Source organism: Anthonomus grandis, chromosome 13 (genome assembly GCF_022605725.1).
Source record: "Anthonomus grandis grandis chromosome 13, icAntGran1.3, whole genome shotgun sequence".
Classification (NCBI taxonomy): domain Eukaryota; kingdom Metazoa; phylum Arthropoda; class Insecta; order Coleoptera; family Curculionidae; genus Anthonomus; species Anthonomus grandis.
In genome coordinates, this window is record NC_065558.1 from 18,852,849 (window position 1) to 19,141,206 (window position 288,358).

At 33.3% G+C, this 288,358-nt stretch overlaps 4 protein-coding genes, 1 long non-coding RNA gene and 3 other non-coding genes across 11 annotated transcripts; 3 read left to right on the top strand and 5 right to left on the bottom strand.

Moving 5' to 3' along the window:
* Nucleotides 1-1,592: 1,592 nt before the first annotated feature.
* On the top strand, nucleotides 1,593-145,982 carry LOC126744181 (arf-GAP domain and FG repeat-containing protein 1). Of its 3 annotated transcripts, none has more exons than XM_050451539.1 (9): nucleotides 1,593-1,897; nucleotides 79,849-80,046; nucleotides 101,634-101,891; nucleotides 101,944-102,029; nucleotides 114,845-114,949; nucleotides 123,082-123,302; nucleotides 136,782-136,905; nucleotides 137,204-137,445; nucleotides 144,732-145,982. In XM_050451539.1, exons 1-9 carry the CDS (start codon nucleotides 1,734-1,736, stop codon nucleotides 144,777-144,779), a joined length of 1,446 nt encoding a protein of 481 aa, XP_050307496.1. In that variant the 5' UTR covers nucleotides 1,593-1,733; the 3' UTR covers nucleotides 144,780-145,982. The 3 variants fall into 3 exon arrangements, with proteins under 3 accessions (XP_050307496.1, XP_050307497.1, XP_050307498.1); XM_050451541.1 differs by lacking the exon at nucleotides 1,593-1,897 and adding an exon at nucleotides 15,346-15,494; XM_050451540.1 differs by lacking the exon at nucleotides 114,845-114,949 and having other exon boundaries at nucleotides 1,594-1,897.
* Trnaf-gaa (transfer RNA phenylalanine (anticodon GAA)) lies at nucleotides 91,536-91,608 on the bottom strand. The gene has a single exon. It is a non-coding gene; the product is annotated as a tRNA-Phe (tRNA).
* On the bottom strand, nucleotides 94,243-94,315 carry Trnaf-aaa (transfer RNA phenylalanine (anticodon AAA)). Its single transcript has one exon. It is a non-coding gene; the product is annotated as a tRNA-Phe (tRNA).
* On the bottom strand, nucleotides 101,497-101,569 carry Trnaf-gaa (transfer RNA phenylalanine (anticodon GAA)). The gene has a single exon. It is a non-coding gene; the product is annotated as a tRNA-Phe (tRNA).
* Nucleotides 145,983-157,880: 11,898 nt separating the features above from the next.
* On the bottom strand, nucleotides 157,881-186,726 carry LOC126744265 (zinc finger protein OZF-like). The gene is made up of 12 exons (XM_050451638.1): nucleotides 186,560-186,726; nucleotides 180,941-181,033; nucleotides 180,684-180,891; nucleotides 179,257-179,554; nucleotides 167,397-167,554; nucleotides 167,191-167,342; nucleotides 166,895-167,137; nucleotides 166,713-166,843; nucleotides 166,578-166,659; nucleotides 158,305-158,474; nucleotides 158,167-158,250; nucleotides 157,881-158,110 (listed from the first exon to the last, which is right to left on the bottom strand). The coding sequence occupies exons 3-12, from the start codon at nucleotides 180,852-180,854 to the stop codon at nucleotides 157,977-157,979; spliced, it is 1,623 nt and encodes a 540-aa protein (XP_050307595.1). The 5' UTR covers nucleotides 180,855-180,891; nucleotides 180,941-181,033; nucleotides 186,560-186,726; the 3' UTR covers nucleotides 157,881-157,976.
* LOC126744268 (uncharacterized) lies at nucleotides 176,743-178,761 on the top strand. 2 transcript variants are annotated; one of them, XR_007663094.1, is made up of 3 exons: nucleotides 176,743-177,121; nucleotides 177,176-177,620; nucleotides 177,673-178,761. It is a non-coding gene; the product is annotated as an uncharacterized LOC126744268 (long non-coding RNA). The 2 variants fall into 2 exon arrangements; XR_007663095.1 differs by having other exon boundaries at nucleotides 177,181-177,620.
* Nucleotides 186,727-194,671: 7,945 nt separating the features above from the next.
* Nucleotides 194,672-212,780, top strand: LOC126744266 (protein-S-isoprenylcysteine O-methyltransferase). Its single transcript, XM_050451639.1, has 6 exons — nucleotides 194,672-195,087; nucleotides 195,152-195,413; nucleotides 195,465-195,574; nucleotides 201,794-201,901; nucleotides 201,958-202,165; nucleotides 212,196-212,780. The coding sequence occupies exons 1-5, from the start codon at nucleotides 194,902-194,904 to the stop codon at nucleotides 202,132-202,134; spliced, it is 843 nt and encodes a 280-aa protein (XP_050307596.1). The 5' UTR covers nucleotides 194,672-194,901; the 3' UTR covers nucleotides 202,135-202,165; nucleotides 212,196-212,780.
* An 85-nt stretch (nucleotides 212,781-212,865) lies between these two features.
* On the bottom strand, nucleotides 212,866-258,520 carry LOC126744267 (uncharacterized). Its single transcript, XM_050451640.1, has 4 exons — nucleotides 258,458-258,520; nucleotides 221,214-221,316; nucleotides 213,336-213,736; nucleotides 212,866-213,282 (listed from the first exon to the last, which is right to left on the bottom strand). The coding sequence occupies exons 2-4, from the start codon at nucleotides 221,305-221,307 to the stop codon at nucleotides 213,124-213,126; spliced, it is 654 nt and encodes a 217-aa protein (XP_050307597.1). The 5' UTR covers nucleotides 221,308-221,316; nucleotides 258,458-258,520; the 3' UTR covers nucleotides 212,866-213,123.
* Between the last annotated feature and the right edge of the window lie 29,838 nt (nucleotides 258,521-288,358).

The window sequence follows — 288,358 nt, forward strand, 5'->3', positions numbered from 1 at the left end:
ATTTAATATTTTGTTGGGTATCCTTTATTTTTTATAACTTCACTTAATCGCTTGGGTATTGACTCCACCAATTTTGCACACACGCTTGCCGGAATACTGTTCCAAGCCTCTTGGAAGTTTTGCCATAGTTCATCCAGATTTGAGGGATTTAATACCTTAATTTTGGTTTTAACGTGATCCCACAAATTTTCCAGAGGGTTCAGGTCTGGGCTTTGTGGCGGCCATTCCAAAACATCTACCACATTTTTAGTAAACCATCGTTTTATTGATTTTGCAGAATGTTTTGGATCATTATCGTGCATGAACTTACATGTAATTGGCATAAAATGCTCCATGTATGGTTCAATAACATTCTGCAAAATCTCCCTATACTTGTATTGGTCCATTATTCCCTCTATACGATGAATAGGTCCAACACCATGCCATGACATTGCTCCCCATATCATAATTGATCCTCCTCCATGCTTAACAGTTTTAATTGTGTACCTAGGGTTTAAGGCACGATTGGGAGGACGTCTAACATAGCATTTTCCATCATTTCCAAATTTATTAATCTTGGTTTCATCGCTCCATAATATGGTTTTCCAAAAATTAATGTCCTTATTTATATGTTGTTTAGCAAATGCCAATCTTTTTTTAATATTTCTTTTTGAAACAAGTGGTTTTTTCCTAGCTACACAACCTTTGAGATCTTTTTCACATAATCTTCTTCTTATTGTTCTTGCAGAAATATTGACGCCATATTGGTCTGCTATTTCACGTTTTATTTGGGCGGAACTTAAAAATGGATTACCCTTGCTTATTCTAATAATAATTTTATCCATGTTATACGTGGTTTTTCGAGGCCTTGTTAATCTTTTCTTGTTCATTGTGCTTTGAGTGGTCTCATAGAGAGCCAGAGCATTATAAACCATTTTCCTAGAGCAATTTAAATCTTTTGCTATAGCAGAAATAGAAAAGCCTCGATTTTTCTTTTCTATAATAAGAGCTCTCCTCTCTGGTCCACAATGTTTCTTTCTACCCACTAAAAACAAAACTACTCTTGACAATATTCAAAAATTTAAAAGTTAAAATAATACTTACTAATTAACACTCGATATATTTAATAAGAATGAAAGGTGTGCTATTTATGTGTCCAGCCTTAAAACGTTAATATTGGAATGAAATTCTGTATGTGCATATATTTTTAAAATAAACATAAAGTCTTGCATATTAGGAGGAGATTAACTGCTTAAATATTTTCTTATCAGTCAGGAATTTGTTTTTTGTAAGTAATATATGAAAAGGCTAAGTGTGCTATTTATGTGACCACAACTGTATATGCACTGTTTAGAGTTGTTAAGTTTGTAAAATTGAATTGTAAACTTTATTTTCAGAAATATATGCTTGTTTTCAAAAAAAAATACCTAAAACAGATAGGAGATGTAGATATCACCTCAGCATTTATCAATATTAAATAAATAAATAAACGATTATTTCAATTAAATATTATTTACCTACTACAAGAAAATGTCGAAGACGTGGCAACATCGTACGAACCAGGATCACTTGTCCCCTTCATTCATACGAAAGGTAATCTGACAACTTCGCAGAAGTCAGCTTAGTCAGTGTGCTTTCGGTCGTTCGAGCGTTAATTGTGCGTTCGCTTTGTTCGAAAAGTTTCCTCAATTTTTACGTTACAAACGCAAACAAAAACCGAGACTTTCACATCCTTGAGGGTGTCCGTGTTCGCGATGGCTTCGTCACGGAAAAAACAGGACGAGAGCAACCTGAAAACGCTAAGGGAATTGGCCAGTTTGGCCCAAAATAAATTTTGTTTCGATTGCGGCCAGAGGGGGCCCACGTACGTGAACGTTACCGTAGGGTCGTTTGTCTGCACGAAGTGTTCTGGAATTCTGTAAGTACCGTTTGAAATGAGAGTGGAAAACACCTGCCTACTGCCTTCGGGCATGTTTCAAGTCAGTTTAACCAGGTTTGTTTCTACCTGTAGGTCATTTTTCATTTAAGTATTGGGCTTTTGCCTGGTTGTATTAAATTCTGGGTTTAATTGAATTTGTATGGACTATGGGTTTAAAGTAATTTATGAGCCCTATGGGTCTTTGCTCAAAACAATGCAAGACTTACCGTAACTATGGCAACAAACTTTAGAGCCAATTGAATGTACTCTCCCTATTGTCAAAAATGGATAGTTTTACCAGGGCTAGTCAAAAACATTAAATATTTATATTTGGGTAAACTTAACATTTATATAGGTTCTACTCTTACATATATTTTTTTTTATTCTTCTGACTGAATTTTGGAGGATTTTGGTGTAGTGTATTTATAGTAATATGGGCTTATTGTTTCTTGTTTATTATAAATTTTGCTTGTTCTAAACTATTTTATCAATCATCACACTTACCATCCTCACAAAGAAAAAAAAAGAATCATAATTGAATAGGCCAAAACATTGAAGTTTTTATCTTAAAAACATAAGCTACGTTTACAACGCCTGTGCCAAATATTTAATACTTGGATTAAATGACGTCACAAGGACTATTTTTTTGGTGTAAATACTAAATAGCTACGTTTACAACGCGCGGATCCCTTAGTCCATGTATCAAATGATAGACTATTTTTATTTAGTACAGCCCTGTTTACAAGTGATTAGCTACGTTTACAACGCCTGTACAAAATATTTAATACTTGGACCAAATGACGTCACGAGGACTATTTTTTCGGTGTAAATGGCAGCGCACTAAAATTTGATACCCGAATCAAAGTATATAGACTGTGCCCGAATTTGATGCATCCCAAACAGGGTAGATTATTTTTTTTTTTTTTGGTGTAAACACCTAGGACCTATTTTGAAGCACCAAAATGACAAGTTTGACATTTTATTGGATGTTAGGTTAGGAGGTTTGTTACAGGTTTAATCTCCAACAGATATATTAACTGATTTTTGCCAGGATAAAGTACACTTCAACCATAGTTTCAGTAAATAATTTATTTAAAAATCATATATCAATATATATACTACACAGATATGATACACCGTTAAGATGGTCCCTCCTAACATACCCGATCTGACACGGGAGGAACACCATTATTGGATGAGGAAAGTGAATAATAATATGGGATAGTGTTTCATAGTTTTGTTGCTTGAATAGCATTAAGAACTGCCATTGATTTTACTTTGATTTTACCTTGCAGGTCAATTTGGCCTATTTTAGATTTTAATGAATACTGAGCACATGTTAATTATTTATTTATTTTGTTCAAGTCATAAGGATCAATAGTGATATACAGGGTGTCTCACGACGAATAGACGCGATTGATATCTCGGAAACTAATTTTTCCAAAAATTTTGAAAATTTGGCAACATGGCACAGTCGATGGGGGCTACACAACTAAAATATTTTGACAGTTGTGACATTTCCGGTTATACCGGAAGTAGGTGTCAACTTGGTTATTTTAAATGGAACACCCTGTATATTTTTACATTTTTGGCTTTTACGTGAAATTCTAAGTATATTTTGTGTATAATGTCCTATACCTAAGTGTAACCGTTTTTGACATATTTTTAATTTCATGTGAAAAACTATGTTTATAAGCCCTAACATAATTACTGATTACTCCCTTTTAGTAGCCTTTATTTATTGGTTAGTTTTGGTTTTATTTTAAAGGAAGGACCACTTTAAAAGACTATTTTAATATTTGGCTAAAAAAAAGATACAGGGGGGTCAAAAACTAGCATTAAAAATTAAAATGAAAAAATCATTAAAAGTCAATTTTTTTAAATGGAAACCCCCTATTTTTATAATTTTTTCATAAAGATAATTAAAAATAAGGTTAACTTTGTATAAGGTTATCTAGTCCAAAAATTGATAGTTTCCGAAATATTAGCAGTTTAAATTTGGCCTAATATTAAAAGCCGTATAGTAACACGGCTCAAGGATTGTTGATTAGTTGGGCATGACGGTTGTCATAGTAACCGCTAGAAGCGGCAGTAAGACAATGGATTATAATATGCATTAAATTTATAAGTTACTTGCTATTTAAGTTTTCTTCGTAAAAGTGTAATTTAATTAAAAAGTGTACATTTCTGTTATAAGCCAAATTTTCAAAAATTTTGAAAAATTAGTTTCCGAGATATCGATCGCGTCTATTCGTCGTGAGACACCCTGTATAAGAATATAGATCAATATAAGAATGTTAATGTCAATCTGGTCTGTCAGTTTTTTTTTTGTAAATCATTGTTGCTAAACCATGGCCTCAAGTTATAAGTTGCTCCATCTGCAAATTATTTAACCCAATGTTGGTACCAGATAGTACCCAGTAGTTAAACCCAGCATGTCAACACCTGGGTACTTGACAGATAAGTGCATTCCTTAAAATCTGGGGGAAACTGACAATCCTATTTTTAATAGATGCATTCTTTATCTGGTTCTAGAGTATGACAGATAGTTTCGCTTTATGCAGATGTGAAAAGGTAGACCCTATTTTAGCCTAATTTTTTTTAGTATTTACTAGTATGTGCTAGAATGGCTTAATTGCTGATTTACTAAGTAGGCCTAAGAGTTTATAGGGCTCCTTGTTTTGTGTTAAATAAATCCCAGAAAAGGCCACATTCCATCTTCAGCCTTCCTGTACCTTCTGCTTTTGCTTCACTTTTTATTGTTATTGCTTCCACCCCACTTGCTATTCCATGTGTTACCACATCAAGTTGCTTGGATCATCACCTCTGGAACCTGCATTCCTTCCAATCAGCTACACCTAATACCGATTGCCTTTCACTACCTGCTAGACATTCTGGAGGCCTCCTAACTGGTTGATCTGCTGCTGCCCTTTTGGCCCAAACGTATAGCTGCCAACAACAGAGCCCCATTCAGACCAGGTGGGCCCTGCTGCCAGTCGGAGAGACTCAGAATTTCAGGTACCCTCTTTTTGGCTTCTTCAGGTACTGATTTATCTGCTCGCCGTAATTTATAGATTATTTTTTTTTGGAATTAATATGTAGAAATGGTCACAGATTTTAAATTCAATTTAGCAAAATTGTTTCTATAGTCACCATCATTGATTTGATTTGAAATTGGGAACTGAGTATATATGTATATGCGAGGTATTATCAGATGTACAATTCAATAAGTATTAAGTGCTAAATTTTACTTTATTTTCTTTCATAATCTTAAATTTCATAATTATAAATTAAGTATTAAAGTATTACTGTATTTTTTTAAAATTGAGGTTATAGATTAAATTAGTTGTTAATTATGACATTGATTTATCTGGGGCTACCAATAAAAAGCTGTGTTTTCTTTGCGTGCCCTAATAAAGGCTAATAATAAATAATAATCCTGGAACCCACATTTAGGCATTGTGCGAGAAACAGTGCAATAGGTTTTTATTTTTGTACACAAAAGTAAAGAAGAAGAGGCAGAGAAGGACATGGGGAAGCCTTTAAAAAAATGTAATAGTTTATTTTTATTAGTTTTAAACAACAATAACACTTTCCAAGACTTAGAGGTTATGTCCTATAATTCTTCCTCTAAACTGATAAACTCCCTTCAACTGGCATTTTGATCCTAGAGATAATCCTGCACTAATTTAACCCTCAAAATCAATCCTCGTAAACAGGGCTGTACTAAATAAAAATAGTCTATTATTTGATCCAGGGACCTAATAGATCCGCGCGTTGTAAACGTAGCTAATGACAGTGCAAATTTGATAAGCAAATTTGACGCTTCCCAAACAGGATAGATTAAATTTATTTTTTTTCAGTGTAAACACTAGGACCTATTTTGAAGTACCAAAATGACAAATTTGACATTTGATTGGATGTTAGCTGATGAGATTTTTATTTTTGTACACAAAAATAAAGAAGAAGATAAAGAGGACAAACTTGAGCCTTGAAAAAAAATTATTAGTTTATTTTTATTATTTTTAAACAATAACACTTAAAGATTTAGATGTTATGTCCTATATTTCTTCGTCTAAACTGACATTTTGATCCTAGAGATAATCCTGCACTAATTTAACCCTCAAAATCAATCCTTGGAAACAGGGCTGTACTAAATAAAAGTTGTCTATCATTTGGTCCATGGACCTAATAGATCCGCGCGTTGTAAACATAATATATAGCTACTGTCTAAGAATTAAGGTGTATCATAAGAAGAGGTGCTTGAGCAATTTAAATTGAGACCCAACGATTTTGCAAAAAAATTTTTGCTTAGAAAGGGTACGGCCTATTTAAGAACTATTTAAAATAAAAAAAATTTTGGTTTGGTTTAACAGTTTACAAAGCGGTTTTCTGCTATTTTACTACTATAAGAAAAATTTTCTATATAGACCTTTTCTAGTGTCTTTATAGAACACAAAACTGTGGCTCTGCTTTAAAAAAAGTGTTTTTTTTTTAACCCTAGAAGCTTCCGGGACCCGAGAGTGAATAGGGGTGCTGGTTGGATAAATTAACTATAAAATAGAATGAAACAGCATCTCTACTACATACCTAAATAGTTAAATACAAAAAACTACTACAGGGTGTTTTTGAACCAAATAAAGCTCAAAAAACCAAAAAAAATCTTCTGCAGATTTTCAAAAAATACAATGCAAAAAATTCACAACAAATGAAACTTGTTTTCTGCTTATTCACTGATCTAGGGCGATGTTGCTATATTGACATTCAAATAAGCAAAATAGTAAAAGTTATTTCTATATGGGAAAAAATGTTGAGCGTGTCCAGGTTATATTTGTTTAAATTTTGTAGAGTTATTTTATTGAAATATACAATATAAATCACAACGGAGTTTTGCCACAATCGGATTATTGGACGCATTGAGCAATATCATATAAAATTTTAGAAATTTTCCTCCAATTTATTCCTTTAAAATATGCTAAAATAAGGGTCTAATCTAGACTAATTGATGTTGCCATTGATAATTCCATTGTCCAACTTGGAAGGCTTAAGCCCCCCATTTGCTCGACGTTCCAACCCAACCCAACCCGTTAAGCACATAAGGGGCTTAAGATAGTTTTTTACTATCTTGAGTTTTTTTTTTATTGCCTTTTTTTCTAATGTGATCACAGTCAGCTCCACTCTATATACCCAGAGAAAATATTCTTAAAAGTTCCAAAAGAGACGCGGCAACCCAAGTATTTCGAATCATTTTGCTATGTAATCTAAGACATACGTAATTACACCTTCATAATAAAAAGAAAAGGCATAGATAGAAATTGAACGAACGTCTTACAAAATTTTGCCGATTTTATTGGAACTTTTTGTTTTTCTACATTTTTCTAGAGTATTTGTGAAAGTAGTACCTAACATTTTAGGAAAAGCGGAAAAATATGTCGTCATTTAGTGGATTAGTGCCCAAAAATTTGATTTTAAGCCACCCAACAGTGCCATTTGCTTAAAATGCCGTAAATTTCGGTTGTTTTTTCCATTAAAAAAAAATACAGACTTTCATTTACAAAAAAAGGGCAAATTCGTGTTTCCGCCAGCACATCTATAAATTTTATACTCAACACAAAGTCAAGCAGAAATATCCCGCAAGTAAGCAGAAATATCCCGTTTATTCGTAAAAAAGCTCAAAATCATTTTGTAAATAATTACCAATCAATCAATCACCACATTTACCATCCTCACAATCTATTAGACATTTTATTAGATGTTAGCTTTACACCTAGCACCTAAACCTCTTAACACCTAGAACCTATTTTGAAGTACTTAGTTAATTTTTATTATTTTTAAACAACAATAACACTTAAAGATTTAGAGCTTATGTCCTACATTTCTTCATCTAAACTGACATTTTGATCCTAGAGATAATCCTGCACTAATTTAATCCTCAAAATCAATCCTTGGAAACAGGGCTGTACTAAATAAAATAGTCTTATCATTTGATCCATGGACCTAATAGATCCGCACGTTGTAAATGTAGCTACTATATAAGAATTAAGGTGTAACATAAGAAAAGGTGCTTGAGCAATTTAAGACCCAACGATTTTGCAAAAAAATTTATTTTTGCTTAGTAGAAAGGGTACGGTCTATAGAACATTTTAAAACAAAAAAAATTTTTGGGATGAACCATATTTGGGACCAAAAAAATCAAAAAGACTTCTTACTAAATGACATTATTTTTAAAACATTACTATGTGAAAAGTATCATATAAGAAATAAGCATTTAAAATAAGTAACTCAAAATTCTCTTTTTAAACTGACACTTTTTAAACTGGTTATACCTGGATCAAAGAAGAATACACTTTGGTGATATTCAATTAATCTATAATAATGGTAAACATAATGCGCCTAATAATTGGTAGTTAATAAAACTCATTAATGCCAGAGTCCCTCTGAGATTAAAATTATGGTGTAATTTTTTCATTAACCCTTATAGTTCCTCTCCATGTTATTTTATATTAAAAACATGCAATACTTTAATGGTGTAATTTTATGATCTGACATTGACAACATTAAGTACATGTGGCATATCTCTCTTTTAGTTTTGGTTCTAGGTAGGTTATGTAATTACATTGTGGTGTTTGTAAGATTTATGCATAAATAAATATATAGCCATGAAAAATTTTAGACTGCTTTGTGCAGCCAATGTCTTGTGATGACTGATTTAGTTGAAAACCTTATACATATATACTTAGGTACAAGGAAACAAAATATAACCTGAAATGAATGGCATTAAGAGTGACCTCTTTATCTCTTGGAGATCTCCTATTTTTCACTATCATATGAAAAAAATTTAATTAAAAAGATGGCAATATTATCATTTATTACTATTGCTTTTGCGAATTATTATTCTGTATCAAATATCTGAATAAACAACATTAAGGTATGCATTATTTAAATATATTTCATTATTCTAAAAAGCTAGAGGAAACAGTAAGGACTTCTATTATATTTTATATCAGAGCATATCTCAGCTCTTGTTTGAGCCTATGTGATGTACGGCATGTTTATCTAAAAAGACATAAAGGTAATACTACCAATGATTTTTATGGGTGATCAAAAACCATTGATAAGAGTTACTTGCTTCTTTCAAGACCAATACAGATTTTAAAAAACATATTCTTCTTTTTTTCTTAAGTAATGTTTTTCTTTACACTTTCTGGTTTGATTTATTATAACTGAAAAATATTTTTATTGTAAACTAAGTACCTTTTACTATTAAGTCCTGATTTGACGTTTTAATTAATTGGTCTAAAATAAATTTTTTATTGTATTATATTATTAGGTTTTTTTTTGCATTTAGGGTCTGTAATCAAAATAATTTGTCAAGAGGCCTCATATGTCCAATATGCTAGCCCAACTTTCAAAAATATTTTGTTGTGCTTGCTTACCAGACCTAGACAAAAAGATTATAGATTTGTATGTTAGGGCCAACCTTAGAATGTGTTGTTCTCCCAGGTACCTAAATCTTTATTTTTACAATTTTTGCCTGTCTTTTCTTGGAAGGGCTTTAATATCATGAGTTTAGGGATTTTACCTCCAGTGGTAAAATTTTGTTAAATTGTTGGCTGTTTGCTTTGGAGTCTTTTACATGCCCATGTTTCTCTAGTGACTTGGGTATTTTTTTTTTTTTTTTGAAGAATTTAAAACTTAATTCCTTGTTAAAACATTTCCTATTTAGTATTATTAAGCTGAAAGGCACCAATTTAGCAAACAATATTGTACGCCTTCAATTTCTTGAATTTAGTTTACTTTCTTAGGTGGAAATTTTTTCATAGGTGTTTATGAGCATAACATGAAATTATTAACTTTGGACATTTCAGGATTTTTGAAATATATTTATTTCTATATCAAAATTGTGCCTTGTGAAGTATATACATGATCCTATACCTAGGATAACTGTTTTTGATATATTACAATTTGTATCTCAAAATCTCCCTAAGATCAATTAATATATTTCCAAGATTTTCACAGGTAACCACTATTTTCAGACACAAGACCCTCATATTTATTTATTTATTTATTTTTTTATTTATTAACGGTATCCACCAATTTTACAAAAATAAAATAATACAAAAGATACTAATATTAATACAACTTAAGCTAGAACATACTAATACATAATGAATTTGAGAGAACTCCTAAAACTGTTAAATGAAATGTGCGAGTCAAGACTATACCTCAAAAGAACGTTGCATTATAGTTATAGGATTGTGCTGTTTCTAAGAACTACTTTCTAAAATCATACATAGAAGAGTTTTTTAGGTCTAGTCAATTTTTGCGCCCGAAAATTCAGCCGATTTACCATTATAGATAATCACAATCAGTCATATTAATTTAAAAATAAGTCTTATTACGGCTTAACTCAAGTGGGTCCAAAGAGAGAACTGACATGACTGATTTGTAATCTTAGAACATTGAAAGGCCAGAATTAGCATTGATGTGGAACCACAGATCTGTGCGTTGAACTGAAGCTTATGTAGAAATGGCAAAAAAAAACTTTTTAATATTATAAAAATTCGTCACTTATTTTGACAGGCGCAAAACAATACTATTCCTCTTTAATAAAATATGAAGCAATAAAAAAGCTTCATCCATTTTCTCAAAGAGACCAGGTACAACATAAAAAACACGAAGAAAAACAACCAAGTCACGGTCTCGCAAACATTTATTATCGACCACATATCGATAATACTATCTTGTTTCGCTCTATTAGGTCTAAAACTATACAAAAACATGCCGTAAGCTTAAAGCTTTAAGCATAGATATAAATAGCTCTGCTCGTGCTCGTCGAGCTATTTACATCTGTGCTTTAAGCTTTTTTACCCTTATTTTCATTTTAACGGCATGTTTTTGTATAGTTTTAGACCTGGTGATGGCTCTAATAGAGCGAAACACGTGTCGTCGATAATAAATGTTTGTGAGATCGTGACTTGGTTGTTTTTCCTCGTTTGTTTAAAATATGAATCATTTTAATCTTTTCTTAAAATATGATAAGATATTCTATAAAGAAGTCGACATTCAAAGAAATGAATGTAGATAACGAATATTAGAGAAAAATGCAACAACATCGCAACGCCACTCGATCGCATTGGTGATTCCGCCCACACAAGTAATCTTTACCAGTGACGTCTTCAAAAAATATTTACATGATAAATATTTATTATTAATAGAATAATAGATTATGCTTTAAATTATAAACAATGTTACCGTTTATGAACTCTATGCGTTTTTTAAGGTACTTCATTAGAGTAATGGTACTTATCTAATAAAAATCATTTTTATGGAAATTAAATATTTTATAATTATTATAGATTTCTTAATAAGTTGTTATTATTCTACGTTTATGACGACGGTTGTACCTTGATATGATGTTATGACAATATCGGTATTTACTTCATTGTCATAAAAGATCGGCCTAAATCGCCTTTTTCCCATGGTGCGGCACAAGTGGCACAAGTTTTTACTATCGTAACACTTTACAAAAACATTGAAATTACTCAACATTTTTCCTTTTTCAATCAAATATTGAAGAAAAAACACAGAACTTCACAATAGCCGAATGTAAACACTAAGCCGTTTGTCAAGATGACTTGAGGTTTTCCCTGCGGTATTGCCATTTCAAATTTTTTAGAAGCGGTTTTAGGAATAAGAATGTTAATTTTTTTTTTTTTTTTGATTAGAAGATGGTATTTTTGCTCTTAGAATAACATATATATCTGGGGCTTGGTTCTAAAAGGGCCAAAGTCATAAATCGCAATTTTTGACAAATTGACTTTAAAGGTAATGAGGTCGCATTAGGTTTGGTTTTTACAACATAGATAGGTTTCTATATTTTTCTTAAGCTTGATTTGGGTATAGAGGATATTGGTTTAAAAAAAAATCTTAAAAATGTATAAAATAAATTTATTTTTCAAAAAAAATTGACATTGGCCTCTTTTTAATAAATAATAAATTAAACTAATAACACTTTGGTCCAACTTAAAAAAAATCAAAATGAAACTAAAAACACAAGAAAAAACTTCGTAAAAGTCGTTGCACATACATTTTGATAAAAATATAGGCACCTTAAGCGAATCTTCATCATCTTCACTTTCACCAAGATTATCAATTGCAGTCTCAGAAGAAGTTAGTCCATTAAGAAACTGTAGATAGTATGGCTGACTGTTTTTATCAATAAATGGTAATAAGTCCCGCAAATGTTGTACTTTATTTTTTGGAATGCCTAACGGTTTTTTATTAATAGGAAAAAGTTTTATTGCATTTTCGGAATTACGGGTTGATTTTCTTAATAAATTTAAAGTTTGATATGGCTCGTCTTCAACAAAAGTTGTTTTGTATTTCAGCAGACCAGGATTTTCGGTAGAATAGTGAATGACTCTTATTTTAGCCCAAACAACAGGGTTTCCCAAAGTATTAACTTTTTTGTGCTGAAACTTTCCCGAAAGGAGTGACTTAAAATTCAAGAATTCTTCCTGAGCCATCTCATGCATAAAAATTGGGGGTTTCCTAGGCACTAAACGAATTAAATTAGCCCAGTCTCTAGGAATTTCTATTTTTACTGTGGTATTTTTTCTAGCCTTTTCAATGGCTGCATGAATTTGGTCGGCTTCCATATGAGTATGTCCCGGAATAAGAAATTTGAGATATTTGCTGACATGCCTTCCTTCTCGTTTAAAATATTCTTCAATAACCGTTAGCAGCATAGCAGAAATTAAAATGTTTTTGTTTTGTCCAGGACAACAATCACTGTACATAATTATTTATATCATTATTGGCCTTATAAGAAGTTATAGTATAATATTGGATTCCTGGGGCCTATGTTCACATTGGCCCTTTTATTGAAAAAAAGAGTATAAAATTGAAATTTTGACATTGGCCTTTAGCGGATTTGTAATTTTTTTCCTGTGAAAGATAGACTTTGGTCCTTATTACACATAATAATCTGGTCTGTGCCGATTTGAAAAATGCACTTAAGCCCAAATCTAAAAAAAAATGACTTTGGCCTTTTTAGAACCAAGGCCCAGATATATATTTCTACTTTTTATTTTTTATTTAAAATCTAATCTAAACATCAATAAGTTACATTAACATTGTTATATGTGTTGATATACGGGATGTTTTGGGAGGAAAGGGAAATATTTGGGAACATACTCAGAAGGTCAACATAAGATAAATTAACCCATATGTTTTAATACGATTCTTAACCGTTTCTGAAATAATCGGCTCTAAAGTTTTTTTTGTAAATTTTTGGAATAATTACGTTCTCTGTATTTCTAACTCACGTTGCAGGTATTTCATCATTGTTTGTTAATACCTATTTCTATTGACTGGTAGTTTTGACAAGCATGGTTGTCAGTTTGATTGATTCTGAGCGTTTCAATTTGAAAAGAGCAAAGTTTCCATTACGTAATGCCTCACACATTGACCCATAGGGAGTATGCTGACATGATATTCGTGTATGGTTTCTGTAATGGTAGCGCATTACGTGCTGTTGATGAATACCGACATCGTTTTCCAAATCGAAGAATTCTTAATCGAAGTTTTTCAGGCAGTTTTTGTAAATGCTCAGGAAACAGGAATGTTTCCAAGCGTAGAAATTAATTCTGAACGAGAGGCAGGACTAAATGTGGAAAATAAAGAAAATGTTCTGAATATGGCTGAATGGATCCAACAAAACCGAGGCCTACATATATACATTTTATTTAGCGATGAAGCTCATTTTACCCGCAATGGAATTAATAACCGACACAATGAACATCGGTGGTCAGATGAAAGTCCTGATGCCATGTTGGAACGAAACTTTTAACATCGATTCAGTGTTAACGTGTGGTGTGGAATGCTGAACGACCAGTTATTTGGTCCTTTTGTATTAGATGAGTGTCTTACTGGAGAAGGATATTTACGCTTTTCGGAAGACCATTTAATACACATTGGTTGGATGATGTTCTGCTAATTGTTCGACACCGAATGTATTTTCAACACGATGCAACCCGGCCTCATTTTAGTCGCCGAGTGCGTAATTTCTTAGACAATCGTCTTCCTGATCGTTGGATTGGCATAGGAGGACCTCAAGTTTGGCCACCGAGGTCACCAGACTTAAATCCACTGGATTATTGCCTCTGGGGGTGGATGAAAGCTCTAGTGTACGAAACACTAGTAGAAACCGTAGAAGGACTCCACAATCAAATTTTGAATGCTTCAAATAATATTAAAAATACATATACCTAAGCAATTAAACGGGCAACACGAGCGCTCAACAAACGTGCTGCAGCTTGCCTTGAAGTTGGTGAAGGTATTTTAGAAAACATTTTAAATTAGTGAAATTTTGTTTTTTACTAGTATATTTGTTTGTGTTGCTTTTAAAATAAAATAGTTACAAAAAAACTTCAGAACCGATTATTTCAGAAACGGTTGAGAATCGGATTAAAACATATGGGTTAAATTATTTTATTTTGACCTTCTGAACATGTTCCCAAAATATTTCCCTTTCCTGCCGAAACACCCTGTATAGCTGAAAATTTTCTATTTTGAGAATGCGTGTAAACTTGACAACAGGGAATCGATGAATATGTTTGTAAACAAAACACCCACCTTCCCCCTGTGCACATGTTGAACTCAAACAAAGTGGTTGTTTACTAATTCTATAGCCTTTCAATGTTTTAAGTTCGTAATCAGTGTGACCATTAGCTGTGACCAATGAAACCTTAAGTTGGAAAGAACAATTTCTTAAGAATTTATTTTGGACTTTCTCAATATTTTCAATATGCTATTTATACAGTGGAGACCGTACAAAACTAGCATACTCCAAACTAGAACGGAGTAACGAACAGTAAAGAACCTTATAGACAGAGCATGAGAATCTTAGATTTCTATTTGCTTTCTGAACTAAATTTTCAATATGAGACACAAATGTCAACTTAGAATCAAAAACTACTCAGAGATATAAACTACAATGTAGATCGTAAAGAGTGAAATTAATTTGCCTATAGTTTTTAACATATTTTATTTCCTTTCAAGCTAGCCAAAAGCTTCCACCATGAAGAAGTTATGTTTGGTTAGTAATTTTTCGGCGTTCATTCTGGTGTTCATTGCCAATGTCAGAAAGTCAATACTCGACTTTATTTTGTAAAAAAATCCTTGCTACAGTATTGGTACTGACCATATTCAAACGATTTCAAATCGGGGTCTCGTTTTTCACTTTTAAATCGTTTTATTCGACCATAAACGACTTGAAAGCGACAGTGGGTGCCTAAAACCATCGGCAAAAGTGAAACTATCATTTGCCTTCTTAGATCGTTTGTTGGTCGTGATCCATCGCATATTAACATTGTAAAATTTCTATATACATTAGTTTATTTCGTGAGGCCGAATGATAGGGTTCAAGTTTATTCGAACTAGTTCATACAATATTTCTTGATACTTTTGCAGTGGTGACTAATCTGATAAAACCGTAATTAGCTTGAGTGACTCAACAGTATTTTATTGTTATTCATACCTGATTTACGCAAATTATAACCGTTTTTAAGGAAGTGTTTGAGAGTCTAAATCGGTAAGTATTTCTGTCAAAATTGTGCAATCGCAGTCAAGTAAAAAAAAACGAGGCAAACAATGGGCGTACAACAATAACGTTTTTTTTCTCAAGAATGTTCAATTACAAATTCGTTTGTTTCTCAAGACTAGCCGTCAAAACCGTTCGATATACCGGTGTGCGCTAAAAATGCAACCATAAATATGCAGTCATTGGCATTGTGGTGCAACGTCGTTTGAAGAATGTTACCAACCATTTTCTTCTCGTTCTTGGATTTTTATTGCGGCTCACTTATGAACTTCTATACCCAGCCCAGACGGTGACATTTTATTAAGGTTTCTTATTGTGCTTTGATGCCAGATTTTGTTACCTGCCTATTTTCTTGCGTTAATTTGTGTCTACTAACTGAATAAAATATTCTCTTGTCAAATTTAGCAAAAAAATATTGATCGAGGCTCACGTAAAAAGCATAAATTAAAAGAACTGCGGTAGCTACCTCATGATTTGTAAACCTCAAAACCGTAAGTCTTAGAGTAGAACTTCTTATACAAATATTGTAGAGTGCAAAATTGTCAAAAATAATCTCATTGGGCAATATCCCTATGACCAACAGGCAGAAAATAGAGGTCGTCGAAGGTACCAAAAATTAATTTTTCCTTTTATTATGTCGCAAGTTGTAGAGCATAAAACAACTCCAACTTGATACTAAGCACGAAGTATCAAAGGCGATATTTTCCGAAATTGACCTTTTTTGAGCTACTAAGATAAATATTCGCTCGCGAATCAAAACCGCACATTGGCACCTTGAATGTTTAATTAAAAAAAAATAATAATTTCAATAGCGCTTAGTCATACATTTTCGCTATTATTTTTACATGCTTTTATTTCCAATAAATTATATTTCGTTTGTGCTGAATTATTTTTTTATGACGTCAGTCGAATTATTTTCGTAAACACGGAAATTTGTATATTGAATACGCAATCAGACTTTTACTTGTATGCAATTCAACCCTCGTTAAGGCTCTTACTTAAAGGTTTTTACCCTTAAGTTTAATGAGGGATTGTTCACTTAATAAGACGTTTGGTGTAGACACAATAATAGAATCCGATAAAAAAACATTTGCATAAAATTGGAAAGCAGTACGTTTAACCATATAAAACTCAGTTCGAGAGTAGACGGCTGCAAAATGCGTAATTAGGTAAATTTTTATTCGCTGCCGGTTATTTTTGATCGTTTGTAGGTTGAACTAATTACATACAATTCGTGTGTGTGGAATTTCGATTAGGGTGTCCAAACACCTGCTTAATAGTATTTTAAAAATATACAGCTTGTCTGTTTTTTGAGCTTAATCATCTTGATTTAAATGTCAAATTCATTTAGTCAGGCAAGTTTATTTTGTTGAAATTTGAATACAAAGAAATACCTATCAATGATTTTTTATATAATGATAAAAGGATCTTAAAATTGCATTATTTATAATTTTAATTGCATTGCATTTTTTTTTCACCACCAATAAAGGGGGTAGGTTAAGGTTAATGAGTTTTGGTTTTAATAAGTGGTCAGGTAACAACCAGATGAAAGTTTAGCAGCGAGTCCCAAAACATGGTTGTCAAACATTAAACTCCGATTAATGAAGAGGCCCAGAAATCGACTATGTATAGGGAGGGCTCTGCTTATTAAACAAAAGACCTTCCATATCACACTTAAATTAAGACATTGAAGACAAGATGATTACATATGCACCACTCATTAATTTTGCGAAAGTCCTCTACTATGAGAGATCTAACTACTTTTTGATCCTTGTAATGCCATATAATTGTAGTATCATCGGCAAACTGAACCACTAGTCCATGCAGTGGTTGAAAGCTTAGATTCTTAACGTATAATAGAAATAAAATAGGATCTAATACTGACCCCACTTAAGCTGTGCAATCCCTGAAGAAAATCCAGACCTTCTGGGTGCGACCAGATAGGTATGATTCCAAAGCATTTCACAGCAACCCTCCTTAATCCATAAAAATCAAGCTTTGACCGAAGTCTTCCATGATCCACACAATCGAAAGTTTTGGACAGATCACAGAACACCGCTGCTGCAGCCTTTTAGTAAGGTACACCAAGAATCTGAAAATGGCATCCTGCGTACCCTTAGATGACTGAAATCCATACTGATTAAGATTGAAACTTGCCATCAATGATTGATTGCCCAAACCAAAGCATTCAAAACGCTCGCAGGCAGACATGAAAGCAGACGTGAAGAGATATTATTGGAACCCTTTATTTTATCACGCAATATATAATAAAAGGAAGAAAAGGGTTGTGGAACTGGACAGACGAAAAGGATTATAAACATAAATTAAAACTGTTTCTACTAAGTACTCTCCTAACGTGGCGGTGAGATAGGTTTTTAAAATCACGCGGGAATTGGACATACACACCCTCATGATCCAATATACCCACTGAGTGCCAGTAGCAAGTAGTCTAACTAAGAACTTGTCTTCTAGAAATGATCCTTTGTCTTATCTTCAGAATTTTAACTTTACTACCTTCAGGTAATATTTAAGGTAAAAATGGTAGTATTTAATAAGCTAAAAATACTACCTTTTTTGAAAATAACAGACTTGAAATTAGGGGAGTTATTTTGTACGTAAAGATTATAATACATCCAGTGCGGTAGATGAACATCTCTGCTAAAATGCTTTTACGATTGCTAGATACAGCTTTGGATAGTCTATCAGCTTGTGTCAAACAGTCTTGACTACAAAATATGCCAATACTGATTGACAACAACTACCAAATATGCCTTATTTCCCGCCGGTCTAAAATTTCCCTCGATAGGTCTGTTATTTAAGGGTAAAACTGTATTCTTGTCAACAGGAGGGTTTGGCGTTGAAGGGTACTTACGATGCTATGTACGACTTTTTGGAGAACATTTATTGTAATGTCAACAAAGGCTACATATCCGCAGCGGTTTTCTGTCATTTATCTAAAACTTTTGAGTGTGCGGATCGCGGATTACTGATAAAGCGTGATGTCTTTCGAGGAGTGGCTTATGCCTGGTTTAAGCGGTATCTTAGCACTGGGGGTCAGTCTGTTATGCATTTAAGGAAAAAATCATCTATCTGAAGAATTGCTTGAGTCTAAGAGGGATCGGTTTTGGGCCAATCTTGTTTTTGGTATATACAGGGTGTCCCAAAAGTAGACGTCCAAACGAGAGGAGGTGATAGAGGAGATCATTTGCAATCAAAAAAACCCTATATACTATTATCCGATTGTTGATGGTTTAAAAGTTATTTCCATTTTTCTCATATTTGTAAAACTCGCTTCATGCGTCATGCACAAAATTTATTACAAAAATATCATAATTTATTTACCTAGTATTTAGTGCGAGTGTGACCCTAAGGAGTGCACCCTTTCATAAATATGATTTGGATGCATAATTGTTTCTTTCACTAGTAAGAAAAAAATTATTTCTCAATATATTTAATTTTTATTTAAAAATTATTTGCCTTTTAAGTGAACCTGGCAGAAACAAATTTACTACAAAAAGTTAAAAATTATCAGGAAAAGTTACTTATTTAATGAAGATTCTCATATGGTGAAATACTTTCAGATAAGTGATACGAGTCTTTTTTTATTGACATTTTTATTAAACTAATCGTTTTTGGACAAAAATCAAAATATTGTAATACTAAATAATCTAATTCTAAATAATTAGAAGAAAAAAAAAGAATTTATTGCTATTAAACATCACAATAAATGTTCAAAATGCGAACCACCTGCCCTAATACACATTCGGCAACGGCGGATGAAATTACTTTTTATGCGCCGAAAGGCTCTGTCATTGTTGGTAATAACGTTGGCCGCTTGTCTTATTTTTCTTCGCAGTTCTACTTCAGTCTGGCTTTCATTGATAAAAACAAGTTCTTTGAAATATCCCCATAAAAAAAGTCTAAGGGGTTCAGGTCAGGCGAACGCGGCGGCCATTGGATGGTTCCTCCCCTTCCAATCCATCGATTATTAAAAGTAGTATCAAGATATTGCTTTACAATTCGGGCAGAGTGAGCAGGAGCTCCGTCGTGTTGCAGCCACCATGTCTCGCCGTGTTGCTACAGATACGTCTTCAAGTAAATCGTTCAAGTTATGTTGCAAGAAATGTAAATAATTTTCGCCGTTAAGTCTTCCTGGTAGCTCGAATGGTCCAATTAATTTGCCTTCAATGATCCCTGCCCATAGATTGACTAAAAACTGATGCTGAAAACGATCATTTCTCACTATATTAGGATTAACATAGTCCCAATAATGCAAATTGTGTATATTAAATATCCCTGTTCTTTTAAAACTGCTTTCGTCACTGCACAAAATGTTTAAAAAAAAATTAGAGTCTTCTCTATTACAATGCATTTCCCGACAAAACTGAATCCTTTTTTCATAATCAGTGGGCAGAAGTGCTTGAACACGTTGCACATGATAAAGATATAACAGATTTCTTTGTAAGACTCGATGAACTGTGGATTTGGGAAGTCCCGAACGTCTTGCTATGCAACGAACACTTGTTGTTGGATTCTCTGTTGCAAATTCCACAATATCATCTTCATCGTTATCATTTCTAGGTCTTCCTACTCTCCGTGGCTGACCAGGAATGTTGCCTTCCAAGTAACTCTCATGCACATTTATGAAAACTCTATAGTCAGGATAGCGATTTCGACCGGGAAAGCGTCTTTCATATTCTCGGGCAGCAGCTCGAGCATTTCCATCACAAAACCCATAAACATAGTGCATTTCTGCATATTCGTGGGAACTATAAGCCATTTGTGAAGGTTTACTTGTAATAGTAGCAAAGGAGTTAAAACACGAAAATCTCCGAAAATAGAAACAGCAAACAGTCTAAGTATAAGAAATAAAGCCTAATTTGTGGAAAAACCAGAAAGAAACTAACTACATTCGCGACAGGGAAACGGTATGTTGATCTTAAAAATTATTTGAAAAAGAATGTTTAGTTTTCTTATCATAAATATTTGACCGTAAAGAATCTGCATAAATAAAGCAACTTTTTCTGATAGCTGTTTATTTTTGGTCGAATACGTGCTTTGTAGCAGCATCAATTCAAACGCAAAAATGTGTATGTAAAACTTAAACACTTTGGGAAATTATCATTGTCTAAGTAGTGACAGAAGCAATTGTTTTGCATGCAATTATTACTTATGAAAAAGTACACTATTTAAGGCAACATTCATAACAAATACCACGCAAATACGTGAGGATATTCTTTCTATGAGTTCTTTACAGAATTCATGACACTATTTTTATAAAAAACAGAAAAACGGTAATAACTTTTAAACCATTAACAATCGAATAATAGTATATGGGGGTTTTTTTATTGCTACTGACCTCCTCTATCGCTTCCTTTCGTTTGGACGTCTACTTTTGGGACACCCTGTATAAATGACCTTGTTGTGCTAAATATCTCTGGAAAAATCAACCTGTTTATGGACTATACATCGATATTATTGTGAGATAAGGCGGTGGAGGGGTTGCAGCAAGCCATGGACAACGACATGAACATTTGGGGAATGGCGAATAAATGAATGGTTCGCATCCAATTGTCTTTGTTTACATGAAAGCAAAACACATATTGTTGGATTTGAGTGTGACGTAACAAGTTTGCTCTTAAATGGTAATTCTTTGCAAAAGCTTGAAGTAACTAAATTTCTGGACGTTCTGATTGTTCAAAAATTACACTTTAAAGACATTAGTTTAAAGTGTAATTTTTGTAAAAAAAGCTTATATACTAAGCCTTTGCTATAAGGATGTTAAGGGAGGAATTGGGATATCAGCTGGCATGGACAGTTTATTTCTCATTATTTGAGTCGCACCTCAGCTATGGGATACCATTCTGGTGTATTGCCAATAAGGGATTTTTGTATATGGTTTATTTGATCCAAAAGAATGCTGTTCGTTTTATTACTGGAATAAATCCTTAGAACATTGAAAGGCTAGTGCAAAATTAACAATTTCAAAGCAAAAAAAAATTATTAACATTATTATTCCTAAAACCGCTTCTAAAAAATTTGAAATGGTAACACTGCAGGCAAAAGCTGATGTCCTCTTGCGAAATGTCATATTGACAAACGGCTTTGTGTTTACATTCGGCATTTGCGAAGTTCTGTGTTTTTTCTTTAGTTTTTGGTTAAAAAAGGAAAAAGGTTGGGTCATTTTAGTGTTTTGTGAACTGTTGCGATAGTAAAAACTTGTGCCCTTTGTGCCGCAACAAAAGACAAAGGCGATTTAGGCCGATCTTTTCACCAGTAAATACCGATATTGTCATAACATCATATCAAGGGACAACCGTCGTCATAAACATCGAATAATAAAAACTTATTAAGAAATTTATAATAATATTTAATTTTCATAAAAATGCTTTTTATTAGGTAAGTAACTTTACTCTAATGAAGTACGTTAAAAAAACGCATAGAGTTCATATTACCGTTTATGAACTCTATGCGTTTTTTTATATTGTATATAATTTGAAGCATAACACTGCACAACAAATCGAAGGTTATTTTATGTTGACTGAAATATTTTTATTGTTGTTTACTAATTCGAGGCATCTGATTTCGAATCTGTCGTCAGTTTTACTCTAACAGCTCGAGTTGTTTAGATATAGCTACGTTCTTCTCATTTATCTTTATTTTTGGTTTTTTATCTATTATAGTCGCGTTTTAGATAAATTATTGTAATTTTCATCATGACTTCGCTAAGAAGGGTCTGCATTAACGATCCGAATTGTTTTTGTTATATTTGTGGTGAACATGTTTTTCAAAAATTTCGATTGAATATGTCAGACTTTGTGAAACGAGCGTATTTAGAGTGTTTTGGTTTTCCTTTGGAAACAGATAACAAGTGCTGGGTGCCCAATATTGTGTGCAAAATTTGTGTTGAAGAATTACGTTTATGGGCCACTAAGAAGAGACTCTCTTTTAAATTCCAATCCCCAATGATTTGGCGTGAACCTTTAAATCATCACGATGACTGCTATTTTTGCGTTGTTAATATAAAAGGAATCAACAAGACGAACCGCTCCAAATGGATTTACCCCACATCAACATCAGCTGTGAGGCCTGTAAGGAGCTCAAAAGATACATCTTTACCATTACCATCTACATCTACAGAAAGTTCTGATGAATTGAATGAACTGAGTAGCATGAGCGATGACGAGTTTGTTCCAGAAAATCTCTTTGAACCAAAACCATTCGATCAAAGTGCACTTGATGATTTAATTAGAGACCTTGGACTATCCAAAACTTCGTCTGAATTATTGGCCTCCAGATTAAAAGAGAGAAATCTTTTAACTAAAGAAACTAAAGTTTCTTATTACCGCACTCGAGAAAAAGACTTACTTCCCTTTTTCGCTGAGGAGGATAATTTTGTATTTTGTACTAATATTTCTGGTTTAATGACTGCCATGGGCTTGCAGAAATATGAACCAATCGATTGGCGTTTATTTATTGACTCGTCAAAAAGGAGTTTGAAGTGTGTACTATTGCACAACGGAAATAAACTAGGCTCCATACCAATAGCACATTCAACTAAAGTTAAGGAAGAATACCCCACAACAGCACTGGTCATGAACAAAATCAAATATAACAATCATAAATGGGTGATTTGCGTTGATCTTAAGATGGTGAACTTCCTTTTAGGACAACAAGGAGGCTACACTAAATCCTTGTTTTATGTGTTTATGGGATAGTAGAGCAAAATCAGAACATTGGTCAAAAAAAGAATGGCCCTCTAGGGAAGCACTACTTCCAGGTAGTCTTAATGTTATAAATGAACCTCTAGTGCCACGAGATCGTATCATATTGCCACCCCTGCACATTAAACTAGGTTTAATGAAGCAATATGTTAAGGCATTAAATAAAGATGGTGAATGTTTCAAATATATTTCAAGGAAATTTCCAAGTCTAAGTTCAGAAAAACTCAAGGCAGGTATATTTGATGGTCCACAAATTCGCAAGTTGGTAAACGATCCTAATTTCACCAGCTCAATGTCAGAAATTGAGAAGAATGCATGGGATTCCTTTGTTTGGGTTATCCAAAATTTCTTAGGTAATAGGAAGGGTGATGATTACATTGCGCACGTCGAAGAGATGTTGTCACACTTCCAGCGACTTGGATGTAACATGAGCATCAAAGTGCACTTCCTACACAGGCATTTACACCATTTTCCTGAAAATCTCGGTGACATGAGTGAAGAACAGGGTGAACGATTCCACCAAGATCTTCGAATCATGGAGGAACGATTTCAGGGTCGCTGGGATGCACATATGTTGGCCGATTTTTGCTGGAGTATTCAGAGTAGCAGTTCATTCAAAACTAGTAGAAAATCATATAAAAGAAAATTCCTGAGTGTATAGTTCTTGTAATTAAAAATGTTTGTACGTTGAGTGTATTTTTAATTCCCAAAAAATACTCCCTCCTTTTAACTCAAAAACTAGAGCTGACACATATAAACTGATGACATTATTTAATATCAGCATTAAAAATAAGCCTAGAATCATAAAAATATTCCATGCAACATACATGCTGTTGGGCGGTGTAATCTATTAATAATAAATATTTATCATGTAAATATTTTTTGACGACGTCACTGGTAAAGATTACTTGTGTCGGTGGACTCAGCAATGCGATCGAGTGGCGTTGCGATGCTGTTGCCTTTTTCTCTAATAAAGGGACGTTATCTACATTCATTTAACTTTGAATTTTGACTTCTGTATAGAGTATCTTATCATATTTTATAAGAAAAAAATGCTTCATATTTTATTAAAGAGGAATAGTATTATTTTGCGCCTGTAAAAATAAGTGAAAAATTTTTATGATATTATAAAGTGTGTTTTTTTGCCATTTCTACATAAGCATTTGGCATCATTGCATCAGAGATGTTGTAAGCAAACAAACGGTACATAGTTCCACTGCAATGCTAATTCTAGCCTCTCAATATTCTAAGAGAGTCTTGTAGACCGCGCTTTATTGACCCAAGAATCTTATCTCTTATGGGTCCTATCACTTCTCACAACACACGACAAAATCACTTTCTGCCTCTCGCTTCCAAGATCTGCACTGGTCAAAAAGTCATTTGTATATGAAAGTACTGAATTCCTTAAAGACCTTTCGACACTTTGTTACATGCAGATTTTGCCCTAAGCATGTAACATGGGATTTCATATAAATTCGGGCAAAAGTTTATGGGTTTTGGTATCGGCTTGAAAGGGTTGTGTGATTTACAGTTTTATAAATGGAATTTGAGGTTTGATAGTAATGCAATTTATTTTTTTTTTAAAGCTTTTGGGGTTTGATTATTTTTAGGAATGTATTTACCTACCCTATCCTGTCAGCACACCTCTGTGGAGTTAGTCGTATTATGTTTCCTTAGTCCCTATTCATGTACCTGATGTTGGGAACTTTCTGACCTTTGATTTGTTTGTCAAGAGTTTCTATGAGGCCGGTATATGTCTGGGGTATGGAGGGACTTCTAGGGGGTGCTGTTGTGCCACAGATTGCGCTATGAGTGGAGTAAATAAGACCTTTTAGATGGTGATCCGTTAGTGTAGGAAAACTTACAAATACTTTCTTCTATAGCGGAATCATGTTGGGCAAGGTATCCTAATTGATTTGAAATTGGCCTCCCCAGTTTTGCTTGCTATATTTCCCTTCAATTCTTCAAGTTAAGTTTTAGTAAATAAACGTGCCTTGACATCTGGTTTCTAACCCTACTAGCCGATTGACAGTAATGACTATTGACACACTTGTTGTTGTGGAGGTTTGGCAGCATTGCTGTTTCCCATTAAAGTTTGGTTTCCATTTGGCGGATGACGGAGCGTCATAAATCAGGCAGAGCGACGTAAGAGGAAAATTGGAATTTCGTAGCCCCGTTGGGAAAATTTTGTTAGTTTTCCATGTTTTAGTATCCGAGCAGTATCATTTTGCTGTGGTATTGCGGAATTTCTATTTTGATAGAGTGAGGCTCCGAGTAGTTTGCACCAAGAGGCAGGGTCAGATCGTGTCGAAGAGAGAGAGTGACAAGTTCACTGCCAGTGTCACCTGTCATTGTCTGGTGGGTTGTCAGTTCCTTGTCTAGCCGGTAGCCATCCCGTTATCAGAAAGAACAGTCGACATTTTGTGGTTTTAAGGAAAATTTAAGTTCATCTTGCCGGGAATTCGGTTGAATGGAAAAATATTCCTCCCAAGTTTTGGGGTTTAATTTGATGAACGTCTAGTGGGAAGTTGTAGCCGAGAGGATTTCGGATTGACCTGATATTTTTGGATTTGGTCGGCTGCTCCCACACCATTTATGGGATTTTCAAATTTTCTAACCACAAAACGAAACTCTAGGCCTCGCTCACCACCTTAGGTATGTAGCAACATGTTGTTAATTGCCATAGAATTGATTGTGTGTTTATTTTACTGATTTTTTTTTGTCCTCTATTTTAGAGGCCCCTCTGCTTTTTCTCATTCTCTCCTCTATTCTCTGGTCTCTTCCCATTCTCTGGTTTCTTCTGGTCATCCCAATACTGTTGGAGACCGGCTGAAGTGAGCCTCAACACAGCCTGGACTGAGCATTGTACTGTGGCCCTGCGATTTTGGATTGGAACTTGCCTGAAATCGACTTGCCCATGTGGTCGTTACCCTGGTTGTAGCTGACTGGTTCCAGAGCTGTCGAGTTAAGCTACCTTAGCCAAAATACACAAGAGATTAGAGGACACGCAAGTTTTTGCACATTTTATTTTATTATTCTCTTATTGAACGGTTTGATTTAGGGTTGGGGTTGATTTATTAATTTGAATTTTATGGGTTTATTTTCTTTTATGTAAAACAAGAACGTTAAGAGGTTCTTGCTAAGTCTATTAATATTAACCTGAAGGTTTTCATTTGAGTCGAGCATCGACATAATTGATTTTGATATTGAGCCTGGATTGCCTTGTAAGGGATCGGCTATTTGCTACAAATAACATATTTAGTCATAGTGTTGGTTGTTGGTTAATAGGTTTTATTGCACCAACATACCATGAATAGGCTTTCAAATTCGAACCTTACTATTTAAAAGTTTTATTTAGATTAATGTGACTTGACTAGAGTTTGTAAAAGGTATTTAGGACCAGTGAGGTATTGTGAATTAGGCTCCAAGCATATACTTCTTGTAAACAACACGTGATCACGTTTTGGATTTTCCCCTTGAACAGTAGTTCAGTGCGGATTTGTTTTTTTACTAATTCCTCGCCTTAAGCATACCTCAAGTAACTCTTAATTCTTTTATTAATTTTTTATTTATTTAAAATTACTACAGTATTACATTTTGAATAATTATCTAAATTTAAATATCTCAGTGGAATTAATTTTTTTTATATAAATGGAAGTGACTATGTAAATTCTTGGATGATTATATCAATCTGGTGGACCTATGGATTGTTATTTGAGTTTTTCCCAAATTATTTTCAGCTTTTAGGATCTAGGTACAAGCATAAATATAGGTCATCATTTTCTTGATTAAGGGGGGCTTATATTACCATCATAATATATCAGGGTTTGGTGTAAAATATTTAAATCAAGTGGCGCTCTTATTAAAATTTCTCCCACTACCTTCTCCACTGTCTAAAAGCTGGCGGCCACCAAATCTCTGAATCTTTTAAAGCAAAATTTGCTTGTCTGGACTTAGTAATTTTTTTTGTGGTTGGATAGTAGGTATGACTCACACGGGTTGGAAATAAATTGGTTTGAACTGAGTTACGCGCTACAACTTAAGATTTTACTATTGGGTAGGGCTCTTATTGTGATATTTGTCTGTTAATGTAATGTCAGTTGCAGTTTCTCTTCACTTATATACCAGTCTTGCTTTTTCAGCAAAATTTTACATTTTTGGACTAATAAAGCACTTTTGAATTTGAAAATTATTAACGCTGAACATCAAAAAAGACTTGATGACTTGCTTCGTAGCTTATTGCATTGTCTTTGAGCCAAATGCTTGGTGCCAATAAAGAGAAATTAATTTAGTTAATTAGTAGCAATAATTTTAAAGATTGAAAAAACAAGAAGTATGTTAAAAAAAATTCAAATTAACTGAAAAAAACCTCAACTTTCTGAAAAAAAAAGGCTTTTTAAGTGGCTGCAAATAATTGCAAAACTGGCTTCAAATATCTAGACGAATTAAACCATGACTTTGATGCCCTGTAGGAAATAAAAAAAACCTGAACAGCCTTGGAAAAAAATTCTAGACAACAAGCAGCAACAAAAATACTTATACCCTATATAGGAGGCATTGTTGAGCTTGTTGGACAAAATTTCTTGGTTTATCACAAAAAAGCTTCTCATACTCATCACTAGCGTTGGTTTTTGAAATCATAATAATACTTTCCATTATCTTATTGCTAAACAAATATTACTGATTATCACAATCTTATTTTATAAATCATACGATGTGAATAGTTGATCTAGGAAGGCAGGAAGTGCCGAACTGCGTGTTATCACTTGCAACCCGCTCATCATGAAACAAAAAAACACGGTTTGCATATTAAATAGGGGCATTTTCAGTACGTGTGGCATTACCAACTGTGGTATGTTCATATGATACAGAAATATTATATGTTAACACGTCAAGACATTAATGGCTTTTAAAGCGTTTCCGTACCCACTTATCTCACTTGAAATGACAATCTGAGCCCCGTTCAGATGAGATTTAAAAAATCTTTCCTCGACTGGCTTTGTAAATATATAAATAAAAGGTAATTGGGCTCTTAAATATTTATAAAGATCCATTGAACGGGTTATTTTTAACCGCCTGTTGTTAACAATAGGATATAGGAGCCTTGAGTGAATATTTTGGTGTATACGCGTGGACGAGCCAAGGAAATCTATGTGCATATATAGTTACTGCATATCACTTGTATTTTGGTACGTCTGTAGACTATAAAGCACAAAGAAATATGAAGGAAATAACCAAATATTGATCTATTGATAGGTTTATCACTGTGGAAACAAACTAAAATAACATTTACATGCGATGGCGTCACATTACGATTATATGTATAAAGAAATCTATGTAACTAAATTACAAGCTATTTAATAAGGATTCAATAGGAAACTTCTAATATAATGTGCGAAAACATCTCCTATTTTGCATCATTTCCATCGAGACCTTTTCACGCTTCCTGCGTGGGTGTTATTAATGGAAAAGCTCTCTCGTTACGTCAAATGGCTTGTTTTTAGTCATTTTTCTTCTACAATTCGCTCTCCATAGATAAAAACTTTCTATGTTGAAAATCCGACGGCAATAAATTTTATAAATCTCTTAGGGTAAAATATTGATTAAAAACATTTAAACCCTTGATCTCTTTCGGGAGTGGCTATATTGATCTTTTATTTAATTGAAGGCCAGATTTTATTCGATACGGGATAGAGTTACAAAGTAATCTATCACCTTTCTTTAGAACCCACAGATATGATAACCAAAAAATTATGACTCGTTATTTCTCAGTCGGTAAATACGTAATAATGTCAATAATTTTAAATTTTCAACGAAGGCAATTTCAGCCATTCGGATGTGTCAAGTAAATTCCACGATTACTATGTAAGTAATAGTTTCATCCTAAATGGTGATAAAACAGTATTTATAGTTCTCGCCCTACAACATTAGCGTATAAATTATGACTTTTTAGAAAAACTAGCAGGAAAAAGAGAGAGACCACTCGCGCAGATGGGAGTAAATAGCTGATTGACACATTCAGAGAGAGATATGTTTTGCAATGTAAATAGCAAATATTGGCTTACATATATTTTTGTTTATTTATAACGTTCGCTGTGTAATGTTCTCAAGTCGTTTTCAAAACTGGGAATCGCAATCGTCTACTTTACAACAGTCAACACAAGCTTTTTTCGCAGAAAAAAAGCTCTATTGAAACTAATTTTATTCCCTACCTAGCGAGGATACACACGTGGTTCCGGATATTTAATTAAACAACGAGTCTAGATGTGTAGGAATTTACTACCAAAATGTGTGTGATATGCGATCAAAAGAAACAGAGATTTTTAATTCAAGTTCTCAGTCCAATTATGACATTTTAGCTCTTACGGATACTTGGGTAAATGATACATAGTACACTCAAAGATATACCGTTGACTCCTACTATGATAAATTAATTTGACCATTAAGCCCCATTGTGCAAGTCTCAACGTTTTTAAGAAGTGATAAATCGAATAGGGTCGGTTTGAAAATTATTCTAAATGAAACTTACTAATTAATTAAAGAATAGTATTTTATTAGAAAAGGTTAATAAATACACACATTTATATATTATTATTTTAATAATATTGCTTATTTTCTTCTCCAAGGTAAGGCAAAACTAGTAAAACCAGATAGTTAAATAATATTTACTTTTAAAAGATAAAGGTAAATAAAATTAATAATAAAATAGGAGCATAATATAGAATACAAAATACAATTATTTCTGATAAATTCAAACACTGTTTAAAAACTTATTCTGATACTACCTTAGTTTAAATTTAATTCTGTTTCACTGTCACTATAATTGTCTAAACTTATTAAGGACTGAACATTGGTATTTATAGCGTCAGAATTTTCTACCTTTAAAACCTGGTGTACGGAGTTTTTCCAACTATCGGTTGAAATATTATTTACTATACTTTTTATTAATTCTATTACAGATGCATTTAATTTTGGGGAAGTATTATTTCTTCGAATTAAAAACACAATAATATGGAGGTAGACGCAACACTGTATGCCCATTTTCCATTGCGAGTTTATCACACACAAACTCTGAAAAAAAAATCACTTTTTTTTTTGGAATATTTTTAAGAAGCCGATATTCAAACCAATTTTCAAAAAGTTGTGAGTGAGTCTTGGTGGTAATCCAGGGAAGAATCTGTTATATTTTTATCAGAAAGTAGTAGACAGCTTGGAACAAAGCCACTTTCTGAGCTTGCATGAATAATTGTTATCCTCTTGATTTGAGGGTATATTGGTGTTAAATTTTTTTGAGGAGTCACTCCATCCTTTTCGTGCAGAGTCATGAATGTCGGACCAAGTTTCGTCAAGGTAAATTATTGGTCCATTTTCATCCCTATGTTGTCTTACAGCCGTTAAATATTTATCACGCCATTCCTGTAATCGTTGACACTCCATTATTGTTTGGCGTTTATTAATTGTCTTATATTTAAAACCCATTTTAATCAAAATGTTTCTTAGCTGGATATGCTGCAAGAAATATTTGTTTCGTCTTTAATAAGTATGTTTCTTGGTGGGTTACTACAGTAGGTATTGATTATTCTTTATACATCTGATAAATTTTTCTTCTTAATAGATCCAAATCACTCGACATCGAAAAGGCCTTCGATAGAGTCTGGCATGACGGTTTAATGTTTAATCTATAAATTGCAGAGATTTGGGGTGTCCGCAAGGTTCACTAAATTTATTAAAAATTTCCTGAAAGACAGGGAATTTACTGTTAAAATAAATGGAAGTAGCACCTCCTATATATAACAGGATGAGAGCGGGAGCTCCTCAAGGTTCCCGCTCGCACCAGTTTTATTTAACATATACCATGCGGACATTCCAAACAGCACACACTATTCGCGAGTCGCATTATTCGCGGACGACACTTGTGTCTTTGCGAGCTGTAAAAATTTAGTCCAGATATCAGCGTACATGCAGAGTTATCTAGGTAAAATTATAGAGTGAGCAAACAACTGGAAAATTAAAATAAATAGTAAGAAAACAGAGGCCATTCTAATAACAAAAAAGCAAGACCGCAACATGCCAAATTTGGCAATTTCGGGTACGCTGGTCCCCTGGAAAGATGAGGTAAAGTACCTAGAAGTATATTTCGACAAAAAGAATAACTTTAAAACGCATATCATAAAACAAATTAATTCATACAATGGAACCATTCATGCGTTCTACTCCTTTCTCTGCAGGAGCACTCAAAGAGAACTTTCTTTGCGTAATAAATTAATGGTCTACAAACAGGTTTTACGCCCTAAGCTGCTTTACGCCTCAAACATTTTCTGGAATACCACGAAGACGAACATTAGAAAGCTTCAGGTGTTTTAGAATAAGTGTTTGAGGAGGTTCACTAATGCATCCTTCTTTGTAAGGAATATTGATCTGCACTCTGACTGCAAACTTGATACTAGTTAAGAATACCTATAGTTAGTTATTATTATAGTTAAAAAATATTCGAAATTCAAGGAAAAAGTGAGAAGTGTGGACAACACCCTAATAGGAGAATTTCTCCTGAGACCAATGGAAAACCGGCCATGGAAGTAGTAGCCGACGAATTCAAATATACTCACTAAAACAGTTCTTTTAGTATCTAAGTTGAAACCAAAGGATTGAGATCGCTCAGTCCTCCGCCCGACTCACTCAAGCTTTGTTTTCTCTGCGAGGAGTGGGGCTCGGGCTCTGGCTCCGCCCAAAGATAACTGGCAACCTTTCCCCGAAGCCTAATTACTCTTTTCTATCTTGAAAGAAGAAATCCTTTAATCTTTAATTTGAAGAATAATTTAAAGAAAAGAGGTATAGGAGCCAAAAGTACCATAGCACGCAGTTGCAACTGAGAAGACCGGCAAGAGCAATAACAGCTAGTCCGGAAGAAACTAGTGTAACAAAGGAAAGATCACTCTCATTCACATATTTCAAGGAGCCGGAGTCGCTTCTCTTTCTCCTGGAAATTGCGGATTTCCCTGCTATATATTACCCTCAGACATAAAGGTATAAAGGTATAGGTATAATACTTACAGATGCAAGTAAATATTAAATTTCTAATCCGACTCTGACCCCAAATATGACGATTTTGGGTCTTTTTATGACCCAATAGATAATAAGAATTTTATTGCGGTCAGAAGATCTACGGTATATCTTTGAGCGGACCATACCATCTATGATAATGACTTTGTGGCTAACAAATATATTTTTTACAGCGCTTACAGATATATGCCAAGTGTCTCTAGGGGTTGAGGTTTTTTTGGCTTGGTTAACAAAAACATAAGTTCGCAAAAATATACCATAAACGAAAACCAAATATTTATTTCAGGTCATATTGACAATCTAATTGTCAAAGTATTTTATTGTTTAAAAAATCGGTATATTTTTCGTTATTACTTCTGTGAGTTTGAAGATATAGAGAACATATTTAAGGGGACCTAATATCCCTTTCTATTAACGCTATTTGGAATCTGGCTTCACCGACACCTGCATCAATACTTTCCAATTCCTTTTGGAATCTACAAAATTGACTCAAAATAATCAGGTTAGAAACGAAAATGGTAAGGATTTTGGTTTTGATTTCATTTAATAAATATATCATTTAATAATTGCGACGTTGAGAGGGCTAACGTGCATACGCATGAGGTTCCACATCCTGTCCTTTAATAGAAGAGCAGCCAAGTAAACATCAATACAATAACTCATATAGGACAAGATTAGGAACTCACAAAGTCTTAATTTAATCTGGATGGAAAGTTCTGTGTCTATGGAGTCGTTAATTGACAAAAGCCTTTTTGAATAATCATTAAAACATGTTTTTTAAATCCTAGGTCTCAATATCAAAAATGTATGTGCCATAATTTTACTACTACTAACGTTAAGATTAAGAGAACGTGATAGCTCAGCAGCAATTTTTCAAAAAGTTCGAAGTTGTGTGTTTGTGGGATTTAGTAAGTAGTGGCCTGAGGACATTCTAAATATAATATGAACTTTTCCGCTGAGCGTAAATGAGCGTTCTAATATAAAAAATTGAAATAAAGCTGAAAATCATCTGCATTATCATATAAAATCTGAAAATCAATCATATAATAATAACAGCAGAGGGCCAAGAATGCTTCCCTGAGGAACGCACATCCTTTGGTAGTACTCCATCAAGAATCACTCTCTATTTCCTATTAGAGAGATTGTCGTTGATTTAGCTAAGAGCTATTACCAAAATAATGAAACTTTAATCAAATTCATGATTGACAGTATCAAATGCATTGTAATTAAGAAACAGCAAGCATATCTGGTGACCCTCGTTACTTTAGTCGCTTAAGCTAAAGCGGTTGTAGTGCATAATGATCTAAAGCCAGATTGGCTAATCAGTATTACAGAGTTCTCTATAATATGCGAAATGATTTTCTCAGCCATAATTTTTTCAAAAATTTTCAAAAAAAATTGAAGCAGACTAATAGGCCTCAAATGAAAAGGATCGGTTATTTAAACGATTTTCAAGATATTTGCAAGTTTACACGGTGTTTTGCTAAAAAAGATGGGTTGGTTAAAAATAAAACTTAATTGGAGTAAAATATGAGGAAAAATAAGGTCGATAAACTTTCGGCTAAAACCATCCGTCCCAGCAAAAAAGGGATTTAAGCTTACGATAAATTAATTAATTTTTTCACTAATAACATTGGAGAACGCAAAGGATTAAGGTAAATTATTAGAAGAATTATGTCTGTTCTGTACACATCAGTTAAAGGGTCATTTGGAACACATTGGGTGGAAGGAACACTATTTTTAAAATATTCATTAAAATTATTAGGACTTCCTATGTCACTTAATCACTTACTGGCTTCGAATTAATATTGATTAATGATATTACAGGGTTGTAAGCTTTGTTTGTGAGATGGTTCGACTTTTCGCCGCCTTCAAAAACTTAACTGCAAATTCTTGTCACAGTTTTTGGGGTCAAGGCACGATTACCTACCCTAAAGTAAAGATTTCTCTATATCAAAATTAAATTTGGAAATGGTATTATAATCGTAAATTGCAGTCTAAACTCATTACTTAAGATCCCATATTTACTTGGATATAATAAATTATGGGCGTCTATACAAGAATTAGAGTTATTAATATTAATGAATTATATGAAATACATATTAATTGATATTGTTAATTAAAATTAATATTATCTGACATAGCTTTCCCAATTATACAGAAAAAAACATACTTTTATTACCATTCTTTATGACACCTGCTCATACTGAGGTATAAAAGTACCTTACAACTTTTTTCTGTAATATGACCATTTCATTTTTAAATTACTGTTAGCTATATGAAATATAAATAATTATGTATCCTATACAACTTACTGATATTGTACCACGTTTGTTCCTTTCCCTTCCTCAGGATAGATTTGGACACATATAAATATTAGACACAATAAAATATTATTTTTGAAATATTACTGTTACTATATATTTACATCTTGACACACAACACCCTCGGCCAGTTTTTTGTAGTTTCAGTCATTTCATAAGATTTTGTATTCAATTTACATTGACAGTATGTGGTAATAAGGCATAAAGACATGTCAGCTGGCGGCGTATTTGCCTCATTTCGAACTGTATATCTGGATAGCCTACACACTGTATGTCATATGACAAGTTTTTAAGACACATGCAGACCAGAATATCCCGTCACATCAATAAAGTACGTGTGTCAAAACTACCACACAATTATGTTTTTTTGATTAAACAGATGATGCTACCACTGATATATTTTGGTATTGGTTTACTATAGACTTGTGCAACCCACTCTGCAGTACATCTTTAATCTTCTGGGTTTCAACAATAAAGGAAGCATAATCTAGTTCTTCCCTGCTGCAGATTGACCGTGGGTTATAAACTCACCATCTTGGATTGAAGTGACGGAATTTGATGACTTCAATAAATTTAAAAATGAATTACAAAATTTTTTGACAGAACATGCCTTGTGGATCAGGAATTTTTATATTTATCCTGATATTTTAATTGTGATGTAATTTAATGTTTGCTGTTATACGAAGTCAAACATAATTTATTTTGAACTGTCAAAACTCCGACTTTTTACCTGTCACAACTATGGTGCCCCTTACTATTCACATTGTTAGTCAGGTTCTTTAACAGAGAACCAAAATAAATTATGTGCGACTGCGACTAGATTAGTTATTCTAAGTGTAATGGTTAATACAGTTGCCTCGACCATTATTCTATTTTGCGGTTTATTTGTCAAAGGTGCTGCTGAAAAATAGATAGATATAGGTTCTTAGTAGAGATTCCAAGGATATCCGATTATTTTTATAAATTGTTTTAACTCTGTGGCTGATTTACTATAAATATTTCTAGAAAAGTCGTCAAAGTCATTTCTTATTTTTTCAAAGATGATTTCTTGGGCATGTCCTTACAACTATTATTATAATGGATGGCTGGGTCAAGATTAATTTTCGTTAGGTTTAACGTGAAGGCGTTAAGTGTGCTATAACTATATATTTTCACAGTTCCTTCATTTCAATCCCTAGCGTTGTGTATTCTGTATTTTTTCTTCTTCCTTCTGTCGTATGTTTGTATCTGCCGGTATTGTGATGCCGATGAAATAAGTAGTTCTCGTCTTGTCTAGGGTAAATGTGTGCAGCAGTATGGCGCGCTGTCTGACATTGACAATGGTTTCTGGTAATCTTAATAATTGCAGATTCTTAGTGAAGTTGTTTGACATTATTCTTTTCGCGGAAATCAACAAGGGCTCGATTCGCAATTGTTTCAATTTCCACGTGTTTTTAAAATCATATTCCAGATTCTCGTACTTCTGTATTTTATCTCTCTCGGTCTTGATCATATTATGAGAAAGTGAAACTGCTATATATCGACGATGATACCTAATTTATCTTCTTTATAAGTAGAATATCCAGTCTGTTGTAGTCAAACGTCCTATCCGTAATTATGTGCCTATCCCTATATAATACACCCTCCTCCGACTTCAGTACTTGTTGAGACTCATATTTATAGTATGGTGAAGTGTCCTCTTTCAGCAGACCTTCTTCGTTCTTGATGCCTTGTTGGTGCACTATTTTAGTCAACTAATTATGTCTTCCAGTTATAGTCTCTCCGACGTTGCCACATTTCCGGCATCTATCCGGCACATCTTCGTTTAAACAGTGTCGCTTGTAGTTAATTGCAATTACCCTGTCCTGAATTCCTATCATAAATCCTTATTTTTTTGAGTATAGGTGGCTTTCTTTTAGCCAAATTAATGATTTATCACATCTGTTCCTTCACTGTACAAGTGTCTTCCATATAGAGCCTCTTCTCTCCAATTTCTAATGTTTTCTTCTTTCGCTGATACAAGTCTGAGTGGTGTATAGCTATTGTGTTCCTTAGCAATCTCTCTAATCAATTCATCATGGGATGCCAGATACCAGATCTTCTCTTGACTAAGGCACAGTCTCTTTAGGTTAACAAGTCCCTTTCAACCTTACACCTTCCTTGTGTGAAGCATATGATCTTTTTACTGACGGATTGGGATGCAGCTTCCTAAATTTTGTGAAGATTCTCCGGGTTAGTGTTAGTGAGTGTATAGCTCTTTGAAATCGGTGACAGACTATTTAACATATTCCAAACGAATACATAACTATTGGTACCGCCCATGCATTGACCGGGTCTCTCTCTTTAGCATTGCATGGTCTAGCCGTTGATTTTGTGGCATCCCCAGGCAACGGTAAGTTTCTTCTGGTGGTAATTGGCTAAGATCAAGATGCTCCAAAGGTGACGCCTTTGCAACTCCCTACTTGATAGTTATCCTTGCACGCTTGTAGAATCCGAAGTTCATGACGATGTCTGCAGTCGTTGACGCTGTTAATCGGTTCAAAAAGCTTGTCCTTTGTGTCGCCATACCGTTTAAGGTCATCCATATAAATTAAATGAGACAATCTCTTCTCTCCCTTGGTGTTCAAACTAGCCGGTTGATGAGAATCGACATGGGATTCAAAGCTAGGCAAAACCAAAGCAGCGACAGCGAGTCCCCTTGGAAGATTTCCCTATTTATGTTAATATTTCCGACAGTGTGGCCATCTATCCGCAAACAGGTTTTCATGCTGGCTTTTATGCTTCACCTTGGTTTTTATGAGCCAATTATGAGGCGCTGAATCATAGACTTTCGCATAATCTATGTAGCAAATGTTTAAATTTTGTTTTCTCACTTGGACTTAAGAACCACTGCAACGATGGTAAACTGTTGTTTATAACCAAGAGAACTTCTTTCGCATCCTTCTTTTGTGCTATTTTTCGAAAATGTTCTTGATACAATGGCTGTAGATCTTCTTATTTGTTAGAGCTGTAAACAATTGAAGATCGTCGACAAATAGGTGATAGGCCTATAGTTCTTAAGGTTACCTCTGTAACCGTTCTTGAAAAGCAGGTTTCCTTCGGAGGGATTGTCGTAGGATCTTCTAAACTCCTAGTGAAGGAGTCAGCGAGATATTTGTAGATGGATGGAAACTTTATGCAAAATTATGAATTCCGTCTGCATCTGGCGTCTTCCAATTCTGTGTTTTTTTATACACCTAACTACACCCGTCTAACATTTAATTGCTTCCCCAAAATGGTATCTAACCATGTTGCAGTCTTATTGAATTCTTCTCTTCAGACCAGATTTTTCGAGATTCTTCCAGTATATTCTTCAAAATTGTCACCATCTATAGCAGCAGTCTTTTGCTGTCCGTCTTTTCATTCCAATCTGCGGAAAAACCTCCGCCTGTTGGAGCTGAACTCTCTGTTTTGCTCCTTCCATTTAGTGAGTTCGTTATATCTGCTCAATCTTGGTTTTTAAGCTTTAATTTTTTGTGTGAGTTAATCCTCTTGTAGTTTATCAGGTCTTTAAGCATCAACTCTATTCTAGCCTTCCTTGCTATATGCTTTGTCTTTCTGGAGATTTTCTTTGACGGATTTCCTTTTAGGTATCTTCTAATAATGTCGGCCTTTGCTCTTATTTCGTGTATGTTTTTGATCAGCCGTCGTTTCCACGTCGGTTCCTTATTTTGTTGATGATGGTTATTTTGTCTTGGAAAATAAGGTTTCTGAGAGTAGCACTCTGTTGCAGCACAATATATTGCAAGATGTAGTTTCAACTGAGGTACTAGTCCAGCATATCATCAATGGCAGATATTGCTAATCTCATTTTCTATATCTTATGAAGAATTGGCAGCTTAGATCTCTCTCTTGGAGTAGTGGAGTGGTTTCCTTGTAGCACCTTACTCAAAAGTTGGTCTCTCGTTTACTGTTTGTTAAGTTGTTCTAGTTCTTAATCTGCTCGTTGATTGATATCTTTGTTTTCAACCTTTTTTCTTTGAATTATATTTTCTTGCTGGAAGTTGTTTTGATACTGAATTAGGTTTTCATCAGTTTTTCTTCTTATGTCATCCATTTCTACTTGTGTTCAGTACTTTATTCGTATGATAACATTCTTACGGTTCCCTATATTCTGTTTGCATTTCTGGTTTACTATTATTACTATAATTTTATTTTAATTTGTGCTACACTGTATATTCATTACAAATGCCCTTCAAAAACATCTAAGACTTCTCATTCGATACACGTGTCCATATTACACGTAAAAGAAAAAGGGTAAACCTGCAAGCGGAAAATCCCTGATGATGTATGGGGGCGTTCGTCTGGCTTCAAATCCAATCGGACGCCCTATCACGCGAAGGGTGGCAATTACGTGCATCGCATAGGGCGTAATTTTATAGCGAATTTTAGTGACGCAATTCCGGTCTTTAACCCCGATTAAATATCTTATAGACAGCTGGGCTATTTGTAATTAAACAAAATGTTGTTTTACCATAAATGATGAAATGTTAGTAGTTAAACCAGGTGTGCGTAACAAAGGCTGCGCGGCCAGCCAAACGAAACCCGGTGATAAGAAAATCATATTTAGCAAGGGCAACGAACCAACATGCAATAATAATGTCTACTCTGGTTTTATTTATTGCCCACAATTAAGTTATTCATTGTTTTAGTCAATTTCCTTTTGGGGAAACCTTGTTAGTTTTTTTTAGGAAAATTTTACAAGCTTGTTGATAAATATTTAATGTTCTAGATTCCAGATAAACATGAAAGAGCGATGTGGGTCAGTAGAACGCAGGCTTATTTAGGTTATCTCACTAAGAAATCCTGTGCCTTATGAAGATTGTCATAGGATTTCGGAAATCAGAGATATTTCAGGTTTACTAGAGAGAGAGATGATAACGGATTTATATACGGAAACGGTTTTGTTATTTATGTCTTTGTAAACCGACAATGTGGAATAATGGTACTTAATTGAATAAGAATATGAAATTGATGATGAAACATGATATTGGTTTAAAAGAGTATCATTCTTTCTCTCCATTTCACTTAATTTCAATTGAAATCTTAAAGATGTTTTATTTAAACAACATTTTGAATTTGATCGAAGTCGGCGTGCTTTTTTCGGTCTTGGTGATGCAGAATGCCTCCACTAAGACGATTAAGTATTAGTTTCGACGTCTTAACCCATGTATACCCATGTTTCAACACCTGTTATGACTTCAATAACTCAATTCAATAACTCTTGAGCGATGCTCATGCGACGGTTCTTTTGGTCGAAGTTGAGCAATTTCGGAACAAACTTTGCTGACACAAGTCTCATGCCCAAAACACCTGTTAAAATTGCTTGGCACGAACCAAACGAGATGCCGATATCATCAGCAATTTCTCTAATCTCTCCACGACTCCCCAACACTGGTTTCTTCACTTCTTCAACGTTGTCATCAGTTGTTGACGTGCTGGGGCGTTCAGAGCGAGGTTCGTCATTGGTGTCTTCTCGGCCTTCTTGGAAGAGTTTATACTACTTGTAAACATTTTTTTGGCTTAAAGTAGACTCACCGTCTGCCCCTTTTAACATTGCAAGTGTTTTTGAGCACTTGATTCCATTTTTCACACAAATTTTGATCTCTTTGATCCATGTTTTGTGACTGCAGAAAATCGTGGGGCACGCAGAACACTTCTAACCTTTATGCCTCTTACAAACAAACTAAACATTAGTCCATACGCTAGGTAACATCCTGTATTTTTGAGAGGTCCACGAGATATTATTGTGGCATTATAAAGTCTAATATGTATATATTTAAAAACGATTGGTTACCCGGCCGAAAAATGGCCACTTTACTTTTTATACAGGGTGGTCATGTAATAAAATCACAAATATGGTATTTGAAACTCTTACGTTATAGATGCTAAAATCACTTTTCGGATACCCATCATAACGTCCACCATCAAACAGAATTTGTCTGAATTTGCGAATAAAGTGTATTCTTCGCCATCTAATACTTTGTGTAATGTAACAAAAAAACTAGACTTGTGTGCTTCTTTTTTCAAAACGCCTTCTTCTTCAAAAAGAAAATTTTCTTGGGTCAGTTCAAACCTTAAAAGTGACTTCAAATTATACCCCCGTTCTTTTGTTAACTCGATAATACGCTGAGTTTCTTTATTTTGTTTATGTGTACTTTTTGATTGCTTTTCGGAGCCAGTTTCAGCTACTGTTTTGAACGATGGAAGTTTAATTCGGCTAACGGTGTCAGAAAGAGGTTTCGTCAATTTTTCAAATCTGTCCATTCGAAATTGTTCATAAGCTTTACAGCCAGTCTCAAATATATTTAAAAGAGCTTCAGTTATTCCCGGAGGGGTCTGCTCCTGTGTGACGATGTTGCGTAACGGTTGATTTTCTTTTTCGAACGGATTTACGCGTTGAGAAATATATTCAATCAATTTCTCAAGAACTTATTCCATTCTATCGGTTTTTGCTACTGTATATTCATGGTGAGCTTTGAGTTCACAGTTATCATTTTTAACATATGTTTTTTCCCTGTATAAATTACTAATAGCCAAGATCTCATGATACACAAGTTCCCAAGCAGCAACAAAATCCTTCCTTCGAGTAGAACCAATAATTCCAGCTGTACTTTTCTTTGAACGATTGATGGTCTGTTCTAAAGCTTGATCTGTTCAAACGGATGTATATGCTGATTTACTGTATTTAACAGTAAATTTTCCGTTCATAAATTCGTTATATACATCAGGAGCCGTTTGGCCTAGCATTATCATGTCATGGAGATATACAGAAGACCAGCGGGCATAATTAGTCCGATCCATGACATGAAAAATAGGCTGCAGCTTTTTAAGAATCTCCACGTGAAGTTGCCAATCTCCAGTACGATCGGCTCGTATCATATCCCTTAAAAGATTGATGAGTGCTAATACATTGGTCCAGTATTTAAAAAGGCTAGATTCTTTCCATCTTTTAGAAACGAATTCGTTAAATTGTAATAAAATATCTTGTAAATCAATTTTCATTTTTCCGAACGTAATCTGGCCTTTTATCGAGTTTCCTTCAATAAACAGATTTTGTAAAATTTTAAGTGATGTAAACTCCTGCTCATACTCTGTTAAATTTTGCTCATTGAAAAAAATGCTTGTAACTGTAATCTTTGCATAACTTCTCCAAGCAGAAAAAACCCTCGAACAGATCTTGCATAATTCGTCCCATTAAAGACTTGTTCAGAGGTGCCTACTCCAAAAGCTCCCGTTTCTATTAGTATGGATTCAGCACCACTTCCGCGTAAATATTTTCCAATGCATGCAAGCAACACTTTGATCATATGGAAACTTCCAAGCATTAATGTTTAGTTTAATTTGTAGTTTTAGGACCAGAAATGGATTTTATTCGTTCATAATTGGAAAAAATTGATTTATACCTTATATTTTACTATTATATATACATATATATGACACTAAAAGTGAAGTGGCGATTTAAAAAAAAGTAACCGACCATATCTTGTATCTAAAGCTCTATAATTACCATTTCAAATGAGCAACCTCGTGGACCTAGAAAAAAACACAGAACTATAGCTAGCGTCTGTATTACATGCTATGCAGCTAAAATTTCGGACATGTGCTCGAGACAAGTGAAGAACACAAAGAACAATCTCGAGCACCTTCGCAATAGAATTAAGAATAAAAATTGGTCTATAGTTTACCACCTTTGAACCACCCTTAAAAATAGGAATTATTTTACTTCCAAGGTTGATGTTTTAAGACAAAGATTAAACATAAATGTCAGTGGCTGTGTTACTAGGTCACCACAGCTTTTTAGAATATATCCTGGAACACCATCAAAGCCAATAGCCCCATTTCCCTTTAATTTATTTGTGTGCATCAATCTCCAATATGGGGTCATAAAAAAACATCTAATTTTGTAAAAATTGTTTGATCTTTTAACAGCACAAGCTGAGTCAATAACAATGTCATATTTACTTTGGTTTGCAATTGATCTCCCACTTTTCAACAATCCAACCTTGCAAACAGTGCAAGTCGTCACTAATTTTCATGAAATCGCTTAACTCGTGATTAAAAGTCTATTTTTTTAAATATTTGGTATTCATACAAGATAGTCCAAAAAGGTGGTTGACATTTCGAAATAATTTAAAAGATGGCGAAGAGTTGTAACCAGTGCTCGAGAGAGCACTATGGTTTCAAATATCATATTTTTCAGAGAAAAAGCCCGATTGATGGATCAGCACAACAGTAAGAATTATTACATCAGAAAAATACAAACTATTTCAATTTATACATCTTTTTTTTTGTTCTAGGCTATTAGAGTTTTTTAGTCATTACAGGCAATTTTCTTTAAATTCCTACAAGCAAATGAAGAAAAGTTAAACAAAAACCTTTGCATGTATGAAAATGAATGATAGTTTCACTGAAGGGAGTAGAAAAGACAAATTAGAACCTGTTATTTTTTTGTTATTCCATTTTTTTTTAATTTCTTTCGGGCATCTGTGAATAATTAAAAAATATTGCATTATCGCACTAATTTTTCGTAATTAGTGGAGAATATTTTATCTGATTCGGAAACAGACCTTGTGGCGTTATCTAAAAAGCATGTTTTAAAACATGAATTAAGGCCACTGAATCTGAAAAAGGTAAACCGGTGAAACAAATATTGTTTGTACTTGTTTTTACTCTTATATGGTGGCGTTATCTAACAGTAATACTTTAAAACATGAATTAAGGTATCTGCAGGTGAAAAGGTAGGTAAATCATTCAAAAAATTTAGCGAAACTAAATTACTAGTCGTAGAAAAACGGCTCAGGCAACATACCTGTCTACTCGTGTAAAATATTAAAAATGAAATTATTGTCTTTTTCATATGCTCTCAAAAAATAAATCCAGTCAATTGGTATACCGCGTTGGAGGTTATTTTTCTAGGGAGTGGACATTTTTGTTACTCCAGAAAATATGTAGTTTCTTTTTATTTCTTTCAGTAATAAAGAAGTAGCTTCTATAAATGCTAATTATATAGTCTCTTTAGATTAATTAGTGCTTTCAACTGGAAAAGAAATTTAACATCCTGGCAAGTTAAAGAGGAGAGGACATGGAACGTTTCTTCCTATTGTTATATCTTCCAGGTATGTGGAAGTCTTGTTTCTTATTTTCACCCGAGTGAGTTATTTATATTTGGAAATCATTTTAAATGGCTTCATGGCAGTTGGAGGATAAATAAAGGCATAAGCGCAACTGCCTCTTTGAAAATTCATTATTGTTTTCTCATCTTCTGCCTGGAAAACATACACTGGCCTGTGATAAGGCCTTTTGGGATATTTCTTGATAAATAAAGGCATTAGCGTAACTGCCTCTTTGAAAATTCATTATTGTTTTCTGGTTATCTGCCTGGAAAACATCACTGGCCTGTGATAAGGCCTTTTGGGATATTTCTCGATATATTCGAGACCTGTCAAAATCTGTCTTTTATTCTTTCAGGGTATAGAAAGTATTCTTTGGATATTCCAGAAAATTGAGTTCTTCTAAATTCCTTCCAGTTAGATTTAACCTAAAAAAATGTTTTAAAGTACTTCGGACTACTAAAACAATAAAAAAAAGGTAATTTTTCAAAACTGAAACAAAAACCGAGTTATTTGTAATAAGAGTATGTACATTTAAATTCTGAGAATTGTACTCTGGTCAATGCATGCTCAAATATCACACTTCTCCAAACCCAAGTCAACATCCACGGATCAGCTTTCGTCACTGAAATATTACACCATTAAGATACGGTTACTACTATTTAGACCACCAAAGCAGGTTCCCTATAAAAATTTTAACCTGTAATAACTTTTAACCCTTGTCCTTAATTGTCCATGTCCATTAACCTCTTTCCGATCGACGACTTAACTATTGTTTAATTTTAAGTGGAGTCTTGGGGTCAAGGTTCTTGTTGTTTTGAATCAATTGATCGTTGGTTGACACACACTTTGCGTAACTCATTATCAGGCAGTTTTAATTGATTGGTGCGTGCAAGAGATCGAGTAAGTTGCCAATTTCCGATTATTTATTAAAGCAACTACCTTCTACAGATTTAATACGTTCTTACAGGATAAAAACTTATGTTTGTGTTTATACTAATTTGAAAAATTATTTGCATCTAACTAGGCGGTCGGTTAGAACAGGGAAAGGGGTTGTCTGAAAAGAATGTTATGATGCACACTGGTGAAATGAAATTTTAAATCGGTTACAACATCTCTGGCTAAATTATGGCCATATGTAAGGATTAATTTAAAATCTCACAACCCGTAACTAATTAACGTTTAAAATCATGGTCCGAATTCCCCATTTATATAATGTTCTGTTTATGTAACTTCTAATTAGCAAATAGTTAACTGAATACCGAGACTGATTTTTTTTTGCTGTGCGCAAATTCATGGTCAATGTCAAATAAGGAGGTTTCACCTTATAGAGGGTGATGCAACTAAATTTGTGGTCAGTTTTTGTAAAGAATCCTTGGACGGGGCAATTTTGTTTTTGAGGGATGACACTACGCCTAAAAGCTTATACGTCTAGTTGTTAATTTAATATGTAAAAATGCATTAAAACCAGTTATCTTATCACGAATGATTACAATTCTATTAATTTAAATAATGTAGTTTACTAGTAAATAAATAAAAATGGGCACCATCATGCTATATGCAATAATTAAAATTCACGTTCTGCAAGATGTCGGATTCTCATTTGTAATTCTTTGCTGCAAATCTTTTAATGAGTTTGGTTGAGTATAGCATAAATATTAATTTCTAAATGATAAAAAAATCTAACGGCGATCGTAATGGCCAGTCAATAAAACTTCTTCTTCCAATTCATCGATTTGGAAACATTTCATTCAAATACCCGAATAATGTATAATGCGGTGGGGCACCGACCTATTAAATCTTTCTTCTTCATATCGTCCGTTTGAATTTTCAAGTATTGATGTTTATGCTGGATCAATTAGTTACTTTAATAATTCTAAATACAGTAAGACATAAATTGTCTGCAACCATTTTAATCATATTGAAACAGTAATGTCGTATTATTTTTTGAATATTGTTATTTGTGGTGTAAGATACTAAGATTAGTCAATTTATAAAAATAAAATAATTCAAATATTTGACTGGTAAAATATAGAAACCTATACTGTTTAAGAGATTTTTTAAAACAAAAGAAAACCTAAGTAACTTAAAACTAATACATGTTGTGTATACACTAATACATACTCTTTCTGCTTAGTAACGTTCACACACATTCGTGGCATAGAGTACATTAATTTTTTAATATATGTCATGCCTATATTTTCGCATACATTTTGAAATTCTGAGAAGAATTCGTAGGTTGAAGTAGGTTTTACGCTTCATTTTACGATCAACATAATCCCGGAGGTTCTCGATCGGATTTAAGTCTGACGACTGCGAAGGCCATAGCAAAACATTGATATTATTATCCTTTAACCAGTCAGCGATTAAATTGGATTTATATTTGGGATCGTTATCGTCCTAGAACTATGGGCAGTTTGTTTGCTTGCAACATTTCTGATGCAATGATGCCAAATGCTTATGGAGAAATAAGCATTTAATTTAGCTTAAAATTCGCATCACTGAAATTTGTCAGAGTGACCAACATCGAAAGGACACAATCACGCAAAATGGCGGCCATCTAGTAGTAGTTTTTTTCAATGGATTGGCAGTCCAGGTAAAGTCCAGTGCAACAATATATTAGAATGGTCACCCGTCAAAACACCAGCATTCCACCTGCCAAACAATGTCATCCACCTTCTATTTACATTGTTTGACAAGTAAAATGCTGGTGTTTTGACGGGTGACCATTCTAATACATCGTTGCACTGGACTTTATATTTATTAAGTTCGTGCATAGGAAACACCAAACGCTGGAGATTCAACAAGATAATTATAAGACAGTACAAGCTGGCAACAGCGTTTTCGTAAAAAAAAAACACTTTATAATATCATAAAAATTTGTCACCTATTTTTACAGCAAAATAATACTATTCCTCTGTAATAAAATATGAAGCATTTTTCTCATAAAATATGATAAGATACTCTATAAAGAAGTCAACATTCAAAGTTAAATGAATGTAGATAACGTATATTAGAGAAAAAGGCAACAACATTGCAACATTACTCGATCTCATTGTTGATACCACCGACACAAGTAATTTTCAAAAATTAAGGATCATTTTGACTCACTTATGTCTTATCTCCAGTTAGTGCACACATGAGTGAAGTGCTGACTGACACAAGTGTCTACTCCTGCATCATGATTGGCCTTCATGTAATAATCTATTATTCTTGAAATAGTCTTTTAACTGGTTGGCCACTATAGTTTCTGAAATTTTGGCTACCACTGGTAATAAGTTAACTAGGTGAAGGTCACTGATTAAACTAGGGTTTGAAATTTTTGGCATTGGAACTAGGACGCTACTTTTTAAACTATCTGGAAATTTTCTAGAAATCAATAGGAGGAACTCTATTTCACAAAATCAGCCCTCTGTAAATTTCACAGAGACTCAATTTATTTTTTTTTATTGGTGAAGTAAATGATAAGATAGTCAACATTCAAAGTTAAATGAATGTAGATAACGTATATTAGAGAAAAAGGCAACAACATTGCAACACTGCTCGATCGCATTGTTGATTCCACCGACGCAAGTAATCTTAACCAGTGACGTCGTCAAAAAATATTTACCTGATAAATATTTATTATTAGATTATGCTTTACATTATAAACAATATTTACTCTTACAATTTAAACTCTTTATACGTTTTTTATCGTACTTCATTAGAGTAAACGTATTTATCTAATAAAAAGCATTTTTATGGAAATTAAATATTTTATAATTATTATAGATTCCTTACTAAGTTTTTATTATTTTACGTTTATGACGACGGTTGTCCCTTGATATAATGTTATGACAATATCGGTATTTACTTGTAAAAAGATTAGCTCCACTTCTAGAACAGTTACCCCAACACATTATGCCATATGACAAACATGACTGAACCTAACCATAGTAATAAAGAAATATCAGGCCAATATCGATTTTATTACGTAACTGCCAGATCACATAGGCATAAATTGATAATTTCTTTAAAACTATATCTACATGATAAGACCAACTAAGATGTTCATCGATTAATATTCCTAAGTACTTGACAACCTTATTTTGTTCTATGGTTTTGTTATGCATTTTAACAAGCAAGCTTTTATTCAAATCGGTAAGACTAAAAAATATCATTTCAGTTTTTGACTCATTAAGCACTGGGCTGTTCCTGCTACTGATACTTATCATTCGGTCAACTAGCCCGGTTGAACCTCTAGATAGTTCTTCTAAGTCACCACTCGACGTTGAAATAACAACATCATCTGCAAACGCAGCTATATGGTTGCCAGGAAATTCGTCTAAGATGGTATCAAAAAATATAACAAATAACAGTGGCCCCAAAATGCTAGCCTGTGGGACAACTTTAATATCTTTTATTGATATCTACCGGTCAGGTAGGATTTAATTCATTTATGGGCAAGACCACGCATACCACAGTCATTAAATCTATCCAACATTAGGTTAATATTTATTACATCAAACGCCCTTTTTAAATCAAAAAATAGGCTTACACGTTTATTCTTTAATTCCAAATTAGACAAAACATATGCGTATAGGGACAAAGAGAAATTTAGAGAAACACGTTTCAAAAACGTTCGAAAACACTGATAAGAGTGAAATTCCTCGATAACTGGATATCAAATGCTTATCACCTCTTCTATGAATAGGCACAACAAGAGAGTTCTTTAGAGCCGATGAAATGACCCCTCCTGAAATGACAGATTAACAAGATATGTAATCGGTGTCACCAAAAATTCAAGGACGTGATTAATAAGAGAGCAGGGAATTCCATCATCACCAGCCGAGTGTTTGTTAGTGACAGATAAGATAATTTCACGTATTTCACTTTCATCATACGAACATACAAATAATGAATTTAAAATTATTTTATTATTTAATGTTAAAATGTTGATTTGTTTGTTAAGGCTAAATGCCTATTATTTACAATTTTAAAAAGTTCAGTGGCTTCCATAAGAATAAGAATGTTAATAATTTTTTACATAAGATCAATAAGTTATTACATTATGTTATGTATTAACATATTACATATTGTTTACACGCATTTTCAAAGCAGAAAATTTCCTCTTTTAAAAATACGTGTAAACTCGACAACAGAGAATGGATACAAAACACCTCCCTTGCCCCTGTGCACATGTTGAACTCAAACAAAGTTGTTGTTGCCTAATTCTAGCCTTTCAATTTTCGAAAATTGTGCTAAAAAATATTTCTCAAAAGTCATTCTCAAACCAAATTGTTATTTAACATGTTACGGCAAAAAAATATTGGAAATTTACGAAATATAAGACATTTATTATTGTTATTATACGAGGGTAGTCCCAGAAGTCCCAACCCAAGAAAGAAAACACGAAAATTTTGGTAAAAAATTTATTTATTTTTCAACATAATCTCCTTTCAGCTCTTTAACTTTTCCAGCGATATTTTATAAGTTCGATACCCTTTTTCTAATAAGAACTGTCTTGCGCCTCGAAATAGCCATTAACTGCAGACCTCACTTCTTCATCGTTGGAAAATCTTTGACCACTGAGCCAGTTTTTTAAGTTTGGAAACAGAAAATAATCTGAGGGGGCTAAATCTGGCGAATAGAGTGCATGAGGTAGCAATTCAAACTTTAATTCGTTAATTTTGGCCATTGCAATAACGGATTTGTGAGCTGGTGCATTGTCTTGATGAAACCACATTTCTTCCTAACCAAATGCGGCCGTTTTTGCTTGATTGCTTGCAATAAGTTCGCATAATACTCGCCGTTGATAGTTTTACCTTTTTCAAGACAGTCAATGAAAATTATTCCTTGCGCATCCCAAAAAACCGACGCCATGACCTTGCCTGCAGATGAAACGGTTTTCGCCTTCTTTGGAGCCGGTTCTCCCTTTTGAGTCCATTGTTCTTTTGTCTCAGGTGTGAAGTGATGGACCCATGTTTCATCCATGGTTATGAAACGACGCAAAAATTCTGCTTTGTTGCTATTAAATTTCGCTAAACACTCAATTGAAACATCTTCACGACACTGTTTTTGCTCGAGTGTGAGCAAAGGCGGCACCCATCTTGCACACAGCTTTCTCATGTCAATATTTTCAGTTAATATGCGATGTACCGCACTTTTTGAAATGCCTACTATGTCCGCTAGCTCGCGCACTTTCAGTCGACGATCATCCAGTACCACTTTGTGAATTTTCTTTAAAATTTCCCGAGTCGTCAGCTCATTTGGTCGACCACTGCGATGCTCGTCTTGGCAGCTTGTACGGCCTCGTTTAAACTCTGCTGCCCAATATTTTACTGTTGTTAATGAAGGAGCAGACTCACCCAGAGTAGAATCCAGTTCAGCTTTTATATTGGTTGGGCTGAGGCCTTTCAAATAAAAGTATTGTATCACATAACGATAACCAATTTTCTCCATTTTCACAAATTCACTGAAAACGTTCACTATTGATGGTTGCCAAACAAATACTAAACAACGTGGCGTCTTCAGACTTGAAACGTATGCTTTATAGATTGTATACTTTCTAATACACTGATATTTTTCAAACTACTACCGACATCTCTAGGTCAGGCCGGGTACTTCTGGGACCACCCTCGAATACGGGGAACGTGGAAATGTACATGTTAAAACAAACAAGAAGAATGAATTTTAGCATGTAGAAGTTTAAATACAAACGTTACGGACTGAGAGTTCCTAAGTAGATTTAAAGGAACTTCATTAAATCTGATTCATTAACCACGCTCAGGGTAAACACCTTCCTCCATAAAGATTGAATATTTGAAAAATGTTCTTTGCACAGATTCCATCGACTGCTCGTGGCAATCATATATAAGCGACCGTATCATGGAACCGTAATCCAACTTAGTTCTGACATAAGCATTGTATAACAGCCTGAATGTAGATATCTGCGAAAAATGTTGACAATTTTCTAATATAAAACACAATTATCTAGACGCACTTTCCACCATCTGATCAATATGTGGAACTAATGAGAATTTATCATCAAATAATACCCCCATGTCTTTTACCTCGACAAGCCGATTTAAGGAAGTAACATTGATACAGTAGTTAAAGAGAATTGGGTTTTTTAGCCGATCAAAGAAACAACGTTACACTTTGAAACATTAAGGTCGAGGCCATGTACCATATACCATTGACAAAGTGCATCAACACAATACGCAGAAAACTCTTGATATCATCGGCATAGACCAGCATTTTGCCAATAAAGAAAGAAGATCGTTTTAGGCATTCGTTATTCCTTATTGTTACAAGGATAACCAGGACTGAAAATAATGAAGATCAGAGACTACAACACAGTCCTGCAGGCCTAGGTACAACATATTAGAAGGTCAGGTTGATGTAATATACCTTGATTTCTGCAAAGCTTTTGACCAAATTGACCACTTTGTTGTCTTAATAACAGTTGCTTTAATAAAAATCTTACTTACGAGGTCGTAAACAATTTGTTGAATATGAAGGCTTTAAGTCTCTTATATATATGAAGTGTGCTCGGGAGTTCCGCAAGGATCTAATTTGGGACCGCTTCTCTTTTTATTATTTATAAACGATCTTGCCAAATTACTCTCTTGTCAAGAGTTTACTGTTTGCGGATGATATAAAATTGTTCACAAAAATAGATACTGAAGACGATTGCGAATTCCTTCAGGTAAATCTTATAAAGTAAAGAATTGGTGCAATGTCAACAGACTATATTTAAATGTTAATAAATGCTCTATTCTCTCATTTCCTAGAAAACTGTTGCCAATCAATTTTCACTATAGAGCAAATAATTTTGTGTTAGCCAGAGTGGATGAGGCGATTGATCTGGGAATTACTTATTATGATGCGAAATTAAGTTTCGCCAAGCATGTAGAAAAAATAGTTTCTCACTCTGCCAAATTGTTGGGTTTTATTTATCGAAATCCTGTCGGCATTTTAAAAATATTAATACTTTGAAACTACTTTTCTTCTCTTACATACGCTCAAAAATAGAATACGGATCTCTAATTTGGTACCCAATTTATACCTGATAGATGATATTGAGCGCATTCAGCGCAAGTTTATGAAGTAACTCTGGTTTAGAGAGGAAGGTGTCTTTCCAGCCCAAGGTTTGGATAGTCAATTATACTTAAATAAATTTAATATTATTCCCTTAGCAAAAAGAAAAGAAATTCTTTCCATAAAATTCTTATATAACCTTATTCATAATAAGATTGACTGTCCCACCCTTTTGGCTGTATTAAATTTTCGGGTACCAAGAACAAACTCTAAGCATTTTAGATTATTTTATGTAAATCCCGCTAGGACTAATATTTTGCTTAAATCCCCTATTAGAATAATGTGAATTATATTAATAATAATTTACATGAACGGTTCAATATTTTTGTTGACAGTTTAAGGTCCATTATAGAAAGTATAAAGTAAATAGGTGATGCAGAGTCTTTCTAGTATGTATATAGATAGTCTGTTTAAGTACATAGAATGTTAAGCATTTTGATTTTTCATTTTTATACATATTTTGGTAATTTTTGTTTTTATTCTTTCCTGTAATTGGGTAACAAACCTGTTGGAAATAAATGTCTCTTTTTTTTTAGACACCTCTTTTAGTTACTCTGTCTAAGTATATAAAAGTAGAAGTTACCTAACACTTACAGACAAGGCCTAAAATACAAATAAAGTATTGCTATGTAAATTATAAATTCCGAAATTAAATGTTAACGGGATCAAATAGTATATAAGTAAAGTAACAACTATATAAGTTTTCTGGTAAAATACTGCCGGGGCGAACCCCTATTTTTATAAAATAAAAACAAAATTTGTAAATGCAACTTTGTTACGGACTAACATTATCAATAATAATTTTCCCTTTTAGAAATAAGATCGACCTACCTGCATGTCCTTAGATTTGTTGGGAACTGAAAAAAATATTTCGTATTCGTTGTGCCACCCTATATACCTTTTGATGCTAGCAAAAGGATCACTTTGAGACCTCTAAGCTTTGAATCACTTTAAATAACCGTGACTTAACTTTTAACGACTAACAGCTGTTAAACTACTAGTGGGCGTAATTCGAAGAAACTATTTTACATGTTCTAGGTGAGGTATTTATTTTCCTTTTGTAAAATTCAGTGAGAAAATCTTAATATTTAGTGGAACAAAGATTCTTGCAAAAGACCATGCGATGCGATTTATTGTTATTTATTATTACGTGCATGCAATGCCTTTAATTGTATTCTAAAAACAATGCGGATTGATTCGGTTTTTTACGCTGAAAAGTGCATGTTCTCTTAAGGCTAGATTTACATGATTATGGTAAGTGGCTTTCGGTTGAAGGTGCATTTAGAGAAAGTTACCAGGTCGAACTTTGGTCCGCTGTAGGCTATTAGAGATGGGCAAAGTACAAAATAATATTAAGGTCTTATTATTATCTTAGAATGTCCATTTATGTTCTACAGTAGTTATATGACTTTAAAATTGATTAAACAGTGCGAAAGTTTCGAGTTTCTTATAAAGTACTTTTAAATATTCATGTCGAGCAATTTAACTGTGTATGAGAAATTTAAAGAGATGCTTCCACGGATTATTTCGAAAATTAAGATGCAAATTTTTTCTGAAAATAATTTTGTAAAATCCAAGGATAATTTTACCCGAACGTGACGAAAATTTTAGTTTTTAGTTATATTTTATGATGGTTATAATTTTAAGTTATAAGTTTTTTTTTACATTTTATATCCTATTTAACAAGGTTAGCCTTTAAAGGTACTTTTTTCTACATTTATACTCTAAACTGAACTAAACTACTGCAATACATGGGCAATAATAAATCTCTGATGAAGTTTCGTATTAAGTAAAGGTAATAATGATATTAATAACAGACAATTCTCTTGACAAGACCTGAAATTGACTTGCCAAAGCTGAACCCTCTTACCTCTACCTTTACCTCTTTTAGCATTTACCTTTTATGCTTGGGGATTGTAAGAAGAGTAGTTTTACGCAATTTTTGATTATATAAAGCAGTTCTAAAAACCAATTTGTTATGTAATTATCTACCTCGTCTATTTCTAAGGAGTCTGTCAATAAAGCAACTGAGTGCAAAGTGCGACGGTTGATGAATATACCAAGCAATTTCAGGTAATTTGTGTGAGATTCTTTGCCCACCTCTTTTTCCAAAAATTCACACGAGTTTTGTACTTTTTGAATCCTTTGGTTCTACAAACAAGAAATGGTCCATTGATATCATAACAAAAATTATAATAAGATAAAAAACTCAGGATTCGCAAAGCATAATTTTTGTTTTTTTATTCAAACTGTGTTTAAGTGTGGTTAAAGACTGTTAAGCACCAACTAACTTTTTCATTTGTGACTATTAATATTATCAATAATAAATCTCCTCAATTTTTTTGCCAATGAATGCAATAAACAACAACATTACCATCACGAGTAAAACGTATATCACTATTAATTCTTTACTTTGGTGTTTTCAGAGTCATCAGGTGAAAAGTGAACTGTTTGTCATCAGCACATTGATTTAAGCTACAATATTCCAGCAATTTTGGAATATTTGTTGTAAATATATCAAAAAGTAGGGGACATAGAATACTGCATTCTTGAACATGTGAGGCTAATTTTTAAACTCAGATTTTTGACTTCGATACACAATCTTCTGCGTACGTTTATGCAAAGTACTACGTAACCTTTCTAAGGCAAGATTATTTGGGTAATAATAATTGATTTTGTTTCAAAAATTCATTAATCTAAGCCTCCAATATTTTAGATAGCGTAGGTAGTATCAAAATTGAGCGCAGGTGACCAAAATCAACGACGTTGGCTGACTTCCAATTATTCACAGAATATGATTCAGATGTGAAAGATCCAATAATATATTCTAATAATAATTAGCCATAAACGGTTTCAATGCGCAAAAGTGTGGTTTTTGTTCTTTCTCACGTGGTTGTTCTTTGTCCTCTACTTTAGTTCAAGAACTCTTTCACAAGCCCTTACCTCTAGCTTGTAGTCAGCTGAACTACAAGTTGAAGATCCAGCCCCGAACTAGAAGAACATTTTACTATAGTGGGTGAAAATTAACTAATGGAACATCCCGGTCCAGTAACGAATACCAGAAATAAATGAACAGAAATTGGTTGGAATAGACTTAGTCGCGTAGATCATAACCGTTTTCCTGGGGCATGTACCGTACATGTACATATATTGGGGGCTTCAATAACCCTAAAAGACTAAATAGGTACATATTGTAAAGTAAGACTAAAATAAATGAAATAAAACTAAAGTATAACCCAATCAAACCCAAAAAATCAAATTTCTTTGTATTTGCTAAAGCCGCCAAAATACATACAGTAAACTACCTGATGAAATTGCAATGAAAAAACGCAAAATCATAAATTGGTACGAAGAACGTTATCTTTTGTCTTACTTGTCAATGGTATTCATTCGCTAGAACTTTACGAAGCATGTACACTGCGCTTGCGTTTAAGGATAACGATTTCTACGAAAGCGTTCGGGAGAGACTCGTAGCACCATGATACGATTATTGTGGTGCATTGGCAGTGTGAAGAGGATCACTAGGCTTCGGTATCAACAGATAAAACAATTTTCTCAAATTGTTCAAATCTCAATAATATGTTGATTGTTAAGATTTTCAAACACAATGTTGTCGCACTGTCTGTCGTGTACCTTTGGTCAAACTCCCGACCAAACAACTTGTGAGATTGGCATAACAAAGAGAATCCAAGATTCAAATCACAAAACAGTTGTACCACTAACGGAAAACTTTATTTTATTCGCATCACGTTTGTTTAACAATGAAGGGCGAAGATTAAAAATTGACCATTTATCCCCATAATCAATACAATAGATATTTTTCAATCTTCTTCTTCATAGCCATTAGTTTCAGAATGGAGTGAGAAAAAATGTGGTGGTAAAAACTTGTGAAAAAACACATAAGATTAAAAATGTTGAATTTCCAGGGGAAAATCGTCTTTTAGAGTATTTGTATTGAAAGAGTATTTTAGGGTCATGTAGATATAGCAAATGTCATGTTGCTTAATGCCTATGAACCCAAACACCATGGGTTATCTTTTTTTTGGTTTTAAATTTTTAAAAAGGTTAATAATATTAAGGGTGAATCAAAAAGTTTTCTAATTATCTATAGAACGGTAAGGGATGGTTTGTAATTAGTTATTTTTTCTTGTAACTTTATAACCCGCTGTAAAGATTTATCTACTTTTTCTTGAAAAAAGAATTATGCCCTATTTCTTTTTCCGTAGGAGAAAAGTGCCTCATAATTTATTCAAAAGTACTATAAATATAGCGTGAGTCTTTTTTTCGATGTGGACCATGTCCTGTATCGCTTCAAATACAATGGGATTGTAAAATTCGGCACAATGGTTCATTAATACGAGAGGCCGGTGACCAGTGTCGTTCAGTGAATTTAAGATATTTTGACAAGTTTCCATGATTAATAAGTTAAAATGCTAATCTGCTTAGAACATTGAAAGACTAGAATTAGAAAGCAACAAGTTTGAGTTCAACATGTGCTCACGGCCAAGAGGGATGTGAAAGAAATTCAGGGATTCTCTCTTGTCAAGTGTACACACATTTTCAAAAGAGGAAAGTTCTATATTAATACGGATAATAATGTTAATTTAACTTATTGGTGTTAGATTTTGGATTGAAAATAAAAAGTAGAAATAGATATATCTTATTCTAAGCTCAAAAATAACATCTTCAAAGCAAAAAAAAATTATTAACGTTTTTATTCCTAAAACCGCTTCTAAAAAAATTGGAATGGCAATACCGCAAGCACAAGTTCAGTGATGTGCGAAATGTCATCTTATCAAACGGCTTTCTGTTTGCATTCGGCATTTGTGTAGTTCTGTGTTTTTTCTTTGTTTATATTTAAAGCATAGTCTATTATTAATAATAGATTATGTTAAAATTAAGTTATTTAGTAGTATTAAAGTAAAATGCATAACAAAACCATAGAACAAAATAAAGTTGTCAAGTACTTGGGAATATTAATCGATGAACATTTTAGTTGGTCATCATGTAGATATACATAGTTTTAAAAAAATTATCAGTGTATGCTTATGTGATCTGGCAGTTGCGTAATAAAATCGATATTAGCCTGATACTTCTTTCTTACTATAGTTAGGTCCAGTCATGTTTGTCATATGGCATAATGTATTGGGGTAACTGTTCTAGAAGTGGTGAAGTTCTTACAGCCTAGAAAAAAATAATTTAATCTATTTTATTTAAGCCTTATTGTAAACAACGAGCGAAAAGGCTGAATCATACAAGACACAAGTTTATGCGAACGAGATATATTCAAGACTGTCTATCCGGAATCGTTTTTGGCTAGACCTAAACAGACCGACAAAGAAACTCTTATCACCCCACAAGGCAATAGACCATTGGTAATATTCCCCAGATGGTCGGTGTTTGGAGTTTTTCCGTCGACCGTTCTTCTTGACGTCATTTTCATGGTTAGATTATACATTTTCTTGCATAAATAAAATCACGGTCCAAGATGGTCAATGTGGAGGGTGTCCATTGGTACACTACTTTTTTCTATTCTAGGATTCAAACTTCCGTGTCGTTTTCTAGATGGTATTTTATTATATAGACAGCCAAGTCATGATCTTATATAATTTTTCACGTAGTTTCTCATTTCCGGGAACCAGTATCTCGTACTTATGGCGCCCAACGTTTTGTCAACTGCGAAATGACCTGCTCCATTATGGTAAGTCGTAACAATAGTGCGCCCCATCATTCTTCTTAGAGCCATGGCGTATTCCACATGCTCTGGGAATGTTGTTGAAATTAACAATTTCCACTCGTTCCAGGAACTAGGATACTGTTGTAGTCCATTGTATCAGTTCCTTGCATTCCAGCTAAACTGGATTGCACTTGATAAATCGTAGTTACGTTATCCCAATTATTAAAACTCTTTATATGTTCGATTTTCTCTAATCAAACAGATGCCGAAAGATTCTGATCGTCGGGATCGAGTTCCGGGATACAGTCGCTTCTAACTGCTAAACGCCTTACTTCCGTTTTCGGTCCTTGTCGTTTAAATAATTCGAGCATTCTTTCTAATCGTTCAATACGCTGGTCTACAGCAGTTCCAGCCTGTGAAGAACTAGACTAAGAAGTACTTGTCCCACATTCCATAGCCGGTGTGGGAGGAGTATTGCGGTCAGCAATAGCGCACATATTCATGCTTTCAGCAATTGGTGCCCGATTCTCTTTTTCAGTTGGTTGGTTGGGCTTACTTTTCTTTGACTTGCCCCCGTGAAAAGGCCTAGAGGACCGTTTTTGGCTTTCTCTGAATCTCTCAGGAGAAGAATCAGAATTACTGGAGGACGTGCCACTCGGACTAGAGCTATCACGTTGCTGACGCTTTTTATGATGACCAATTTTGTTAAATTACAATGAATTCTATAATATACTATAATGTACACCTAACAACCAATGTTCACCCCGCACCTGAACTGTAAACAACGAGCGAAAAGGCTGAATCATACAAGACACAAGTTTATGCGAACGAGATATATTCAAGACTGTCTATCCAGAATCGTTTTTGGCTAGACCTAAACAGACCGACAAAGAAACTCTTATCACCCCACAAGGCAATAGACCATTGGTAATATTCCCCAGATGGTCGGTGGTTGGGGTTTTTCCGTCGACCGTTCTTCTTGACGTCATTTTCATGGTTACATTATACATTTTCTTGCATAAAGAAAATCACGAATCGAACATTTTTTCCAGACTTGAAAATTATGCAATTTCCTTGCCTATTTATTTTCAACTCGGTCATGCATAATAAAGCGTAACCTATCTGACTATTCTTTGTCTAGAGGTACCCAGTATGAACTCAGGGTTTAACTTAAATTTGGATTTACCCAAACATGAATAGAGAATGAGGCAAACTAGTTAACAATTGAATTTACCAAAAAAAATTGAGAAGGTTAATAATTTCAAAGCTTCATTGAAAAGGATTTTAATTAAAAATTCTTTTTATACGGAATATTTAATAATAATATAATAATAACAATAATAATATCTTTATAATAATTTTTTATTATTTATTCAACTCAAGAATACATACAAAGTTTCATTTGATATAAAAAATTACACGAGTAAATAAAAAAGCCTGCAGATTCAGATTTCTGCATATTAAGTGTGATAATACTAAAATCTAAATATGCCTATGTAACATTTATTTGTAATCTTTTTTTTATACAAATAAAACACATTTTTAAACTAAAAAGCAAAATCCATGCCGGACACAAGGTACAGAAGGCTATTTACTGACCAGTTCTATGTTTGGGAATTTGAAGCGTTTTTCTTTGAAGATTCAAATGATGAACATCAGTACTAAAAGAAATCCTAACTATCGATATCGATAAAGGTATGATGGGCTACTTTTTTTTTAAAATGTTATAATAAAAACAGAATGAAGGCATCAATCTGCGATTAGACATATTTAGCCACTTTAGTTCACACAACTTATGTGATACATGATTTCGTCTGCAAATATCAAAAATAAGTCGAATACATGAATTTTGTAGCTTTTGTAATCTTCTCCTATTCTCATAGTCCAAGCACCAACCATGATAATTACATTGAGATAAAACTAGCGTGTCACAAAGGAGTTTTTTAATGCTTTTATCTAGATATTGCCTATGCATATAAATAGACTTTAGCGCCATATAAGCCTTTCTAAGGATTCCAGATACATAGTTTTTGAATCGAAAGGTAGAATCTACCATGAATCCCAAACTTTTACATTTATCGCCGATCTGTATTTGGTCATCATTTATTTTAATTTTAATCTGATTCTGAATGTCACTGACAGTCGCTAAGTTGCCAATAAGAAGAATATTAGATTTCAGGGGATTAATCTTGAGCATATGTTTTAATGATATAAGAGACACTGCTTTTAGATCTTAATTAATTTTATTTTTGGAACTTTTAATTCATGGGCTAAAAATGAAAAATAAAGTTGTTTATCATCCGCATATAGATGCTACTTACAATGTCGCAGTACTAAGTAAAATCGGCACGTGTATATTGTAAATAAAAGAGGGCCCAGAATACTGCCTTGTGGAAGGCCGCATGCCACTTCAAGAGCCTCTGACATTTCACCATCAATTTTAACTCTCTGAAATCTGTCAATTAGAAATGATTTTAAAAGGTTCACTGCTACCTTACTGAACCCTACACCTTTACTATAACTTACTTAACCCTTACTATAGTCTATAATTATAGTCTAATATCAAGGCCGTGACTTTACCCTTGTCACGTTCAGCAATATTGTCATCAACTACGTCAGTCATAGCTGAAGCACAACTGTAACCCGCCCTAAAACCAGATTGCTTAGAAGGCAAAATTAAATTGCTCTCTAAAAAGTGACGCTTGATTTGATGTTCCAGAATTCGTTCTAGTACTTTGGAAAGGGTGGGTAAAATACCTATTGAACTAAAGTGGCCGAATTCATAAGGGTTTGAGATTTTAGGTAAAGGCGTAACAAATGCCTCGTTCCAAATTTTAAAGAAGAATTTTTGTGTTATGCACTTATTAACTATATGGGACAACAAAGCTGAATAAGAGAAATATTTAAATTGTCTACTCCAAAGGCCTTAATTGAACTTTTTAGAGACTCTTCGACATTTTCAAAATTAAATATGTTCTCCGTAACACTGTTATTTGTTTAAAATTGTAAAAGTTCATGATAGTTTGCATTTATTGGATTATTACCACCACTAGCAAAATACTGACCAAAGTCATTAACGTTTTTCATATTATCAGGAATTTGTTGATTATTAATAATTGGTTTTAATTTATTTAATTCTTGCCATTTCTCCTTACTACTAAAACCTTGAATTTTTATTTTATTCTATGCTCGCTTTTCAGCTTTTTTTATTTAAATTGCAGCGTCTCGCCTCTACTCCCATAATTTCTATTTGTTTGTTAAAAGCTGTAGTTCTCTTATATTCTTAGTTTTTTTGTTTATTGTAGATTTTTTATTGTTTTTTCTTAAGGCGTTTTAAAAGTTGTATGTTTAGGTCTAGTTTTATTTTTTGACATTATCCGATACTTATTTGTATGAGTGTATGGAAATAAATATTTGAGTATTGACTAAATATGTATCAGGTAAATATTTTTTGACGACGTCACTAGTAAAAATTCCCTGTGTCGAGCGGCGTTGCTGCGTTTTCTCTAATATTAGTTAGCTGTATTCATTTAACTTTGAATATTGACTATTTTAAAGAGTTTTGTCCCTGTCAAAATAAGTGACAAATTTGTATGACATTATAAAGTGTTTTTTTTTGCCATTTCTACATAAGCACCATTGCATCAGCGATGTTACAAGCAAACAAACTGCACATAGTATCACGGCAATGTTAATTCTAGCCTTTCAATGTTTTTAGAGTTAAACATTCAATATGTGATTCTTTGATATAAACTGAACATTCTGGCCCTAATTGCACTGACAAAAATAATCTTCAATACATTATGTTCATTCTACGTAATCATAACAAAGGAAATTTGTGGCAAGAGAACAAAAATACTGCACGCCAACATTTAAGTATAAATTTTACTTTCTAATTATTTTTCCACTGCCACACGCGGGTTTCCCACATATACTTTACATATAAAAAGAATATTTGAATAAACAAACTATCGTTTCTACGCGCTCCTCTCTACATCAACATTGTCCGAAATAATCACGATATTATCATTCATATCATCATCGTTCGGCGCAGCCTGGCACGGCCTTGAACGGATCAAGCATCGGGAAGTGGCGTCGGGTCGATCACTGGGTGTTATCTTCTTCATGGCCATTTCCCTAGTACTTCTTACTGTACTCTTCATTCACCATTTTACCTATCGACCGTAAATCGGCGGTGAGATGTTCGGTTTTGTACATTTCACCGCCGGTTGACGACCTAATAAAGTCATTCGTGACCCTGTGATTAGGCGGTATTAACCGACTTACTGAGTTCGTTATGATAAGTGAATGCTTACATGGACATAAACAAAGAAACCTTATTATCAGTGACTAAAAATTTGATGCTGATAATTCAGTAAATTTGTATTTTATCATTGCCTAGATAGTTGGGAGAGCGTTAGAAGTTCGATCACAGGTTTAATTCAGCAGATATTTTATTTTCATGTAGTGAACTTAGCCTTGATCTTATCTTTTCGGCCTTCTTTTTTTTAGGTGTTTCCAACTTTTAATTTTGACTCTAGTAGTATCACTAAATGAAATAATGCGATTAAGCTTTTGCCAAATCAAAGGTTAAGTTCCTAGTAACAGATAAAACATTCAACTATTTATACGATAATAAACTGATTTTTGTGCATTTTGAACATAAGAATCGAAAGGAAAGCAGTGATTCAAGACAATATTTGTGAAAATATCCGTTACTAAGTGTAAACCTACTAACTGTAGGGGCCGTTGCACTGAAAGTGGCGTCAGACGTTTCGACAGTCTGTTTTGCTTTAAATGTTGTTCCCGATATTGATTTTATGTTAATTGCCATACTTTGACGTGTTTCGTCGTTTTTATTTTAAAAATAAAGTTCAAGTGCAACTGCATCTCTTTATATCGGGAAATATCGAGTTACTCCCTGTTCCTCTTTTTTAAATTTGGGCGTGGCTTATATTTATCTGGTAAAACTGACGGTGGTTAAGGAATATAGGTCACTGCTAAATTCAAAAACGAAAATAGCGGTGCTTTAAAATTTGCCTTATAATAAACTTATATCGTAAGTAAAGGTTATTTTTTCTGATTTTTTTCCACAAATGTTGGTAACTAACTAAAATTCTAATCTATTAATAGATTTTATGTGCAATCTAAAACCGTTGGTATTTTATAGCATGTCAAAAATGCATTAAAAGAAAGTTGCCCAATACACTTGTATTAATATATCTTATAAAGATGGCAACAAAGATAAATACATGACCTTATACATAAAATAACCAAAGGCTTCAATGTGAGGAAATAGAACTACTAGAATATAATTTTTACAGCTTTCGCACGCACAAAAATATAAAGGAAATGGCTGGATGTAACAAGGTCGAGACTACTAGTAATATTATCAGTGATACAAATGGGAATTTAATAACTGAGATTGTGCTGATATTGAGAAATATTATATTCCTTGGAGACCATGAAATCCAGTAAGACCAGGTCAGATACCCATAGAACTTATTACATAATTACATCATCATCAATGATGTAATTGATATTTTTCTGAACATCTTCCACCGTATTTATGATATTTATGATGCAACGTAAGGCTGTAACAGTTCTTGCAGGCCTTGGGTTTAGAGACGAATGTAGCCTATGGGACTCTGGGAATTCTTACTGTATCCTCATTGTATATCCTTGAGAACCTTATGTTTGTTAAGAGGCATGGGGAGCACTAGGAGGTGTCAGACTGGTTCAGGGTATTGAGAAATTAAATTTTACAACAAATTGCCATGTAACATAAAATATCTTCCCACAACTCAATTTAAAAGTTAAGGACATTTCAGTAAGAAATGTATTTTATAGTAGTGAAGAATATCTGAAATCTCAATTTTAATCTGTTTGTTTTTTTTTTTTGAGAAATTTCTAAACAATGGTTATCATCCACTTTTATATTCATATGAAAGAAACCGAATTCATTCTCTTGAATTCGGTTTCTCAGATTACCTAAGATCGGCTCAGATTACCTAACCATCTAACGAAGTTGTTCTTTTAAAGATTATTAAAGTCTGTATCGATATAAACCAAGAGGTGTATGCAGGTTATATCGATTTCGGGAAAGCCTTTGACAAAGTGAAACATGACAAGTTACATCAGCTACTCCTTATCAAAAGTATTAATTTCAACAACGTCAGGATAATTACTAATCTCTATTGGAACCAAAAAGCTAATACAATGGTAGAATAACAACTAATAGAAGAAATGGAGATTCGTCGTAATGTGAAATAAGGTAAGGAAATAAGTATAAATGGAGAAGTAATTAATGTTGTGATGAGCTGATAATAAAGGGTGATTCAAATTGAGCTTCCACATTAAAAATATTAAAAAAAAAAGAAGAAATTAAAAATTATAGAAAAATATTTATTTTCCCCTTGAAGGTAGTTAATTACAATTATGTATGAAAGATGACATCATGTAAATGACCGCCGCGGCTCATGTGGCATGACGTAATCCGTTTGGAGAAATTTTCGACTACTCTGTGGCACAAATCAGGACCTATGTTGGTAATTTCGCGTCTAATCTCTTGTTTCAGCTCCGCAATGGTGTTCGGGTTATTCTTGTAGACTTTGCTCTTAAGATAGCCCCATAGAAAATAATCTAAGGGAGTTAAATCACAGGATCGCGGCGGCCAATTGATATCACCGTTACGTGAAATAACGCGACCTGGAAACTTGCCGCGCAGTACTTGGATCGTTTCTCCTGATGTGTGACAGGTGGCACCGTCCTGTTGAAACCAGAGATCTTCGATGTCCATATCTTCCAACTGTTCCCAGAAAAATTCTGTTATGATGTTCCGATAGCGAACGCCATTAACCGTAACAGCGTTCTCCGCATGATCCTCGAAGAAAAATGGACCAATTACGCCTCCGGACCAAAAGGCACACCAAACAGTCACCTTTTGAGGATGCATTTTCACTTCAACAATCTGTCTTGGATTTTCTAATCCCCAAATACGGCAATTGTGAGTATTTACGAAGCCCCCAAGGTGAAAATGTGCCTCATCGCTAAAGATTATTTTCATTGGAAAATTTGCCCCTTGTTCTCTTATCCATTCGGCAAATACACGGCGCTGTTGATGGTCCCTAGGCTTCAATTCCTGCGTTATTTGGACTCTGTATGGGTGTAACTGCAAATCTTTTGTTAAAATCCGCTGTGTAGTGGAATATGTAAGGTCCAGTTGCTGCGATCGATGACGAATCGATGTTCTTGGATTTTCGTTCACACTTTCGGCAACAATAGCAATATTGTGTTCCGACCGACCTTTACGAGCATGCCTAGGAGTTTTGATGTTAGCGACGGATCCAGTTTGCTCGAATTTTTGTACCAAATTCCAAATTGTCTTCTCACAAGGCCGATTTTGTGCGCCAAAAAATTCACGTAAAGCACGAAATGTATTTTTCCTTGATCGGCCGTTTTCATAATAGGCTTGGATAATTTTAACACGTTGTTCGGTCGTATATTGCTCCATGACTGTTTTGTTTATATTTTGACGTTAGAAATGTCACGTTGCCGTTGACAAATTCAGTAGCGAAGTAGTAACATAATTATGGAGAAACTATAAGCTCTTGAAATATGGTGCTACTGTAGATTATGGCTTATTCCTCGGACCAATAAAATTACTAATTACAAACTCCTGAACCTGATGCACAAGGAGTGCGAAATCATTAACACCATAAAAAAAGAAAGACTTAATAGCTAGGTCATATAATGAGACGACATAAATACACACACTCCCAACTGATGTTCAAGGAAAGATTAGTGGAAAGGGAAGCATTGGCAAACGCCTGGTGTTCTGGCTAAAGAACTTAAGAGAATTGTTTAATTGTAGCGATGTTTAACTATTCAGAACTACAGCCTTAGAACATTGAAAGGCTAAAATTAGCATTACCGTGAAACTATGGGCAGTTTGTTTGCTTGCAACATCTCTGATGCAACGATGCCAAATGTTTATGGAGAAATGGCAAAAAAACACACTTTATAATATCATAGAAATTTTACAGTTATACTTATTTTGACAGCCACAAAACAGTACTATTCCTCTTTAATAAAATATGAAGCATTTTTTTTCATAATATATGATAATATTCTCTATACAGTCAATTTTCAAAGTTAAATGAATGAATAAAGTATATTAGAGAAAAAGGCAACAACTTCGCAACGCCGCTCGATCGCATTGTTGATTCCATCGACACAAGTAATCTTTACCAGTGACGTCGTCAAAAAATATTTATATGATAAATATTTATTATAATAGGTTATGCTTTAAATTATAAACATTATTACCGTTTATGAACTCTATGCGTTTTTTTAACGCATTTCATTAGAGTAAAGGTACTTATCTAATAAAAAGCAAGTTTTTACTATCGTGACAGTTCACAAAAGCACTGAAATGACTCAACCTTTTTCCTTTTTCAACTAAAGAAAAAACACAGAACTGCACAGATGCTGAATGTAAACACAAAGCCGTTTGTCAAGATGACATCAGATGTGTCTGCGGTATTGCCATTTCAAATTTTTTAGAAGCGGTTTTAGAAATAAGAATGTTAATTTTTTTTTTTTTGCTTTGAAGATGTTATTTTTGCGCTAAGAATAACATATATTTATTTTTATTTTTAATCCAAAATCTAACATCAGTAAGTTAAAGGAACATTATTATATACTTGTTGATATATAGCTGAAAATTTCTTCTTTTGAAAATGCGTGTAAACTTGACTACAGAGGATCGATGAATATGTTTGTAAACAAAACACCCTCCTTGCCCCTGTGCACATGTTGATCTCAAACAAAGTTGTTATTTACTAATTCTAGCCTTTTAATGTTCTAAGGCTGCAGTCAATAAGATCGAATTACTGTGATGATAGCAAACTACCTAGAAAATGCGCTACAATAATAAATATATCTTAAACCTATAACCTTGGGTTAAGGGCATTAGAGTTAAATAAAAAAAAAATAAAAAAAAACCTAATTATAAATTATAAAAAGAATGAAACAAGAATTCTAGCGTAATTCGGTCTCTCAGAGGCCAAATATCAGATTTCTCTTAAATATCTAGGATGACATTATTTTGGAATAAATTTCATGAAATTTAGTGTTGTTGAATTGAATATTTTGATAAATGTGAAGGGTTTATCAAAAAACTAATTAAAAAATGGAAATTTTATGCAAAAATTTTATATTTAAGTGAAATTTTAAAGAATTGGTTTTAACATTTTGAAATTTTTTTGTCGCTATAAATTAAAATAGAACAGCAATAAAAATTTGATGAACTTTTTATCAGCAAAAAACGAGTTATGAGATTAATTTTCGCCTTTTAGTACATTTCCTGTAAACGCGGTACACTTTTAGATGTTTTTTCCAAGGAAATAAGAATCAAAATTGTTGAAAGAAAAGTTGAAAAAAAAAGTTGCCTAGCTTTTTCTGCTTTTTTGGTAAATATGTTTTTTGAGCTGCTAATTACTCATTTATGTTGATGCCGAAATCCTGGTAAAGATAACTGTTAATATACACTGTTTTAAGTAAAAACTTGTATACTTCCTTATTTTATTTTATTTTATTTAGGCTTATAGTTTTCTAATAAAAATTACAGCGTCAATTTACAAAGTAGCGGACGCGTGATATCTTTGCAGTGTTTGATGTGCAGTTTTAAAAATTTGAATTATATTGCTGGTCAAAGAGGCATCAAAGCAAAGTTTTCAAATACCGTTTTTTGAGTAACCTAACAACCTAAAACCTTGGATTACGGCCAGTCCCGTTGAGTGCCTGCATATACCATGTATCGCAATCCTTGCACGTTTCAATTATTTTCTAAACTGAATTTACTTAAATTCATTTCGAGCTTTATTTTTTATTCAAAATAGACCTTCACTTGTCACTTACTAATCAATTGAATGTACTATTTGTAAGGATGTTTTTAAATCGATATACATATTAGTATTATTATTTTTTTAAGAAGAAACTGTATCTAAGAAAAACATAACAGTACTGCTATATGACTATTAAAAAATGTAATTAGTAAAAAAAGCGAAATTCCCGAGGAAATTCCAATGATTTACTCCGTTATTCCAATGTAATTAACAAATAAAATAAGTGAAATGAAAAATTTAAATTCAGCGACAATATCTCCGAAACTAAGTTATTGAAATACTAAATACAAAATAACTAATGAGTTATTGAAAAGCTTTTTTTTAGTTAATAAATGCAGGTACACATAAAAAAAGGCAAAAATTTCAAAATATAATGCTTCATTTTAAATAGAAAAGTTGATGCAATTATTTTCTCTCTCTAACTAATTATACACGGTGGACATGATAGACAATTGGCAGATTTCTATGGTTATTCATGTTTGTTTAGTGAAATGACCAATTTTATCAAAAATACAACAATAAATAGAATTCTTTAGCTGTGTGAAAAACAAATTGAATCGGATCCAATTAAAGGTAAATTTTGATAATGGCCATTTTGATACTTTTTATGCCTAGTTGTTCGAATCATGGAGAAAAAATACATCTCTTAGAAAAACTAAAGGCTCGACGTTATGTTAATCCTCTTCTTCGGTGGATATCTGAGTTTGTGAGAGGGAGAACTCAAATGGTCAATCTTGCAGGCTCATTATCCGATGAAATATGTGGACCATCAGGCGTACCACAAGGTTCTCATTGTGGCCCTGTTTTGTTTTGCCTCTTCTTTATTAATTTGGTGAAAAATCTCAAAAATTTCAGTGTTACTTATGTTTACGGATGATGTCAAAATCTTTAGGAGTCCTTGAATGTTGCTGTTCTTCTACAAAAGGATCTTCAATAATTTTTTAATAAACTTCCAATTAGCCCTAAATCAGAAGTTTCTGACTTGACAATCTGGATGGACCCAAAGTTTTATCATTTGAAAATCACATCATTAACAGGGTAAAATGAAGATGCTTGGTTTCATTCAGAGGTCAAGTGAAGTGAAAAAGTCCAAAATAAATATTTGAGAATTACTGCATTTAGAAATGGATACCATAGAGACAAATGCAATTATTAGTGGATAAGGGTTAGTCTAAATTTGCCTACACTAGAATCAAGAAGAATTGCACTAGATCATTGTTCTACACAAAGTAATAAATGTTGCTATAGACTGTCCCGTAAAAGTGACTGGTTGTCACTTTTTAAACTTAAAATTTCTTTTCGAAATAGTAGACAATCTGAAACTTAATCTGAAACATAAATGAACCAACTTCGCAACTAGTTCGCAGTGCTAGTGGTCTACTAGATAAATAAATCTGCTTTTGTGTGATATTTTTTACTTTGGATACAACCTATTATATTTTCATAACTACAATGTAAATGGATTCCATTGATAAATAACTAAAAACGAAAAATAACTACATATAATGTAACATATAACATATATTGTCATCACATTTTAAAGATATCGCCTGACTTATAACATTGACAGTCGTTTCAGACAAAAAGCTTATTTTGGTTACTTTCCACTCAAATTAAAATCAGTCACAACATTAATTGACATTCTCTACTTTCTCTTCTTTAATAATGTCAACGGCTCTCATCATTACAATGCTGTATAACACAAATTCTCATAGGTTTTAATAATAATTTAATTAGCTAAACCTAATTCATTGACTTGAGAATCCGAATAAGCCTTTTATCAAAGAAAACAACGCACTAATAAACCATTTTCTATTATTAAATTTGATGAAGCCTTGAACAAGTAAAATCTAATTATGGCCAGACTTGCTAATTAGTCTTACTTACACTGTCATCGTTTGGTGCGGTTCTGATGAAAAATCGCTCTTTAGAATATTAAAGAAAATTATAGATTCCTTTGTTATTTTATGGAAATTTCAAGGCTCGTCGTGGCATTTATAATCGAGTTATCGTAAAAAAGGTTTATTTGTAGAGAAAATGGAATATTGGAAAATGGAAGTATTGTCTTATTTAGAAGGTCGTAAAAATTAACACTGATCACTTAAGTGAACCTTGAGAATAAGTTGTTAAAAGTGTCATAAAAATTAAAACGATTTAATCAATGACGTCCAGATTTACTGTATTTTATGATTACTTAATTTTACATATAAACATAATTTATTTTGTTCCAAGAAGATTTTATTTTGTTTATAAACAGCGGCTCGAATCGTGGAATTGATTTGCACGAAAATGAAACATCGTTATCATAATATTACCATCAGTGGCCCATATTTCTCATAATTATTTATTTTTTCCAAACGCATTAAAATTAACGGCGAGATAATTAGTTACTCTCAAATTCATTTAGATATGGGATTTCGGAAGGACATCATTATTTTTGTTTATTGTGGGCATTTTTATCTTTCTTTTTTGGGAAATTTTTAATTTGATATAATTCCCGGTAGTGATTAGTTTTGTTGTTATTAAAAACTCGTTGAACATAAAAATATTGTGGTAGGATAATTTTCGGATTACTTCGACCTTATACGTAATATAGATACTGCTGGTTGGCCCGTCAGCTTTAAAAATGTCGACACATAAGAGGATGAAGGATAGCGGAGAATGGCACAATAGCTACGCTTACAACGCGCGGATCTATTAGGTCCATGAATCAAATTATACAGGGTGTCTACTATAGAAACCGCCAAACTTTAAGAGGTGATTATACAAGTCATTTGCAACAAAAAGTTGTTACAAAAGTTGTTAGTTCTTCTGGTATTTACCTAACATTTTTTGATTTTAGCAAATTTCTTTGTTTTTTTCATATAAACAAGAATATCTCCGTTATCCTTACCACCACATAATAGATATACCATCTGAAAGAGAATTAAATTTGCTATAAGATGGGTAGGTATATTTAAGTTTTTGAGTAATTTTTTATACTTGGTGTTATCAGAAATTAAATGTAACATTTGGGAAATGTACAAAATTAGTGGTATCTTCTTCGTTGTAGTTTTTCTAAAATTTGGTAAATAGGGACAGTTTTTTTTCAGCAAAAACTACTGCATTTAATATGCTTTCCAATAATATACTTACTTTTGTGATAGCTATTTGTTTTCACAGCAATATCATGGGCAAAAGAAAGAAAACCACAAATATTGAACATTTTCAAATTTTATATTTCTTGATTGGCCAAAATTAAAAAATCAAAATTTCATTAAACAAACCTAAAACTATAACAATTGTTCAAAATGTCTTCCCTCTTGTTCAATACATTTGATGTATCTTCTTCTGACACTATCAACAATCCGTTCAAGTTCAATGCGTTTTTGTCGCATTTCATTGCAACACACACTAATTCGATTAATTAGTTCGTCTCGAGTATTAATGTTAATACTATAAACATTAGATTTTAATGTGCCCTAATATAAAAATAATAAGAAAAATTTTTGGAGCAACGCTCTAACAAGAAGATCTTAAATATTTGAATTGGGATAACGTGCAAGTTTTTAATAAGAGAGACTTTTTAGACCTATTTGCCGAGCTTCCACTCCTACTACTACTAGCTTCAAAAAACCTTATCTACTTGAAGATTGGCTGGAACAAGTCATAAGTTACTTGTATTTATAACCAAAATTCGTTTTGAAGAAGAAGTCTTACTGCATTTGACGACTGCAACAACATCAGAAATATCTGGGCTCACTCATCAGTTGCTAAACGTTTCAATGAATGCTGAGCGTCCAAAAAGATTTTTAGACAAAAAAACAAAAAAACCTCGTCCTGTTTTCACCGGAAATTTTAAAGAGATGTATCGCCTCGTTTTGTTCAACTGGATTTTTTCAAACCTTGCATGTAAAATCTGCGAGTTTTTTTTACTCAGATACAATTGAAATTATGTTCTTTTTAAAAAGTAGAAAAAATGGATCTAATTTCAAGAGTTCTTCAACCAGCAGAAATACAACCAGAAATAGTAATGTAATCGTACTTGCTGCTAAACCTATTTCACGAGCCTTATTTACTTTAGCTCCGTTGTCAATCACAGAACACAAATACATCGAGAAGTGTGGGTTGCCGTGTTAACGCGAAGAAATTTCGGCCCTCTACTGACGGTGCAGTAATTCGAACTAATTTTGATATTTGTAAGCCATAACCATTGGCAACCTGTTTAACCAATCAGATCAAAGAAATCAGTCAGATCAGATGAAAGAAGGCGTGGTCATGGCACCAAATTTGAATATAGCGCGGGAAATTCTAAGATGGGCTCAACTTAAGAAAACTACTAAATGTCACAACCTGCGGGTACTCCACTCCATTAAAACAGATTGTTACCAGTACCTGTTCTTTCACATTTCCTTTTTATATTTCTTATGTTACAAAAAAATATAAAAAGAATTTGCATAAAAAGAAACAAATTTCCCATATACAAATCTATTTTAGGCAAGAGCAAAACACCAGCTGACTGTATAGTATGAGCTGACGAATATAACTACAAATACAGTAGTTCCAGAAAATTGCCCACCAATACAAACATTTGTTGCTGGAAATTTTAGTAAAACATTTCTCGAAGAATTTTTTAGTAGCAGTTTTTCTCGGCCAGGAAAATTTTGAGCCTTTTCTTAAAAACAAATATATTTTGGGCATTTCTTATATTATGGTGCAAGTGATTATAAATCTTACAACCAATGTATACTCTAAAAATCAACAATAATTAATATAAAAATCCTATAGATAGGCCATATACACCAATTAACAAATTGCTGGTTCAGGTAAAAAAATTGAAGATGTAAAAGCTGGAAAGTTGTACATGAAATAATAAAATACAGAACAGTAAAAGACACTATACAGGGTGACCCAATAAGACTGTTCCTCGGCCATATCTCGGGAACTGTTCGTAAAAAAAATTTTTAAAAAAAAAATTATTAGGTAAATCGGTCATGAAAAATCGTTGGAAAATATTTTCAAGTTCTAAAAATTACCACCAGAGGGCGTAATTGCCATCTTAAATTTTAAAATTGCATTTTTCTTTAAATTTCGCATAACAACCAAATTTTTTTTTTTACATTTTTAAAGAGAACCAGGTTATCTATGATTTTCGTAAAATAAAAAAATCAGCCATTTCAAAAACAAAGATGGTGGAGCGCGTTCAGTTGTTTTTGCAATAACTTGCTTTAACTTCTTAACGGTTTGACCGATTTTAACAAATTTGGTATCGTTGAAAAGAGCATTCCTTGGGCAATAAGAATCAACCAAAATATAGTTGATTTAGTTGAATCCTTTTCCGCCTGGGGCCTAGCTTTGACACCATCACCCAAAATCCTAAAAAAATCAAAAAAATCAAATGGAATGATATGACTTTTTCTTTATGAAAAAGTAGCCAAATAACATCCAAAGAGGCCAGTGAAAACCGTTTGTCAAAATGTCTTTCCTAACCGCAAATATTGGGAAAATAAGGAAAAAAAACGCATCCCGAACGTAATAAGTCACTTTAATATTATAGGTAGGCCTTGGAAAATGAAACAAATGAAACATGATGCATTATAAAATAATAACAGCTGTCATTTGCTGTGTTGTTGTCATTGTTATTGTCATTATTCTGCTGTGTTACATTCAGAAAGTGTAGTTATTTGAATTTTGAATCTTTTCTGCAATGCCGATTTCTAACCAAGAAGCATTTAATATGCTGGCGATATATTTTGAGTGTTTGCAAAATGCGACCATCGCTGCCCGCGCCTTCTATTTGCGCTATCCGAATCGACCACGATACCATCGCCGCGTGTTTGTGCGTTTGGCCCAGCGCCTGTTAACAACAGGTAGCATCCATAGACCTGCCCTGATTAGAAATAGGCAAAATAACGAACAAAATGTAGTTAATGTCCTGGCATCTGTAGAAATCAATCCCCAAATTAGTACTAGAGAGATTTCTCGAGACTTGGGTATTCCTCAAAGTACGGTTCACCGCATTCTTCGAACCCATAGGTATGTAACCTGCTAAATATCATATCTTAGGGTTTTTTTTTACATTTCTTGCTATTTTAGGCTACATCCCTACCATATCAACTTACACCAAGCCCTTTCTCCTCCGGATTTCGACCAAAGGCTAGATTTTTGCCACTGGCTATTAAGCATGATAGCAGAAAGTCCTCAATTTCTTTCAACTGTGTTGTGGACTGACGAAGCCACCTTCAATAGCAATGGGCACTTAAACTTACATAATATGCACTTTTGGGCCCGAAATAATCCGCGCTGGCTTGGACAAGTTCAGCATCAAGGGAGATATAGTGTAAATGTTTGGTGTGGGATAATTGGAGGGCGGGTTGTTGGTCCATATATTTTGGACGGCGCATTAAATGGTCTAACATACCTACATTTCTTAGAAAATGTTCTTCCAATTTTAATGGAAGATATTGCGCTGAACGTCCGCCAAAATATGTTTTTCCAGCATGATGGTTGCCCCGCCCATTATGCTCTTGCTGTTCGCCAGTATTTAGATGCCACCTTCCCTGACCGTTGGATCGGAAGAGGAAGCCTATTCCCTTGGGCGCCAAGGCAAGTATTTAACACAAGAATCTTTAGACGTTGCCTATTTGGAATGATTCTGTTTATAATTGCACACGTATGAAACTTAATGAATATTTCTAGGTCTCCCGATTTAACCTGCCTTGATTTTTATCTCTGGGGAAGGATTAAGGATATAGTCTATGCAACAAGGCCAACTTCCCGCGAGGATATGATTGCAAGAATTAGGAATGCCATCTTAAATATCCTAATAGCTGAAATTCATCAGCGTCTTCAGATGTGCGTCCAAAATGACGGAGGCCATTTTGAACACCTGGGTCGCCATTAGATCACTTTTTTGTTCCTTTCATGTTTCATTTGTTTCATTTTCCAAGGCCTACCTATAATATTAAAGTGACTTATTACGTTCGGGATGCGTTTTTTTTCCTTATTTTCCCAATATTTGCGGTTTTCACTGGCCTCTTTGGATGTTATTTGGCTACTTTTTCATAAAGAAAAAGTCATATCATTCCATTTGATTTTTTTGATTTTTTTAGGATTTTGGGTGATGGTGTCAAAGCTAGCCCCCAGGCGGAAAAGGATTCAACTAAATCAACTATATTTTGGTTGATTCTTATTGCCCAAGGAATGCTCTTTTCAACGATACCAAATTTGTTAAAATCGGTCAAACCGTTAAGAAGTTAAAGCAAGTTATTGCAAAAACAACTGAACGCGCTCCACCATCTTTGTTTTTGAAATGGCTGATTTTTTTATTTTACGAAAATCATAGATAACCTGGTTCTCTTTAAAAATGTAAAAAAAAAAATTTGGTTGTTATGCGAAATTTAAAGAAAAATGCAATTTTAAAATTTAAGATGGCAATTACGCCCTCTGGTGGTAATTTTTAGAACTTTTAGAATATTTTCCAACGATTTTTCATGACCGATTTACCTAATAATTTTTTTTTTTTTAATTTTTTTTACGAGCAGTTCCCGAGATATGGCCGAGGAACAGTCTTATTGGGTCACCCTGTACATATGTAAGTGGAATATGTAAGGTTCAACTAGCTGTTACACACATTATATTTTATAGTAATAAATTACCCATTAACAACAACGTAATATAGAGTTGACTTGTTTTCAGTGTACTCATAGGACACTGGCATTTTAAGTTTTTTAAGACCTTGAATCATGAATACAAAAACATGAAATGTTTGGTTGGAGTTTTTACTCCGAGAACCTAAATCTTTAAACCCTAAAATTCTTTGACTGGATTTTTCATAGCAATTAAAAGCTAATGAACTCTTTAGTTACTTCATTAAGATTTTTATTAAGAGACATTAAAGAAGCAATATACACTCTTTCATTTTTCAGAAGTAACCTGAATTTAGATAACTTGCTCATTGTGGATTTATCGACATTACAGCAATTGCTATCTTTTGAAAGAACAGCATTAGTAAGAATGCCTTTTCTATTCTCTAAGTCCTAACAGAAAAGAATATTTATCAATAAAATTTGTTTAAATATTGAGAAAAGCCTGATAGTATTGATGGTAAAATAAGGAATAATTGATGGTAAATTAATACATTTTGAAAACAAAGACCGGTTAACTTTCATGTTTTTTCCCCATTCCAAATTCTACACCCTGATTCCACAAAAAATATAACTTGAAACTAGTCAAAGTGTGAAACGACAAACAGAGGCATAGGCATATTTATTATTTGTTTTGTGCAACACGTCTTTATGAGACTTTATGAAGTTTAAGTTATTTACATTGTCTGAAAAATAGTACGCCAATGGAGCGGCTATGTTTACCTCCCGTCTCACCTATAATACCCCTAAGCTTCAGATAACTTTGCCGAACTATAGGTGCTTCACTAATATTTGAAGAAATTGCAGTTTTTACTGCATAGTGTACTCGGATTTGAGGCGTGTATTTGACAGCTGGTAACGAGAGGGTGGTTTATATGCGCATCTCATTTTTATAAATACATCTAATCATACTTTGTTGTCATATCTAAGGAGGCTCCCGAAACACAAATAGCCCTTGCAAGTATTCATCAATGTTGTTATTTTCTTGAGAGGACATGTTATCAAAATACGATAAAATTGTACCCTGTGATGCTTTAGAAATATTTAAAAATCAAGAACTAACTGAATAACTGATGAAGGCACAGACCTGACTAGTGAAGCAATTTCTGTAGCTATAATAGGTATAAATATTTAGATATATAAATAGGTAATTAATAAATAGGTAATTAATAATAAATAGGTAAATAAATAAGTATATAATTAGGTAATATTGGTAGTATAAATATATAGGTATTTATAGGTATAAATATTCTCCCTGTCGCTCCTGAGAGGTAGTTTCAGTACCAGTAGTAAAATTATCTTCTAATACCTCGGTTGAACGTGACGTGGTGCTATTGTTACTACTGGAAAAATTTCTCTTTTAAGAATTTATACTACATTTTCAGGTATTTTGACACATCTTAGCAAAAGCTGGATTTGTCTACTATCATTTATTTTAAATGAGGTTTTACAATATGTACAGGTCTTATCATCAAGATCGTAATATCTTGAAACAACGCTCTTCGGCTTATCCATATTATTGGCACTGCAAAATAAACATCATGCATTTCGGAAAGAGGTCAACTTGAAAATATTTAGACTCACCAGTTCAAATATCACGTAACAAGGCAAAACAATTAGTTATTTAATATAAATCGCCCTGAACATTACCTTGGTTATGTTGACTAAACCCAGAAGACTATTTTTTGCGAGGTTATTGAAAGGAAAGGTTGATAGTATTAATTTTGCTTTTTAAATAAAAAAAAGAGTTGATTCAACCAGTCTATTTAAATCAATATATTGTTCTGTAACAGTTTACCCTTGATAATGGTTAAAGATATTTACCAGCCAAAACGTAATGCTTATTTTTTTTTTGAAATGATCGAAAATTTTTAGGTTTAAACAATTCTTAATTACAATCATTTTTGTGGTCTGGTCTACTTCAGAAACTATTTTTATTTAAACAATTGTTTCATTTAATCCACCAAAAGGCTTAAAGCATTTTAATAGAAAACAGGCAGCAATAACTTGACCGCGGTAATACCTATCAGCGCAAGTTAGTCTTAACATATTTATTAGAAATTCCACTTTAAATTTGCATAAAATTTCTGAAAAGTATCTAAATGTTGGTGGAATGAATTTTGAAAATATATTGTAAAAAATGTTTAATATTTTTTACTCGTTTAATTTGTTTCAATTTACTGAATAGTTAATTGTTTGCCGTTTTAAGAAAATTGAAATTTGTTAAAAGAAAATTTAAATAATAAGAACTTGATGCATTGTTACTTTATGTGAATTATTTAAGAAATAATTAAATGTTATGTCTAAAAAATTTAGATCTGATAAATTAAGATGTTTATTTGGTTCTTACTGTTCGAGCTTCATAGAACTAGATACACTCGTTATTTCTTTTATATACCTAGTTTCGACAAAAATATAATTTTTTAATCTGGTTTTCTGGTACATTTAGATATTTTCCAGAATTCTACCCTTCATTCTTAAGATCTGACTTCGAATTCACATACTCAAATGAAAAAGGTTCTACATAATTCTAGATCTGTCCAAAGTTCAGTCAATTTTACTAAGATAATAGTATTTTTTTTCTACTACTCAAGTCCATTACCTCTCTTAAAAAGTCCTCTACAGTTCGCTGTTGTAATGCAATGCAAAATTTAACAATTATTTTTATAACTGTATTTGTCCATTAATATAATTAATATTTAATAAAACAGGAGCTATTGTTTAATTTACTTTTGATTTTTAAAAGCGCTTACTGAAGTATCACAAATAAAAAATACAGAACCTTTAACGTCCTTTTTTAATCTTTGAGTGTCTTAAATAACTGCACTTATTTTTAATAAGGACGTTGATATCGCAGGCCCTTAAATTCTCATTATATTTGATAAAACATCTAATCATATGGAATTTTTTGAAAAATTGATACGTTTTTGGATTCTAATATCAAAATATAAATACAAAGGAAAACATAGATTATAAAAACAAGTTTGTTTATGTAAATATTAAGCTTCACTTATAGCAGTTTAAAACACGCCTACTCTTCCGTTTACGCGATTAAAATGGCGGGTCATTACCTACGTGTTTTTAATATTTAAGAAATTTATTTATATATCGTAAACTATTAAATTTAGATTATTAGTGTTATATATATTTGAAAAGGGAATTTTAAGGGCTACAAGAAAATGCAAAAAAATAAAATGCATTCCATTTAAAAAAAAAAAAAAAAAAAAAAAAAAAAAAATAATAATGAAGCACCCTGTATAAATTTAAATATCATGAGCATGTTAAGCGCTTAAAAGTGCTATAAGAAAGTCTTTACAGAAATCATTTATCTTTAAAAACACAACAGCCATAACCGAAAAACGAAAATGACCAAATTTCAGAAACGCCCTCTAGCGGCCAAACTGTTTGCCATAGCAAAATTTTATTTGCTTCAATAAACTTCTTTTAAAATTTGAGCCCGGAGAATGAAGGTCAAATTTTTTTTATCTCTAACAGGGACATGACTTCCTATAAGAAAACGTCTAAATTGGCCCACCCTGTACATGTTGTGCTGCTATTTTCTTTCTAATTATTTCGGTGTAATGGTATAAATTAATGCTTATTTTGGTATTCTTATGCTGTCGATTTTTTTACAAGGGGTCTAATACACCCTTTATAAGATTGAAAATAAAGTATTACGTTTTTTTTCTCCTCATTTCCACCATCACCAAAAAATTCAGTGTCTTTACAATTGTGGAAACTAGGTATATTTGTTAAAAAAAATGTAATAAAACACGACTATTCCAAGTATCGAATAATCAAAACTTCGTGGCATAGTGGCAGGGAAAAATATTTACATTGGAAGGAAAGTGTCGCAGGTCTAGGAGTTCAAATAAAACATTTTATTTCAGAAGAAATGCCGACGTTTCGCCCTATACTTAGGCCCTTTTCAGGGCTGGAAATGATACATACAGTTTGCAATTAAATAAACAAATAAATGAATAAATAAATTAAGACATTAAATAAAGAACACTATAAAACAGTCTTATTTGTTTATGTTTACATCATATTTTTATAGATTATAATTTACAGACAAAAAACGAGGAGAAAGCATGTATTCCATTCCCGAATATATACAGTTTCTTTTATACAGTGACCGCCTAAAGTAAGTTTCGAATAACACACCTTATCTCAAAACTCAAGTGTTTCCGAAATATTTATATTTAAATAACAAGAAAACAAATAAGTACGTCTATGCACATTACATCTTATGCGGAACTTTAGGCGGTCACTGTATAAAATTTCGAATACATTGAATTGTTTGAAATTGAAAAAAAATATATGACGTTGATGATGGTGTATAAAGAAATGAAACATGCAAAAATGAATTGCATGTTTCGTTAAATGTCATTTTTTTATTACACATTGTCTAACATCATCTATACTACTATGAATAATTATCTCGTTTGAAATATTGTTGGGTTTAGGGATCAATAATATAAAAGTCCAAGCCTATTTAAATTTACCGACGTTTCGCAAAATATATTTGCATCCTCAGGGGGAATTCAATATGTTGGACTTAAGTCAAAAAAAAATTAAAATTAACATATATACAGAAAGTCCAACATATCGAATTCGCCCTATATAAGGATGCAAATACATTTTGCGAATCGTCGGCAAATTTAAATCGGCTTGGACTTTTATTTTATTGATCCCTAAACCCAACAATATTCCAAACGATATAATCTTATTTGTTATTATCATTATTTATTATTATTATGATTATTATCATTAAATTAGAAGAAAATATATCTGATAATTGTTTTTTTTTCTAGACGAGGTATTACGCCACCACACCGAGTAAAATCGATATCGATGGCCACTTTCACACCAGAAGAAATCGATACCATCAAAAATAAAGGAAATGCCTACTGTAAAAAAGTATGGTTGGGACTTTACGAAGGTACACCGCCCACTTCTACAGACGAGCAAAGTGTTAGGGATTTTATGTTGGAAAAATACGAAAAAAAGAGGTAAATTTTCAATAGAACGTCACTTATCATAATGCGCCTACGCACAAATGAACTTCGATTCGAAAAAATGCAGATAAAACCTTCTGTGTATCAAATTTCCTTTCCAAAACAGATAATGAACGAATTGTGACGTAGATATTTGTCTAACAGACTATACAGTTACAGAGTTAATTTTTATAACAATATTAATCTGTCGAAATTCCAGTGAATTATGGTCTGCAAAATATAAATATAAAAGCGTTTCACGCACTAAAAAACCTCCAGTTTACGGTTTTAAGTGAAGAGAGTATAACTGTTAATTTGAAGCTCGGTTCAGTGATTTTTTTTGTTTAATCGCAGGTAGGGTTAGATTTTTTAATACGAAAATTGAAACTAATTTTTTGTGTATACTGTTAATTTTATTATATTATAGGGCATAGATTTTGATGAAGTTAATTTTTTTATTGATTTTGTGTTCTTAAATAGTAAATGTTTTGTAATTCTGTCAGGATATCATAAATCAACATAACTACACAAAATATATTAATAAATTATGACAAATAAATGATATAATATGGTTAAAATGTCAGGATTGGGGATTGGTGTTGATATAACAGTATATACCCGAAAAAAAAAGTATTTGTGAACAACTGAGTGTATATATCTTACCCTTTGAATGTAAATGTACAATGTTTTTGTGAATAATATATACAGGGTTATCCAAATTAAGTGTCTACTATTGGTAACTCTATTATTAGTGAAAATACAAAATTGTTTAAATTAGCAAACTAGAAACATTTTAAAAGCTGATAAAAATGAGTAGAAAAAAAACAATTGAGAATCGTATTTTTGAGTTTCAAAATAACGATAAATATTTTTAATTATTTGCAGTATTAAAATATTAAGACGGTTATAAAAACAAATTGCTAAACTGGACATCCTCGCAACTACTAGTAGAAGGCTTTGGAAAACAATGATAAAATCAATAAATGTTAAACATTAGTGTGTTTGTCAAATACTCGTTTATAAGCTTTATTGTGTCAGTTATTAATTTTAAGAAAAATTAAGTACATAAGAATTAAGAAGAAGTAAGAATTTTATTTAGTGTGCAGAAAATCCTCTTTGAGAGCAAGATAATACTACACTAGGACAACACAAATGCTTTTGCTAAAACAAGGACAAAAAAAGAATTCATAATAAACTACGGAAACCACGGAGGCCACGGAAATTGCAGTTATTGGTTATTTCGAAGCTTATCGTGAGATTTTAAAATCAGATATTCTCAAGGATTTTAAAAAAGTACAAATTTATTCCGTATAAGTACCAAACAGGAGATCCAGATAGAAGACCTGTTTTTTGCCATTGGCATCTTAAGTTCTGTCGCCAAAATGTAAATAACTTTCGTTACATTTTATGGACAGATGAATCAAATTTCTCAAATTATGGAATGTTTAATAGAAAACACTACCATTATTGGTCAAGAAAAAATCTTTTGTTAGTACATCCAAGAGGCCGTTTCAGTTTCAACGTTTGGTACGGTATAATTGGTTCAAAAATTGTTGGCCCGTTCTTTTAAGAGGGCACCCTAACTGGTGAAAGATATGTGGAATTTATAACCGAAATTTTGAAGAATTTCTTAGACGAATTGGATCTTATAAGTAGCCATTTTAGCAAGATGACGTGCATCTGAAGACTTGATCATTTTCTAAGTAATGATCGATGAATAGGAACATATTATGGCCCCATTCAGTGGCCTCCCAGATCGCCAAATCTAACTCTACTTGATTGCTTCTTGTGGGCTTACTTAAATTACCAAATTTACAAGCGAAGGTAGGATAACATCGATGCTTTAAACACTGCAATTAGGGAAAAGATAACCCAAATAAATGATAAAGGTAAAAATAAAAATAGATGAGCAGTTGAAAAACGTGAAAATGTATTGAAAAACAAGGTGGTGTTTTTGAGGTGATTGTTTTTGAGGTGATTGTGGTGATGATTCTAAGTTGATGTTAAAAATAAAGTTTTTAGATACAATTTAATTGTTTGCATTTGGATGTCATAACTTCATTAATTTGTAACTTAGAAGAAAAGTCATCATCAACTTTTTTGTTTAAAATTTGGTGTTTTAACTGAAAAACCTATAATAAACACGGATTTCCATTTAAAAAATGTTATTTTACTGAAAAACTAAAAAATACGATTCTCGATTTTATTCTTTCTTTCTCATTTTTACCAGCGTTAAAAATCCTTCTAGTTTGCTAATTTAAACAATTTTGTATTTTCACTAATTACAAAGTTACCAATGGTGGACACTCAATTTGGATAACTCTGTATTTACATTAAGGCCATTTATCAGAATAATGCAGTATACCTACATCAATGTAAAATAATTAATAACAGGCGGAGCTACCAGTTAGCACTAGTGCAAAATCGCCTATCACACTACAGGGTGTGCCAACAAGGTGTACGTCTAAGATAGCGCCTTAACTATACGAGGTAGAGCAAAAAGTTATACAGCAAAGTTGTAGGGTTGACAAAAACCTACAAACTAAAAATATTTTTATGTATACTGGGTGTGTCACAAAAAAGTTACTATAAAATATGATTTTTTTTTAAATGGTACGCCCTGTATATTATGGTACTAAAATGTGAGGCAAAAAGAGTACTTTACTTTGGTATAACGTTTTTAAATTTCCGTGCGGCGTTATTTGTTGCCTTTTAGAGGGTTCGTTTAAAAAATCATAATTAACTTAAAATTTATTCTGCGCCTATGAAACTTGTACCACAGTGTTAGTCTAGGGTACCTCCTCTAGGCTGACTATGATAATTTGTAATTTTTTAATACAGGGTATTTTTAAAGAATTTTCAAACTTGCTGAAATTAAATACGCAATATCTCAAATTTTTCAAATGGAACACCCTGTATATTTTTATCTAATTAAGTTTGTCCCTCAAATACCTTCATTTTTTATTTAATATGTCCTATAGCTAAACCAAGTACTTTTTGAAATATTTTAACTTTTCTGTAAAATACTATGCATAAAACGGGTATTCTTTAAGTTTTGATCAGGATTGTTTAGAAACATTGGTTTAAACGTCAAATAATAATTGTCAGATTATTAATTTTATGACAGCAGTAGACAAGATCAATGTTTTTTTGTCAAAAACCATTTTAGAAATTATTATCAGTGAGTTAGTTAATCGATTTTTAATTTTTATTGTTAATTTGGAATCAATATGAATTTTCCTCGTGAGGAATTTGTTGATAGGACATATGCCCTTGCAGCTGCTAAAAGAAATAGCCTTTTGGCATCTAGAATTTATGCGCAACTTTATCCTGAAGGGAGACATCCCCAAGCACAAGTGTTTCAAAAACTAAAAGAAAGATTTGAGAGAACAGGAAGTGTAATTTATGAAAAACATGAACGGGTGAAGCCAGTTACAAATGAGGAAAACAGCATGACAGTAGCTTTAAGTGTCGTTGAAGATCCTCATAAAAGCGTTAGGGAGCTTGCTAAAGAATTACCCTTTAGTGCAACATCAATATCTCGCATGCTTCGAAGCGAAAAATTCCATCCTTACCATATTCAATTGTTGCAGGAATTCCTTCCGCAGGATTGTGAAAGAAGAATGGCTTTCTGTCAGTGGGCGCAAAATAAGATTCGTCAGCCTGAATTTTTTAATTTTGTGCTTTTTTCGGATGAAGCTACATTTCATAAAAATGGCAGTGTTAATAAACATAATTTTCATTATTACGACACCAGCACTCCATTCTTCACCTGAGAAATTCATCATCAACATAGATGGTTGCTTAATGTTTGGGCAGGAATAATAGGACATTACTTTATCGGACCGCACTTTTTTAATGGACATCTTACAGGTGAAATGTATTTAAAGTTTTTACAAAACGATTTTAATGTCCTTCTACAAACGTTGCCTGACCATGTTCGAGATAAGATTTGGTTTCAGCATGACGGCGCTCCAGCTCATTATAGCCATGCTGTTAGAAATTTTTTAAATGAGCATTTTGATGACCGGTGGATAGGGAGAGGTTTTGACCAAACTAGATTTTTTCTTGTGGGGATATGTGAAGGAAAAAGTCTATCAAACAACTCCTACCACAAGTGAATAAAATTCGGGAGATTTTTCAAATAGTCACGCCAAGTATGTTGGAAAAGGTTAATGACTCATTCTCAAAAAGGGTAAGCGCTTGCTTACAATTAATAATTTTTCAAGTATGTAATAATAATAATAATTGTAGAAAAATTAATAATTCTAATTCTTCAATAATTTTTTCTAAGCAATCTTGATCAAAACTTAAAGAATACCCGTTTTATGCATAGTATTTTACAGAAAAGTTAAATATCTCAAAAAGTACTTGGTTTAGCTATAGGATATATTAAATAAAAAATGAAGGTATTTGAGGGACAAACTTAATTACATAAAAATATACAGGGTGTTCCATTTGAAAAATATGAGATATTGCGTATTTAATTTCAGCAAGTTCGAAAGTTCTTTAAAAACACCCTGTATAAAAAAATTTAAATTATTATAGTCAGCCTAGAGGAGGTACCCTAACAACTGGACTAACTGTGGTACAAGTTTCATAGGCGCAGAATAAATTTGAAGTTAATTATGATTTTTTAAACGAACCCTCTAAAAGCAAAAAATAATATAAAAAAATTAATTAGGTTGCAACGCCGCACGGAAATTTTAAAAACGTTATACCAAAGTAAAGTACTCTTTTTGCCTCACATTTTAGAACCATAATAAACAGGGCGTACCATTTAAAAAAAATTATATTTTATAGTAACTTTTTTGTGAGACACCCTGTATACATAAAAATATTTTTAGTTCGTTGGTTTTTGTCAACCCTACAACTTTGCTGTAGAACTTTTTGCTCTACCTCGTATAGTTAAGGCGCTATCTTAGCCGTACACCTTGTTGGCACACCCTGTATATGGTGATATCCCCTTACCGTTGTTTTACGTGCCAAGGCATCAGTCTACTACACAGCACGGAAGAATGCGCATATTGAATATTAATAAATTACTTAATAAACTTAATTTAGGTAAATTAATACTTTGTGAGAAACCTCATTTTGTAGTTTCTTGTAAATATTTGAAAGCACAAATATAAATACGAGACACAGAAACTACTTCTCACTAACAAGCTTACAGATTAACTGGGCCAAGAAAGAATTTCTTCAAAAGCTTTTTTATGAATACTGTGCTTATTAAGTGGCGTTATTAAGTTTGACCCTTAAAGAAAATACACTGAAGATTCATATTTGATCCCAATATCGGGTTCTATACTCTGTTTATGTCTCCTTTTTTCATTTAATTTTTCGTTTCTTAAAAAGTACATTTAATTCTCAGACTATTTATATTTATCGTATATTAATATTTGAAAGATTCTACGCTACCTACGGTGTTTGTGTCCAGTACTTGACACCCACAGGTAATGCCGTGGGCAGTGCCTTTGTGACAAATTAAAGAGATAAAATAATAAATATGAGATCATTATGACAATAAATTAAATAAGACAAATACTTGTGTTCGTAAATTGGTTCCCACCAACCCTGTTCAGTGTAGACAAATTATACGTACCAACCAAGCTGGCAGCAACGGTTTAAGGAAGTGATAGTTTTATATATTAACGGTTATTTAAAAAAAATTATGATGACTTATAAATATAGGAACAGTGGAGGCTACGTTTAGGTACTATACCGAGGAACATTTTTTATTTTTACTATGAAGTAATTTAATTTCTCAGACTCAGTTCTCAGACTCAGAATAAATAGGAAATGCTTTAACATCGCGTGGACACTTCCAAAGAATGCCTAGAACGGCGTTTGAGTTATCCTGGAGAGAAGTTAAAATATTGTAAAAGGTATTCTATTAAACATTGCCTAACCTGAGCCGTTTCGTCTCATTAAATATTCTACTAATTTAAAAATGCGATATGAATATTATAAAAAATTACCCTTAGAAATCTGTCTACAGTCTGCTAAATATAATTTAATAATTAGGTGTAATTTTATAAGTATTTTTCGATATTGATGTTGATGGGTCATAAAAAACTGAAAACTTGTTATGTAACTAGTCTAGCCGTACATGCGTATAATATTTGCTTTTTAATAATCTTTTTTTTTGTTTTTAGTAAAGAAATTTGAAAATTGAAATTAGAGCCTGTTTTGAAAAAAATCTTTTTTTTTGGCAGGTTTTGAGATCACCATATTTTAGCTTCACAATTTAAACTATCTATTATTTGTTAAAAAATTGCTTCCCTAGTTTACTTATTTAATTTTTTAAGATTATTTACATACAGGGTGTTTCATTAAGAAATGCACATATTTTAAACGCAAATAGAATTTATACAGGATGATTTAGCAAAAATACCATTTTTTAAATTCACCTATACCAGGGTGGTCCCAGAAGTACCCGGCCTGACCTAGAGATGTCGGTAGTAGTTTGAAAAATATCAGTGTATTAGAAAGTATGCAATCTATAAAGCATATCTTTCAAGTTTGAAGACGCCACGTTGTTTAGTATTTGTTTGGCAGCCATCAATAGTGAACGTTTTCAGTGAAAATTGGTCATCGTTATGTGATACAATACTTTTGTTTGAAAGGCCTCAGCCCAACCAATATAAGCTGAACTGGATTCTACTCTGGGTGAGTCTGCTCCTTCATTAACAACAGTAAAATATTGGGTAGCAGAGTTTAAACCAGGCCGTACGAGCTGCCAAGACGAGCATCGCAGTGGTCAACCAAAAGAGGTGACAACTCCAGAAATTTTAAAGAAAATTTACAAAATGGTACTGGATGATCGTCGACTGAAACTGCGCGAGCTGGCGGACATAGTAGGCATTTCAAAAAGTGCGGTACATCGCATATTAACTGAAAATTTTGACATGAGAAAGCTGTGTGTAAGATGGGTGCCGCGTTTGCTCACACTCGAGCAAAAACAGTGTCGTGAAGATGTTTCAATTGAGTGTTTAGCGAAATTTAATAGCAACAAAGCAGAATTTTTGCGTCGTTTCATAACCATGGATGAAACATGGGCCCATCACTTCACACCTGAGAGAAAAGAACAATCAAAACAATGGACTCAAAAGGGAGAACCGGCTCCAAAGAAGGCGAAAACCGTTTCATCTGCAGGCAAGGTCATGGCGTCGGTTTTTTGGGATGCGCGAGGGATAATTTTCATTGACTATCTTGAAAAAGGTAAAACTATCAACGGCGAGTATTATGCGAATTTAATGAAAGGTTTGAATCAAGCAAAAACGGCCGCATTTGAATAAGAAGAAAGTGTTGTTTCATCAAGACAATGCACCATCTCACAAATCCGTTATTGCAATGGCCAAAATTAAAGAATTAAAGTTTGAATTGCTACCTCATGCACCCTATTCGCCAGATTTAGCCCCCTCAGATTATTTTTTGTTTCCAAACTTAAAAAACTGGCTCAGTGGTCAAAGATTTTCCAACGATGAAGAAGTGATGTCTGCAGTTAATGGCTATTTCGAGGTGCAAGACAGTTCTTAATATTATAAAAAGGGTATCGAACTTATAAAACATCGCTGGGAAAAGTATATAGAGCTGAAAGGAGATTATGTTGAAAAATAAATACATTTTTTTCCAAAATTTTCGTGTTTTCTTTCTTGGGTCGGGTACTTCTGGGACCATCCTCGTAATTTGTGAACTTACCTATTCACCAGAAATGAAAAAGTCAAAATTAATGATGCTGAAATAGTTGCAATTATATTGGAAGAAAAAAATCAAAATTTGATATGAAAAGGATTGAAGAAGAACAAGAACAAGCGAACAAGTACAAACAAATTCCAATTCTTAAAAGGTGCTTCTCTGGATCTCCATACCTTTCTCCCTTTGATATTTGATTGTTACTACTTAAAAACACGATATATGGAACTCGAAGATTATTGAAAACTTGCAAGTTAAATGATAAGGTGAGGTTAAGACTATTTTTATTTGAGTTTGTGCACCTAATATTGTGATTTGGTTACTGTTTTGGATTATAAATGAGGCACGGGGAATTTCATGGGACAGGACAGCAAAATCTACTGGTTTCGAAGAAGCTTTCTTACATAAAAATACCATAAGTGTAGAAGTATTTACTAATATTGAAACAGATTTAAAATAATAGAACATTTAATTAGCTCCAAGTCAAAATTGGTTTTTTAACTCCAATCAGTCCAACGGAGAAGGCACTAGAGCAAGACTAACCAAAGATCTGATTTTGGAACTATTATTACAATAAACTTATTAGAAGAACTCAAATTAAGTAATATTTCCGAGGAAGAGTTAAAAGCAAAGACATATTGAAAGAAATACATGAGACAATAATCCTTAGCTGTTCTCAGCAATCAAGGTCTGAACTTAGGATTACCAAAATTAAAAAGTTGAGGTCAGCTTGGCCTAGCCTAGGTTCATATCTCATATAAGATAGAAGCTAGGTTTTAAGGTGGAACAAGGTTAATAGTTAAAAACATGTTAAACTAGACTACTATAATTTTTTTTTTAATTCTATGCTCTATCAGCACAAAAATCAATTATATTTTCTTCCACACTATTAGAATATGTCCCAAAGTATATACCTACTAAATCTGCTTCTTTATTCCAGTTGTCCATTAATTTTTTTGTTAAAATAATTGACTTCTTCATTTCTTAAAACAGAACTTAGTCATTTCAGCTATGTCCCTTGTTTGTTGTGACTGTATTACATGATATCCATGTTTTTTTTGTTCTTTAGTTTTTCTTTAATTTTTTCCTTGCTGCATACTTGTTTGGGGCTTGTTGTAGATTTTCGATAAAATCGCTATAAATGGCATTGTCATTGATTGAGGTACAGTTCCAATCATCTTTAATTAATGCTAAATTACGAAAAGATTGCGACAATTCTTATGCAGACATTTGATCGGTGGATATACTCACATAGTACCTGCTTTCATGATCAGAGATTTTAGGAAACATTCTAGGAGCTTCAACTAAGTTTTAGTCTGTATAAGGCCCGCTGCTTGTATTGTATCTTTATAATTTCTTCTTACTGGATGATTATGTTAACCAATCAATAGTAATATAATAGCTATACAGGGTGTTAGTAATTAAGTGCGACGAACTTCAGGGGCTGATTCGGCATGGAAAAATAATGACAGTTTGCTATACCTTACTTATAAACTTGTGTCCGGAAATGCTACGTTTTCCGAGATACGGGGTGTTAAAGTTTTTCTTTAAAATTGACCATTTATTTATTGCTCTGAAAGCGGTCAAGATATGCAAATGAAATTTGGAGGGATTTAAGAGGTAGTTATCGCGCATTTTTTGGCATGCAATTAAGAATTTTATGTTCACTATCTCAATTTTTTTTAAGAAAAAAATAGTACGCCACAGATATTTCAAATTAAAAATCATTTTTGAATTCCTCGTTCAATTTGTAACAAAAAACCTCTCTTATTACATTTATCTAATATTAAATACAAAATGTCAACATTCATCTGCGAAATACGAATTGTCAAATTAGCGTTCCTTCACTATTAAACTTTGAGTTATTATTAATAAGTAATTAATTTTTCTTTTATCGAAAAAAATGGAAAATTTTACAAATGCGGAACTGTCAGATATGCATTTTATCTATGGCCGAAGTAATGAAAATGGTCGCATCGATTGTATGCTGATTTGTATCCATGACGTAGAATACCCCGATCACACAATATTTGCTCGTCTTCACCAACGTTTGCGTGAAAATGGTCCGTTTAAGAAGCAAACGGCTGACTGCGGGCGCCCTCGACAAGTACGAACGGTGCAACTAGAAGAAGCAGTTCTAAAGTTAATTGCGGAGTCACCTGAAACAAGTACTCAAAAAATTGCCAACATATTGAATGTAAGCAACTTCACTGTATTTGAAATTCTTAAAGAAAATCATTTGTATCCATTTCATATTCAACGTGTGCAAGCTCTACTACCTAGAGACTTTTTTCCGCATCTATTTTTTTGCCACTGGATTCTTCATCAAATCGCTCAAATTCCTAATTTTTTACATCGAATTTTGTTTACTGACGAGGCTACTTTTGAAAGACATTGCATACGAAATTTCTGTAACAATCACTTATGGGCTGAGGAGAATCCACATGAAATCTTTGAGACTCATTTTCAGCATCAGTTTTCACTAAATGTATGGCTTGGATTAATTGACAATCATTTAATCGGCCCATATTTCCTCCCACGACGCCTAACAGGAGAATCTTACCTTCATTTTCTACAGGAAGAGTTACCTCTTCTTTTTGAAGAAATTCGTCTACAACTGAGGCAACACTTATGGTTCATGCATAATGGTGCACCAGCCCATTTTAGTATCAATGTACGTAATCACTTAGATATAGTATTTCCAAATCGTTGGATAGGTAGGGGAGATACAGAACATTGGCCTGCTCGATCGACAGATTTAAATCCTCTAAATTTTTGCATTTGGGGTTTTCTTAAGTCATTAGTTTATTCCACTCCTGTCGAAAATGTTGATGACCTAATGAATCGAATTATAGCCGGCTGTTAGATCCCTATTTTCAATTCCATATTTAAATATATTTCATTTTTGCAACAGTTTACCACAGACAAATGTGTTGATATTTAGTTTGACCATCGAATCGTTTATATGGTATCTTCATGAATGGTTTAGGGAAAGCAACATTTGCATTGAACATGCACAAGTTTTGAAGTGGCGACCTAACAAAAATATCAGGAATGAGGCACAATTACATGAAGATGTCAAAAAGCATAGAAGGCGATTGATAATAATGTTATCAATAATTTAATTGATTCTATGCTCAGACGTTGTGCAGCCGTAATTGAAAACAATCGTTATTGGACTAAATTTTAATATTTTATGTTTCATAGTTATTATATTAATATTTTTTGCTTTAATTTTATAAAGATACTCTCAAATTTTTCCGTTACTGTAAATTATACATGTTGTGTCTACTATTTGCGTATGAGATAAGAGATGGATACCTTACTATTGCAAATTCGTTCTCCTCCATATCTGTTTTAATATGTGTTTCACTTACATCCACAGCTAATGGTTTCTGGATATGCAACAGTTGTTCCAGCTCGGAAATATACCCCAACAAACCCTATTATGCATAAGGTGAAAACTTTTCTTTGGTATATGTGGCAACGTTTTTTTTAGTTTGTTTTAGCAGTTTAGTTGTTTTTTTAGTGCATATATGTAAACTCTTCCGACATTTTTAAATTTCTCAAAAATTTCAAATTTACAAAATAATCGCATTGTATTTAAAAAGAAACACTTATTGTCTTAAGTACACAATTTGTATTGATGATTCATTTCAATAGCGGTAAATGTCAAGAATATCAATATACGTATCTAAAAACAGTCAGCTGGATTACCATATTTTTAATATTAAATTAAAACAAACAAGTGGAAAAGATAAAGGTCAATGATACCGTTAGAATTTGAATGTTGAAAAAGTAAAAAGTGATGCCGAAACCCGGGATCGAACCAGGGACCTTTAGATCTTCAGTCTAACGCTCTCCCAACTGAGCTATTTCGGCTGATATTAACCAAAAACCAGTAACCACTTATTAGGTTAACGGGTTTGGGTAGCATGGGTAGCAAAACGGCAAGATTAAACATGGCTTTAGACTATATTATACACAACTTATTTTAAATAATTGGTAACTCTTATGAGACTCACTATTGGAATATACTAATCGAAGGTGATAGTTTAGGAATCGGCCTAATCAACTTTTGATAAAAAGCAAATTTTGTCACAACAAAAGGATGACGACCTCGTGACTAAGCTTTAAGATACCTACGTAATTCATTAGCAAGTTTTTAGATGTTGTTATATGAAAAAATTTTTGGTATATTAACGTCTTTATTTTTATTATGAAGAGTGTTAAAATATTTCATTAGTGGTATGTAGAAGATGTTTGTTTTTTTTTAATCAGGTATGCGCTTTTTGATATTTAAGAAAATTGCACAAAATCCTCTCATGTTTTATTACTATTTGTTCCTGATAAGATATTGAACAAATGTATATAGAAATTGTGGGAGTATGATAAACATTTAAGATAAATTGTTGTTTCTTGATATGTCGAACTATAATTATTGCATCCTGAAACACTGTTACATACAGTTTGATGCACTAGGGGCAAATGTATTAAAAGACAATTAATTCAAATTTATTTGGAAAATATTGAAATTAAACACATTTGAATTCATTTTGGAAACACTGCTATCATTAATTTATTAAAAACGCAAAAATTCATTGTAGTGTACCGGGGCATTAATATGTAAAATCCGAAATAACAAAATTTTACGAAAAATTAATAAAAAAAAAAGAAAAAGCCCTTGTCAATAGAGTGACCACGCCTGCTGTGCCTTTTCCACATATCCCAAATGTGCTCGATAGGATTTAGGTCGGGGGATTGCGCAGGCCAAGGCAATACCTGAATTTTGTGCTTCTTCAAAAAGTTTTTAGGGATTCTTGGATAGGCATTGCATTGTATGAGTACAAAATTCTGTAGCTGTGAATGCATAATCGGATTCCAGAGTTAACTAACCGTTGATTCATCGGTAAAAAGAATGCAATGCGATTCACGCTCTTGCCAAATCTGATGTTCTTGCCAAATCTGAGCCCACCCTAATCTCCTTGCGCGATTTCCACGGGATAATACTGGAACTGTAACAGGACGTCTGACGTACAGATTATTTGCTGTAGATGTAGATGTAACCCATTATTGTTTGAGCAATGACACTATGCCATGAACATTTTGAAGCTTACTTTTTAGCTGGTTAGCAGTAAATGGAAGTTTTGTAGTGCCCGAAGGCAAATAAACCTATAATGTATAAGTTCTATGGCCTTGTTGGACTAGTATGTCTTTCTCTTACAACACCAGTCTGTTCAAATCTCTGCAACAATTTTCCTATTGACAAAGTCGGTTTAGTTGTTGGGCCTCTAGCAGAGAACATGCATAGATATATGATAGTAGGCATAGTGTCCCATTATACCCAACTCCTCATGTTACTAAGTCGCACATGTTTAAAGGTTTTTCTATATATTACAACGAAAAAAAAATTATAGAATCATAAAAACTACTCACTCTTTAATCTTCTTGTTAACTCCAAGAAATTTCGAAAGTATCGTAACTATGCTTTTTAGAACTGTCATCTGTCACTCATCCCAATAACAACATTAATATAGTTTCCGCTACCGATAATCTATCTTGCGGTTTATTTGTTAAGATCCACCGAAATATGCTTCTAGCGGTCATCAAAGGTGCCGCTTGGGCAATCTTTCAGCGGCACATTTGACAAATAAATCTGCATATCTATGATATTTTAAATATTTAATGTTGTCAACAATGTCGGATATGAATAGAATGGAAAGAAGTTGAGCAGGAATAGAGCTCTGTGGGATACCCCTCCGCACAATCCTCCAATCCGACCTTAAATCCCGGCCAACCTCCAGTGCTCTAACTGACTGTTGCCTATCGCAAAGGTAACTGTAGTGATCTAGTTTAGCTATTAAAAGATCCTGATTTAATGTGTCAAACGCCTTTGTGATTGTCAATCCTAATTCATAAAAAGCATACGCAAAATAGAATATTGGTAACTTTAAAAATCACTACTTGCTAAATTTAGATAAAGGTTATTTCTAGCGAATAGAACCGTCATTCGCCAGATGGTGTTGCTTGCCTTGAAATACATTTAGGCAGGTATCCTGTTTGCTTTATCCTTTGTGCTATCCTTGCATAGAACTTTTATTGAATTTTTAATAAATTTTATATTTAATATATGTAGGTGCTAATATGCTACATAAATTATTTATTAGAACAGACCAAGGTGAAAACTTAGATAAGGTTTAAACCCAGATATGACTACTGCTGCTGATGACTGATGTCTACTACTGACGCTGACGTGCATACTATTATTTGGTCGTTCGTTTTTTGATTAGATGAGAAGAGCGCACATAATATTTTTTCAGTATTGATTCCTATTTGAAGTTTCTTTTCATTAAAATAATTTTTGGTACGGCTTAAAATCTTATCTACAACATTATTAATTGTTCTGTCATACGACTGTAATGTTATTTAAAAGATAAGAGGACAATCAAGTTATAAGTATAATATTACACTTAATTGTATCATTACAGTTTGAGTTTTTTAAAATGTAAAAAGTTGTGCCGAAACCCGGGATCGAACCAGGGACCTTTAGATCTTTAGTCTAACGCTCTCCCAACTGAGCTATTTCGGCTCATATCGACCAGTAACCACTTATTAAGTTAACGGGTCTGTTTATTAAAATGAGAAAGATGACATATTAACTATATTTATTAGTATTCATATGTGACCTTATGCCGGGTGATACGAAATAACCCAACAACACCCTTTTCTTTCAGCAGATATATTTATTATTAGTAGGATTATTTCTCCAATTTTAAGCACTTCATTCGATTCCCTCTTACAAAGCAGTCACTTTCCATATAACGATATAGGTAAATCTTAAAAGCTGCGACACGATAAATAAATATAACCCATAAATTCACATTAAACTATAGGTTTTTAACTCTTGAATACTTTCCTACATCCCTTTTGGATGAAATATTTATTTCATGAGCACTTTTGAAAATCCACTAAGTATACAAACTGGTAAAAAGTAAAAAAGTTACTCTGTCGAGACTCGTTGTTACAGAGAAGTTAGTCCGGGAGTTTTCTTTACTCCCTTTACCCAAAGACCCAAGAGGGGTTTTCTCTCTTTCTCTTTGTCTTTACACCTCTAGTGCACTGAGAAAAAAAAGGCTGCCATAACTAAAAACTTAGTAATAGTAGCCCGAAAGTGTGGATAGCATAGAGGACAGGTCAACAAATTAGTTATAAGAGCAGGTATAAAATAGTACGAGGAACAGGACGTTTCTATTGTTACGGCAACTAAAACTCTGGTATAGCTTTTTTAGAACTTCTCCTATGGTTTAGGTAACTAAATTTTTTGATTATTTAAAATAAAGAACATTGTTGCAGTATCTACAAATTTTATTAAAAATTTTAAGTTTCTTATTAATAGAACTAAGTGTTTAAGATATCATAAAGCAAAAAGTGGTTACACAGACTGTAGTTCTTCTTCAGTGAAACCAGTAAATTCAATTTTCACAACTAGCTTTTCTGGTTTATTTTAATCTTATTCTTTGCATCAGCAACCAATAATTTTTGTTATGACAACTAATAACTTTTGTATGACGACCAATAATTTTGGTCACAATAACCAATAAATTTGTGTCATGATAACGAACTGGTTTTATTATAACAAAACAATTTTAGTCAAAAAAATAGGTTTTGTCATGATAACCAATTATTTTTTTTTGTGACAAATTATAATTTTAGTAATGCCAACTAATAATCTTCGTTGAAGTACAGTGCAAATTACGAGCCAAGCAAATATATTTAAGCCTTTGTAAATATTTTGTGCACTTCATGATGAACAGATTTAAGTCCACAAATTCGTGAGCGTCTTTCCTCCATATCATGCAGGGCACAAAATGTATGCACACGTTTGAAGGCATTTTGCTTGCCTAGTTTAGACTCGTCTTAAACCAAAATACTATATTTTTACAATCATATCATAACAACAAGTATTAATCGTTATACAAAAAAAATAAATGGAAAAGTACTGGACTAAAATGATTATTAAAAAAACATTTATTCGAATATTAAATACACAAAATGGTATTTTAACAAAAAATCAATAAAAAAAAACATTTACGAAGAAAAAACCAATATTTCGCCTACTAAATTTAAATATAAATAAAATCCTATTTAACTAAAAAGTAACTAAAAACATAGGTAACACTTCACTCCTGCCTCCTCCTCTCTGTTGAGATGCCAATCGCCGGTCACCCTACAATCTACATAAACACTATTTAAAAATGAAATGCTATAAAAGTAATGCTATATTTGAAAAATCAGAGGTAATGCTATATTTGAATAATCACTTACCTCCAAACGCATCTAAATAAGTTTCTAGGCACCAACTTATTAGCTGGACTTTGTAACTATTATTGTCCATTTCAGTAAAGGTGATTTCTTATATTCACTATAAATGAAGGGTAAACGTATATGCACAGAATGAGATCATATAGGGTGACAAACGACCGCATCAAATAGCATTAGAGACTAATGATGTAATGACCATGATGAGACTGAAGAAAGTGATCCGACAAACTGAGGATTCTGTAAACTTCGGGGCCGAGGCACTATACATACGTGCAATAAGTTTTATTTCCTTAAATCTTGGGTCCGAAAGGTTCCGAAGGATGAACTAACAAACATTAGTTGTTTGAACCAGGTTGTCACAACTGAATTTGTAGTAATTTTTTGGTTGTTTTTTATTGAACGTTCTTGGAAAATAATGAAAAATCGTTTCCACAAATAAATTAGTAGTAAGATAAGTTATTACAAAAAATAGTCGTTGGAGCTGATAAAGTTAGTTGTAGTAGCTTGCAAGGTCCAACTAATTTAAAATAACTGGAACAATAGAGACATAAAAATTGAAGCAACAAATTGTATAGTAATAGCAACTAAAAAATGTCCACTAACATGTTTAGCTAACCTGTTTTTCTCAGTGTGACTAAGTTCTCGTCCATAACCCCTAATACCTCAATATAGGGGTCGCTCTCTTTACACTCTTAAACCTAGTGAAGGTTCAAACATGTCCTTAAATTCTGACCCAGTCCAAAACCTAACTAAGCCAAAACCTATCCTTACAAATATAAATGTTTCTAGTTACGACTTACAAGATGTGAGTGAAGTTAGATTAAATGTAAGCAAGGACAGCAGAATAGCTTATATTTTACAACTGCCATACCATCAAATTGTTCTATTTTCCAATCTTTGGACCTAATAAATGGAAATATTGCATTTGTGTTCAACTTGTGTGTACAACTTTGTTTTATTGGGCAAACTGCAACTTTTCGACGCTGTTTTTAATATGTGGCTTTTTAACAAAATTACTTTTTGAACAGAGTATTCGATAACAAACAGATTTGTTCACATTAATTGTAGGTCAATGTAATCTTTTATTTTTGTCTAATTCTAATTTTTACTTATTTTATTCTTTTTTGTCTCTAGACCTTTAAAAACGGGAACTAACTAATTGGGTAAAATGTATGGAATTCACTATTTTGGTAATACATTGTTTGCCAGGTCTAACCTATATTTCGTATTATCGTGTGGGGTTGTGTGGGTTCTCGTTTCGCCTGCTTCTAGTGTTCTTTTGTATGATCGTTGCTGCCCTACTACAGTCTGACATACTAGGTTTGGTTTGTTCTCACAGCAGTAAGAAATAAGTTTTTGACAAATAAACATGCGCAATAGAGTAAAATGCATGCGTTAGCATAGAAACTTCTCGGTTTCAACTCAAAAATTTGATGTTTTTACACAAATTTCTGGTGGTCAGCTGATAGTCAGACTTGTTTTCGGATTTATTTCAAGCAAATTATCAGATAATTCGTGAGGCCAGTCAACGCCAATCTTCTGAATATGAACATAACCTTTAAATTGTTGTTTGTGTTTTGTCGTTTAGTATAATCGCTCATATTCGTTTTGAAATTGTATTTTAAATTGTTGGAATAGTCTAAAAAAAATGCACATTAAGGAAATGAGTGACTGAATCGTCGGAAGAATCTGAATTATCATAATTTTCTGATTCCGGCACAGACTTAGATCCTTATACGTTCTTCAAGATTGTGTCTAAAACTATTTAGATGATACTTTGTCCCAATTTAATAGAATAAAATTTCTTGACCATTTTAGTAGTAAGCCCTGAAGTAGCAATCAATATTTCTGGGCGATTTGAAGCTAGGGAATACTATCAACAGTATAAACCAGTAGTCAGTACTCATTTTACAGAATTTTAAACTCTGTTAATACACCTATTTTAAGTTTTATTTATTTTCCAATTTCCCACTGGCACAAAAAGGGGGATTATTTTTCTTGCTCTTCTTCTTTTAAATTGGACTCCAGTCAATCCGTGTTTAATGGGCGCACAGGCGGTTTCAAATCGATCCGAAGTTGTAATATTTTACGCATGCGCATCAAGAATGGTTTGGAAACAGTTTCAAACTTTTTAGAAACTTGCAGTGAGAATAAACCTACTGACATACTGTGGTTGGGATTGGGTGGGTGTTTTCTTTTTAAAGCATCCTCAGACTTTGTTCTAGTTTAAAGAATTTTTCACCCATGTTACGCGTAGGCTTAGCATGGAATAACGGTTTGTAAAATCGAGAGTCCTCTTTATCGACAAAGATAATATTTTTTTATTGTGACAAACAAATACCTACTATATTTGGGGAAGAAGCCAGGCATCAGTTCTCTCCCAAACACGGGGTGTTAATTAAGTTTATGTATTAATGGTAAGTTATAACATGGTCACAATTGAGATAAGGGCCAGACGCAGAGGAAAAATTTGTATGAAGAGGAGATTAAATGTTTGTTGATAATATGCCAATGATTACGAATAATTTTTTTCTTCCTAATCAGGATACCAGATAAAAGGAGATAATATACATGGAGATTTCGTAAACGGTAAGAGATATAGTTTCGGTTAAATAGGGAAAAGTTGTGCTGTTCCAGGCCCGATCAGATGCGATATTAAGATCCACGATATCTACAGGGATTTTCAAAATATCGGGCTTAATCTAAAAATTAGGTTTTTAGAAAACCTGCAATATCGTCGTCATCTTGAATCCGATTTTAATAAAATTTGGTAGTTTTAGGTTATCTACTATGAACAATAAATTGACGATAACGATATTTTTTCTAGGCATCTTACATTTTTTGCAACCATAATTTACTTTGTTATTTCTTATGGACACCATATTGGATTCATTCGTCATTAAATAGCTCGTAAAAGACCTTTTCAACCATGTATAACAACCCTGTCTTTTTTTACTTAATTGCCTGTGAAAACAAATGGTGCTAATCAATTATATTGTGTTTTTGTATTCAAACAAGAAAGTCATTTAATTAATATGAAAATAAAATTTAAAAAACTTGAAAGATCAATAATTTCTAACTTTAACAACGATAAATGAAATTAAACAAATAACAATGAACACTTAACCAAAATAAAATTAATTAATAAAGTGTTCATTAATAAAAAGACCTCAATTTTTGTTAATACTCAATCATAGCCAAACAAGCATTTTTGACAATTTGTCGTGGCATTTCTTGTCGAACGGCTGCTTCAAGTTCTTGCACTATAGTATGATTAGTGTAATGCACTTCTTTTAGGCACCCCCATACATACAAATCAAGGGGCGTCAAATCAGGTAAGCGCGCAGGCCACGCAATAGGACATTGTTTTCCTATCCAATTATTTCCATATTGTTCATTTAGTTAATTAGAAATTGCAGAATTGTGCGCCATCTTGTTGCAACCACATGTTGGTTATGTCAGGAAGAGGCAACTCTTCTAAACTGGGATCTACGTAATTTTCAAGAATTTCTTAATATCTTGGTTCTGTTAGGTTGTCAAAATATTAAATAAAACATGTCTAATTAAAATATCTATCCAAATATTAAAAACCCATCTTGTTTGATGGTGAACTTTGCGGTCTCTAAATGGATGTTCATTTGCCCAATAAATATTATTATGTCTATTAAAGACACCACAATTTGTAAACTTGCTTTCGTCCGACCGCAGCACTTTTAAAGGAAATCTAGGAGATTCCTGGCATTTTTTGAGGAACCAGTTGCAAAATACTGACCGTCTGTCTAAGTTTCCTTTTCGAAGTCTCTGACTAATTTGCTCATGATATGGGCGGTATTTAAACTTTTTGCGAACTCGTTGGGCGGTAGTTTTAGACACTTCTACATTAGCTTCGATTTGCCGAAGCGATATGCGCGGATTTTCTATGGCATTTTGCAGTACTACATTTTCGTTGCTGTTTCTGTTTCTGTTGGGCTTGTTAAATGAACCATACTTAACTATAAATTATCTCGCAATCTACTGAAGTCACTAAACCTGGTTGTCGTCTTTCTAAAAAGCGCTCATTGTGCATTTTCCTCGCTTGTTCAGCATTTCTTCGGCACAATATGAAGCAATCTGAAACAATATGAAGCAATCTACCTGTTCTCTATATGTAAATCTCTCCATCTTAAACTTACATGGTTAAAAAAGGTTTTTTTACATGCTATTTAATGACGTATAAATCCAATATGGCGTCCATAAGGTAAAAACAAAGTTGACTATAGTTGCAAAAAATCTAAAATGCCTAGAAAAATATCGTTAACGTCAATCGTTAGTCATAGTAGATAACCCAAAACTACCAAATTTTATTAAAATCGGAGTCAAGATGACGACGATATTGCAGGTTTTCTAAAAACCTAATTTTTAGAGTTAGCCCGATATTTTGGAAACCCCTGTACATATCGTGGATCTTAATATCGCATCTGATTGGGCTTGGAACAGCACAACTTTTTCCCCATTTAAGCAAAACTATATCTCTTACCGTTTACGAAATCCCCATGTATATCATTTTACCTGGAACAGCCTGTATATTAGTTATTCAAATCAATTTGATGATTTCACATTTTAAAAAATCTTTTCAACCCTTTAATCTCAATGTCATAATTTACCTTGAGAAAAGCAATGCGCATGATTTTCTGCGTATTTTGCTTTTTAGATAGAAATATTTTGCTGATGGCCACAGTTTCCTCCCTATCCCTACGGATGCTCCTCCACCGATTGGGATATACGGTGAGAAGCAAAAGGTCTTATTTTGTAACTAAAATTTCATTAAAAATTATTACTGGGAATAAGGTTTATTGTCCTTAATCCACCGTAGAGAGCGTAGTTATGGAGAAAAGGCATTTTTTGGAAAAGTTACGAAAAAAGTATATTTATTATGCCATCAACATTATGTACTAAACTTTTAAAACGAAGCAATCATGAAATACCTAATGTGAAATCTGAAATGCTGTATTGCTAGCCCTAGCCGTCACTTTTAGCATTAGAACTTCATTTTCAGCTTTAAGTTCGGTGAAAGTAAAAAAACTACAATATTTGAAAATAGATCTATGTTAAACTATCTATATCTTAGAAGCAATTCAGAAATGTAATCCATTTTTCTCAGAGACCTCTTAATAGTAAAAAATTCAGAGATTGGAGGGACACAAAGCCAAGGGTCTCAAAAAAAAAGGGAAGAAAGGAAAAAAACATAATCTGAGACCATTGACTTTGTGTCCCTCCAATCTCTGAATTTTTGGAAACAATTATTCAAAGATATATGAAAAACATTAACGAAATTACAGTAATTCATTAAAAACTTCAAACTTGAAACTTTATGGGTGCTGAATTTATTATGGAAATTAAAATAATTTTATTATTAAAAAACCTCTACATACTTGAAAAAAAAATATAACAGAAAAAATAAAAAAGTATTGCCGAAACCCGGGATCGAACCAGGGACCTTTAGATCTTCAGTCTAACGCTCTCCCAACTGAGCTATTTCGGCGATGCGTACATTCAGCTTAGTGACATTGATTTCATTCGAGTGTTAATAATTTTTCCTTTTTCAGATACTACTTAGAAAACAAGTCAGCCATGACAAAACCAGAGGTGCCAAACACCCGACCTTGGATCTCGACTCCCTCGAACGGCAATAGTCCCAAATTAAATGGAATGCGAAACGGCGTTTTGAAAACCAACTCGAACAACAATATTACAAACGGTACCAGCAGAAGTCGACCGGAGGTGAAAAACCCCCACCAGAATGGCGTTAAGAATAATAATTTAGGGAATTTCGCTGTAGATTTTGATAAGGCCGATATTTTTAGGTAAGTTTAATGGCAAGAATATTGTGAAGATTTTAAAGCAATTTTTTTGCAGTAACATCTCAACATCTAGTAATAGTTCATCACAAAGCTTCGCCGATTTTGAACATAATCAAGTTTATAATGCCAGTAATAGTAATGGTAAGTTTTTTTATTGATTAAAGCAAGTACCCACTTTTTCTATTTATAATTTTCATTTATTTTTTGGGAACCCTGATGCGATTTAGGTCAAAATAGGGTTTATCGGCCATTTATTTCTTTCATATTTGGATAATTTACTTTTTGCACTATATGACATTGATGCGATTCAGTTAATCGGTTGCCATGTATGTATGTGAATACACAACTGTAACGAAGTTACAAGATTTTGTCTTTATTTCATATAGTAATAAGGGTAAGCCCAGGCAGTCTTTTATAAGACAACGTAGATAATTTTGCTCCGTTAAAATTTTAACCTCTAAACCCGGACCCCAGGAATTTATAATTTACATAACAAAAAGATACATTTTAAGCTTTACCTGTGAGTCATGAGGGGTTTATAATTGTAAACATTCATAAAGAAACCAACTTAAAGAGGTTTCTAGTCTGCACAGATAAAAATGACTTCTTATTACAAGAAAATATATTATCTTGGCTGTTAATTATCTTTTATTAAGGATATACATTTAGTTCAAACTCACGTTATCTTGTCAAAAGAGAATCCACGTTCTTCGCATTATTTTCTAATTATCTTAGCGAACTAAATCTTAGACAACTGTCTTTAAGAATAAAGTTGTGAATTTATCGATACTTGTTTAAAGAGTACGTTCTTGCTTTAACGTCACAGGTGCTTTGCGTTGGGTCCCGTAGGTATAACCCCGGTGTTTTCCCTTTGTCGGGACTTTGTCCTTTGTTCGTTCCGGTCATTAGCAAGTTAGACGCGGCATTGTCGACACGACACGATGTATAATCGCATTTTTGTGTGTGAATTTGGTTTTTTCAACATGGACAACATGAATTTTGAAATTGAAGTAAGTGAAGTTTTCTCTTTTTTAAAGCGGAATGCTTTGGAACACTTGTGACCTGTGTTTGAAGGTATATTTATATTATAAATATTTGTGGTTTTTATTGTTTTTTTTTTTAAATTTCTTTTTTTAAATTATACCGGTACCTATATGCGTGTGTAGGTTTAAAATACTCAGTAGGGCTATCATGCATTCTTTGCTTTCTTATAGGTATACCTAGATTAGTTTATAAATAACTAAATAAGCATGCATTGATTTTTAAAAGCTTTTGTGTAAATTATTATTGTATCTTAAACAAAATGGTGGACGTTTGCGTTAAAATATTCTGTAGAAGCTAATATAGCTATAGCTATTTTCACAGGGCAGTTCTGAACTAGTCCGGGATTGTTTTTTGAAGTTTCGATCAGCCGATGATAAAATGCGGACATATTAAAACCAATAAAAATACAGGAAAAGACTCGGGAAAAGAATCCCGGACAAGTTCAGGACTGCTCCGCGAAAACCGCTATAAATTTTTCTAAAAGAAGAAAATATAATCTTAGCAAAACAGAATTTTCTTACTTTAAAATTAAAATCTTGAAGGAAAGGTTATGTACTTTAAATAAGATAATTATTTCGAGCTAAGAATCGTACTATTTTAGGACAAAATAAATATCCTTATGGCGCAAACATTTATGTAACTAGTGTGAAAAGTAATACTTTTTTATAAAAATATACGTTTAATTTTTTTTCTCTTATATCGAAAAATATATGTATTATATACAGTGTAATCGTAATAGTAAGGAATAAATTCAATGTTTCATTGTCATTCATCATGTTTTTTTCATTTGTCAGGATATTCTATTAAGTTATGAATAGGTGGTTAGTCTGATGGTTAGCAGATATTAGCTACAAGTATTAGAGTTTTGAAAATGTAAATAACTTAGAAACCATAAGCCTAGACAATAGTTATTACCTTCTGGTTTCATAAAATAATTTAAAAAAATAAGACTAGTGCAATAAGTGTTACAGATTTTTTTTTATTTTTTTTTTTTGATGCTCATAATATCAACATAATACATAATAGACAGTTTAATTTTGCGTTGACGTTAAATATTAACGATATAGTATTAGTATGTATTTTGTGAAACTTATGACTTCCATAATATAAAATAAAAGTGTGTTATTAATATTTTATCTTCTTTTCTTTTTTATATCCTCGAAAAAACCTCGTAAAAAGCGCTATAAATTTTGCTTCGATATTTAATATTGAATGCGAAAACTTATTTAAGTGAAGTGTCATGAAAAATGAAAACATAAGATACATTTTAATAAAAAAATACATAATTATAAAGGGGCTTTAAATACAATAAAGACATTATATACTCGTATACGTATTTGGTTGTGAACAGTCGTAATTCACAAAAAAATGTAAAATTGTGTGAAGTTGTCTAAGTACCTTTATAATTAATATTATAGTGTTTTCTGACAGGCTTAACTTAATTTTATATTTTTTTGTGAGTTATATTACGAAATTTCGAAAAGTTATCTTCCGAAACCGAAATAATAATTTTTGGGTCAAGTAAATAATTTCTTAATAGAAGATATTTAATATTTGACGTAAGAACTTAATGATCTTGTATCCATTAAATTTTTAGATTTTAAGCCATTCATTTATTTCCGTCAAAGAAATGTCTTTCAGACAAGTACATTTATGTACATATGAGAAGATCACACGTTTTGTAGTTAAGATTAAGACTCTTGTACCAAAAACATAATGACCTTGGAGAGAGAAAATTATTTTTTTTTCTTCTCTTAGACCAAATAACTAAATAATTTGCTGTTCTTACAATTAGGACATATTTACTTAACAATTCAAAATAGTAGTAGACTAAAGCTAAGGAAGTGGTAAGTTTTTCCTAAGGTAATATTCATTTGGCTATATCAAAAGACATGGCGGCCTTGGTTTAAACTCGTTTTACTTTATGTTAAGAGATCCTTTTTATCTGTGTGATAGTATCCTGGAAAGGTTTGATTTCTTATAGGTTATGCCTAGTTCTCCGTTGACTATGTTGTAGTCTCTGGCCTTATTGTTTTCAGCCCTGGTTATTCTTAGAATGTTAAGTTTTCATTTAATTTTCATTTAGTTTATTTAGTTCATATTAATTCATGTTCTTTTATATCACTCGGTATTTTTTCTTTAGTTAAATTTAATGCCTTTGGTTGACTCACCTTGTTAAGGAAGTATTTCATTTGTTTAAATAATTTAATTTTTTTTTCTTGAATTTCAACTCCTTGTTTTGAGGCCTTAAACAGTGCGCGATTCATTCGAGCTCTAATCGTCAAATAGTTTAGAGTCGCGACTCAACATCGAAAAATCGCTAACGTGAAAGTGTAGATAATTCGTAAATCTCGGCCACCGATAATAAAAGGTAAGGTCTCACAACAGCGTTTTCCAAGTTTTCTCATTAAGTGTTTACAGTCCACTAAATTACCTCCTTAATTTCCTTTTTTTCATCGTGAGTTAACTAACTTTTAATTTTACTTTTTTATTTGAACTCAGCGCAATTAATCAACAAATAAAGAACCACAAATGCTTAAAACTGAGAGGGTTTTCATCACTATGCTTCCAGTTTTCCGGTTATTTTCATGAAATTTTCCTTTCATGCTGTTGCATTGTTTACATGTTCTATTTTGCAAGTTTCAAGGTTTACCTACCTTGGGAAACCCTATTAAATGAAGGGGCATGCCCGGTGTGGCAAAATATAATATGTATCACGATTCAGTTTTCCGCCGTTTTCCTGAAAAGCCGGTTTTCTTGTACACATGTGGCCAGCTTTTGTCCCGCTGTTTTCACCTAGAAATACCCGGTTTTGAGAGCTGAAACTAAGTTTGTTTACCATATAAGGTCATAGCCTATAAATCCCTACCGTTTTCATGAGGAAAAACTCTATTTTCATTAAGTTTTCCCAATTGCATTTTTATTCAACGATTGGTTCCGAGGATGTTCGTGAGTCGTCGGCACCCAAATTCCTGCGATGGGTATAAAAAGGTTCCAGCTCCACCAAGGTGACACATTCGTTGCAGTAAGGTCGTACCATACCTTTCGAGCGAAGTACCAGTAATTTTTCCATATTTCAATACCGTTAAATTTGCAATATTTACGTTTAATTTTGTCTTGACGTTGACAGTGTGAATTGGGTTACAGCCATATTTTAGCGAGTAAGCGGTTTTAAGCGGCTTTAAGCGTCTTTAAGACATCTCATTCGAGCGATCAAGTCATGACGTCACCGTGTAAGGCGCTTTAAGCGTTTGTTAGCGGTCTCCCGAGACCGATAATAAACTCGATATGTCAAAGTCAAAGGGAAGCTATACGAACAATAATAAACAATAAATATTTATATCAATTTTTTGATCTTTTTTTAGAGTAGAAGCATTATATTTCTTAGTATTAGTTTTATTTATTTTATATTAATGTCTCATATATATTAACAGTTAAGACATCCAAACCAAATAAAAATGCAGAAAATAATAAATTATCAAAAGAGCGAATAGATTTGCAAAAAATAAAGTGAAGAACGTAAAGGTGAGGTTGCACGGATATTTTTTCAAATTGATTTTTGATTAGTGTGGGTTTATTTCTGTGTAAAAAAAATATGAGTGAGGTTATGTTTATGCCAGTAACTTTTTTGTTTATTGTATTTCCTCTTGATCTGATCCTTAAAATGTATGGAATCGGATTTAGGCTCAAAACGTTTTGAAAACTTAGACAAATGGGTGTTTTCATGGTTTAGGTTAGTCTCCAAAGCGAATGCAATACCGATGAAAGGTATAGCTAATATTTACTAATATTTAAACTCTGACAGCTGTTAGACATGACGTCATTCGAGCGCAACTATATGATGACGTAACGCTTAAGACATTGTAAGGCAACCGAGTAAGACGCTTATTCGCTAAAATATGGCTTATGGTAAGAGCCACCTGTTGACAGTTGTCCGGCCGTTTCCAAGCTCGCGTATTAAGATCTTTATCGAATCCGTTGCTATTGATATCGTTCCTTCTCGTTAAAATTATTTTTAAAACTGTGGTTTGGACACTATCTTTCTTCGTGTTTTGTAGGGCAAGCCACAGTCGCGAATATTATTAACTGGTGCCTGGACACTATCTTTCTTCGTGTTTTGTAGGGCAGGCAGCAGCGCGTTTTTGTTAAATTACTACCTGGACCCTATCTTTCTTCGTGTTTTGTAGGGCAGGTAGTAAACGGGTGATTAAACCAACGTTTCATTAGTTCCGTTCGCGAAAAGTTACATTCTTGTTTGCAACCAGAGAAACACTCACTGCGGATTTATTTTGTATTTAATTGATAATTTTTATTATTGACTTTTTTATTTTCTGCTCTGTCCGCGGCCGTACCGATCCATTTAATTGTTTGATTGATGAAAACTACTGCTTGGACACTATCTTTCTTCGTGTTTTGTAGGGCAGGCAGTAGCCGCGTTTATTAATTATTACTTGACTTCTCAAAGTGGCGAGAGACAAGTAATAACCGAGTCCGTGATGTCATAATTACTATCCGTATAGCAACAGAGCAGAGGTAAATGTCGACCGATTGATTGAGATTGCTTTGCTCGATTGGTGTTGAGTTTCCGACTTTGCTGAACGAATGTCATCCGTAACCGCTTGCACAAAACATCATAACCCCACCCCGTCCCTTAAATCATACTATTTTGCGTCATTAATAGAGTGCCGAATTTTCCGGTACATTTTCCCAAATAACTGCCTGTACAGGGTGGCCAAATAAGAATGCGAGGTACTGTATCTGGGAAACTATTCATCGTAGAAGCTTGCGATAAAAAAATTTATTGCTAAAATGGCCAAGAGAATGACCTGGAAAATATTTTCAAGTTTCTAAAATGTCCGCTAGGGGGCGCAACTGCAATCTTGAATCTAGAAAACTGATGTTTCTGTAAATTTTGCTGAATTAACCTAACAAAAAAATAGCTGATTATTAAAGCAGAGACTAATCCGAACCTTTTTTATTTGAATAGTTTTGCTGTATCTCTAAAAATAAAGTGGTGGGGGTGTTCAAAAGTTGGCTTAAAACACACCCTGTATACTAAAAACGCCTTAGCCGATTTTATCAAACTTGGGCTAGTTGAACAGAGCTATTATTAAGCTACGAGTATTATTATATTTCATGTTTTTTTAGTTTTACATCTCGCCGCTAGAGGGCTTTTTTCGGCTTTCTGACACAAATGACTAATTTTCTCAAAAAACTTAAATGCAATGGTATAAATTTTTTTATACAAAAAAATAGCTTAATGACGCCTAAATATGCTTGCGAAAACCGCATCTTAATATCTTTATCGTAACCTAAAATTTAGGCCATAGAAAATTTTATATGAAAATCCCTTAATATTTATAAAAACTACAAAATAATTTATTTCGAATTTCTTTTATAATGTAAGTTGTGGCCCTATAAAGGACCGATTTTAAAAAGAAAGGGTTTTAATGCCCCCGTAAATGCTCGAAATGCTGACCATCACGCTCTATGCATTGCTGAAGCCTCTCATGGGTAGATAGAACTGCAGCTTCAATTTCGGCTCTCGGTATGGTATGTATTGCATTACGAATGCGGTTTTTTATATCTTCTCTAGTCGTAGGCTGAGTCTGAAATACAATGTCCTTTAACCGCCCCCATAAATAGAAATCAAGACATGTTAAGTCTGGGGATCGCGGAGGCCATGGAAACAGGCTTCCTCTTCCAATCCACCGCTGTTGAAAAATATTATTAATATGCTCTCGCACATTCCTAGCAAAATGTGCTGGACAACCATCCAACTGCAAAAACAAATTTTGCCGGACTTCCAGTGGCACATCTTCCAGCAACAACGGTAATTGATTTACCAAAAAGTCGAAAAAAACATTGCCATTTAGAGATTGCTCAAAAAAATATGGTCCAATAATGTTGCCTCCAAGTATACCACACCACACATTTAAAGTCCAGCGCCCTTGGTGCTGAACTTCACGCAACCAATGCGGATTTTCTGCAGACCAACAAGACATGTTATGCAGGTTGACTCTACCGTCACTATTAAATGTGGCTTCATCTGTCCAAAGAATTTTAAATAAAAAATCTCTGTCCTCGCGTATCATGCCTAATATCTAATGGCAATAGTCCAACCTACGGTCAAAGTCTGCTTCTTCCAATGCCTGATGTAAATTAACATAATATGGGTGCATTCTATAAATATATTAAAAAAAAGCTGAACATAAATAAATCCATATATGGCGTTGGCTATTAGAATTTACCTATTGTCCTTCAAAATATTTTGAATCGTTGTTCTTGATATGCCTAATTCAAGGGATAATGCTCTTGTGCTAACATGAGGATTTCTTTCAATATATCCCAGTACGCTGTTAATATTGTCCACATTTCTTCTAATTCTTGGCCGTTGAAACCTAGGCCGAAAACTACCATTGGCTCGTAAGTTCGCCACTAATCGGGGAAAAAATCTAACATCGCAAGAACTTCGATTTGGATATCGAGCAGCATAAACTCTTTTTGCTACTGCAGCATTTTGAAGACATTCAAAATAAACCGCAAGCATATCAACAGCTTCATCGTTCGTAAAACGCATTTTGCAAAAACAAAAAATGCTCAAGTAACGTTAAACTTTTGACAACTTACTATTGACAATTTGAGGAATGTTTATAATTTGAGTAGACATTTGTTTTGTTGCATTCCATAACCTGCTTTCTAATAATTATTTTTTTCGTATTATATCCATAGTGAATATATAACATAAAATAGGTCTGATTTTTGATCTAAGCAATATTAATACTTACCTTTTAGTAATATTAGGTAATATTTTCAAAAATGGTAAATTTTGTTTTCAAAAGTAGTGAATTTTAAAAAAATCCAAAATAATTAGTATAAAAAAATTAAAATTTAAGGGTATAAAATATTCTTTGGCCTATATTTTAGGTTAGGAACAAGATATCGAGTTGCGGTTTTTGCAAGATTATTTAGACATCATTTAGCTATTTTTCTATGAAAAAAAAATCATATCAACGCATTTAAGTTTTTTGAGAAAATTAGTCATTTGTGTCAGGATGCCGAAAAAAGCCCTCTAGCGGCGAGATGTAAAACTAAAAAAACATGAAATATAATAATATTCGTAGCTTAATAATAGCTCTTTTCAACTAGCCCAAGTTTGATAAAATCGGCTAAGGCGTTTTTAGTATACAGGGTGTGTTTTAAGCCAACTTTTGAACACCCCCCACCACTTTATTTTTAGAGATACAGCAAAACTATTCAAATAAAAAAGGTTCGGATTAGTCTCTACTTTAATAATCAGCTGTTTTTTTGTTAGTTTAATTCAGCAAAATTTACAAAAACATCAGTTTTCTAGATTCAAGATTGCAGTTGCGCCCCCTAGCGGCCATTTTAGAAACTTGAAAATATTTTCCAGGTCATTCTCTTGGCCAGTTTAGTAATAAATTTTTTTATCGCAAGCTTCTACGATGAATAGTTTCCCAGATACAGTACCTCGCATTCTTATTTGGCCACCCTGTACTTAATCACAGAAATTGGTAATGGGGATTATTAGATTTTAAGGACACTTTTGTTCATTTAGTTTTAAGCAACCAAAGCTGTTACTTATTAGTATTTGTAATAATAAAGATTAAGAGCAATAAGATCTCATTATAACCGGACAGTCTACTTCCAATCTCTACCTGGTTTCTCCACTGTCTAAAGGCTTACCCGAGAGGCTAGACGGTACTCTCAGCTCCTTTAATTAATTAGAGTGGCGCCCGACGCATTTTGTCGACTTTTCTCCTATAACTGTACAAAGAAATAGTGAGGGGGGGGTTGACGGATACCCTGCGACGTCAAAGGTTAGAGGGTGGACATACGGCGAGTACGTAGAACCCCTGCTACACAACTTTCTTTGATTTGAGCGGCATATTTCAGACGTTTAAGAAATTTTGTCTATAATATTATACTTCACATAATATTTATTTTTTTATTAATATTTATTATACTTCACATAATATACTAATATTTGTTAAACCAAAGGTATCTATCTATGTAACCAATTTTGAACAAAATATCTTTCCTTTAAAAATATAGTTTTTTTTGCAATAATTTAATAGATACAAATCTACTGGTAAAAAATTATAATATATTAGTCCGGTAAGGTCCGGATTTAATTAAAGATAAAAATGATATTTAATGGCGTAAACTTTTTTTTCGAGTAAGAATTGTTAGAACTTTTTTATTTTTTTTTTTGAAAATATTAAGAATATAAAAAATTAAAAAAAAAACAGAATAAAATACATTTTGTTACTTCTGTTTTTGAATAAAATTAAGATTTTTTGTTTTGCAAAATGGGTTTTACCTATACGTTCGACCGTGTTTCATAGAAAATATTGGTATTTAAATTTGCTTAATACATTAAAAGATAATGCGTCTAGATTATTGCGGCGGCTTAGATCAAAGAAAACAGATTATGGTATTGTTACGAAAAGGTAATAAAGCCAAATTTACAACTCATTTGAAGTAAAATAAAGAATGTAAAATATCTTATGATAAGTTAGGATAGAGTTAGGAGTAGAGCATAATTTGTAAGAAATGTAGACATTAAATAAACAAATTTCATAGAAGAGAAAAATACAGGGTGTTCAATTAAAAAAATTGAGTAATTGCATATTTCATTTAAGTAAATTTGTATTAGACACTCTGTATGAAAAAAACTTCGGACTTTTACTGAAAGATAAAGCTGATACCGTAAACTAACTACATTAAGAATTGCGTTTATCTAGATTGAACACAGCGGTTGCTATAAGAATTTTAATAAACCTCTTAAAACACTAAAAATATCTTAAAAATACGAATTACGTGGCAACGCCGTAATGCAATTTAAAAAATGAGGTATCAGTGTAAAGATTTTGTCCTCAAAAGCATAACGCCATTAAATACAGGGTGTTCCATTTGAAAAAACTACATATTTTTTCGTAACTTATGTTTGACGCACCCTGTATATGTAAAATTATTTTTAGTTTGTAGATTTTTGTCAACCTTGTAACCATGTCACATGAGTTTTTTTCCACTCGGTATAGTTTAGGCGCTATTTTAGCCGTACGCCTTGCTGACACACCCTGTATATTATTGAAAAAGCTGTTTAGATTTTTGTCCGGTTTGTCTACAATTTTGACAAATCTGTAGCATCCACGGGTCTAAAGCAGCGTTCAAACCTGCCTAATTTTTGTTCTGTCGTCTTCGACTAACCGTCTCCGCACCTCTACGACCATATACACTACACCTGTTATAAAAAGTAATTATTTTCCTTAGCAGAATATTTTACATATTTTCAATTTATTTAAAATTGAACATATGCATGCAATGTTTACGCCAACTTATAAGATGAATCAACTAAACATAATCTGTTAAGAAAATAAACAAAAGAGCTTACTTCTTACCTTCTAACATATATTTTTTAGTAAAAGCTGTAAATTCAGTGACCGCCTAAAGTTAAATTTTTTGTATACAGGGTGGAACAAAAAAGATATGACGTCATCGCTCATTTTTTCAAATGGAATGCTAAATTTTTTATTGCATTTATGAAATATAGGCGAAAGTCCAAGTAAGTTTCGTATAACACACGTTATCTTAAAACTGAAATGTTTCCGAAATATTTACATTTAAATAACAAGAAAACAAATAAGTACGTCTATTTACAAATTAAGGTAAAATCGAGGATAGAAATAATGTTATAAACACTGCCAATTGTTTCTATTTCCATGGTTGCACTTGTAAAGAATCTCAATTTTCGAATGTTACTGTCAGTTCGAAAATTAATAATTTTTATCAGAATAAATTATGGCTAATTTAACGGAAACCCAACGAATTGAAATTTTGATAATGCTAGGGTACGGGGATCGAGTGCGCACGCAAAAAAAAGTAAGTGAACTGTTTAATGCCAAATACCCAAAGTATCCCGTTTCTCAGTCAACAGCTAGTAGAATAGATCACAAATTCATAACTTCAGGTCATGTTAGGGATTTGCCAGGATTAGGTCGTCCAAAAATTTCTGAAGAAAAAAAATTAAACGTTCTGCTCTCCGTCGAAGAAAATCCAAACAATGAAATTTCACAAATTTCAGTTGATAATAATATAGCCGGAACGGCAGTAAGACGCATCTTAAAAGCAAATGAATACCACCCTTATAAAATTAGACTAATACACGAATTAAATGACGACGATCCTGATCGAAGAAACCAATTTTGCGAGCAAATGATGAACATTTGCAATAATAACCGTCAGTTTGTGTTACGAGTTTTGTTTTCGGATGAAGCAACTTTTTGTTTAAACGGTGTCGTAAATCGGCAAAATTGTCAGTACTATTCAAATCCAAACTGGGCAACTGAGGCTCATACACAGTACCGTAAATCTATTAATGTTTGGGCTGGTATCGTGGAAAATAAAGTAATAGGGCCATACTTTTTCAAAGAAAACTTAACAGGACAACGCTATTTGAATTTTATTCAAGAAGATCTAGAATTATTGTTATATATCATAAAAATTATCTTATTCCTGCTTTGGCTGCCCTATACCCAAACGAACAAGACCCTGGTGTCCCGACAGGTTATTTGTGGTTTCAGCAAGACGGCGCACCGCCACATTTCTTTCGAGATGTCCGTAATTACTTGGATACAGTTCCCAGGAAGATGGATAGGACGAAGAGGGCCAATAGAGTGGCCGGCCAGGTCACCAGACCTAAATCCCCGCGACTGTTTTCTATGATGATACCTGAAAAGTAAAGTTTATATTGAGAAGGCAAACAACGTAGAAGATTTGAAAAATAGAATAAGATATGAAATTAGACGTATATCACCCGAAATAATTGATAGTGTTTTACATGAGTTTGTAAACCGTCTTGCTTTCTGCCAAGAAGTAAATGGGGATCAGTTTGAACACTTGATACATTAATAAGAGTTTTCACAGTTTATAACATTTTATCCTTCATTTTATCTTAATTTGTAAATAGACGTACTTACTTGTTTTCTTGTTATTTAAATGTTGAATGAAATATTTCGGAAACAGTTGAGTTTTTTGAGATAAGGTGTGTTATATGAAACTTGCTTGGAAATTCGCCTATATTTCATAAATGCAATAAAAAATATAGCATTCCATTTAAAAAAATGACCGATGACGTCATATCTTTTTTTTGTTCCACCCTGTATACAAAAATTTAGGTGAAATAATGCCCAACTTAAAATAAAAATCGACGGGTCCGAGCCTTTTCTCAAAAAATCATGTCTCTAATTTTTATCGAATTTATGTGGAACTTTAGGCAGTCACTGTATATTTATTGTCATGTACAAACAAATTAGTAAATTCAATCAAACTAATTTTGTTATGAGAACATTTCTATTTCTGTATTCAAAAGTAAATGAATTTAAAGCAAACCTTTCCCCTGATAAAATGAGAAACCAATTCTCGAACTAGCCTATTCAGCCTTATTAGCTACTTGTACTTTTTAAACTAACAAGATTATAAAATATTATAATTAAGAGTTATGCAGTATTGTACAAAATTTTCCAAACCAACATTATAAAATTGGTTTCTAATAATACATTTTGTTAACGTCACCTAACGGACGAACTGGACTATTGATAGATACGTTACTTATAATTCTAATATCTTATTAATATTTAAAAAAAGGTTTAATAGATAGCCAAAACAATTTTAACCACACTCATTAGCATTATCAATTTATCAATAATTAATTAATTAATGCGTCGTTGGTACAGAGAAGCACAACTTATAAATATTTAAAAGGCAAACGAATTGCGCATTATTTGACTAGAAATAGTATCGGTATGTTTTATGGTTTTCATATATCATTTACTTGTTTATTGCCAATGAATCCGGTTGAAAATAAGGAAAATGTAAAAATGTTACAGACCATGAGGACGAGTTTAGCATATTCGACCTGCAATTCTCCAGCTTGGGGCCGACTTTGAACCGGGTGCCCTTATTCCCCAAGTGTCCCCCCACGAATCGATGGAGTAAGTCACGTTATAGCTGCCTTCGCTCCCCTATTATGGATTGCTAAAACTTTTTATTATTTAGATTTTAGAGTGTGCACGCTATCTGGTTTTTTTTAAAGTTATTTATGAGTTGTGATTAATGGATTTTACCCCTTATATATTTATAAACGCTAGGAAAATCCCTTCTAGTTCCCTCTTATTATGACAGTAGGAACAGAGAGCTCTAGTTTTATTGCTTTTACTATTTTACTAAAAACTTAGGGTATATAGTGTTCAAGTTTAGGATTAACAGTTTTCACATTATAATTACTTTGTTTCAGTGCAACCCCTTGTATTAGAAAATCACGAAAAATCAATAGGTAATTTAATCATTAATCCATTTGCACACATATTATAGATCAAAGTTTCTACTTGATTGTAAGTTATTCTTATCTTAGACGATTTATAAGTCATTCGTTTTTTCAAAAAATAGTTTTTTTATTAATAACTAACACTTCTAGTTATAAGTGTTAAGTTGGCAGTGAATAATTAAATTACTATTTTAATATTATTCGTCGAAAAATCTATAAGTATTCAATTTAGGCCTTATTTTTAGAAAAACAAGACATTTCTTTAAAATTGCATCAACATTCAAGGTATTGCGTAAACAAAGAAAAAAACTTTTAATGCTTATATACAGTTGCCCATTTTAAAATCACTTCTATTACATACATTAAACTTCCGACCCATACATAAAAACCTACTAATAATATCCTAGGAATACATGTCTTGATAAAATAAGAGGGTGACTTTGAAGCTTATTAGATTGCACTTAATGATATAAACAGTTTAAAAAATACCATTAGCCTAGTGCCTTACCCACTAAAATTGTTTTTAAGAATTATTTATTTATTTATTTTATTTACTTATTTCATACACGAGTGTAAAATTTGGGTATTTTAAAATTAAACTTACGTGAGTATTGACAATGCAATTCAATCAGCGAGCTCCACCATGTATACAGCAAGAGATTGAAAGTACCATGAAACAAAAATGTTTACGATTTACTGTGCTGACCCATCTAATAAAGATTAAGTTTACTCACCGGGGAACCTCGGTCCCCTCGATTCAGTCATGTCAACAACCATCAATATAGTTACTTTAGTTGAATAGAAGTCCATATTTTGTAGGAGAATGCGTATATAAAGATAACAAATAGGGGAAGTCTTTATCTCCAAGAAAAATGCATGTGGGACACTTAGGTAAATGTATTATGCATTTCGGCTGTGTAAACAGCCATCATCAGATACAGAACATTACAAAAAACATATACGTTCACCAAATAAACCAAAAAATTACCCGTTATACCCGTACGTTATACGTATTACCCGATAACGGGTAATTTTTTGGTTTATTTGGTGAACGTATATGTTTTTTGTAATGTTCTGTATCTGATGATGGCTGTTTACACAGCCGAAATGCATAATACATTTACCTAAGTGTCCCACATGCATTTTTCTTGGAGATAAAGACTTCCCCTATTTGTTATCTTTATAGTTACTTTATGTTTGCTAATAATTTACATATATATACCTATCTTCTTTCTTCGACGACTAGCTAGTGTCCCCTAAAATAGTTAAGGCTACCCCAGACGCTCCACTGCCGCTAAGCAGTAAGCATCTCAACACTCGGAAACTAAGATAACATATACCGAGATCTTAGAATCCAAATGTGTCAATCGAGAAGACAAGTGAAGGCCCTCTATAACTCACAAGACCAACTCGAAGGAACTGCGCGCTCATAGGGCATCCCTGTCGATTGCTACACAATCGACCACTACCTGGTAATACCTCGCTAAACAGCGACAAACTCTGGTATACCATAAAACTCTAGCCATGGACTTATACAACAACAATATAAAATATTACTCACATGTCGACATGATTAACATGTGCAGAAAACAATCACGACCATTCTAATATCCACCTAGTGGACAAAAACCACCACACCTGGTCAACTATGACATGGCTCTTTATAAGCCGAAGTGCTAGCAGTCACTGCCTCTTTTACTTTTTTGGGTTTCTCTCAATCTCTTATATTATTATTTATGTTTAGGGTATAGATTTTCAAGGATGTAAGATAATTCTTGGGCGGTTAAGTCACTTTTAAACGAATACAGGGTGTTTATAAAATATACGTTGATTAAATATATTAAATTACCTTAGGATATTTTACACGAGATAACTCCATTAAGAGGTTGAATCACGTTGATTTCAAAAAGCTAGATATCGAAACTTAAAAATTATCTAAATTACTTACAAATGCATTATCAGGATAACCAAAAATAAGAGACAAAGGCAAAATACGCTAAAATGCAACCGAAAACTAAGAACAGAATTAAAACGAGATTAACAGGAAAAATCTGAATTTACAAAAAAAACAACCTTTATAATTAACAACATATATTACAAAGCAACAGATCTTTTAAAACGAGTTAAAGTAATATTAAATATATCAAAATTGTATCTATTTAATAGCCCCATGTAACTTGGGTTTTGAACACCATAGGTTGTTCTGTGGAAAGGAATATTGAAAGTACTGTGATATCGCAAAATTTGATAGTGATAATTAAAATTAATCTGCCTCAAAATATCTGGACAATCGATGAATCAATTTATGACTCTAAATAAAGACAGCTTTCATATCACGGCGGGACTTAAGTGTCGGTAAGGATAGTTGTTGTTTAATAGCAGAATCATGATGTTCAATGGTAATATGAATATGGTACACAGAATACCTCAGAAATCTATGTTGGGCTCTTTTCAAAGTACCAACATGGTTCCGGCAATGAAAGGCGACCATACAACTCTGTCAGTTGGATACTGTTATCCCAAAACTGTTCTAACCAAGCAACCATCTTGTGGAATCCATTTAAAAATATTTACAATTTCTAGTAACAGAACCAACTTTATCAAAACAGTTTATTGAAACAAATTTCAAATAGAAGAAAAATACTTCAAAGGTTGGTAACCTGTTTCAGTTGTATTGGTTTTGCGAGAAGAGCATGCGATAATGCTTGGTCTTTTAAGCTATCTACAGGTCTCCAAAACTCGTTTATTATCATTAAAATTTGCTATTTAGGAAACAGGAAGCGATAACATTGAAGAAAATGCTAAAAAGAAGTGGAAAAATGTGACCACCCTGAGGGACTCCAGATGATACTTTGATACTGTCAGATAGATGATAACCTATCTTGACCCTTTGACTACGTCCAGATAAGGAATTTTTAATCCATTCAACAAACCTGGCATGAAAATATAGTGCGCCTACCTGTTTCCATTTTATTTAATATGCCAGACTGATAGCAAATCAATTTCTTTGCCGTACATATTTTGCTATAAAAACCATGTGATTCTGATATTAAGCCTTTGCATAGCCCAGGAACTTGCTTCGCTATGACAGTCAAAGAGCTTAGGTATTGCAGACTGTGTATCTACATATGCGACGATAATTTTCGATGTTCTCTTTTTGCCTAATTTTTATAAAGGGGATAATATAACTCTTTCCATTCAGCAGCATACCTAAAGAGCTATTAAATAGCAGAAATAACGGCATTACAATGGTAGAGACGCACTCTCTCCAGAGGTAAACTTATTGGACACCTCGCTTATGTCATGTCAAGGTCATGGACATCTTAGAGGGACAAATACTTATGCGTATGTTGCTATTTACGGGATAATTGGTACATAAAGATGGCTGTGTACCGATTGGGTGAATACACAGATTGAATTCGGAAGTTCATAAATAAGTTTGCCATATCTTAACCTTTTGTTGCTGAGTGACTTTGATACACAGTGAGCTAGATAGGCTATGATTTGAATGTTTATCGTTGATATACTTCCAAAACGATTTAAGATTATTTTTTAGGTTAGAATCGATCCCTCTAATATAATTGTTAAAGCGAATTTCAGACAGTAGCCTGCATTCAGCTGTCAGGTGGAAAACCTAATATAATCACTATCAGAATGACTATTAACATAACTATAGTGAACATGTTTTTTACCCCTAGTCAATTTTCGAAGATCAGAAGAAAACCATTTAGGAAAGATTGAAGTCGCGTTTTTTTTTATGGCACGAAGTAAGCAATGCTTATGGACAGAATTTCATAGAATAACAATATCAATTGCAACATCAATATCATCAACCAGACATTCCCGCCATTTCACAGAGACAAGGTAGTTGATGCTCTATAATAATCAATTGCAAAATCATAATAGAATTCGTAATACAATCATTTCTATTTTTTTTTTAGTTAAAGCAACATTCATAAAACATCTGGTCAAGAGGTACTACCTATACAAGAGGTCACTTGCTTTTAAAATATGTAGCTCCTTAACATTAGAAAAAGCCAAATTTAAAAATACATTACGACCATTGGGAATGTATTTTGAGGAAGGCTTGCGCGATGTTCACAGCTGGACCACCAACAGGGAACTGTACCATCACTCCATACTCGTCATTCTGCCATATTGCATTGGGAAAATTATAATCATCAAATACATAGATATCCTGTGCTGAATATTGTGAAACGATTTTCTACAGCTTGACAATGCCATTGTATGCCTTCTCGTGAAGACTGTGAAGCGATGTAGACTCCTCCTACCCCAAACTTCACTTAATTCAGTTGACACAAGTTATATACTTGCTCTACTCGGTCTTCATCAATAATAATTGAATGTGTTTCTATCCTATTGGTCAGCTTTGCACTAGTCCTCTGGGATCTATCGGACCTCAAGATACTAAAATCATCACATTTAATTTCACAATCAGAGATGTTATCGTTTAAGTTGCTCTCCACTAAAATGAATATACTGTAAGAGCAACCGAAAAGACTTTTGACGTTAGTTGGAAGAAATCTAGTTTTTTTATGTGCAGTTTCACAAACTGTGGATCGCTCTGGTACATAATTTCTAGGTTTTCTTCACCAGCAGTCTTTCTTTCATCTAATTCCTTTTTAGCTGCCTTGTAAGCATCTTGCTCCATTCTTGTTTGATCCCTAGAGATCCTATAATTGGAATTAGGAAGCTTGTCCTAGACTTGAGGGTCAGTTTCACTGTGTTAGAGTTACATATTACCTTTACTGGTCTGGCTCGATTAGAATTAGACACCTTGCCAACACGAAGACCTTGCGATATTGTAGCGTCCTTTTGCTGCAAGCCAAGCAAAGGAAAGATATCACATACTTTGGATTTGTTATGGTTAATACGATCTGCTAATACGTTCAAAAATTCCATAAATCATAAGATTTTGAACCCTGCGAATCTATGCGTTGTTGTACTTCATAAAATACATAATTGGCTGTGGTCTATGAGTCTGTGCGAGATTTTGAACAAGTGCTACAATTATTAGACATTATAACCATAAAACTATGTCCTAAAATAACTCAACAATCTTCGGTTCTTTGCCAGGAATAATTTAGGATTTCATATTATAATTCGACATGAACATAGAAAAAACACATTTTGGATTCCGCAAGGTCTGGGGGCACGTGAAGCTCTGTTTGAATTTAAAACACTCGAAGATATTTGGAAGAAGCAGGAGGCACATGCTTATTTGATATAAATAGATCATTCGGCATAATCCATCATGAACGGCTAATAGGTGTTCTCCAAACCAAGCAAACAAATTACAATGTTCTTCAAATCACAGCAAATCTTACAATTGCATTTATACATCAGAAGAAATCAAAATTAGAAGGGAGGTGAGATACGGGTGCAAGGAATACATATTGACAATATTAGGTTGTGCAGACGATTTTGATATATTGCTGGATAATCTGAAAGATCTTCAAAAACTGAATGGACAAGATCAATATTTTTATGAAAATATAAAAATAACAGAACAATCATAAAACACAACTATCTCTGTGGTGGTTCAATAATTAATCACACAATCGATTATCCTAAAGAAATTAAAGTACGAATTGAAAAAACGCGTACAAACTTGAACAGGCTGAGAAAGGTGTTCAAGAGAATTAATAAGATCTTATATTTTCTCGACGTTGGTTTATGTGGTACAAGCGTGGACTCTGAATGAAAGTAATAAAAGACTGGAGGCAGGCGAAATATAGGTGAATGTGAAATATACGCGAGAATCTTAAAAATGTCATAAAAAATTAAGTCATAGAAAGCTTGAAGTGCATGGATGTTATAACAACCAACAAAACTCAAATACCTGGGGTATGTTATGGGGAAAGATATACCATACTTCAATTTATTATATAGGAAAAAACTACTGTAATAGAATTATAGGAAGTATAGCTTTCCTGCGCAACTTGAGGGAATGGTACAGATGCATATCAAACGAGCTGTTAGCACAGCGAATGTACCTAAAGTTTGAAGAAAAATCGATTTATATATCAATCATCATAAAAGTAGTTACACGGTTTCTATTTACCAAAACCCCTTTTCTGATGTAAAAATAAATCTTTACCTCTATATTTCCCTGTAGATGTTAGGGATCTAATGTACTGGATATTTTTCAAGAAAAAAGTAGTGCTTTAAAATGATTTATTAAAAATATAAAATTATGCATAAAGTCCTCCTTTTGGGCATGGAAGTGTGATTTCTCTACGGCATTCTAAAGAAGCTTGGTTGCTATGGGATAAACCAAGTCTTTAAAAGTTCACCCACCTGTCTAACAGAATGCAAAAAGCAAAGCTCCATTAAAACTCGTTTATATTTTATTTAATGTTAGTGACATCTCCAGGTGACAACACAAGATCCCAAACTGTGGCAGTTTGCTATGTAAATGTCATGATGATGATCTGGGTCTGGGAGGCTTGTAGCTGTTTACCAGATAAACTCAGTCACTTATAGTTATCCTAAATATAAGCAATGTTTCTGAAAACAAACCTAGACCCAAAACCTATATTCGAAAAATACATTGATAAATTGGCTTTGAGGATTTGGATTGAGACTTTTTGCCCCTTAGAGAAGGACAGTAAGGGTTGAAAAATGAGGATCGACTGCTTTAGACTCCAAATAAGTTGATGTATATGCATCTCTGTTTACACCCAGTTACCTCTACTTTTTTAATTTTACTTTTCGAAGGTTGTTTGATTGTATTATGTACCTTGATATATACCTATAATATAACTTTTTAATTTTACCCACCCTTTTTAACATCTAGATTATACAGTGGTTTCTATTGTATTTTTATGTTGATTTGACTGATTTCTTTTATGAAAATGAGTTATATGAATACCAATATTCCTCGCCGAGAAAAACATCGTATTGATCAATATACATCGGCATGGTTATATTGCTAAAACTTCTTATCCGATCTTGTAGTTCAGTTACGACGGTTCGGACATACGAGCTTAAAAATATTTATCTTGTTTGTTTTAAGGAAACTAGCTCTTTTTTTGCAACTTTTTTTGCAATAATAAAGCAACACACTGTATACAGATAAAAAAGTTTACGTTTTTTAAAATGTAGGTGATTATTAATCGAAAAAAGATTTCGTTTAAAATTTTCAATATAAAAAGGTTATTTTTATATATTATGGGTTACTAATTTTTTACGTTCAATAAAATTTAATTTCAAAGTCCAATGAAATTACGCGTGCGTTTTTGAGTGTTTTTAATTAAATCGGAACTCCAAACATCAATATTCTGAAAATGGCTTATATTGGTTATAAAAAATAATTAAAGTTAGTCATCAAATTATAAAATAATGTTGTCTGTGGTTTATAAAAATTAATGATGACATCATCGTTTTTACGACTTATGTATGCAAAAGTTATGCAAATAAAAAAACCTTTTGAGTTTGGGCATATTTTTAGATTTTCATTATGTTATGGAGTTTTGTGATTCCCTTTTTAAAATACTTAAAGAGGTAATAAATTTAATTTTGTTATCCTCAAAAACATCTTTATACGAAAATTTGTAAAGTTAGTTTAAAGTGATGTACAATACACATCACCTTAAACTAACTTAACTAAACTATTTTAATTTAACACGTATACCTGATCTGGTCTGCTAGAACATTTTACATACCCTATAGATTATCTATCTATAGGGTATGTATATATCTATATTATATTATTTTATTTACCTTTCTCTCATTTTAACTTAAATATGACATTTTCTGATTTATAATTTTTTTAAGGTATGCCAGCCTTAGGGTCTCCAAATCCCTGGATTACTCAGTCGCAAAACGGTCTCCTCCCAGTTCAAAACGGCGTGAACCATTCAATGCAAAATGGGATTAATCATCCGACTCCGAATGGCGTGCTCCCGGTTCAAAACGGTCTCTCCAATGCCCCGGTTGAAGATAAATATGCCGCCCTAAAGGATCTGGATAACGAAATGAAGCAGCAGCAACAGCAGGTAAGGATTTATCCATAAAATGGTTTCAGTACCACTGCGAGGCGGTTTCTATCAGTTTTAGGTGTTCGTTTTCGATCAAACCAGTTCAGTCTCGTAAACAAATTGCCCCTATCATTAGTTTAATGGGTGCAATTTTGTGATTTATTTTTGCATCAGCTGTGGTCTGTTTTCGTTTTCAATTACATAACACACGAGGCTCTCAAAATTAATATTTACTGTACTAATTTACGGTTTAGTTTGTTGATAAGGAATCCTATGACACACAATGTTGATTTTTTTTGGAAATTAAATTTGTGTTTAGCGCATGTAGGTTTATATTAGTACATATAAAATATCAGTATCAGTAGCATCAGGAGAAAAAAATAATTACGCATTTAATGCTAATTAAATAAATACGAAAGCGGATGGGCTATATATGAATTTTGCAATGTTCAAGTAAAAAAAATACATTTATATTTATACATAAAAATATTTCTTGTGAAATCAGTTTCTCCTATTTTGCATTTTATAATAAAATCTAAACCCATATAGAACCTAATACAAGAAAAATTGCAATTTGTATGCATTTGACAAAGAGGACTATTTGTCGATTATAAAAACCTAAATGCAATTGTTTTTGGAAAGTTTTTCTCGAATTTTCCTTTTTTGTTGTTGTAAATGACACATAAATCTAGATACACAACGTTTCATTTTTCAAAAATTAAATTGGTTGACGTACCAGCGAATAGTGACCTAAAATGTCTGGTAATAATGAATATTTTATCGACGTCATACTTTGGTATGTTAAATGGCTATCCTATAGTGTGATACATAATTTTAAAAGGCATACAATCTACCACCCAACGGTATATAAAAAATGTATGTTGATAAACTTATAAACAGTAAGGCTGTAAAAAGGTGTTTAAAAAATAAACAATTTAGTCACTTCACAGAATCTATTTTATTAAGTGCTCCGTTATTCGCGAGACAATAAGCAAGTGTTTGTCCGGTAATATCTCTACATTTGCGAGTAATTCGATCCTTTAAATCATTCATATTTTGCTTTTTAATACCCCCCAAAGGAAAAAATCTAGTGGTGTTAAGTCTGGCGACCGTGCAGGCCATTCATTTCCACCACAGACCACATCTCTGAAAACTGTGCATTAAGCCACTCTCGAACTGTCAAAGCATAGTGCGGGGGAGCTCCATCTTGTTGGAAATACAAATTATTTTCGTTTAGTATCCCGACACTATTTTCATCCACTTGGTTTGAGGTCGATAATATATATATTATTTCCAGACATTTTTGGTCACTATTCGCTCGCTTTAATTTTTTTTGCACTGTTGAATAGGCATTTTCATACTGCTTACAATGATGTGTCATAGGATGAGGGTTTCCATTTGACATATCAAAGTGAAGTTTGCTGGAGGTGAGGATGTCAAATATAAAGTTAAACGTCCCCCCGTATATCTAGGTTGACATATTTTTTAAGAAGTTATTAATTCCATCATATGCACTAGAAGAAGGCAATTGGCGAAGTTTAGCCACCTTGTCACTCAACCAACTCACCTCTATAATACCAAAAAGCAACATTTTTAACTAACAAAGATAAGATATCTTTGATCTTAATAGATATACATGAGTTTTTCATCAAAATATACCAATACAATACTATATGCCTATTCTTATGTATCTGTTGCTAAACACATCTCCAAAAGTCTTAGTCCTTCAGGATATTTAAAAAAAAAATTAAAAATTAAATTTTCTAAATATATTGCATTTTTTATTTTTTATTGTCGTAAGGTGATAATAATAGTGAAATAATATTTTAATTTGTTTGGCCAGTTCATTCTCTGGATATTGATTGCCTTTCCGTAACAAGTTTTCTTCCCGTTGCAGGCGACATTACAGCATGTACATTGTCGTCTTAAGTCGAAAAGGAAATTATTCTCAAATTCGTTACCCAAAAGTTGAATGATTACTTCATTAATGTTATCAGCATATATGGCACCATCATTGTTCCTTCTACGAGAATAAGTGGGGTACGGCGACCATATATTAGATCACATCAGTGATCCGCCTTGATAAGGAACAACTTCTCTGGCAAAAGTAATTCGTTCCAATCTAACTAGACTCCTCCAGATTCTATCGCGTCGACTATCACTGTGTAGGCCGAATCATGACTCGCCCGCAAATGACACGTTGTGGCATTTTGGCAAAAGCCAATGCTGGTGCTCAGCAGTCCATTCACAACGTCTTGCCCTCTGTTCACGTGTAAATCTAGGCACCCTTAAAAGTCTTCTTGCCCTTAGATTTGAAGAATCGAACCTTCTTCATATGGCACCTGTCGAAACCACCCTTCAGTATGTACGCAGAAAAATGGCTTCGAACAGCTGTTACTTAATGATCTTCCCTCTCTGATGTCACTCTAGGTCACAACGCTGACAGTTTTCGGAAAAGGGCCACTATTATACGCCATACCGAAGTCCGTGGAATATTCAAATGACACTCAATCTGGTGATTTGAACGTCTATTTCTTGATGTAAGGTCACCATTCTTGCCCGATCAAACTGGGAAATGAGATTGCCTTGCATTTTACCAATAATTTAATCTATAATTTGTCACTAGAAATTAGTTCAGTTCAAGTGCCTCATATTATAAATGCCTGCATATCGTCGACCCAAAGCAATTTTTTAATGCATATTGTTTATTTCTATTCTAAGATAAGAAGGTATTTATCTCTTTCAGGCACAAGATTATTCCCCGTTTCTAGTCCCATGTTGCACAGATACTAAAAGTTCAGATTTTTTAAATTTTCTCAATCATAATTGAACTAATTCATAAAAATTAAAAGATTCTTATATATTTTTTTTAAATGAAATGTCAGTTTGACAGATAATTGGTGGTACGAAATGTGTACCACCGTGCAACTTGAACTGAGGCTAGGAGGCAATTATGAAAAATAAAAAAAAACGATTATTCTACAGAAACCCAGAAGTATTTTACTAATTGATAATCAAAATTAACAATATCTACTTTGTTTTGTGATCTTCTTGAAAACAGCCTTTAGATTTGCCTAAGCATAACGGAACTTTACACACTCTACAAGACCATTCAGTACGAACTTGGTGGATTCTGGTCCTACATCTGGCACATCTTCGTCTTGTAGTCCTTACAGGCTGATGATCTGATGACGTGAAACGCGCTTCGTCTGGTACTACTCTTTTTATTTTCTTGAAAGCTTCCGATTGCGTTTCATGATCTGCACTAATTTGGACGTATCGTTCTGCCAATAACCCATCAACAACTCTTCGACGAAAATCTTTTAGGGATAACCTTTTTAGTCGATAGAGAGTGATGATTTTTTCCATTTCATTGATTTCCAATCAATGAAATGGAAAAAAAATTCTCATCCACCATTTTTTACATTTACGATCTAGCTCATAAGATGATTTCATTTGGTTGAAACGGTCCACAAAGTTCATGTTACTATTGTAGTCCACCAGTGCCATAGGACAAGGAATAGGGATTTTACTACCATCCTTTTGTTTTCGTTTCACAGAGCTTTTTACCGTTGGATCATGATAATTGGTCAAAATATGGACTGCTCTTTTGTCTTTCCATTTAATCAAACTGATCCCATCAGAACTTAATAAATAATCATATTCACCTTGCTTCAAAAGTTTATCTTCAGTCATTTTTGGAAGATGTTTTCTGTTCGACTGAACTGTACCACATGCATGAATGCCTCGTTCTTTGAGAATTTTCAATAACATATACGAGTTGAAAAAGTTATCGAAGAAAAGCAGGTGATTTTTTTATTGGAGATCCTCGGTAAGTCTAAGTATTACCTTTTCTCCTAACGAATGTTCCACGTAGTCATCGGTTTTACCGGTATAAATATCAAAGTCATATAAATATGCATATATGAGTCAGCCAAAGTCCAAATTTTGTAGCCTCGTTTTATAGGCTTTTTCGGCATATATTGCTTCAACGTACTTCGCCCCTTACATTTTACCATTGATTCATCGATTGCGATGTTTTTTGTACAATCATATTATTTTTTAAAATTCTCCTTAATGTTATCTATAAAGGGCCTAACTTTATACAGTTTATCGAATCCTGCATCCCCCTTTTTTGGCATTACGCTATTGTCATTGAGGTGAACGTGGCTAAGCAACCAACCGAATCTATTTACAGCCATAAACTGGGAAATGTAATTATCGTGCATGTCTTCGTCGACACTCCAATAGTCTCTATAACTAGGTAGTGGTTTGATTCCCATGAGAATATTAAGACCGAGGAAAACCTTCATTTCTTTTGTATTTGTAGGATTATATTTTTTGTTATTTTTTTGAAATTCTTGTTCAGCATAGAGTTTTGTTTGAAAAACAATGTCTTCCATAAGCTCGTCACTTATAAACAGATTAAAAAAACAGTAAGGTGACAACAGGTGATCTTAATTTTGTAGCAACTCAAGACATAGACCTTGATTCTCAGTCTCAGTAAACGGCTGGGCCGGGTTTATTAGATGTAAATTTTGAGTAGACCATGAAACTTTAGGTGGTTGATTATTTGATTTTTGTAAATACCTTGAAAGTGGGATGTCATCATCGCTGGAGTCATCATCTCTACTGATCATAATATCATTAGGCTGTATTTCACAGAAATCATTTTCATTGTCGGACTCTTCTGAAATAATTGATTCCTGATCACTTGGAACTTTATCTATCATTTCTAATTCGTCGTAGAACTCTTTTTCAGTCATATCGACCAATTTTAAGTCCATAGGATATTTACTGCTGCCAGCGAAAGCCATAGCCTGAAAAAAGAAAATACCCTTATTGCATAGTGGTACAAATTAGGGACTCATTAAAATTATGTTTTTTTTTTAAACCATAATCCTTAATTTTTATTGCATTTATGTTTTTTACATAAATATATACATCATAAAACGCAAATAAAATACAGAATAATCCGAAATGCTTACCTTATCAAAATAAAAACAACACTAAATATTTATAAACAAAAGCACGTGCTTCTTGCAACATCTAATGCGTTTGACCAGTCAAGACAGAAAATATTTATGCAGTATAGTAAAAATCTGCATCCATGTTCATTAAATATATGGTAGGGATATGTGGTACAGAATATATGTCGCTGTGCCGAACAGGAAAATAAATTTGAAAGGTGGTTTATTTTTTGTACCACTATGTATTTTTTAGCTATTTATTTGTGGTACGATTTAGGTACCACACTGCCGAAAAGTTATATGCAGAAATTGAACGTCTTAATATAAACAGAGTAAAATTTAGCAAGGAGGACCCAAGACTTTTGGAGATGTGTCTTTATGAACCCCATATATAAATAGTTTTTGTACCTAAACCTTAAATAATCAAAATTGCATATTGTAACGTTTTTACCGTTCGTTCGAGTATGAATTAAAATAATCAATGCATAAAATTAGTCAACTGATTTATTTACACACTTATACTACTAAACACGATCACTTAAGACTACTAGAAATATTTATTTACATCGTATATATTTACTACTACTTAAGTCCGATTGAAATATCGCGCCAATATTCCGAACTGATCTGTGAACTGGCCTCCACGCCAAGTTTATAAAGAGACGCTCGGCATATACTCGGCAGACCACTGTCCGGAAGATTCGCTAACCTTCCATGCATCTCCAGAAATGTCTTGCAGCGTTGCAGAGTTAATTTTATATACAGGGTGTCCGGAAACTATATGCAAACCTTTAAGGGGGTGATAGCTGACTTAATTTCAAACATTTTAGGCTAAATATGTGTAGGTCGAAATTTGTTTATAAATTTTTTATGGCAATTTTTGCATTTTCCTCAAGAAATACCAAAATTTCACACTTAAACGGTAATAGAGCGCAAGTTACAATTAGTATCGGAGTTTCAAAGTTTATTTTGTTTTGTCTAATGTGTATTAATAAAAATACGATCAATTCCAAGCTTCTATGTAAACTTATAGAAAAAATAGAGACATTGAAACGCCCTTTATTTTTAGATATCACTCATGCCGATGCCTGGCCAATTCTCAGAATTATGGCCTCTTTTGTGTGGCAGGTCATGTAAACAAAAATTATTAGAGTGAGACCTCTCATAAGCCTACTAAGCATTAGAGCCCCGATTGTGGGGTTATTTTAGGTTTTAATGTTAAATGAAACACAATGTTGTTTAAACTATTTATTGTTCATGTTCAAAATGCAATCCATTATTTCTAATACAGGCACGAGCCCTTTTTGTTACTTCGGTGGTGGTTACTCTGATGGTCATATCATCTTTCATCCTTTCAAATACTTCATTTATTTTGCGAATCTCTTCTCTTGTTCTTATTTCGGTGGTGTATACAAGCTCCTTTGCCCGGCCTCGTATGAAAAAATCCAACGGAGTTAGGTCAGGCGATCGAGGAGGCCAAGGAAAGGTTCCGCCTCTACCGATCCAACCGTCCGGAAAACAGTCGTCTAAGTAATTCCTGACAGCCAAGGACCAATGCGCTGGACAACCATCTTGCTGAAAGATTATTGGTCTTTCTCGTTCCAATAATCCAGCTTCGTCTAGAAGAACGGGGATATCATTTTGTAGAAAATCTAAATAGTTGGCAATATTCAAATTCTCTGGTAGAAAATGTGGCACAATAATAGTCCTGCCTATTACTTCGGCCCAGACATTGACCTGAAATGATTTTTGTTTTTTCCAGTGCGGATTTGCATCTTTGGCAACCCATTCGTGGAGGTTGTGGAAGTTGGTAATACCCTCCCTGGAAAAATTGGACTCGTCTGTCCACAAGATACTTCTTAAGAATAACGGGTCCTCGATGTCCATGTTCAATAAAAAGCGGCAGAACTGAATTCGTCTTGCAGGGTCTTCTTCTTGTAAGCCCTGCACCCCCGTACCATAAAAGGGATACTGTCCATCTTTCTTCATGGTCGTCCACACCTTCCATCTAGAAAGGTTAAGGTCTTCAGCTACTTTTCTGACGCTTGCAGTAGGGTCTGCGCTAAAAGCTTCCAGTATTTGCTCCTCAATCTCTACATTATTATGGCCAGGGTTGACTCCACGTGCCGGATTATTCCCAATGCCAACTTTAGTAAGACGGCGAAAGGTGATTTGAAACATAACAACTCTTAAACAACTTTGGGGCATATTTTTAGATAGGTTTGAACGACGAAAGCATTTTCATAACAATTATTTAAACATAAAACAAAGCATTTTTATTTTAACTCCATATTTATTTTTTACGTTTCAATATCTCTATTTTTTCTAATAAGTTTACACAGAAGCTTGAAATTGATCGTATTTTTATTAATACACATTAGACAAAACAAAATAAACTTTGAAACTCCGATACTAATTGTAACTTGCGCTCTGTTACCGTTTAAGTGTGAAATTTTGGTATTTCTTAAGAAAAATGCAAAAATTTATAAACAAATTTCGACCTACACATATTTAGCTTAAAATGTTTGAAATTAAGTCAGCCATCACCCCCTTAAAGGATTGCATCTAGCTTCCGGACACCCTGTATACGTTAACTTAATTATAACTAGCTTTTTTGAAAAAAGGAGTCCTGTGTTAGAGCATTGTTAAATAATTTTTGTCCCTTAAAGAGCGATGTACAGCCTCTCTATAAAAAGGTTTTCGTACAAACAAATATACTGGTTGTTGATATATGTTCAAAATAGCATCAAATTCAATTTATACAAATTATCACACTTCGGCCAACCCATTTTTTAAAATATTTTTTGATACATGATCAAATTTTCTTAATTTGTAAATAAATCTACAGCATGTATTTTTATTTACAACATGCACGAATGAATAATATACTATAACGCATTAAGAATAAATAGCCATAATAAGTGACATAATGTTTTGCTAGTTTTAAAATGTAAAAGGTGCCTGTTTGCATGTAAAAGCTTTATTCTCACATAACTTTTTTCAGCCAAGATTTTAAGTGTTGCTCAAAATTAAGCTGTACATCTATGCATAAATGCATAAACCTAAATTTATAACACACTTAGAAAAAGTCAATTGGGTATTATCAATTTGAATAACAAGGCTATTCGTGAGTGTGTTTCTTCTATTTTCAGAACAAAACAATAGCATTATAATCTTTGTAGGATTGTTCTTTAAATTGTGTTAGGCTGAGTATTGCAAAATGTTAGATAAATTTAAATTTAACTGCTTAGTAGCCTTATCAGGATAGTCTGGATTAAACTGAGATAACAATTGTGTCTCATCAGCATATGCTTGAATGTGTGAAGATACAGTGGAAAACATATCTGCACTTTTAGTTGTCCTAGAAAAAGTCGTTCATATTTAAGTTTCAAATTTATATGATTCATTTTTAGTTTTGTTTAACTACCAGAAAGATATTATGCAGAGGAAATAAATGATGCTAACTGCCTAAAAAGATTTAATTATTATTGATGATTTAAAGAGATCAAATAATGGAGACACAATATATATTTCTAGGTAGTTGCAGGTAATTACATTTCTAGCCTAGACGAAATTAGAGATTACTTCTAAGTTTAGAAGTTATTTTTTTCTCTTTAATATAATATAAATATTTGAAAACAATACAAGGCGCTCTTATGGGTCGATAATTTTAAAGGAATTGCCTGTTGGGGAAATTTTATTTTAAACCTTCTTGAATTTCCGTTATCTGGTAAACAAGGTAAAACAACAACTGTTCCAGAATTCTTTTCCGATAGTTAATTAGAAATCAAGAACCAGAGGTAAATCATGGATCACCAAGGGATTGAAAATCTCTTCAAGAAACATTAGGACTCTACTTTATATAAAAAAATTGTGCCATAGTAGTATCTTTTTTCTAAATTACTTCCAAAGATATCACTCAGTTTATCGCAATACTATCAGACCCAAATAAGCAGAGAGAGATTTGGAGGTATGTTAATGATTTCAGGAGCCCCAGTTCTGAGTAGCCCATGCCATAAATTGACAGTTCATAGTGGCATTTTCATATCTTCTAAGGATGCTATTGATTGGCTTAGTAGTACTTCTATAGCTGAAAGCTTCTACTTTGCTCGTGTTTAAAAAAACAATTATGACTATTAAAAATAAAAAATTCTCTGGTTGGGATGATATTTCCATTATGTTGTGTCTAAATTTGCCAGTTTCAGCTTTGAATATCTTTACAAACGCAATTAATTCCTCCATTAAACATGGACATTTTCCAGACCTACTTAAAAGGGCTTCGGTCATCCGATTTTCAAGGGGCGAACCGGAATTTTTCATCCAATTACAGGACTATTTTCCTTCTGCCTTTCTTAACCAAAATTGTGGAAAAACTAGAATAATGGCCTTTCTTAGAAATCATGGCATCCCTAATAAGTTTCAATATGGTTTTCATTAGTCTAACAGGCACTAACGACGCCATCTTTGAGGTGCTGGGAAAATTATATATAAACCTTAATAGTTCACGTGGTATTCTGTGACATCTCTAAAGCTTTTGATGGTGTATGCCACAATATTTTATTAATGAAATTGAAGATTTCTGACTTTTGGGGAAATTGCTTGAATTGGCTTAAATCTTATTTAATTAGTCGAGTTCAATCTGTAAATTTGCAAGACTCCACATCTGGCTACTTGGAAATCAAGTAGGGCTTGTGTGTACTTCCTCCACCTTGTTACATGGCATGATTAATGAAGACGTTAACAAGTCAAGTACTGGTGTGACTCTAATCTCTTAACCTTTATTATATACAAAATAATCTTTTAAACTTTAAACGTACTGTTAACCATATAACAATAGGGGATAATTACTGTATAGCAGACTTAAATAAATGTAGGTTCTTGGAAATATTTATTGACAGCAAATTGAAGTTTGAAATCATATTAGTAATGTGTGAAGTAAGATATCTTCTGTATGTTATGCCGTGCGCACAGTGAGAAAGGAGGTTGGTTCGGTACTGCAAAGAAATGTCTATTTCGCTCTTATGGAATCACAATCTCAAATATGGAATACGCTTCTGAACCTCTTGTAGTACGAGCCTGTTCAAATCTGTGTTTATCTTGCAAAAAATCTACAATCCTGTCGACGATAATTCTTTATAAGGGGTAACATCCGTACATTGCCATGTATTTTTATTAGTGATGTAAAATTCTCGAGCACGTAATTTAAAAGAATGTTCCCTGAGCACGAACGAGAATAAACAAGCATAAACAAAAAAAACCTGAGAATTTATGTTTGGGATGTGGTAAAGTATTCAAAAACTTATTTTTCATGATTTTTTCTCAAAATGCTCAAAATTCTCAAAATGCCTAGAATTTTTCTATCTCAATATTCTCCTAATGCTTTCTAAAATACCGACACTGAATTATTGTAACTTTATAAAAACCTTAACATCATAATATTCATAAATCCGGATAGAATAAGAATATTCATCATAAATAACCAAATATTATATCTAAAGGGGTTTTTAAAGAATATACAATAATATATGTTACCGATCAGGTTTGATATTATATTCTTAAAAACTAAGCATAGTTTGTGTGCTATGCTATGTGAATACAAAGTAGGTAAAGTAGGTAAAGTAACATGAAAATAACATGAGAAACGTTTTATGATGTAAGAAGTAAAAAGTAACTCGAAAAAAGCTTTATGTAAAAAAATAAACTGCAATTTGCAATAAACCAAAAATACAGTTTTAACCTAACTCAGGTACTCTAATTGTGGATCAAGATCAAGAGTAGTCAAGCCCATCGAAACTTTCTGGCCCAATGCTACTATTGGAATCGAAATCGTAAACACTGTAGGCCCCGCTCTCTTCGTCATCGGACTCATCAGTCTCTGAATTCTCAGATTCTAATGTTAATAATAAATCATGGACCTGATCACCCAGAGGAGGAGCTGTCTGTGTAGACGTGGAAGGATCCAAGGATTGAGGTTGGTTTACGTGCATTGACGTTGATTCACCTTGCCTTTGGGACTCTTTGGCCATCAGATTAAGGTTACAGGCAATATGGGTTAGCATTCCCGCTCTCTTCACCGTCAAACGATTTCGACGTTTAGTATGGACTAACGAATACCTACTAAATGTTCGCTCAGTCGCGGCTGACGAAGGCGGAAGCGTCAAAATGCTTACTGCTAAATCCTTGATAGCTGTTTTCGAGCAATAAGCCTGCCACCACGTTACAGGATCTATTTGGCCAACAATGCCCCATAAATAGGGCTTCGTAAATGTTTCGGTATGTGCTATGTATTGAGCTAATTCAACGGCGATTGCACTTTCTTGAAGACGAAAATTTTCATTAGTGGCAGCCAGTGTATTAATAAATTGTATCCCTAAAATAAAAATACACCAGATACCGTGTTAGTAATTGCAAATGTCTTACCATCGGAGTGTTCCTCAGGTGACAAATGTATTCCTTGATATTTCGGGTTTAAAATATTAGCAGCTAAATGCACTCCGCAAACGACTTTGCTCTTTCGATCACTTATGTTTTTGATTAGAGATTTCTCCCTCTTTTTTGGTGACTGGTAGCCCAGGTACCTCTTTTAGAAACACATCATGGAGTTCATAAAAGGCTTCTGCGACATCAGACATTTGCAGGTTATCTCCTTCCAGCCTTGTTATCCATTTAACAATAGGTGACAAAACTCTCATTACCTTCTCAACCTTGATCCAATATGTCATCATCGAGACAATTTTTTTTCACTGCTGTGCCTAATTCCGAAATGGCTAGCATTTTTAATATTTGTCTGGTGCTCCATAGGCTTTCCATACACTTTAAGATAGATCCCCAACGAGTTACTACAGGTAATTTTAAAGCTACTGCCTTACCAGTTTTCTCTACTTGTAATTTATTAAACAGTGCAAGTACAACATGTGAATTTGTTACTTCTTTAACAATTTGTATACTGTTGCGGACGCCGACAGTAGTTTATGTAAATAAAGCGCGCCGAATACGGAATCGTGCTGAAAATTCTTTGGCGAACGTTCGCGCACGAGAGAACGATCTATCTTGCGCACACGAACGATTTATCGGGCGCGAATATTCGCCATAGCACGAAGGGAACGTTCCTTCATTTACATCACTAATTTTTATTATGGAATCTGTTTGCTTAATGCATAGAAACTACTCATTGATCTTCTGTTCAGACAGAACATTTATTCGGTCTTCACAAATGATTAATCTACCAATCCATTACTCTACCTTTACAAAGAAGTTGCGATTTATGACAATAAAAAACTGTTCAACCATTTACCAATAAGGCATTAGGCAAATAATAGACTATAAAAAATTTAAAGCTAATGTGAAAAAAATTCTAATTAACTAGGAATTTTATCATGTGGACGAATATTTCGAACACGAATGTTAAGGGAAACTAATATTATTTTATTGAGATTTTGTAGTTGCTGGTATTGTATGCATATAGTATTATTTTAATAATTTACATGTATTATCATATTAAAGAGAACAACACAAAGTCTCGGCTCAAAAATTTTTATTAATTAATTATAGTTAAAGTAATCACACGTGTTTCGCTCCTAATAGCATCATCAGACCTTAAAGAGTTCAAAACATGACCAACTGGGTCATATTATACACAGACAATTTGTATTGTTGTTTGAGACACAGTTATTCGGAGCGAAATACGTGCCATCACTTTAACTATAATTACTTAATAAAATTTTTTGAGACCGAGACTTTGTGTTGTTCTCTTTTGGTATGGTTAGATCAGGGTCTCTTTGAGTATATGGACGACTTCTTTCAACACATATATTATGTTTTCCTATGATCAAATTCTGTCAAATTTCAATTGTCCGTATGTATCAGTACTTGTAGGTGAACAGGTAAAAGTAAACACAGCCTTTCTTATGTATGTGTATTTTTATTTTTTTAGCTCTGTCAAAAACATTTAATGTTATGGTAATAAAGTATATTTGATTTAATATTTATTTGCAAGCTCCTAGTGGAAAACCCTGTATATTTTTAAATATGTGCAATCTGAAATATTGAGGGCTTGAAATGTAGAAAAATAAATTTACCATTTGTAATTCAAGTTCTCTAAGATACTGATTTTTAATTCAGGTGAAAATAGAAAATAAGAACTCAAAATCTACAATATCAGTTAAGTTGTTCTCAATGTCAGTTCGATGACTGAAATGTTATGAGTAAAAACTGCAAAAGTAACAAATTGTTTATAGATGACATAATTAAAATTGCAAGAATTATTGAATTTTAAATAAAAAATTAAAAAGAAATTACAGGATTTTAGTCCTCTCATAATTACGCCTATAATTAATAACTAATTTAATACCTGCCTATACCAAACTTAATTTAGTGTATCCTATGTTATACAAAACCTATAATTTGGTAGCCGGATATTAAATATGGGTTTTTACCGGTAAAATTTCGATAATTAAATAGAATATATTATATAGAATTTTTAATAAAAAAATATTCTTTTGAGATAATTTTCACAAATATTTTTCAGGATGTTTGGTCCACAACTAATACGGGATCTACAGGATCGCTATACAGTTCTTCAACGCCGAACACCGGATCCGCTTACGGTTCGCCATCACCACAAGGATCTATTTTCGGTTCTCCTAGTCAAGGTTAGTAAGTTTAAACAAATACTTATACTGCCAAGAAAATACATTTTTTTATTCATCAGCCAATCATCACAATATCGTTCAATTAACGCTAACTTTTTTCGATCCGAGAATTATATAATAAAAATAATAAAACCCGATTCATCTGATTGCACGCCATTTAAATAATAGTTTTCCATTGTCTAATTCGCGTCAGGATTTTTTATAAATTGGCGTGCTGCTGGGCGTGGGATCACTTGACCTTTTAACTGAAAACATGCACGTCTGTTGCCAACTGTTTCTTATTAAATTTTTCCAATAGGTCAGTTTATGAGCTCGTTTGCAAATCTTCAACCGGACACCGCTCCAGCGGTACCCAATCCGTTTGGTAACAACCAATGGCCAGTAGCCAACGGGTTTAGCAATGGTATGAATGGCAGTCAGGGATTCGCGAATCCATTTAACGATCAACCAGTGAAGATTAATGGGTTTTCGAATGGGTTTCAGCCGATGTTTCCCAGTAACGGGTTGAACCATAGTGGATGGGGAGGAAATCCTTTTAAGGTAAGTTAAACAGGTGTTTTAACACACTCAAGAAAAATAACTCAGAGGAAGGAGAATTAAAATATTTTGTTATTTTTGCTCTTAAGTAGAAGTATTACAATTGCCTACAGCAATATACATGCAGTTTGTTTCAATGCTGAAAGGCTCTTCCAGCGGCACCTTTGATGATAAAAGAAACCGTAAAATAAATTATTGGTAGAGGAAACTATCTACTATTAGTTACCTCGCCTGAATCCATGAAAATGAGATATTTTTACTTTAAAATACTTAAACTTATTTAACTTTGTTAAAAAGTTGTAATATAACATTTTCCCCCATACACTAGAAAATCATTTCTTATTCTATTCCAGCGAGTCTAAAGCTGAGATGAAAGGGTGCTTTTTTTAGAATCTGAGTTTGTTACTAATTTTTGTGCAGGTAGTTAATGAAAAATATATATTACTTTAGACTTTTTTTAAATATTATTTTCAATAAAAATTACTTAAAAGAATTGCCTGGTGGTTTGAAATAGCAATAGTTATTTGAATTCATTGTAATGCAAAAAGGTTCTTGTTTGCCGTAAAGTACTGCATATCAGTTGCTGCATTAAGTAGGGACAACACAATAATTAAAATTGAAGAGCAAATTGCCACGGAGTCGACTAGGCTCAAGAGTTGAAATATTAAAGGAATAAACAAATGCATAGGTGCATATTATAAGTTGTATGTGTACCTGTAAGTCTTTCGAGCATTTTGTTATAAAGCCTTGGTTTTGAAAACTTTCTTACCTTGGGTAGTAATGATCTATTGATCTAGCAGCATACTTAAACATTCATTTCATCGTCGAAAAACGCTCCGTTAATGTTATTTTTAACGCATTTTTCAATAATTATGTCTAAGTGGTTAACAGCACCCAACTTATAAAAACCATCAATATCACTCTGGAGGAAAAAGCAATCCGTTAAGGAGTTAAGTAACTGTTGGCCAAAAGTAAATTATTGACAAACCAACTTTAACATTTATATCCATTATTTTTCTAATTTTTATCTTATATATCTGCAAGTACTATTTCTTTATGCATTAAGTATGTATTACTATAGTAATGATATTACTATAGTAGACATAATTATCAAGGAAAAATAATTATAAATGGACCTAAACAAAATAAAAATAAATATATTTTCATTAAGAGTGGTCAGAAGCAAATTGACAAACCCACATTTTTTATTTATTTTAATAACAACAAGAGCAAAATATCCTATATTAATTAATATTGTGTAGCATAGCCTCTGTTCGTTACAAGAGCTGATAATCTGCGGGGCATAGACTCGATTAACTTATTGATCAGCGATATGTCAATTAATTCCCAAGTATCTTGCAAAAAAGTTGTTTGCTTGTTTTTATATTTTTATCTCGTACTTGTCTATCCAGATAATCCCACAAATTTTCTATCGGGTTCATGTCGGGCGACTGGGATGGCCACTCAATAACATTGAATAAGCTTCGAAGCATGTTTGGAATCATTATCATGCTGAAAATAATGATTAAGAGGCATAACATCCGCATAGGGCGTCATCATGTTTTGTAGGATATTCTTATACAAAAAACGGCCCATTGTACCTTCAATTTGATGCAGAGGACCCATCCCTCGACCAGAAAAATAACTCTATATCATAACAGAACCTCCACCATTCTTTACGGTGCTTGTGGTGTACTTCGGATCTAATTTTTTGCTTCCTGGACGCCTAACGTACTTTTCCATCAGAATTGATAATATTAAATTTTGATTCGTCGCTAAATATCACGTTTTTCCATTGGTCGATGGTCCAAACTCCATATTTCTTCGCAAATTGTAAACGCACCCGCGGTTTTTGGCCGGACGAGTTTTTAGTTCACTATCCTGCAACAGTCGACGCCACTCCTTATTCAGCTAAAAATTCTTTAATTTCCCTGGGTGTCGTGAATGGATCTTACCTTGCCTTTCTTAAAATAATTAAAAATTTAAAATAATTCGTGACTTGATATCAGCAGACATTTCAGACATTATTAAAACTTATAGATGGCAACTACTGCCTGAAATTCTGCTAGCTTACTGAATAAATTTTAAACAACAAACAGGATGTCAATTTACTTTTGACCAGCTACAAAATATGCATATTGTGGTAACAGTTCATAAAATCTTTGCAATAGGTTAAAAATTAATAAAATGTATAGCACTGGGTAAGAAAAGAAAGTTGGTTTGTCAATTTACTTTTGGTCACCAGTTTATGTTAACCCTTTCAAGCCCAAATTAATTTTTTTTGCCTTTTTTATTTAAGTATGCTTAAAAAAAAGTAGCAAAAATCGTGATTTTGAAAAGTGATTTAAAAAAAAAGGATGACGCCATTCGGGCACAAGTGTAATATATACATATGTACATGTATAAGAGATTTACATTACTTTTTATGGAATATAATAAAGCAATATTTTGCTTTTTATGCAAGAGATTCGTGTGTACGATTTGACGCATTTTCCGCATCTTTTGTTTTGGTTCTATGTGTTCTGGCCAGTGAGAAAATCCATTCAAGCTTATATTATCTATTGGTCTGGGCACAACAGGTCCTTTACGCGGAATTTGTTTCAATTTTTGGATCCGATAATCGTCCTCTTCGCCGTAATGGCACATTCTGTTGCAACATTGCATGCACAATTTCGGCTCCTAAAAGTGACCATTCGTTTAAATTTTGTGATTCCTTTCGCTAAACAATCTTTTCTATACAGAAGCCATGCATTTACGGTACAAATAAGATGGTACATCAATCTTATCATACATCATCAAGTAATAACGTCTAACACCAATTTTTATTCGGTACAAGGATACGCGCATATCATTCAAATCAACGTGGCCCATATATTTGTTGTATATTCGGACAGCATACGGTTGGGGCACATCAATAAACTTTTTCTCATCTCTTTATACTTTGTAAAGACTGCGATCCTGTATAAGTAGAAACAATGTGCACTGCTTTATTGTCAAACCATTTGACGGCCTAAATAGACCTAAGATAATTTCACTCTCGTCAGTGCAAAAATCAAATGAGCCACGGCTCTTTCTTTTCAATTCTAAATCACTTTTCAATTGGCACCCAGGCAGTCTTGCAATTCTTACAGTTCCAGGAGCAAGTACTCCTAACTTCTTTAGTTTACAAACCACTTTATAGGATGTACCTGAAAACATCCTAGTCGTTGTATGTTTTCACAAGTCTAATGAAAATATCACCACTGATATCTAGTTTAGTTTTCTTTACGGTTCCTTTTCCCCGGTATATTTCAAAGTCATATGTAATACCACTAACTCCAGCTCTTGCAAATATTTGCATTCCTCATTTATGGGGTGTATTTCGAACCTATTACTTGAGAGAATTTCTACCTTTGAAAGGGACCATACTTTCTATCGAGTATATATAACATCTTGGCGTTCACTCGTGGAGCAAATTTGTTTTTTCGTTGAGATGTATTTGAGTAATCTATTTTTTGACAACATCAGCAATAGGTGAATATCAAGTTTTTGAGCCCATTATTTTCCTTTTTATTCGTGAATATGTTGCATTCAAAATATATGAAATAAAGGTCTTGTTTTTTCTATTTTGGAGAAATGCGTACACTCAATCAACAGACAAGACACAAATCAACTTCAGAATTAAAGTCTTGCCAGTGCAAAATTTCGTTCTTCATCAAAATTTTTGTCCTGATCTACCTCTAAATTTGAATTAGATAAAATCAACTCTTCTAAAGGAGGTTCTGCAGGATCAGAATCATAACGTCTTTATCAATGTCGCTTACACCTTCCACGATGTCTACTGATGCCTTGTGGAATCATAACATTCTAAGTACATATTGTCACCAATTTAATGTGATTTTAGCAAAAACATAAATTTATATCACATTTAATCTAATAATGTGATTTACATTTAAAGCTTAGTTTAAGGTAATTTTTGTTTTAAAAACTCATAAAACTCATATTGACCTAATGTTATTCACAGAAAAACAACGATTTGACATTCCTCACTGTAAACAGGAAAATCTAATCTAAAAATCAAAATGTCACTCGATATTTTACGAACTGGCATGTGTATGGCCATTGGAGTCAGTGGGCTGGAAAGGCTTAAAGATCTTCAGATCGTTTGTGAAGATAAGAAATTTTGAGTTCTATAAACTGCCAAAGATCATTAGCAAATATTTAGAATAGCAAAGTACTACAATGAGATCTCTGCGGACATACGCCTAACTTTTATTTTCTTTTTCCAAAGATCTACTAATCAACTTTACAATGCAGTGAGTGACCCATTCCTATACTTGTAAGTTTATTGATTAGAAGGTTCTGATTCACTCTGTCAAACGCCTTTGAAAAATCAGTACCAAATTATTGTCGACTCGCAAAAGCGTTCAATAAGTAATGTTGATATACAAGTAAGTTTGTAACTGTAACCCAAGTTTGAGCCCGTGTTGTGGGTTAATTAAAAGCCCCGTTACAGCTCTAAGAAAGTTATTTCATCAACAAAGTTGTCATAGATTTTGGGGATAGGTAATTGAATGTAAATCCTCTATGATTAGATATGTGACTACCAGACTTTTGAACAAAGAGGTCTGACAATGAGCAAACAAGGCTTTATAATTATAACCGGTATTTATGAATTTAAATACTACGGTAGGGTTACGGAAATGCGGTAGACATTAAAATCAAATTACTCGTGCTTGGCTAGCATATTAGCATTATAATCAGACTGTAGAACGACCACGACATCCTCTTTCTGCCTAGACCTTTTCTTCCCTCTATTGTATTAATAGTTGAAACAAATGCAAATATACTTTTTCTTGCGGAAGACAAATCCCAAGTACGCTGTTTTCCAGCGTTTTATCGTGACTAGAAATTCGCGTATTTCCGTAAAAATTCTTTCGTAGTATTACAATTTGTCGGTTACAAAAAAGATAATCAGATAAAAAATTTAGTAGGGTAGTGTCACTCGGTATTTGAAAAATCTTGGATGGTGTTTCCTGTAGGCGGCCATTTTGGTTCGTACTGGTCTATAAGACTGCTTAACAAACGAGTATGAGAGAGTGTTGACATTATGTAGCTGTTAATTATTTTCGCGTTGTTGAGCTCTTATTGAGTATCGATGTCAAATGGTAGTTGAATTTCTTGGTAAGATTCTCCTTAATGGTTTTCTATCTAATTCTATTCATTTTGGTGATATTCCAGGTATTTATAAGAGTCTTTTTTACAGAGCCTTAAGAGTAGCTATTCTCACATTCGAAAAGTCTTCCTCTGTTTACATTACCATGGCAGATGTGGTCGAGGGGGAGGAACATGTTGAAATAACTTTGTGGGACCTCAGTAAGGCCTTCGACTGCAGGAGATGCCTTACTTTTAATAAAATTGAGCCGTTACGTCATAAAGGGTTGTCCTTGGAATTTATTATCATCTTATATGTCAGGTGGAGAGCAGTATGTATATTTGATTGAAAAACAATCTAACTACAGTAGCATTACTAGCGGCGTGCCCCAAGGATCAATATTGGAGCCGTTATTGTGACATCTGGAAAATCTGTTAACCTCCTTGCGATAACTTTGGATAACATATCGAGTTGGAGAAAAAAACTTTTTAGTGGAAGTTAATTGTAGTAAACAATTGAAAAAATATTTTGAACATGATAACGTTAGTTAGCGTATTATGTTATTTTTGACTCTAACATGCGGTATGGACTTGAACTCTAGGGCAACTCAGGTAACGCATCAGATATCTTCATATTGCAATGTACGGCGAGGGGGGAGGCTACTGAGACCACTGCAGGTCACTTTTTATAGATTTAAGGATTTTAACTCTACCTTGCTTGTACATTTGTCTCCATTTAAGCGAAATACATAAAAATAAGTATAAATTCATTATATTATAAATAAATATAATTCGGATGATCAGCTTCCAACAAGCTCTGCATGAATTCTGCGGCCACATAGGTATAGGCTTGAGTTGTCATGAAATAACTCATAACACTTTGCCAAGAAATATAAAAATCTTTCTTAAGAAAACATTTAAAAATACCGTCAAGCTGTATCTCACAAAAAATGTCTTCTATTCTACTCAGGAACACATGGGAGCTCCTAATAGGGAAGAAAAGATTCGAATTATGACATCTTAATTTTATTAAATATAGATCAGATCTGTTTTCGTCAACTTTTGTTTTGCATTGTGATAAATATAAGTTTAATGTTTTTTATAAATCTATGATGTACTCTTTCTGATAAGCACTGGGATTTGCAAATTTTTGACCTTTGTAATTATTTACGAAGTAGTCAAATAATTTTAATATTTTAACTGTCTTAACTCTTACCGGCTCCAAGCTTATCCCAATATTTTGTACGAAGAATGTTGAAAGTCCAATTTTTCAAAGCTGTCAGATCATTAGTGATATAAAATTCTCCAATTGATCTATGATCCATAGATTTAACGAAGGTCAGAATGTAGCACCCACATAGAACACAAATTTTAACCTGACTCTCGTTGACTGTCGTTTAATTGTTTCCAAAATAAACAACGAAATTGATTATGTCACGAAACGCGGTCCTTTTTAAAGACCCATAGAAGAATTTAGAATTGTCTAGAATTTTCTACATTGTTTTTGCTAACGGAGACCAATAATTTCAAGAGAATACTGACAGTTAAAGAAGCAACTATACAAATTCTAGAAAATTTAAACTACAAGGATTTATAATAATTTTAATCAAAATATCCTAAATTGGGGCCCTCAAACAGATTAACTACTAAAAACGCGACACTAATAAACAGTAGTGTCTAGTAGTTAAATAGTGAAAATAATAAACTAAACATAAGTAGAACACTAAATAAACGTAACTAATTAAACTACAAAACACGAACAAAACAGTACAAAAACTGTGAAAATATTTAACATATTATTTACATTTTTATAACAAATAAGAAACCATGAGGTCCCCAAACAAAATCTTGTGGTACTCCACATTCAAAACCCAATATATGAGCGGTACTGCTTTCGAATTTTACTCTTTGAATGCGGCTACATAGATAGGATGTAAAGCATTCTATGAATTAACAATCAAAAGCTTTAGAAAAATCACAAAATACTAGTGGGTTTGTAAACTTCTCACACTGACTTAATTTTAATGCCCATAAAATAATTTATATTTTTATTCACTATAGAAAATTTCAGGGCAGAACAACAAAATAACTATTTTTTATTTTTATGTTTCTCTTTTGTGATACCACAATCAAATTTTCCTTTTTTTTTATTGCAGATGGGAGCAGTAGCCACATCGATGAACCCAAACAACCCATTTTTATGAAACCTAAGATAGCGACATTTTAGTTTAACACAGAAGTGATTTTTTTTTGAATTTTTTATTCCCCGTATAAAAGAGAGGATTAGAAATGAAGCCGTTTTGTTGTCTCTCTTATATGCTTTAAGAGCTCAGAACAAAGATACTAATACGTAGTTAAGGTTAATCGTGAAATGTAATTTATTCTTATACGTTGTACTGATGTATATTTTTTTATTATTGTTTATTACGTTAAAATTTGTATATTTAGGTCCAGTTTTTCGCCTTAGTAGCTTCTAACGCTTCATTATCTTTGCTGTAAATTATGCCAAGTTTATATATATATTTGTAACTTCCCATCTGTTTCTATACTTTAAAAATGATGGGTAAGCAAAGCGAAGCTCAAAATCTACAGGATGATGGATTTTGGTACCAAAGTTGACCATTTTTATTTGTTAATTTTTTGAGATAAGTAGGATCGTTTTTTATGTATTGTAATAGATGTAGAATCTCGTCGTTAAGTTTTAGCATAACTTTCAGGGTGTCCTATGATTTTTGTCAGAGTTTTAACTTAATAACCATGAAGGCTGGATTGGTTGCCTAAAAATTCAAAAAATATATATACAAAGCTTGAAGATATAGGACACCTTGTCTACTAGCATATAATCAAAATTATATCTATTTTAAATATAACGGTGATCTAATTAAGGTGGCCTTCAGATTGTAGTTTTTTCTAGGATGATATGGACTTTTTACTGGATGTGAATTAGATTTTTGATAAGATATATATTTGAAAAGGACGCTTTAACCTCTGTAACTATATTAAATCCGCCTATATGTATTTTCAAGATGTTCTGTGATAAATCGAGAAAAAGTGTGCTTTAGAAAGAGAAATGGCCCTTGAAAATATTTGTTTAAAGCTTGTCAAGAAACTAATTTTATATATGGCTCCAATCAAATTTTTGAGTACAGCCTAAATAATTTCACATTGTTGCACACTTGTAGATGCGTTGAGCCTAAAAAAAAAATGAAAATCAATCAGTGCCGTCCCGGTTTTCAATCTTTAGCAGACACAATAATATTACAATTTAAATATATATTTACATAATGTAGCTTTTGAACAATATTTATATTGCACAATTAGTTTGTGTTGTAAGTTTTTTTGCGTATTTTGTACATACTATATTATATTTCATTGTGGAATATATGATTTAACGTTTTAATAACACACATTGTTCTGTTTTAATTATTAATCCTTTTTTTTCCATATATAGTGTGGTCCAGATTTAACGTATTTAATTTGGATAACGATAAAAAGTAAACTCCTATGAGACGTGTCATATCAAAAGCAACAATCTCCACTTTTTGTAAATATTGAGTTTTGGGCACAAATTATTATTGCTAAAGCTCCTTTATTACCCTAGAAATTTATTTGTAGCATAAAAGGCAATATCCCATACAAAATTAAGTTTAAAAATTGCCATTTATTGCAAAACATACAATCTCCACTGTGTGATTCACAGCAAAATAAGCAATATCCATTTCAACCAATTACAGTCAGTGTACGCGTCACCTGACTTGACTAGTTTTACTAGGGGTCTCCGCTTGTTTGTTTCGATGATGTTTATTTCCTTCTGTTTACGTTTAAAGATAGATTCGTTGCTTTCAGACATAATTATTATTTGAATTAATTTAAAACAGTGTAGTTGGTTATAACTTGGTTTGCGATATTCGCGGAAAGTTGTTAAAATGGAACATCCATTAGAAGTTGAACAATCAAAAGCTAGAAAGCGGCGTTCAAATCTCGAGAAATGGACCCGGAATGCACAAAAAAAGGCAAGGTAGGAAACATTGAATATTTCTATAACTTAAGCAATAAAATTGATAACCCCGTTAGCAAGCATTATCGATGTCGATAATTTATTGTTATGTCACTAAAACGGTGCTTCGGAAACATATGTTTTTAAATTATTTAAAGGTGTTTCTTTTTGTTATAGATACATGCCTTCCAAACTTCCAGTAGCTCCACAATGTAGTCATCATTCTGGGGCTCTTCAATGTAAGAAACTTACTATGAGGGACTTAAAAGCTTTTCATAAAAAATATTCTACTTATGATAAGTTAAAACAAGATGTCTTAATTTTGAAGTACACACAAGTGTTAAACATAAAAAGACATCGTCCTAAAAATGAAATGCACTCAAGGAAGCAATTCCATACAAAATATTTTGTTAGGGGCATTGAACGTACTTTGAATCCTGTGTGTCAACAGACGTTTCTGAATTCTTTAAATATTAAGAGATTTCGAGTGCAGCGTGCTATTGAAAATTTCATGAAAACTGGTACTGCGCCCCAGGAAAATAGAGGTGGCGATTATATATCAAAAAAATTTAAAAACAAATGCTTGGCTGTAATACTTTTTTTGAAATCACTAAAATGTGACAGCTCACACTACTGTCGGTCTTCCTCTATGCAGCAGTACTTAAGCTCGGATCTAAATATTAATAAATTAATTAGATTGTATAATGACCAGACTGCCCCTGACCTTAAAGTAAAGCCTACGTATTTTTGGAATATATTTAGCACTAAATTCAATTTAGGTTTTGGGCATCCTGTTACCGACGCATGTTCTGCATGCATACAAAAGTTTAAAAATTAAGAGTGAAACAGATGTAAATAAAAAGTCAAAGCTTATAGCTTATGGCTGAGAAACAAGTTCATAAATACAGAGCTAAAGCATTTTTTGATCTGGTACAAGAGAAGAGGGATGACCTTATTAGCTTTACTTTGCCTGTGAAAAAAATGCATCCCTTTCAAAAATACCTGATCAGAGTTATTACTACAGTTACAGTTATACCTTTATAATTTTACAATCACACAGGGAAGTTCAAAAGACACATTGTCTAAAAATAATACGTTCTGTTACGTATGGACCGAAGATGTTCACAAAAAAGGCTCAAATGAAATTGCCTCAGCCCTGTACCACAGATTACAAAATACTGATTTTCATAATAAAAAAGTTATTCGTTTAGTTGCCGATGGTTGCGGGGGCCAAAACAAAAACATTACTGTCATTGCTGCTTGCTCTTTTTGGTTGCAACAAAAAGCTCCTCAAAACATTGAAACAATAGAGCTTGTGTTTCCAATTACAGGGCACTCTTTTATTCCGCCAGACCAAGTCTTCGGCAATATCGAGAAGAAAATCAAAACTTTCGAAAATATTGTAAATCCAGATCAGTATAAAGGCATTATATCTGAACATGGGACTATCATAGGGCTTGGTAGTGACTGCGTCGTTGCAGATTTAAGGCAGCAGCTGAAACTGTTTTAAAATCCACAAGTTCTTTACACTTTAAGATAACAGAGTGCAAAAGATTCTTCATACGAAAAAGCACAAGAAAAAACGATATTTTAGTAAGAGGAAAACCTGTGTATAGGCATAACATGAGTTTATTTAAATCAATAACGAAAAAGAAAAGCCTTTTGGAAAATTTTCAACCAGCCGTAATACGAAAATATGGAGTGAAAGTCAAAGAGGAAAAGGCTAATGATGTCAAAAAGTTGTTACTAAAGCACTTGGGAGAACAGTGGGAGCTGAATGTTGAATAAGTTTATTTCAAGAAATTTTTTGAACGGAATAATCTGGGTGCGGAAGACGAAAAATCCGATCTGTGTGGACCATTTGAAGACTTCCTCGAATTCGTTATTTTAACTTTAAACTTAATTAATAACATTCCTAATTATTAAGTGATGTGTTAAAAATTTTATTTTAGTGATGTTCAATAAATAAAAAATGTCAAAAATGTCTTGAGTAGTTTTAATACTGTGTTCCGTAAAAATCAGTAATCTCCGTAATATGTCACAACAAAACTAACAATATCCGAATATATCAAAGTCAACAATCTCCAATTTTTATTTTTAAATTATGGTGGTATTATTGATCCTAAGATGTTTTTAGAATATTTTATACTAAGAAGGACATTTACTAACAAACTACAAACTTATATTTTGAAAAAATGCTTTTTTGTATATCTAAATCATTTTTCACCGATTGCCAGACTTATGCTGCGTGAGAAATTGCTGCTTTTGTTATAACACGCCTCAATTTGAAGAGTGGAAATTTAAAAAGGTCTAAGTGCCACTGCCGGCAAATTTCAGGTAACACTTGTGTAGTAGTCTACGTGCCAACGCCAATAGCATACAAAAGGGTCTATGTGCCTTTCGTATTACCTTTGTATTATTTTCTGACGTCAAAACCTGCAGCCGGTCTAAGCGCAGGTATCTTTTTTACGTTAAAGGCTAATTCCCATCTAAGCAACATCAAGCGGCGCGACGCAGAGCAGAGCAGCAAAATGGATACGTATTATATGGATATGTATAGTGTATACATATTACAATTGGATACGTATAATTCAATGGGGTCGTTTCCATTTAAGCAGAACGATGCAGCGCCAAACAGAGCAGCGCGGCGCTGCAAAATTTTAATTTCCCGTGAAGCATTGGCACGCAGAATGTCGCTCGTAAATTCGCCGCTCTGCTTGTTGACGGACAAACGGAAGATTCGCGCGCAGGCAGCAATTCTTTTTAACTTGTTTGTTTTTATTTCTTAAAAGTCTGAAGTGATTTAGTTTAAACTATGGGCGGAGAAAAAATTGATAAACTTATCGTTCTTGTGGCTGAATTAGTGAGCTATAAGACATGGCTCATAAAAGTTATAGTGACCAACACAGGAGAGAAATAATTTGGACGAAAATTGGTAACAAACTTAATGAAAAGGGTAAGTGTTAATTTATTGTATTTATATTAACTGTTTAATTTATATTAAATTGTTATTGCTCTTAGTATCCATTTAAATACAATGTACTCATAGTTACTCATTGGTGAGGCATTTATAGGCACTATTTTTAAAACTAATAAGTAACGGGAAATTTACTTTATTTATTACCATACAATTATAAAATAACTGTTGGTTATTTAACATTTTTAAGCATTTTGTATATTAATTGCATCTTCTTGCCAAGAAACTGCCCCTGAATCAGAGTTAAAATATCCCTTAAATGCATCTCTTATTTTGATTGCTACATTAGAGCATTTTCCACCAATGTTAGATATACTTGTAAAAACTGGTGCTATTTTCTGTTCTCTTTTGCTCTAGTACGTTCAAGAAGACATTGTCATTTCTAAGGAAGTTATGCAAACAAAGACTAGATAAAATTATTTTATCTGCATTTTTTGGGTGAATCTGTATTTTATTTAAGAATATTCTAAACGTTTGACAAAGAATCCCAAAGGCATCGGAGACTCTACGAGCTCTGGAGAGACGATAATTGAAAATTCTTCTATCTTGTAACAATCCGCGTCCTGAGTAAGGTCTCAATAAATAAGTTTTACAAGGGAACGCTTCGTCTCCCACTATTACATGTGGTAAAGGTTCGCCATTTACAGTAACTGGTCGATCCTTAGGCATTCCAAATGTTTCATTTTTAAGACTTTTTCCCATATTCTAATCAGTAAATATCCCACCATCGCTATTTTTACCGTATGCTCCAACATCCACGGCAATGAACCAGTATTCTGCGTCTTGATCTTGTAAAACCATCGTTAAATGAAAATAGCCCACTAATAGATTTTTTATTAATATGGGCAAAACAACGGCTACATTTCTCCCACTACGGCAAGCTACCGTAAAAAATAAAGTATTTTAAATAGTAAATTCATACGAATTGCAAATGTTATCAAATTCCTCCTCTTTAATAACAGAAACTTCTAGTGACAGTCAAGACACCAGCCCAAATTCATGAGACAGTACCACTTCAGCCACCAATGCAAATACAGTCACCTATGCAGAATCCACCATCTGTACAAACTCGACCGCCAATGCAACAACACATCTCTGTACAAGATGAATCGTCTACATTCTTCGGGGAAACTTCTACATACTATTCACAATTCACAACTCAATTACCTCACTCATAGACACGTCACTAATTTTGCCCATTTTTTTGTGAAGAGATATGTTTTTTAGTTTATTTTTTCTATGTGTTTCCTTAGGACTATTTTGTTAACTAGTGTTTATTTTTACAATCATATTATCAAACATAAAATCAGTTTATTTTGTTGCGTTAAATAAAAAAATATGTTTTCATATCACTTAAAAATAAATGTTTGGACTAATTAAAGCAATCATTTGCTTACCTTAGAAAAACAGTTAGCCTCTCTTGTGGACCGATGCTCTGCCGAAATTTAGTATTTTGTCAAAGGAATGCGCAAAAGATCGAATAGTTCATTAAATTTTTCTGAGGACATTCGATAGTACTTACAGAACTTCTGTTCATCTTGCTGGAGACGCCCGAAAAGTGTATGAATTTCGCCCGCATTCAATCTCGCACGAAATATGTCATGGACCCAATATTTTCGTTTAGTTTTCTTTTTTTTTTTAATTCATGGCATAAAGCAACCGCAAGAAATATAAAATCGTTCGATGAAGATAAAGACATCTTGACGACCAGAATAAAATAACAAAAACTGAAAATTCTGTGCTGCGCTGCACTGTGTATACTGTCTCGTGCTGCTTAGGTGGGAATTGATGCCAGAAAACACTGCTTCGTGCTGCGCTGCTCTGCTCTGCGCCGCGCTGCTCGATGCTGCTTAGATGGAAATCGGTCTTAAAGGGGTCTTAGTGCCAAGCACTTAACTTCATTAGTATATAAAATCAACGCACGTGGCAATGTACAACAGAGCGATAATGCAGTAAAAAGACGCCAAAAAGGTACTGAAAGTGTTAGAAAAAAAAAGAAAAAGGTGCAGAATTAGTGGTTTACAACATTCAAATTATAAAAGTGTTATTGTGCCGCCAAAAAATCCGCCTGAACTTGAGGTAAGCAATTCTAACATTAAAACAAGCTCCAAAATATGACTTCACTTTTTTGTTACAGGTAACATGGTTCTTGTAAATATGCCTGCAAATCTTTAACATTCGAGCAAAGAAACGCACTGTTTCGTCAATATTATGAACCTGCTAATTTCGATAAGCAGGGTACTTTTCTTTTGGGACTGATTCAAGCTATAAACGTAGGTCGCAGGAGACACGGCACGTATAATATGCCAGAACAAAGTCGTCGCCAAAGTACGATTACTTATACTGTTCCTAATGGTAGTGGACAACATGTTCAGGTTTGTCGAAAAACTTTTTCTGACATATTTGCACTGAGTCATAAAAGAGTGCAAGTACTTGTCGAAAAAAAGAAAATGGGACATACTACGTACACAGATCAACGTGGTAAGGGAACAAAAATTAGAAAGTATTTGCCAGAATTTCGTCAGCATATCAGGGATCATATTCACAGCTTTCCGGAATAAGTCAATCAAGTCCAGATTTAACTCTTAAATCGTATGTTTTTGGCGTACAATGCAAAATATCCACAATCAACCGTTACTTATAAGTATTACTCAATGGTATTTAAGAAGGATTTTCCAAATCTTAGATTCAGAAGGCCTAGGTCAGATACATGTTCGAAGTGTGATCTGTATCAAAATAAGAATAAATCAATTTCATTGTCCGATCCAGAAAGAAAACAAGTTACGCAAAAACTGGAATTGCATCATCGTAAAGCGGAAAATGCAAGAGTCACAATGAACACCGACATTGCTAAATCAAAAACAATAGAAAGTGATGACAATACTATTTCGATTAATTTAGAACAAGTGCTTTTTATTCCGACACTAACACATTCTGACATGTTTTAGAGTCGGCAGTTGTCCTGTTTTAACCTCGGGGTTATTTATGTGTCTCTGGGATGAGTCACTTACTGGGAGAAGGAAATGATATAGCGTCTGTTCTGCTAAAAGTAATTTTGCACTCAAATTTTCCTAAAAGAAAAAATTTGGAGAAAAAAAAGCGGAATGACAATTGCATAGGACAAAACAAGAACAAGATTATTTTAATGTCGAAGATTTACCTAGTTTCTAAGGGTATCTACGAAAAGGTTGAGCAAAAATTTCCAGCCAAAAAGTGGCCATTCATATCTCACTTGTAATAGAGATTTTGCACAAATAGAAAAGAGAAAACGCGTTGTAAAAAACTACACTCTCGAAAATATAGAAAAGATGATGAAAGAGAGGCACGCCACCAAAGACCTTTTAATGTACTACGTATGGAAAAAAAACGATTTTAAAGAATTTCAGAGCATGGCAGGCGAATATCTAAATACGACTAAACTACAAATTTCACAAATAGCCTGGATTAAAATTGAACAGGGGCAAGAAACGTTGGTTAAAACCAAAAAGACCTTCTCTCAGCTCAAGGAATGGACCACTTGTAATGTTCTAAAGAAGGGAAAAAGGTCGACTGAAATTCCGGTAGCATTGGTTCCAGACCTCGACTGCAGAAACCGTATTCCAGCCGAGAAGCTGAAAAACTTAAAAGATATGATGGACTATATTCCTGTTAAATATGTTCAGTTTTATGCTAATATCATAGAAAAAACACAATCGAATTAAAAGGCTCCTTTGGATATAGACCCTTTTGACAGTGTATTATAGTTGGCACTTAGGACCTTCTAGTGGATTTTGTGTTATGATTAGTTTTTCTCAATGATAGTTTTTGTTTTGTGTATAACAATATAACACGTTAATTGATTCTTGTTTAATTTGCCTAATAAAACTATTTCAATACAAGTTTTTTTAATGTTATATATATTTTTTTATCAATATCTCAGTTTCATTTTTTTGGCACTTAGACCCTTTTGAATTTCCACTCTTCAATTATAAACTACTAGTACCAACAAATTTTGATTTTGAGTTATAATTTGAAAGAAGTCGTCCATGATGAATCTATCCAAAATGAATCTATTTTGACAGGCACAAAACAATACTACTACTGTTCCTCTTTAATAAAATATGAAGCATTTTTTTAAAAGTAAAATATGATAAATAAGAAAGTCAATATTCAAAGTTAAATGTTAATGTACATAATGTATATTAGAGAAAAAGGGAACAACATTAAAACGCCGCTCGACCGCATTGTTAATTCGACCCCACAAGGAATCTTTACCAGTGACGTCGTCGAAAAAGATTTACATGATAAATATTTATTAATAATAGATTATGCTTTAAATTCTACGCAATATTAAACACCCCGTCAGATAGTTGATCATTTTTAAGCTTTCAGACTCTTCAGTGACCATCAGTTTAGATTTAGGAGGATTTTATTTTTTGGATTTAGGAGGAAAAAAAGCACAGGTCTGTGACCTCAGCAAGGCCTTTGATTGTGTCACACATTCACTTTTGTTGGAAAAATAAATCTATAATTTTAGCGCAAATAGTATAGACAAGCAATAGTATAGCAAATAGATTGACTCGGTCCTACCTTGCTGATCGTTATCAGACAGTCCGAATGGATGGGGTGTCTTCTGTATAAGTTTTCTTCCATTGTTTTCTGTGAACAAGTCTGTGACTCGCACAATATGGGATCCAAAATTGGTCCTGCCATCTGTTATCAAAAAATATCTAGCAGAAGGCAACGCTAGCGCGCAAGCGGTTGCGATCCGAACTTTTAACTGTGCAAGATTTAAGTATTAAGGGCATTTAAGTTTTCTATATCTCCTTTGTTTTCTGTGCTTAGTACTTAGGTACAGATTAAATATAATCAAATGCCAAACTAAAGCGAAATCGCCGATTTCAAACCATCTTTCAGAAACCTCTTCAGAAAACGCCGTCGTCTTGTCGCATAGTAAGGGAACCAGTCCTCGCGAGCTTCTATTGCAATCTTTGCGAACAAAAGTAACTTTTTGGTTTTCCTAATGACCAGACAAGTTAAGATAAATAAAAAAACATAGTAAGGTAACAGAATTTTATATTAATTTAATATAACACCAAAGGCTGCCTCTAGAGTCTAGAGTGTTTATGGGTTCCGCTAAATAAACGGGATCATTTTCTTCCTTGATTTATGGGTTTTGGAAATAGGTTACCACTCTCGTCATGAGAAGGCTCTAGATCACCGTTACTCAAAGTGTGCTCCGCGGAGCCCCGGTGCTCCGAGAAACCTCCGGTAGGGCTCCGCCAGCAGTCATAATAAATTAATGCATGTATTAAAGTGGACCCTATAAGAATAAAGTTACCTAAGACAAAATAAACAACCAAAACGAAACGCCTACTTATAGGTGTTACTGGTACATATACGAAAATTTAATATATGTATTATTAAGTAAATGCCCGACCTATTACATCGAAATCTTACAGCGTTATTCGTACGCCACCATTCGCCCCCGGACTATAAGCATCGAATGACCTCGGTTCGTCGCGCTGTTTCTCGTGCTGGTGCCTCGATGCGTACTTCGGAGAAAATCGTCTCGCTCTCCGAAGTTTCTGAGGAATTCGAGATGATTCGATTGTTGCTGGTATATAAAGGAAAATTGTTTGGCGCGGAGAATTTATTAATCAAGCAACGTACCGCAAAATTAACTCACACCGCGCTCAGTATTTTATCTTCGCTTGTCTTGTTGTTCGTAGTGGTTGTAAAATCTTGTATTTTGTGCGTCAAGAGATACGATTTGTCATAAAATTTCGCGAGAGCGCTGACTTAAAGGTGTTGCAAAAAATGTGGTTCGCTTGGATGATGCGTCAAGTTCAAATCAAAGTGATATGACGGCGTCAAGTTCTAGTTTTATGGTTTCAAGTTCAAGTAGTAAAACATCTAATGACAGACACACTGAAGGTGAAAAAACGAAAGTATGACGAATCATCATACATTAATCTCGGATTTATGGATTCCAACGGCTCACCTCTTTGTATGTTGTGCAGCAAATTCCTTCCTAATAGTTCGATGGTACCTGCTAAGATGCGCCGACATTTAGAAACTGTACATCCCGACTGCAAAAACAAAAGTAAAGAATTTTTTCTACGTAAAAAAGAACAATTATTAAGAAGCCAAAAAAACTATTACGTATGCGACTGTGAATGAAAAGGCTACGGAGGCACACTATCGCTGAAAAGCTAATAAAACCGTGTGTGGTAGACATAACAAAATGTATGCTCGACAAAAAAAAAGGTGAAGCATCTTTTTACAGTGCCGCTTTCGAACGATACAGTTACGCGCCGAATTGGGGATATCGCAGCAAACATAAAACAAGAACTAGTTTCACGGCAGTTAGACAAAGTCGTCTTGCAAATGGATGAGTCGACTGATGTTGCTGGACTGGCCATCTTGCTAGTAATTGTGCGATATCCATATAAACATTCACTCGAAGAAGACTTGCTTATGTGCTCATCGCTGCCTACTAACACAACCGAAGAAGAAATTTTTAACACGAATAATATATTTTTTGAAGAAAACCAACTCGATTGGAATGACTGCAATGATATTTGTACCGATGGAGCCAAGGCAATGACAGGTAGAACAGCAGAAGCAATATCACTAATAAAAATGAAAGCGCCAAATTGTAGTTCCAGCTACTGCATCCTGCATAGACAATTACTCGCGGTTAAGAAAATGCCACCAAATCTAAAATTCGTTCTTGATGAGTCAGTAAAAATAATTAATTTTGTATTAAGTCACGTCCACTACAATCCCTTTTAATTTAAAAGATCGTTTGTCCGATAAAAGCTGGTTTTTTAGACTAGCATTTTTAGCAGACATGTCTGGAAAACTTAACGATTTAAACCTGTCACTGTCACAAGGAAAACACACAACAGTTTTCAATTCTAACAACAAAATAACTGCCTTTAAAAGAAAATTAGATTTTTGGATTACTTGTTTTGGTAAGAGAGAAATCGAAAGCTTTTCATTGCTAAGTCAGTTCCAAAGTCACCATAGTCTTGGTGATACACAAATATTTCAAAATGAAATATTTGTTGAATTGGTGCAATATATCAATGTTCTGCAAGGGACTTTTGAATCTTACTTTCCTGAAGAACAGAATACAAAACTGAAAATAAACTCATGGATGCAAAACCCTTTTTCATCTAAATTGCAGAAGCCTGGAAATATGTCAAATTAGATCTATGAATCATTTCTAGAAATGACATCGGATACAAGCATGGAATCATTGTTCAAAACAATTTCACTAAATGATTTTTGGTGCAGGGGTCGTGATGATTATCCACAACTTGCCACAGAAGCTTTGAAAGTTCTTCTGCCGTTTCCAACAACGTATTTGTGTGAAACGGGATTTTCAGCATATACAGCTACAAAAATAAAATACCGCAATAGACTGGATGCCGAATCAGACATGAGATTTCAACTTTCTTCTATCAAGTCTGACATTACTCAGTTGATGAGGAATAAAAAACAATTACATACCTCGCATTAAATGAACTAAGTATTATCATCTGCTTACTAACTCACTACTTACTGTATCTATATTTTTTTGTATGATTATTAATAAACAATTCACATATAACTGCTTTTGCTTCTAGTTTAGAGTTTAGGGATCCGTTAAAAATTTAGTTTTTTAAAAGGGTTCCGTCACGAAAAAAGTTTGAGTAACACTGCTCTAGATCAAGTTAACCATTTGACACTACGTTATAATCCCAGGCAGTGAACGATCATGCTATCTTCTTTTTTGCACTTAGTAGGTTAACGAATATTTTTTCTCAATTTATAGTGACCCAGCTTTATTGCCGTTGTTTTTCCTAATGTTCTTCTACTTGGGAATAATATATTTTGGTAGTTTGTTATTTTGGTTATGTTTGGCATGAGTGGGGCATGCAGTGGGGATTATTTCCTGAAATTGCAATCTAACAGGTTCGGTTATCTACGATCTTGGTTCTTTTTTCTGAAGGACTCTGATGAGTAAGACATCTTCCTAAAAAGCCGAAGGTCAGCCATATTTTTGAAGTAACATGTAGTTTCCTTTCGTAGTTCTTTAAGACGTTGTCTACCATGTAGACACTAACAAATGCTTAGAAGTTCTTGAGGTAAGGCCTTTTTATTGTTGATTTTCTGTGGAAACCATACTTAGGTTTCACGTGTTTCTTTTAGGGTCCCTACGATTCTCTACGGTTACCTACCGTTCCATACCATTACCTGCCACGTACCACATATTATTAGATTTATTTTGCTGCAAAATTGAATGAAACTATTGTGGTGGAAAAAGAGGTTAATGTAGTATAAAATAGGATAGTCTATAAGTAATAATAAATGCAATGTAATCTTAATCTTATCACAAAATATTAATACTATATTTCCTATTACAATAAAATAAATATTTAAAGTGTAAATTACAAACTAAACCGCTGTTTGTTCCTGGTCCGCCTGAATACGTTCAAATTGTGTCTTTTCGTGAGTTTTCATATGAGTGTAAAGAGTGCCAGGATTAGCAAAAGTTTCAGAACAATCAAAGCAAATAAATGGCTTCGAGCCTAAAACTCGATCAACGTAAATCGAAAAAAAAAAACAAATTTCATAAGGGACTCACCTGAATGTGTCCTTAAATGAGCTGCCAAGGTGCTTTTTTGGAAGAATCCCTTCTGACACACACAGCAGACGTGGTCCCTTTCATCTGAAAAAAGACTTGAAAATTTAGAGAACTAGAAGAAGTTTCGCAAAGACTCACTTCTATGAACTTTCATGTGTATAACTAGGTCTTCATTTCTTCTAAAGGATTTCGGGCACATCTTGCATGTATAGGGTTTCTCGCCCGTGTGAATTCTTAGATGTCTTTTAAGGTGGGTTGAGCTTATATGGCCTCTACCACAATACTGACAAACGTATGGTTTCTCACCACTAAAAATAAATATTAATATGCTAATATGAAGTTTTTTTACAAGAATATTTAATTTAAGTGACATATTTGTTGAAGTAGAGTCCAAATAAAAAGCCGAGAACTTTTCGATTTAGGTGTCGATGCTTTCTTTAACTTACGTTAGACCGTTACAATTCGAATATAGGAAACGTAAATAATAACGTTTTTTTCTGAAGATATGTTTTTCTTTAAATTAACATTTTTAATTTGAATGTGTATCGTTATATATGGGGTGTTTTTAATATTGCATCAACATTCAGGCACGTGTTCCTTGGATGAAATGAAGCAAAAACGTTCCTATGACCTATGGTCTAAACGTCTTAGATTGTGAAGTATATATAAGGTGCTGAAATTTGTAAGAATTTTTTTTTCTATATATTTAATATTCTTGTATATATTTTTCTGATAATTGGTACGCAGTTTCTATGAATCCAGAGGCATTTTCCGATTTTGGTGTCCAGTTTAAAATGATGTACATGGGGATGTTAGAAACTGTTAAAGATACAGGGTGGACCAAATAAGGAAAAATGTACACAATTAAGTTCCTATAAATAATCTATCATCTACTTCTTTGAAGTCAGAAGCAACGGATATACAGGGAAGAAAAGAAGAACAGTGCGTTTTATCTTTTATATCTTGTTTATTATAAAACATACAATAACGAGATATTCAGATTGGAACTAAAAATCAGCGAGAATTTGAAAATGAAGTAGAAAATAATCTAGTCCCACTGTGTTGAAATAGAGCGGAGTCTACTTTTGTTTTTCTTACGGGCGTCATATTCAATATTTGCATTTTAAAATTCATCTTTAGAAATGATCTTCAACCCTGCATAACATAATATTTATATTTGGTCAAGATAAATAATTAAAATTAACAACCAAAAATCCCCTGCTTTTTAAAAGGGTTGAAAACAAGTAGTATTATATAAGTAAAAAGAAGAAAAAAGAAATGACATATTATTCCCTAACTCTTATTTTTATAGTTAAGTTAGAGACTTTTTATTTGTCTTCAATGATCCAACTTCATTTTTAGAGGACAAGTGTTGTATTACATGTTATCAAATAAATGATTGCAAGTATTTTAACAATAGTATTAAAGATTTAAGACTAAATATATGTGGGCTTACTACAAAATATAACGTTCATTGTGCTCTTGCAGTCATTAAGCGTAAGTTTTGATGTGATGAGTACTTTCAGAAACGCATGTCTTTAATAATTGTGATCGAGCAATTATTTATTGCAAAAAGCGATTAAGTGTAAGCTCAGAAATAATTAAAATTAATAAAACTAAGTGTTTGAGAACGACTCTTCAAAAGAATTCAACAACTATTGGGGTTATTGCATATTACAGATTGCCTTCCCAACACGAAGACATATTAATAGCTGATCTAAACGAATTAATGCATGGTAATATAAAAAATGTGATAATAAAATTTTTGTTGGGGACATTAAACAAAACCCCCAACCATAAACCCCCAATATCTTGTTCTTGTCAATAAATATAACTAAGATATTACAAATCTCTTATCAAGGGTTGAAAAAAAACCCTAAAAAAATGTGGCAAACTGTGAAATAAATTACCAGTTATAATTTATTAAAAAAAGTATTAAGTATATAATAAATGATAAAAGCCAAGAAATTTCTGATCCGCTCATAACGGCTGACGAATTAAATCAATTCTTTTGCACGATAGATAAAAATAAAATAACCGTCTCTATTGGCAGCCAAAACATTATATTTTTTGATCCTATTACAAATCGTGAATAAATATGAATAAATATGAACTAATAATGACTATTAATTATCTAAAAAATTTAACAGCTTAACAGAAGGTGATAATGGAGTCTCGGCTGATATTCTAAAAAATTGTCAGACTTTCCCATTGGCATTTAATAAATTGCGTTTTTGCTACTGGTATTTTCCCAACTATTTCTAAGACAAAAGTGGGGATAAAGACCAAAAAACAAATTTCAGACCGATTGCCGTTACTAGTAATATTAATAACATTTTTGAAAAGTGTATAAAACTAAGATTAAGTGATTTCTTAAAAAATCAACAATTACGTTCCAAATTTCAGTTTGGTATTAGGGATAGGCGCAACATTAAGGACGCAATTGCAAACGTCACACACTTTGCAGTCGACAGTTTTAACAAGATGACTCAAACCATAAGCGGTTTTTTTGGACCCAAAGGCGTTCGACACGGTGGAGTACCTCACTCTCTCACGAAACTTGAGAATATTTCCGTTAACAGTGAAGAAATAGTCCATACTTGCAGTGCATAATTTTGATTGACATGAAAAATGCGTTCAATACCGCTTCATGGCCAATAATAATGACAAAACTTAAAAAACCTGAATGTGCCAGGCTATCTAAAAAACTTATTAGGAAATTATCTGGAAGATAAATATATTATTTTAGAAAAGAACTTACAAAAAGAAGTTCATGGAGGTGTTCCCCAGAGGTCGGTGTTGGGCCCTACCTTAGGGAACATTCTCTACAACGATGTCATGTACCTAGTGTTGCCAAATGGAGTTACGCTGGTCTGCTACGCGGATGATCTGGCAGTCTTTGTGGCCTCAAGAAAATCTACGGATTGGCTCAAAAGATTCAACTCTAGACACGGAATTAGAGAGCTAGATATTCAAGGGGAAAAGCTGTCAGCACATTGTCTTGTCAGACATTGAAGCTGCTGAAAAGTTGAAATAAGGTTTTAAGAGTTTGCTTGTAAAGCAGTGTTATAAGGACAGTAACGTCTACAATGCAGACGAAAGTGGGTTATACTGGAAGAGAATGCCGACCAAATCCCTTGTCTCTAAAAAAGAAATAGCAGCACCTGGATTCCAAGCAAGCAAATCCCACATAACAACGATGGTATGTGGAAACAATACGGGCACACATAGACTACCTTTGCTGATCATCTAAAAATCCAAGATGCCTCAAAGCAATAAAAAAACTGCCGCTTAGTTACAAAAACTAAAAAAACTCTTGGATGGACACTCAAGTATTTATCGAGTGGTATGACGCTGTATTCATTCCAGAGGTTAAAAAACATCAGATAGAAACTGGAGACACTGGAAATGTTTTATTAGTGATTGATAATGCTCAAAGTCATCCCTCACACCTTTCACTTGAGAGAGAAGACGGAAAATTTAAGGTGATTTTCTTGCCACCCAATGTTACCTCAGTCCTTCAACCTATGGACCAGGGGGTAATCGAAGCCTTCAAACGTTACTCCAGAACAGCTTCGTAGCGTCCTAATCGGCCAAGAGAAAGATAAAACAATTCTTGAAATCTACAAAGGTATTAACTTGAAGGATGCTGTTTACATGGCAGCAGAAGCGTGGGCATTAGCCCACGCTTAGTCAAATTATTAGCCAAAGCGACTACTCTAAGGAAATCCTGGAATAAGCTTTATCCAGCAGTTGAATCCAAAGCTAGCCCTACATCTGAAGAACCAACAAATGAAATATACGAGTTTCAGAAATGGTCGAGTTGATGAAAGAGGCTTCAGGATTTGAAGAATGTGACCAAGAAAACGTGCATGAATCGCTAGAATTCGACAAGGATGATCCTGGCTACGAATTGTTGACAGACGACGATATAATAGCACAGGTTCAAGTTCCTGAAGATGACTATGATGAAGACGAACTTAGTGATGACATCGTCTCAGCTGAAAAATGTCCATCCAATGATGAAGCCTTTAAATGCTTTGAGACTGCTATTAAATGGCTGGAACACCAAGACGAATGCGATTCTGTGCAGTTGCTGTCTTTTAAACGCCGAAGAGATTTGGCGGCAAAAAACCAGTCTCAAAACTTAAGCAAACAAATATGTTCGACTTTTTTTTTTAGATTAGTTTTGTACTATATTATCACATCTAAGTCACTTAACTAAAAAATGTTTAGACATATGTATTTATGTCCGTATGTGCAATCCCTACTTTAATGTGTATGTGTCTATTCATAATATGTACTGTACTCTAGTGTATCATTAGAAAGCATTACATACATAAAATATATTCCTAATCCAATGACGTGTTTTATTACCCTACCCTCAACAAAGAACTGGAATTTCGCAAATGTTCGATTATCCGAACATCCTCTGCACCAATTGTTTCGGATAATCGGCGCTCTACTGTAGTACCAAAAAACGACGTAAGATATCTCGGTTTTCAACTTGATAAACGCCTTACAATGACAAGACATATAAACGCAGTATGGCTGAAAGCTGAAAAAACAATAAATGCTCTCAAATGTCTTCTGCTCAACATAGGAGGACCATCAGCCGCCAAGAAAAGGATTTTAGCCCTGACAGCGCAAAGTGTGATACTCTACGGAGCACCAGATTGGGCAGATAATATATCCTTAGGTGTCAATATGAACAAAATAAAAAGGTCACAACGAATAATAGCGCTAAGAATCTGTTCCGTTTACTGCACCGTCTCCGGCGACGCAACCTTTGTATTAGCGGGGCTCATTCCAAATCATCTGTCAAAGAAAGAAAAAGAAGAAAGAAAAGCCAAAGAAAGAAAAAGAATTTTTGAATCTCCTGTGGAAGTAACAAATACCCAACATCTAATAGAGCGACAGAATACAATATACGAGTGGCAAAGGGAGTGGACCAGAGGGCAAGAAAACTGGATAAAACGCTCATTCCAAATACAGGGTATCCCCTTTCAAATGGTCAATAGTGCAACAGTATATACAGGAGCCATAAAAAAGTAGTTTGAGATAGGACATTGATGGTCGGAAGTGCCTCGTTTCCAAAATACTGGGTGTTGAAATTTAAAAAAAAAATTGTTTTCCCTCTATATTAAAAACTCTTTAAGCGTTTTAAATGGATTTTTTAGGTTTCAAATGATAGGTGGTAAGGCAACTTTTTGATATGTTTTGTTATCTTTAGTGTCGATGCATACCTACTATCGTATTTTTACGGTATGGCAGTCACTTTTATTAGGAGATCGAATCGAGAGTCAATTTTTGCAGAAGATTGAGATCCATACCCAATTGCAAATAATGTTGCCAAGGCGATAACATAAACAAGGGAAAAATAAATAACAGTAATCAAACAAAAGTAAAAAATTAATTTATTAAATTAATCAATTAATTATTAATTACTTGTCTCTGTTTTAAAAGAAAACTTGGATTGGATGAGCTTGGATTGGATGAGCTTGCAGATATGCATCTTCTGTATAGAGAAGTGCGAGGAAATGCTTTGTTGGCACAGCGATTGTACAGGTTTCTCGAAGGCAGAACGTTCATAAAAATTGATCAAAGGTTACGGGAGACTGGCTCAATGATGGTAAGTATTATTGGAACTCATAAATGATCACTGGTAAAACTGTTTTTTTTCCCTATCACGTTTTTGTATAATCATTTTTTTAAAATTCGATGGTTTTCCTTTACAGATCGATCGAATAGTTCCAAGGCGGTGCCCGATAAGAGATGCTATAGGGGATGAAATTATGGCACGTATTCAAATTAAGCCCAATAATAGCAGCCGTAAGTTAGCTTCAGCAGTTAGTTGTGCCAAAAACACCGAGCACCGAGTACTACAAAGCCATAATCTTCATCCATTTAAACTATTAGATTACCTTGCCGGAAATTGTTATTTAGTATACTAGTGAGATGTTTTATCGGGCCTAATGGAAGATGTTCCTCTCAAGTTGCGGACAAAACTCTGGTTTCAACATGATGGCTGTTCAGCGCATTTTGCTCGTACTATAAGGGCTCTTCTAGATCAGGCTTACAATAAGTGGATTGGTAGAGGTGATCCAGTCGCTTGGCCAGCAAGGTCACCTGATCTGACACCTCTAGACTTTTTTGTCTGGGGCGCCATGGAACAGCTTATCTACGCAACACCTTTAACCAATAGAGAAGACCTAGTTGCTAGACTTGTAGTGCCTGCGGACTTTCTGAGAAACGATCCAGAGGTTTTTGCTCGCGTACGGGCATCCTGGATCAACAGTTACAGAAAATGTGTAGAAATGCATGGAGGACACTTTGAGCAATTGGTTTGGATTGTTTATTGGAGCGAATAAAGAACAATCGGAGAGCAAAAATGCAAGGGATGTGTTTTATTGAAAATAAACAAAATAACTCGAATTTTTTTTTTCAAAAAAAAAAAACAGTGGTCTATCTTTTTTTTTAAAAAAAATTAACATATGTATGTGCTGCAAATCCGTTCCTGAACAAGTTAAATTACCTACAATTTCTCAAAAAGTGTCTCACCACCTATCATTTAAAACCTAAATATTTCATTCAAATCGCTATAAGAGTTTTTAAAATAGACGAAAAAAATAGATATTTTTGAAAAATTTCAACACCCTGTATTTTGAAAACGAGGCACTTCCGACCAGTTATGTCCTATCTCAAACTACTTTTTTATGGCTCCTGTATATACTCTAGCATTTTTGACCATTTGAAAGGGGATACCCTGTATAACAATACGGCATAGTAGAAAATGGGGCGAGATAAACTATCATTTGAGCCAATTGTTTACGGGGTATGGCTCATTTAGGAGTTATACTTTCAGAATTAAAAAGACAACTACAGAACGCTGCATGTATTGCGATACAGTCATCGACAATGCCAAACACGCTATATTTTAATGCCTCCGATTTCTGATAAGAAGACATTCGAGTTTGAAGTAGGAGATCTAAACGAAGGAAACAGTAAATAAAATGCTAACAAATGAAAAAAGATGGAGCAAAATAGAATTTTTTATATTCATGATGTTTATGTTGTTTGTGCATGTGCATTTATGTTCATGTAATAACCACAAAAGACTCAGATGTTAGACAAAGAGCGATAATATAAGAATTTATCTAGAACAATCGAAATAATATCAGAAAAAAAAAGGATATGAAAAGAAGATAAAGCCAGCATGTACCTAAGAAGATTCATCCTTTTGCGGGTCCAGGCAAATGCTGCAGGAAAGAGGAAAGAATTTTTTGTGGGTCAGGTTTCTCCGATCCCTACACTACCCCAGGCGCGAGAACACCAATGCCTGAAGGATCTGTACGCAGATTTCCTAAACTTCTTAAAAAAAATTCTGTATTGACGCTTTGTTTGCGGGTGTTGAGTTTGGCCTTTGGTAGAACAAAAAAATATATATTTCTAATTCTAGTGTTTTCATTTAATGTTACATCTATTCGCTTTATTTACATTTTTTCTTAACGAATTCTTAAAAGTTAGCCATAGTTTATTTGTTGTTTTTTATAATAATATGCGCATCTTAATTTTCTGTCCTGGTTGTGTTAGGGGCTGTTTTAGATGTTTTAAATAGGTAATTCTTGTTTTTATACTTTCTAACATGTTATGTTTAGGAGGATACTGGTTATAACGGCGAAACACGTGTCACCTTGTTGAATATATTTTAGATACGAGACTTATGACTAAAATTTTTGTTTTTTTTTTATCGATAATATTTATTAAACAATATTTTCTTTTTAAACTGTATATTTACCTTTTTATTTAACCAATTTTACACAGTAGTCCTATGGTTGGAACCTTTAGTGTGATACTCAAATTACGAGACAGTTTTTTATATTTTTACTCTCGACACGTGTTTCGCTAACGATGTTAGCACCTTCGGGGGAAGATTAAAACTGAGTTTTTATCTTTAAAACTAGTCGAGAGTAAGAATAAAGAGTTATGGTTTGTAGTAAAACTGTCTCGTAATTTCAATTTTAGACTTCAAAGACATTTTAGATTCAAATCAAATTTAACTGTTTTTAGTTTCAAATCGGGCTTGTTGAATAATAATACTAATGATAGTGTAGGTATTTAAAATATTTTAGAATTGTTGTAGTGCCCTAAAGAAGGTTTAATATAGGCTGAAACGTTGGCATAAAGAAAAATTTTAAAGGCTTAGAGTTTTATTTGGCCTCATCCAATTAAATCTAAAAAACTTTGAACAATCTCTATATGATTATTGATTTTTGCCTTTAAGCAAAACACGAAATCTTAAAAATAAAAGCAAACCATAATTATGATTAACCATAATTAAAATTACTGTAAATTTTGTATTATATGTCTGTAAAATTAAAATTATGAAAATGGTATTCTCTAAAACATACCTATGAGTTCGTTCATGAACAATCAACCTGCTTCTGTCCAAGAATGATTTTCCACAAATCCCACACAAATAAGGTCGATGCCCTAAAAATAATTAGGCATAAGTTATATTCTCACGGCAAATGGGCTAAGCTAACCTGTATGGGTTCTTTGATGAACTAACATGTTACTGCCACTAACAAACCTTTTATTGCAATAACTACAAGCAAAATCCTTTTGACCCTTATGGATTTTTAGGTGTAAAGCTAAAGAACTTGGATTACTTAAGCTACAAAAAAATATTATAAACTCAATGTGTGACATATAAAATCTAAAAAACCTTTTTCCACATTCCTCACAGTTGTACATTTTGGTCCTATTGTGAATTTTATTATGAGCCAACAATGTCGAATATTTATTGTATTTTTTACCACAAGTTGCACACATGAACCTTCGTTCATTCGAGTGTGACCTCATATGTTCAATCAGTCTATAAGATTGCGAATAGGACCTACCACAAATTTTGCATTTAAAAGGACGTTCACCAGTATGGACTCTCAGATGTCTTTTTAAATCGTCAGCCCTAAAACGAAATATCCTACAAACCGAGTTTGAGTAATAATTACTGAAAAATACCTGCTAAATTTTTTACCACATTCACTACATAAATGCCTAAACTTTTGCGGTTGGTGTTTTGAAGCTGTATGCCTGGAAAAAGTACTTGGACTGGAAAATGTTTGATTGCAAAGAGTGCAATAGTTTGTGCCATGGTTTTCTTTAATATGAAGCTAGAAGCATTAAACAATAATTGCAATAAAAAGTACAGAAAAAAATTAACTTACTTTTAAATCTTCTGCAGTTGTGAAACATAAACAGCAGTTTCTGCCCTCACAAGCAAATAAAGGCTGTAGTGTCTCGTCTGGTTCACTTTTTGGATTTAAGAACATTTCTTCTTGATATAGAGTATCAGCACAATTATTGTCATTAAATTCTGATGTATCTAAAAGTTTAATTTAAATTAAATAAAATGTGTTTTTTTTTTCTTTAATAAACATTTAATACGAAGGTCAAATAGGAGTTTCAATTTTTGTTAGTAGCTTCTATGTTTAAATGCTAAATAGGACAAAATTATGTGAAATGCACGAGTTGTCCTCATTGAAATTTCAAAAGTACGTTTTAGATTATCTTATTCAATTAATAATAGTAATATGAATAATAATTTATTTATTTTTTTTACCACAAGTTGTTTTTGTTGGTATTAGGTTTGTTCTAGCAGGAAATTTGGGATGGTTTGAAACTAGTTTAATGTATATCGCAGCTGCGCATGACCAGACTGAAACAATGTTGCAAACGGTTTCGGACTTATATTTGCTAGAACATTTTTTTAAAACATGACGTTGACATTTCGCAACTCAAAACCGTTATGTCATTATTTTATTATAAGTATAATAAATATTATTTTTTTAAATGCATACCATTGATGTTAATGGTAATTTCACTACTATGCTGTAGGAACTTTCTCTAAATAGCCAATATTTTTATTTGTAGGCGTCCAAAAATTTCTTATTTCACCATCAACAACAGTTTCTAACGAAGAAAATACTCAAACACCAACTCCTTTACAACAGTCCCAACAGTTTTCTTTTATAAACCCACAGCCAGGAAGTTCGCGACCTTCAGTAAATAAAATATCTTCATTATATAATAAAGTTGACACAAATTTGGTTTGGACAAAAGAGCATTCCCTCATACTTATTGATAGCTACAAAATGTTCAGGCATAAGGTAGGTGGAATGGAAATCAAAAATTTAAAAAAAATGTGAGAGATCATAGCTGCACATATAAATAAAAAGTATAATCTCAATTATACTCTAGCTAAATGTGAGAATCAGTGGAGGGTCTTGGACCGAAATTATAAAAAATATATTATGATAACAATTCAAACAGGTATTTCTTATTTAACTGACCTGGAGTCAAAGTCAAAAGTTTATTGAAAAGCAGATTTGCTGTACAATTTACAAAGAATTCCTAAATTTACAATAAACATATAACAAACAATTACAAAGTGTACTTAGAGGTAGAGTAGAAATAAAATAAAATTAACCTAGACATATATGTACGCAAATTACAAGTTATTAAGGTTTTGCAACATAGGTATAGATAGGTCAAGAAATTCTGTGAAAGAATAATTAGCAGATCTCAATAAAACTTTTTTAATGACATCAAATTTTCGTCTATTCAAGTTGCGAATCCTTAAAAGCAATAAATTATACATGAGCTTTCTATAGTGGAAAATAGTATTTCTGCTTAAAGTACTCTGAGACTTGAAGAGAGCGGCATCTGAAGGTTTTGTCTAGAACGTGTTTGGTAAATATATATATATATATATATATATATTAGCCCTTTGTTGGCAGATATTAGAATGACAGAGACGAAATGTTTCAAACAAAATAAGATCATATAGAATTAGTATTTTGTAGTGTTGAAACACAGGCTTACAGTGGTCCCTACAGTCTGCACATGATAAGACCCTAACAGCTGTCTTTTGCAGAAGAAACAGAGAATGTAACTTAGGACTTAAGAACATGATGCCATACCTTAGGTGAGAATCAAAAAGGGCATGGTATGCTTCTTTTGAGATGCCTGGGTTATTAATCTCCATAGCTACTGTTCTTATTGCGTAAATAGCTGATGATAGACTTTTTAATAGCTTGTTAATATGAGCATCCCACTTTAAGTTTTGGTCGATCATTAGTCCCAGGAACTTATACTCACCAACTCTCTGAACCAAACTATTGTGAATTTATAAGGATATTCTAGGAGTAAGTGTGTTTGGAAAAACCATAAATTTAGTTTTAGAAGTATTTAAGGCTAACCTGTTTTCATCAAACCAGCATTTTATTTTGTGCAAGTCCTCGTTAATAACGCTCTGCAGAAGAGATGGATCCTGCCCTGACCAAAATAGAGAAGTGTCGTCTGCAAAAAGGATTAGCTTCCCTTTGAGGTTGAGAGCAGCTAAATCATGAACATCACAGAACCTTGAGGAACCCCATTCCTAATGATCTTAAATCCAGAGGTCACCTCAGTTTCACAAGGCCCTCTAACGCACACACACTGCTGCCTGTTATCCAGATATGCAAACCAGCCCAGAGCAGCACCCCTGTAGCCAAATATGTTAGGTTTTTACAAAAGCATTTGATGATTAACACAATCAAATGCTTTGGCAAGGTCGCAATACACTGCTACAGTCAATTGTTTGTCGTTAACACTCTCATAAACATGCTCAAGTAATTGATATATGCATCTGTAGTACTTGTGTTGGCTCTGAATCCAAACTGTGAAGGTGTTATTATTTTATTCCTATCTGAAAATTCAGTAAGGCGAGTCTTGGCCAAGGTCTCCAGTATTTTAGAAAAAACTGACAGTAGGGAAATAGGTCGAAAACTTTCCGGACGATTGTCACTTCCGCCCTTGTGAATTGGAATTGCCTTTGATGATTTTACTTGATCAGGAAAGATACCTTCAGAAAATGAGCAGTTTATGAGACTGGTCAAAACCTCAATTACCCTAAAAGGCATCTGTCCTAGTAATGTTGGTGTAATTTGATCCAAACCAGAAGATTTTTTAAAATTATTTCGATTACCTTCTCAGGACCCGCTGGTTTAAAAAAGAAAATATTAAGGGGGCTGTTACTTCCACGTAATTTATTTTGTTAAGGCTTAGCGGACAGGTGTTTTACGGACTGGATGGAGTAAACATTCTTTCGATTTAAATATGAATCTGGATCATTCTTAGGCTAATCAATCTTTATATGGGTACCATCAATAGCCCCAATGGCCCCTGGGAATCAATTTTCACTGAAATGTTGTTCAATAGTTTTCTTTTCAAGATCAGATGGCCACTTAGGAAATGTATCATCCTTTTAAGAATGTAAAAAAGGCAGCTACTTGTGATGTCAAATCTATCTTCAACATCTCTAAATGAAGAAGCTTCATGACCAGCAAACCACGAAAAAAGTTATGTTTGTTCATGCTAACTCGAAAATACTCAACAAATTCCTGGTTATTGTACAGTGGTACAGTAACTTCGAGGTAGCCTTCGTTTTTTGGTCTCCTGTGGCCTTGGAACAGGATATCTACTAGTTCATCAGCACTCGATACATTAGAATCAAATCCATGATTTGAATCTGAACTTGAAGAGTCTGATGACATTCTCTTAAAACCCCTCAATAATAAAAATTAGGATATATTTATATACCCAATATATAATGTAAAATTACACATTTTTATATACCTACCTTTAGATATTTAATAAATACAGTAGAAAATTAACTCTAAAACCAGCCCTAATACTCTGAAAGCAGCAAAAATCAGATTTTAATTATCCCACAATGAAACGTGATCAAACTCTAAATCCGATATACATTTCTTATTGATTATCCAAATGACAAACAAAAAAAGAAAACAGAGTCTTGATATATATCTTGCGCATATTCCAAACCAAAATCCCTAGGAAATTCTACGGAATACTTTCAGTATTCCGTAGAACTAATTTCCAAACTTAACTTTGTTGTTGCTAGAACAGCTGACAGGCAGTCAAAATCCCGGATTAGTTTTGCTAGAACGAATACTTTCGTCTGCGCAGATTCCGGACCGTTTGTGTATTGGTCAAACTTCTACTAGAACAAACCTATTGTTTTTAGTGCGGGACGGAATAGTCAACGAACTACTCGCGTGTGAAAGCACGGCGAACGGACCTGCAGGTTCCCAATATGGCAGCTTGTAGCGTTGTTATTTTTTTGGTTGCTTTTATAATATAATAATTTAATATTGTATGAATAGTACTGATCGCGACATCTAGTGTCTAATGAGTTACTTATTTTAATGGGTATTACGTCTCTTATAGCAAAAATCAGTTTGACATACTATTAATAAACCGTGAAATCACATCGGTATCATTATAGATTTCATAGATAGATTATAGGTTCATATTTCTTTTAAATACGTGAATAAGTCTATTTTCTTCTTCTTTTCAATTTTTGAGCGTGTGAGATAGTAATTCATTTATTTATTCATTTATTCAATCAATATACGGGAAACCCCATTTTACAAAAGATTTGGTTACAATATTAAATAAAGTAAAAGATGTATAATTAACATAATAAAAGTACTTTCACGAACATAATTAGACAGTCTTCAAAACATATACACAAGAAATAAACACAATAAGAAAACAATAAATTAAAATATTTGACCCAGTTGACCAATAAATCCAGAGAGTGAGCTTGCAAATGGATCAAGTTCAGGGTGAGAGTTTAAATAGGCAAGACTACGACAGATTGGATTCCTAAATTGATTTTTGCTATAAGTGACGCAATACCCAATATTACATACAGATTATAACTCATTAAGAATTAGTCACAACAATACAGATTTTACTTAAATCTAGTGTCTAGTTAATGGCATTGTAAAAATAAGAACTCCTGGATGGCAATAGCTGTTCTTCGCATTGTGTTTTAAACAATTTACTGGAATCAGGTTGTTTCTCTCTCTCTCTCTGACTAACATGATTTTTCTATCTATCTTTGTCATTCGTCACGTACACCATGCTCAAGAATCAACTTTTACGTATTGGCATTTTCGATACCGGGCTGTTGTTGCCTGTATACTTTGCCTTTTGGGATTAGATTGATTTCCGTACTCGCTGCAACTTAAAGCTAAGCAAGGCAACGTTGTGTTGTCAATTCTTGTAAAACTGGGTCTTCATGGGATTATCCATTGAAGAGGTACCCAGAAATTGCGTTTTGGCTTTCTTTCCAAATGGTGTGGTCTTCAGGTTAACAAGTTTAATTGCTCGAGGTTGGGATTCGACCTCATAGTTACATCATGGCGACACTATTGCTTTGCAATAGCAAGATAAAAGAAAGAGCAATATAAGTATAATTATTATTGCTTTGCAACCAGAAGCACACAAGGCATTATGAGACCACTGACAATTGCTCATATTAACATTAGGTCTTTGTATGCCCACTTTAATGAACTTAGGCAGTTAATATTAGATTCAAATTATGATATTATTGGATTAACTAAGACCTGGCTAAAAAGTCTTTTGAAATTCCTGGATATCGGCTTTTAAGGTGTGATAGTGATGGTCGTGGCGGAGGTGTCGGCGCTTATATAAGAAGAATTTATTTTTTCGTGAATAAATTCTGCACTTGCAATAGAGCAGCTTTGGTTTAAACTATCGATTGAAGCAAAAAATATTGTTATAGGGGTTATGTATAGGCCACCAACTTTTTCATGCATGGAGTTTTTAAATAATTTCTAGAATACTCTGATAAACTAATTATAACTATAATTATTGTGTTGGGAATTTAAATATAAATTTACTTGAACTATGAAAGTTCGGATGTAATTAAAATTAATGAGTTATTTAATGCATTGGGTTTGACTCAGGTAATTGAGGGACCAACGCGCATACCATCCTCCTCTGCTACATTAATTGACTAAGCCCTCACAACGAAGAAAGATTCTGTAATAGCTAGTGGAACAACGTCCTGTGATGGAAGTGATCATGAATTTATTTATATAAAGACTGTGTTTTATTCAACCAAAAATACGCCAATTTTTAAGACAACACGCTGTTTCAAAAGTATAAATCTGCGACAGTTTGAGTCGGATCTTCGGTCTATACCCTGGAACAATATATATCATTTAACAGATGTTGATCAAAAAATTTTTTTATTGACAACTTAGTTGCCTTGCTTAATTTACATGTACCACCTATAAAATTTCGCATTACCAAGCCGATGCTCCATGATTGACTGACGCTGTAAGGGCTATGATCCAGGATAGAGATAGAATGCTAGCCAAATATAAAAAAAAAAATATTGATGACTGAAATAGTTTTATAAACTGCTAAGAAATATGACCACTCTTGCAATGTGGTCAGATATACCACTGTAAACAATTTTCGAAAATAGTTAATGATATAGTTATAATCATAAAATAGTTATGATATAAAATAATGATCCATACAAGATGGTTGCTGTCCTTCCCTGACTCTAGTCGGTTTATCTATTAGACTATTTAAACCATGCATTAGTAAAATATTTAAATATTTTCCAATTTCTTTATCTTGTTTTAGTATATGCATCTTGATGTCACCCAAAAATATTTCTATATTGAGGTTTTTTGATATTTTTAAGGATAGTAAATTGTTTAGTTCTAACTATATATTCGTACTTCGTTAACTAAAAATCTTTTTATTTAACGAAGACAGCCTATATGTTCCGGTAATACCCATCAGTCTCATAAATCTTTTCTGGAATACAAAGGGTAAACATTAAGGGTAAACAAGGAAAAATACGGTCTAGATAGTTTGCTGCATCTCGTTAAGTTGAGAAAGAAAAGATAGGCGATGGTCTATTATGCATCCCAAAAACTTAACTGACGATTCGCAGACAATTCAAATAGTATCCAAATCTACAGGAAAACTCTGAGTCTCCAACACATTCTTTGAGAAACTTATGCATTTTATTTTTTCCAAATGTATTATAAGGTGATTTCGTATCGTCTGCGTACATGAACAATTTAACATCGCCAATGAATTCTGAGAGATTCGTTAACATATAACATATATTCGTTAAAAGCAACGGCCCCAAAGTGCCACCCTGTGGAGTTCCAAGTTCGCAGTTATAATGACTTGAGAAATCATCACCCACTTTTACAACTAAGGATCTGTCGGTCATATATGATATAACCCAATTCAATACTCTACCTCGCACTCCTATTCTCTCTAATTTATGCTTAATAAAAATCGGATTAATCGTTTCAAAAACTCGAGATAGGTCAAACAGAAAAGCCACTACCTTTAATCTTTTTTCAATATTATCCCAGACATACTGAATTAATTCAAGAGAAGCTGTTTCAATAGACATATTTTTTTGAAAACCATGTTGCAAAGAATGTAAAATATTATATTTATCAAGAAACCGTACTAATCGATCATACATAAGCTTTTGAAATATTTTGGAGAAGTTACTAAAGACACAAATAGACCTGTAATTCTCAATTCTATTAGGATCACCTTTTTTAAACACCGGAATAACTTTCGAACACTTCAATTGTGTGGAAAATACTCCCTCTGCCACCAAATTTCGGACGGATGTTCATAATCTAAATATTCGACAACAATACATTTTAACAGTGCCAAATCATAAAAACAACAAGAAGTCCATTTCATATTTGATCGCATCAATCATAAATAAATTTAAATTACATGATTTTACTTGCTCTGCATGGTGTTTTAAAAAATATATGAAACAGCACCTTCTCTGTGGTCCCTGAGAAGTAGTTTAGATTTATGATTATTATTTTCTTTAGTACTTACTATGGATTAATTTATATTAATAGTATCTATTGTTTAAAATTTTATAATGCTAATTTCCGTAAAATATTATTAAGTTTTCTATAGCCTTTTCTTGTCCCAATATTTGATCAGAGGTGCCAATGTATATACCGTTATTTATAGAATCTTGTCAATTCAAGGCTTCAACAGCCCTTTCTTTGTGTAAAGAATGGAAACTGAAATTGCCTTTTATTCCATGGAATTATGTTTATGGAATAATAAAAGTATTATTATTATTATTATTATTATCATTATAAAAATAAAGAGCAAATTTTGTAAATTAAAACCATGGATAACCCAAGAAAACGAGATAAACTTAAACAACTAAGTGTTTTTTTTTATCTAATTCAGTACAAAATATTCAAAAGTTTAAAAAGTACCGACATCGTTTAAGTGAATTAATAAAAGTGGCAAAGAATAAATACTACTCAGTTTTACCACACAAAACAGTTTTACCACTAAGGAAAACTTTTTATTTTATTTTCGACCCGTGTTTCCCTAGAATGTTAGCATCTTCGGGAGAAAATTAAAACTGGCTAACTGGATTAAAAATAGTAACTGTGTTATTTTATTATTTTTTTTTACTTAGCACATATTTTATATAAATTTTTAATTTTAGATTGGGCAACAAAACTAGTGTGATTATCATCATTGTAACGTATGTACAGGGTGTCCCATTAAGAATGTTCCTCGGCTGTATCTCAGGCTCCAATAATCGTAGAGCGTTGAAAAAAAAAATTAGTATAAAAGTGGCCCAAAAAAAATAGCTGGAAAATATTTTGAAGTTCATTGGTCAACCGCTAGAGGACGTTCTAGCTACTTAAAAACTTTAAAGTCTATTTTTTCCAAAAAACCTTTAATAACTTGCATCCCAAAATATTATCGAAAAAATCTACAAAGTATTCCTGACAAAAATGTTTTGACAACCATTTCTGTCAAATGTCAAATAAAGTGGTGGGGAGAGCTTCTATCTTAAATGAGAAAAATGGTAAGAAGTAGGCTTTGGCTGCACCGATTTTTTTAAAACAACTTTTATTTAAAAGCTCTTTTATTGCTTTCTTTTTCTACCAAAAAGATATTATTGGAAAATTTTCCTAAAACCCGGTCTACTTCTAACTTACGCTATTCGACTGATTATTTTAAGAAACTCAAATACAACCATGTATGTTTTTTTACGGTATTAAGAGCGGAGAACAAAGCTTAATAATTTAGTAAAAACCGCAGTTTGATATCACGTCTCTTACTAAAGTTACAAAAAAAATCTGTTCATTAGAAAGTGAAAACATCAAATATGGTCGTTAAGTTCTATTTACCAGCCGGGTTAAAAAAACTGGTGTCTAAATGAATCTTTGTGTAGAGAAACAATCTTGGTATACCAGCTTTTTAGAAATTCCGGAAGGTGGCGTTTATTTATACACTTTTTTATACAAGAGTTTCAGCGGGAATAAATCTATTCAGTATGGGAAAACTATGCATAGGAACGTTTTGAATTTTTGAACAACGTAGCAACAAATAATACCGCATGATGTGCTAAAATAAGTTAAAAGAATAATATTGAAAAAAATACAGCAACATATTAGTTGTGTTCATAAAGGAACTAAAAATTAAAGTTTATATAAGACTATCGGTTAGCAGTTTATTCGAGTATAAATAAATAGGTACACGTAGTTAAATTATGCCAATTATTATTAAAAGTTGGCTTTGCATTTGTTTAAAAAACAAAAAGGCCGGTAACAACTCTGTGACAGCTGCTTAAAAGTTTTCGGTGGTCCTATAAATTTAGTTATTTATTTCGATCAGAGTTTATTCTTTGACTTTAATTTAAAATGCGCCTGTCTTTGCAAGAGTCGGTAAATGTGATCAAAATTTTTTATGAATGTTTTGAAAATGCTACTATAGCTGCCAGGCTGTATGCTCAACGTTTTCCTCAAAATCGGCGTCTGAGTAGAGGCATATTTCTTCGTTTGGCCCGTCGTTTTCGGACAACAGGTAGTGTAGTCCATCCAACCTACCGTAGATAAGGTCGCAGGAGAACGGAGGAACACATAATAAATTGTTTGGCCTATGTAGAATTTGATCCGCACTTAAGCATCAGAACTATTTTAGGCGATTTAGGCATACCTCGTTCTGTAGTTCACAGAATTTTGCAGGAACACAGGTATAACACAATTTTTCAAAAATAAGTGCCTAGATACTTACTTAATTTAATTAGACTAGATTATTGTCATTGGATGGAGAATATGCTGCTCGAAAATCCAAATTTTCTCAACGAAATTTTATGGACAGACGAAGCAACGTTCAATAGTGACGGAGGAGTTAACAGACATAATATGCACTATTGGTCTGAAACTAACCCTCGTTGGATGCGCGAGATCCAGCATCAGGGAAGGTGGAGTGTTAATGTCTGGTGCGGTGTAATAGGATCTTAGGTTATAGGTCCATTTTTATTTGATGAGAGCCTAACTGGAGAACGATATCTTGGATTTTTAAGAAATGAGCTCCCATCAGCATTATTAGAAGAGGTGCCTCTGGTTATAAGAGCCAACATGTGTTTACAACATGACGGATGCCCGGCTCATTTCGCGGTACAAGTTCCTTAATCAGCGGTACCCTGATCGGTGGATTGGCAGAGGTAGCTTTTTCCCTTGGCCGGCAAGGTAATTTTATCATTATAGAAACATTATTAGATTACATTGCATATACTTGCAGATCGCCAGATTTAACCTGCCTTGACTTTTATTTATGGAGTAGAATAAAAGCCATTGTATTTTCTTCGATTCCTACCAATAGAGAAAATATGAAACAGCGAATAAGGGGCGCTATTCGGAGTTTACCAGCCGCAGAAATAGAGGCAGCCGTGGAATCAACCCGACGAAGAGTTCAAAATTGTATAGAACAAGACGGACGACAATTCGAATACCTCGGCAGGCATCAGATTAGTGTAGGAATTAAAATAATATTATTTTTTATTCCATTTAAAATAAGCAAGATTTTTATCTTTTTTTAGTTTAATTGGTACCAAGTGCCAAAACTATCAAAATATTTTTGTCGTACAATGACGCGTCGACGTTGATAAATATTTAAAACGTTCCTATGCATAGTTTTTCTACTTTACCCATAAACATTGATTTATTACCTGATTTATTACTAATGAAACTTCCTGTATAAAAAAGTGTATAAATAAACGCCACCTTCCGGAATTTCTAAAAAGCTGGTATACCAAGATTGTTTCTCTACACAAAGATTCATTTAGACACCAGTTTTTTTAACCCTGCTGGTAAATAGAACTTAACGACCATATTTGATGTTTTCACTTTCTAATGAACACATATTTTTTTTGGTAACTTTAGTTAGAGACGTGATATCAAAATGCGGTTTTTACTAAATTATTAAGCTTTGTTCTCCGCTCTTAATACCGTAAAAAAACACACATCGTTGCATTTGAGTTTCTTAAAATAATCAGTCGAATAGCATAAGTTAGAAGTAGACGTCCCCTAGCGGGTTTTAGGAAAATTTTCCAATAATATCTTTTTGGTAGAAAAATAAAGCAATAAAAGAGCTTTTAAATAAAAGTTGTTTTAAAAAAATCGGTGCAGCCAAAGCCTACTTCTTACCATTTTTCTCATTTAAGATAGAAACTCTCCCCACCACTTTATTTGGCATTTGACAGAAATGGTTGTCAAAACATTTTTGTCAGGAATACTTTGTAGATTATTTCGATAATATTTTGGGATGCAAGTTATTATAAAGGTTTTTTGAAAAAAATAGACTTTAAAGCTTTTAAGTAGCTAGAACGTCCCCTAGCGGTTGACCAATGAACTTCAAAATATTTTCCAGCTATTTTTTTTGGGCCACCATTTTTTTTTTCCAATGCTCTACGAGTATTGGGGCCTGAGATACAGCTGAGGAACATTCTTAATGGGCCACCCTGTACATAACTTAAATAACATAACTTGATTACTATATATTATATTTTATTAACATAAACTTGATTTTAACATAAATAAATGGTTTAAATTTGAATTTACTTACACCAAGAGTTAAAAATGTGTTGTTAAATTATATTAAACAAATCCACTATTTGTTTTAAAAAAGTTCACATGCTATACCCAAACAACAAACTTTTTTTTTCTTTAAATTTTGAAAACTATAGATATGTTGTTCATTACTTTTTCTGCTTCAGTCAATATCTTGTTTAATAATAATAATATTTGCAAAAAAAAACAAAAATTATATTCTAGTAGGTACAGAACAAATTACCAGAAACTTTTAATTTAATTCATTATTACTAACCTTCATCTACTTCAATGCCTCCTCCAATTAACAAAGATGATGATTCTCTTTCACTATTTAAATGCTCAACTTCATCAATACTCTTCTCATTTTTCTTTAACATATCGGTGAGTTGTACGGAAATATCTGTGGAAGAATCTAAGGGTTTTAGTATCACAAAGTCCGGTTTCCTGTGCCTGCTATAAGAACTCAGTATCTCATCCGACTTAAGCCATATCTGGTGCAAAGCAAAGACTGTAATTATATTTTGTTCACAATTTATGCATACTTGTTGGGGTAAATGGTCATTCGGTTCTATCTAAAAACGAAAGAATATTGGTAAATTAGAATATAAACAAATAATAAAGCACTCCATTAAAAATTAATAGTAAAATCGCTAGTTTAACTTGAACCATTGACAATCTAGTTTCACATCAAAATATTCAGACATTCTTAGTGTAAATTTATTTGAAAACATTAAATGTATTGAATGTAAATGCCAACAGTTCAACCTCAAAAAAAAACATTAATTATTGCAAAAATTAATTTGACAAACAAAAATATTTAGTTAATTTAAACAAGAAATAAAAAAAAACAGTTAGATCCAACAGTCCAATACAGGACTATGAAAAAGATATTTTAAGATGTCTTTAATATTTATTCTTCTTTAATCAGTATTTAAAACAAAAAGGTCAATTAATTGTTGAAAAAATTATACCATACTTTAAATATTGATAAAGTATTTTGCCTGATAGTTTGTAAATTCATTAAATTTCATAATCAGAACAAAGTTGAACATAAATTTGAATCACATTTATATAAAATGTGAGGTATAACTTATAATATGATATGTGATCAAAATGACTAGCATTCCTAGAAGATCACCACTATGATGTGAGAGAATGAGAGGGAAAGGGAAAAAAGTAAATTCAAATCAAAGAGGTACTTAAAATACAATAAAAATATATTCGGAATAAAAGCCAAACACATTTATTTCAAGTATATTTTTATTGCTGGTTGTGCAAAAAGTATGCAAAAATTCGAAAAACTGTTTTCATCCTAGGTAGGTAATATATGTTAAGATTAGAGGTTTAAAATTCAATATAAAAAAATCAAAAATGGTTGTCACAAAGTCCAGTTATAAATCCCTTAGAAAGCTTCTAAGGGTTGGTTAATAGAAACATTTTGACGGAAAAAAATATTATTTTAATATCAATTTTGTAATCTAATATCAATTTATTTACTACAAAATATAACCACTTTGGGATATTAGAATGATCTAGAAAGCTATTGAAAATGTATTATTTTCATCACCTTTAGGTTCCTTGTCAAAACATTTCACAGATAAGATTATAACTGAATGAGTTGAATCTATTTTATATTATTTGTTTCTGTTACAATATTACAAAAATAAATACATACAAATACATACAACATTGACAACATACCTGTAGAGAGGGACAGCAAACTGATAACATTGAGCAGAGTGTATGCTCTCCATTCACTGATTGTACTGTAGACAATGGTTTCTTTTCCTTCAAGTTGAGGTCTCCAAGACATGTTCTACACAATTTGGTCAAATCTTGGGACATTTTGGAAGTCAGGGGTTCTGGAAGCATGTTTTTATTTCTATGCTGTTCAATATAAAAACGTTCCCTTAAAAGTAAATAGTTTATTTTGTTTTCTTGAGCTCATAGTTTTGTACTATATCAATCTGTAAGAGGTTCTGGAGATGTCATCTGGCTCTGGACTATGTAAGAATTTCTAATGCTTCAAGTAGTTGAAGCTTGTAGCGTGGCTGAAAATAAATTCAATATACTGAATTTTGCCTATATTATAGTAGAATTAGTAAGACAGCATATGTCAACATCTAACAAAAAGCACTAGAGCAACAAGACAAAGCCAGTGTATCTGCTTCTATAATTCTGGGTATACCAATTTATTCTTAATCTGGTATCCAGGCACTACTATTAAGCCACAATTTTGGCATACATTTTTAGTCATTTCAATTAATATTTTTGTTTAAAGAACCCAATATTTTGCATTTATTGATAGAGAATCATCATTGATTTTTTTATGGCACTTTTAAAGCCAGGAAAAATAATGGCAACTAATTCTGCTTGATAAATAGTAACACATACTCACAGTCTTCAGTCCAAAGAGAGAATTGAGATGCCAAAGCCTATATTATCATACTTCTTTGATGCATTTCAAAATATCAAATTGTATTGATTTTTAAATTATTGTTTTTTTATCAGAAAATGCTATGTTAGCACAAATAACCATGCCTATGTGTGATTTTTTTGTTATATACCAGTACCCAATCCGATCAATGATTTTTGATTAAAACCTCTAGAATTTTTATCTTATCTCTACATGAATATAAGAGTATGGCTTTATAATTTTCAGGTCTAATAACTTTTAAGGTTTGAATACATAAACAATATTGAACTTCTTCCGAGAAAGTACATCAGAAATGCTTAGAAATGAATAGAGAAGGGAGATTTCCAAAATGATTTTTATTTTAACACAAATCCAGTGTACCATTAATGTCTACCATGAAAATAAAAATAAATAAATAAATAAATAATTTCTTTACTAAGAATAATAACACTATTATATTATTAAATCTTAAAGGGCGAATTCTAGCTTGTTTAGTCACTAAACCGCTACTCTTAAATTAACCTTTAAATTATACACGCATTTATTAAATGTATATGTAAATGTGGTCTATCAAAAAATACCTCTTGATGTGTAGTAGCTGTATACCAAATTTTATTAAAATATGTGGTGGTAATGCATTATATTATTAAAAAATGCTTTTCGTACTGAAAACTCTATCAGGGTGATCACGAAAGTTAAAATTGTTAAGTAAAGGGAGGCACATTAGTCATTCAATTACTTTTTATTTGTCACTTACTATTGTGACCTTTTATATCTTTTAATGTAGTTTACTTAGGTTATTAGATTTGATCTACAAGCCACACCCAGTTTTGTCATTGTAATGAATCCTCATATTTGACAAAGACAGCTTAGTCATTTATGTGGTTTTTGTTTTAAAATAGATCAAAAAATATGACTAATTTATTCTGTTGGACTGTGCTCAACTTAAATTTTTTTTGATTTACATTAACCTTCATACATTAATCTATATAAATTCCTTAATAACCGAACTCTATCTGAAGGCTACTTAAAGTTAAACCTTCAAACTAATCAAATAAGTAATTAACTGGGAAAATATAATACATATCAATCAATGAATCTTTATTAATGTTAATACATAATTAAATGTTTACATGTATGTCATACATATTTTATATACGTTCACCTCAAGAAACGAACCCAAAAAACTAGACAATATCCTTAAGGACGTCCTGGTAGAACTTTTCCAAGTTATAATAAGGTCTGTTTAAAAGTGACTTCTTCAGCAATTCTCTAAAAGTCTTTAATGAATTAGTTGGTCTTAAATCAACAAGCAAGTGATTAAAAACTTTTTGACCCTCATATAACAATGACCTTTTCACCAAAGAACTCTTAGGAATCGGAAGGGTAAATTAAGTTTCTGACGAGTCACTTGCAGTGGTGTTGGACCTTGCAGCCTGATACGATTTTTAAAAATAAGCGAAGATGTTTTCAAAATGAAGAGAGAAGCATCAAGATCTTCTGTTCCACAAAGTGCGTTCTGCAGGACTCTTTTTGAGGAACAATTACAATGAATCTAAGTACCGTCTTTTGAGTAGTGAAGAGGATATTTAAAAGACCTTGATTACCCACACCTCAGAATAGTATACCATGCCGAAGATGTGGCTCAAATAAAGAAAAATGGTACAGTTCTAGCCAGTTGCCAATTCCTCTCGCAAAGCATCCTTAAAGCGAGGATATGCTCCTCAAAAAGTAGATCATAGTCAATCAGGATTTCCAAGAACCTAGCGAGGAAAGAGATTTCCATCAAAAAGTAAATCCGTGAGATCATATTTTAGTCCCATCGAGTGAGTCTTGCTCAGATTTAAACACAAGCGATTGCAGTCAAACCATTCTTTAATGATAATGAAGTCATTAATTATGGTTTGCTCCAGCGGTCCAATCTATATTTCCTGCTATGGTATTGAAGCATTAAAGCGGCAAAAAAGGGTGATATATCCAAAGATGTTCAACTGAACAAGATCATTAAAATATAGCAGAAACAAAACAGGACCCAAAACAGAGCTCTGTGGGATACCACAGTTAGCTTCCAATGATGAGGACTTTGTTGCTGAGCATACAACATGTTGATAACGACATTCAAGATAAGATCAGAACCAGGGAAGAGTTAGGCCTCGAAAGCCATATATCTCTAGCTTTGACAGCAGTATTCAATGATCTACACAGAACACCATCAAACCTCCCTAATTCAATCCAACATATACATCCTCAAGAAAACTGTAGACAGCGTCATAAGTACTCCTGGCTTCCTGAAAACCATACTGTTTAGAAGTTATTAAATTAAATTCATCATGGTTGCAGATTTTAGGCAACAAGGAAAAACACCCTGTAGTCAAGATTCATTAATACACAATGAAAGGGCTTCCAAGGATTTATCAGGCAATTTCAATAGTACCTCCACTGAGATTTCATCATCTCCACTTGAATTTTTATTTTTTCTTTCCAAAATAACCTCGTATCTGCTCGTTTCAACAAAACAAAATGAGTTTTTATTGCACACATTTATAAACGGTTTTAATGGGCTACAATTAGAAGCTAAATTTTTATTGGATGATTTGCTACGGTATGATAAAAATTATTTAGGTCATTTGGGTCTATGTCAAAATTAGGAGTCGATTTATTGCGAAAATCGTTATTTTAATCATTTCCTAACTTTCTCTCTCCTTGTTTTTAGCTCTAGAGAGTCTCCTGTTATAGTAAATATTTTTAGCGGTCTTAATAAGTTTTCTGTAAACGCTACAGTATTTATTACAATAGAAAATAAAGCTATGATCTCTATAATTTTTTTTCAAATAGTTAAGAGAATGAAGGTTAGTTGCTGAAATTTTTAGGCCTTTTCAATAATTTTTCTCTTTGGGCTTTCTTTTAATTTGATGGAAAAAACTTCCTTTACTTTATAATAAACAGATGCAAGTACTTCCCATACACAAGAAAGATGAGCTACAGAACATTGAAAATTATTGTCCCATATCCATGCTATGCAACTTTTCCAAAATCTTTGAGAATTTTACTTACAATTCCATATTTCCTCAGGTTCAATAGAAACTATTGATAGATCAATATGGTTTCTTTACCAAAAGATCACATACAAGCAATCTTTATACTTTGTCCCGATTTCTCTCCTGTGTCGTCGTTGATGTGAATCTTGAACTTGATATGACTGGAAAAGTTGAGGAAGCTGATTAATTTTTCTAAAAAGCTTTTTGCTTTATTATCATCTTATACTGGAGTTTCACAGGAGTCCATCATCTAGGTCCACTACAAGTCCATAAGAAGGGAACTACGGGGGACTAAGCGCAAGAGCAATTATAGAGCCTGCCATATCAAAACTCTTTGAACTTTTGCTTAAAAACCAAGCTTGCTCCTATTTTGAGAACAACAAACTTTTTGCCAACAAACAATTTGAGTTCGGTTAAGCAAAAAAGCTCTATAGTTGCAGCCCCTCTCTCTATGATGGAGTATGTAGTTGGGGGCTTGGAAGATAGTGACTTTATAGGTGCAATCCTGTGTGACCTCTCCAAGGTCTTCAATTGCATATCCCATGAAATTTTACTTTCAAAGTTAAACTATGGATTTGACAGGCTAAGCTTGAAATTGTTGAATAGTTACCTGAAGGAAAGGGTGCAACAAACCTTCTCTGGAGGCAATAAATCTAGCCTGTTAACAGCCAAACATGGAGTTCCACAGGGATCTATTCTAGGACCCCTTCTTTTTTTATTAAATGAGTTACCAATGAGTTAATTCTCATTGCTGATCACAACTCTGGCAAGAAGTAATTTGAAATTTCTAGATGACAAAATTAAAAATTGTATCAATCAAATTCAATTGTGGTTTAACATAAATAAATTGTGTTTGAATACTAGTAAAACTGAGAAAATGGTTTTTAGTGTCAGGGATGTTGATGTGGAATATGGAGCAGGTGAGCTTGGTGCACAGTCTGCAGGGCTTTTGACTGTGTATTTTGATAGAACATTAGTATTTGATGTACATGTTGACAAATTCAGCAAATTAAATTCTACTATATACCTCTTAAGAAGTATCAAAATGCATGTCAATCAGAGCATCTTGTTGACTGTGTATCATTCCCTGTTCCACTCACATTGTGACTATGCAGAGAGGGGCAGCTCAAGCCATAACAGGTCTCCATTTTAGGGCTGATGTGAAGGAATTTTGACTGACATCAACCTCACTTGATATATTACAGTGTTTAGTATATACAAAAAAAAAACTTGAATCAATACCATACTGAAACTGAATGTCATAACCATAACACTCAACTTAAAACTGACATCAGGCTAAGCTACTTAAGACTAAAGAGGTCATATATCAATGTAAACTTGTAAACCATTTTAGACTAAAATTCTTTAATAAATTAACTAGTAAAGGGAGGGACATGAGTGAAAACCCATTTTACAACTGTATAAAAAAGTATTTATTAAGTAAAGCTTTCTATAGTTTTGAAGAACACCTAAGGGCTAATGATTTTACAGGATAAAACATGATAGGCTTGTGGCACTGCAATGTTGACTGTATCTTGTTTTAACTGTATATTGGGTAGTATGTATATGTTTAGCAGTTCTACTTTTACAATTATATTGTAGGCTTAGTATCTACTTTATTTAGGCATTTATTGAGATGTGTAAGACATTTTTGTAAATTTTATTAAGGTAACATAAATAAATGAGTAAATCAATACATAAATGTCTCGACTAGGCTTGTTCTTAATATAGATATTTATGTCTCTTACCTCATTAAATCTAACTTCTTAAAATATAAATTTGTACTATTTGTGTGAGGAAAACTCTTGGGAGGGTAGTCATTACTCGGAGGTATATTTTGCAGAGTGCTTCATGCAATTTTTGAGAATGTCACAAAACTGTTATATACTTCTATAACATTATAAGTAAAACCCCTTGTAAAATTATAGTTTTAAAGAATACTCATCATCTTGATGATGATAAATAAATATATAATAAATAAACCTGATTATTTTTGAGGCAGGGCTGAGCTGTCTGTTTAGAAAATAGAATACGGATAAAAGCATATACAGGAAATAAAATGTAAAGAGCCATTATAAGCAGAGAGGGAGATTATACACAGATTAAGTATCAACTCAACTTACCTTCTAATGACTTTGACGTGAAGCAGGTTTTAGAATGAAATAGAAGGAAAAACAGTCCCACATGGTCTAACCCAAATATTAAGAAAATTACAAAAATAAAAAAATTAACATAAAAATTTATTATTTATTTTTAATTTTTTATTTTGATGTTGAGTTGACAGTTGACGATCGAGATTGAGTTGAGGTTATGTAATAATCGTTGTTAGGGATGGGCGAACAATACAAATATCGATAATAATATTTACTCGCGATTTTTCTTAAATGTTAATTTAAGAAAAATTCTTAAATGTCTAAGCAAACTCTTGTAATTTATCAATGTCAATTATTTAAATAAAATGATTATACAAAATATAAATAATCGATATTATTGATTGTGAACATAACATTATCTGCCGCAGTTTATCAATTACATAGAAAAAACCCTACTTCATTACCATTCTTTATCATACAGGACTGAAGTTGGGATATAGAAATCAAGTTTTAATTTGTGTTTTCTGCCATAGTTTACAAAACTAAATTGAAAAACAAATTACACACAACCGCAATGTCTAGGGATATTTTGAATAAATTTGTATATATATTTTTTAATATGATCTTTTTTTTTAAATTTATTTGCAAGTTTAAGAGTAGTTTATAAGGTAATAAAAAAACCCAAAAAATTTTAAATAATTTATATTTTTTCTAAAAAAATGCAAAAAAATTAAAGTTGTTGAGAAACTAGGTTTTACAAAAATTTAATTCTTAATTTTAAATTAACAAAAAATAAACAAAAACAATATTCAATAACTTGTATGACCTCCACGACTGTTCACAACTGCTTGACATCGTCTGGGCATGCTTAGAATTAAATGATCAATATCATCTTGGGGTATCTCATTCCAGGCTTCTTGAAGTGTCAGAAACAAAGTTCTTCTATTGTCTCTTGGTCTTTCCATACGAAGAACTCTTCTTTGAAGCATATCCCACATGTGTTCAATGGGGTTTAGGTCCGGGGATTGAGGTGGCCATGGTAAGACATCGATATTATTCATTTCTAGAAACTCTCTAGCAACCCTTGAAGTGTGTGGTCTGGCATTGTCGTGCATGTAAACAAAGGTTTGACCAATTGCTGCTGCATACGGAATAACAACAGGTGCCAGTATCTGATCCACGTATAATCTGCCAGTTAAAAAGTTTTCTAATAAAATGAGGTCTGTTCTTCCTCCAATACTAATGCCTCCCCAAACCATGATGGTTCCGCCACGAAAAGAATGCACTTCCTGGACATTGCACAGGCGGTTTGCGTTTCCAGGCTCTCTCCACATGCGAACTCTTCTTGAGTCGGGGTAAATTCCAAACCGAGACTCATCAGTGAACAGCACATTTGCCCAACTTTCATTTTGCCACAACAAATGTTCTTCCGCCCACAAAAGTCGTACTCCTCGATTACCCCAGGACAACGGTTGCACCCTTAAAGGCCGACGACTACGTAGGTTGTTTTCATGCAAACGTCGGCGTACAGTATCGGCTGAAACCTCAACGTTATGCACTTGCTGTAGCATGATTTGCAATTCTGGTGCTGTTACAGTGGGGCGTCTTCGAGCATTTAAGTGTAAAAAGCGGTCCTGTAGAGGGGTTGTAATACGTAACCGACCTCTATGCCTTTCCGCCACATCGCCTTCTTCTCGATACCGTGCATATAAGCGTGAAATTACGCTTTGAGTAGTGCCCATGTTCACTGCAACCTGTGCTTGCGTCATACCACCATCTAAAAGGCCCACCGCTCGTATCATTTCTTCTCTCGTTAAATGTCTGCGCTGCATGGTTAGCAAGAACTATACTGAGCTCTATGAACAAACTTTTTTCCAAAAAAACGCAAACACTTTTTTTTGGTAAAAGAATTCAAGACAATAAATAACGATATGTGTATTTGTTTATTTATTTGAGATAAATAAATTAAGTAGAAAAATGTACAGTGTGGTTTAAGCAGTCTAAAATAAGGATAAAGTCTAGATATTTTTATATTTATAGCAAGTAAATAAAATTTTAACAAATTAAAAAAAAAATTAAGAAAATTCTAAATTATCCCTAGACATTGCGGTTGTGTGTATTTTAGTACCATTCTTTGTTATACGCTATCGCGGTACCTCTCTGACAGGACTTTCAACAGTAAAAAGCTGGTAGTCATATTTTTATAAATTTAGCGGTGCAATGTCATGTGAACAGCAAATATTAATTGCATTATAAATACTGAATACTCTTTTGACCCGAGGGTGAGAATCTACTAATCAACGACAAGGCTATAGGAAAAAAAGATAATCACTACATTAAAGATCCTACGGAATAGTCGTAGTAGACAGCAACAGTAGCTAAATAATATGATTCCGAACTAATAAGTCTCCTGTGCGGATCTCCGGGGGAGACTTATTATGAGTGATCGTAAAAAAGACACAGTATAACCAAAATGTTTTAAAATATGCATTTAGAACGTTAAAATCATGGAAAAACTAGGAAAAATAGACAACGCCATCAAAAAAATAGGGTATAAGGGTATAGAATTGTGAGTGCATAAAGGTCCTGAAAAAACTGGTACGGGTTGGATGCGAGGTCCAGCTCGTCTGGATACCTGGCCATGCAGGTAATGAGGAAGCGGACTCTCTTGCCAGACTGGGATCCGCGAATGTGCCGATGGGGCCGGAACCCATAGTTGGTGTCACCGGATGCGTTGCGGTCGCGTCAATGAAGGGTCTGCTGGAGAAGTGGACCCACCGAAGATGGACTGAGTCCCCTGGTATGAGACAGGCCAAAGCGCACATAGGTGGGTCCTCTGCCTGTCTCACCAGGAATCTACTACGCCTAAAAGGACGCGAAATTCGGCTAGTGATAGGTCTTTTAACCGGTCACTGGCACTTAAGAAGCCATCTCCATACTATCGGTATTGCGGACAACCCGGAATGCCGATGGTGCTGTGAGGAGGATGAAACCGTTGACCATGTAGTCGGGGAGTGCCCAGCACTCACGCGCGCCAGGTTCAAATACTTGGGTAACAGTTTCAGTGTACCGAGCGACTTTAAGTCCTTCAGACCAGAGAGCCTTATAGGTTTTTTTAAGGCCGTTGGGCTCTGGTAACCCCCGGTGGGGCATGACGGGTCCATCAGGAGACCTATATGCACAACTGCCTTGGCAGCCCACTGTTTCGTCAATTCAATTCAAGGGTATAGAAAAAGAAGAAGTAACAGTATTTTATTTGGGAACATAACAACAGATAAAAAGGTGGAGTACGGAGTTGGAATAATAGTTGCAAGGCACATTGGCACATGGGTGTCTAATTCTATCCCAATGTTCGACGGAGCAATGATACTCCGACTAAAAGCTTATCCTGTAAATATAAACATAGTCGAAATATAGGCCGCCACTATAGACAAAGCAGAAGAGGAAGTAAAAAGTCTCTACCAACGCATAGAAGCCAACGACTTCCAAAGCACGAAATGAATGCCGTAATAGGCGATGTTATTACCAAATTGGGAATGCGGTTGAAAAGAGCTTTCATTGGACCATTTGGATTAGAACAAGGAAATAATAGAGGAGACAAGCTTGAGATATTTGCAAAAAACAACGAATTATTAGTATTAAACAAATTCTACAAATGGCCAGAGAGAATATTATGGAAGCCGTCAGCCGATACACCTAGTAACATTGTCCGTAACCAAATTGACCATATGTTAGCTTACAAGAGGTCCAGAAACTGCTTTGAGTCAGTTAAAACTTATCCTGCGGCCAACATTGATCTAGATTTCTAGAATCCTCTAGTAGGGGTTACGAGTGAAATTGAAGAAAGTTAAAAAGAAAATTATTCCTCTATATGACATGAAGGCTTTACAACAACCTCTAATAAAACAAAAAACAAGCGAATACGCTAATGTAAAAAAAATAAAAATGGTCAATAACATGCAGGTTTACCAGAAGGCAGGAATTACCGAACTCACCAAGATATTAGATTCAACAAAGAAAGAATTTTTAAAACCAGGAAAGAAAACTTAGATGACCAGTAAAATTTTAAAACTAGTGGATCAGAGACGAACACTACTTTTTATAAGAAAGAGTACAACAAGATCCAGACACAGATTAAGAAAAAGACTAGAAAATTCAAAGAAAAAGAAGGAGCAGAAATATGCGTAGAAATAGAAATACTGCAAGCCAGACACGGCAGCTTTCACGTACATAAAAAAAATTAAATGTTAACTGGAACCTTTAAAAAGCGACAAGATATGAAGATCATAGACACAAATGAAAAAAATTTCATTAGCAAATATGATCTGAATAACAAGTCATACATAAAAAAGCTTTTTGAGGATCAAAGACGAGAGGTCATGTACTCACTGTCAGAAGAAGCTACAGGCTCACCCATACTAATCGACAAGGTAGGTACAGCAATAAAACAAATGAAAAACAAAAAAGCATCTGACCAGACAACATAAAGGCTAAATTTCTGAAGCTGCTGGATGAAGGAGGAATAAACAAGCAATAGCCTGGATTACTGACATCTTCAACAGAATCTATGGCTCTGGGTATATCCCCATAAAATACTGCAATCAAAATTTATAGCGTTGCCCAAAAAAACTGGAGCAAAGAAGTGCGAAGAATATCGAACTAGTATGATGAGTCATATGCTAAAATTGTTTCTTTAAATGATCTGCAGCAAAATTTACAACAAATGCGAAAAACAAATATCCAACACTCTTTGGAATTTAAGTCCTAATCCTGAGATGCAGAGATTTACAAGTTATTATGTTATAAATATCGGGATTAACCGTGATGTATACGCACATCTAATAGAGTATGAAAAAGCATTTGATCGCGTTCAACATCAGAAAGTGTTTAATATCCTGGAATAAGCCGACTTGGACGATAAAGATATCAGATATACTTTCACCCAATATCCTTATTGTTTACCCTGTCCAAGTGATCGAACAACTTGCAAAAGTAAGGATTTAGAACTACCCTCAATCATTTAACTTAATAACTACAGATCTATATAGATTCCAATCATCAAGGGGTATTCACGAGGCTATTTATAACTTTATTGAAAGAGTGTTTTTAGTGTGAATAAGGAAAGGACTTCGGCGGCAGTATTCTGTGATCTTTCCAAAGATTTTGATTGTGTCGATCGTAGCATACTGCTGCTAAAGGTTGAGAGATATGGCTTTTTGAGATTTTTTTTGGATTGGGTCATTTCTTGAGGATTGCCATCAATCTGTAGTGTTTTTTAGGGGGGGGGGGGGGGACAAGGTCAACTTCACAAATAACTAATTATGGTGTCCCATAGGGCTCAGTTTTGTGACCCATTCTAATCCTACTGCATATTAATGACCATGTTCACTTAAACATCTCTGCACAATGTACTCTTTATACAGATGATAGTAAAATTATAGAGACTAACCTCAGCATTATCATGGTTTAATTCTAATAGGCTTTATTTGAATTTAAGCAAAGCTTAATTACATTGTTGGTTTTAAAAGTATTGTAGCTGGTACCCTGCTGAATAATAATCATCTTTTAGACTTACCAATATATAAATTTCTCGGAATACTTATAGATGGTGAGCTCCACTTTGAGAATCACATAATGAACTTAAGCAGGTAACTGTCATCGAGATGTTTTGCTGTTAGGGCCATTACCATTAGGGAGGAATTGGGTGAACATTTGGTACGGACTGTGTATTTTTCATTATTTGAGTCACACTTGAGGTATAGCATACCATTCTAAGGTTCGGCTAATCAGGGTCTAATTAATATATTATTTCTTTTGCAAAAAAAATAGTTAAATTAATTGTTAATAAAAATTAGAGAGAATCTTGCAGGCTCTTATTCTTAAATCAATTTTAATCACTTACTTAAGAGTCTGCTTTTAGGTTACTCACAATATGCCTTTTTCATGGATGAATTCTATCAGGATACCCTTGGGACTGTTTGAAATGTGATGTCTGCAATGCTCTTATTTTGATTTTTATTTTTATTTCATAGATTTTAATTTCATACATTAACGAGTATTTTAATCTTTTATTTATAACGTACTCTGTACCCTGTCTACGAAAGTTTGGGAAGTATCGAACTGAAGATACTACAGACTAAAATATATGAATCAACTCAAATATACCTTAGTCCAAAAGTTGTTAGCTTGTGAGATGCAGGGTATCAAAGTTTCAATTTTGGTTTATATTTATCCTTATTGCTTGAGAAGCATTTCAGATTTTGAAATAGAACTCGGCATAGGAAGGTTTTTCCAGTATGTAAATCAAGAGGCCGTTTTTTATGGTCAAAATAGCCACTTAGAGCACTATTTCCGTAAATAGCTTATGATAAGGTTTTTGTGCTACTCTGTATACAACAACTGACCGAAAAGTCATATTTTCTTGTGTTTGCAATAAAAAACATCCACTTGTTAGAAAAGTTAATAGTTTTAGAGTTATTTGTTTTTAAAATTTCCAATGCATTATGTGTACCATGATGATAACAAATTTTTGTAACATAATAATCAACTTGCTTTGGATAATATCAAAGTAGTGTTGATATGGTTTCTGTTTGTCATAATTTAGAACAATAATATTAATAATAATAATAATTCGTAAATAACGAAGGTATTAATATTACCATGATGGAGTATACGTTTAATGAATATTCTGATATGCAATTAATGTACGGATTAGCAAGATATAATGCTTTAAAAGCACGAAGATTGTACGATTCCCAGAAATGATTATAGCCTTATTTTGAGTTCAATTTTGAGTAATAAAAACGATTTAGATTTTTTAAGTAGTTTTGACCACGACAATGGATTTACTTCGTTAATATAATTTTCAGACAAGGTAGGATTTGGAAGGGATGGGCTGATTAACTCGCATAATCTTCAAATTAATAATGCAGACGAAAATCCTCATGTAATAAGACAAACCCGCCACCAAGTAGAATTTCAAAGAAAAACAAAAAGGTATTTACAATTTTTTGAAGAACAATTGTCATTCTGCTGGAAGAAATATTCTATTATAAACATGCAGGAACATGTAGATATGACGGCACTCTACCTCATTTTAGTTTATTAGTTAGAGAGCATTTAAAAATAGTTTATTTAGACCAGTGGATAGGTCGATCAGGATCTGTATAGTGACTGGATCACTAATTAAAATCTTTTGTGGTGATTTAAAACGACGCGTTTATGATACGTCAGTCGAAACCGAAGATGATCTTCGATAAAGAATTTTCTACCATAGCCAGGAAATGAAAAATATCATCCAAACGCTTTGGAGAGCGCTGCAAGGTTTAGTTAGTCGAGCTAGAGTGTGTAACAGTTAGGTGGTGCTCACCTTGGACAATTTTTGTGGTTAGTATTTTTTTTATTAGTTTTGTTGCCATCCTCATTTGTTATTGTTAGAAACCTTAGCAACACTATTCAGATATTAGCCAAAATAAGTTGATTATTATGTTATACATATGTTTTATCATCATGGTACAAATAATGCACTGGAACTTTTAAAAACAAATATCTCGAAAACTATTAACTTTAGACACTTCTAACAAGTAGATCTTATTTTTCGGATACAACAAAAGAAGATTTTTCGGTTAGTTATTGAATACAGGTTAGCACAAAAAAGGTATGATAAGATATTTACCAAAATAGTGCTGTAAGTAGCGCCCTCTAGATCTCTAGAAGTTTGGCCATAAAAAATAACGGACTCTTGTTTTTCACACTAAAAAACCTGCCTATACCGTGTTTCATGCCAAAATCTTAAATGCTTCTCAAACAATAAGGAAAAATAGAAAATAAAATTGTAACTTTGCCATCCTGTATCTCGCAAACTATCAACTTTTGGATTAAGGTTTTTTTAGGTCAATTCACATATTTTGACTTGTAGTAACTTCAGTTTCGAGTTTTCCCAACCTTTTGCAGATACCCTGTATATGCAGAAATTGTATAAAACCTGTACTCGCAGTCGCGGCAAAACCGCATTAGCGAAACCGCACCTTAAGAAAAAGCGAGGTTAAAAATTTTAGATACGAACCACAACCATAAATAAAACTGTGGCATAACTGTCATTTTTTTTATAACCATAACTGTCAGTTTTGACATTGTTTTGACTGATGACGTTAATCTCCTCAACCCACATAACACAACACCCCAAGAAAAATAGAAGATCAAATAAATAATGTGTTTGTTGTTGTTTACTAAATTAGAAGTTTAATTTTTTCGCGAAATGTAGATTTCTGTGTCTAAAAAATAACATTTCACAATACAACCGATACCGCATAGTAACAGTCAGCCTATTTAATTAGTTTCCAGTTGCTATACGAAGTTTTTAGTGCGAAAAAATGGCATCGCCGATTCGAATCTGTATAGAGCACTTCATAGGGCCCTTTATTGTTTTTTCTGTAATGGGGTTTCTAAATTATACGTATAACTTACGTACGTTTGGCATTAATGCCCTGATCTTTGCTATTTCAGCATGTATGATATTAACTTTGCTTTTTCTGGCTTTCACAGATGAAGTTTATGAGGTAAGTCTTTTAAAGTTTCAAGCCTGAATTCATGCAAGACTTATGTATTAATAATATTTTATAGATATCATGGAGGGCAGCGATGTTAGGAGCCTTGTGTTCATTGGGCTTCTATATTTTCTTAGTGTGTCCTCCACAATTTAAAGTTTTTGGTCTGTACATGTCTGTAATGGCATTTTTTCACTTTTCTGAATTTCTGACTATTGCCATCATCCAGCCTACTCAAGTGTCTACTGATTCTTTTGTGATAAATCATAGTCCCCAATATACTATGGCTGCACTACTCTCTTGGATTGAATTTTTTGCTGAAGCATATTTCTGTCCTTGTAAGTTTTCGAGACCAAAGAAAATGTTAAATATAACTGCATCTTTTTTAGGGCTAAAACAGTATTATTTGATCTCATACATTGGTGTCTCTATATGTATTGCAGGGGAATTCTTGAGAAAATTTGCTATGTTTACTGCTGGAAATAATTTCCACCATTTGGTAAGTATTTACAAAGGACTTATACATTCAATGAATTTTATTCAAAATTTTAAATAAAAAAAATATATATATTCTATTTTATAATGTAACTCAAAATTAACTATTACTAGCATCTATTAAGGAACTTCTAGAAAAAAATATAATTAGTTTCCTGGCTGCCACAAAATGTAGGCTTTACCAAATGTAGTAAAAACAAAAAAAGATTAAGAATTTTCTTAAAACAAATAACATTATCTAAATTTTTCACTATTTTCAGACTCACTGGAACCTGTAGACAAGAAAAACCTAACTTTTGAGAGATATTTTTTACAGTTCTACCTAAATCACTTATTCTCATTGGATATTTTTTATTTGGCATTTATCTTTAGTCTTTTATGATTTGTCATTGTCAAGCTTTCCTTGACAGCTGCACTGTTTTAACAATTTTCTTATGTTATAAATAAATGTATACAACATCCAAAGTAAAAGAAATAAAAATTTAATTTGTTAGACTCAATAATAATGGGGTACTTATATTCACACATAAAATAAAACAAAAAACACAACAAACCATATCAAACCATTACTCAAACTTTTAACACCATCAATAGCAATAATTTAGCTTCTTTACCTGTATACACTATTTTCTTTAGCCTGATAACTTTTATGCAAAATGTGCATGTAACAAGCCCATACTTTGATGAAAGTCGTAGGTTACTTCAAAGGTTCATAACAACATGTTATGATATGATATGTTTAGAAATGGTGGTAAAAAGAATTTTGGCACAGTTTGAAATGATCCTCCAAATATTCTGTCAAATTATAACATATCTTTTTTAATGGCATTTTTTTAACTTTTCTTTGATATATTTGACTGCACTGAAATATTCTAATGCAGGAAGGAAGGAGGTTATAGAAGTTTTTACTCATATAGATTAAAGACCCTTTAGTTGCAGAATTTGGAATAGGTAAGAGCAACATATGAGCACTATGTCTATGATTTACATTGTCAGCTGGTATATTCATCTTATATTTACTATGAATCAAACAGCATGTATCAAGTATAAATAAGAATTTTAGTGTTAGAGTGATTTTCATGACTGAAATAAAGGCTTACAAGATTGCTGCTGAGTAGATTTATACATAAAATGTATTGCCCCTTTTAAGAATTCCATAATGTAAATTAGCCTCTGATAAGGCATAAGAAGAAAAGTCATAATAACATTTTAACGATTTTTCAGTACCTACCAAGCTTTTCAGCACCTATTGCTTAAAGTTTTATGTACAGTAATGGCCAAAAGTAGATAGACAAATTTAAAAAATAACCAATACTCTTTTTTTTCGAAGTACTTTTTTAAAATTACAAATTAAACCATCTACAATATTAGTATTTTGTAAAATACTCGTTATTGTCTATTACAGCCTGACATCTACGTGGCATTGATTCAATAAGATTGTCTATGAGTTTTAAACCAATATTTTTCCATTTCTGTTGCAACCGTTCGAATAATTCACCTTTATTTGAAATTTTCGCTGGTATTTTTTCTTCTTTGAAAAGTTGCTTCATAATTCTGGAGGAATGCTTCGGGTCATTATCTTGCTGGAATTGGAATCTCAATGGTAAATTCATAACATCTCTGAGAATATCCCTGTACATAAACCTGTCCATTATGCCCTCTATGCGATGTAACGGGCCCATTCCATAACCTGAGAATCAACCTCAAACCATCTCTGATACACCTCCATGCTTAACTGTGGATTTTGTGTACTTGGGATTCAAACGCTGGCCGAAGGACGTCTAACATATTGAATTCCATGGGAATTAAACAAATTAAACTTCGATTCGTCGCTCCAGCAAACACGTTTCCATTCATGCTTTGTCCAGTGTATATGCTGACGGGCATATTTCAATCGGGCTAAGCGATTCTTTTTTGAAAGCAATGTTTTTTTGCTGGCCTACGTGCAAATAGATTCTCTTCTACCAACCTTCGTCTTGCAGTCCTTGAGGACACATTACAAATCCCTAGAGCCTGTAATTCTATCTGAATTTGCGAGAAGTCATGAAAGGGTTATTCTGGCTAATTTGTTTTAATTTGCGTACAGCTCTAATGTCTATTTTTTTTTGTCGACCAGATTTATTTTTTGGCTCTAATGATCCTGTCCTTTCATATCTTTTGATAATTGCCCAAACAGCTTTTCTTTTAACATCAAATCTACGAGCAATATCAATTTGATGATCACCCGCGCGATATGCATTAATAATGCGTTGTCTTAAATCAAGAGAGAATCTAATTCCGCGTGGCATGTTGTACCTTGAGTTAAAGAGAAGCAATACTATACTAATTTTATTTTATAAATATCTAGACAAAAAAATAATTCCAAAATTGTTTTTGTCTATCTACTTTTGGCCACTACTGTATAATGTATATGTTCTGATCTATTAGATTAATTACTATAAATACCACATGTCCTTTATTTGTCAACCAAATTATAAAAATGATGAAGCAACTTCATAGATGGCTAAATTAAAGAAAGTTTGCTCTTATTTGTAGAGCATATTTTTTTCTCATGCCTATTTTGAGAAAATATATCATTTTTCCCTCACATGACCAATGGCAGAAAATAATGGGAGGGTACAGTTAAAATAAGGTTTAGGTTTTGGAATCTGCTTTACAGAAATCTTGCAGTTAAAGTTTAAGTAAACTGCACTTTTTATGTACTTTTTATAGTACTTCCACTTATGTATGATTTCAAGGAAGAGAAGCACTTGTTCTTAATCTCATAACCCCTCAACTTCTTCTTCTCTAGAGGGCCTTTGGCTCAATACGCCAGAGGATGCTCTCAACAGATTAAAGAAAAGACCTGCTACCTTCTTGTTCTGATATGTGTTGTCAACAGTATCATTAATTTTATAGGTTTGCTTGAAAGCCAAATTGTTGCACAGTCAATATATATTTGGTGGTAATAAAATAAACAAGTCTCTAGATGACCGTCTTGAAGGCATTGGACATAAATGATAACAAAAAATAAATTTTCTACTTACACTAAACATTAAAGTTTTAATTTTCAATATCTCTGGACGGAGACAATCGCTCTCGCCAATGTAAAGGAAAGTATTTGTTGTAGTCAATTTCCAAAAACAACTTATGGACCTTATGTAAATGGGAATTACACAATTTGTTACAAACAGTATCTACGTCGAAATAATTTATCAAAACTTTCAAAAATTGACAAGCTTGTGCAGAGTAATGTCTTTCATAAAAAGAACTAACATCATTAGCATGGTTCACTTTAGCTGTCAGTTCACTAAGAGGAATATTTTATTCCATTCATAATTTTTTAAATAAACTATTTATTGTTCACTGAGGAAACGTGATAAAATGAAAAAAATACTTTTAAAGAATAACAATTGGGAAAATAAGAGTGTTTTTATAAATTATAGAAACAATCTAAATAAAATAATTAATAAACAAAAGTTTGACTATTACAAAGCCGAAATAAATTCTCATCAACATGATTTCAAAAACATATACCGGATCATTTCAAATGCAGTTAATGAAACTAACGATCTGGAACCATAGATGTTCAGGACAATAATAATCAGCCCTTTGCTTAAAAAAAATAAATGGCTGAATACTGCAACCAATTTTTTGTTAATGTAGAGAAAACTATGGACAGTAAAATAAAATCACCAAGCAATATTCTCACACTAAAGTATAGATCACTGAACTCAATATTTTCAACACCTGTTTGTAGAAAGGAAATTCTTGAACATATAAATTCACTCAAAAACAACTGCTTGCCTGGTTATAATGGAATACAAACTGAAATTATAAAATAAAAACATGTTATTTAAAAACCAATTCGGATTCCGCACAGGTATTAGTACTTCGGACGCTATACTCCTGGTCACAAGAACTATAATGAAACACCTCGATAAAGGTAAAAAGTGCCTTGCAACATTTCTTGATCTAGCAAAGGCTTTTGACACGATGCCAGGACTAAAATTAATGATATCTATAGTGATCCCTCAGAGATGCTGATAGGAATACCACAGGGTTACCGTTCTTGGGCCATTACTTTTCTTAATTTATATAAATTCTTTAACAGATATCTTACTTAAAAATGGTATGGTGGTTTCTTATGCTGACGACACTGTTGTCGTTTTTGTGTGTCAAGCTTGGGAAGAGGTGCGTGAAAAAACATTTTTAGATTTAACATTAATCAAAAATTGGGTAGACTCTTTCTAACTTACATTAAATGTTGACAAAACCAACTACATAGCTTTCTCCCTAACAAATACCTATCGTCCTAATTTTAATATCATCCAGATAAATGGATTTGAGAATGAAATAAGGGATGTACAATTTACTAAATATTTAGGAGTAATCATCGACCAAAACATGTGTTAAGATTAACTAATAACATTAGAAAATTAATTCGGAAATTCTAAATGAAAAACTTTTGATATGTGTTGACAAAGCTCTTGTAGAGTCTTTACTGAGATATGCTATAATAGTAAGGGAACGTTCTTACGAAAATGCATTAAAACCTTTAAATATAATCCAAAACTACATGTTTAAAATCATTTTTAGAAAGGTTAAAGTATTTCCAACATACCTACTTTACAGTGAAAGAATACTGGCAATTCGATCTTTATATATTTTAAGTGTTTGTTCTTTTATATACGAAAACCATAATTATTATAATAATTAATTTCGAATGATATAATAATCATCGTATTTAATTAATAATAAAATTTAATATTTATATTATAATTTCGAAAAGTTTTCAACATTATTCTGAATCGTTTTTCTTGATTCAAAGTAATAAAACTTCTTTTTTTTTAATTGAATTATCAAGCTAATTAAGTTTTGTTATGAGTTTGAGCAAATGGTTTACACTATATATTATTTTAATATTTATTCAGTTAGTTTTTATTGTTAAACTCTTAGTATTATGGTTATTATGGTACATACAGAAATTAGGTTTTCTAGGTACTTAATATAATTACAATAGTAAACATAAAAATTTTTGTATAATATAAACATGTATGTAACAATTTAATTTTGGTAATATAGGAGTATGAGTATGAGGTCAATGGGGGTCAGGCTTCTGCTGCAGTTCTTTGAGACTTATCGAAAGCTTTTGTTTTAAATTTGAGGTGTTATTTATTCTGGTTTTCATTTTATCTTAGTGGACTCTCTCAGAGACTGTGTGTTGGTCCTAATTGTTGGTTCCAATCCTATTTTCCCTCTATATCAATTTTGCGTTTCTTAATATTCATGATAAGTAGACTCTTTACTGATATATATACTGTGGTGCCAGGTCTGGTGATTTGCCGAGTATTTGCCGTGTTGAGAAAAGATAATATATGGTATAAGATAATAATTAAAAATCAACATCTCAATTCTTAATCACCTATCATGAAAGTGGCAACGAGTATAAAACTATTCAAACGACGTTTAAGGAGGTTCTTTAAGATGAAGTATTTTGTGTTCTTTTCCTATCTTATGTTGAGGTATTCTATTCTTTTTTGTTGGAAATCATTTATATATGTGTGTTCTGGTGTCACACCATTATTAGATTATTAAAGCTTTGCTAATAAAATTTTTTGTGTGTAGTAATAAAAATTTATTTTGAAGTCTTAAAGTCTTCAAAGAACATTCTATAAATCAGAGCCTTGTTAGTGAAGAATTATCTATTTAATCAATGTCTTTCTTTTACTATTGAAAATGAAATTCTTCAGCACTTTTTATTTAAAGTTAGGCTACAATAACAAATTCATTAAAAGCATTGATGATCTTCCATAAGTTACTTACAGTTTTTAATAGACTCAATTGTCATGAAAATTAAAAATATGCCCAAACATTATTTATAAAAATAATAGAAAGCAGATATCCCAAATGACTCTCTTGAGCAACTCCTATCAATAATACGCCCGGCAAATATAATTTTTAATAGTATTTTTATTAATACTTTGCTTTACTCAAAACAAAATTAACAAAAGCTTTTTGTATTTTTTAAATAATTCCTTAATGAAGTACAGGTTTCATTTTGAGTTAAAAAATTGAATGTTATTTTCCAATTTTCATAAGCTCTTCTAAAACTGTATCTTCTTTTTTATTATCTAATATGCTTTTGCTCTATGAGCCAAAAATATTGTTCGATAATAACATAAAACAATTTAATGAGAGCATACTTTTAACCTTTCAAAAAAATAATAAATATCACTTTAAGGTACAATCTGAAAAGAAGAAAGACCATGTGTTGGTTGTGAAGGGTCCATATTCAGTCTTTCGCCATCCCAGCTATGTTGGATGGTTTTACTGGGCCATTGGGACGCAGGTATGTCATAGTTTTTAATATTTAAACAACTATTTAACTTTATATTATTGTTTCAGTTGATTCTGATTAATCCAATTTGCATACCAGCCTATACAGTGGTATCCTGGATGTTCTTTAACAGTCGGATCTACATAGAAGAAATAACTCTTCTTAACTTTTTTGGTCAAAATTATGTGGAGTACCAAAAACAGGTTGAGACTGGTATTCCCTTCATTAAGGGCTACAAGATTTAAACTATAACGTAAATAAACAGGAGCTAATTTCGTAAATTTAACATTCTTATAATAGTATAAGCTACGCATGAAGCTTTACTGATACCCTTTTATCATTAAATTTGTCCTATAAATGTGGTGTTTCCCAGTATAAATAATATATGATAACCATTTAAATGTCTGATTCAAGCCAACAGGTCTTACGGAGTTTAGGATTGACAGGGTAAAAATTTAATTTTAGAGGCTAGCTTTTGAAAATACAGGGCTTTTTTGAAATTGCGTTAAAATAAGATTTTGCAGCTCCAATGCATAGCACTATAAGCTATTGACTATGTTTTATTAATAATTATTAATGTTTTGTCATTTTAGTATAATAATCACCTTTAAGGGGATCTGGCACCTTGTGAGCTCTTCTGAATCACATGAATCTGGAATTCATATCGTCAAAAAAACGAAATAAGATAATAAACAAAAAAACACTAAATTTAGGTTTCATGTTTTGAATTTTCTGCACCATGTTTTGAAAGAGACGAAATCAATGCCCACCTGTCCTGGAGATTTTTACGTTAATTAAAAAGATTACAATCGTTGTTTTTTTTTAGTGGTCATACTCTCGTTTATATAGCTTTATAAAACATCAAAGAATATATTATGCTTTGAATATGTTAAAAAACCAATGTTCTTAAAAAACTTAAAAAAAAAATTCCCTCTTAATTCACTATAATTTTCAAAAATATATAATTGTGTTTATCAAGTGAATTGATCTATCAATATTCTGATTAATCCAATTTGCATAACAGCCATTAAAGCCTATTAGTGTTCAAATATAAGTAGTAATGAAATACATTTATTTATAATAAAAATTATGTACCCTATTCAATACTTATATGCCTAGTGTCCAGCCCCTCACCAAGGGAGGGTATGGCCAACAAATAAAACAACGTAAAATGTTACAATGGAAAAATGTGAAAAAGTTGCATAATTTCTGAGCATTCAACATAGAAAAAAGCACTAACACATAGAAAAAATTGTTAAATCAAAATGAAAATTTAAAACTAGAAATAACAGTATTCTACTAAGTCTACATAATAATTCATGTCTGTGCATCAATGATAACATCATTATATGAACCAAAATATATAGGCTCTTCAGAATATTAAAATCTGTTGGAAGCTACTTGTTTCCGTAGAAGTTCTGTTTTAGAGTTCCCAATCTCAAAATTCCTAAAGTTTAAGGGCTCTTTATCCATCTCTAGCTTAAACTCACAGGAAGAATCTTGATATCTCAATTCTTCGCCACTTGACGAGGACGAGTCAGATACATTTTTTTGGCCTGCTTTATCTTTTTTCTTTTATCAATTTTAGACTCTTTTAGCTTCTCTTTGTTTTGTGCGATTTCGTCTCATTCGGGTGAGTCTGCAGCAATCATTTTTTTTCATTTTTGGATTTGTAGAATCTCTAGCCAGAGTAGATTTCTTTTCTGGTGCTTTAAGATATGATGGCAAAACTTGTTTCTAGGTGAAACATAATTTTATTCATACATTTCAGAGAGATTCTCAGGGAAGAGGTTCTGTAACAGGTATGGGTCTATGAGTGACATAGGAACACAAATTTTCTTCAGTAATGATATTTTTGTCGAATCAGCTTTAATATTACTTCGAGTGGCACCTCTGTTCCATGCTTATAACACATTAGAAGCTCGTGTATATTAAGTGTTTGGTCCACTCGTCGGTTCCCTGATTAGAAGGTCCAAATACCGTTTTATCCAAAAATTGTAAGCGATTAGATATGTGGGGAGGCAACCTTACAATCGTTATCTCATATTCTTTCCAATAATTGATACCTGCAACCGACATTCATGGTTATCCATGATGTGAAGAAGAACTTTGTGTTTTGTTGAACTTGACCCACTTAGTGTTGCCCTTTTGTCGCGAAAACTTTTTTAACTTTTTGTACGGCGGTAATACCAGGTTCATCCAAATTGTAGATATCAAATGCTGAAAATTGGTGCAGATTCGAACTAGATTCTAACTTGCTGACGTTTCCTATATTCTGAGACCCTGACATTGGGTTGGAGAACATTCCATTGCCGTAATCTTGAACCTAACCTGTTCTGCTTTTTCCTGTGACAAATTAAGGTCTGGAACTGAAGCCATTTCCAGAGAGGCTCTAGAGGAAGATATGGGAGGTAGTAAAGTGAATGGACTCCATCACTAATCCGCAGACGACACTGTGATGCTAGCAGATAATAAATCAGACTTGCAAAAAATCGTGGACCAGATTAGACAGCACAGTTAAAGATTCGGATCAAACTTTGAAAAATGCAGATTGACCACCAGCCAATTTAATATTACGCCCATGAAGTTTATTAGTAACTTTCCAAATAGTATTTTGTATTATTGACTTGCGGCTCTCATGCTCATACTACCCTTCACCGCTTTGCTAAAAACTTTCTCTAGCAGCGCTTCTGTATTGCTTCTAAATTCAGTTTTTTTTTATAGTACCAAAATATCTAAAACAAAAGTTTGTTTACACTGCGGAGAATTTGATAATTTAATAAATCATTCAACAATCCCGCCTCACCATGTTGATCAAAGGCATCTAATAGACAACACACCTGTTCATCGTGGTGCGATTTTGATTACTCGAACAATTTCGCCTCGCCTGTGTGGCGCTGTGTCGTGTATGTTGATGAACATACACGACACAACACATCACATCAAATATTTTTCTTTCTGATAAGTTGTCCGACAACTAATAAAATTTGAATCTTGTCACCAGGTGTGCAATAATATACATAAATTTTATATCTGCATTCGAAGTTTTCAGCACACAAAAATTACCACAAATTTGGCTTCCGAAAAAATGACAAGAATGCATGGCGTGCTCCATTTCCGATGTATTAACGTTCTAGTTATGCAGCGTTGCCAAAAAAAATTAGTGCGCTTGAGACCACACAATTATTTTATAACAAAAACAATTTTCCGGCTACTCATAAATATCCGGCCAAATTAAATTTCGAATTTTAAATACATATAATCCTTATTAATCAACAAAAAAACAAAAAAAGTTTAACACATAAATGTTCAATTCTCGTGAATATTTGGTAGCCATGCCCTTTGCAGCTATCACGGCTGCAGATCTTTGAGGCATCTATTCGATAAGTTTGTTTACGATTCAATAAGTTGTTCTTCAGGGATATTTCTCCACTCTTCTTGAACTTTCTCCCACAAAATAGTTCTGTTGGTACAATTTATAGTTCCCACCCTCTGTTTTAATTCATACCATAAGTGTTCTATTGGATTCAAGTCAGGAGATTGACTTGGCCACTCTGAAACTTGGATTTTTTTCTTGCTGAAAGACTGCTGAAGAAGCTTGGATGTATGTTTCGGACCATTATTCTGTTGAAAAATCCATCTTCGTGGCATGTTTGGTTCTACAAGCCTAAGGCAGCATTACATCAATATGATATCTCTATAATTTGTAGAGTCCATAGTCCCATCAATTTTGAAAATTGGACCGATGCCTTTATAAGAAAATGCGCCCCACAACATAATGCTACCTCGGCCGTGTTTTACAGTGTTGGTGTTTGATACCGCCGAAAACAACACTCCAATTTTTCACTCAGAAATTTTCCAATCTTCTGTCGTCTAGTAGGGGAGGCCGGGGTTAGTTGAAACAATTTTCAGAAATAATTTTTCTGTAAAAAACTGAAAAGTGAGAAAAGATAATCAAAATACATAAAGAATTGTAAAACCCTCTTTTATTAGAACACGCCTCTCGTTTATTAAAATATTTTTTTTTCTACAAAATAACGAAAGAACTAAACTTAGGCACGCTGTTACAACTTGCCCCAAGTCGGGGTCAGTTGCAACTGGACTGGGGTTATCTGCAACAGTAGGTTTTATTATCATATATTATTTTCTATCGATATTAAAAACTAAAAAAGGAACTGATAAGAATATAATACTTAAAAACAATCAAAAGGACAATACTAAATACGTTCTGCAGTTAGTCTGCAATCTACATGTCATCATCAGTCGCAATTCTAACATACGCAAAATGGCGTTTTGTTAGTACACTCCTCATGGGCCCAATAATGGCACTGAGTGCACTGCATCCATTTTTCTTTTGGGCGGGAATTATTAAAGGACTCGCCACAAATTAGGCAAAATGTTTCCTCTTTCTCCTCCTCTGAGCTGCAGGGTGCCTTTGATTTTCGAGAAGGGCGGAATTCTGTTGTAGTCTCTGATTTCGATATGTTTCTCTTTACCTTTTTTTTATTCTTTTTGAATCTTTTGCTCATGTATAAGTTCAAGCTCTTGCTTATTTGGTGTGTCGGTCCAAATGGCGGATTTGCCGCGCTTTCTGCCTTTTCTTGTACTAGTGCGTTCTAAAGCCTGTGTAGTGGGTCGTAAATCTTCTGGAGTAAACCGATGCTTCTGAATACTAGTGGATGGACCAGGTTGTTCTATAACTTGCGGTTGTACAACTTCTAACTCATCGTTGTTTGGAGTCTTCTCAGGAGTCTTTTCAAGGGTAACAAGAAGTGGGGGCAAGTGAGTCTGTGCTTCCCCATTTTCTTCTACCTCATGGGCAATTACCAGTGGTCGGTCACTAACTGTAGAAGGCAGAAACTCGTCCTCACTAAAGATATGCCGATTAAAAGGGTTTATTCCCGATACTTTAAATCCAGCTTGGATGTTGCTCGGTGTTGACGCTAATGGTAATGCTTCTTTTGCAATCGCAGGAATGTTATATATCGTCATTGTTTTGCCTGGATTATTTCGCATCCAGGCATCACTGGCAGCATTGACATATTTTTTTAAAGGCTCGTAGACAGAGCGGTCTAGTATCTGTAATTTGTGGGAATAATGCGGGGCAAACTAACCACTAGTATCCCATTTTGTTCACAAAAATTAATACCGTTTAAGGATAAATGGGATTCATGATTATCCAATAGCAGCAAGAGAGGCTTTTCCTTTGTGGCTCTTGTATGTTTTCCAAAATGTTTAAAGAAAATAACAAACTCAGTTTCTGTCATCCAGCCGGAAGGATTGGCTGCTCCAATACATCCAGGCGGTCCATTATTAACAAAATACTCCCTGTAGTTTTTTCTAGGGAACAAAAACATTGGAGGAATTGAGTTTCCATTTGCGTTATCTGCAAAGCAAAATGTGACCAGAGTCCCTCTTTCGGCCGACGTCATAAATCCTACTTGTTTCGTCCCACGTTTCGCAATTACCCTGTCCGGCTTTTGTACGGTCATCATGCCCATTTCATCCACATTATATATATCTTGTGGCTCAAATGTATAGCGGTCCAAAACTTCCTGCAAAAGGTCAAAAAAACTTTGCGACATTGTGTTTATTAAAGCTCGTTGCACGACTAAGGCTTGTTGCTTCAGGACACCTTAGAGATAATGTGGGATGACGTTTAAGGAAAGCCGACAGCCAATCTGTTGACGCCATATGATTATCTTTCCAGTATGTTCTTACTTCTATATTATTGTGAACCGCATATTCATAGGCCAATCTGCGAACTTCGCGGGTTGATAGGCCAAAGTATAATTTCGACTGTTCGATCAAATAAGATGCCACTCTTCCTCCATGTCGTCAGGCAAAACCTGACGGGGTCGTTTGTATCCAACATGCAGCGGTATATCTAAACCTAAAAAAAATCAGCCGTGAAGACAAGACCAAAGAAAATAATCACTGGACAACACAACAAAACATTAAATTAAATATTCTTATTCTGTAGGTAATGATTTACCGTCTTCATCCGCCTGCTGTTTTCTTTTGCAAAAACGTCGTAAGGTCGAATAATTAATGTTAGAATCAGCAGCCGCTGTTCTGAAAGATTTTCCGTTGTTTATAACCTCATGGGCAGCCTGTTCAAAAACATCCACAAGCGTCTTCCCCCTTTCAGTTTTTCGCTTGTAAGTTCGCATTTTATACCTTAAAAAAACACATAAATTGTTGTGGGGAACATGCCAAAAACAGAGCTTCTGACGGTGTTAGTCTGCGACCCAATAGAGCTACAAATTTGTTACGCGCGCGATGATTATCGGTAATATCTCTCATGTGTATTATTCGTTCTCTCTATGTTTTATATATATAACGTACATACAAAATTGTTTGGGGGTAAGTTAAAACCAGTGTCAACTTACCCCCACAGGACTGTTTCAACTAGCCCCAGAGGACGGCATTTTATTATATTTTTCATAACTAAAACTAAACCGAAAAAATCATGCATTTGAGAGTAGAATAACATAAAACATACCTTCGATCACTATTTATCCAAAAATATTATTAATCCTTAAGGTTTTGACACCGTTATGAAAGAAAAACTGCGTCGCACTTTATTTACTCGACCAGCTTAAAAACATAAAATGTGTGCTGGTTCTCACAGTTGGTAGCCGACTGATCTACGGGTACACTCGAAGGTAGAGGGTCACAAGGTGAGCTAAATCGATATTTTTCGATACTCCTGCCATCTACCGTTTTCGCGTAAAAGCGGATGTTTCAACTTGCCCCTGTGTCAACTAACCCCGGTCTCCCCTACTGGTGATTTATCCCAAATTTTAATCTGGCTATCTTGTTTTTCTTACTAATAAGAGGTTTTTTAATACCGAAACGTCCAAAAAGTCCAGCTTCGTTTATCCTTCGTGTCACAGTGCTGCGATGTATTTCAGCAAAATTTTCTTCACGCAACTCACGTGCAATAACTGCAACATTCTTTTTGACGTCTATAACAGCCTTTCTTTTTATCAGTTTATCGACGCTATCGTAGAGTTGCTTTTCTAGGTCTTCCAGGAATGCGTTTAGCTTCTAAAATACCTGTAGCTTTATATTTATTAATTATATCATTCACAGTTGATTTTCCAATGTCCAAAATGCTTGCAATTACACGTAACTTTTCCTTCATTGAATAACTTTAGAATTACTATACCGAATGGATACTGATAGTATATCATCAGAGAAGGAACGAAACTCTCTGTTTACAGATTTTGCTGACCAATACCGTAAATATTGCCATGCGGATTAAGCTATACCTTAGGTAATGGAATCTGGTCGGATATTTATGAGAAGCCAGAAAAATTGTTTTTGTTGTAAAATTATTATAAATATAGTTTATTGTAATTTTTCAATTGTACGATTTTTAAGATAGATTTAAAAGTACTTTTCGATAATAAGAGCGAATTTTTAGTTTTCACTTTTTTTTAGGGCATAATCATAAATTTATCTTTGGCCGGATATTTTTGCACGCAACTATAATATATGTATATCGTCGCCCTAAAGTGTAAACCTGCCAACTCACATTTTACCTATTTTACAGGAGAGTCAAAAAACCGCCTTATTCAACTATATTTTACCTAAATTATTGTATGTTTGCCTGTAGATCTTCATATTTTCGGGAAGCTATTTTAATTCTCTCCAAGTAAAGTGGACTTAAATCTTCCCATAAATATGTTCTAGATATTCGGCTTTTCCTTTGTGAAAGAATTTCCCACGAGTCCGAAAAATTAATTTTATAGAAATTATCTCCTTCCGGCATGTATCTCAGAGCACGAATATCAGTAACTTTCAGGTCTCCTTTAACATTACCAGGTCTGATTTTTTTATAATATTGCACACAATTAAAACTTTAAAAAAAGTCGTAAGTAAGATAGTTTACATCATACGGCGCAGGAATTTTTCTTTTCTTTTCTGAATTCATTAAATAATAAAAACAAAGATTGTGCACTTTTGTTTTATAATACACAAGTTTTGTTTTATAATATAAAGTAGACACTTTAGATACGGGACACATTAGCACAGCTTGCAAATCCACCGTAAATACATAATATTTTTGTGTATTTTTATCCTTTTCCTTTTCCTCCCTTGCCGGATTTCTCTTTTGTATGTGACTCTTGTATTAATCTTCCGAGATGTCGCCAACCTTGCAACTAACGCATTTTTCGCATTGATCTTTTTTCGGGTGAAAAATGGCATAATTTTTTTCTTGAAAAGCCTAGGAAAATGTTGCTACAGAAAGCGGCTCCACATTTTTTGATTCGCACCAATTATTGATGTAAAAATCATAAAGACTTTGTTTAGATTGCCACTCAGCTAAAAGGTTTTTTTTTCTGATGTTGATTTGCAGTAATGAGACTCCATGACTGGAAATGATTTTAAAAATTGCAGTAAACATTCACGACGCAATTCGAATGGCTTTTTTTGACCTTCCATTGACGTTTCTCTTTGAACATTAGGCGAACGGGAATTAAAAGACCGTTTCCAATGGAGTATCGTCCAGCGACCTATCCCTAAAGTGGTAATGAACATTGTCCTACAAACTCTAAGGTTTTCTTCTCCTACTCTTAAAAAATGTTGAAGGGTTTGTCCCCTTTTACTTTCATTTTCTTTTTGCCGGTTTCTGTGTCTTTTAGGTGGCATAGAAAAGACAAGAGTGTTTACATAAACTTTTTTTTCCGCCCAAGTCATTTTCCAAAAGTTGTTAAAAATAAGTTGCCTTTGACCTTCATTTACTGCAGAGCATTTTAACATTCCTTTAGGGTTTAGTTTACATTTGCACCTTTCCTTCATTGTACGAGGTTTTTTTGGATTGTTATAGGTCCATTTTCCATTTTTTTTGTTTCGTCCCAAGTAACTTTGACCCCTTTCTCTTAACTTTCTATTTTTTTCAGCAAACCACGTTGATTTTTGTACTTGAAAGCGCTCTTTACGTTTTTTACTTTTTGTCAGATACCTAAAGATGAGCCTGAGTCGGAATCCGAATATGGTACCAACCTGCTAGCTTCGTCATCGGAAATATCAGAAATTGTAGATTCTATATTGGATGGTTTTTTAATATGATTGATTCCTGATGTAGAAGCACAAGGAGCTTCATTTAAGTTGTCCAGTAAAGGAATTTCATTCAGTACAATAACTTCTTCACAGTTATCTAATTTTTGCCCATTTTCTCCTCATGATATTTTAAAAAAACATTTAAGAAATACTGCCAAGTCCTATTAAAACAATAAACGATAATTACCGCTGAATAAAAAATATTTACTGCATGCAATTTGGATAACAATGTTTTAACAACTTACCTCTTGGGTTATTAAATAAAAAAAATATTTGAAACACCCAAAATACTAGAAGTAACTTAAAATAATGCATATTAAACTCAATTGCGACACGTTCTCACAAGATCACCATTGAAAATGCACATGGCTGTGTGGACTTGGCTGTATTTACAAAGTGGATTTGAGTCGGCGGGAGTTAGCTGTTATTCTCATCGTATAAAATAATGATTATTATTACACATTTGTAGTTGGCTACTAATCAACGTAGAATATAGTGCTGCCGGTTTTTCCAAAAAACGCAAATTAGCCAAAAATGGACTTAGCAGCTTTAAGGCGACGATATGTATGTATATACTCTCTCTTGCTTCTACAGCAATATACGAACCGTAACTCTCTCTTTCTATCTCCACTAACTCATATCTCCTTCTCAACTACCGTTCGACTCGCCCGATCACACTTTTCGTAACGCATTCCCAACTCAAGCGTGCGTAAAGAAGTTTTACCTCAATAAACTTACATAATAATGTAAATTGGTGATCAATGTCACCTTCCGATATCAAAGTCGCTCCACTTTACGGTACATTTTTTTAATTACGTAAACTCTGAGCCAGGAAGGGGCAGTTTCAATTAATATGATTATGAAAAACACACACAATTGAATTTTTTTTTTATTGCTGGTTGCCATACTAGTAAGCTAGTACCATACTAGTGCCATCTGTAAAATAATGAACAGCACTGCTGCTACGCAAGTTCGTTTGAATCAGCCAACATAGTTGGGAGACTTTAACTTTTGAACTACATCGAATTATGTTAAATTCTTTTAAGACTCTTTATTTTTAACAAAAAAAGTGGATCAAAAATCGATCTTTTCAAACCTACAAGGTGTCGGACCTTCTTAAATTTAGAATTTCGATACACCCTGTATATTCAGAATATTAAATTTTTTCTGACTGTTGCGAGCTAAAGCGTGTAATGATTATTTATTTGTAAGAAATAATTAAAAAATTGGGTAGGTACCCATCCTTTGGCCCTCATCATACGCACCGGCGGCAGAAGGAACAAGGTTTTTGTGGGCCCATTTCAAGTGAGGTTGTATAGACTGAGCAACGTTCTGTTTAAATGTATTTAGTGAGTAATTCTAAGGCTGTAAGGTGGAATAGTCCAATTTATGTGAAGAAGTAACAGGGTAATGATGAGTTTCTATTTCTGTATCTCTTATAGTAAAACCAGCGCACAATTTGTTACTTTTAGCACAATTAAGCAGGTTTTTCAATAAAACGGGGAATTGTTGTTACCCTATTAAGTCTACATGCATATTTAAGGCAAAAAAGTTTATATTTTCTTAATTTTAAGTATTTTCATTAAGAACCGTTATGTGATACTGTAATTTATTTTGAGATATCAGTCACAATTTTGTACTTTTAATTCAATTTAAGAATGATTAATATAGACGGTGCCATAAGAAAAGGTAAAATTCCATTTAGAATTTTTACAAGAGTCAACTTAATTATATAATCTTCTTGGACTAATCATAACTTAAATAAATGTAAAATGTAGTGGATGATAGAAATATTTTAAATATATGTTTCCATGTTAAAGCTTGTATTTTTTTAGTTAAAATGACCCTTCTATAGGTATCTTTTTTGCTGGATAGGGCTGATTTAGATCTTTTAATTAATACACTTTTTATAGGAAATATAAATAGAATTTATTAAAAATAAAAACATAAATATTATTAAAAAAGTCACTACAGTCTCTAAAAAGATTCTAAAAAGCAATATTCACAGGCAGAAGAAGGAAGAAAGCAAACAGACTGGCCTCAAAAAGGCTTATTAATAACTTAAAAACTAAAATTTTGTGCTGAAATGTTTTCTACAAGAATGTACAGTATATCATGCATTCTGCATCTAAGATATCTCCTAAACAAATACAATAAGAGACTTATAGGCGAATTCCAGGATTCCTGGACGCGACAAAGTTCAGAAGTTCTTCGCTGTCTTCACAGACGAACGGTTTCAAGTGGTGGCAGGCCACATCGTGCCATTTGGTTCCGTCATTGTAGAAATTGTTCAGGATAGCCAGGCAAGATTCATCGTTACCCTAAAAAAAACGTTTTTTAATAAACCCATTTAACTAAGAATCATAGTAATTACCTGTGCGGCCTCCCTATTATCAGGTTGAGCTTGTCCGAATCCACCGGTTGCACTCCAGTCTCCAGAATTTCTCTGAGTGGTAGGTCCGATTTTGGCACCGGATCCGGACCAGAACCATCCGTTAATATTTGGGGGTTGCAAGTCGGGACGGTCACAACCGGCAAAATTACATTTACGTCCGGAAGTCCAGATATATCTCACGTTGCCTCTGATGATTCTCTGCTTAATAAACTCGTTTTCTTGAGGGGTTTCAAGAGATACGGCGTCCATACAATGTCTCCTGCAAATGTTCCTGGAGTCGAGCCAATCGACTTCCAGGTTTCGGGTGGGGGCGTGTTCCCAACTGAAGAAGTATGAGTGGGTGACGCCACGAGCGTCTCTGTAGGTGGCGTGACGTACTCCTGGAAAAATAGGTAAGTTAGATAGGTAGGTTAGGTTATGATCATCCATAACTGGAAGATTAGTAGGCATTACAAATTACATTTAATATGGTAAAGTTGGCATTTAAACGATCTCTCTATTAATAAGCAAGTCTGTATCAGTCATCAATGAATTATGAATATCATGAATCAATCCTTAATTTTTGATTAAAATCTTCTAACAAGAAGTAAGGCTTAAAAAAAAGGACACAGAACCATAACAAGATTAAATTCCAGCCGTGGAATGCATGTATTGGACGTAACTTATACAGGTTGGGGAATTGAAAATTACGCATTGTTCAACATAATGGCAACAACGCTTCCTCTCGTCGATGAGCAGTCGTCTAATAGGTATTTGTGTTTTTATTTTTTAACAATAGTAAATGCACTGTTAAATTTTAGCGCTCTTATTTCTTTCTCAACTTATTATGGCTCTGTATGCTCCTTCCGAAAGAGTTCGAATTATTGGAGCCAATTCGCCAGTACAATGTAGAGATTTGTTTTTAAACACTTTTGAAAATAGACCCATTCCTTGAAAAAAAAACTATTTTAAATGTGGTTTCTAATTTTCCTTATGTCTTCAAGATTTATATAAATGCCACACTAAAGTGCAAGAACCTTCTATCGAAAGGGTCCAGGAGCAAGACCGACTGGAAGAAAAGGTTTGTAGTGGGCTAGAAGTGGATTCAACACGGTCGAGTACAAGTATTGAAAGGAATTGGGTATGGACCATAAAACTGTTACCAGTACAGTGGTACCTTTATATGCGAGGGTTTTGAGATACGAGCCGCCGAGCGAGCGATATTTTGCTTTGAGATGAGAGTAAACACCACCGCTGTTTCTCCCACCTCAGACTAGATCTTAGCCTGTGTGCTTGTTTCGAAGCATTTTTGATGACCCAACTCATCTATTGCGTTTTTTGCTTTTTACAATTTTTTTAGTAGAATTTACAAAACATCATATTTATTTTTATAACCATGGGTCCGAAGAAGAAGATTATGTCTATTGAATTAAAATGTGAAATCATAGAAAAAGATGAGCAAGGTGTGCAAGTGATTAGACAGAATGAGTTGATGGAGGGTATAACGCCAGCTAAGGGCGTTACAATCGTTTCTAAGCTCTGGACCTCTCTTTATGAAAAAATGGAGAAACTATTAATGGTGTGGATGACAGAGAAGCTGCTACAAGGAGAATCCTTAACATAAAGCACTAGTGATTTACGGTGATTTGCTGAAGCAAATCCCACACACTTCCACAAACCAAGACTCGTTTAACGCTAGTCTGGGCTGGTTTAACAACTTTAGGAAAAGGACCGGCAGTCACTCCGTCTTCAGGCATGGTGAGGCAGCAAATTCGGATGTGAAAGCAGCTAAGGTTTACATCAAAACTTTTTCCAAACTGATAGAAGCCAAAGTATACGTCCCCCAGCAAGTCTTTAACCGTGACGAAAGAGGACTTTTCTGGAAAAGGATGCCGAATAGGACTTTGCGATAGAGAAGACGATGCTGCCAGGTCACAAACCCATGAAGAATAGATAACTCAAGTGCTTTGTGCCAATGCGAGTGGTGGCTGCAAAATCAAGCCTCGGTTAGTATAATATTCGGAAAATCCCAGAGCCTTAAGTTTCATAAGATTTTAAAAGATAAATTGCAAGTTATGTGGAGGGCAAATCCGAAGGCGAGGGTCATCAGGAAATTCTTTTCGGAGTGGATAAACCTGGTGTCTGTCCCTTTTAAAAAATATATATAAGAAAACAACCTACCCATGCAAGCTCTTCTTATCCTCGACAATGCTCTTTCTCACCCACCAAATGTCGAAGATGATTTAGTACGCATGTTTATAAAGATTCTCTATCTACCACCCAACATTACTATTTCTAATTTTAAGAAGTTTTACACAAAGCAAATTTTTCGGCGCTTTTGAGGTGATGGAAAACAGAAACTTTACCTTTCGAGAGTTCTGGAAGGTCCACTTTAACATTGTGATATACCTAAGAATTATTAATCAGGTTGGATGTTATAACGAGCACCTTAACCTCTGCATGGAAGAAGCTGTGGCCTGAGCCTGTAGCTGAAAGGGATTTCGAAGCATTGGAAATCGAACTTCCAGAGATGGAGGAGGTTACCTCTACAAGGGATATAAAGGAGATCTCCCGAATGTGGGAAAAGTTTGTGAAGTTCGTTGATAAAATCACCCCGAACAGTTGCACCTGGTCGCGCATCGGAGTTGTTCAACGAAACTTGCCTAACTCATTGCCGCAATATCCTGAAAATGAGGAAGAAACAATAAATCTCCTTGAATAGATTTTTTTAACCGCTCTGTAGGTGAAAATGAGCAAGGCATAACCAAAAACGCGAAGATTAGTGACGAAAATTAAGCACTTTTTTATAGAATATGTATGTGTTATTTATATATAAATGTTTCTTCTTGTCAATATTCAGATGGTGTCCTGGGAGCTGGAACGGATTAATGGCATTTAAATAAGGAAAATTGCTTTGAGATACAAGGAATTTGACGTACGAGCACAGGTTACGCATTTGGAAGAGATATGTGTACAAATGATTAAAATATTCTAAAACTCAGGAAATATTTCCCGAAGATCCGAGGCGAAAAATTTTTTGTGAAGCCATGATGGAAAAAGCAAATAAATATTAAATGTTTTTACGAAATATTCTATTTTAACATGAATCTTCTTTTTCATTACATGGAAAACACAATCCTTCCGTTGTCCGATATTGAGTTTCGGGAAAAGGAGCACAGAAGCTTTCAATTCGGTACTCAGTATCTTCAAAAATTGAATGTTTGGACTGGTATTTTGGACGAGCTTAATTAAATATTAAATAGACCCTTAGATCTCCAGATTTGTTCCCAAATGACTTTTATTTTTGAGGTTATCTAAGGTCATTTACAAACAGGAATTTAGTAGACCAACAAATTTAGAGGAGTTGCAGGAGAAAATTATTAATTAATTATGGGACACTTCCATTTAACCAGAAACTCGTGGAAGTACGAAATGGTCCAAGTTTTTAAAAATGTGTTGCCTGTGTACACTCATCATAGCGAGATTTTGATTCTCCTAATGCTACTAAATGACCTTTCAACTGTACAAGTCGTACAAGGTAATGCAACAAGGATCTGTAAAGCCTTCTTAATTTCAGGAAAGAAATCATCAGCTTCCTTGAGGATGTCCACAACACTCATTTTGACAAATTCTGGTTTTTCCTCCCATATTTTTTTCCAAAGCTCTATCTCATTTTGGATATTTGTAACACCATAAAAATTTTTAAATTCCTCGCCAGCCTCTTCAAGTTCTTCCAATGAAATGTTTTTCATTTGCGCAGGATGTAGTTTTGACAAAGTAAATGATGGTCTATTTTCTTCAGAAAACCTTATTTCTAGGGAATTTATGATTGAGTCCAAATAAGGAATTGTTAGGAACCTGCGCCAAAATTCTGAGGGGCTTTTTGATGGGTGGTTGCTACGGTGTTGTTGTCTTTCAGCAGTACGCGGTATTGATTTCATATCCAATCCAATTTTTTCCGTAATAACAGAAGCATCTTTGAAAATTTCTTCTGTTATTTTTTCGGATCAGTTTTAAAATACGACCAATATGCTGTGATGCCTGAACTGCATCCAAGGAGACTGATTGGAGCACGTTTACTGTTGGTTCTAAAAGAGCGGAATATTTGGCTATCAATCCAAGGCTAAAAATAAACAAAACTTTGGAAGCTGCAGCATGGAGCTGATATGCATGTTTCCTTGTCGCAATATGGCCATCTCGAGACAGAGTTTCTAGTGCCTCCATTATATCCTTAGAACATTGAAAGGCCTTTCAATGTTCTAAGATTATATCACAAAAATTCTCTTTAAAAACTCTGATGCTCTTGTATTTCTCGCTCCACCTTGTTTCGCACAGCTTGGGAATATTGGGTATTAATTTTCTTCTTAGAACCGATTCACGAAAAAATGTAATTATATCTTTGATGGCCCCAACTGTATTTCGGATCTCCGGCAGAGCATTCAAATCATTGATTACCAGGTTGAGTTTATGTGACGAGCAATGAAAAAATAGTGCTTTCTTGTATTTTTTACGCAAAATAGCCTGAACGCCATCTTCTTTTCCAGACATCGTGGAACAACCATCGAATCCCAAACCAACGCATTTATCTGGATCGAGATCCTCTTTCGTCAGGAATTCGTTTATTGCCGTGGCAATCGATTTAGCGTCCAAGGCTGTAAGCTCAGCAAATCCGAGGAATACTTCTTCAATGTTGCTGGTTTCCTCATCAAAATATCTTATGCCAACTGAGAGCTGTTCAATTAGTCGGATGACTGGTTTAGCGTTAACCTCTAGGCCTCTAGGGGGAGCAGCCCCTCTCTGGCGACGCCCTTGTCTGTTCGAGACTTTTATGTAAGGAATTAATGTTTGCTAAGTTTATTTTTATGAGTTTTGATTTAATTTTTCTATAGTGTTAAATTGTGAATTTTTCTACTTTTATCAGAGTTTATTTCTTATTTTTATTTGAATTTTGATTTTATTTTCATTGTGCAATATACAGCATAATAAATAATTTTGGATTATGATTATATGTGGGTAGTACACTGGGGTATATAAAGCCTGCATCAGAAAAATATTTTAGAAATGCCTGAACTTTCGCGTAATATTTTTCGAAATTTTATTGCTGTCGCTTCCATCAAAGTCAGACGCTTATTAACGTTGTACTAAAAAATAACGACGGAGTAGGCGAGTAGTAAAATGCACGAAATGCATTCATGCGCGTTCTAATATTTCTCCTTTAAGCACCTCTCTATACGTAATGAGGTAATACGTCCTCTGAATACGTAATTCTAAATTTTAAGAACCGCTTTCTAACAACTGACTGGAATGTTCTCACTGGAGATATCGATATTGAATTCTATTCTTTTATAAAAACATTTTCTGGTTTAGCATTTAAATCCTTTCCTCTTAAGCCTGTCCAATTTAAAAAAACATAAACCTTGGACCACGATAGGCGTACGTACATCAGCTAAAAACATAAGCGCTCATTATCCCACCTAAAAAATTTTTCAGACAGCACTTTCTTTCTTAATTACGTAAAACTCTATAGAAAAGTTTACCATAAGTCTATAAAGGCCGCTAAGGACATTTATTATAATAAAAGGTGTGGCTAACTCCGGTAATCTTGCCAAAGAAACGTGGTCTATTGTAAATGAGTTAAGAAATAAGGCTCCTACATCTAGCAACATCTCTACTTCACCGACTACTTTGTAAATGTAGCTAAAAATGTCACGAGTACCATAACCCCGTCAATTGATCCAATGTCATATCTTTCTATTTCTAACGTAAATTTGCATAGTTTCTTCTTCGCACCCGTGGTAACAGCAAAGCTTAGCAGTACAACTAAAGACATTAAAAACAAATCTTCATCGGGAACTGAAACTAACACTAAAAATGTTTGCAAACCTGCCGGAATGCACTTTAAATCATCTTACTACTCTTATTAGCCGCATCATGCCAAAATGGAGTTTTTCCGAACTGTCTTAAGACTGTGATAATTATTCTTTTGCATAAAGAAGGAGATAAAAAGGAAGCTTCGAACTATCGCCCAATTGCACTTCTCCCCATCATTCAACAGTGAGAATCTTTTGTGATTTTTCAAAAGCATTTGATTGTGTAAATCAAAACATTCCTATTAACAAGTGACAGTATTACGGCTTTTCTTAATAACAGAAGCCAGCTTGTAAGGGTTGATTCGACGACGTCTTCCTGCAAGCCAATTAAATGTGAATTACCTCAGGGATCTGTTTTAGGCCCTACTTTGTTTCTGCTGTTTATCAACGACATTGCTAACCTGAATATTAGCGGGAAAATTTGTCTCTTCGCGAACGATACCAGTTTCACTTGGAGCAATCCGGACAACACAACACTGAATAGTATCATTTCTATTGACTTATTGACTATAAAGTGTTGGTGCGACTCTAATCTCTTGTGCCTTAACATTTCTAAAACTAAGGCTTTATCATATGAAAGTACGTTGTAATCTTTTATACTAAATACCATCACTATTGACGTCGTTGATTCAGTAAGATTCTTGGGACTTATTGTGGATAACTTCTTAAAATGGGAATTGCATATCGACGCTTTATCAAAAAAATTAAGCTCTGCCTGTTTTGCGCTCAGATCAGTTTCTAAGGAACTTAATTTGTCCACTTCTAGAGCAGTGTATTATGCCCTATTTGAGTCGCATCTCCGTTATGGATCGCATATCATTCCGGGGTACGTGTTGCGTTACTCAATTTGAGCGTATTTTCAAGCTTCAAAAAAGAGCTGTTCGTTACTTACTTGGGCTAAACAGTAGAACCCACTGCCAGGATTTCTTTAAAAGATTTTAAACACTTTTTTCCTTATTCATATTTGAATCTATATGTTTAATCCGTAAGCACGTTACAGGTACTTCAGAAGGGCTACTTCACAGTTACTCACTAAGGAACGCAGAGCATGATCTTTATCTTCCAACCCCTCGCTCAGAGCTAGTCAAAAACTCGATTTTGTATAATGCAAAAAAATGCACAACCTGGCATCTGCCATTAGAAATAAAGTCCATACCTTCCTTTCCCTCATTTCGTAAAGCTTTAAAATCGTACCTACTGGAGAGAGCCTTGTATGCAGTAAACGACTTTTTTATTCATTCTTAAATTTAATTTCCCACACACTTTTTAATTAAACCAAAATACTAAGATACAAAACTTATTATATACATTACATCATATACGTTTTATTATATATGTTACACATTGATCGATTCCCCAACCTGTATAGCTGTAGGTAATAATTATCTTCAAGACAATTATTACAACTTTCAAACTGGCGTTTCTGTTATTTATACTTTATACTCTGACAGATGGTGTTCATCCGCCAGTAAGTTTTTTCAATTTTACGTAAAAAATAACTAAAATTTGAGTTATTAGAATGGTTTTTTTCGCATTCTCTGCATCATTAGGAAATCTTGAGCAAATAATAGAATTTTGGTATGGACATTTTGACAATAAAACTTTAAAAAAACCTCCTATTTCTATAATATACTTTATCGAAATTTTGAATAAAGAATCATTTTATACAATAATTCAGAAGATCAATAGTGCAATTTTTTACCACAATATTACAATAATGATTATTTACAAATATACACAGTCCGGGAAATTTAAACCGTAAAAACCACAATGTCACGGGCAAATTACCTAAATACCATATTACTTTCTCTAGATCGTAAAATTAGCATTTTATTTTTAAGATTAAATAAATCTAGATGCGGTTAATAAAAACGCAATTTTATGTTAATTAAATTGGATTTTCATCTGCAACGGCTTTAATAACGAGAAATTTCACTGTAATATTGTGGAATTTTATGCAACTTTCTTCTGCACGCGCTAATTACAACAAAAACAAATTTAAACTTACTGTTTGCACAACTTCTGGGGTCTGGCAGGGCGAGTCTCCTTTGAGCAACTATCATGGTTACCCCCATAAGGAGGAGAGTGGCGTATTTAATCATCTTTTAAATCTGGAATTAAAGGAAAGTTATTATTAAACTTTTTTTTATTAATATTATCCTTAATGTGCTTTCTGACTGACCCTGGTATGCAATAAAGGGTTGTTAATAGCGACCAATGCACAACCCTGATAACCAATCTAATAACCGCTTTGAATATTTTCTATGTATTTACAGGGTAAAACGATGAAGTACCTAATTGGCTATTATATTTTTTACAAGTAATTAAGGTTAAGTGCCGTTTTTATATTATTATTTGTAGTTAATTAGTGAATAACATTAATTAAGTTGTAATATAGCCATGTCAATGTAACAAATTAAATCTTAATTGTTAACATATATTTTGTTTCGTAACATGTATCTAAGATTTATTAAGTATTTATTTTAATTGTAGGTATAAAATGGACTTAAGATGGACTTAATGAGGCAAGTGCCATAATTACCTTAATATTTAAGATACATCCTGAAAAAAAATAATCTATGAAATTTGTGATTATTTACAGTAAACGTTTTTACGGTTTATTTATATTAGTATTTTTTATATAAATAAACTATAGTAATAGGAGATGATATTTTCTTTATATTTTTCATATTCGTAGGTAGAAAAATATTAGTATTAATAATTATTGTAAAATATCTCTTCAAAACTCGGGAGGAAATTAAAAAAAAATCTACAAAAATCCTATACTTTGCTTGAAACACCCTGACACGCTGTATCTTAAATATTATCAACCTTGACGTAACTCATCTTGTAACACTTTCTCTAATAAATAAAATTTTGATTAAATTTAGTTTTCAAGGAACAAGACTGTTTTTCTATACATATACAGGGTGCTTCAGAACTATGGGATCAAACTTCTGGGGGTTGTTCAGTGCAACAGAAGAATCCATTTGAGTATAGGAACCCATGTCCGGAAATGCGTCACTACGCCACTACGGCCCTAAGACGCGTTAAAATTTATAAAAAGCATTAATTACCTAAATAGGATCTGCTGCAATTATTTTTACCTTTTGTACATGATACCATAACAACAATTGTATGCGTAGAGACACATTTCCGGACATGGGTTCCTATACTCAAATGGAATCTACTGTTGCACTGAACAACCCCTAGAAGTTTGATCCCATAGTTCTGAAACACCCTGTAGACCTATAAAATATATACGTCTATTTTTATGTCATTGTCTTAGAAAAAATTTCAATATTCTTGAACAAATGGCTGTAACAACCTTTTAAACATATCTTATTTGTTCATTATTGGTGGTTATTTAAGGGACAAAAAGCCTAATATTACAAAGAATACATTGAACTAAAATCACAATTGCATGCCTACCCCAAGATAAAGTAAAGTCTATATGTCAATACAACACAAGTTATACAAAACAACATAACAAGCTTTTGTCAGAAAAAGAAGACAAACTAATATTGGAAATTTAAAATAACCATCTTAAGATGATAACATTGCACAGACAAAATTGCAACATCGTATCAATGGCAGAAGGGTCTTTATATCACAGGATTTATTAAGACTAATACAATGCCTATTGAGAGCACAACTAGAGTAGATACTCTATATTTATTTGATTTTGTAGTGCCCTTAAAAAATTAGGTAATATTTAGAACACAAGACGAAGGAAAAGGAAATAGTTCAGGATACAAATGCTTTAGTATTTTATCTAGCAGGTGCATCAAAGAAATCATTATAGGAGTGCTGGTTCGCCAGTTTTGCTGTCCTTGCCAGGAAAAGCTAAAGCCGTAAATGGTTCTATGTGATGGTTCTTAAAAGCAAATAGCTTGACGGGTCTGTCTTTTCATGGTATATTATGGCAATATTCGCCAATAGTTGCCGGCATGAGTTACGGAGATCGAGAATATTATAAAAAACTGATATGTCTTCCAGTTTTCTTCTGGTTCCAAGAGTTGTTTGATGTAAATCTCCTCGACTTGATAATAGGAATTGGTTTCAGGAAGATTTATCCTGTATGCCTTATGTCTTAGAAATTTCTGTTAAACTGCCTCGATATTCTGGACTCAGATATTATAAAAAGGGAACCACATACCTCGATTATTTTCCAAGTGAAGACGCACAAGGGAAAAATAACGTAGCCGAATGGAGTCAGTCCTCTGAAAATCTCTACAAGATCCCTTCGTAAAGCCTAACATTTGAAGTGATTTCAGATATGTGGGATATACAATTTAACAGTTATCTCAGTGTGATACCCACGTCCCTTATATTTGAAATATTATGTATTTTTGTTTAAAGTAGTCAACGGCAAGGAAGATTGCCCAGATTTACTGAAAAAATTGAATTTTGGGTTACCACGTTTGAACTCTCGCCTTGGGAATTTTTTTTAATTACAAACACCTCGTACAAATAATCTAAAATTTTCACCAGTTTATTCAATGTGTAACCTATATACTTCAAAGTCAAAATATGCCAATCTTTTTGCAGATATTAGTATTTATATAGAGGTACCAAAATGTTTCTGCACAATTTTAATTTGGTAGCAATATAGCTGTTGATGTTTAGTTATATTTAATATTTATCTTATTTTCTATTTCAGTACTTAGTTTAATTTTGTATTTTAATTTTCTTTGTAGCCTTCAATTTTGTTATATATATATAATCATCATTTGTAACTCAGTTATCTTCTGTACAATGTTTAGTATTTATCTACCTCATAATTGTGTTTGTTACCTGTAAGGTGGTTTGATGTAAATAAATAAATAAATAGATTCAATGATCTTGTTATTGATATAGTAACAAATGATCAATAATAAATATTATATCGACTTTTACTAGAGCATATTAAGTGAAATTTTTTAACACTTTTTTAAATCCATGGAAAGATTGTTGCACCAAGCACCTAGTCTATTCAAGTCATCGCCAATCATCAGGCGATTTTTAGGTTCAGGTACATCATTCAATTTATCAGCAAAAAGAAGTGAAGAACAGTGGCGAAAACATTGAGAGATGTGGCTGATATAAATATTAAATAACAAAGGTGTTAAATGTGACCCTTGTGGCACACCAGATAGCACAGAAATCCCTCTAGATTAATAACCTTGGACTCAAAACACCTAAATTCTACCAATCAAATACGATTCAAACGTTAACTCAAACGTTAACTCAGTAGAACGACCAGCAATACAGCCAGACTCTTCATTGATAAGTTGTGACTGAAGAGAGAAAGCATCGCAGATAAAACTTTTAAACATCTTAGGAATGGTACTTAGTATGCCGATAGGTGTGTAACATACCCTATAACTCCATATATGTATTCAGATATTTTTCACGAAACAATTAAAGGGCTTTATTTAAAGAGCATCTTCTACCCAATAATTCATAATAAATTTCAACTAAGGTTCATGTGACAATTTACATTTAGTGAATGTTAGTTACTATTAAATGATCCAAGAATCTTCAAAATGCTGACCCAGATCGTTTCTTAAATGTTCACGAATATTTCAGAATGTATTTTAATGATCTATATCGTACGTGACCAAGAGAGAGCAAAATATATACCGTCTACTATATATTAAAGTTACAGTTTAGCCAGCGCGATATCCCGATCTAAATCTTATTGAAATGCTATTAGGTACTATATACTTGAGAACCGCTAAGTTCACCATCTTTTATGAAACTTACAACATATAAAGAAAATTCTTGTTGAAGAGTTGAAGCAACTAGGTCTAAGGAAACTGTTGAAGCTTTATAGAGTATATTCAAAATGTATTTATCAACGGGTTAAGCCCAATAAAAAATTATGAAAGTCACTAAATACAAACTTAGAAGTAAGAAAAATAAAAAATAAAAAAAAGGATACAAAGATTCATTGATAATCAATTTAGTTGGTAAAATTCTGATAAAGCTTCCAGAAAAGGCTTCAAATGTTGGAAGATGTCAAGGCTATGTGGCTCATTGCTTAGTTTTGATGTTCGAGGAATGAGTGAATTTTTGGCATTGTTTGTCCTGTAAAAAGGCATATGGAAAGTTTGGATGGAACGTGTATTGCGAGATGGTACATGTAAAGTGATTTGTGAAGTGAGATATGAATCATCTATGGTTGAATGTGCTAACCTTAAGAGAATTTTAATTGTTTTCTTGAATTTATCTGCTTTCTTCTAGGTGATAAGGTTTCAAGATCAAGTATTGAGCATTGTTTGGGCTCCAAACAGAGGAGACATATTTCCATAGTTAGACGTATATCTACATAGAGGAGACTCCAAGTGGGTTTTGACAAAGGCAAAGTACAGTGTTTTAATGTAGGTGTGATTAAAATTTCTCGTACTGCGTTTAATGAATCCAACTTTAGAGATTCATATGTGCAGTGAAGTCTAGGTTGGAATCAAGTAGCAGTCCTAAATCTCTGATCAGTTGCACATGCTCTAAAGGAGTATTGTTTATATGATAAATAAAGTTACATGATTGTTTTGTCTTGGAGGAAATTTTATGACTTTGCATTTGGAGATGTTGAGATCCATGCCATTGGCGTGGCATCAAACTGCCAGATTATTAATGTTATCCTGAAGTGCAAGGCAATAATCAGGGCATGCCACTCCCCTAAACTACTGAAGGTCGTCAGCAAAGAGAAGAAAATGGCTATGGTCAAAACAGAATTTAATATCATTTGAAAAAGAGGGCCCAGGCGAGACCTCGATCTGTGGAACCCTGAGGAAACTGCTAATGGGGAAGATGTGAAGTTGTTAACCCGTTCAATTTAAGTTTTACCAGTAAGGTAGCTCCTCAAACAGTTCAAAAGTGAACGATATGTCAAGACCAAGAAGTTTACTGAGTAAGAACTCATGATTCACCCTATCAAATGCCTTGGAGAAGTCGGTGTAAGTGGAGTGAATCTTTTTACCGTCCTCCAAGGCACCTGCCATATTGGTTAATGAAAAGCTTTGATTTTTCTGTTTGCCCTGCTGAGTCCTAATATAGGCCGAAACATTGGCAATTAAATGAAAAAATATTAAAAAGCTTGGATTTTACTTGACCCTTTATCCAACTAAACCCTTAAAAATTAACAATAAATAATATTTTTTTATTTTTAGTCAAATACTACGGCTGTACATATTCATTTGTTACTGTACTGTCATTCTATACAATAAAATTTGAGATAAAAACACTAGGAATATTTCTATGTGAAGTTTCTTTTTCTTAATTTATTTTGATCTTGAATCATTTCTATATATAAAAAGACTTGCCCTGACTGATAATCAATGTACAGCCCAAACGGTAAAACCTAGAAATATGAAATTTGGGGACAAGATTCCTATGGTTATGTAGGCGTCCACTAAGAAGGAATTTTTTGAAATTTCATCCGGAAGGGGTTGAAACCACCCCTTATATATCACAGTTCCAAAACTATGTACTTTTTAAAAAACGGTGTAACACGTCATTTTTATTTTATTTTTTTATATAATTTCCTTTTTTTTGTGTTTTTATAAAGGGGTTAAAACCACCCTTTAAAATTTTAACTTTTTTTTTATCCTTAAAATGATTGCTTTTCGGAAAAAAACTGCAAAACACTTGAAGTAAATTTTATTTTAATAAAAACAACAGATTCTTGAAAATTCCGCCATCCTGAAGGGGTGAAATGGAGTGAAAACTTCTTCTACGAAAAATCTTTCTTTTTAAACTTATAGCGTTGAAAATTGATATTTTTACCTATTACAAGAACGCAAAACAAAAATGTTGTTTACAAAGAAGTCCTTCAGTAGAACTTTTCTTTTATTTTCGAATTCCACGCGAGCAACGCCATGGGCATTCAGCTAATGTATTTATAAATATATTGTCTATCTAGAAATTATCCGGAATTTTTTATATTATCTTTTCGTAACATTTTTAGACAAAAGTGCATCAAGTAGATTGTGCCGATATTGGGCTATGGATAAAATCCCATGACAATGGTATCTATCAAATATTGTTGATTGCAGACAGGCGTGAGTTTTGTAAAATAATGTCGCAAGGAGAACAAAGAAAAAGGGTGGAATATTTGTATAGAAAGGGTGTTTGAAACGTTAAAGAAGTATTGCAATTGACAGATCTCGGAAAAAGTGCAGTGTATGAGGCAATTAAGAGGATAAAAACTAGTACAGAAATAAGACATACAATAGTGTCAGGAAGACTGCGTAAGATTCCCGGAAACAATTTAAACGCTTTAGTGAATTTAGGACGACAAAATACGAGCCTACGGTTTCGAAAACTGGCCAGCATGGCACTGAAAAGGCAAGGCTATATATTAAGGAAACCAAAAAAGATCCTTGCCATAACACCTCTACAAAAGAAATGAACGTAACGTCAACGTAAAATATCAACATTTTTAAGGGATAATTTTTGAAATATTTTTATATTTGACGAGAGCTGTTTTCAGGTTGGTGCAAACCACCTCAAAATCCTGTCAAGGCAAAATGTTACCGTTGAAGGTAATTGTCCCAGTAAAATAATGGTTTGGGGACCAATATCTCAATGTGGTGCTTCGCCTCTTTGTATAGTTAATAGCACAAATAATAGTGTAAAGTATTATGATATTTTAAATTTTGGATGGCGTTTTCAGCGGGATAACGCAAGATGCCATACTTCTGCCTCTACTCAAGCTTGGATGCAAAAACACCAACTGTCAACAATTCTATGGCCAGCAGTTTCACCAGATCTTAGTTCCATTGCAAGTATAAAGTGGTTAATGAAGATTCATGTGGAACGACTAGCCCCACGAAATAAAGAAGGTTTAATTCGTTCGGTTTTACAGGCCTGGACCACGATCACCGAGGAGTATGGTAGCCACATAGTTTGTGGCGTACCTAGTTAAGTTTAGTTAAGTGTTTAGAATTAAATGGAAGTTGTATAAATTAATTAAATCATTTGTTTCTTGTCATTTTAAAATACAAATATATACTGCAAAATTATAATTGTGTTTTCTTTTTTCCGGATACTTTCTCGACGGATTTTATGTATTCATTCAAATGTATTTTCTCGTATAATACATACATAATACGCATAGTACAAATTTTGTAAATTATATGTTGCAACTGTTAATAGCTTAATAATTCCTATTCCAACTCACTTTTTTGTATTAAATATTTAATATAAAAAAGTGAGTTGGAATAGGAAATTAACAAAACGAATCGAAAATACCGAACAAATTTTTCATTATTCTACAAGTCTGTCACAAGGTCACGAGACTTCCCGAAGAAAAACCAAAACAAACCACATCCGCTTCCGCCACGCCCGTTTGGTCAATGAATGTGCTTGGAAGACACTTGATGCTTTAAAAAAAGATTCCACTAAGTGCGTAAAGTAGGCCTTGGCCGTGGTATAATGGAGTGTGGTCGTACCATGGCATTCCGTGGTGTCTCACGTCAACTGGGTCAACACGCTGACCCCGACATTCGAATGTATTCTTTCGATCAAGAATTTATTCTTCATCTTGTTATTGACGAGTAGAAAGGAACTAGATAAGAAGTTCATTTATCACGAATATGACTTTTCTTCTACCCCTGGTAGGCAGTAATAGACATAGCCTCAGTTAAGATGGCACATTTGCTTGACTTGATATGGCCAGGTACGAAGGGCACTCAGGGCACAGAATTTTTTTTTAAGCAATCCTCAGTGCATAATTTCAAGACAATTTTCTCTTAAAGTTTTAACTAAACTTTCTCTAAAACCAGATAAAAGTTACCACATTAATGTGTAAACTAACTATAATTAACGTTCTAAACAGATAACACCATAACAGTTTGGTACTGAAGCAATAAAATGTATGATAAAATTTTTTTTCGACATGATGTAACAACAAACGACTGGATTTAAAAAAAAAGAAATGGTTTTTTTTTAATGTAAAAAGCTGTTAATCTCATCTTTATGCAATTTTAATGCGTGTAGTATTATTTTAATGTGGGTGAATGTTGTTATGTATTTTTAACGATGATGGAATTGGTTTTAAGCAGCCTTTACGATATTTTTAGAACAAGGATATCTTTTACGTAAAATACTCAGGATCGTAAGTGACATTACCTCAAAAGTCGAGGTCAAATCGTCTGGTCATTAGATGAAGGGCTTTCATGTTATGATCAGTAAACCCTTCATGTTATTTCTGAAGTTACTGAATGTAGAGCGTGTAAAATCAGTTTATATTATCCACATTACAATCTGAACTTCTGTAACAAAAGCTTTGGAAACTGAGCTAGTCAAATCCAATTGGATCTAAAAAGTTTATGAAGTGATGAATAATTTATTCTTCTCAAACTATTCAGCAGATCCGAAGCCATATAAGAACGTTCGTTATTTAAATTAGCATTTAAATGTATGTTTTCTCGGAAGAAAATTTCAAAGTTGAAACTTTTTGGAGCAGCACTTTTGGATCGATTATTCACGAATAATTGAGTCTTATATCTTGTGGTCTCCAAGATATACCTGATATCCCAACGTAACTTAAAAGAGAGTTACTTTCGTTATACAGTAGCAATCGGTTCAGAAAATCTTAAACCGTATAGGAATATTAGGATAAATATTTGGAAATTACTAAGCCCGCAAAAAATTAAGATGTACGTTTTTTGATTACCACTCGTTAATTTTGATGAAAAATCCAAACATCCAGAATCAATATTTAATCCATAGAACTCAGTATCTTGAATTTCACGGAAAATGAAGACATTAGATCTTGATAATGCCTCAGAATGTTGATTTGAACAAGACTCTTTTAAATTTAAATACAAAAAGTATTTTAAAAGTTAGCCTTTACGTAATGCAAATTGTTCAGCAACTTTTAAATACTCGAAAGTTACTTATTAGTTTTCTCATGTTTTCATGAAAAAATCCAGATAGTGACTTTGCCTCTCCAAGACATTGCCATAATGTGATGTAATTTATTTATTTATTTATTTATTTAGCAGTTTATTTCCAACAGGCAAAGCCCAGTTATAGGAAAATCTACAATTAATGTTTTGAAAGTGTAAACAAGTATTAAATTACTATAAATTAAATAAATTAAATAAATAAATTAATTACTATAGTAACATCATGTATATATCAAAATTAAAGGAGATGTAAATTAACATTAGAATGAACAAAGACAGGGATTCATGGGACAAGGGAAAAAAGGAAGAGAAAAGGAACTATGGTAACTGTTGGTTTGTCAGAGACCAACAGAGAGTTGTTAGATCCTTTATGGAGCATACAAATATGTCACAGGTTGATGATACTGAACTAAAAATTCTGCACATTTGATATACGTGATCCTGAAACCTAATGTTAGTTCTGGCGCGATCTAAAGCAAAAGTGATATTTGCTCTAGAAGCAAATCGTGGTATATGAAATAGAATATCGGTCAAGAGAGGAGGAGAATTTATTTGATTATTGACCAACTTCCATATAAATGTTACAAAATGAATTGTTCTCCTCATGGCCAGAGATTGCAGATTAAATCTACCTAACATCAGATCATGATCATGTCCCCTACCAGCATATATTCCATCCTCACAAAACATAAGAAACTTTAAAACCCTTCTCTGAACACTCTCGATGTAGCCAACATGGCATTCATAGAAAGGACACCACACCAAGGAACCGTATTCCAGTCTTGATCTAACAAAGGAAAAGTACAATAGTTTTATTGAGTTTGAGTTGTTAAAGAGGCGGCTATTTCGAATGACAAAACCCAGAAGTTTCAACGAGGAGGTCACTGTCTGTTCAATATGTGGCACAAATGTGAGCCTATCGTCGAATACAACCCCTAGATCTTTAATAGAAGTACTTCTACCGAGGATTTGATTGTCTATATTGTAATTAAACAAAACAGGATCCTTGGTTCGGTGAAAGGAGATCACACAGCATTTCGAGATGTTAAGACATAACTGATTTCGACTGCACTACCCCCTAATTAGGTCCAAGTTACTCTGTAAGAACAAGCAGTTCAAGATACTATTGATACACCAGAATATTTTCAGATCATCAGCATAAGCTAGTCTAAGGCATGAAATTAATTCTATAAGATCATTAATATCATGGTAATAAAATTAAGGATGTATTTTAGAAGTTAAATCATTTTGAGGCTAATTTATTCAATTACATATTTTCCATTGACTTTAAAAAAATCATCATCTTCATTTCGAATTCACATTCAAGAATTTTGGTCTCTATATCGATCCAGATGTAAGATTCTCGAGTGATGAATCCTCAGTGATATATGACTCGGCCTATGATATATCAAGTAGACTTAGTTTGTGTGCATCATTAGTATTATACCCTTTGAATTATTGTAGTATTGTTTATATGCCTAAAATTTGGTTATGGTGTTCCTAGTAATAGTAGTAAGGGTGGGGGAGCTAGAGCTCGACAGGTAGACCGTCAACCAATCCCTTTTTTGCCAACCTCAGAATCACCTACGTTTATGCCTGCACTCCCATTGCCCGGTCTTCACTGAGTCGGCCTGTCTTTTTAATCAAGGCTTGCACGTTGGCACGTTGTCCCAGATCTTATAGATCTTCTCGTTAAGTGTCGTTGCTTTAAAAAAATTTGAGGTGACTCCACCTATCGCAAATTCCTAATATGTGGTATGAAGTTTCCTTGCCTGTACCGCATTTCGGACAGAGGAGACTTTCTCTTATACCAAGAAGGTGTAGAGGCCTGTTTAGGTTGTTATGCCCAGTAAGGATTCTCACCAAGTCTTTGATCCCCCGTCCGCTCTTTGTTAACAGTAGCCTTAATTTAGAGTCGTCATGATTTTATATCATCTCCCTGTTCTGTGTACATCATTCTGGCCTTCTCCAATTCTTCCTTGCCTAGCCCAATTCTTCCCAGGCCCAATTATTAAGTTCTTGGGAAATTTCTTTTTTTCTGAAGTCGAGACATGGCTCGGGGTATACAAAGGGAGTATACAACCTTGTCTTGCTAATTCGTTTTTTTGGATCGCCTTGAGGGCAGAAGTAGATACAAACCCTCTCGTCACCTTCTAAAGCTTCCCGTTTGTTTGTTACTTCAAGTATAGCAAACACCTTCCTTGGAAAACTGTGGTGTGTTTCCCTAGCGGAAAGGATTTTTTTATATTCATGTTCAACCTGTACACTTCCGGCTGACTTGGTGCTTTCCATCCATGACCCATCTGTGATTTCGTTCGTTGATCATTCATCCCTTGTCAGAAATTCCACCCGAAAGCCTGTCTTTACCTTAGTGTGCCACTCATTATAGGACATCCGGATGTCAGAATTGGCATGTTTTTAAATATCCTGAGAGCGATCGTCACATGGCTTTGTCCTAAGTGAACATTGCGTCATTTTCCGCTATTCTTTATCCTCTTATGCGCCACCATGGCCTCCCTTTCAATCCAGACTGGGAGTTCCGGTAGCTCAAGAAGGATGTTTAAAGGTGCTGCCGGCGTTGTTCTCATCATGAAGGTAATTACCAAACAGACCAATCTTTGCAGTCTAGCCAGTTTTTGAGCGTTGGTCACCTTTAATGCTGCTCGCCTGGATCCGTATGAGATCGGTCGTATGACTGCAGCATAAAGTCACCTCAGTCAGACTCCGGTGTTCCTAAGTTTGATAATATATCGCTAAGAATTTGGCTGGTTAACTATAACACAAAGGTATTAGTTACCTATTTTATGTTTGGTCTTTAAAGTCTGACCAGCTCATTTGCCAGTGTAGCTATATTGGAAACTAATCGCTCTTTTTAATTTCCCTGATGCGATTTCGGTCTGGCAATCTTCTTCTAGCATTACCAGAATTTCATCCTGGTTTATTTTCCGTAAAAATACTAGCGATTTCTTACTATCCCTTCGTATCAGTTAATCAGTATCAGTAAACTTAATTTAGTGAATATTAGACTGTTTAGTGACTATCAGATTATACTTTATAATTCTTTAGCGTGCGTATTAGGTACCTATTATTCAACTTAAATCATTACCGTTGTATCAAGCACATTTTTAATAATAATATATTAGGCTGTATGAGCAGCTCCAGTTGGATACTGCCACCCCATTTTTCTTTTTTAGCTGTGTTCCACTTTCTGTATAAATAATAAAAGCCATTCATTGTTATTATTATTAGTATTATTATTATTTTTGTTTTGTTTTTGCGTCTTCTCAGCTTCCGCCTGTTTTATTTGGTATCGTGGCGAAAAAAAAATTCTGTTCCTCCCACTCAGGCACCATTTAGAAATTTTCGGATTAGATGACTGGTTTGGAGTATTACTGTCTTCTGAGTATGTATTATGATGATAATCCGATGTCCTGAATATTTTTGTAGAGCTTTATCGAAATTATCCATTCCGTCGAAATTACCAGTGGAATTGTATAGATTTGGTTCAACTGCCAGATTTGCTTCAGTCCTACAGATAAGTTTTCATATTTTGTGATTTTTTCCGTTTCAGTTTTGTTGAGGTTGTGAGTCAATGGCATGGCTACGTCGATAATAAGGCAATAATATTTCCTGTTCTTGTTGATAATGATAATATCAGGTCTATTGTAGTCAATTGTCTTTATCAGTCGTTATGGATCCATCCTAGTATAGCACCATTCTGTCTAAGACTGCTTATGGCTCGTATTTATAATATGGTGACAGGTTTTAAGAAGACCATTTTTAAGAACCAGTTGTTGGTATGTATTGTATTCTATCGACTCACTCAATGTATTACATTTTCTACCACAATCTCCGACTTAAAGTTCAATACAGTGTTCATCTCATAATTTTATTACTCAATCTTGGATGGCCATAAAGAAATCCTAACGAAGACTGTTTGTCAACATTATTCGGACTCTTTGGAAGCTTCATGCTCCATCCATGCAGCTCATTCTTGTTAAGCCAAGTTTATGTCAAATTCGAGATCTTCGTATTGTAGATTTAGAGGTGTATACCCTCGGTCCTCCTGGGCTATTAATGTATCGTTGGATTCGAGGAATCGTCTTAGACTTTGCTCTTGGGTTCTGCATAACTTGTAGAAGTTCACCATTCCCCGACCTCTTTTTTTGCGAGATAGATAAAGTCTTTTGGTTGATGCATTCGTGTGTAGACATGGAAACTTGGTCAGCATTCCGCGTGTCGTTTTATCTGGCTGATTTAGACCACTTTAAAATCCTAAAAGTGTAGGTCAGGGTAGGTACTGCCTAACTGTTCAGAGCAGCGATTTTATTTTTGACGAAGAGTTTGGTATTTAAAATTTTGACTACTGCTCTTCTTCTTATATTTTTCGAAAAAAAAATCCTCTTAAGTTGCATGTGGTCAATATGTTAGTTGTGCGATATTCTCAAATAGTATATAAAATCTTCTGGTTGCAGATTTTCAATATCCAGAAACTGGTCTATTTGGTTCTCCACTGCGCCTTTCTTGATGTATATAATAGCGCACTTATCAAGTTCCAATAACCTGCATATATCACTGCTGAGTATCTTAACGGTGTTACTTAAAGAGTATAGTGCTCTGGCAAAAGGATTGAGCTCTGTGGGGGCCCTTTCCAAGTTATCGGGCCGTGAAGAACTTGGGATGCTGGAGCATTCTCCATACATTTTCGAACGCTTCAGACTGTAGCAAGGAGAACTTCCTTTTGCATAGGCTTTTATGAGGCTTAGGCTCTTTGCCAGCTTTTGATGAGGTATCTTAGTTGTATGATTTCCTGCACCTGCGCATCAGCATCCATAGCGACGATGGGTTACTAATGATGTATTTCAAGTGGTTTCTTTTTGGCATGACTTGATCTTGAATAGCCAGCAAGAGAAATAATCCTGGCTCACCTCGTTAGGATACCGCCCTTACAGAGGCTTTTCTTTCCAAAGGATCTTTTCTTAATTCGTCTTATGAGGTATTCCTACTTCCTGTTCACTCAGTCGAAGAGGTGTTGCGTGGTCTACCTGGCATATTGCACGATGCAACAAAGGTCTTTGCCTGTTCTAAAAGTATGATCGCAGATGGTCTATTTGGCCATCCACCAGTCTGCTGATATCCATCCTCTTCCTCCAAGATGGGTGATATTTGTGTGGTTTTGTTAGAAGGATCCTGATGTTCCATTGTAACTTCGCGATAATGGTTTTATTCCAGTCCATTATAACGAAGGAGTGACCAAGTGCGGAGGAAGCGTACGTGTTCAATGCTTTGAACATATTTTTGCTGTTAAGATAGGTTCGTAATACCTTTCTCACCCTTTTAATGAACCTTGTGGTTAGTTCTTTTTTTAGTGCTTGATGGTCCATTTTTCGCTGCTGCTTCCCACCTAGAGATTTGTAATGTTCGTCAGCACCCATTGTCTCGATGTTTTTTCCCTTATCCACATCGTACCCCTCCGATTGTATTTGTCCTCTGATTATATTGAGGCCGCTCATTTGTCCAGACCAACAAACTGCATGCCAATGTCACTAGAGAACTATTTAACTATGTTTAGCATTTGCTTAAGTTGATTTTACAATAGATTATTAAACCTGGTTAATTCTGTAACATTGTTCTTCAACGCAAAGCCTTACTTGGTTAATTTCAGTGGGATAGAGAGTTTATTGCAAGGCAAGACCACAATGGACTTAGTGAATCGTGTTGGACGATGTCTCTTTTAATTAGGATACTTTCAGTCTCGATTATGTCTTTGGTATATGATATGTTGTTCCCTGGGTGAGGAACAAAGCATTTTTTCTGTTACATATTTGTTAACTTTTGTGAGTACTCCGCAGTTTTTTCAACCAGAAATTTTGGACGCCATCTCGTTCTGCAGTTTTCCAGTTATGAAGTTTCTGAATAATGACTTCTTCAGGATTGAATGGTTCATATTCTATCTGTCTGTATCCTTGAGCAGTATGCCTTTCTTCGTTTACCCAGTATAATAATAATAATAATAATAATAATAATAATAATAATAATAATAATAATTATAATAATAATAATAGTAATAATAATAATAATAATAATAATAAATTTTAGTTTAAGTGTATTATGTGTAAATAAAGGTAAATTTAGGTTTCTACTTACGTCTACGTTTGATTTAATATTTTCATCTATAGTGTCTAGATTTTAAGTAGTTCATCTTGTTTGAGGGCCCCAATTTAGGTTATTTAGGTTATATTGTAAATCTTTGTATTTTAAATTTTCTACTAGAACTGGTATACTTGCTTGCTTTGACTATCAGTATTCTCTTGAAATTGTTAGTCTCTTTCAGCAAAAACAATGAGGAAAATTTTAAATTAAAAAAAATCTAAAAATTCCACGGAGCTTTAAAAAGGACGCGTTTCGTGACATTTTATTTAGTAATTCATTCATTTTATTATTATTATTATTTTATAATGTTTAAACCAAGTGAATTATTTTTCAAAAAAATTACTCTTTGTCTTCTATCTTTGAAGTTTAAAGCACTTGAAGCATTTTATATTTTAGTAAGATATTTTAATTATTTGAAAACTTTCTATAAGGGGCTAATATGGCTGTTCGGTTACGCCTTCTTCCTTTCCGGATTTAATTAATGTATTTCCTAAAATAGATGCATTTTATAAAATTTCATGCGTAAATGCTCAATTAGTACCACACAATTAAATATTTTGTAATGGCAATGAAAAAACTGGTCCGATAAACCAATTTCGCTTTTCTTAACCCAAATGCTTGAAAACGGAAACAAGAATATTAGTAATTAAAAAAGTTTATTGGGCATTTGAATCACTATAATCAAAGCGAACAATTATTTTATTGTTTCATAGAGGGAAAATTTCATAATAAACTGTTACGGCGATAAAAATAAAAACTGGGCTTTCACAACATGTGGGTGCCTTCACTTTATACAAAATTTCCTTAGCGCAAAAAACCGCACATTTTATTATATTTTAACGCGAAAAGAGACAAAATTTACTTTATAATCTTGCATACATGTTAATTTGATAATTAATTTGATATGTTAATAGATCTAGATGGCTGATTATTATTACTTTTAAAAGTAATTTAATGCTAGGATAAGAAGATACGAGGGTTTGTCAGAATGATATTGTTACAAAATTATACATTGTTGAAAGTTTAGCCTTTAACCTTCATTAATTTACTTTCACAGATCGAACTTGCCGATAAACGCGATTTAAAAGATTCTCATGCATTACACGCTCGATTCAGTAAAACATTGTGAACTTTTCAGCTTTACTTTCTTCGGATGAGCTTTCGATTTACTCACGTATCGATTCAGCTTTCGCATTTTATTATGACTTTTATTGATCTACCCTTATAAGAAATTAGTGGCTGTTTAACAGTTGAAAAGAGATAATACAATTAACTAAATAATAATTATTGTAAAGTGGTTTTATAGGAAATCAATTGTGCAAAACGTAGACAGGAAATAGGCGCAATGACCCGGAAAACTGGGAAAAAATACCTTTCATCGGTTTTCATGGGTCTGATTTTATGTGATGTGATGTGGTCTTTTGTTTGACATAAATCGATAAATTTTGATATTACGCCATAGCGTGAAAAGGGTTCGGCATGAAAGATGTTAAAAAGATTATGAGAATATGCCTTTTTGAGCTTTTTTATAGTATAAAATATGAACTCGGGGTATCGGTTGATGACATCTGTGTAGATCTAACGAAGGCTTTTAATAGTATTTATCAGACCATTAATAAGAAAAGGACTAAGAATAAGAAAGTCTGGCCTTTATTTAAGGTTAATTGACCTACAAAATAGCAGAGGCTTATGAATTAATTCATGAGTTGAAATGGCTCTCATTTAGATTCAGTATTTAAAAATTATGTGAAGTTTAGTTTTATACTGTGCCAGTGCTTATTGTGTGCTGATAATTTTAACATATTTCTTACTGCTAGATCAAAAATATATTTTATGAAGCTGAAATGTGAGATGTATTGGATTTGTGTCACAAGTTTATGACTTTTTATATAACGTAATAAAAAAAAACTCGTTTCAGGCCCTTTGAATTGGAAACGCTACAAAGAAATAAGGAAAAAGACAAGGCAATATAATAATAATAATTACTGTCTTTTTATGTGTCCCCAATATAAACATTTATCAAAGTCATAGCGAGATCTAGCCTAGGGCTTCTAAACATGCTAATTAAAAAAAATGTTTATTATGGAAAATGTGATACCTTATTTTAAACGTCTCAATGGGTGTTTATTAGAATTTGAATTCCGTATCCGTAGTTTGTACCATTTTACTTTTATTTTATTTATTTATTTATGATTCTCTTTACAAACACTGAGCAGACAGTAATTACATGTAAAGGCAGCAACAAAAATTAAATTAAAACTTTAAAATACTACAAAATACAACGAAAAACAAAATTAAAATAAATAAAAATATAACATGTTTTGTAATAAAAAAAATTTATAGGATACCACTGTATCTATAAATCTATATTATACCTATATCTATTTTTAAGGGTCAGCCTTAGATCTGCAGAAGACATGCTAAATAAATCCAGATGAACTTGATTAAGGAACTGGTTCGTAATTGCCATCACATTATTCATTGGAGACTATCAGAAATAACACAAAATAAATTGTGTGGATACCAAATCCTTAAATTGACTTTTGGTACATTTATTTTGATGAAGTTTATAAGATTCTAGTTATAATATTTAATGTTATTTATAATAAAGAACAAATATATCACCGCTTGTTGTTTTCTCCTATCCAAAAGAGATTCCATCATAAAAAGCATATTCGTATATGAGATCATATAAGGATATTCATTGTACTTTCTAACATAGAGATACCTGGCAAATCTTTTTTGAACTTTTTCAATTTGATCAATATGAGTTATTGTCATAGGCATCCAGATATGTGACGCATATTCCAGGTGCGGTCTCACCAAGGCATATAATCTTGTCAATCAATTATAGTTGGTATTTCAAAATTCTTGCTGTTTCTAATTATAAAAACCAAAGATTTAAGAGCCTTTTGTATAATGTACATGAAATGATTATTAAACTTGAAATTCGAATTAAAAACAACACCCAAGTCTCTGGTTTCAATGCAACGGTTTAATTTAATGCCGCTCATGATAGTTATACTCTACTGGATTGATTTTTCTTGTATATGATACTACAGAACATTTATTAACATTCAATGGTATTCCATAGGTTTTGAACTAGTTACTAATACTCTCAATATCCAACTGGAGGTGGTCGCAGTCTTCACGTGATGTAACAGTCTTAAAGAATTTACAATCATCCGCGAACAATAAGCCAGCCGAGCAGGAGAGGCAGTTGGGTAATGAGTTAATAAAGCTTATAAAAAATAAATAAAGGCCCTAGATTGCTACCCTGGGGTACTCCCCACCCGAGGTTGGGACAAAGCTCTCAGACACACATCCTCCCACTCTCACCAGCTGTACCCTGTCCAACAGGCATCCTCATGTACAATGTATGCAACAATAGGCATCCTCAGATATGCCTAATTTAACCAATTCATTCAGCAGCAGATCGTGTTTAACCTTATCGAGTGCCTTCTCACAGTCTGTATAAATAACATCTAATTGGTTCTTATTTAATATGGCTTCAGCTATATGTTCTGAAAGTACTGTAAGATTTGTTACTGTGGACTTATCTGTTATAAAACCATGTTGAAATTTGGAGATTTTAGGTTTTAGAAATTCAGACATTTGATTGAATAATATTATCTTAAAGACTTTTGCAATGACATTAATCAAGCTAATAGGCCGATAGTTCCTGATATCTCCTCTGTCACCACTCTTGTATATAGGGGTTATTACAGAATACTTCAAAGCATTAGGAAAATAATTATTTTAATATGATAAGCAAAAAGTTGTAAAAATGGATGATGCATGATCAATTGATTCCTGACAAACAAATTGTAGTTGAAGGTGCCAAGAAGATGCTTGTTGCCATTTAATAAAATGATAAAAAGTAGTAGTTAAGGGAAGCGCTAAACATATACAGCATCAACGTACACTACTGTCATTCATAACAAAATCAATGAACAACTGGAAAGCCGTTCTGAACCTGAAGATAAAAGACGATAACGTGATTATCAACGACCTAAAAATAGGATGCCGTAAATACATTTCTTTTTATATACTAATGACCTTAAGCTTATCTCAAAATCGGTCGAGGAACTAACGGAACAAATCCAACAGGTAAAACGGTATATCAAGATGGAATTAGGCCTTAATAAGTGCGCGAAAATATTGTTCCAAAAGAGAAAGCTAGTACGATCAGAACACTGAAAAGTTGACTTTGAAACACCAATAAAGGTACTTAATCAATACGCTGATAAATACTTGGGAGTAGAAGAACCCTATGGAGAGCATGCCAATGAAAAAAAATCCGCAGCATATTGAACTCAGAGTTGATCGCTAAAAATAAGATTACCATGGTCATAGGGGCTGTGTACGGGGAATGATAAACATTAAAACAAGTCACGACAGAGCAAAAGAAGGTCTGAACTACTACCATAGATGTAAATAGCTCCAGAACCTGTTGTAAATATCCAAGATGGTAAAATAATCTGGGACACACAAATTCAAACTGACCGATCTATCAAAGCGAATAAGCCAAACATAATTATTAAAAATAAGAAACAAAGAACGCGTCAACTCATAGATTTTGCTATTTCCTTCGATTATAACATTACCGAAATAAAAGTGAAAAAATATCTCAACATAAAGGCCTACAAATTGAAGCACAAAAAATGTGGAACATAAAGGCAATAATAGACCTACCAAGAAATTAAATAACAACTTTGGTAAAAATATTTCTATACTGGCAAAGTTGGTATCTATAGGTTGTTTTATAGTCTTGATATCTAATGTTAGAATTTGATAGTATACCATTAGAGTGCTTTTAATTGCTATGCATAGAAATCTGCTAATTGCATTTCACATTCATAATAGTTTTCTGTAATTGAGTGAACTATCTAAGTTTCATTCCAGAACCTTAGTTCGCTTCACCTATGCTATGATCTGATGATCGGATCTAATTAAAAAGCTCTAATTTTTGTGGTAATTTCGGGTAAGAATGTTTTAAACATGACATTAATGTTTAAAATGCAGGTTTTACTCTCGCTTAGGCCTATCCTAAGTACATCTGCGTTCACAGCATTCTTAAACGATTGAGTTTTTGATATATCAGGATAAAAGTGAAACTTTCGTAAAATCATCTAAACCGTTTGATTCAACACTTATAGCTTATTAAATTTTCAACCTAAAGAATCTTATTTTATATGAACTTTATCCCTAGGAACTGCTTTAAATTATCCTAAATAAACAAACATTTGAAAAAAAATCATCAACAGTGTCAATATTATATGAAGATGTTCATCAACATGTCTTAGTTAAATCTTCTTAGTCTAATTCAAAACAATCTTATGTTGCAAAAATTATTAACATATGAAGTTCTTCATTGAAATGTTATGAAACTGTGCCTAATTAAATTTTTCACTGAAAAGAATGTTTTATCCATGGAACTTACCCCATGGGCTTACAAATATATTCAGATAAAATATTTTAAATTCATTATAAGCCACAGCTCTCACAGTAGTGAACACATTGTGTAATAACAACGCACTAATTTCAAACAAGGCCGTAATAGTGTTATTAATAAATAAACAAAAACTAAATCTAAGACTGCCTTCTAAGTGGAATGAAATGGAGTATATACTGGTCAGAAGGGTTGGTTCTGATGTGCCACTATCCATTGGACCCGAACCAATCCTCTCAACACTATGTGAATGGAAAACAATAGTAGCCTCAAAAGAAATTTGTCAAAACAAATCGTCCCTAATTGGATGCGAGGAGAAGAATTACGCTCTTTAATTATGAAGAAAAAATTTCAAAATTCCGACTGAGGAGAAAACAGACCTCTTTCACTATTCTTATTTCCACTTTTTTATAATCCACTTCTCATTAGCGGTAAAACTAGAAGGAGTCTTGGTCTTTATTAGGGAAGTTAGATTGCTGAATTGGTAAGAAGTGATTTAGGGGTACATAATGGGGCTTTCGTAAATTCTTTAGCACTACAACAAGTCATATTAGTATTATTAATGATATAATGATATTAGTGTTAAAGAAGATCTAAAACAGGCAACATGCTTAATATTGTTGGACTTCAGTAAAGCTATACTAAGTAAGCTTCTCCTTTTTAATTTTTTTTACCACTAAAAACAGAAGAGCTCCAGAACCCATATTGAATAACTTGTTTTTTTTCTTCTAATCTTGCTGACATGGCTACTACCTTCAAGATTCAAAATTTATATTTCATTTAACTTCAGCAGATATTCACGTGATAAAAGAAAATATTAACTTTGATATAGAAAGGATTGCTTCATTTGCTGAAAACCATAATCTAAAACTTAATGCCTCCGAGTTTTGCGCAACGTTAATGTTGTTTTTTCATAGAACAAGAACCGCATTTACAAAAGTGCACTGAAAATTTCAACGTTAATATCAATGGAACAAACGGCCCAATTGTTGCGTCCCAAACGTAATTTAGCACTATGTGTTTTTCTTTTTGAATTTAAACTATATTTTAAACCTGACTAATAGAACGAAATGTCATGTGTATAATCTAGTGTATAAAATAATTAAATTGGGTAAGCCTCTATACTTAAGAGAGGGCATGATCATTTAAACAGTACTAGAACACCACACTTGTTCAGAGTTCCACAGCATAGAACACAAGTTGCCAGTTTATATTAGAGACAGTTCGCCAAAAAGATTTTATTGTATTTATGTTCTTAAGAAACTCTTTGTAATTTTCAAAAAGGAAAAATATATCAGCCAATTTGGATAAATTTCTCTTAATATTCGGTAATTTTAGATTACTCTCTTATTGGTGTTCATTTCGGTTTCATTTTTTCCGTTCTTGTTAGATTTGAATAATATTTATATATTTTTAATCAGTTGCATTGCCCTCGCTGTTATCGTTGATTGAAAAATGGGTTTATATATGTATACAGGTTGGAAAATCGAAGATTACGCATTGTACAAAATAATGGCAACAACGCTTCCTCGGACCCCTTCGGTCGTGCCATAGGTATTCGCTGTTTTTATTTTTTACAGAATAACAATCAAAATATCGGCATGCCTCACTTTTATGGAGGTAATTCGGCAGTACAATGTAGGAATTTGTTTTTAGTTACATTTGAAAAAGGACCGATTCCCTGTCAAAAACCAATTTTAAATGTGGTTACGAATTTTGAGATACCCCTTTGTCTATAAGATACTTTGAGAACCTTCTATGGAAAGGGTCCAGGAGCAAGAACGACTGGAAAAAGTTTAGGGTACTGTTTTCAGTACCCTAAAAGTGGATTCAATACGATCAAGTACAAGTGTTGGAGAGGAACTGTAGAGATATTCCAAATATTCCATAACTCTGGGAATATTTCAGGAGGAAAGAGGAAATGAAAAATTTTAACAAAATATTCTAATTTCAGATGAATCTTGTTTTGCATGACATGGTAAACACCAGAATTAGACCTAGTATTGGTTTATTTTCAACAAGATGGTGGTCCTGCGCATAATGCGTTTACGGTAAAATCACTTTTAACAAATTCTTTTTGTCTACTAATACTAACTATCTTATTAATGGGACTGCCGATATTAAATTGCCTACTAGATCTCCAGATTTGTCCCTAAATTACTTTTATTTTTGAGATTAGCTTAAGGAAGCCATTTACGAATAGAATTTAGTAGGCCAACAAATTTAGAGAAATTCTGAGAGAAAACTGGTGAATGTGCTAATTTCATTTTAGCAGAAACTCTTTTGAAAGTACGAACATTTTTTATGATAGATTAACTTATTGTTTAGCCAAAGAAAAAGGTGTTTTTAAGCTTTTTATTTAAATAATTAAATAATTGAACAGGTTATACAGTTACCCCCATTAAAGTCTTAAGCGATAATGAAAAACAACGACGTAGCAGAACATACGAATTTCATGGGTGCGCGTTGCCATATTTCACCTCTTTATTCGCAATAATCGATTCCCCAACCTGTATATATTTTTTACTCAATGCTTTTACGTTTGTATTCGTTTGGTTTCGCTGGCCACCACCCTTCCACTTCCACACATCTTAAGGCATATCTTTTCACATAATTTCTAAGTTTATTAAAATTAAGATGTACCTATTTACATATATTTAACATTACGATTAGATTGCTTTAACCAGCTCTACACCACATATGGGCTTTTTAGTTCGTTGTGTTATTGGTTTCTTAATCTCAGTACATTCCGCATTTTCTACTTGACATTTTTTAAGTTAAGAACTTTCTTACGATACTTATTTTATAGTTAGTATACTCGTAAGTATTTAAATTAATATTTAAACAAACAAACAAACTTTTTTTTTAAATAATATTTTTTTATTTATTTTACCTGTTTTTAAAATGAATCAAGGATAGCGGTGAGTTAATTGGCTTATTAACTCGAATAAGCCAATATAATTATCTCACATCTCTATGAAACTTAAAACTCTAATATATTCAATATAAATCACTATTTATGCATATAATTAGAAAACTAGGTTGGCATATGAACAATTATTCAAGATGTGCTAGATATAACGAACAAAAAACAACCATATATTTAACCGAGATAAATTACTATAACAGTTATTATTATTATGCCGGCAGACAGAATATTAATGTTTTACTTTTATGAAGTAACAAAAAATAAACAGAAAATGCCCCGGAGGGAAAGAAAGTGCCAGAGCCAAAAATACTGGTCGTCATTTTCTTTTTAATTGTGCCTTACTGTCTGAGTCTGATAACTTAACAACGATCATTATCATTCTTCTACCGAAAATGAAACCTTCTTACAAGATTAATATTCAAGATCGCGTCAGGTGAAAGCTTCTTGAAGATGATGCCTTGCCCATTTTTAACGGCTTTTGATGACTCTCGCTCTTCGTGTATATGTCTGGTAATTTATTGACGGGAAAATCTTTTTATTATTTTTTTTTACATAAATTAAAAGGTTATTTACTGAATAGTGCCACTAGTCTTAATTAACAAAGTCCATAAAAAAACATATTGCAAATTAGAAGGCGATCTCTGGAGAAGCTTATAGAGGTGCTGCCAGAACTGTAATCTCTCCAAAAATGTTTGCATTATTTTTTTTACAACTTTTTGCTTTTAACTAAGAAAGTCCAAAATTGATCAATACTCTTTTATAATCGCATATGAATGTAATCACAAAGAATCACATATATTAATCTAGCTTAGATCAGGCGATGTCGAATTAATTTTCATTCAAATATTTATATGTGAAGAGCTTTGAAGAACTCCAAATAAGCTGAAATTACTTTGTTTTTTCTTGCTGCTTTTGAAAATCGTTTACATGAATGTACTTCATTATATTTTGCAGCAATCTGCTAGTAACACTTGGGTGACTGAACACTCATGGTTTCTGTGGGAAGTAGCAGGCTGCTTCTAGAAATGTCTTTTGTCTTTAGGGTTGCTTCCTGCTAACAATCCTGGCTTCAGATCAATGGATATTATAATCACTTAACCAAACATATTCTGCTATCCTCTGTCTGAGCAGTTTTTGTTGCCGATTTTGTTGCCGCTCTTAGGTTTGCTTTTTAAAATTACACCTTACGCCAATCCTGATGCACCTGATCTTTTCCGATGTTTCTTTTATATATAGGAATATGAGAAGTCTTGTAGATTCTTTTGGGCTGTTCTTCTGAACCTCAGCCTTCGGATAGTGGTTTTGATGAGCTTTTTCGAAAACTTTCTCTTTTTCTAAATCCATACTAATATTTTCTAGTTTATCATTGAGATCAGTATCGTTATTCCATTTAGTTAGAAGCTCTCTAATAGCGTGTTCAAATAATGCCCGTGAATGGATAAAAATATTGTTCAGTATGAGTGGACTTTCAATAGATTGATGTTGCTATTCATGAGAACATTAGAACAGGTAGAGTTGAATCAGTCTCTGTATCCATTATGAATTTGATTGTAGACATAAAATGGTGTAGGAAGTAATTTAGATAATTTGAGCCTTTATGGGTAAAACATTATATGGGAGATAAAGGTATATCCTCTACATCCCGAAGTGATAACTTACTTTCCAAATATTGCGTCTAAATATTTCTATTTGCAGCCTACATTGGTTTTGGTATCCAGCAGTCCTCTCTATAGTTCAATCTCCCTATATTCTGACTACCTTTCTTTGTAATGCAAATAGTCTTCTCATGTGGGGAGCATGACTTCAGGCTAGGATGGTATAGGTTAATATGGCATGAAATGGTTAAAATAGGCAGGGTAATAATAGATATCCTCAGAATATTAAGGAGGAAGGTAACGAAGGGCATAAATGATTCCAGCAATGATATCAATATATGAGAACCATCAAAGAAGGGGACCTAGATAAACTCCAACAACGTATGTAGCGATTTATTTTCGCGGTAAAACAGAAAATTATTTTACTACAGTAAATTAAAAATTACAAAGTCACATATTTTTAGCCCTCCTTGGAAGCCAAGTTATGTTTCCTCTTAATCTATTTATTTTTCTTTTCCTCTCTAGGTTGGTAATCTACTACGAACTAGCATAAAAAATCTAATCTCTGATAAAGAATACTACTAAATATTTCTTATTCCAGCAATCGGAAAATCTTAAATAAATTTGGAAGATTTTGAAAGAAAAACAGTAAAATAAATAATTTCCAAGGATGCCATTAAACAACATGAATATACCAAGTCCCAGTTTCAGAAATCTGGTACAAATTAAAACTTTTTAAGCTTTTCGGGTAAGTAGAAGATTTCAAATACTAGACGCATATTTCAGATCAAAAACCCAGTCATCCATCCAAAAGCATACATACATAAAAGTAATTAAAGTGAGATAATGAAGAGACTCTCTTTCTTCAAGATGGTTATTAGTTCCATAATACGCACTCGGGAACTGATGGAGATAATAAAAGTGTAATCATAAAACGTGATGATGAAACGGTATGAACGAGTAAACATTAGCCAAAGAGGCACTTCGTTTAAGAGAACAATGATGGTTTTGTTGAAATTCTACAGACAAGAAAAACCGTGGAAATAAAACGTTATTATATTGTGAAATGTAATCACCGAATGCATTTATCAACGTTGCGTAACCGGTTTTAGTAAGCAATTTTGTTACTAAATAGGCTAACAAAATAATAATGAGAACCAAATTTTAGATGAGATAATTGAGATGGTAAAATGTTACATTCTAATAAATATTGAGTAATTCTGTATAGGTTAATGATTTAATTTTGAAAAGGTTTATTTTTATATCTGCACATAGTAGTTCCTTTAAGGGTCTTATCCCCTGTGTTACACCATGTAATATCATTCAGGTGTGAAAAAATACTCTTATAAAGATTTTAAAGAAAGTATTCTGACTACTTTCTTTAAAATCAGAAATCCGTTCAGAATCCTGCCAAAGTTTGACTCGACTATATTAGAAAAATATTACCAGAGTATTTAAATTAAAGTTAATATTTCTGAAGTCATTTATCAGTACTTTGCCAAAATATATTTGATTCCCATGGATATATTAATTCTATCTGGGGATGTTTCATACATTTAGTTTTGATAGATGGAATAGCCTTTCTATTTAGAGAAGGGAACTATGTAATCTAGGGAACTATGAATAAGAATTATGTTATCTTCCTCATTATATAGTGTCATTATAATTATTCCTATTCCATGCAGTAATTTTCTTAGTATGTAGCACCTACTTGGTAATTCTGTCGGTGTCTGACTTGTTTTCTATTAGTTGTAGAATTTTAGGATCTATGAATTGTTTCTCAGAAGTCGTTACTGCTTGTCTCCTGTCAAATATGGCAACTGTGACATGTGTTAATAATTCTTCAAGGGACGTTTTCGGTAAGTTTAGTGCATGTCTAGAAACGTTGTGTTAAATAATGGCAAATAGCAATATTATACACGGTGTTTTAGAAATATGGGATCAAACTTCTAGGGGTTGTTCAGTGCAACAGTAGAATCCATTTCAGTATAGGAACCCATGTCCGGAAATGTGTCACTACGCCACTACGGTCCTAAGACGCGTTTAAATTTAGAAAACATATTAATTACCTAAATAGGATCTAATGCATTTATTTTTACCTTTTGTATATGATACCATCACAACAATTGTTCAAAATGTCTTCCTCCAACCATAATACACCGATTTAAACGCCGCACATGATTTCGGTGGACTACACTAAAAATTTGATCCTCGTTTTGAATGATTTCAAATGCTGCTGTTATTCTTCCAATTAAGTCTAGCTCTGATTCTACTGGAGTTTCGTAGACTAAAGACTTTACATGTCCCCACAAGAAAAAAACGAGCGACGTTAAATCGGGTGATCTAGGAGGCCAAGAAATTGCTCCACCTCTGGCAATCCAACGGTACCCAAACCGCTGAGCCAAATACTGGCGTACTTGTACAGCAAAGTGAGCCGGCGCTCCATCATGCTGAAACCACATTTGCTCTCTACGTTTAGTGGAACATTTTCAAGGAGTTCTGGGAGAACTTCCTCCAAGAAACGCAGATAAATAGGTCCTGTTAACCGTTCCAGTAGAAGGTGTGGCCCAATTAAATAATCATCAACAATGCCTGCCCATACGTTGACAGACCAATGATTCTGATGTTTTCTTGGAAAAATTGCATAAGGATTTTCTTCGTCCCAAACATGGCTATTCCTAAAAATACCGTCTCTGGTGAAAGAGGCTTCATCGGTCCATAAAACATATCGTAAAAAATTTGGTTGTGCAATGATGTGATCCAGAAGCCATCGGCAAAATTGAACTCTAGGATGATAATCGGCTGCAGTCATACCTTGAACTTTCTGGAAGAGGTAAGGATGGAGTTGTTGCTCGTGTAGTACCCGCGAGACAGAAGCGTTACTCGTATTCATATTCTCAGCGACGTCACGTGTGCTATTTGATGGTTCATCGGCAACTCGCTGAAGCACCTCTTCTTCAAATTCGACCGTTCTTACGGTTCGAGCAACACCAGTACATGCATCTTGGTCTTAAACATGCCTATCTCAGCGAGCCGCCGATAAACCGCAATAAACTTTTTGTATCCAGGATGCTGTCGTTCGGGATAACGTTCATGATACAACCGCGATGCTGCTCGTGCATTGTAGTTTGTTGCTCCGTATGCCAAATGCATATCCGCCAATTCTTGATTGGTAAAGTTTTCCATTAGCAATAAATGTTTAAAAATTGTAAGCTATAAAACTTTTAAACATGACATTGAGCATTGACATTGATAAGCGTTGATTTTAAACAATTGTTGATATGGTATCATGTACAAAATATAAAAATAAATGCAGCAGATCCTATTTAGGTAATTAATGTTTTTTTTATAAATTTTAACGCGTCTTAGGGCCGTAGTGACACATTTCCGGACATGGGTTCCTATACTCAAATGGATTCTTCTGTTGCACTGAACAACCCCCAGAAGTTTGATCCCATAGTTCTGAAACACCCTGTATAGCAACATCTTAACCAATTTCTTAGATGTTTCTGCAACGTTGCTGTTATTTGCGGTGCAGGTCGTCATGCATCCTTTTCTTCGAAAACGACTTATGTTAATAATATGATGTTTAACCTGTAGGTTGATCTTATGACTGAAGGTTAAATACATTCCGGAGAAAATTGAGGTTATTGGATATTTAACAAAAATACGACTTTCTTAAACAGAAGTGATACAATCATACAATCATAGTCTTGCTCACTTCGTAATGACGAAGATATGAAATAGATGTTGAAATTATTAGGATATAAAATCCAAATTGAGGTTAAAAGAAATTATACCTTTCAGATAATTTCCAAATTTTTAAATTTCACTTTTTTTAATAATTCCAGTGGTGGAAATCGGATTTAAATTTGTGGAAAAGTTTTGCAAAAAAAACAATTTAAAAATATAAGTTTTCAGCAAAAAAATGTTCTTGACATAAACTTGACAATATCTGCAGAAAACATGTTTCAAAAAATAAGACTTCGAAAACTAAAAACTACTACAAGTTCACTGTGTGGTCTTTACTCAAAATATATTAATAATTATTGTTAGATAGAAATATATAGTATTCCATTAAAAAAAAAGTTGACTGAAGTTTATTAAAAAATATTGGAAAATTTGAACGTCAATATTTAACCCAATATTTACTGTGTTAAATAAAATGATGAGATAATATAACGACTTTTAATAATACGACTTTTAACGTATTAATTAGAATTATTATTAATTATTAAAATTACTTCGCTTTAGCATCAAACAATGTCAAATACAACACCGATTTTAGATAACAAAATTGAAAAATGGTATCCATCCCCCATAAAGAAAACACCTAGTATATATAAAAGTATTATTGGTTTTTCTTAAGCAGTCTGTAGATTTTAAGTATAGATTTTAGGCTAATAAGATACCAATCCTATACAAAAAACCAAAAAAATAATTTTTGTTTCTAAAAAAATTAAAAAGGTTGAACTGATATAAACAAAAAAAAAATAATTTCCTAGATGAATCTTTTCATTATATACATTTTTATATATATAAATGGAAATTTTCAAATAGAAACCGCAAATAAATGATATCTGACAGCTGATCCATGAAAACCCCTTTGCCCTCATTGATTAACAACCTAATAGAAACTAGTAATAAATAAGCTGTTTATACAGCAGTTATATTATTTAAAAATTCATTTAAACAATTACAACAAAAGAATAAAATAAGTGCTTTCAGCAAAACCAAACCCATTAAGCAACAATAATGAAAATTCGAATAACAAACAAAAACAATAGAAAATTATTCTTACATTAAAGTTATGAGGCTCGTGTGCGTATGTTTTTCAGCTGCAAGAAATCGTTTCTTTACAAAAGTGTCACGCTATAAGTATTTTAAGGCCTAATTTTATATTCGTCTTCGGCAAATGTTTGTTAAAATCGCAAGTGTTCAGTTTAATTTCACTTATTAAATATTCCAAAGAGTGAAGTGCCTTTACAGTCCTTATTAGGAAAAACCATTAAACAAATTTAATAATTCGATTTTGTAAGTGGTAGACTAGAGCCAGTAAAATGACAAAAATTCTCATAAACAGTCAACATTAAAATTAATATTTATTTATACTTAAAATTGTTAATTAAAAATTTACTTATACTACTTTAATTAACATTTTAACCAGTATATTAAAATCTGGTTAAAGCTTTAGCTATTCTGTTTTTTATGTACTAACATAACTAATATTTGAAAAAAAAACATCAATTGTTTTGTATAATAAGATAAGCAATATTTGCCTTCTTGAAGAGTGTTTTCCACCGCAGTAGTTTGTGATTTTTCGAAAGCATTTGATTGCGTTAACCATGTTCAACTGCTCGGCAAACTCTTTAGCTATTGTTTATTTCTCTGGACATTAAAGGACACGACAATATTTGCTGACGATACAAAAATCTTATGGTATGATACTGTACGATAAATCATCCATCCCAAAGCAATAATTAGTACGTATTTGCTGCAGTTTTGAGCTTGGGCCAGGAAATTCATATGCGGAATACTTTAAAGATTTTTTCCCAATATGTTGTTCACAACTATTCGTAGGAATTTTTTACATTTAATGTAATTACATTTTAACTTTTTAATAACATTGTCTTTATAGACTTTGTTACCAATAAATGAATGAAAGGCAGTATCCAACCTTTGCTCCTAGGTTAACGAAAAAAAACTTGTGTGTTGTTTTAGTGACCCAGTCAATTTTTTTTTAATTTTTAAGGGTTTAGTTATGGAAATGGTAAATAAAATCAAAGCTTTTCAAATTTTCTCCTTTAATTGCCAACGTTTCGGCCTCAGACAAAGGACAGATCAGGACAAAGAGCAAACAGAAACATCAAAACTCTTCGTTTAGTTGTGACAAAGAGAACATATTGGTTTCATAGATTGTATTTGGTGTATTTGTTGTTGAGGAATATGTCACTGTCAGTATTAATCAGATGTTTCTGTTTGTTGAAGAAGGCCTAATATAGGCCGAAACGTTGGCAATTAAAGGATAAATTTGAAAAACTTGGATTTTATTTGACCATTTATCCAACTAAACCCTTAAAAATTAAAAAAAAATCTTTTGATGGTTCCAATTTTTTAGTTTTCTTGGTTTGATGCACCTTTAAGTTGATAAACCGGTAACGCTGTTAATTTAAATCTAAAATTTTTCATTTTGTAAATATGTTTATAAATTTATAATTCTTTAGGGAGGGAGAGTACAATAAAAGCCTTTATAACTAAGTAAAATTAAATTATTTACTTGATTTTGATACTTATCTCTCTACAGGTCTTTGCTGCTTATCCTTTCTCTCATTTTACATGGAAATAAAAAGTTTTCTTGCCAAAGATTCGCACTACCAAAGAAAAATATTATTGGAGATGATCCATCGTATTTATGATCCTGAGATAGAAACTTATACTGTCAAAAACTTGATGAATTACAACCCTTGGAAGAGTTCACCAAAGCAAAAACGACTGAATGTCCGAATAATTATTAGTATAATTTTACTGAAGCCAGCTGAAATATAAAGAATTCGTGGATATCTTAGATTTGTTGGGATCTTCAGCTCTATTTAAAGGTCTAAATCATTTTTAAGAAAAAAAATTAATGGCTAAGTACTCCTAGGACCAAAGTGTGAAACATCTTAGATAAGACTCATGGTGGATGGATCACTGAAAGTTCCCAGAGGTCAAAGGAAGTTAAGGAAAAGCCAATAAAGTGTCCTTGTCTCATGGATTTCGTATCCTTGAGCTAGCTGTCCTGGAGCACGACAAAAAACTTGGAAGTGACAATAAGTCATCCTTGTTAGACCTAGAGTTATTATGTTGTGGGCTCCTCTCATCCTTCTCTGAATTAAATGAAGAATTTTCTAACAGAATATTCAAACTTCTTAAAGGAAGTTTTAACTGCAACTGATGTTCGTGGGCATACATGAGATTTTGAAAGGCATTTTAGGAAACTCAAAGTTCGATCTCGCAAAACGACTGATTACTGAATTGATCCGTCGATTGGAACTATTGAAAGGGCCACAAGTATTCTGGAGCCTCACCAACAATTATGAAAAGCCGAAGGATTTGGAAATCTTAATGAGTCACCTTGGTGTACCGTCTCTAGACTAGGTGTTCTAACTTAATGAAGAATTTTCTTGCACAATATCCAAACTTGAAATAAATTTTAACTGGAACTTACATTCGTGGGCATGGATGACATTCTAAGAGGATATCTAGAAAACTTAGAGTTCGCTTTCAAAAAACAACCGATTATTTAATGAATTATGTCCGTTGGAAGTACTGTAATGAACCAGAAGTTTCCGTAAGGATCCTCATGGATTTCTGGAGCATCACCAAGAGTTATCAGAGGCCAAAGAACTTAAAAATGCTAATAAGTCATATTGGTTTCACATTGAACTAGATGTAAAGAGTATGGGCTTGTCTCATCCTGTCTAAAGAAAATGGAGAATTTTCTTGCAGAACGCATATGATTTTTGTTTTTCTTACTGGAAAACCTTGCCTCGTCCGAAAGAAAGGAAAAGAATCAAATTTGTTCCTAACTAAAAGCGAATATTCAATAAAGTAATAAAAAATTTAAAAACACTTTCAGATCAAAAAATGCCTTTATACTTCAAAGTTCTGCACCAAGTAATACAAAAATTATCACTAAAAACTTTTTTTTCTTAAAACAAACACCATATATTTCGAAAACAAAGCGTTTCTCGATATATATTTTATAGAAAAAATTATGGCTTATTCTGAACACAGAATGCACTGTTAAGTTTGGACACTACAATTCGGGACACCCTGTAGACCTGCCTCACAGTCAGATGCGAGTCTCAGACTTGGCATGGGAGTTCGCCTAAGATTAGTTCAAGTTAAAAATTATTTAAATTTATAATAATGTGTTCCTATATTGGAACTACTGGCTAAATGTGCCAAGCACAAGGCCAAAAAAAATGTGTATCCTATAAACTTGTATGTCTCGGATTCCATTAATAACTATGAATTATTTTTGTTTTCTATGTAAGTTTTCCCGAGCTACGGGATTTAACTTGACACAAAAATTATATTATAATGTAAAGTTCAAGTTTTTATAATAATTATTATTAATTTCAGTAATTTTGTTTTTAACATTTAATTTACAATTTTATTTCAAACATTAAAATGTTGTGCTTCTTTGCAAAAAAATAATTTTATGTCACGTAAAACACATCGTGTTTATATAAAAAGTATCTGATTATATACAAATAGTTTCCATTATATATTAATAATATAAGTAAACAAGATTATATGAGAAATTACTATACAGGTTGGGGAATTAAAGCAATACATTCGTGAGCGTTGCCGTATTTCATATTCTATAAGCACCTACATGCGTAATGATCGATTCTCCAACCTGTATATAATTACTATATAAAAGTTTATATGAGAAATAAGTTACATTAAAAGCAGTAAGTTTATTGACTATTTTATTTAGTTTATTGATTATTTAACGATATATGTTTTAAGAGAACAAATTTGAAAAATGGTCTTTTTTTAGTTCTACAGGGTCCTGCAACATCAGTGCGTTGATCTTCCATAAGGCCTAAAAAAAAGGCTAATATTTTCTAACCTCTTAAAATTTTTTTTTTTTGGACGTGATAACGCATTTTTGGAAAATGTTTTGAAATAAACAGGGTGCTTCAAAAAAGTGTGTCGATATAAGCGGCATTTTTTTAAAAATAGAATGTCATTCTTTTTATTGCATTTTTGAGACTACCTTAGGCTACTTAGTATATGAGCTAAATATGGCTACTTTGTCATGCGCAGTATGACTTCAATAATTTTTTTTACAAAAATAATTAAAAAATCACTAATTTTTTTAAAATTTTATCTTGACATCAGAAATGTTAATTTAGTGTCAATATTAGGTTAAATTCGGATTCTAGAAGAATGGAGGATTACTTTGACTTAAATGGTTTCTTGCTGTCATATACAGGGCGTTCGTAGTTATCATTCAAATTTTACGAATTTCAAAGCTTTATTTCTCGCTTTTTTCAAATGGAATACCCTGTGTATTTTTTATTCATTAAACTTGAAGAATTAATAAATGAACATTTTTTTATTAGGTAAACAGCTACCAGCTATCTTTAGTCGTTTAAATATTAAAATATTCACCATAAATATCTGTAGATTTTTTAAATAAGAACCATAAATCAGCAGTCTAAACAAAATAAGTATTTTAATACTATTTTTTGTTTTTCTAAATAGATTTTGACATTTTTGATGGAAATACCATGTTTATGTTTTTATTATCAACTAAGTATTCAATTAGTTGATTTTCCGTAACTTTGCTTCTAAAGAAAGTTTTGTTTAAAAGATTTCTAAATGGAAATTGCATATAAAATGAATTTTAGCAAGGATGAATTTGTTGACATCATATTTGTGTTGGGTGAATGAAAAGAATTTCCGTTTAGCCTCTCGAATGTATGGGGCGCGTTATCCTGATAGGATATGTCCAGATGAAAAATCTTTTAGAAGGTTATTAGCGAGATTCGTGGAGACACGGAATGTTTATTACCCAAAGGGAGAAAGAATGAGGCCCGTTACTAATCAGGATCAAAAGTTAGATGTGTTATTAAGGGTAACCGAAGATCCTCACCTAAGTCAAGCAAATATCAGAAGAGCATTTGGAATAAGTAAAAGATCAGTGCAACGAATTTTAAAAAGTAACCATTTTCATCCATACCACATCCATGAACATGAAACACTTTTTGATAGGGATATACAAAACCGACCTAAATTTTTTACTTAGACCAATAAATTACAAAACGACCCCATGTTTTTTTAACTATGTCCTCTTTACCCTGGGGTTGCATCAAAGCTGGTTTGGGAATGCCTCATAGAACTGAAAACCTTAGGAGACCGCAATTCAGTTAGGCTTATATGGGTTCCGAGACATACAGGTATTCCAGGAAGTGCTGATGAACTTGCAAGAAAAGGCTCTACGGCATCGGACCAGAACCTGCACTGAAAGTGTCAAGAAGTACACTGCAGTGAGATCAGGAACTGTGTGAAAAGAAAACATCAAGCTTACTGGACAGAAATGAGACAGCTTAAGAGAGAAAACATGTTTATGAAATTTAAAATAGAGGAAAAAATGACTACAGACCTCCTTAAATTGGGGAACAAGCTCAGAACATTTATAGGTATCAGAATGAATCACGTAGACGCTGAAGAACACCTGAACAGAATTGGAGTATATAATGGAGACCTTGATTGCCGATTGTGCGAAAAGGAACCAGAAACATGTCGACATGTAATTTGCAATTGCGAGGCCTTGTGGCACAAAAGGCAATAAATATTTGAGAGAGACACAATGGACCCAAAAGTATTAGATACCACAGCAGTAAAAGACCCGTACCAGCTGGTACAGGGCAGCGAGGTGCTAGGCTGGGTAGTATAGATGTGTATCGGGGTGAGCACAATAAGGGTTTAGGCTAAGGTGTATTCAAGCATAAAGAACGAACCCCAAGAGGAAAAAAAAACTATGTCCTATTTACAAATGAGGCAACATTTCATAAAAATTAATCAGTATTTTTCAACTTTCACTATTATTCATCCGAAAACCCCCATTTCATGCGGAAGGTCGACTACCAGCATTAAATAAGTGGGGTGGAATTATTGGAAGTACTATTATCGGTCCCTATTTTTTTAATGGTCATGTTAATGGAGAAATGTATCTTCAATTCTTATGAAATAAATTGCCTAGATTACTTGCGAATGTTCCATTAATGACTAAAAACCGAATGTGGTTTCAACAGGACAGAAAAAAAAACTTTGAAGGAAAATGGATTGGAAAGAATGAACCTATTAATTGGCCAGCCAGATCGCTCGACTTAACAAAATTAGATTTTTCTTATATATGAAGTTTTATAAAAGAAGTTACAACTGCAGTAGACATGGAGCAGATAATATGAGATGCGTTTGGTCAAGTAACTCCACAAATGTTACATAAAGTAGAAAAAAGTATTCAAGAACGAACTAATTTAGGTTTTGAACAAAACAGAGGACATATACACTTGATGTAATAGTAATAAAATTATTAATAATTCTCGTGAATATTTTAAAAACGACTAAAGATAGCTAATAGGTTTGTAACACAACAAATTCTTATTTATTAACTTTTCATTAAATAGATACAAAATATATAGGGTGTTCCATTTGAAAAAAGCGAGCAATGAAGCTTTGAAATTCATACCATTTGAATGATAACTGCGAACACTCTGTATGTGACAGAAAGAAACCATTTAAGTCAAAATAATCCTCTATTCTTTTAGAATCCGAATTTAAGCTAATATTGACATTAAATTAACATTTCTGATATCAAGATAAAATTAAATGATATAGTGATTTTGATTTTTTGTAAAATAAATTATTGCAGTCATACTGCGCAAGACAAAATAGCCATATTTAGCGCATATACGAAGTAGACTGTCCAAAAATGAAATAAGAAGAATAGCACTGCATTTAAAAAAAATGCCGCTTATATCGCCACACTTTTCTGAAGCACCCTGTATATTTCAAAATATTTTCCAGACATGCGTTATCTTGTTCCAAAAAAATGTAAGAAGTTAGCAAATTGTACTCCTTTTTTTTAGGCTTTATGGAAGACCGACGCGCTGTTGCAGGATCTTGTATAAGTCCAAAACTCCCGAAAACCCGAAACTCGTAAGGCGTTGAACTAGGGTATATTAGACTATTTTAAATTGAAAAGACCTGATTGACGCTGATCACCTTTAAACTTTTTAGTATCCATCCAACCACTTTGTATATGTAAAAAGAAAATATTTTGAGGTTGAGAGATTAAGTACTCTATTTTAATTAAGAACAATTTCCGAATTACGTAGGTTTAATCAAAACACTGAACTAAAGTAGAACAATTGGAGACGTGTAAAACAAAAATATTTTATTTTTATAACATACTAGAGAATAATAAAGCGAAAAATAAATTCTATATTTTAATAAAAAATGTATGTAATCTCTATTATAAGTGGTTTGACTTTACGTCTGCAAAATTGGGCGGCCATTATCTTTACGGCTCTAAATCCAACGCTTACCTGATTTCACCCGATAACCCAAAAAAAAAACACTTTTTCGTCACTAAACACCAAAAAAAATATCACAAAGTTTCGAACTCAATACCATGGATTTTTCCCTAGAACGAAGACTTACCTTTAATCAGATAATCGGACACCGTCGGTGAAACACCTGAAAAAAACTGGGTGGCCGCGCATCTGCTCGCGGTATATAGCCGGCCTACATCCCCACAATCGAAGTTGGCCTAGATCGGGGCACCTGCGTTGACTTGGCTCTCTGCGAGGACCATGATGGACGCCCCCCATTCCCCATTTCTTCTTTTTCTTTGTTTCATTCAACCGTGATGACCGGCGTGCGATGTAGTACCTATATTTTCAAGTTGTTTAAGGGTTTCTCTATTTATTTGGCCTCCCTGTATAAATCAATAAATATATTTATTTAGTTTCCCTCCTAGGACAAGAAAAAAATAAGTTTTTTTAATAACAGAACAACCTCACAGAAAAAAAAACTGTATCCGAAGAATTTAGAAATCAGCACTTTACATATAATAAACTAAAATATTACTGAACACACAGCCCTAATACTAACTTTCAAGTAACATACTTAGCATACAAAACCCTCAAAATGATGCAATATAAGTTGCATAAACAATATTTAAGATAGTAGCAGACAATGAACAATACAATATGATCCAGTTGACTACTTTCAATTTAAAAGAATACCTACTATAATAGCACTTTGATTTTACAAAAGTATTGATAGACAGCTTTCTTAAAAACTTTAGCGAAGCTGAAATGTTTAACTTATGGAGGAAACAATTGATAAGCATAAATCGCCATATAACGTGATCATGATATGTCTGGTAATACTAGTGATGTCAGTAATTATCGGGGAGTTTGTATGCAATCAAAAATTGGATGCACTTGTAATTAAGCAATTGTCATGGCAATGTAAAAGTCTTATTATTAACAATCAACATGGTTTTCAAAAAGGTCGTTCCACTGTTACTAACTTAATATGTTATGAAGATTATCTGTTTAATGCTTTTGGTAAGGGTTTACAAGTTGATGCTGTTTATACGGATTTTTCGAAGGCGTTTGACAGAGTTAATCATGCGCTTCTACTGGCAAAGCTCCAAGCTTTAGGCTTTGGATCAAATGTTATTTGTTGGCTAAGGGACTATCTACTGGGTAGATAGCAATGTATACGGCTTAATAACTTCTTATCTAGCAGCTTTTCTGTGCCATCTGGCGTTCCTCAGGGGTCGCATGTGGGGCCGTTGCTTTTTACAATCTTTGTTAATGATATAGGATTATTTGAAAGAAATTGTGAATTTGTATTATTTGCTGACGATTTAAAGTTGTTTTTGTCTATTGATTCAAATGTTTAATGTCAATTAATACAGGATGACATGCATAATGTTTGTAAATGGTGCAACCTTAATGGTTTAGATTTAAATGTTCCAAAGTATTATTCAATAACTTTTGGAAAGATTCGTAATCTTACATTGTTTGATTATAGTATAGGTTCCACTATTTTAAAAAGGGTAGCCGAAGTTAGGGATCTCGGAGCAATTTTCGATTCTAAGTTAAGATCTGTGTCTCATACTGAAAAGTTAGTTCAGAAAGCGTATAGAAATCTAGGATTTATAATTAGATGTAGTCAAGACTTCTCATGCTCTGTCTATAAAGTTCTGTACTGTTTGGTAGTTTATTCTAGTTTGGAGTATATTAGTTCTGTATGGTCTCAATTTTGTAAATCGCATATTGAGAAAGTCCAAAATAAATTCTTAAGAAATTGTTCTTTTAAACTTAAGGTTCTATTAGCTAATGGTGATACTGATTACAAATCGCTCATGTCAGTTTTCTCTTTGGACCCACTTGAGTTTAGGCGTAATATTTCAGACTGGTGTTTTTTAAATTAATATCTAGCATGACTGATTGTGATTATCCTTTAAATAGGCTGAGTTTTCGGGCGCAAAAATTGACTAGACTTAAAAAACTCTTCTATGTAGATTTTTTTAGTAGTTCTTATAGACATCACAACTCTGTAACTATAATGCAACGTTCTTTCGATAGGTATAGTCTTGACTTGCACGTTTCTTTTAGCAATTTTAGGAGTTTTCTCGAATTTATTAGTGACTCGTAACCTTAAAATGTTTCTTTAAATTAATTTCTAACATTGATTTATGTCTTACTATTATCTAGCTTAAGTTGTGTTAATATTAGTATCTTTTGTATTATTTTATTTTTGTGAAATTGGTGGATTCTGTTAATAAATAAATAACATGATCTACAAATTTAGATCTTTCACAGGGCTACTCAATCACAATAAAGCAAATGAGAGACTGCGGCCTAAGCAGTAGCTTGCTTTTGAACTATCAAAATATAGAGCTGATTCATTGCCACCGACAGCTACTAACCCGGAATCACCGACATCAATAACCATTATTGTTAATAGGCTAGTTTGTTTGAATTAATGAGAAGGTTAAGAGGTACCTAGTTTCTGAGGAATCGGTTTATTTTATTTCGAACAGATTCAGTCGATTCTACAATATGGTATTTGTTTGTGATGGTCAGTCTATGATTTATTTAAAATGCAAAAGAGCATTATTCGTTGTTTGTTGGGTCAGACCTATAGAATTTTCTGCAACTATATATATTCTGAATCATTTATTTCTTCTGAACGAAATAGGTATGCTTCTATAAAATGGATGCTAAGGTTACAAATCTTCAACTCAGTTTTAAAAGGCTTTTTACTTAGTTACTTTACAGGAAATAAATCATTGTATGGAGAAAAGGGCCTTTTTAAAATTCGTAGCACGAAATAAAGATACATGGCAAGCTTTAGATGATCTTATTATTTGTTAAACAAAAACCAATATAACAATACCAAATCATTTAAGAAATCCGAAGATATAAACAATTTTTCCATAGAATCTGTATAAACTTGTAGATCGACAATCAGTTTTTAGTTTGCACCTTGTTTGGAAATTGATGTTCTAAACGCAACACCTGCTATTGAATGAAATGCCTGTGGATCTGATAACAAAGTAGCATGTTCTAAGATCCCGGAAAAATTAATTCATGCCCAAGTAACTACTTATCTATCTCAAGCACTACTCTTCAGTCCTACTCAATCAGGCCTTCGTAAAGGCCATAGTACAACCTCTATTTTGTTACGCATCCTAGATGATATATATGAAGCAGCTCATAAGCGTAATACTATGGCACTGGTTATGCTTGATTAAAATTGAAATGTTCTTTAAAACCTTTCACGAAAGGCGCACCGCAGGGATTAATTTTGGGACCCTTGCTCTTATACGTATGATATGGATTCTGGTATCAATTCTGCTATCAATGATTATATTGTTCAACGATACATGAATGACACCCAGATCTATACCAGTTTTTTTAAAGAAAATGAGGACGAAGCTCTTTAAATTTACTCCGAATAATTTGGCTATTCATGTATCTGCGATTCCGACCGTGAGTGAATATAAGAATCTCGGCATTATTCTTAATTCAAATTTACGATTTGGTAGTCAGTTAGCAAGGGTCCTTCAAAGGTCATACACACATGCTGAAAATCTAGGGTTACTGAATTATTTTAATTACAAAGTGGTTTTAAATTTTCAAATTAAATATTTTTTGTAACCATTATAAGTGGGGATACCCCAATGACAAATTAATTATGACGTAATACTAAAATACTGATTTTCGTGAGAAAAATTGAATTTTATTTGAAATATACACAAAATAAAAAAATTGTAATCAACATTTACCAAAAATTGAAGAAAAAAATTAGTGTGAAATGTGATCTCGTCGTGCATTGATTGAGGCTCTACAACGTCTTTCTATGCTAAGGATTATGTTATCCAGATCTTCTTGGAAAATTGCATTCCAACACTGGCCCTGAGGAATATTTCTAACGTAATGGTTTGCTGATAAGAAACCATCCAGAAGAACGAGCTCAGTTCAACTCCCAAGAGAAATTCCAGCCCATACCATATTTGTGCCTCCTCTATAACTGTGAACCTGCTGTGTATAATGGATTCGATTTCATGTGCCAGGTGCCCTTTATTCACGTACTGGAGAATCTGCATACAAGTCAAAGTGAGATTCATCAGTAAATAAAACATTTTGCCAATTATTTTGCTCCCAAGTGACAACTTCCTGAGCCCAAGCTAGTCGACTGGCCCGATTCTACTATATTACATTCTCTTAACCTTTTGTAGATGGTATGTCTTGACAGTTACATTATGAGCTCCGCGCAGATGACTTATTAATTGTGGTTCTATTACTATGTCATTTCTTCGAGCCTAATTGAACATATCGATCCATATGAGGAGTAGTCACCCTTGGTCAACCCAAATGCCTTTCGCGTGTGGTTCCAGTCTAACACTAGTGAGCACTGGCTGAGTTTCCTGCACAACACCTTCTGCAGGTTGGGTTCTGGTTGGTGTTTGATGACCCTCTGTAACTGGGGGTTGTGGCAGTTTCTTGTATGACAGGATTCCGCCTCCTCAGCACTCTGCCACCGACGGTCCGCATGCGGTCATGTCCAGCGCTTTCCCCGAGGCTTCGGTTATTCTCCATTTTCATGGATGTGTTCCACCATTTAACCCTGATGGCTCAGGTTGCCCCTTTAGTCGCCTTTTACGATAGGTAGAGCATATCGGAGTACCACTCTTTGACTCCCCCACGCAGGTTATTATTATTATAAATATTATTATAATTATTATTACATGGTCATTAGTTTATTACCTTATCTATTTCCTTTCTAATTCCCAATCACTTTTTTTTAATTCAAATTTATATCCTAATATGAAAGCTCGATCAGTCTGTTTGGAGTTCCCTAGTAACTAAACAATTATTATAGAACACAATCTTCTCCAACTGTAGTCATCCTTGAACCGCGTTGATATAGTCGGCGTTTGAAATTAGTTATTTTGGATACCTGTAAAAATTCTTGCTCCTTACCTGACACAACTATGTTGTTACCTGTTATTTACATTGTTTGTCAGGTTGTTTGACAAGTGACCAAAATAAATCATGTCTGGCGTCAACTGTTATATCGAATTTCTTGCCTGATTCAGACTATATTAACCGCAACACTAATTCTGCAGTCTCTTAGATACGGTTGAAAGAAGTGGGTACCCTAGCAATTTAAATCTATTTGTGATATTAGGGGATAAATATAATTCAATGTGTATATTTATCCCCTAATTACAATATCAATTTATCATGATTCCGATTCCAAATTTATCATGATTTGGTTTCTTTAGTGTTCAAATAAGTACTATGAAAAGAAAACATAGAGCATTTTGTTTCATGCGTTCTAAAAATTATACATTACTTCTAATTTTCTTCTTATTTCTTTCATAGTTTCTTATTCCCATATTTAAACATGGTTTAATCAAATAAATAAAAATAATTAATATTTATCATGATTTTAAGTTGTGTTTCTTAAGAACAAGGATTTTAGGGGGAAACCCAAAAACATCAAACATAATAAGGTTGTCAAGGTACTGGTTGCTAAATTTAACGAAACCTGATTTACTTCTTCGGTAAGACGACTACATCAAGGTTGAGTCCTTGGCAAAGTAACCCAAATTAAAAAATTATTAATTAATCATTCATAAATCCCTTAATTTATAAAGGTATTGCAGAAGTTAGTCTATAATTGAGTCTATGATACTGTTTGGTGAACAGTACATATAATTTACTGATATTCCGATTAAATAAAAGAAATGATTAATCAGTGGCAATTTTTTTGCCTATAAAGGTCATGTCGACATGCAAAATATCGGTCTTGAAGCGACGTTCTTACCGAAAAGATAACGGAATGTAGTTTTAATTTGATATGATAGAATTTATAAATAGAAGCCTAAATAAATTATTACATGAGGAGACCATGTAAACTACTAATAATCCATAAACAGAAACTAAAAAGGAACTTAATGGAAAGATATCAGGTCAGAATTTGAGTCCACATATATCATATACAGCAAAAGGTGCAAAACATGGAAACTTTTTGATGTTAACAACCCAGAGCAGTATTTGTCTGCGGGATGTATCTTCCATTTCTTTTAACATGACGTTCAATAGCTATTACATATCAATTATCACATTCTGAAGTATTTACCTCTAGAATACGAGATCTGGAGATGTTCGTACATCTGCAGATCTCTTACATATTAGGTATATACAGGGTGGCAATTTGAAAACGAAACAGAGCCTATTTTGGGTCCCTCAGAACATTTGCAAAAAAATTCTCAGACCCGTCAATTTTTGATTCAAGGGGAAACCATTTTTTTGCTAGTTTCGCCACCCTGAGGGCAAAGCCCTAGCGGGGGTGACAAGCGCCCCCAAAATTTTAAATGAACGGGGGGTCGAGTGATACCTTATTTTGAAGGTATTTTTATGTGGATTATAACCCTAAAGTTTTAAATCGTTACTATTTGCCTAGTCAATACAGGGGCTAATAAAAGTTACAAAAACATGTCAACATTTTTTATGAAAAAAAAAGCTTGTAAATTTAGCAGTTAAATAAATACAAAAAATTTTGTTCTCCTACATTGTGAACCGTACTTTCTGTTGTTTTTTTTTTAATACCTGTAGGTATCTATGCCAATTCTGCAAGGGAACTCTTTTGGTTATTGTTGAGACTGTTATTATAGCAACATTTTGAAGTTTAATAGTGGTTGTCAATTACTGCTGTCAGATCATAGTGTGTCAAACAAATAGCTCTTTAAAGTTAGTTAGTTACAACATTGAGTGTGATAATGGTTTATTCACTTGCTGCAAGAGTTGAAATAATTTCTCTTTTCTTTGCGAACAATAAAAATGCTAATAGAACTGCCCAGCTCTTTAACACACTACAACACCCTAATCGACAGGTCCATCGCAAGTATATTTTGGAATTGGTTCAAAAATTTAGGGAAACTGGATCTGTGGCTAATAAAAAGCGCGAAATGGATAATCCAGTGGTGAATGAAGCCTCAGAAGTAGCTATTTTAGGCCATATTGTGCAAGATCCTACACTGAGCACAAGGAAGTTATCAACCGTGTCTGGTATTAAGAGAAGCAGCATTCAGAAGATATTAAAAAAAAACAAGTTTCATCCGTACAAAATGCATCTCGTACAAGAACTAAACGAAGACGATTTTAATAGGCGAGTACAATTTTGTGAAACTATATCTGAACAAGCCGCCAATGATTTATTTAATGTATGTTTTTCTGACGAACGCTCCTTTCTCCTAAACGGTACTGTGAATCGTCACAACTGTCGCCATTGAGCTAATTCAAATCCCAGAATATTTCGTGAGGTGCATACACAACATCCTAAAAAATTAAATGTTTGGGCTGGCATTTTTGGTAAATATATCGTAGGCCCCTTTTTTTTACCTGGCAATTTAAATTTAACAGGAGAGATGTACCTGGAGTTATTAGAAAATACAATTTATCCAGCATTAGTGGAGATACTAGAAAATAACAACGAGTACTTGGAAAATCGTCTAGTATTTCAGCAAGATGGGGCGCCACCCCACTATGCTGCAAGGGTTCGTCAATATTTGGACCAAACGTTTCCAGGACAATGGATTGGAAGAAGAGGAGCTATTGAATGGCCTCCTCGTTCCCCGGACTTATCGGAAGCCCGTTAGATTTTTTTTAAGGGGCCATTTAAAAACTAAAATTTATGCTAGTCAGCCAACATCGCTAGGCCATTTGCGACAAAGAATAATTGATAAATGTCGTCAAATCACCCCAGAAATTTTGCAAAATGTACGGGAAAGGTTTCAACAAAACCTGTATTATTGTATGGAAGTCGAAGGCCAACATTTTGAACATTTACTTGATTGATTTTATCTTTAAGCCCTTTATTTAAAATTATACTTTTTAACATTGTTTTGTAACTTTTATTAGCCCCTGTATCGACTAGGCAAATAGTAACGATTTAAAACTTTAGGGTTATAATCCACATAAATATACCTTCAAAATAAGGTATCACTCGACCCCCCGTTCCATTTAAAATTTTGGGGGCCCTTGTCACCCCCGCTAGGGCTTTGGCCTCAGGGGGGCGAAACTAGCAAAAAAATGTTTCCCCCTTGAATAAAAAATTGACGGATGTTGGAAAGCGATTTTATTTCAAAAGTAATTTTTTTGCTTAAAATCCTAATTTTGAGAATTACTTCATCATGTCAGGATTTTAATGCCATGTACTCCTAAAATTGGATTTTTAGTTATTTTTTGAGTTATGAACAAGGCGCACAACATATTTAAGTCTTATATTTTAATACCAACATTGAATACTATACTTACACTTAAAACTCAGCTTTTGAATGGTCATCTGTTGGCTTGGACATCTAATGGCTTGGACATTTTATGTCAAACCATTTTGAGGCACCTCATTCTTCAAATAATTGTGAATGTCAATTAAATGACAAGAATGTAATTTCTTTCTAATAATAAGCATCCAGTACTCTAGCATACCAACTGATAAAAAGTCACAATCTGCGTCATTTCATTTAATCGATAAAAAATATTTATGCACCTCATTTACAGTAGTCAACTCAAATTAAAACTTGTTTAAAGTGAAACACTGCAAGTTTCTATACATTTTAGCAGTAATCCCATTTGGAGTGGCCAAATTAGGAGGAATTTCTTTGCTTTTGTTAATTTTTATGCCCATATCACCTATAGGCCAGTAAGTGGGTACAAAAAAAGGTCTTTGGCGTGCAAAAGGTGGGGTAGGAGTTATTTAGAAATATATTATCTATGAGTAGACCCTCTCTTCAAAAATCTAAATTTTTGACATTGGGGGGGGGCACCGCGCGCGCCGCCATCTTGGATTATAGGTACAAAGAAATAGTTTTTTAACATTATCTCTGTAATTGTTCACCTTACAACAAAACATGTTCTAAGCAAAGTTAACGACAATAAAATTTTTTATATTTTATGTATTAACAGTTTTTTTGTACGTTTAATATATAAAGAGTTAAACGGACACAAAGATGGTATTCTTAAAAAAATACTCAGAACTCGAGATTTTTCGTATTTATAAACGGGGTTTTTTAATTTTACAAAGTACAAAGTTAAATTAATTATATACCATAAGGGCAAATAGGCAATTATATTATGTCATTTGCAAAATCACTATGGTTCCAATGCAGTCGTTGTTTTTGATGGATATCCGGAAGGTCGCCAAAAAAGTACAAAGGCAGCAGAACGACTACGCCGCCGCCGATCAAAGAGGCAAACAACTGTCGATGTTATTTTTGACGAATCAATGTTGGTTCAAGTTTCGCAAGAACGATTTTTAGACAATGAAAGCAACAAAAGAAAGAAACTACTATTACAGTTAAGCAGGCTGAAGAAAATGCTGATGTTATGATTGTGAATACAGCGATTTCCTTAGGATCAACATTTGATGCAGTTTTCATCATCAGAGAAGACGTGGATCTTTCAGTTCTACTAATAGCGTTGATGTCGCCACATCTAGACAACATTTACTTTTGCAAACCTGGGAGAGGTAAAAATCCTGAAAGAGTGTACCCTGCAAAGGGCTTACAACAAAAAGAGGCAGCTGAGAACATTCTCTTCCTTCATGCGTTTAGTGGCTGTGACACAACATCGTCCCTTTTTAACCAAGGAAAACTGAAATTTTTATCAATTGTATTGAGGAAAGCGGAGCACAGTTTCTTGTCGCTTTGTATGGCGGTGACATGGAAAAAGAGAGCCTAGAAGAACTTCGATGCAAATTTTTTGTAAGATCATCCACAAAAAATAGATTTAATCTTGCCTCTCTCCCACCAACTATAGGAACGCCGCACGGTATCATTCATTTAGAACATATCATCAAGTTCAACAATGGTATGGAATCCAAAAAAAGGCAGACGACTGGGGATGGAAACCTGGTGCAAATAGTTTTTCTTCCGTAACTATGACAGAGGAATCAGCTCCAGAAATTTTATTAAAAATTATTTCATGTCATTGTAAAAAAGGGTGCGGAGGAGCATGTAGCTGCAAAAAAGCTGGACTGAATTGCTCTATTATGTGTAGATTCTGTAATGGTCAGACATGCGACAATGCCACAGAGGTTCTCATCGACAGCGAGGACGAGGATGAGAAACTATTATCAATTGAGAACCCAATTATCCAAAGAACTGGTAATGACTTAGATTACGAAATTCAGGATGAAGACATAAATTAACCGTGACCATCTAAAAGAGAAACTGAAACGTAAATGAAAAGTGAAATATGTGGAGTAGGACTACAGGGGACACCACGGTAAAAAAAACGCGCTGATTAGCTTTACCTCATGGTGGTGTGGAAATAAGCTTTCAGTTGAATTGAAACAATAATCAGTTGCATTGCAAACTGAGTATTGTTTAAATTTCGTGAGAGATATGTAATTAAATATGGGGTAAATACATAAAATGTGGGAAATTTTGTTTTCTTTAATTTTGTTTATGTCATACTTTGTCGTAAAATTAACCAGTACGGACATAATGCCAAAAAACCTTTTTTTTTGTATGTGTAATCCAAGATGGCGACGCGCGCGCGGTCTTCCCCCAAGGTCGAAATTTTTTTTTTGGTCACAGTCTACCCGTAACTAACATATTCCAAAATAACTTCTACCCCACCTTTTGCAAGGTAAAAAGCCCTACTGCCTGGACTACTAGTGCTTGTCAAAACAAAGTTTATTAATTCTCTATATCTGGCGCCATCTTCAATAGATTTAGTTCGTTTAAATTTAAGCAAGTGTAAAAAGTATAAGATCTTTTCCTTTATCAAGAACTTTATCATATCAGTAAGCCATGGAGCCTTTGGTTTGTTAACACGTTAAATAAGCCCATTAAAGTTTATGTAAAGAATTCTATTTTTACATTTATATCATTTGTCTGATAGAATTGATGCGAGGATATATTGTTCAAGTCTTGAGAAAAACATATCGAATCAAAATTTTTTAATTCGCGTATTTTTAGATTTGTTTGTGTAAATTTAGTGACAGAGAGATTAAGGGTACAGTAAACCAGGTTACGATCTGTAAAGTTAACATCGATTTCGCCCTTAAGTTGGCATTTGTCAGGGCTACTGGCAAAAATAGGATTGATATTAATTTTGACATTTACTTAATTTTTTTAAATAGCACATTATTGGGAACTACTTTTGAAATGCGGTTTCTTTTTCCCAATAACTTGATGATATGATTATTTTTTTAAATATTCTTACAAAAATATTTTTTGCTAAGAAAAACTAATAATTGTATAACAATCATTGGATTTTATTATACTTTTTTTTTTTTTGCTTTGATGACTATTATATTTGCATTACAGTTAAGAAAGCGATTAATTTCACCCCATGCAGAATTTGAATCTATCTTACATAACAATAGTAAATCAATTTTATTTCAATTTTCCCACCATGCTTCATCAGTAAAGAAAGTAGTGTCACCAGACTTCGACAGAGTAAGAATTTAAGGTTAATAACCGACAATTTTAACATGGGAAATGGTAATTTTTATCCGGTTAAACTGATATTGCTTAATTTTCATTGTCAATATCACGCGTATAATGATTGTGTAAAATTACGAATTTAAATTTGCTCAAGTGAAACTGTCTAGCACATTCTTTAACATTTCGTGTCATGAATAAAATCGAAGAAAGAATTATTGTTGTGCAAAAAAAGATAGAAAATGTTGTACAGGGTGATAAAGAAAGAATACCTTCAATTTATATAGTATACATAATTGATTTATGGTCCGTTTACTGTAATTATCTAAAGAAACGTATGTACTCTATAGTAGAACACTGACCATCATCACCAAGGCGGTTTACTTTTTTAACAGTTTTTTAACTTCCACATTTCTTATATTGTTTTGATTGTAGATGTTATAACCAGGTTGTAAAATAATGTTTTTCTTGTATTTATTATATGTATTATACTTTTCTTATATGTATCTATTAATTGTTGTTGCAAGCATTTTTTAAATACAAATTTGACTTAACACCGGAATTATAATATTAAATTATTTAGAGATTTTTATAGGGCTTTCTGGGAATGAGGTAACATCAATACACCATACAGGGTGTCCCAGCGAAAACGAAACAGAGATATTTTCGGTATGAAAAAAAAATTTTTTTTCAAAAATAAAATCGACGTGTCCGAGATTTTTGTAAAAAAAAAAAAAATTTTCATACCAAAAATACCTCTGTTTCGTTTTCGCTGGGACACCCTGTATATACAGCGTGATAAAAATGATTCATCTAAAACAATATATTTTATAAAATCATTTTGTCACGGGAAAATCTGCATCCTTTCTTAACCATATTCCACAATCTAATAATCAGTTGCCACTCCATATAAACGAATACTTTCTGTGTTTCACCTGGCCATGCTTCTGCTAAGCTGATCTAGGGAATCCTGAGGTATGCCTGTAAAGCATTACTGGAAGCATATCTACCCTTCTACCTATCCCAGAAATGTTTCATGGGTGAAAGACCGGGCGATCGATTTGGCATTGTAAAAGTCAATATGAAAAGTATTGCACCATTCTAACCCCCGAACCAACGAGGTGGTGGTGATATAAATAAGACCAAAGGTTTGGCGATAGATGGAATATATTGTCATGCTATGGTATCTCCCATAAAAGCTGTCCTCCCAACAAATAACCTAATAATAAGCACGATATTATATTAAAACCCTATGTTTGTGATCGTAAGTAAATCAAGTTATTTACAACTGATATTTTTCAAATCATGACAGCTGTTCTGTCTATATTCTGAAAAATATAGACAGTAAACTGGTGCACAAAATTAATATACAGGTCAGATAAACTCAGGTCTTGTGTGCGCAAAGCAATTTAGTAAAGTCACATAGTGGAAAGCAAATGATGGCGATCTTCTTGCATTTTGCTTTCCAGTGGCAAGCCAATGAAAAATTTGTGAAATTGACTCTCTTTAACTCTAAGGACTTGCCTTTAAATTTCTGTTGCAAGTTAAAATACTCAAGTTAAAATACTCTTCAAATATTCGTTTTTTATTTCATGTAAGTATTCTTGTTTCATTGGATTTAAATATTTAAAAAAATATATACTTTTTTATTTTTTTATTTTTACACATCTAAAACTGAAATAACTTTTATTGATCCAAATTAATTTGAGGTTATGTAAAAATAGTTACAGCACATCTAGCATATTTTTATAACTTCCTTTGTTTCACTTTATATATTTCAAACTGACCAAGTCCAAGAGTACAGATAGTAAAGTAGCACAAAAATTTAATATACATGTTGGGCCAACTCAGGTCTTAGGTGCGCAAATCAATGTATTTACTTATACAATCGACAAACTAGAACTGACAAAGAGTCTGGATAGTCTGGAGCACAGGAGAAAGGTGGCTGATCTCTGTTTATTCTACCGTTATTATCACGGTAAGTGCTCCTCTGAGCTGGCAGGCCTGATTCCACCCAGGGCTGTTCCGGCAAGAAGGACGCGTCTAGCAGTTGCGGCTCATCAACATCGAGTCCACCTGCCTACCCCAAGGACGTTGCTGCATCGGGACTCATTCATCTGGAGAACATCTTCTTTGTGGAACGGGCTTCCATCTCACATATTTCCCGACGCATACAACCTACAGCGATTCAAAATAAATGCCCACAAATATCTTCGCGCAAGCACCACTCCAAGAGTAGGACTTTCCTCTTGTGCTTGTGTTTACTATAAAAAAAAAAAAAACAAATCTCACTCATAAGTTAAAAAGCGAACGATGGCGTTTCTTCTTCCTGTAGTTTGGTCCGAACTGAATGTAGAGAAAGCCGAGATGCAATGACCATCTCATGTGGCAAGCAAATGGGAAATTTCTGAAATTGTCCTTTTTAACTTTAAGGCTTGGCGCTTAAATTTCCTTTGGACGTTAATGCATGGATATTTCAGAATCCAAACAAGAAAAATTAGAATAGCCTTCAAATGTTCGTTCGACAATAATGTAATTCACGCATTTAATCTACAGGTTAGACTAACTCATTAACTTGCAATACCAAATTTAAATCATAAATACTACTAATAATACTTAACCACCTTCAGTTTTCCATATTAATTGGAGGTTATGTGTCATAAGTTTTAGGTCTTTAAATATTTTTTAACGAGCTTACAGAACTTCTCCTATGTCTCCTAGATACCTTGAGTAGAACAAAAATTTAATATACGGGTCAGGCCAACTCAGATCTTGAGTGCGCAAGTCAATTTAGTAAAGGCCGAGACATACGGCGTCTTGTATTTACCCTCTGAGTGGCAAACAAGGGCATTCAAGCAATAAATTGGCCAGTCATGTATATTAGAATACCCTTAAAATGTTCGTTCGACAAGTTTAATATACACGTTAAACTAACTCAGAGCTTTGGTAAGTAATTCACTGTATTCACTCGCAATAAAAAATCTAAATCATAAGTTCTATTAATAACACTTAAGCCACTTTAATTTTTCTCAAATTAATTACAGGTTACGTGTTAATACTTGCAGCATTTCCAATATTTTTTTACCGAGCTTTTGCCTCACTTATCCTATGTTTTAAACTGATCCAAAGGTACAGACCTTGAGTAGTACAAAAATTTAATATACAGGTCAGGGCAACTCAGATCTTAGGTGTGCAAATCAATTTAGTGAAGGCCGAGACGTGCGGCGTCTTGCTTTTACCCTCTCAGTGTCAAGCAAATGGAAAATTGTGAAATATTATTGATGTCTCTTTAATTTTAAAGCTTTGGCTATAAATTTCTGTTGCAAGTTAATGCATGGTTATTTCAACACCCAAATAAGAAATTGGCTAATATTCGTATCTTATGACTTTAAAAGAAATACATCTAAAATGTTTTAAGAATTTTTAGTCTTTGCGCATCCAATACTTAAATCTAAGATTCAAGATTTTTTTAGCGGACTTTTGTCCCACTATATATATTTTAACCTGACCAGGAATACAGATAGTTAAATAATATACACATTTAATGTGCCAGTAAGAACAGTAACAAGAAATTGGTCAGTCGTGTATATTAGAATACTCTTCAAATATTCGTTTTTTAATTTGTATGGATATTCTTGTGTCAGAGCCTAAATTCTTGAGAGGGCGTATTATATTACTTTCAGTTATTTCTATTTGATTTTAATACATGTATAACATCTTGTCAGGATGTATTACAAAAATAAACTTGTAAACAGTAAACTTTTAAACAATAGAAAAACGATCAATGTACTTACATTAACTTGTGGTGTATGTTTTAAACGTGTAAGAAGACAGAATGATAGATGTATTGCTTACGTCAGGATTCGAGATTATTGATATGAGATGATACGTTACTACATACCTAAAAAGTAAAAGGTAGAGCAAATATTTTACCCTAGTTATTGTGAATATTCAATAAAGATAAAACATGTTTACACAAGGCCATTTCAGGTTTAAAGCACCTGTACACAATACCATAAGACTATTAATAAGACTAACATCCTTCAAATTATAGACATCCGTAGACCTTATTAAAGAGTTGTTTTCCAATCCAGATAGAACAAAACCTGGTGTCCAGCATTAGAAATTAGGTTTACACAAGGCCATTTCAGGTTTATAGCACCTGTATACAATACCATAAGACTATTAATAAGACTAACATCCTTCAAATTATAGACATCAGTAGACCTTATTAAAGAGCTGTTTTCCAATCCAGGTAGCACAAAATCTGATGCCCAGCATTAGAAATTATGTTGATAGGATAGTGCTCGCAAACACTCCACAAAACAATATACTGATGTAATGGCCAATTACACAGTCTACAAAATAATCCCAGGTGCCCTAACACTCTGGGTTGCACTAGTGCCACGCACCTACTTACACTAGCTAGCGTTGTTTTACGTACCAAGATATCGGGTCACTACTGATAATGATTAAAATAATGGAAAAAACATAAGGTAAAACATTGCACTAACGACAACACTAGGGTGCAACATTGCACTAACGACAACACAAGTGGGCAATGCTGCTTGACTGTTTTTGAGTAAAATTACCATCCAACTGAATTCTAAAAAGGATCATATTATAAATATCCCTTACAAGAATCCTGGTAACTATCTGTCATTGCTTATGCGTTTGAGATTTTGTAAAGACTAATATTCCTATACATTATAACTTTCTCCGAAGTGATCTTTTTACCCACAAAAGTGCTATTTCTGTTTATTTTGTCATCTCCGAAGAACCTCTTAAGACATAAAACTAAAATAAATTCACGTCTTATACTTGGTTCCGTGGATTTCAATATTAAAAAAAAAACATATACTTAATTTTCTTATTTTTGCGCATCTAAAATTTAAACAACTCTTATTTTTCCAAATTAATTGGAGCTCACGTAGCAATTGTTACAGCATACCCAAGATTATTTTTAAAAAAATTTTACCGTACTTTTAAATTGACCAAAAGTACAGACTGTAAGGTAGTAAACAAATTTAATATACAGGTCTGACCAACTCAGGACTTAAGTGCACAAATCAATGTATTAACTTGTTATGGCAAATCTAAGTCATAAGTTAAAAATAGAACGATGACGTTTCTCGTCCCTGGAGTTTGCTCCAAATTGATGAATGTAAAGAAGGCCGAGACGTGCAGCGTTTTGTTTTTTCCTCTTAAAAGCAAGCAAATGGGAAAGATGTGATATGGCCTTCGATTCATTTAAGACTTTGCTTTTAAATTTCTGTTGCATGTTAATGAATTAGAAATAATAGTGGACTATCACCTCTTTCAGTTACTGTCAACTGCCAAACTCCTTTGTACTTTATCTACCTCTAAGAGCATATGCAGTATTATTTAAATCATTTATTCAAATGACTTGAACAAGTCACAGAATACTGCAGTAGTCGGCTGCAGAATACTGAAAAATACTCCGACAATAATAAAATAGCATTAGAGGTGCAGGTGATCTGACAAGAAATTAAATTGAGCGCCACGAAGAATTTTTTTTCCAATAATGAATTCTAAATTGTGAGATTTTCTTTTTCTCAAATGGGTACCTGGAAACAGCAAAGTGAGGGAAAACGAGCGATCGGACAAGTTCTCGAGGCACGGATCATCTCTTCAGTCAGTGCAGAACCTTACATCGGACGGAGCAAAAGGCCCATTTCTCATATTCTGGAAAACTGGACAAGGGAACAATTAGATAAAACAAGACCAAGTACAGTAGATCGGGACTACTTAACTACTATCAATCCTAACGAAAGCAAAGGCAGTTTGGCTACTTTTTCGGTACAGGGGAACGATAACGGATTAAATGAAGTTCTAACACGTCACTGTAGGTTCAACCTGCATCTCTCAGTTAAAGTTGATAAATGTAAAAATGTGCCAGATTAAAAATAAATATTTATTACTTTTAAAAAGTCTGAGTGGCATTGCCAGATCATTTTTCTAATGGACCACTATCTCATGTTATCTAGTTACTTTTTTACTGACTTTATAATGACCATGGAACACAGAAAAAAATAGTTCATAACTCTAAACGAAGACTTCTGAGAGAATCACAAGTAATTGGGATATCTCGAATGAGGTTTTTAGAAAACGGTACAACGATATCTAGAAAAAAGAAATAATAGAAATCTATTTTCTGGAATATTTTTTATAGGATAAGATATCTAAGATTGAATTAAAGATTTCACAGAAGTGCGAAATGAAGGATCAACCACTTTTAAGACCTTTGCATCTTCTCTTGGGGACTTATGTAAAAATTATGCTTATGCTTGGTTATGTGAAAATGGTCTTCAGGTAACCAAGTTTCCAAGAGTAGTAATCAAAAATAGAAATCAAATGCGAGATAGAGAAATCGAGGAGATCATTAATGAGAGTCAGAAACGTCGTATGATACCTTAATCTGAGAATGAGATCGACAAAATGTTACGTATAGTCTGTATTGTTTTATGTATGGAAGGCTGAACTTTAAAGATTAGCACAATGAATGGGCTGGAAGCATTTTAAATAAGGGGATATCAATCTTGAAAGTCTGAACTTGACCGAATCTCGGACAGCAAGAAAAACGATCGAGGAAATTTTGAAGAATATGCATACCTGGAATATGTGTTACGCAACAAAAAGTACCATTTGCTCCAACTATTAATAAACGGAAAAATAGAGGGAAAAGGGACTTATCCCTCATATATCAAACATTGGACATAAGAAGGCACTACAGAAGAATTAATTTTCACCACCGAGGATAGGAAAATCACATACATCTTCGTTTAATGAAACCTGGTCAATGGTTTTGAAGAGTTACTCGTAACAAGCCTTGAATGATTATTATACATGTAGATGTTAACGGAAGTAAATAAATAAAAAGCAATAAGCTCTCAAGATATCCTAGGGTAAACCTATCCATAAAAAATTTTATTTGGAATCTCCTACCTAATATTAGGAACATTATTTTTTCTACTACCGTGCGTAAAAAAAACTAAAAAAGACTTAGAACTTAGGCACTAGTGCATAAAAAGTAATTTGACGTTTATTTGATATTTATTTTAAAAATTACAAGACTAGTTTTACCACTAAGTAAAAACTCTTTATTTTTACTCTCGACACGTGTTTCGCTAACGATGTTAGCATCTTTGGGAGAAGATTAAAACAGAACAGTGTTTTGTAATTTGAGCATCACACCAAAGGTTCCAACCATAGGACTATTCATTTTATAATTTTTCAAAAATGTTTTTGACGTTTTTTACGCACTAATGCGTAAAGTAATTTGGTATTTTTATTTTTTTTAATGTTTTCTCGGTAGTAGAAAAATTTTGTATGTTACACGTGTGTAAAATCTCCTTTGTTTATTCATGGGAAGTGTCGCATTCGCCTACAGCTCATGCAAGAAATTTCCCATTCATAAAAAAGGATCATTTTACACACTTATTACATAAATAACTATCTGATTTATGCATCTAGGAGTGGAAACTAAATAATAAAATTCTTAAGTATCTTCCAAAAAAATTTTACGTATTGTTTTTACATGCACATACATAGGCGTATCGACCTATATGTATATTCTTATATATGTAAAAATATTTTAGTTTACCTATAAATGAAAATTTGTTTGGCATGTTTTTGAAATTACAAGCACTATTAAACCGTTGTTCACAAAATTTCGTAATATCCCACCGATCGAAATCAGCATCATTTCTCGCGATGCTGTAACCGTAATAGACGGTCCATAAATAAGATGTTGCAATCAAAATCATCTGCCTGTGCACTCTTCGTAGGTAATAAATTATACAGAATTTAACAGAAAAGAATATAATACAGTTCCTTATTTCATGAATCTTATGACTCCTTAAAGCTTATGTTGGTTAGTCTTGCAGAAAAATAGTATACAGCGATAATTATAGGTTAACATTAAAGACTTAAATTATAGGCCTATATAAAAACGAAAACTAACGTCGTAATCTCTTATATTAATTATTATGTCTAGAAAAATATTATGGTGCTAGTTCTGACAATATTGGATGATATTCTTTCTTTAACTAAAATCTTTTGAGTAACAACCAATACCAAAGTAGCTAAAATTTCTCTCACTATCCTCTATATTACGGATATTTATCCAGCATTGATTTAAAGGGTCTAGTAGTCTAGTCGCATTTGTACTTTATCTGATTAGGTCTTTTGCATTTTTGTATTGTTTCTACTCTTTTTTATCATCATCTAATCAACTCATCTATACTACTTTATGAAATTTTTATAATATTTATGGACACTCATTTCCAGGATCAGATAAATCAACAGTGTTACATCGGTTTTAATAATGTTTCAGTTTGTAACTCTTAACTAATCGTAACCAACTCTTGAGACAATCGATTTAATTTTCTGAGGAATTCATCTTAAATCAATCCAAGGATCCAATCTTGGTACGATCCAAATTCGATTCTTAATTTTAATCTGATGTGAATTATAAAGAGGATATGACAAATCAACTCAAATACCTTTAATTCTTATAAATAGATATTTCATGAAAACCGAGAAGTAGAGATACTTACGGTAGAGATAAAAGAAAAAAACATATATGGTAAGGACACAAACATAAACACCATTTACAACAGGTAACATTTATCACAATAAAATTTATTGAGACCATAATAAGCTCCTCCTAAAGAGCTTCAGGGTATTGAGGTTTTGATGTCATAAAATGTCTTCATATATTAATGATTTTTTAGCAAGGCTAAATGAGGTATTGGCGTTAAAAAGTTACGATGTTACCAGCTATATATATTTGATTTGGTATTGTAAACGTCTGCCGATTTTTAAACAAAGGTTTACAATGGTTCCGAATTTTTGCTCCACAAATATATCTAATATCACAAAAACTTTGTCTCAGGTCGGCACTCAACACACATTTTGGACAAGGATCCTCCAGGCTGCATTTAAATGACACGATATTGGTTTAGGTGAATCTTAAAAGAATTAACTTTGAGTTACATCAGGACTTGCTGAAGATCTGCGAAAATAGCTCGTGATACACTCATACAGTCAACATAATGCCATAGAATAGTCGTATTATCTGCAAACGATGTACATTTTCTATAAATATTTAGCAAAGTAAGCATTTCTAGTGAGCCCTGTGGGACAGGGTTCCATAGTTGTTGTATAAGACATTTTGACGGCGACGAGTAGGACTGAAATCAAAAAACCGATACACTTCGAAAGCCTAAGTAAAAGAGTTTTCAGTGCAGGATTCGATGATTAACACAATCAAAAGCCTTTAATAAATCGCAGCATGCCGCCGCAGCCACCCCACCTTTGTTAATACTAATAGAGACATTTGTATTATAATTCTGCCAGAAGCCAAATTGAAAAGGACTTAACGACATTTAAAAATAAGGTCATTCTGGCCTTAACTACAATCGATCTCGTACGGTTTCCCAAATCCCATCGCTATAAGACTTTTAAAAATTTTACTTTCACAACTATTTTTTGAGTGTCTATTCTATCGTGTGTTCATTGTTATCAACTCACACCAGACGCAAACATATATCAATAAATAAAGGAACGCCTATTTTTTTGATTTTTAACAAATAACCATATCCACGCGTTTATAGTAATATAATCAACGCATTACTTTTTATGGTAGAACGAACGTAGTTATATATCTCAATATCCATGAATCAAAAGATGATCCCGCCAAATCCAGGAAACTAAAAATGTTTCTAGTGAGCAAGGGCAGTGATGTAGTCTGAATGATGTAACACTTTTTTTTTCATTCGGAAAAGTGTTCGCTTAATTTAAAAATGGTTCATATATTGATTTTTAAAATATTATATATGTCCCCGTATTAGAAAAGTGTATTGAACGTTCGGCTATTTATTTTAATATTCAGATCTATATTGTGATACAGAATGTTCAAGAAGTTGTATTATTCTTAGAGGGTTTTAATCAAATTGTATAATACTAGGTAACTTCAATTTTGATAAAGAGAATTTGGATATCTTAATTAGTCTTAACCTTAAACAGAGAAAAATGGACCGATCAGAAGTAACCCACTCTTTGGACAATATACCTAAGTAAATTTAAAATCATTACAAATATCATTCAAAAATAAACTAACAATAAAAGACTTATATCTGGACTTGGAGGCATTCAATGTTCCTAGACTTAAAATTATTAATTTGGACCATCTGAGTTTGTTTCTCCCTGTGCTTGTTTCTCCCACTCCTTTAGCTTGAACCATGGGACTGAAAACTACTTAGTGTGATTCACTTTGTCACAAGCCTTGCAGAACTGCACCATACAACGTCGCCAATTCGTCTCCAAGGCCGTTAATAGATACTCAATGTAAGAGAGTAAATTAAGTTCAGTAGAGTAGATCACTAATTAATAAAACCAAATTATACACAATAAGACAAAAGCTGAGACCTGAACAGATTAATATTTGGTTAGTAATTTAATGATGACAATATTAATCGTTCTATAGTTGGCAGCTTGATCAAAGTCAACTTTATCAACATGTTGAAATATATAGACTTTGGCTTTATCACCTGATTTAAGAATTACAGCTTTGGAAGTTTTTAAGTCCGTTCTCCGGAGATTGATTAAAAAAGAAATATGGAGGTCTGAAAAGAGCAAACTTGCAATTTCCCAATAACGTAAGTAGTAATCCATTTCATCAGGCCTTTTTGCAATCGAAGCTGTTAGTTTTAAAAGTTATGTTGTAAGAAAAAATATTGCTGTAAATGAAGGTTGTGTTATTTTATTAAATAGAATATCGAAATAAACTGAACTCGAATAACCAGTAAACAAGTTTGCTACTTGCTACTTGAGCAAATTAACTAGTCCAATGCAATATTTAGTCTTAAGCCAATTCAGCTCTAATAAGGGTAGAAATGCTGTTGTGGGAATCGTCGAATTGGTTTCTAGCTTTTTGAATGCTTTTGAACAGCCTTGAATATAGCTTAGTTCTACCTTGTGACCTTGTGAACCAAGACTGCATAAAACGTACAATTTAAATATTTTAAAATACAAACCTTAATTTGTTGTTGTTGATCTACAAAAGTCCTATCTGAGGTGTAGGGTGGAATAGGATGCCTAAGGATAGGTTGTGAGCTATTGGGAAATAGGTTGTCGAACGTTGGCGTTCCTCAAGGAGCGTTCCTGGTGAGTTTATTATTATTTCTGACCTATATATGATGTTAAATGAAATTATGGGAACTGTGAGGGAAAACACAGCGTTTAGTTTAAACTTTTTGGAGATTGATTTTAATGTATTATTATATAGTATCATGATCATCTGGGGTCGAGAGTTTGCGGCGTTCCACTCTCTCATATCTTATTATCCCTTCTAGGAGGCTGCATGAGAGCATGACCCTAATAATATTATCTAATTTCAAAAAACTATGCTAAATAGCACAAAATATAGAAAAAAAAGAATTAAAAAAAAATTAGACTGAATAAGTCAGAAGAACCATAATAATAATATAAGGGATAAGGGAGAAACTAACATTAAAGAGATTTGAGTTGAAATATTTGCGAACCTTTGAAATTGATATCAAACTTTTTGCAGAATTATATGTTTAATATATGAGATAAACACAAAAGGCAAGTTTACATTAATTGTACGAACTCATGGCAAAGAAAGCATATATTGTGAGGTGATTTTAAATGAGAAAATAAAAGTCAATTAAGGGAAGGGCACTATTTTCTATTGTAAAGTCTAAATCAATATATTTGAAGTATAGTTGCTTCGGAATATCTCTGAGATTATAAGTTTTTAAATAAAGTAGCTTTAGAAACTTTAACTTTATGTACTCTTTTACCTTCCTCTATGTACAGAGTGGCCAATTAAGAATACTCGTCGCAGAGGCTTACGGTAAAAAATATTATTACTAAAACGTCCAAGAGAACAACCTGGAAAGTATTTTTAAGTTATGTAAGTATAAAATGACCGCTAGGGTGCGTAACTGTGATCTTGAATCTAGAAAAGTTTTGTGAATTTCCATACATTAACCTAACAAAAAAATACTTAATCTTTAAAGTAGAAGACAATCTAAAACTTTTTTGTTCCTAAGAATGGCTCTTTTTAAGGAGCTAAAAAGTTTTTTAAATTCGACTGAGCCATTTCTAAGATACAGGGTATTTTTTACGGAAGCCTTTGAATACCTCCCCATTATTTTCAGAGATAGAAATTATTATTTTCAGAGATCATTTTTCATTAATTTCAGAGATTTGCAGCAAAAATGATCGAATAAAAAAGTTTCGGATTATCCTCTACTTTAAAGATCAAGTATTTTTTTGTTAAGTTAATAAATCGAAATTCACAAAAACTTGAATTAAACTTTTTTTAGATCGCAGTTACATCCTAGCCGTCATTTTAGAAACTTAAAAATATTTACTCTTGGCTTAGTAATAATATTTCTTACCGCAAGCCTCTGCGATTAGTACCTACGTTCCGAGATACAGTACCTCGCATTCTTAGTTCGCTACCCCGTACACATAATACTCTAGGGTACACTATTGATTCTAATTTTGGTCTTATGATACACATACCGGGTGGTGCGTCGCCGAGCGGAACATAGGAAATCCCATGTAAATTTTAACGGGGTCAATTATTCCCTGTACATTTTATAAAAAAAATGTAAGATAAGTTTTTGAAGAGACCAATCTGGAAAACCCTCGTACAAAGTTTCAAAAAATTTTAATAAGCGAATTATGAATTATTCAATTAAATGTAATTGCAAAATTGTCAAATTTTTGGTTCAGGTAAAACCAGACACCAGTCACCAGCAAACAATTTGTTATAAGGCTTTGTCAAATCTGACGTACAGCCGAATACAAGAAATGTTTTTTTTTCGTTTTATCAATCTCACAACCATACATTCAAAGTAAGACACGTTAACATTACTTTTTTTTTTAACTTTTATTTAATATAACGATTATTAAAAAAATTATTTTATCATACCTAGAATTTAATTAAACCAATAGCAGTATCTGAAATATTTTCAATTTATTTTCCCATCAAGCCTATCTGGTTCATTTCAACCATTAAACCTATTGTAAGTAAATTCGAGTCCAAAGACATTGCAATAAATAATTGTAAATGTTTAACTCAGAAGATCGAAAATAGATCTGAAAAAAGAGAGAACAGAACTCTTAATATTTTACTAAGTATGGAAAAATAAAATAAAATACAATAACTTTTTTAAAAATAATAGAGAATTACATAAAAACATCAATTAATCAAATTGTTCAAGCAACTCCCTGTTAACAGCTAAACAATATCCTAACCAATCATAAAACTCATTTCTAACGTTACTAAGTTGATATTGGAAAATTTGATTACATTCTAACGAAATAGCGTTTTGTAACTGGTCTAGATTCTCAAATTTTACACTTTTATAAATGACACTTTTTAAATGACCCACAAAAAGAAGTCATTCGGTGAAAGATCTGGTGACCTGGCTGGCCAAAGTATCCGGTACCGTGTACCAATAATATTGCCGTTAAAAGCATTTTTCAAGTATTCTGTAACCATACGGGCATTATGGGCCGGGCAACCATCCATTTGGTACCAGATAATTTGATCTTCCTGAACAACTTCTTCCAAGGCGGGTCCAATTTGATTTTGAAATAAGTCAAAATAGGTTTCAACTGTTAGGTTATAGTCCATGAAAAAGGGTCCAATGATAAGGTATCCGATAATTTCCACGAATACATTTGTTTTTTGGGGATATTGTGTCCGAGTATGAACAAAGCGATGTTCATTTTCTTGACTCCAATAAAATGAACAATGCAATGGCAATTCTGAACGTTTGGTGTGATGACACATTTATAGTGTCGTAATATTCTGTTGTGAAAAATATTTTAAGTAACATTAATAATACATTGTCATATTTATATACTCATACGTTCAACATTTCCCACTTACGCACTTAAAATCCTGTTTGCTTAATGGCGTGCAGAATTAAGAAATACTTAACAGCGGATAAAAATCACCATACAATAGACTATTTTCTAATAAAATTTTATTTATTTAAGAGTAAGCCGGATCTGCTGCTCGTTTAGCGCTTCAGTGGTGATGTCAGAGCCTCCCTCGCCGAAGACGAGAAAAACATAAGCAGTCTATAGTGAGCATCCCGAGGGATAGCAAAATACGAATCAGGGTAGGAATAAAATACTTAGGTGACTAAGATATCACCGTAAGGATGTCCCTGATGACTTTCATACAAACTAGCTATTCAAAACCGGTGGCAGCGAAGAGGAGAGTCCAGGGCCACACCACGCAGGCTGATGAATTCTAAAGGAAGTGAAAGCTAAAACTCAATTTGTGAAGAAGATAGTTAATACAGTTTAATTTTCAAAATGTGATGAGACCAATAAGCATAACAATAAACAATGCCAGAATGATCTTGGACTATAAGAATAGAAACAACAATTTAAAATTATACCATATACAGGGTGATTGATGATCCACGGTACGGTAGCCATATATGAAAAACGGAATGTAGCATTTTTCTGAAAATTTGGTAGCCATGGTAACAGACAATGCTCTATCGGTCTAAAATATTTTGAGCTCTGCAGCGTTGCCGCTCATATAGAAAACTGGTCACACCTTTGATTTTTTGAATAAAACACTCTATATATTTTCAGATATTATGATTTCCTGTACCGTTTTGAGTCTCTTTTAATTATACCTATCTCTAGAGGTTTTCGAGAAAAAAAAACATTTTGCGTATTTTTTTGTTAAAAACCAGGGGATAACTAATTATTTATTTATCAGCCATTTAAGTTTCTAACAAACTCATATTTTAAACATCACTTTAAGAGATCATCTTGATTAACCTCCTATATATCTCAGTAGTATAGTAGTATTATCGTGAAATTTGATAATTTTAAACATTTTAATTATGACACTGACAGTTTTAGTTATAGTATTACCATTATGTTTTATAATAAACTTATTTAAAAAAAACAACATTATTGTATCTAACTCAAATGAAGTTTTGATGGGACTATTTATTTTTCAAGGATAATGTGATCAAATAATAGCAAGAGCATGTAGAAAATTTAACACATTGTATCTAGTCTACAACCAAAGTTTACTGAATAAAATAGTATTTTATTCAGTAAACTTTGCTACAATAAATGGATAAAAAATCTTATTTATACTACAAAATACTTCATACTTCGTTAGTTATATGTCAAAATAACAAAAAAAAATCTTAATATAGGACATTTTCGAAATGACTAGCATTATTCTCTAAACATTTATAAAATAATTTTCTGGTGGATATGTTCGTGCTCTTCTAATTTCGCTGTCATCTAGCTGTTCAAAACAGGTAATAGCTCGCTGACTAGTAGCTCTTCTTTACTGTTTTCTTGTGTTGCATCACAATTATTTTTCTTAAAAAAATCAAAATTATTTTTCTTAGAAAGTCAGCATCTTCTTCAATATGAATCAAATTGTTTTCACAGAAATCTAGCGTTCTGTGATAGTCTTGTGGTTTCAAAGCCTGAACTTTGATGAACTTGTATAGATGCTTTGTTATTGGTAACTGTCTTTATTTTATTTATTTCAGGTTTTAATCTGGAGCCATAATTAACAACATTTTGTATCCACCGTTGATCTAACCTAACAGTTATATTCGGCCAGACGGTTCGGACGGCAAGAAAAGAAAACACTTTACTCTCAACAAAACCACCACATTTTATGTATACCAAAGGTTGCAAGTGAGGCAATTTGCCAGCACGATTTGGAGACTCGAGAAAACCATCGGGTACCCTGTTTTTCGAATCGATAACTTTCACAAAATTTAATTCTTAAATGCACGTTACTATCAATGCCAAGGGGTGGGAAAGGGTCTAGGAAAGGGATGCGAGGAATTGGAAAGGACAAAGTACTACCACGTTTTGACTAGGTAAAGGATGACGCGGAAGTGTACTACAAAACTACACGTTTTATCGTCATTGACAACTCTCATACGACTGACACACAGTGTCGTCTGTCACTATACAAGAAACGAGTTAAGATTAGTATTGCGACGTTATCGCCTGTTGATTAATCATCGAATTTGAGTTTTACGTTGATGAGCAATAACAAACATTATTTTGTAATCTTACAAACTTTCGCCATTGATGGTAAATCTAGATATATTTCGTTAAATTTTCTACATAGTCTTGCTATTATTTGATCACATTATCTATGAAAAATAGATAGCGTCATCAAAACCTCATTTAAGTAATTATCTTTTATTTTAAACTTTTTATGATGAAACAAATAGAACATGAATAAAACAAATAGCACAAAGACTCAAATGATTGTTGAACGTTTGTCGGGATACTTCGCAATTCAGAAAGTAGAAAACAAAAAAAAGTGGTACTCTCCAGATCAATTCGAGACAACCAGAAAACCAAAGGCAAAGAGTAATAAGAATACAAAGGGGTCAAGAGATCACGAATAGAAACGAACAACCGATTACGTGTAATCAACTCTAGTACTTCCAATTCTGGAAGCAAAATACAGAATCTACGCACCAAGGAAACATTAGCTACCTGTGTGAATATTTAAATTTTTACTAGGCTCTTAGCTTCAAAATTGCTTGATCCTGGCCATGGCATCATAGAGAGAACGGCTCAAGATAGTTCCGTTCGAGCTTATTTCGCTTAAGGACCTTACAGCTGCCTAGCAAAAATTGACAAAACTAAGAGAAGCTTTTTGAACAAGAGGGAAATAGGAACCAGGGTTGAAACAGACCAACAATAAATAATGCTGACTGAATCGCTGACCAAAATGAAATGAGGTTTCTTGACTAATGAAGCTTTTTTGAATTAACTAAGCGAAAGAGGGCAGATTGAAGAGCTTTATTTTCCTTGGCCCAGCAACAACATTTCAACAGGGACTCAAAAAATATCGAAGGCAGGAAATTAAGACAAAAACCAAAAATCACTGGGTGTAAAGCAGGAGTCAAAGATTTAAGTTATATTTTAGTTAGTGTAATAACAATACAAATATATAAATATAAAAATAAAATAGAACGAAGTTTAGCTATTGATCTCAGTTTCTGTATCACTCTCAGGACAGTTTCGCTCGATCTCGCTCTATGTAGTTTAGCCTTACAAGAACAACTGCTCAATACAGTGCGAGTCTGTAACTTGGAATAAATTCGATTATAAATAAATGTAAGAGTATTCGGAAACTCGCTCAGACACGTCAATTGAGATTATAACTTGCGCATTTTTTACACTAAAAAGTTTTTATACAAGGTGTGCCATATAGGAGGGGCTAATACCAACTTTCTTATTTTAAATAGAATACCCTATATATTACTAAATATAGTATTATAGAAAAATATTATCCAGATAGTTTCGAATAGGTCTTGAAAAATGGGAAGGCGAACCACCTTGCTGAAACCAGATGTTTCTATTCGGAATATCAGCTTCTATTGGATCAGGGAATAGAACAGCTAGATTTGGAATTAGTTCTTCTTGTAAAAACTATATAAGTACCCTGCTCCATTTAAATTTTCTTCGAAGAAATTTGGGCCTATAACTTGCTGACCTAGAATTCCTGCCCAAACATTTACTTTTTCTGGATGTTGAATGTGTCTACCTTGCCTCATCCAACATGGATTTTCCTGTGCCGAATAACGGCAATTTTGACAATTTACTTCTCCGTTCAGCATAAATGTCGACTCATCGAAAAAAATATGTTTTCTGCAATAAGATTATTATTCAGCATTAATTCCATAAATTGTTCACAAAATTCAATTCTTCTATCTGCATCCTTCTTATTGAGTTCCTGGAGAATTTTTAGTTTATAGGGATGAAATTTTTCTACTTGAAGAACCCTTACTACTGAAGACTGGTTCACTTCCAATTCGAGCGCTACCTGCCTAGTATGAATATTAGGATTTTCTTTAATGGCTAATAACATATTAATTTTGGTGTCTTGATTAAGCGCAGATCGACGAAAACTAGTTATTGTTCTTACGTGACCATTTTACCGAAACTGTTTTTCAATCTTGCTTATAGTATTTTGAGATACGGGTTTTGGATTCTTGTTCTATCTCCGTACCCAATCATTATTAAGATTTCAATCTTGTGCCCTTCACTTGAATAGCCCATTTTGTAAAAAAAAAATAAAAGAAACTTAAATCTGATTATCCGACAGTAAAGGCACATCTTGAAGCAATGTCAAAATTTATAAAATATCAAAATTATAAAAATGTCACATTTTTTATAGGATATTCACAAAATACATTATGAAAAAAAAACTGTTTACTGAAACGCATATTTTTTGAATTTAAAACATTTTTTAAATAAAAATTAAAAACAGGTATGGCATATCATACATCAAAATGTTTGAAATTTTGTGCAGAATCCAAAAATATAATAACATATAGGGTGTCTTATTTAAAATAAGAAGATTGATATTAGCCCCGTTTACATGGTACACCCTGTATAAAAACTTATTATTGTAAGAAATGCGCAACTTACAATCTCAATTGACGTGTCCAAGCGTTTTTTCGAATACGCTTCCATTTAGTTAT

Excerpts from the sequence above, each read along its gene's own strand:
- LOC126744181 (XM_050451539.1), top strand. The coding sequence starts at position 1,734 with ATGGCTTCGTCACGGAAAAAACAGGACGAGAGCAACCTGAAAACGCTA. Across the intron at positions 101,892-101,943 it reads GATAAGGCCGATATTTTTAG|TAACATCTCAACATCTAGTA; the intron begins GTAAGTTTAATG and ends ATTTTTTTGCAG. Across the intron at positions 102,030-114,844 it reads TAATGCCAGTAATAGTAATG|ACCATGAGGACGAGTTTAGC; the intron begins GTAAGTTTTTTT and ends AAAATGTTACAG.
- LOC126744265 (XM_050451638.1), bottom strand. The coding sequence starts at position 180,854 with ATGCTTCCAGAACCCCTGACTTCCAAAATGTCCCAAGATTTGACCAAA. Across the intron at positions 179,555-180,683 it reads TTTGCTGTCCCTCTCTACAG|ATAGAACCGAATGACCATTT; the intron begins GTATGTTGTCAA and ends TTTCGTTTTTAG. Across the intron at positions 158,475-166,577 it reads GTTCATGAACGAACTCATAG|TGGTGAGAAACCATACGTTT; the intron begins GTATGTTTTAGA and ends ATTTATTTTTAG.
- LOC126744266 (XM_050451639.1), top strand. The coding sequence starts at position 194,902 with ATGGCATCGCCGATTCGAATCTGTATAGAGCACTTCATAGGGCCCTTT. Across the intron at positions 195,414-195,464 it reads TGAAGCATATTTCTGTCCTT|GGCTAAAACAGTATTATTTG; the intron begins GTAAGTTTTCGA and ends CATCTTTTTTAG. Across the intron at positions 195,575-201,793 it reads GAAATAATTTCCACCATTTG|GTACAATCTGAAAAGAAGAA; the intron begins GTAAGTATTTAC and ends TATCACTTTAAG.
- LOC126744267 (XM_050451640.1), bottom strand. The coding sequence starts at position 221,307 with ATGATTAAATACGCCACTCTCCTCCTTATGGGGGTAACCATGATAGTT. Across the intron at positions 213,737-221,213 it reads CCCCAGAAGTTGTGCAAACA|GAGTACGTCACGCCACCTAC; the intron begins GTAAGTTTAAAT and ends CTATTTTTCCAG. Across the intron at positions 213,283-213,335 it reads ATAATAGGGAGGCCGCACAG|GGTAACGATGAATCTTGCCT; the intron begins GTAATTACTATG and ends CGTTTTTTTTAG.